This window comes from Ixodes scapularis, unplaced genomic scaffold (genome assembly GCF_016920785.2).
Source record: "Ixodes scapularis isolate PalLabHiFi unplaced genomic scaffold, ASM1692078v2 PGA_scaffold2__306_contigs__length_199485367, whole genome shotgun sequence".
Taxonomy (NCBI): Eukaryota; Metazoa; Arthropoda; class Arachnida; order Ixodida; family Ixodidae; genus Ixodes; species Ixodes scapularis.
The window spans coordinates 193,369,795-193,658,152 of NW_024609857.1; the positions used below are offsets into that span (position 1 = coordinate 193,369,795).

Genomic DNA, 288,358 nt, shown 5'->3' on the forward strand with positions numbered 1-288,358 from the left:
CACTCCTGCTATTTCCAACAATAATTTTTTTTTCTCTTTTTGGTAGGTTGTTGACAGAGAACTGTGTTCGACCAGTGTATACAGGTATATTAACCCAAGGTGAACTCTATTCTGGAAGACGTGTTGCATAGTGCGGTATATAATATCCGGTTCATCGATCTATAACCTTCTTGACGATCTTTCTTCACAAATCTTCAATCACCTTTCTGGAGGAGCTTTATATACTCAGACACTGATGAGTAAAAAAACACTTTCAAAACTACCTATGCAGCATTGCGTATCAACACACATTTTACTGGATGCGTTCTTGGCTGTTAGGTTCGGCACACTTTGAGGAGCCTCTCCTCCACACTGCTCGTAAAATAAAAAAAAAAAAAAATGTGGGGGATCGGTGGCCGAGTGGGCTGAAGCGCACACCCAGCTCGACGCGCGTGGAGCGAAAGCTCGCGCTGCAGAACCCAGGGATCCTGGGTTCGAGCCCCACCCCTGCCCGTTTCGATCTGGATGAGCATCGTACCGGCGTGCGGTCGTGTATCACTACTGCGTGGTGCACGTTAAAGACCCCAGGCTAGCGGTTGTACTGCACTGGCTAAATTGCTCATCTACAGTGTAAACCAGTGTCGCCCCTACTGGCAGACCAACCTCACGCTGTATAAATCACTAAACGTCCAATTTGATTTTTGCTCGTAAAATAAAGAAAGACAAACAAAAGAAACGTTATCCAAAATGCATTTGATTTGATTTCATTTATTTATCCCTTAAATGCCCACGTGGTGCTTTCCATAAGGGGGGCGGGCAATATTTCTGAGATTTAAGTACACGGTACAAACAAGAAAAACAAACAAAAGATAGCAAAAACGTCAGTTACGCGCCGTAAAAGGTGGCAAGTGCTTCTCTAAATTTTGAAGTGTCCAATATGGTTACTATTGGATCTGGCAGTTTATTCCAATTGGTAACGGAAAGCTGCAGCGGAGAAAATTTAAAGGTATTGGTCCTGGAAGTGGATAAAAATAGTTTCCAGGAATTATCTAAGCGACGGGAGATACGAGGTATACAGTTCAAAGGTTTCTGGGAAGGAAGATGGTTGTAAAATTTATGAAGGATAGTTAAGGCGGATACCGTCCTACGCGTTACGGAGTGAATCTTTAGTCTTTGCGCGTGTGTGCACTCCTCTTAAAGGGCCCCTGAAACAAAAATAAATTTTACAAACAATCTAATTTGGACACGCGAGTCTAAAAAATAATTTGCCGCGAAACAATTTTTCAGAGCAATATTGACGGCGAGAGATTTATTTGAAATTCTTCGCCCAAAGTCCACGACGGCCCGGAATGGTCATTCGCTCTTTCGACCTCAACGAGATGATCATTCGCTCTTTCCACCTCAACGTGAAGGAGAAGCCGATCCATCTCTCCTCCACGCGCCAAAAATGCCGAGAGAAAACAAGTGGAAAGGACGTTAACTGCCGACTTGATCTCGTCTCGCGCCGTCAATATGGCTCTAGCAAAAATAAAAAAAATAACAAATTCGAGTAATATTAACTTCATTAACACCCGTGTCCCAACCAGACTGTTGAGAAAACATTTCTTTTTCTTTTCAGGGCCGGGGTCACACTGCTCATACATCATGCAAAAATACAGTCTGCGAACACGAGTCACCGCAGTATGTGTGGTTCGAATGCCGCGCGCCAAGTTTCTTCTTGAACTCGTTGTCATGCGGCATTCGAAGCAATGATCGCGCGGTGACTCGAGTTCAAATCTGTATGCAGACTGTCTTCTCTATGATCCATAAGCAGTGTGACCCCGGCTTTACACATTTTACTTCACACCCTCCCGGTTTTTATTTTTGTTTATCTCGTACAGGTGCCTTTTTATCTTTTTTTGAATTCGCGTTTGAATTATGGATATCATTCTAGGGGGACCAGTTCTGAAACTCTTAATAGCTATATATACTGGAGGGAACTGTATGACACCGTTATCTGGTATATGACACTACCAATTCTTTATTTTTTAAACCTTATTTATAAGAGAAAATAATTTAAAAAAAATCATGTTACGTTTGTGCCAATTACGAAGACATCCGCCACACTATATCGTAAGGTAACATTTGGTGTCAGAAGTGGGATTTCTGGTACGGCACCTCATGCCACCCGGAAGGCACCTTGTCAGGATAAAACTCCTGTGCGATATGGTCGTCACTGGCGTCTCAATGAGCCATAGGATCACGGCTTGATTATTTGAAGTCGCAAAATCAACGTGCCACACCTTCCACGGACAATTCATCACTTCGCCATCATGTCCACGACAAGTTTGTGGCCGTAAAATGAAGATCCTGCTTTGACCAATGGCCACTTTTGCATCCCTGACCTTCAGGCAGTCAAGGCGCGTAAGTGCGCGCTGGCCTTGAAATCCTTGACGGTCGTTGTGGCCATTCAACGTAGGAGGTCATAAGTTGTAATCTTCTACAAAAAGTTCCAGTGTCTCCTGGGTTTCAGCGTCACCGCCGCATTTCATTTTCGGTGTTCCTTTCAAAATGTCCAAATGTGCAGTGTTATTTAACACCGATATGATCTGTGCCGACATCGGAGTTCTAATCAGACATTTAATCGAGAGTGACGAAAATAGAAGCTAGCGGCGGCCAAGTCACAAGTCTCCGGACATCAACTTCAAAAAGCGCCAATGTGCTGGATTTCGGTGTTGCGGAGGCACTGCGATGTTGGCGTGAATTTTGTTAGCGTGCAGAAGAGCATCGGCCACGACACCTGCGAAAAGAACTGACTATGTTTAATGAAACGTGGCGAAATTGTTTAGCCGTATGAGCTAACCTAGGAAGGAACATCAGTAAAGAAAAAAAAAAACTCAGAGGGGAAATAGAGTAGCGGTGCTGCTGAGGCGCGTGCCAGAACCCACCGGTACAACGACGAAGCGCGTGCAGACGGCACGGGATTCACTTCTAATCCGGCCTAATTTGGTTATGGACGTCCTTTTGTAAATTAAAAATGTAACAATATATTATAGACAGCTTAAGAAAAACAGGGCATAGCTTATAATTTTCACTGTTCTTACCTCGTGAGTCGTCCTCCAGATGCCAAAGTTTCAGAACTAAGGGCTATCTTACTCAAAATTTAGAACTACTCTTTTTAAATTTCCAATGGGAAAATGACGGCCGACGGAGCTTCCGAATACACGCTGCTGATTGACGCCATGACCGAAAACGAGCGAAAACGGGCCCCACTTTTCCCGCTGAATTCTTCAGAAATCCGGAAAACTTTTGAGTGAGCTAAGGGCAAGGTCTAAAACTCTGGCATCTGGTTCGGACCTTTAGGGCTACATACGGGCGGAGAAGAATCGTTTTGCAGATAGGTTTTCGGTTTTGAGAAATATATAAAGATGGCTGTTGGCTTGTCCCTACAAACCGTGTCACGCTCCGCACATAAAAAAATCTCGATTATATCATCATGGCCATCATCATTACCATCATTGCAGTCGGTGGCCTATAGTCCTGTTCGGCCGCTAAGAGGGCGCTCTGGCGCAAATCCGTCCTCCATAGCAGTAAGGGTGCGGCAATGGCGACGGACACCTTAAAGCGTATTTCACATGCAGCGGTTTTGGCCCTAGAGCGGCGCGATTTCTGCCGTCGCGGCGCTCTGGCCAGCACCAGCGATTGAGCGGCACGAGCGCAGCGACGGCAGAAATCGCGCCGCCCTAGGACCAAAACCGCTGCGTGTGAAACACGCTTTAGATTCTACTGCGGCCGGGTTGCTATATTATTGTAGCTTTCTGTCCGTTGAAAAACGGTAATTATTTTTCAGGAGGCGAACCTCCGTAAAGAAAGGTGCCCTGTGTGCCAAGTCTCCGGGTGGTGGAGATAATCCTGCCATAAGAATATTCGGCGACAGCGAAGCGCGTCTCCCAAATTCAGAAGAGCGTCGCCTATGACATCCGCCTCAAACAAATGCTCTTTGTCTTAATGGTTTGACTCGCTCTTGAAAGTCAGAGCTATTCGCATAAAGATGAGAATGCTATATTATTCAAATTGTCTTTTCGCGCACAGCTGCGCTGTGTGCGAAAAGCACGCTAAGACCACTAGGGCAAGTGCTCTTAGAAAATCGGAGTTACCAACTGCTGGAAGCATGCCACGGCTGTTTTAATTCATGCAAATGCTGTCTTTGACGAGGTATGCACTGCCGGATTACAACACTAGGTCACGCTGTATAGAAAAATCGAAACGAGACGCAAATACGGCCCCAGCTCATCTGTTCTGTCTGTTCCCAGGCATTTGAGTGGGTCGAGCAAATTTTAAAACGTTTACAACACGCCGCGACACCTTGTTGTGTTTGCGCATATGTACGGTCTAGTCCAAGCGGTAAAATTCTAATCCACGCACGTGCGTCAGTAACCCCCTCATACCTTATTGAGTAAAATGTGTGATTGGCAATCGACTCGCATTCGCACCACCATTGTTTTCTTCTTTATGTACCTTTTCTTATGGGACGTCAAAACGATAATTTGAACACAGATGCGGGTGACTACAAAAAAGCATTTTTCGTGATATTTTTCTGTTTTGTTTGCTGTTTAGGAGCAATTGTACCTAACATATGCAGAACATCCTGCGCTAGAAAAGGATCGCCAACATTACTTTCTTCCCTCTGCAAAACATGTAATTCATTTTGAATTTCAGACATACAATTCTAGATATCTACCTTTCTGAGGTGCTCTCTCCTGGTCCCCTTTATGTTGGTTTTATTTTGAGCATCTAACATTGCCAATGCTCTCTAATTCCTCAACCCAAAAATTTTCTAGTGTCTAGTTTTTAGAATGGCCTAGAAAGTATTTATACCTTCTGTGGGCAAACTACATCATTTTAATAATATATGAAAAATACTAAAGTTTAGCTGGCAATGTTTTTGTTTTTTTTAAATTATGCGTTTAGGTCAGTACGCAAATATTGCTACGATTATCTGCCTGATTTTACCTGGTCTTTTTCCGCTTACTCGCTCTCTATTGTAAGCCTCGGAGAACAAAGTGGGCGGATAAGCAAAAATAGCTTGGTTTTTAAATTTAAAGTTGTTTAAAAATGAAAACTGCATACTCGGGTTTCTTTTGCCGACACCCATTGGGAACCATCGCAGCTGCTACGTTATGAACTTATCGGTAGAACGTCAACTTCGGACTCCAGGCCCTGCTGGCGCGTGCTCAGTCCGCCCTCAAACGGACGACTCCTTCAAGCAGCGCAAAACTCTTGCATGTTCTTGTGTGTGATCTACGGATAATCCATTTTAACGTGACAAGTAAGCCTAGCAGCACCACTGAATTATGCAACAACACAGACAAACAATAATGAGCCCCGTCCTCCGCACAGCTGGCTATTCATGTTTCTGGCGATCTTTCTTGAATCATCACCCAAGAACCGAATAAAAAACTTGGGAGCTTTCTGTTTAATGCGATGTTGTGACATTCGAGTACACAACAACACCTGGTGTCCTGCCCTTTTCCATGTGGTATATCGCTCGACGAAACGCGAAGCCAGTACGACAGGCGCACCAGCCTCCCGCGTCGTCTGCTCCTGGGACTGCTAACAAGCAAGAGCGCGCCTTGCCAGGGGGAGGAGTGGCGCTGCATATGCGCGGCGAAACTTCAGCAGCACAGCTTTATTGGCCCCTGAGCTCGTCGGTCTTTGAGCACACTCGGAAGTGACGTAGTTTTCGTCGACAGGCGGTAAGACGACGTGGCGGAACCTCATTCCGGCATACTTCTTTAAAGTAGCTGCCATCACATTCTTTGGCGCAGTCGGCGTCCTGCCTTCAGCGGACTTCGAACCTTGTAAGTTTAGAAAGGTGAGAACTGGCAGGAATAGTCGGTGGTTTACTTTTTACGCTTCCTTTCTATTTCCGCCGTTGATTACGAACAGTTAGTTTTGGCTAATTGCCTCCTTTTGCACATTCGGTGTTTGATATTGAACGATGTGTTCAATCAAGGTGCCACTTAGTGAATTGTACGTTTTCACTAGCTCTGAGTTAAAATAAATGCACGAAATGTTGCTTCTGCGGTCATGTCATCACCATCTGAGTATGTGCTCCGGAGTCATGAACGGAGGCCCTTGTGCACACGGGGTTGACAAAACGTTTAATGTCGTACTGCCATAAACGCAGAGATCGTAAGGTGTTTTGCGGTATGACCGAAGTTATGCCCCCCGCCGTTAGTGGCAAGTATTTCTATGCAAGTTGCGTACATAAACGCGAGGCTGGAGCTGCCTGCTCTGAAGTCGAACGTTTGCAAGTTCGGTGTGTCGAGTAAGAGTTGATCACCTCCATCACCGGAGTAAAACAATGGATCCAGTTTAAGCTGATGATATACAAAAATCTTAAATGGGAACTTTCTGGCAGCGTTAGAGAGGCATTAAATATTTCGCTGTAGTATAGTTGGGCTTAGATGTTAGCTCCGGAGGGGCTTAGCTTAGTCTCAGAACAAAATCTTCCACTCTGAAACGTCTGGGCGATTCGCTTTTAACTCTCGCTCTCTCTCAAAGCCATCAGTGCATGCAAGAAAGGTTGATTCAAACTGTGGCACGACACCTCACAGACTCATAATGAACGATCGTTTCTGCTTTCTTCAAAGCCACCACCATCATCAAGGCTGGTTCACATATTTGCGGCGCTCCTATCGCATGATATTTTTTACGACGAGATAACGCACTGACACCACCTATTGTATAGCACCTGAAATAATTGTTCCGATCCTCCATTTATCATAGATATCAGGCCACGGCTATCCAATAGATGGCGCTAGTGGGTTTTTGGGAGAAATGTCACTTCGATAAATGTAGTAATGAGTATAATGCATACAACGCATATACATATGGTACATAGAGGGTACCTCGTGCCTGTAACATCTTGTGACATGTCGACTTACCATCAATGTCATTTCCGAAGAAATATGATATAAGAACGAATAAAAATGCCGGTCGTCGAGGCACGTCGCAGCAATATAATGATTCCCGCTTAAAAGGTTTTATTGGTGAGTTCTGAGTACCACGCTTGAAGATGCTGCTTTTTTTGTATCAGTATATCTCAGAATTGTGAACGCAACAACCGTCCCAATCAAAATCTCAGGCAGAAAAACCTTAGCTAACAACAGATGTTCTCTTTGAGATAAAAAGGTTGTTTTATGGGCATCGCTTTTTATACACATCGCTTTTTATACAAATCTAAGGAGTTTTAACGGGGTCATAAAACGATATCGGGCTCGAATGTTTATGACTTTCCAGAGGCGTACTAGTCCCAGTCTGACATAAGTCTACTCGCACAGACCTCCACTGATTCAGAGGCTTCCTCGCCGGGCTGAAATTTGGAGGATAAAAGAGGTCTATTTCTTTCAGTCTTGCCTTCGCAAAGCTTGATGACACAATTGTGGGGCCGAAACCGCCCACCTGACAACAGTCGAGCGCGGCTCATCAATTGGACATGAAAACTGCGTGTGCACCCGACTTCGGCTCGAAACAATCAATGCCTCGGCGGACACTCGGGTGGTTGCTCGTGTCCAACCACTGCGGTGATGAGAATATCCGAACTCTAACAATACCTGCAGCACAGGACGCGTTTCTTACCTTACCAACCCCAGCGCATGGCCATGATTCATGTTGGCGGCATAGCATAGGCACCGTGCAACGTGGTCACTTGTTTTAGGTACGAGTTGAGGAGATAAACGATGCTCATATTTCTAGAATTTTTTGGGCGACATTCATTGCCTACAAAGAAAAACTGAGGCAAGTTTATTCAGTTGTTAACGTTAGGGAGGAAGTCTATTCAGCGAAAGTAAAAAATACTTTCATGGCGATAAAATTTTTTTTGATGGTTTTGAGTGTATTGCAAGAAACAATATGATTGACACTACCTCGAAATGATTTATCCTAACCTCCTCATTTTTACAGCACACATAAATTACCTATACTTTATTCGGTTTATTTAGCCTCATGCCAAGTAAGGAACTCTTATAAAAAAAAAAAAAAATCTTTCCAGCTATTAGGGGTGTAACTTCGAACATTCTCTGGAGTATGCTGCAGTACACATTAAACTGAATTATGAATCGGAAAAGTAATTCTAGTGATCTAAAAAGCGCAATGAAAAGCCCACTTCATAATAGTGGCGCGATTTTGTAGAAAGCTGCATGCCTATTTTCACTTTCCGCGTGTGCTAGCACTTGACAGGTACAATTTTGAAATAAACACAAAAAAAGCTTGGCCCGCAAGTACCATTTTATTAATCATCAAAGAGTTTCATTGTGTTTCCCAAACAGCTTTAAGGGCTTTTTTAAAGTTACGCTTCACGTCATAAAACAGCACTGAACTAAACAAACTACGCGGCAATCCTAACCACAATACTATTCTTGAACTTTTTAAAATGTATAAAAAGTTCACGTGAGGGTTAAAATACTTGTTGTACGTGAGCATCATCCGTGTCAGTGGGGGACTGGACTCTAGATAAGAGGGGTGAAAAAAAGGAGTAGACCTATTTTGTCGCTGGGGGACATGAACTGAGATTCTACTCAATAGCATTGGGGAATCAAAAGCAGAATTAAACAACTTATATAAAAACACCATGTCGCGGACTAGTCGCCTAGTTTAAAAAGGCAAAAGGCCAAGAGTACCCAAAAGAAGCACATAGTCATAAAAAATACTCCGTCCAATGAGGCGATCGTAGACAATTCTCACAAGTCGTCTCTGTATGCACTCCAACCTGAGCGCCTGACTAACACCCAAAGAATTCCATACCGTAGAAGAAAAGTACAACCGTGATAGAACCAAAGCCCAAAAAAGGTTCAGTATACAGTTGTAATTTCGGAAGCCACGGGTGATGCGTGCAATTATCCCCAGGATGCGCAAAGAATTATTAATAACCTTTGAAACATGATAGTTAAAGTTCAGGCGTGAATCTTACCAAATGCCAGGGTCACGCACAACAGAAGATCTTGAAATTTCAGAGACGTCTAATGTGTAAGGATGTACAACAACATTTGCCTTACGGGAAAAAGAATAAACCTTAGTTTTGGTGAGGTTTACAACCAGCGAGTTCGCACAGCACCACAAATGAATTGCATCAATATCTTTTTGTAATAATTCACAGTCCACAGGCGTGTGGATACTACGATAAATTTTCACGTCATCAGCATACTGAAGTATCATTGAGTCACTCCCACTAGCTACAAGCCCATTTACAAAAATAGTAGAAAGCTAAGGTCCAAGGTTCGACCCTTGTGGTACCCAGAGTTCAACAGATAAGGGAATGATTTGCATTCTAAATAGGACACCATGTTTGAGCTTTCACCAAGATAACTAGCAAATCAGTCGCAGAAACCCGAAGAAAGGCCTATATGTAACAGCTTCGACAGCAATAATGTGTGATCTACGAGGTCAAACGCCTTCCAACAGTCAAAATAAATAACATCAACTTGACCACGGGACCCAACTAAGGGTTTCGCGAACTCCAAAAAAGATAAAAGATTTGTTTCAACAGATCGTCAACAACAAAAACCGTGCTGATTTGGACTAAACGTCTGCTTAAAATGAAAACTCACACGCTTCAAAATGACTTTTTCAAAAACCTTCGAAAAAGCAGAAAGCAATGCAATTGGTCTGAAGTTATCGATACACGTGGATATTCCAGATTTGTGTACTGGCACAACCAAAGCAGTTTCCTCGGCTGATGGAAATGTGCTTGTAATTAAGGACATGCTAAAAATGTGATGCAGAACAGGAGCCAAGAAATCAGAGCACCCTTTAACAATAAAGGCCGGGATCCCATCTTCCCCACATGACTTTTTTGGAGCCAGTTCTTTTATGGCCGAGACCACGTCATCAATAGTCAATACGGGAATTGGCATCAGAAGGGGATTTTCAGAACACAGGGTTGCGTTGTTGGACTGGAGGACATTGGGGTTTCCTATTGATGAGAAGTGGTTTGCAAAGAGATTGCACACACTGAATGGGTCAGAGACATGACCTGTTTGAGTTTTCAAAGTTATATTATCAGCTCTACTGGATGGCCTACAATACCTAACATATTCCCAGAGGCGGTCCGGACAGCGCTTAAAGGGACAATAAAGGCAATTTAATTTTTTTTTAAAGAAGGTGTTTTCGGATGCATTGGGGTCCTGGCATGCCACACAATTTTTTGTAGAACGTTGTGACTCTTATTTCTGTACCTGCAAATAAATTTGCGAAACCGTAACAAACATTCAAATTTCTTCCCTTTTTCGCCTCCGGAAAGAGAAGTGACGTCAGGGAGCACTGTCGGCATCGGTAGGATTTAGTGCACACTCAATGTGGTTCCCGTAGTTCGCTCTAGTGCACAGCGGTCTATGAAGAAAACCTGGAAGAAATGGACGACAACGCCGCGCTTGCAAACGAGTTTGAGCTCCCGTTCAGCCACCTCACGCCGACTGAACGGGAGATGCTGCTAAGGACGCAGAACTCAGGATTGGCGCTTTACGAGGGCGCTTTACGAGGGACGAAAACCAAAAGTCCGCCGCCCCCGGCGCTCGTACCTCTTTTTCTTTTTTTTTTGTGCATGGTTGCTCGATGCTTGTTACGCGCCTCCGAGGTAGCAGTGCGGGATGCGTTCAACCAGTGACAAACGGAGGGATCGCTTCAGATTATGCTTTTATACACGGTATGAAACTTATTAATTCCCAACTAAAACTTCAAAAGATTATCCAACGTTCAAATAAACTTTTTTCATCACATTTCACCACCAAAATCGAAACCAAGAGCGCGTCTATCATTTGAACCAATCGCCAGACGAGAAGCCCGTTGTCGTCACGCTTCGACGGCTCATTTTAGTTCACCTCTCTGCCGCCGCCTCGGTGGGCTCTGAGGCATCGTTCCCGGCGCTATTATTACCGCGCCTGTTTGCTCGATTGGTGCGGCACCCAAACTTCTGTTCGGGCTAGAACTTGGTCAACAGTATCTGAGACGTGCCCTGGCATCCATTTAAATCGTCGAATAAAACTTCGAAAGTGCCTTCATGGTCCCTTTAAGGTCAGACTCAATGATGTAATGCAGTTGGCGTTTGTCTCTTTTAATTAAACGCTTCACGGCGGAGCGAAACTCCTTAAATAAGGAGTGCCATTTGTCCAAGCCAGACGACTTATATCTTTTGTGTTAACGCAATTTCAAAATCAGTGCCTGCCGGAGATCACTTTAGAACCATGAAGGAAGTTTGCCTCGGCTACCAAGTTCCATCGGTATAAAGCTGTTCATACCAGGCTTTAAAAGATCTGTCAGCCGAGAGACGGCACTGTTAACATCAGCACACTTGTAAAGAGTGTCCCAGTTAATATCGCTCAAATGCGTATGCAATCCCAGGTAGTCACCACGAGCGTAGTCAAACATCGGGGCCCGCGCATCCGATCTGACAGTAGAGGGAAATGAAACCACCACTGAATAATAAACGAATGCCACTTGTCAACAGGAACGACTGAAAAGGCAACAGCGCTCTGCGAGACCGCTCCGATGTTCGTTATGCACAGGTCAAGCACGTTACCGGCAGCATTTGCAGCGCGACTAATTTGTTGAAAACTATTAAAATTCACGAAATCCAGTAGCTCCAGTTCACATCCAGTGCTTAAACCTGCACTGGACATGTTCCAATCAGAGTTAACGTTAAAGTTCCCTAATATTAAAACGTTGTAATTAGAAAAATCGGCCGAATTAGAGATGTGGCTGAGAGCATGACCTAGCGTGGTAGAAGCAGTACGAGGCGCAAAATAATAGTTCCCGATAAGCAAATTTGGCCCGTTCAATTGAACTTCAATCCAAACGTATTCATTCATCTCAAGGTCAGACCGCCGAAAGCACGAGAAGGATTTCCGTACAGCCATAAGTACGCCTCGTCCGAGGGTGGAGGAGGAACCTGTCGACTCCCGGTCACATCAAAAAATCTGGTAACCAGAACTCCAGTACTCAGAACTAGATATAGAACTGGTTTTCCAAGTTTCAGTGATACATAGAATGTTAAAATTCGAGGCCAAAACCGATGTAAAAAAAGATATCAGGCTTCGTTCGCAAACCACGCAGATTCTGATAATAAATTTGTTTGCTATTCATTGTTTTATGGCCCATTATTTCAAGTCCCGGAAGATGCAGAATCTACGAGCGGACCTCAAAAAGGTCTAAACAAGCACCCCTCGGGCCATACGCAAGCATCGTTGATAAGATTAAAGTTATCGACGGTGGTGCTGATATGAAGCGAAGCATATGTGTCATATTTGCTACGAAGTTTATTGCAAGTGAAAGAGCCCAGCTCAAAAGTAGAGGACACAAGTTCACTTAGCTCTTCACATGTAGCAGACGGATGTAGCCTCGAGACGAACAGGGCACGTCTGGCAGGTGGTCGAGGCATAGAAGACACAGGCTCTAACACTGGGCGTGACACCAATTCGCTACTTCAAGATCTCGCCGATATATCACGTACTCCATTTCAGAATACACCAAACAAAAGACAGTCTGCAGACATCAGTCACCGTCGTTCGAATGCCGCGTGCCAGGTTTCTCCTTTAAATCTTTGCCTTGCGGCCTTCGAAGCTCCCGGTGACTCGCGCCCGAATCTTCACACTCTGTTTTGTATGATGTATAAGTGCAACTTTCAAAGTGATATAACTCAATCATTTTTCTGGAGTTCAACACTGCGCACCGAACCGCAGATAACAAATTTCAGTTTGTAACATATGAACACCAAAGTGTTTGCTAAAGCGGGGTGAGCTAAGATAGAATCTTAGTTCGTCGCCCCCTTAAGTTAGCATGCGCGTGAACGACCACGTAGAAACTACCTCGAGATGTAAAGTGTACCATTTCCCCGGCTATACGTCGTTAGTGCAAGGTACGGCATCCAAATTTACGTTGCGGGATTCAGTTATAACAAATTAATATGTGTCATCACACCTCATTTCAAGTTAATACAATTAATTCGTTGCAAGGTATTGCGCTTGAACGCTCCGTACAGTCTCATTGACCGCATCGAGTCTGCATAAAGAAACTGTTTTCGAATCGTTCAAGGCACTGCCAAGCGTTCATGCGCAAGAACCCGTTTCGTGAAGAGCGAAACATGTGCGCCTGCATCTTTCTCCTTCGTTCAGTGCCACCGTCCGGACGACGTGAAATTGGTTGGCTCTGTATGTTTATACAGCCTCGAGGGAGATACGCCTCAACGGGTAATCGGTCTCTTAGCTGTAGATGAGAAACTTAGCCAGTGCACTACAACCCCTAACCTGGGGTTTTTAACGTGCATCACGCAGTAGTGATTACACGAACGCGTGCCGGTACGAAACTCATTCAGATCGAAAAGGGCGGGGGTGGCCGGGATCGAACCCAGGAGGTTCCCAGCTCAAGCTTTCGGTCCACGCTCCGAGCTGAGGCGGGTTAGCCCACTCCGTCACTTCCTCCCCCGGACGACATGCCAGACCACGACCGGTTTTAAAGGGGCAACCAGGTGACCCGAAACAGCGCGAGCGTGCCGCATTTGCTTCTGCTTAGTTAGTGCTTTCTCTAGTTCGCTGAACCGCCACCGCGTTTTCTAGTCCGGTAGCTTAACACAATAGCAGACGCTTTCGCGTGTGTATCTGTGCGTGCCTCGGTTGTTGTGTCGGCAACATTGTCATTTTGTACATAGAGCATCCACATCGCGATAAAGATCAAATTTTAGGTTCGAAGCTCGCGGCGTACGCATCTCTTCTTCGTGGTCGCTATGCCGGCGACCAGGGCTGCAACATAATATTGGCGACGAGGAGAAAACCATAAAAAGCCACCATGAACTTCGGGCTCACGCCGCCGCTGCCGTTTCTGCAAACGCCAGGCCAGCCTCCCGTTCCATGGCCGCAATGGGAACAGACGTTCCTCAGGTTTCTTGAGCCTTCTGACGCGGACGAGTTCAAGGCGTCGCGGCGTGCAGCCATCCTGCTCCACTGTCTAGGAGTGGAGGGACAACGGCAGTACAACGTCGTGGCCACGTCGACACCACCTCAGCAGCAGCCGACCACAGAGGCGGAAGGCAAGTCTGCGACTGCGGGTGCGACGGAAGAAAGCAAGCCTGCCAGTGGGGATACCTCGGACGAGTTCACTACTACGCTGAAGCTCGTAAGGAGAATTTTCGCGGCCACAACTAACGTACTCGTTGAGCGACATCGATTCAAGCAGAGATTACAGCAGCCAGGCGAGCCGATGGAAGGATACATCACGAGCTTGCGCGAGATAGCCGCCAAATGCGAGTACGATAGCACCACCGACGTGATGATTCGGGACCATCTCGTATCAGGCATTTCATCTGGCAGACTTCGGGAACGTCTGCTGTTTGAAGGAGCACCGCTGACGCTAGAAAAGGCCGTTTCAATGGCAACGCATTACGAGGACACCCAGCGCAACCTGAAAGAATTTGCAGCTGAGGGGGCGGTGCGTCGCGTTACTGACAAGTATAAAAAAATGAAGAGGAGGTGACGGAGCGTCGTTGTTACCGTTGTGGCTCGGCAAGTCACGTTGCAAGTTCAGTGAGTTGCAAAGCGCGACAAGCTATGTGCCGGAAATGCAGAAAGACCGGGCACTTCGAGAAGGTTTGTAAAAGCACCACGACGCAGGATCTAGACGTGAAAGAAATCAGCGAGACTACGAATTGTGACGTCGTGCTTCTTCAGGTGAAAACGGACAGCGGACAACGTGGCATCTACGCCGATCTGGAAGTAGAGACAGTGAGTCTACGCGTTCTGGTAGACACAGGCTCTTCAGTGTCAATCATCACAGAGGACATTTATCGGCAATGGTTCCGCAAGCGACTGGCTTTGGCACCGCCGTCTGTCAACCTGCTGGACTACTCGGGATGCAAGATCGAATGAAGGGACGATTCCTCGCCAACGTTCGCTACAAGGAGCGTTCGACTTGCGTACTATTTTACGTGGTGGCGAAGGGGACGACCCTCATCGGATTAGATGCAATCTGCAATTTACAACTTCAGATTGAAGGAGGAACCTTGCAATGTCTGCGCACGCGAACCGATGAGAACCCGCTACCTGCTGACATGAAAAAACAATTCTCACACTTATTCACCGACAAGCTGGGTCTGGTGAAGGGCTTCGCTCACCAGGTCAAGAGGCGGGAAACAGTTAAGCCCGTGGCGGCAAAATTGCGGCGGCTGCCTTTAGCATTGCGGGACGCCGTGTTTGTGGAACTGCGCCGATTGCAGCAAGTTGGAAGCATTGAACGGGTCGAAGCCTCTGAATGGATATCTCCAATTGTGGTCGTAAAGAAAAAGGACGGCACTATTAGGCTGTGCGTAGATTTGCGCGAGCCGAACAAGGCCATTTTAGTGGATGGATTTCCACTCCCACATACAGAGGAGCTTCTTCACCAACTTGCAGGGTCGACTCACTTCTCGAAGCTAGATTTGGCCTCGGCCTATCACCAAGTTGAACTGACAGCAGACAGCCGGGAGCTGACGACATTTGTCACTCATGACGGACTTTTTCGTTTTCGAAGAGTATGCTTTGGGTTGGCGTCAGCTCCGGCGGCGTTTCAGAGAATGATGACCACGATCCTGGAGGGCTGTAAGGGGGTGTTATGTTACATTGACGACGTGATCATATTCGGCAAGTCCGAAGCAGAGCACAGGGGAAATTGGCAGGAAGTTCTACATCGCCTTTCTGCTGCTGGACTTCAGCTTAACCAGAAATGCGAGTTCAACGTGCAAGCGCTCGACTTCCTGGGACACACCGTGAGTGCAGAAGGACTAACCCCTCTTCACTCCAAAGTAGAAGCGGTGGCAAAAGCTCCCGTACCAAAAGATGTAGCTGCTTTGCGGTCGTTCTTGGGACTTGTCGGATACTACGCAAGATTTTTGCCAAATTATGGAGAAGTAGTAGAGCCTCTGAGGAAGCTGTTGCGTCAAGAGGTCCCATTTATATGAAACAAAGAAGCAGAACAGAGTTTCGAGCAAGTCAAGACATCGCTCTCAACATGCGGTGCTATTAAGATGTTTGATCCTGCACTACCGGTAGTTGTCACTGCAGATGCATCCATGCATGGGCTCGGTGCTGTGGTTCAGCAGGGTGTTGGCGATGACTTGAGAACAGTGGCGTTTGCCTCACGAACACTCTCGCCGGCTGAACGGAAGTACTCCGTGGGAGAGAAGGAGGCCATTGCCTGCGTGTGGGCGTGCGAGCATTGGCACGTGTTTCTCTGGGGACGGCGGTTCAAGCTATGCACGGATCATCAAGCGCTAGTAACTCTCCTATCCTCTCAAGGGAATGTCCGAAGGCCACTGAGGATCTCAAGGTGGTCATATCGCCTTCTTTATTACAACTTCGAAGTTGCATATCACCGAGGAAGCGACAACAAAGTAGCAGACGCTCTGTCAAGGTTGCCATTACCTACCGGTGATGAAGAAGGGGAAGAAATTGTATTATTCGTGTCATCTTGCATCACATAGCATGAACTACAAGAGGCTGTACAGACGGATGAGACATTACAACTTGTCATGAAGTACATTTCAACCAGGTGGCTAGACAAGAAAAGCTTGACTTCCAAGTTACTCGCATTCTTCCGGGTGAGAGACGAGTTGGCAGTGGTGGACAACTTGCTGCTGCGAGGAGAACGACTGGCCATCCCAGCGTCGCTGATGGCCACCATGATTGAGCTGGCACACGAGACCCATCCTGGCATTGTCAGGACCAAGCAAAGGTTGCGCGAGCGATATTGGTGTCCGGGTCTCGACCAACAGGTGGAGCAAGTCATCAGGAACTACTGTGAATGCCAGTCTGCAGACAAGTCTGCCAAACCCGTCACAGCACCACTTCAGCCAATTCCGCTTCTAGAACGGGCCTGGCAGAAACTGGCTGTGGATATTGTTGGGCCATTCAGCAGAACTGGGAGTGGACACGAGTATGCCATTACCTTGGTAGACTTTTACTCAAAGTGGCCAGAGGTATGCTTCGCATCAGTTGTGACAACGCAGACGGTGATTAAATTTTTGCCTGCTACGTTTAGCAGAGAAGGCTACCCAGATGAAATTCTGACGGACCATGGGTCGCAGTTCAAGTCGGCAGCCTTTGAAGACTTCCTGAAAGAACAAGGAATTTGTCACCGCTGCTCGTCGGTTTATTACCCACAGTGCAACGGACAGGTGGAGCGGTTTATCAAGGTCTCCAAGGGGTTCATCCAGACGGCAGCTCTGGAGCACCGGCCTCTTGAAGTGGCCGTCCTGGAGTACCTGGGCGTTTACAGGTGCACACCTCATGCCACAACGGGGGTGCCGCCTGCTCTGCTCCTGCATGGTCGAGTTCCTCGGTCGAGGCTGGACATTGTGGGGTTCCCGTCACCAAAGTTCTTTGTGAACCCTAGCTCTGAATTAGCTGACCTCAGAGCGCGAGTAAAGCAGCGGCAGGCTTACAGCAAGCGCTACACAGACTCCAAGAGGAGAGCAAGGCGCCCACCTTCAAGCCGGGCGATTTCGTCAGGGTTCGCAAGCCAAACATACCGAAGAAAGGGACATCGCACTATACGCGCCCAATGCTTATAACTGGCACACATGGACCAAGTTCTTACATCCTCAGCGACAACCGGACCTGGAATGCGTCGAAGCTTTCCGGTTGTGGAGAAGCGGGGAAGCGCCTGTCGACAGCATCACAACAAGCGGCGTCAACGCTAGAGTCGCTTGTTGATATGCAACCCGTGGCTTCTTCGGCGACAACCGAGACCGCGGAGATGAATACCGTCTCGGCTTCAACGCTATCGGCGGTACCCGAGACCTCAGTGGCTTGTCCGGAGTCAGAGGCAGCTTCGGCCCAGGTCAATACAAGGACAACGAGAGCACCTCTACTGAGGAGAAAGCCTGCCTGGCAGAGAGACTTTGTAATGAACTATGTTACTGTTATTTTTTTGCTATCAGTTACACTGTTTCTTTTTTTATTTCTTTGTATGTAGTTTCTTGGGTTGTTGTTTTTAGGGAGGGAATATGTTGTGTCGGCAACATTGTCATTTTGTACATAGAGCATCCACATCGCGATAAAGATCAGATTTTGGGTTCGAAGCTCGCGGCGTACGCATCTCTTCTTCGTGGTCGCTATGCCGGCGACGAGGGCTGCAACATAATAGTCATCACACCTCATTTCAAGTTAATACAAATAATTCGTTGCAAGGTATTGCACTTGAACGCTCCGTACAGTCTCATTGACCGCATCGAGTCTGCATAAAGAAACTGTTTTCGAATCGTTCAAGGCACTGCCAAGCGTTCATGCGCAAGAACCCGTTTCGGGAAGAGCGAAACATCTGCGCCTGCATCTTTCTCCGTTCAGTGCCACCGTCCGGACGACGTGAAATTGGTTTGCTCTGTATGTTTATACAGCCTCGAGGGAGATACGCCTCAACAGGTAATCGGTCTCTTAGCTGTAGATGAGAAACTTAGCCAGTGCACTACAACCCCTAACCTGGGGTTTTTAACGTGCATCACGCAGTAGTGATTACACGAACGCGTGCCGGTACGAAACTCGTTCAGATCGAAAAGGGCGGGGGTGGCCGGGATCGAACCCAGGAGGTTCCCAGCTCAAGCTTTCGGTCCAGGCTCCGAGCTGAGGCGGGTTAGCCCACTCGGTCACTTCCTCCCCCGGACGACATGCCAGACCACGACCGGCTTTAAAGGGGCAACCAGGTGACCCTAAACAGCGCGAGCGTGCCGCATTTGCTTCTGCTTAGTTAGTGCTTTCTCTAGTTCGCTGAACCGCCACCGCGTTTTCTAGTCCGGTAGCTTAACACACTAGCAGACGCTTTCGCGTATGTATCTGTGCGTGCCCGTTCCACGACCGGCGACGTTCTGAGGATAATCGGGTGCATTTTCAGGACTTCTCTCATCGCTATTGCGATTTCACCATCGGTAAAGGGCTACAAGCTGATCTAGATTGCATTTTTTCCTGGTCAAAATGTAACAAACTTCCCCTAAATTTAAACCAAATGCGCAACCATGCTCATCACTGCCTCGCGCCAAACCTCGACCCCTGCAACACTTTTCCTGAACTGAGTGGAGATCCAAAGAACACCACATATCTGCCTTCTAGGTGTCATCATCGACCAGCATTTCGATTTCCATCGCTATGTCCAAAACATCGTGTTCGAGGAAAGGTGACTCCTTGGCTTCGTCATTCGGTCCACAAGAAGAGCACCGGTGTTGCCCATCCTGGAGTTTTACTGCTCGGTGTGGGATTTGGCAACCAATTGTTGCCTCCCTTGAGTCGGTGCAACCTCGCGCTTCCTACCTTATTATGAGGCGCCAACTTGGCATCCGAACAACATCCTTTCGAGCACTGCAACCATAGGTCGGCATTTCGGAACCCACTCACTCACCATCACAACACTAATTAAAGCAACATCCAAAAGGCAGAGCCCTTCACATCATAAAGTACATCGACGTCCAAACGTCACAGCCCCTCACATCACAAAGTACACCGACGGCTAATATTCACGGCCCTTCACATCACCGAGTACACCGACGTCCAAAAGTCACTACCATTCACATCACGGAGTTCAACCGGACAACAAACTCAACCCCATCACGTCACCGCAATCTCTGAACCAGGGGCGGATCCAGACCTCCATTTTAGGGGGGGCGGTTCCTCGGTGTAAAACGGCGGGGGGGGGGGGAGGGGGGGGGAGTGTTTATATTTTTTGTGGAGTTATCGTTTTACTAAACTCCGATAACATAATATTGATCTTGAGAGCTTTTCTGTCGGTTTACCTGTCGTGGATGAACTCTTTGAATTAAAACCTTTCGGGTGACCACGCTAGAGGTAAGTATCTAGAAAATTGTGGTGGTACTATCCTTTTTGAAACTTGAGTTTCAGACCGACACTACGTGAGCAGTCGATTTAGGGCAGCTTAAAGACATTGCCTCGGCAGACATTCTGGTTGGAGCTAGTGCTCAACTGCTGCGGCAACGGGAAGAGCGGCTTAAATCAATGGAGCAAGTACGTTGCAAACAAGCGACAAAAATGGCCCGGCGGCTTCGACGCTGCTCGCGGCGTCAAAACACTGTTGACGCAGCGAGCAAAGCGAACGCTGCCAGGCAAGTTCGTCGGTTGTTCGCCGTATATTTGGAATGTCCAGAGCGCAGCACATGCGGCATTGCCAACCCAAACTCGTGTTTTCACGTGTTCTGGATGCAACTCGAGAGAACGAAAGCGAATAATTGTTGAATATTTCTGAAAGCTTGTTGCTGTTCGGCAACTATAACTTTTAAACTTAGACAACACCTTAAACCAGCAATGGATCCTTCCAAATTATATTCAATTGCACTTTGTCTGGATATTTTCTGTATGAAAGGAACACTTGTTTCTGCGTAGTTAGCTCAATTGTCAGGGTCGAGACGACAGGTGCAGAGATATGATGGGGCAGAACGGTTGTCCGGTCGGCGAATCTCAACTGGACTAAAGGCCGATCACGACTGCAGCATGGATGTTTGGGAGTCGGTGTTCACTCGAACGGGCACAGGCACTGTCTATTTAATTTATGTACAGTCGCATTTTTGAAAGGGCTCGTTTTCCCCAAGTTCCTAGGTAGGGAATTCGAAGCCGCATTTGGAAACCAGCAAGCCCCGCCTCTGTTCTGTTCGATACACACATATTCGCTCCTGCAAAGCCGCGCGAAAGCTCTGCCGTCAATCCACAGAAGCCGCGTTTAACTCGAAAAGTAAAACGGCGCCAAGGAGAGACAAGGAGTAGTGGGCACCTTTCCTAAAATATGTCCCGCCACCTTAAGTTGAAACGGCATTGTATACAAATAAATGCCTACGGCGTCGGCTTGAGGACCCCGTGTAAGCAGCCTCCAGCCTTTAGAGTGCTCCTACCGTTTATCTTTCTTTTATTAGCTTCCCACCATGAGAAGCCGTACCGCAGGCAGTATGAAGCCCATTAGAGGGAACATCTCCCCCTTCTGGCGCTCGTCGGCTTCTTTCTGTATTCCGCGCTGCGGCGCTGATCCTCAGTGAGGGCTTGAGGCGAGGACGAAAGCGGGCTTATGTTTAAGCCAAAGTCGTGGGGAAGTACGGAGCGTCTTCAGGAGAAGCTCAGACCCGGACTACACTGTACCCAGAGCATTTGCTTCCTGTCTCAGTTGAGAAGAAACGCAATTGGTCACCTGGTTGTACAAGCTGCATCCTGCGCAGATTGCTTACGTTTTTTCTTCGAGCTGACGAAGAACCCCGGGGGGGGGGGGGGGGGGGGGGTTGCCTGGCGGGGCGTTTGGGGAGGGCGATCGCCCCCACCGCCCCCCCCCCCCCCTTGGATCCGCCACTGCTCTGAACTCACAAAGTCATTCACCGTCACTTCACGAATCCGTCAAGTTCACGAAGTACTTCACCGTCACATCACGAATCCGACAGAGTTTATGAAGCATTCCCCATCCCATCACCGCCAACTCTGAATTCACAAAGTCGCTCACCGTCACATCACGAATCCGACAGAGTTCATGAAGCATTCCGGGGGGGGGGGGGGGGGGGGGGTATTGTGCTGGGCTGGACAACGCACCCTGCTCTTGTCATTTTGTTTGCTGAGCTTGTTCCTTCTGGCTTTTAGTTTTGTTGTCCAGTGTTTTTTTTTTTTATTTTCGTTTTGTTTCGCGCTTTCTCCATCGTGCGCGCATGCTGTGGAGAGCGAGCGGCTTCTTGACTTCGCCTGGTTGTCCGCGTTGTGATTGTGGAAGGGCCCCCACCTCAAAATCTCCTGGCTTGTCTTCTTTTTTTTTACTTTTGTTGTGCACGTCTTTTTCTACGAAAACAAAAAGAAGCCGCTTATATTTTTGCCAACGACCGCTCGCCGAGGGGGCGAAAAGGACAGACAGACACGAACCTGCGTGCACGATTTTTGTGAAAGTTCTACATCTTACAAACATTAATACGGGTCCATAATACACGAACGAAAACGTTTTAGCGAATTAGAATTTAGCGAATAGAGATCACATACGCAAATCGACGTTTAGGCGAATGACGTTTTAGCGAATAGGCTGTTTGTTGTGGCGGCAAGCTGGGCTTCCAAACAGACCGCGCCACGCGGTCTGTTCGGAACGATAGCAAGCGGTGCTTTGCTATTGTTTGGGGAAAATTAATATGATCTCAAGTTCGAGCATGCATCTCCAAAGGTTCGGCAAGCTCGAAAACAGGACGCCGGCGGCCTCCATTTTAGCTATTCGCTCAAATGAACGCCGCCATTCGCTAAAGTGTCATTCGATGAAACGTCGTGGGCGAGGTTTCGCTCGCTAAACCGTCGTTCGAGCAGTACAAAATTGCTCTGCGTGTTTTATCTTAATAATTATGATCGATGAAAACCAGCATATCGTTGCTAACCTTACCTTACGACGGTAGCTCGTTAATGTCGAGTTCATAAGAGATACCATAATAACGCAATAATTCACAACCAACTGCTGAATCACCCGTCTAATATTTTGTCACGCATTCAAATAATATATATGCATATATATATATATATATATATATAAAGTAGACATTTCAAAACAAGAGTCATTCATTCCCAAAATTTCAGTGGACTGGAACCACCTTCCCACATCTATCGCCACAATTGCCACTTACCGTATGTTTAAAACTGCGGTCAATATTCTATACAGCTCAGACTGAGCTAAAAAAGTGTACAGCGGCCTTATATTTTTGTTCTGTTCTCATCTAACCCCCCCCTCCACTCTGTAGTGCCGACGGCCCTGAGGGTATTTAAAATAAACAAATAAATGCCTCCCCAGAAAAACCTTTTAAAGAGGCGACCTGCAGCTTGCTGGAACAATGAGATCTGTGTTTTATTCGAACCCGTTGGTCAGAGTACACCTCATCATTAATTAAACCACTCATTCGATCATTCACCTTGTAGTGGAGATGTCCGGTACATAAAACTATTTATTATACTTGACTACACAAGGTACAGCAATACATGAGCGCGTTGGCCCCGGTGCGGGCGTGTCTCTCCGATCCCGAAAGTGTAACTCGAAACTGTTTACTCAAACGCCCGCGCCCTCCGGCGGCATACCTCAGCAGGCTCTAGTTGCCAGACGCCGGAGGCGAAACCGAAACTAAACGTGTGGCGAAACCGAAACTAGACGTGCGATGTCCACACTACTCCCCCTTCCAGAAATGTTGAAAAATTAAATTAATACATGCACAAATTGTTACGGCACAAATCGTACGGGTTGACGAACCCTTCGTCCACCACGCGTCGTCGGAGAGTCTGCAGAATTTCTCGCCGGCGCACTAGTTGAATGCTCGAGGTGAGCCGGCTTTAATCGATCCACCGAAACCACTTCTGATCGTCCGCGCACTTCGATTGTGTAGTGTTTCGTACCACGACGAATGACTTTAAACGGGCCGTCGTACGGCGGCTGGAGGGGTTTTCTCACAGCATCGCGGCGCAGGAATATATGGGTACAAGTGTCAAGTTCCTTAAACAGGTACACGGTAGGACTCTGTTTAGCACGGGTTGGTGTCGGACGGAGGCTGTCCATGATTGTCCGTAAGCGTGACACGTACTGGAGGGGATCTGGAAGCTGCTCGTCTATGTTGGCTGCAACGAATTGGCCGGGGAGCCGCAGGGTAGTGCCGTAGAGCAACTCAGCGCTGGTGCACTGCAGGTCACTCTTGAGTGTTGTGCGCATGCCCAGGAGGACGAGTGGCAGCACTTCGGTCCAGCGTGAGGGGTCGCCGTAAGCGGTGATTGATGCCTTCAGGTGCCGGTGCATCCGCTCCACCAGGCCGTTAGCTGCGGGGTGATAGGCGGTGGTGCGAATCCGATGTGTTCCCAAGAGCGTTAGGAACTCTCTGAAGAGGGCAGATTCGAACTGGCGACCACGGTCGGTTGTGACCTTAGAAGGTGTACCGAAGCGCGCAATCCACGTCTGCAGAAACGCCTTAGCGACGGTTTCCGCGGACATGTCTCGCAGGGGGATAGCCTCCGGCCAGCGGGTGAAGCGATCCACACAAGTGAGTATGTAGGAACAGTCTTGTGAGGGCGGCAGAGGTCCCACAATGTCAATGTGAACCTCGCTGAACCGGGCATCGGGCGGCAGAAATGGAGAGAGCGGAGAAACAGTGTGACGCTGCACTTTAGAGCGTTGACACTGGGTGCATGTGCGAGCCCAATCTCGAATGTCCGTGTTCATGCCCGGCCACACATATCGGGCTTTCACCAATGCTTGTGTGGCACGGATTCCGGGATGGGAGAGGTTATGCAGAGAGTCGAACACTGAGCGTCGAAAGGACTTCGGCACGAACGGGCGTGCGGTGCCAGTGGAAATGTCGCATGTGAGGAGCTGAGTGCATGTCGGTAGGGGCACGTCTTGAAAAATTAGCGTGGCTGAAGAAGCACGTAGATCTCTGAGCTCTTCATCTTCTTTCTGAAGCGTTGCCATCTTGTCAAAATCAATGGGAGTAGCGGACGAAAGGCTGCCCACGTTGGCGCGTGAGAGAGTGTCAGCTGCGGTGTTTTCAGTTCCCTTTACATGGCGGATGTCGGTGCAGAACTCCGATATGAACGCCAGATGTCGAACTTCTCTTGGGGAGAGCCCATCCGTTTTGGTGGTGAAGGCGTGGATCAGGGGCTTGTGATCTGTCATGATGTGAAATGACCGTCCCTCTAAGAAGTGGCGGAAGTACTTGACCGCCATGTAGACTGCCAGCAGCTCGCGTCCGTAGGTGCTGTAGCGAGTTTCCGCAGGTGACAAGGACTTGGAGAAAAATGCCAGAGGCTGCCAAGTCTCACCAACAAGCTGCTGTAACACCGCGCCAACGCCGCCATCAGATGCGTCCACCATGAGGCGTGTAGCTGCATCTGGTTGAGGGTGGACGAGGAGCGCAGCTGCCGCCAGGTCTTCCTTGATCTGCACGAACGAGGCCTGGGCCTGGTCCGTCCACTCCAACGGAGCGGTGTTCGGCCCCGGGGATGACAGGAGATTGTTCAGAGGCTGCAGTGTGCGTGCGCAACCTGGGAGGAATCTTCGGTGGAAGTTAATCAATCCCAGAAATTGCCGAAGTTTTCGTTTGTTAAGTGGCTGAGGGTAATCCCGAATTGCTTGCACCTTATCGCCGAGCGGGCGAAGACCGTCGGAGTTGATGCGATGTCCCAGAAAATTAATTTCACTAGCACCAAACTGACATTTGTCTGGGTTGATGAGTACACCATATTCTTCGAGGCGAGCGAAGAGTTGTCGCAGATGGTTTGCATGTTCTTCAGCAGAAGTGCTGGCGACGAGAATGTCATCGACATACGCGTAGCAGAAATCCAGGCCCCGTGTTATCTCGTCGATAAACCTCTGGAAAGTCTGCGACGCGTTCCGAAGTCCGAAGGGCATCCGGGTATACTCAAACAACCCAAACGGCGTAGTGATGGCCGTTTTTGCGATGTCAGCTTCTTCTACTGGTATTTGGTGGTAGGCTTTGACAAGGTCCACCTTAGAGAACACCGTTGCTCCGTGAAGAGTGGCTACGAAGTCGTGCAGGTGGGGCACAGGGTAGCGGTCTGGTTGGGTCATTTGGTTGAGGGAGCGGTAGTCACCGCAAGGACGCCAATCTCCAGGGGTGGACTTGGGGACCATATGCAGTGGGGACGACCATGGGCTGGAGGACGGTCGCACGATTCCGAGTTCTAGCATGTGCTCGAACTCTCGCCGAGCCACGTTCAGTCGCTCAGGTGGTAGTCGGCGAGGGCGTGCATGAACGGGTGGTCCCGACGTGATGATATGGTGCGTGATGTTGTGCTTTATGGGGCGAGTTGTGGTCACTGGAGACGTCAGGGAAGAAAACTCACGCAGCAAATACTCGAAGTCTGACTTGACTTGCGGTCGAAGTAGTGTTGAAGTCACCGCCCCCGTGGCCTCTGCGATGCCGTGCACGGACAGGAGCGTTGTGGCATCTCGTAGCCGGGTGTTGCGCATGTCAACGAGAAGACCGAAGTGGCGGAGGAAATCAGCTCCGAGGATGGCGTGACTGACGTCGGCAACCAAGAAAACCCAGCGAAAAGTTCGGCGTAGACCGATGTCCATCGTCTGAGAGCGCTGGCCGTACGTTGCAATTTTTGTAGCATTCACAGCTTGCAAGTTGTAGCTTGGGCGCCTCAGACGATCGACACGGGAAGCTGGGATTGCACTAACCTCTGCACCTGTGTCCACCAGAAAGCGGGTCTTGGATACTTTGTCCACAACATAAAATAGGCGTGGTTGAGAAGGCACTCCTGATATGTGAGACAATTTTCCAGGTTGAATTTGCGCTTGGGATGGCACGAAATGTTCACTCTTCAAATTAATTTTGTTATTATGAGAACTGTTCATTGAAGGCTCCCCCCGCTGCTCATTTTGGCTAGTTGGGCAGGTGGAAGATGGAGAAAAGCGGCGCGCCGGGAGGCCAGGGGCACCGGCCGCTTTCAGTGCGTGGCCCGGGTGTTTCCCTGTTGAGCGCAGGGCAGGACGCACTTGGTGGCGTTGTCGCCAAAGCGGTGGTGGTACCAGCAAACTCCAGTACTCTCAGGCGCGCGCGACGACCCACGAGGGCGAGAAAAGGAGCGAGGGCGTCTCGGCCGTGGTTTTTCCAGGGTTGCAAGTGACTGCGCGATGCGCTGGACCTCGTCGCGCAGGGCTCTAAATTCCGTGAAGGAAACCAGGTTCTTTACTTCGTTTGAGGCTGGAAGCGTTTGAACCGAGCTGTCGATGGCAGAGATGCTGGGTGACGCAACTTCCACTACCCTATCCGCCAGGGCAGCGAGATCGTCAAGCGTCATGTCTCCGGCACCCGCCAACACCATGCACACATTAGCTGGTAGGCGCTGCAAAAACAACTGCCGAAGGAGCGAGTGGTCGACCGTCGAAGCTTTCTCCCCGAGCAGCTGGCGCATCCCGCGGAGTAACTGGGACGGTTTTCGGTCCCCCAGGTCCTCCGCAGTCAGGAGCTGTTGCAGGCGCTTCTGCTCGGAGAGGGTGGTGCGGCGGACGAGCTCGAGTTTCAGCCGGTCGAAAGGCTGGTCGGCCGGGGGAGAGAGTATGATGTCGCGCACCTCCGCCGCTTCCGTTGGGTTGAGGGCGGCGATTACGTGGTGGAATTTCGTTTGTTGGGAGGTTATACGTCTCGTCGCAAATTGGGCTTCAACTTGCGCGAACCAGAGGGCTGGGTCCGCCGGCCAGAAGCACGGAAGTTTGAGAGCGACGGTGGAGACGGTGGGGGAAAGCGGTGCCTGGGCGGCCGTGTCAGCCGCGGAACCGTTGGTGGAAGTCATGTTTGCTCACCGGTGGTTGCTTGGGGTCGAGTGACCGAGGTGTGCTGTCCGGAACTCCGGGTCACCAATTATGTAGTGGAGATGTCCGGTACATAAAACTATTTATTATACTTGACTACACAAGGTACAGCAATACATGAGCGCGTTGGCCCCGGTGCGGGCGTGTCTCTCCGATCCCGAAAGTGTAACTCGAAACTGTTTACTCAAACGCCCGCGCCCTCCGGCGGCATACCTCAGCAGGCTCTAGTTGCCAGACGCCGCTCACCCTACTTTGAGCGAAATGCGGTCGAGATAACCAGCGATGGCGGTCGACTTCACTTTTCTCGGCTTTGAACCGAGGCGCGCGACTCACGCTCGCCTCCGCTCGTTTTTTTACGCCGGGATCTGGCTGCGCACAGGCTCGTAATATAGGTAGTGTACTGTGTTCTCGGAGTTCATTTTTGAATAGAATCGGAGTGTGTTTTTCGGACTTTATTTTGTAGTGTAAGCTACACTTGACCGAGGTTGAGCACTTTCGCGTGGCTGCTGGAGAGCCGTGCTGCGCATGCGCGAGGAGCAGTGACGGAACGCGCAGGACTGGTATGGCGTCAGTCCCCGATGCACGCGCCGCGCGCATGCACCCGCTCGAGATCATGGCTGTCCGGTTGTTCTGGGCGGCAGCTTGGTTGCTTGATAAATAACACGGCGCACAGCTGGCCAAACCAACGACGGGCATCTGGCACGCCTCAGTGGAGGATTAATTTGGACCACCTGGGGATCTTTTGACGTGCAACCGAAAGCTCGGTTACTCCTCCGCAATAAGAAGAGCGGAGAAGCTTAACTCATCGGATCCTGAAGTAGTCACATAATCCGTAATCCGTCTGTCGCATTGAAGCAGCAGTGAGCATGATAATCAAGCTAATCCCAGACAACCAGGAAAGCTAAGAATAACCAGCTGAACCTAAGCTTACGCTACGTATATCCTAGCATAGCCCAGCTAAGCCACTGCAATTTTTTTACAATGAATTCGGGGTGTTTTTCGGAGCTTTCTTTAATGGTATACAAAATTCGGAGTTTGTCGGCTTCTTCGGTGGTGCGAATTAAATTTAGAAAACAGCAGTTTGCGAATTTAGTGAATCATGGATGAAGAAAGAATAAACAATTAAAACAGGGACAACACAACCACATCTTTCAACTAGCAACAGATGAGTAAACTTTCAACAGCGAGCAGCCGACTATACCCAGTAGGAGTAAGGGAGAGAAGGGGAGAGAAGGAGAGATAAAACACGCGAAGTGCAAGTCAGGGTGGTAGGGTTATCTCGGATTTCAAAAATTCAACCTCAGTTTTCGTCAGCAGGAGGGAAGGGTTTGACACGTTGTTTTTTGTTGTGGTCATGGCGAATGATTCTACGATTTCCCTGCCGAATCTGTTGGCATGCCCCCCAAGGATTTTTGTGTCATCAAAGAGTGGATGACAACGCAAACACGAACGGGCGTGTATGACTATGGGATGATAAGAATCTGGAGAGGCCTTAGAAACTTCGTTGTGATGTTCGCGGAGTCTGTGATTGGTGCATCTGCCGGTCTGTCCTATGTATTGATGGCCACAGCTCAAGCGGATGGAGTAAACTTTCTTCTCTTTGCATGGAATGAATTTCTTTTTTTTTTTCTCTTTTCGTGTTTGACAGTGCAGCCAATCGGAATCCGGCTGTTGTTCACTTGTTGACAGAGTTGACAGAGAAACAACTCAAACACGAAAAGAAATTCATTCCATGCAAAGGGAAGAAAGTTTACTCCATCCCCTTGAGCTGTGGCCATCAATACATAGGACAGACCGGCAGATGCACCAATCACAGACTCCGCGAACAGCACAACGAAGTTTCTAAGGCCTTTCCAGATTCTTAGCCTCCCATAGTCATACATGCCCGTTCGTGTTTGCGTTGTCATCCCCTCTTTGATGACACAAAAATCCTTGGGGGGCATGACAGCAGATTCGGCAGGGAAATCGTAGAATCATTCGCCATGACCACAGCAAAAAACAACGTGTCAAACCCTTCCCTCCTGCTGACGAAAACTGAGGTTGGATTTTTTAAAATCCGAGATAACCCTACCACCCTGACTTGCACTTCGCGTGTTTTATCTCTCCTTCTCTCCCCTTCTCTCCCCTACTCCTACTGGGTATAGTCGGCTGCTCGCTGTTGAAAGTTTACTCGACTGTTGCTAGTTGAAAGATGTGGTTGTGTTGTCCCTGTTTTAATTGTTTATTCTTTCTTCATCCATGACTTAAACCAACACGCTCTTCTGCCAAGCTTAGTGAATCAGCCTTTTCATATGCGAGACTTCGACTGTGGTCGTAAGAGAAGCTACCTCGTTTCTATGATAACGGGATAAGTTCATAAGTTGCAACTAGAAAAGATGACAAACGTAAAGCTTGTTGTAAATTCCGGGGAAATATGAAGACCTGTCGGCGTTATTACTTCTGGCAGCCCCAAATATTCGTTTTCTTTTTTTGGATAAAACTTAATCGGCAAAAGTTTAAACGGCAAGTGTTCTTCGGATTTCATAGGGTTTTTTCGAAAACGCGGAGCCCTAATTATACTGTAGTGGGCTCACGCAAAATGCGGAGCTTACTGCATTCTTAACTTGGTTAAGACTGCAGTTCGAAGCCTCCAGCGCGCACTCGCTCTCTTCCGCCGAGCATTCGCTGCGCTTGCAAGCTTGTGCTTTTCTGGTGACGCAGGTCTACGAGAACAACATGCATACAAAATCAATAAAAGACGAAGTTCCCGGGGCGCGCGGAATACGCATGCCTCGAGAGTCGAGGCACAGAGAACGTATACCAGCCCCAACAGTCGGATGCACAGTGGTGACCCGGAGGCTAGAAACCTCGCGCTGAAGGCAGACCTTGCACTGCGGTCTTCACCGGTCACTGAATATAAGTACAATAGCGCAATGTGCTGAACATACTAGGCACCTACACCAATGTCGATACCTGTGGACGGCATGTTTCCGCATTTCGTTAAAGTCCTACGCATCCAAAGCTCCGTTCGACTAAACATAAAAGGCACCGCGGCTCAAAAGAACACACAGACACGCAGAACAGCGACAGGTGCACAACGCTGTCTGTGTCTTCTACTTGCTTTCCCTCTTCTTGCGCTGTTTTTCATGTATGAACGGTCTTCTTATCGCAAGTACCGGGCCAACATATTGTCTACAGGCCGGTGTCGTCTAAAAGAGCAGACAACAAGCAGAAGCGTTTGAAAGAGCAGACGACAGTTCGAACGATCAGGCGGCCGTTCGATCTTGAAAACGCACTGAACGTAGTCCGCAGTTGATCATTACAACTTGACGGTATTCCCGCTCTCATGAGGGAACAAAACAAATAAATCTGATGACAAGTATCCGTGAAATCAACCCAAACTGCTTCCCGCCCTAGCGACTGGTTTTACATTTTCACGGCACATATCCACGTTCTCGGACGAACCGAGCACTTGAAAACTGATCTTCAAACCTTTCTCGACTCTTTTGGTACCGCCCCAGTCGCAGCGTTTTGACGAGAAGGCAAGTTTTTGCCAGGTTCCTTTCAATACAACGCAAGAATACACGTCTCACATAGGGAATTCCGCCTACAGCCCCACACCGGAAGTGCGCCCGACGCGCCACCACCGCGCCGTGACGTAACAGAGAGGGGTTCGTACCATATTTTCGGCGACATAGTGATTGGCGATCTTTGTGCGAGAGTAGACACACGGGCATTTTTTAGAATGTATAGCCTCAGTTCGAACGCGAAAGAAATGGGCCGCGTCTCGCCTCCTTCGCTGCAAATGATGTCGAAATCCGATAGCATTGCATCTAGGAGACGACAAATGTGCTGATTTTCCGACGAAAGCACTGCGAGTGTTAGAGACAGAAACCGGTAATGATCGCCACGACAATGCTCCCTAACGAAGCACAGAGCCTGGAACTCTGCATGTTCTCGCCTCTTAAAGGGATACTGAATCGAAATTTGGATTCCGCAAAGTAAGGCTGCAGAAGTGTTGAACGGGACGCTACGAACTCCAAAACATCACTCGTACATCGCTATCTCAAACGTATGGCCGTACTTTTGGAAAAGAAGGGCCCGATCAAGTGGGTTCTTTGACGTAACTGTCCTCCGGGAGAATCTGAGAATGAGGAGAAGCGGCCTCAGTTCTCTCCTCCTCGCATCGGTTCACCAGCTTGACGGGACGTAGCGAGGAGGAGAGAGAGTGGGAATCGTGACGTGCCTTGTCTCGTCGGCCTCGTCGGCCGGGTTCAATCGCGGACTTCTTTTCCGAAAATACGGCGATCCGTTAGATATATCGCCGTATGAGTGATATTTTTTTTGGATTTGCAGCTTCTCACCTATCCGCCCGGCCTTGGTTAGTGACCTCGAGATTTCGGTTTAGTATCCCTTTTAACTTAGTGTTCAGAACTTAGTGTTCAGGAGAGGCACATGATGCGGATACACACTGCACACGTCGCTGTTGACTAAGAGACGCTCACAAACAGCGCGCACAACATGGAACGGATGCGCAAGCACAGCAGAAGAAAGGACGCACACCTGCGGTATCTGGCTATTTCACGTGGATGAGCCTTCCTGGTCAGCGTCGACAAGAAGCCTTTGGGTAATTATATCGGTGTATGTGATTTATTTAGTAACCGGGTAATAATCAGTGTCGAAGAGACGTTGGACACAAGAGAATATATGGCACCGTTTTACACGACAGAAATCTTTAGAAAACTTTAATGCACCCGGACATGGAGCACTCTCAGGCGACGGCTTATAAACGCTTCGCCGATGCAGAGGCCAAGTCGTTTCATGGGACAAATGGGGAGTTTTCGTTGAAAGAAATGCTAAAACATTTAAAATTGGCCCGGTCGAGTTTTGTTCGCCGTTCCGCAAAACGATTCACGGAAAACTACCTCTGGGTGGTGCGAGAGATGAAACGTGGCTATACATGCGGTCTTCGTTTATATTGGGAGAGATCACGGCACCACGTAGATTTAATGAATTCATAAACGGGAGGCGTAGGACGACGATATGAGATGAACAATATGACGCAGCTTCATCGCAAGCCATCAACATTTCTTTTGAAAATACTGTCGACGCACGAGGCTTTGTCGAAATTTACTTTTAATGCAACAAATGTGGTGATATAGTGGTGGTGATTGCGTGTCGTCAGAAAGCAGAGGACGGGACTAGCCCAGCTGCGTGATGTAAAATGGTTCGTCCGGAGTCCAAACCACCAGACTGCAGACGAGAAACGCCGAAAGACGCGAAAACAAGTAGAGAGGGAGGGGCAGAAACAGAGAAGTGATAAGAACAGGCGTTTTAATGTGGAAAAGAGCAACGATGTTTATCATTCACTTTCATTGTGTTGGTTCTGGAATATATACTCTTGATAAAATTTGGACATTATATAATTTAATGTCTTCGTGACATATTCGCGCGAATGTTCATTTTACTTTTAATTGCTTGAACATTCTTCTCCCGAAGGCTTCCTTCAGTGCACCAGCGAAAAACAAATACTGTTTTATCGAGGTCATTGGTCAGTGTGTGTATGCGCGCGAGCGCATGTATGTGTGCATGTGTGCGTGCGTCTGCGTTTTCTAAAGAATGCTTGGAACAAAGAGAATACGATGTTAACCCTCAATCTAAGGTACACCATGTATATAATTCGTTGCTCCAGGATAAAACAAGAATATACTTCCTAATACACAAAAGCTTCTCAGCCCCTTTTCTTTATTAGTTTCTAAGTATATAAAAAAAGAAAAAAACACGTGGGAAAGGAGATTGTTTCCAACGGGGTCCTCCGGTGCTCGTTTCCCATCTCTGTGCTGTGTTCAACCGTGGATAGTCTAGCCTGTCGGGCTGTTCGGTCAACCAGTTCAACCATGATTACGAAGGCATAGTTGTTTGTCACGTTTCTCGCTTTTGTCTGAACGCGCATTTATTGTAGACCTTGTTCGGTTTCGGCGTGACGCTTCCATACCCACAAGAAACATCCGAGAATATCCTGTAAAAAAAAAATAATACCAATATGTGTGCGACTAGAAGTAGTTTGATGAATTAACGGGAAAAAAGTGACACGAGAAGACAGTTTGCTATTATGACATTTGCGCTATCTTGCATGAAATTCGTACTGCGCCCAATAGGAATGTCGACACCGGTCACGGTAATGCTGGTTACTTTAGAACATGCTAGCGAAAATAAGATGTAAGAAAGGAAAGATACAGAGACGAGGACTTGCAACACAATTTTCCCAGCGGCACTGGCGCTCTGCAGCAACTGTGGTAACAGCCGTAGGCTACGCGAGTCTCACGAAAGACAGACCGTCGGATGTTCCCGAGGGAGGGAGGCGAGGGGAGTCGGGAGTTGGGACTCGTTCTCAAGGTTGTAAAAGAGGACATAGTGGGCGCGTCAAGTCCGTGCTCTGGAGCGCGAGAGTTTGGCGCTCCTTTCACTAAACGGACAGAAGTGCCACCGGAGACTGACGCTCGAGCGCGCTCTTCGTGCACCGAGAATTTTTCGGAGTGCGAGTGACCTCTTCGCGCTCCGTGACGTCACGTAAACAAACAAGATGGCTGCGCTGCTGTTGAGACCGTCGAGACGAAAGGCGTAGCCGGACCGCTGCCCATTTTCAGTTGATTAGTGCTTAATCCAGCAGGTAAAAGCGGTTTGATTTGAAAGCCAAAACAGGAATTAGCATTCCGGAAAAAGGCTTGTTCGTGCATCTCGCCTGAAAAAAGAAATTCATGTGTCAAACGGTACCGTCCCGATAGCACAGCGACAGAAAAGTAGTCGAGATGAGGAGATTCGGACCGCTATGTCCCTCTTATAATGCTTAGCCCAGCGAATAAAGATACTTCGATTTGAAAGCCGAAACATCGGTGAGCATTGAGAAAAAGTTTTTTTTTGTGCGTCTTGCCTGAAAACGAATATATCTATTGAGCAAGGTGCCGATAGCTCGGCGACAGAACAGCTGGGATGAAAAGCAGTGAGACCGCTGCCCTGCTTAGAATGCTTAGCCCAGCCGCAGCGAATAAAGATACTTAGATTGGAAAGCTGAAACACCAGTTAGCGTTGCGGGAAAGGTTTGTTCATGTACATGGGCTAAAAACGAATTGGCGTGCTATCAAACGACGGTGTGCCGGTATCGGCGTGGCTTCCGCCTCGCTGCAAGACGGAATTGACGGAACCAGGGAATCTGACGAATTTTGGGTTTTCCTGCGTCGACGAGCGGGTGCAAGAATGTTGTCTTTAATTTAAATCGGAACAGCATGCATGGTCAATAAATAGATCGGCCAAGGTAACCTTCCAGATATGTGCCCGAAACAAGTTTTCAGACCTTTCAGGAATATTAATACGTTCGTAGAAACTTCATAACGTCGCCGTCTCTTTTCGTTTAGACTAGGCTACTCCACACGGACCTAATATTTTATCTTCGAAATATTTTCGGCTTCTGCCACCCGTATCCACGGTCGGAAGGAGCACGTGTGGCTCGTCGATAGTTTCTGACCGTGTTCCAAAACATACTCGATCTAACTCTAGGGTAAAGGTGGTTATCGAAAATATACTCGCGTACAGCGTTTCTCTGTTTTTGTTGTCACGTGACATAAAACGCCAGGGTAACTCGGATCCATTCGAGTAGGTTTGGAACGCAGCCTCGGTGTGTCGCGCTCCTGTACGATACGCGCCGTTTACTTGCTGCGCTCGGAGCATGAAACTCGGAGCGACGGAGTAGGACTAAAGGAGCGCCGACATAACGCGCCCAGTATCTCGGAAGGCAGAGGGAAGGGCCGTTTTACGTCTCTTGCTGCTCTGTCCGATGTACAAAGCGACAGAAGAGAGAAAAGGAGAAAAGGGAAGTAGAATTGGCCTGGGGGTGGGGGCTGCGTCTTAGGGGTGGGTTGCTGGACCCGCCTGGCCCCTGGGTAGCTTGGAACTGAAGGTGAAGAAACGCGATATCTGCGTCGAAAAGGACTGGAGAGAGATGGAGGTCCAATAGACATTTTTGGTATCACTGCTTATAAATTGCAGATTGATTTTGCGGAGAACCATTTTATCTTTATACTTTCTTAGTCGCAGATTTGAAATGCTGGCTTCGAGCCAAACAAGAAAATAAGCAGCGATGAAGGGAACTCTTATTTCGAGTAGCAGTTTATTCCTGCGCTCCGAAAAAGGACCAATAATTCTGCCTCGGAGTCATGTCCTTGTCGAGCTGGAGCAATTAGCAAAGCCGGGGTCAAAAACGTGTAAACTATATTTCGCGTTCTATCTCTCCTTAGAAATTACGCCCGAGTCAGACATTAGCGTTTGTCTGCTCTGCGTCCGCTTGCGCCGAGATGCGAACACTCGTTGCCATGGCGACCCTTGCGACGAGCCGATGGCGATGCGATGCGCTGCCCGACCAAGCGCAGTCGGCTCCGATGCCTGATAATCATCCACAGTAAATCCGAGACAGGACTAACAATAAAACGGACAAAACAACGAAGTCTCAAACACAGCTCTGAAGCTTATTCATCAAACATGGCATTATATACACGCCGCCCATGCCCTCCTCAACAAACTCAAACGACCTCCTCACCCACTACACCGTGTACCCTAAAGGAGTCTTCACACATCTGTGTTTGACTGCATTCGGCTGCGTCACGATGAGTTGTTGCTATGGCAACCCTTGCGTCGAGCCAATGGGGAGGCGCTGCGCAGCTCGACGCAACGCAGCGCAACGCAGTCGACAAAGATGTGTGAAGGCTCCTTAAAGGAGCTGTACAACGATTTTAACGTTGAAAGAATTGGCATCTGCTTTCGATATTGTTCGCCTTGTCACAAATGGCAGAAAACACAGCTCCTTTCATCCAAATGTTGCGATTCCGCCGCGTAATAGCGAGGCGAAACTTAGAATATTCCCGGACCTGCAACCGCGAGCGGCGGCCATGAGAAGCATGCGGCATGGCGTCAAAGGAGGGTCTTGTAGAAAGATAGCAAGTTGCGCGAATATTTGCTCGATAAAAGGTAACTTTTCTATAAATCTTGTCGTTCCATACCCATCCGGACAGGGCCGGATGGGTATGGACGAACCCGTATGGGACTTTCCTCCTTTCACCATATTTTTCGCAAGGCGCCCGCCAGCACGTGGCCACGCGGTCGCGAGCGGATGAGTTCTCGTTGCTCACTGATGGCTCCAAAGAGAGGACGTTACCGAAACCCCGCGCCTACCCCATCAACGTCACTGCGCACGTGACCCGGAAGACGATGTACGAGTTGAGAGGCGGCAAACACCTGGGTATTTTTTTTCAAAATAAAAAATAGGATATCCAGGCAGAATCTGATTTCTGTAGTTCACCTCAGAAGTGTCAGGCATCAACTTCCACAATTATTGAAGCGAAGCCCTGAAATCGTTGCGCAGCTCCTTTAAAACCAAAACTGACACACTCCACACGTAACCCGCAACACAAAAGAACAGGTCACAACGAGTCGACAAAGGACTTCAAAGGGAAAACCCGAACAGCGAACCTTCCCCTACACTCGGCAAGGTCAAACTTTGTACCTACAGGTTGCCTCAAGCTTGAAACAGAAAAGCTTACCCCAAGCTTGAAACACAAAAGCACTAAACACAAACGAGCGTGTTAGGGACGAAGTAAGTGCTCATACTTCCTGTTTGCGCGTCTAAGAAAACTAGGGAGTTTTTGTGTATTGTTCCGATAATTCCTGTAAAAATACCCGATACTCCTCCGTCTTTGGGCATGCATAGTATCGTTATCGAGCGCAAAACCGTCTACAAGAACTCCCTACTGTTTATCTTTTTTCTAGTGAAATTAAAGACGACGTTGGCAAGGAGAAGCGAGCCGACTAATTTCGAAGGGAAGGGCAACAAAGGTCGTCTTCGCTCCTTCAGCTTCCCTTTATATCCGGTAATTTCTTCAAGCAGACAGAGCCAGTGAGGACGTCTTCAGTGAACATCAAACATAATCTCTGAGGTGAATGGAGGCAGGTTCTTAACTTCGTTTTTGTTACAAAAGAAGGGTCAGTTTGAAACATGGCCTGGTGGGAAATACAAGATGGGAGGACGGGTAAACAGCTCGTTAACATATCTAGACGGGGCCTGTCAGGAAAACTGGACATTGCCGGCTCAACTGACAAAAAGGTCTGACTGCCCAATTTGTGCAATGTCAGGCTCTAAAGAGCGTGGGAAAGTAAAAGCTGTATGGGTGACCCGACGATACGTGCCCGAGAACAGCACGGTGACATGGATGGAAAAAGTTGACAGGAACGCGGCAAGCCAGGCTCAATAGTTTTTCATGTTTTAAAAATGACAGGCTTAGTCAGCTTTTTGCGCACCTCGTTTGTTTGTTTACCCCTCAGACACGCTGACGTCTCGCTATTCACACCTCGTTTCGACCAATGACGGCGCGCGCTTTTCTGTCACGTCTTCGCGCGCTCTGTGCGCGACCTTTGTTTCGCGCTGAGTGCTGTTCTATTCTTTGTATTTACTTCCTTTCGATGGGTCATGATAACGTTCGTAATCGCGGAAGACACGTTTTGGTACCCCCCCCCCCCCCTTGCAAGCCGTGTAAACACTTACAACGAATTTGACTTCGACCTCGACCGCGCATCTTATTTTTTATTGGTAGCCCGCTTGCTACAGAAGGATGACGGTGATGACAACGCAATCGCGGTTTGCTTGCGGTTCTGTGTGATGGGCTCTCACTTCCGACCGAAGTGAGAGCCATTCAAGTTACTCCGGCGCTGTTGAAAAAACTCAGCAGACCTGTGAATGAGTCACTTGCTGAGGACAATCACGAGCGTTTTTGTCTATAGGCTGAGGAGACGAATGTCCAAGCGCTTGTGTAAGAAGAGTGATTTCGATTTCAAATGAAGAGCACTCCAGGAAAATGTGGCCGATAAGATTCGTTTGCAAAACTAGCTAGCTAGCATAAAAAAAGAGATAAATTCAGAAATAGAGATGGACTATCTGTCCCCCTCCCTTAGGGAGCGGGACAGATAGTCCCCCTCCCTAGGATAGAATGGCATAAAATGGCATTCATGACATTTTATCAAGAATCTTTGAACACTCGTACTTTGCCCTCGCGTTCGACTCGATACCGAGAGCGCCACAGACGCACTGTTCACGCAGTAAGGCTGGGCTGCTTAGTGGATTGAGATTGGCCACGTGTTCGTCGCATATTTGCTGATGGGGTCCGGTTTTTACACACCAGCATTGTGCCACTAGCTGACTTTTGCTCAAATAAACAGACGAAAAATCTCTTTAGTCAATATTCACGTTCGACGGAAATCGAAAAACTATGTCCGTATTCATAGAATTCAGGAACTCAGGCGTATGCACTACTGAGATGAAAACTACTATCGGCAACAGCAAGCGAAGCCCCCACCTAAACACCTGAGAACACCTCAAATTCTCTCCGCTTGTTATTACAACGGACGCGTCCCGCACGCTTGTTAAAAAACGTGGGCGGCAGACCGTTTTATATTTAGCACTGAAAAGAGAGAAGTATGTTCAGTGTTTTGAAACCTCAAAAAACAGCAAATGTATCTTCTTTAGCAATTTCAAGTGTAGCTGATACAATGCGCCATTGTCACTTGTACGCCCTATTTCACATATAGTTTTTAATCTGGCATTTTCGACTGGCATTTTCGCTAAAGGTATGCAGACTGCAAAGGAACCTGGCTTGTATAACTACGAAAAAAAATGACATGTCTAACTACAGACCGATTGCACTCTTACCCCATTTGTTCCTAAGGGCTCGGAGAAAGTTATTAATGTTAGCCATTACCAATCTTTGTGAAGAGAATATGATCCTTGTTGATTCTCAATATAACTTCTGAAAAAGCTCTCCACTGAGCTGGCCTTTCTACAACAAAAATACATTTAATAATTTTAAAAACTAACGTCTCACGTTGGGAATGTTTATGAATCTCTTTAAAGCTTTCGACCGGATAAATAATAAAATTATATTGAACAAAAGTTAAATTCTTATGGAATTTGAGGGCACTCATTAACTCTAGTTGAATGTTGCATGAGCTGTCGGCAGCATACTGTTAACATAAACGGTACTCCTGCAGTGTTGAAACCACATCGAACGGGGGTATCTCATTATAGTGCTTTAAAACCATAGGTTTTCTTTTTACGTTTTTGTTAACGATGAAGTCACTATTGCAAATAATATCTAATTTGTAATTTATGCTGATGATTCTAACTTATTTTTCAGGGAATAATACCGATAGGCTATTTCTGATGCAAACATTTTCCTAGGAACCTAAGTACGTGGACTGCCTTAAATTCTTTCAAAATAAATGAAACTGAAACAAAAGCAATTGTTTCCCAACCATAAAGTATAGTCTGCGATACCACCGCAAAATAAATATTGAACCTATAGGGAGTTGAATTTGTAACACCGTTAAAACATGCCCTTTCTAATGCATTATTCGAATCTCGTTTATCCTATTGTCACTGAGTTTTGGGAACTACGACAAGTACCGAGCTAAATAAATTATTTCTGCTAAAAACGAAAGCAGTTCAGGTCGTGGTCGTAGCTAAAGCGTTGTATTGCTCACATATTACAAATTCTTCTAAACATAAAATTATAAAAATAAGGAATATTTCAAGTATAGGCTGGCGACAGTTTACACGACATTGCTTAAACTTTTGAATAATCTCTCATCACGAATTTCCAAACTAAGTTTACAAACTATTATATATCGAGTGCACAGCACTGAATGCTAGAGTGCTGCATTCTAGAACTGTTTACGGGCCGCAGATGATTTAGCACACACTACCAACCTTACTGGAAGAAAATAAATGTTTGTCTTGGATGCGATAAATAAGAAAACAGTGCGCAAAATATTCTCCTCCAGCCGATGAAGATTGTTCATCACTGATTGTTTTTTCTACCATATGAGTGGGTATTTTTTTTTTGTCGATCGATGTGCCAGTAGAGAACAAGGCTCCTTGTCAAGCTACCTTCTGCAGCATTTTTCTTGCCTCGATCATCGATTTGTTATATCAGAATAACAAAAATAAATTAGAATAAAATCTCGATCGCGCCTAGCCATATGGCTCGCAGACTCTTATATGTCTATGTGTCCTCTTATCACTGAAACCATGGTTGCAGTCACAACGGTTGCATGATTGCAACGAACTACCTGCTAGCAGAAACTACTTGTCGCAACCGCTGGCAGCCATGCTTGTTATTCTATTTTATTCATTTTATATTTTATTTTATGTGCTTGTAAATCGAAGCAAAAGCAGCGACCTCGTGATATTCATGAAAACAATATTAACTACCATATAAATTACTCGTCTCTCATAACAACATGCGAAACAAAGTAGTATCACGTCACAAAGAAACAAAACTATTTTTCAGCCAACGTTCCATACACTCTCCAGCCAATGAGAGTCCAGAAGCTGTGCTTAGATGAAAACGCACCGTCATCTAATGGGTGAGGCCTAGAGCAGGGCTACCCTCACCTATATTAGGTCTCGCGACACACATTTTGCCCTAAATATGTGCTTTTTCCTGGAAAATTTGTTTTGTAGAATATGTGTCCCACCTTGGTAGTTTAAAGTTGCTTTTATGTTTTCATTTAAGTAAGTTTTTTTTTTTGTAAACAGCGCTCATCGCTCCTGAGCCAATGACATTGCAGCACCGTCCGATAAGAAGGCCAAAAAACTACAGGTGTGCAAATAGTTGTTCGAATCGAATAGCGCTGCATCATTCATAGCCTTTACAGTGCAAGGAAAAGACGAGACTGCCGGTTATTTCAACAGTGCAGTAAGTAGGAATGACGCTGCGCTATTCGATTTGAAGCAGTATTCGCACACGTCTAAGTCGAAAAATGCATCCCGAAAGAAAAAAAGCAAACAACAAAAACAACAACAACAAAAACATGTGTGTGATTTTCGCCACCGCCTATGATTGGGGCACAAGATGTCGAGTCACTCACTGCGCTGTGGTAGCCTACGTCTGACGTTTTGCAGAAGATAGTGACTTTGAATGCCAGGACGCGTTCGGCTGGCAAGTAGAGGAAGATGGTAAAAGGCGATTAATGGAATGGTCATCCGGGTTAGCTCAAAATCTTTGCTCAATAGCCAGAATTCGTGTAACGATAAAAGTACGTTAAATGCGGCCAGCGAGGGCACCCCCGGCCGGATGTTTTAGCGTATCGTAAGTTCCGTAATACGTCCCTTGCCGATATCAAGATAACGGCGCCTTTAATTTTGCCCGGTATCACGAGGAGCTATGTCGTATTTGTTTTTATTTTTACGGGTCGGCAATTTAACAACGGCGTCGCCATGTGCAAACATTGTTATATAAAGGCTATTTTAAATCAGGAATCGCATCGAGCTACTTTCTCGGGCTATATGAACTGCGCCAAAACCTAATAATGTTTAGCGTACCTTTGGGAGCGACTTCAGAGGAACGGTATTACTATTTATTCGGGTGTGCAAGAGAGAGGAGAAAAACAGCCTAGAAAACAGTTCAATCACCATGAGATTTGAAAAACCTCTTTGAGGAAGTTGTACAACATAACTGCTTGGGGATATGTTTTGACTAAGAACTTTTAACTCTGATTTACCTCTACCTCATGCGAATACTAGCTTTAAAGTTGAGGTTTACATGTTAAGTTGCGAATCATTTCTCATCAAGTAAAAATGATGCACCAGTTTGTTCATTTCAAGCTCCTAGAGTGGATATGCAAGGATAGACACTAGGGATGTACGAATTGTTAAATGTTAGCTTGAATCAAATTTGATTCGAATAGTGCTGAATAGTACCGAAAATGTTGAATGTCGTATCAAAACTAATTCAAAAACTTTTGTCTGTAGCTCACAGAAATAGACAAAACATCGCTTGCTATAAATATCGCCTGCGCGCTTATTTGTCCGACTGCAGTAACTCCCTCACGAAGTGGGTAATACTCATAAAGGGGCTTTACTAAGCGTATTGTTAAAACAAGCCGGGGCGTACCTGCAAGATGTTCCACCCATCCGACGACGCAGTGGCGTCTGGCGGACGCGAAGGTAGCCGGCAACACGTCTGGGAAGTAGGCCTTAGCAGCGGCTCTCCAAAAGAGTATTCGGGAATGCAAATACTGCGAGACATATTATTTCAGGCGAAAATACGGGGTATCCCTGAGATACTTGTCCATAAACGGCAAGCAAGTACTGCGGAATACAGATACAGGTATATACGAGCATTCTCTTGTAGACAATACACAAAGAACGAATAATGATAATATTAATAATAATCTTTATCTTGGGTGCCCGAAAACAACCACATTGGTCTTCTCATTGGTGCACCAAAACAAAGAAACAAAATCAGAAAGCCATTACATAGGCTGTAAACACGCTTACTGAAAAGATAAAACATCTCACACAGACATAATGCTGAGCGGCTAGACTAATATCGTTCAAATCGTGACTGTCCATTGCAATTGATGCAGATATCTCCAGGTGGGGTGGAACGAAGGTATTATATACTGACTGAATCTGTGGGAGAGGTGAGGTATTACATGGCAAGTGAACATAAAAACAAACAATTTGTCTGGTTGCTCGGAATGAAAGATGGGAGGTCACTTTCGCGAGGAGTTGCGCCGAATCCCCCTAAAAGCTTTTAGGGGGACGAACACATCCTCGTTGCTTCTCAATCTTGAAACGTGTTCCGGCAACAGGGTACTGTTGTTCGAGAGGAACGCGTTCCCGTTAAATATCTAAGATTTGAACGAGGCGTTACTTTAACCTTACTTTTGTGCGTTTAAATTATATATTGTACTGGATAATTTCTTAGATAGAAGAAAGCAAGTGAAAATATTCTTATCGAACTAGGTGTGGTGTCGCCACGATCACATTTGTTCCTTTGTTTTTTATTGTTACTAGGGCAGTTTCCCGATCCCGTGCAGTCGGAGGTAGAAATAGTCGGCTGTAAGAAGCCTCGATGACTCCTTTGCTCGGGGAATTGCATTTACAGGGTGTTTCCGGAAACGTGCAATAATTCGATATTCCGAAAACTACGCGTCGGAAATGAAAAAAAAAAAAATAGATTTGTGTTGTTGTGATCCTGGTGGGGGGCCCATTTAGGAAAATTATTAGTTTTAGATATTTAAGTCGTTAATTATTTTTTCGTAATTAACATTTTTAATATTGGGTTTATGGGCATGGTTTCAATTAGACGATTGCTAAAAATCATCAAAAAACACTAAATCAACAAATGGCAGAACGATAGAAGGCACGCACAGCATTTTACGGCTTTCAGAAAACCTGTACAAATTAAGTTTCGGCTTGCAATCGGAGCGCTTTTCGGCCCCGACGGCACCGCGCCCCGTGGAGATATTGTGAAACCAACCTCTGCTGCGCTGTGCTCGCGCAGCGCAGCACAGCAGGTACAGGTAGCTACAGAAACACATTTTCCCCCAACAAATGTTAGGTGCGGAGGGATGCAGTTCTTGGTTAATGCAACCGGTAGTGCTTCTGTTCCTCTCTTCGTGTCAGTTCAAGCGCCTCCTCTCGAACTCTTCATCTATTAAAAGCCATCATCACGAATGCCGCTACAAAGATATTATCGCACCTGGCGATTTACATAGGCACTGTAATTCAACGTCTGCTTTCTGTATTTAACAAAAATTGTCTGCCCGAATGAGCACTCGTTTGCCGAGGTTTGTCTCAGAATATCGTCTTAAGTGCACCTGGGTTATCTAGAGTGGAGAGATTCCAAATGAAGCCGGACCTGCCTTCACACAGGCACCCTAGGCAGCACGGAACCTGTTGTAGCATGAAGGGATGATAAGACCCCCCCCCCCCCCTCTCCGCACGCACGCATGCAGAAATACTTTACTGCCCGTAATTAGTGGTCCTTCTCTCTACTCACCTTATCTCCTGCTAAATTTGCTAGAGCAAAAAGAGTAGAGCACTCCGCAGGATGAGCTTATCTTGCTATCCTTGCGAGTGACCTTTCCTTTAAAAGCCCCGCTTATTTTTGGCTTTTTTCTAAAATCGATTTTTGTAACTGCTTAAATATTCTGGGCTTCTCCCATGTAAATTGGAATATGCGACGCGTCGGATATATAATTTGGAACCGCTCGTGCTAAAGAGAGGCGTTTATGTTTTAAACCCGACAGTTAATTTTTGACAACAAATGTTACGAGGGGCCTGAGCTTGGCAGATTACTACGATACAAACGATACATTGTAAATGGATTTCATTACTGAGATACAAATTCATTTTTAATATATTTTAACACAGAAATACAGATACTCGAAAGTATTTCTGAGATGCTACCCGATACCTATGTATCGTGATACTGCGCAGTCCTGCGGCAAGTGACCGCCCTCCTCCTGCCCCTTCGCACCCCTTATTCCGAGGTCACAGTCTTCGCTCGCGTATATGGCACATACATAGCTGTACACGCTCAAAAGATGGACGAGCGCGACTACCTATTGGGATCCTCAGACGCGGACCAACACAAAGACTGATCTTGTGATTTGGGCGATGGTGACAGACCGAGTATTTGGGAGATTCTCCATGTGCAGATGTCTTCTGCGCAACAAATACACTTTTTATGGCGTTTCCTACAGTAAAAGCAAAGTATTAACAAAACTATTTTCCTTCGTTCAATCAATATTCGTAAAAGTCCAGAAGGTTGCCCTCCGGTGATAATTTACCAGGCTCGAAAGATGATAGCTTGCGTAAAAATTATTAATACAAAATCAATATGTATCAAATGAAAGCTTAGACAAATACCTGTTCAACAAATACAATATCGGTATAATCAAGTAAATTTCTCCTGTCGAAAAAAGCATTTGAACACTAGACGGCACTCTTAAAGAACGTATTTCAATATAAATTTTATATAAAAAAAAAGGAGTGAGTTTCAAATGTGATTTTTTCGTATGAAGCGCCCTCGGTATGGTCGAAAATCTTATTTGAAAATTAGATGCAATAAATCGTTTGAACATATAGATTCGTACATTTAAAAAGATGAAATGTATAACGCTCCTTTTTAAGATCCGAAGTTCGGTCGCCGTCTATTTTATGCCCATCTTTAAACTAAATTTTGGCACCATGTCGGAGTATTCTTTGGCTTCAATTTAAAACAAAAGTTGATGAAGTAAGGCTGATGCGTAGACGGTATTGTATGTTTAATATACCAGTGTTTTCCTAGACATGTTCAAATTATTATTCTAAAAGAGCTGAAACCACGAGTAAATAGATTTATTAACTTTTCTCGTGGTAATTAAAACTTATAGATATTTCATTGCAAAAAAAGTGATACGGAAAGATAGAGCAATTGGATGAAACAAAATATATTTGCTGAGCCGACAGCTTTAAGACGAAGTTTCTGCTTTTTTAACTCTCGCTTCTTCACGCACACTAAACCTCGTAAGTAGTAGGCGTAAATAAATCTACTGATATTTGTTTCTATTTCTTAGAAAGAGAAAGCACTCATGTACGGTAGGGAAGTACATGCATTTACGTGAAATATTTGGTAACACGAGTTCACAGAACATTTAATGTGATCGAAAGGGGCCGTTAAGGAGGGTTAGAAGATTATTCTCGATGCTTAGCTATTTATTTTAGGTAGCATTTAGAAAACCGCCTTTGCTTTCAGCCTTCATTCATAAGTGGCATTACCGAATGTTCCTGAAAAAAACAAAAAAACTTACAGCAATCCGGTCTTTTTCTTGGCGTCGACGTAGTGAGCTGAGAGCTGTGGCGACATGCAGAGAGTGCGAGGCGCGTGTCGCGGCGTATCGAGCCTCCTTGCACAATCGCAGGTCACCAGGACTTCAACAGATGCACGCGCTGATCACTTCGTTCAGATAGTCTGGAACATTCTTCCGAAAAGAAATGCAACAAATCTGGCTGCGAGAAAAAAAAGAAAAGAAAAGAGCACGAAATTTTTAGTTTTGTCAATAACATTCGGTACGCGGCTTGTGGACGGAAAATCGAAATATTGACGATCTCTCCATTTTATGTTAAAACAATTCGCTAAGCCTCGAAAGTGAACCTTTAACTCATTTTAACCTCGCTTTGTGGTCATGCAAAAAGCTTTTGTGAACTTTCGCTATTATATATTTTATGTGGTTGTGTGTTCATTGATCTTCAAACTTAATGCCAGCACTCGGTTACCCAAATATTGATATATTGCGGGCTAATTAAAGCTAAAATTGGTCACTGCAGCAGCTTTACCACGCTAGGTTTTGATCGGAAATCAAAGCAACACGATATAGTAGGACCCCTAGGCCCCGGAAGAGAACAAAAGGTGACCAAAACGGACCATCTCATAACAACATTAAGTTTTGGGAACGCTATGCTTCCCCTCGGTCCATGCGAGTTTCGTTTTAAAGAAGAAACGATGGATAGAAAGGATTTAACGTCCACCTTCTCATTAGGCTTAGAGTGCGTGGCGAAACGGCACTTGGAAAAGAACGAAATTTCGTGCTAGGCCACTCGGCGGGTCAGTAATCATCTCTTTTGCCCCTACAGCCACAGTATCTCGGATGAAACTTTCAGAAGATAAAATTTATAATTTTTTTTTACTCAGTTCAGTGAAAATTTTGTTCAGTTGCGATTTCTTCGATTTTTTAGGTAAAGAAGTGAGACGTCTGTATGAAAACCTTCACATCTTGTACATAACATGATTAAATATTTGTTGCATTAAAAGCAACATACACTACGAGTTAGCATCAACAAATAATGAACAATCTGGCAGAAACAAATGGCATCGATCTAGCTTTGCATCTTAAAATATAACATGTAAAATATCGTCGTTTCGATAGTGTGCAATAATAAGTTCAAACGATACATTGCATCTGATTGTCACTGAGTGTTTAGAATGTTCCAAGGGCTTGTCATACAAAAAAAAAAACACTAAAGCATCTAAAATTATTTTTTAAGAAAATTGATGTTAAAATGTCGACTTTTAGAGTTACCTCTTGCATTTAAAGGCGTTTCTTCCTAATATAATATTTTACTTATAGCGATGTTGTACTTGTTGAAGAGGTATTTGTTGAAGCTTTGATTTGATATGTAATTTATGTGATCAAATTAAATGTTACAAAGGTTACCATCATCCAAACCTGACAAATTATCCTCAAAGGGGTAGGCTATGAATAGTTTACACAAATATCTTGAAAAGACTCATTTTGTATCAACATCTTCCGCTTGTAATGTAGATTAATAAAAAAACATGTAAAAAACCATATATGTTGTGCGAAGCAATTAATAATCTTGCGAGACAAGCGCTTAAATAAAAAAAAATTGCCTCAGGTAATTTAAAACTAATAAACTCGAGAACCGAATTAGAACGCAAAAACGGTTTTCAGTTTCGTCTTAGGAAAGAATTTGCCCAGCATGTATGTTTTTACCATACCTATTTCAAAAATGTCCCATTTTTTGTGTGATTTAAAATGAAATCGCTGATGTATTCATGAGAAAGTTCAGTGCGTCCTTCCCCATAAGTATCAATTTAAAATAAATGTATGGCATGCCGTCACTTCCGGAAGAAATGTGAGGTCCCGCGGAACTCAGTGCAGAATGCAGTTCACCAATCGTGAAATGACGTCCGTGGCTTCTTCACAAAATGGAGGTACGGCTGTGGTCCGGATGGAGGCTCGCTGGATTGGGTCGCGTATGTTGTCAACGAAACGCAAAACTGGTTTTCAACCTCTTCCTCTGAACAGTTTCTTGTGAACGCCGCCGAGCGAAATAGACGGAGCTGTGTTTGAGAAGATTTGAGACATCACAAAGTCTTCATATGTTTACATAATGGCTTTCTGTGATCCATAGTTTTCTAAATTGTTACCAAGCGATGTCGAGCAAGCGTCTTAATATGATGACGAATTTTCTTTTGCACCCGGCGTGATTCGCAAAGATCCTTTATGTTTTTAGTTCTCCTGGGTTGTATCTTCCTTCCGACACAAAGCGCGGAGGCGCTCATACTCTGCGTCGATGGTGTTCCGTTTTGGTTGGACGGGACAAACGTATCTGTTTTTTCTGTGCAGGTTAAAATTACCTTTTTAAAGTGAGACAGTTCAACAACTTCCTTGCAGTACTGCTTCTTCAGACGTATGCCAATTGGTTCGCTTTAGGAAGCATTTTTTTAGCACTGATGAAGCCATTCATGAGAGGGTACGTGAACACGTGAACACTCTCATGATTTTCAATGTCTGCCAACCATGTGACCTGCTATGTTTGCGCTGTTTGCAACGAATGTCATGTCGAGGCAGCTGCTGTGTTCCGTTGCGTATAAATAAGCCGGAGATTCGCCATTGGGGATAAATAGGGGATAATGGTCGGCGAGCTCCTCCAAGCCTCTTTTTTTAAGGGTTTGTTCTCATGCTTCCCGGTATGGTGTGATGGGCATCAAGATCCCCCGTACGAATATGTAGCAATGACGTTGTATTTAGGACAGATTCCAAATACTGTTTGTCGAATATAAACTTTGGTGGTATATATGGTACCTTTTTTATTAATTTCACTCAAAATCGTGACACAAATGTATCCTTTGTTGCGTGTGCTGAAGCGACTTGTGCACTATATATGTAAAGCCCCTTTTAAGGGGTATTCACATGAGGGAGAAGTCCCGGGGATTTTTCCCCGGCACGCGAGCATCACGGGACGAAAACGCGAGGCTTTTGCACATCGCAAAGCCTGGTGTTTTTGTCGCGGGATGCGCGTGCCGTAAAGAAATCCCCGGAATTTCTCCCTCGTGTGCATATTTTTTATATTTTTTTTGCATATTTAATAAACATTGTCCCTGGAGTCGTATTATGTGCGCATACTGAGTGCATTTATACCTCGACAATGAAATATATTTTGACGAGTTTGATTTACGTGATACAATAATGCAAAATATATAATTAAAAACCGACAGTCTCAAGTCGGAAAGTCGTGCGCCTTTCACAATGAAATGTGAAAGGCGAACCTTTCGCATTTCATTATAGGATGGAGGCCTTCTTATAATGTTCCTCCATAGTTCCGACGTAATCTTTTTGCGATAGTGACGTTCACTTAAGGACGTTATTAATTACTCCACAGTTTGCCGAGACACTATTTTCGGAGGTTCGCTCGCACCAGGGAATTTTCGTACGATGGCTTTTAACGCTACAAATAACATTGGTAGGAGCTCCTGAGCAACATGTACTAGCTTTCGTCGGTGCTATGAAAGATTCGAAGGGGGGTGGTGTTGCTGGCGTCTGGGTGGGAAGCGTTAGAATATTTAGAGTGCAACGTGGGGCTGGCACGGGTGTTAACATCGTCGACACAACTGGATGCTCCTCCAAGGAGAGGAAATTTTCTGGTATTGTAGTTCTCTTTTCCTTTTGGCTCGTGCAAGAAGGTTTCAACATCTCAGTCTAAGTGGTCTTTGCGGGTGCTTCCAAAGATTCCGCCGGTTGTTGTGGAAGGCAAACAATGGCTGGATTTGGTAACGTTGTGCCTTCAATGTGTTTTCTTAACGATAGATTTTTTTTTTTTGCAATGGCAATTTTTTTTGTAGGTCAGTAAGAATATTAAGATTAGCGGTTGCCACTGCAGTTGACACATTTCGACCATTCTCTGGAGCTACATTCCTTCTTATAATGTTGTCCTCCTCATACCCTGCAGTGACACCCGCCTCCTTGAACTGTGTCTGAGCGTGTCCGTATTGTCGGTTTCTTTTCCAGAGAGGCGACACCCGGACGCGATGCGTGTGTCCGCCTTTCTGCTGGCGCTGTGTCTGCCGGCGGTACTGCTGCTTCCGGCGAGGCACCCCCGGGGACCCAACGCCCACCGCGAGTTCTGGAGGCAGAAGCTGCACGTCATCGGGACCTTCTTTCGCAGGCTGGGCAGTGTGAGATTCTGACATGCTCTGTGATGCCTTCTTAAATACCTAAATATCATTGAACGCCGCGTTTCCATGGTTTCTTTAAGCGTCCGGAAGTGGCACCAAAGCGAGAATGTGAGATGTGCCAGGCAATGTTGCATGTCCCTGTAGCGCAAACTAGATATTTTGTATCACAAAAATATTTTGACAAGATTTTGTTAGCTTGTGGCTTCCCGTTGAAGCAGTCAAATATAGTGCATACTACCTTAAACGTCTTGACTGTTTCGAAATAAAATTAAAACTATTAGATTATATGTCATTTTACTATCTCTTTTCGACACCATATTGGCGGCTCGCACCTTCTCTTAACTGTACTTTAATTAACTTTACTACTTTATTATTTTAACATGCCGCCTTTGACTTGCCGTACCGTGTATGCTGATCATACAAAGGTGTACAAGTACAACGAAGTTTCGCCACCCCAGAAGCGAATTAGGCTGATGCCAAATGTTCGAAATCCAATTTCACTTAATGAGCTCTATTCGGCGCCTCCTAAAACCGGCTACATGTTGGGCGCTGATCTAGGTAGGAGTAAAAAGTTATAGGGACATTATTGAAACGCGGTAATACAATGCGCACTGCTGAGAGGATCAAGGATGCCTACACAAGTGGCACAGTTCACTGGACAAACATTTTATTCTAGACTGGGAGTCTACGATCTTGAAAGTCCGAAAAGCTGGACCAGCTCTTAGCTATTGGGCAGAAGATCGAACTATAGGGGGCGCTTTATAGAGCTTGTTGTCCCCACAACCCGGTGTTTACCAACACAACATAACAAAGAAATTGAACCTCGCCGAGCACGATCTGGGCACGAGCGCTTCGCTTTGATCAGTGCTTTGGTCGCACGAGGAGCGGCCTTCGAATCGTCGTCTTCGATTTCTCGGATCAAAAACAAACAAGAAAATGGGGTTTGTTGTCCCCACAGCTGAAGCGCACCGCTAGAGGCGTGACTGTTCGATCTCCTCCCCAATTGTGGAAATATCTTGGTGCTTTTTGTTTTTGTTTTGTTGCTGACATGTAGCTTGCGGCCATTTTTTTCTGCTTGTTTGGTTTTGAGAAATGTTACGTGGTGTTCTTTGAAACTTTTTAATATTACTACACATATAAAGCGCATTTGTGTTTATCGCAAAGTATTGAATGTTGGTGGGTGACGTAATTTGTTTTTCTTGTGTCGATTAGGGTGTATTTATATTATGCCACTCCAATAATATTCTTTCTAAGAAAAAGAAGTACCTCTGAATAAAAAAAAAAGTTAATACAAAATTCAAAATAAAACTAAACCTATTTGAACAGAGGCTGTGTATTTTGGTCCTCCCTACAAGTGGCAAGTGAGGCTTTACTGCTTGGTCATTCGGTTGTTAACTGGTATCTCTGCCTCGTGTATGGAACTTAGATAGCACTCGTAGGCGAATCAGCAAAGCGCCCAACTTTGTGTTTTATGTCGCTATGGTTAAGTTAAAGGCAAATTGCATAGGCCCTAACTAGCGCCTTTGAGCCAAACCCTATTAGCCCAAGTTCTGCCCCCTAGAATGCCAAACTTAGACCAAGTCAGGTTATTCTTTTGTGCTCTGCCAGAGCGATGAGTTTGGGGAACGAGGGTCTTACTCGGCGCCTCGCAGGAGGCGACGATGACTGCGGCGTCCAACCGCTTCCTGTTGTACTGCGGAGCGTGCAAGCTGGCCACGTCAGTGCTACAGAAGTACATAAAGCAGGGCAAGTCGGAGGAAAGGCTGGTCTCCTTTCTCAGGACCGCCTGCAAGATGTTCAAGATCAGTACGCCCCGGGTCTGCGACGGCATCATTTCCCACTACAAGGTAGGTGCCAGATTCAGCCTTTCAAGTTAGCATTTACAACTTCGACGGTATCTCTATTTAGGCCGCCGGGCCGCGGCCAGTTTTCACTGCACAATTGAATCGGCGCCCTGATTCTTTCTTAACGTCCTGTCCGCTGCGTGGCGTCGCTCCTCTGGAGCTACGAAGAATACCGAAGGAACTAAGAGTACTCTTTCGAGTGACATGCCTGAGCTTTATGACATAATTCTACGTCGTCTAAAATTTCTAATTCATACCATTAAGTATACTAGAAGCGAGATGACCTTACTCGTAACACTGTGAGATAGCGTGACTCGGTGCTGCACTGGAGAAACACGGTCCAAAACTATTGAAGTGTACGGCTGTTTTTACTAAATGCACTGGTCGGAAGCTCAACTTTGCTCCCTGCCAACACAACCTTGGATGTCGGAAAGAGGTGGTATCTTTAAAAGCAGCTCAATCCATGGGTTCAAAGAGAACAAACGAACACCGATTAGATAATTGCTACAGCTGAATGCATGTAACTCGGTGCAAGATACGTCGACGTGACAATTTGTACTGCACTGCACTGTGACGACCGCGATCAGCGGAGGTAACTCGGGTGACAACAATCTATATAACACTCACTCTTAGTACTGCTGAAGGAAATAAGTCTCGAACAGCCCTTAAACACTAAGTGAGCTCAAATGGCGAGTTTACACTTGCGGATTCGCGGACGGATCCGCGCTGGCGGAAAGCGGATTTTTGGTGCTGGCCAGCGAAATCGACTCGTCGCTGGCGGAAACTCTGGATCAGTCCGGGACTCGTATACAGATTTTCCGCCAGCGTCGAAGTCGATTCCGCCGCACGGCACCAAAATCCACTTTCCGCCTGTGCATATCCGCCCGCGTATCCGCCAGTGTAAACGCGCAATAAAACGCTCATTATACTTTGCTTCAGCTTACGTCAAGGTGTAGCCAACACTACGAGCCAAGTGGCCCATCAACCAGTCCGTGCAACATCGCAGTTGTCGCCGCCTTTTTATGAACTGTCATCCGCCGGCGCATGCAATACGGCGAGAAAATGTTCCGAAATGCGTCTTTGGCGCATCGGAGTGACAAATAGGGAAGAGACACCGTTCAAAGAGCAACGTATCAAACTCTCAGGGAGCGCTCGATGACGAGGCAGCGAAGCACTCGCTGTTGTTAGTTGAGGTCGGGGAAAAACGAAAGCAGGTGGACGAATTTTTCGGGTAAATATCGACACTAAACTTTGTTTCGTCTTTAAGGGGTACGGAAACGAAATGTTTTGCACTTATTTCTTCGTTTGGATGTGGTGTAGTTTGTGCCGACAGCCGAGATACACTATCCTAGACTAGCGTTTTGGGGTTGCAGGAAGAAAAGTCGCGGAAACTAATTTTAAAACGAACGAACTGATTTTAAAATTGCGTCTGGTAGCTGCTTGTGAAGCTCCGTCCAAATGTCTCGACCTCACGAGTTTCTAAGAAGCAGCGTCAGTTCTTGGCAATATGGCTCGCTCGTGGAGTTACTTGCTCCTGAATGTGACTTGGCAGGGAACGCTTCGTTCACCCATGAGGTGAAACTGCAGCCCAAGCTATAAGCGCCAGCTAGCCCGCGCTCCTGGCTTTAAAATACGCAGTTCTTCCGCGAGTGCTCGTTCTGCGGAAGAACGTTTCAAAGCAGCCATCTTGAGCTCCCGCCCTCAAATATTACTACTAGGCGAGATTGTCACGCGTTGACGCCACCAAACAGCGAGGCACGCAACTACAGTACCCTTGCCCGTGCACGGCACCGCGCTGCAATACCACGGTTCCATGCAAGTACTTGGATGCATCTTGCGTCTCGTTCGCAAGCGCACGCGAAACTAACTGTGACAAACTTGGAGTACTCTGGAAGCAACGCGAGCTCGGTGGCATAGCACAAAATAGTCGACTTCGAGAATGCGATATTAATTACGGCCGGCTAGGAGTCTGAGTATTCGCGTGTTATAATAGAAGTTTTAAGAGGCGCACTCTGCTATCAGTCTTAACAAAATTAGCGCAACAACTTGTGAGGAAGAACGGAGAGACAAAATATAGAGTGCTAACTTGACCAATATATAAGACCAACTAACCCGCCAGATAATTTTAATTCGGCTTTGAGAACCGAGGCTCCTGGGGAATCTCTGATCGCGCGTCGCGGGGACTTTAATTTTACAAAGCGTTCCCGAAAATGCGTGGAGGCGCCACGCTATGGCTCTGGGGCGCATTCATCCACCTTTTCGGGCGCGTGTTCTCTTGAGGAGATCGACTTTGACTCAAAAGTTTAATTTGGCAGTTTTGCGTACCAAATCAACGAAGGGCATCTGGCACACCTCAGCGGAAGATCGAAAAAATTATTTCCATTACGTAGGGATCATTTAACATGCAACCGAAATCTTGGTTATCCGGCGGCGGCGCATCCAACGCAAAGGAACCTCCATCTGATGGCGGAGACCTCAGCCGGGATTTGAACTCGCCGATTGGGAAAATGTAGGCCGGTGATTTGCCTCAACCCGCCGAGGTGGCTGGAAATTTGACTTCTATTAAAAGTGCTCCCGGCTGTAGAACAAAAAGACGTAAGTCTCAACATAACGGGAACTTGGAAGGAATAATATACTTCAATAAATAGCCTGCACATTTTGATGTAACTACTGACACGTATAATTTATGGAGATCTCATATCTTGTGACTATTATATTATATAATCCAGAAGCCACCAATGATTAATCGATTTTGGACTGCCAAAATATATCATGCTAGATAAAGTTTTCTGAAAGCCTTATTCTGTGACGTTTATGAAAGGTTCACCGGACTAACTTTTGGTAAGTTTATTGGCGTAATGGAGATTAATGTGTTTCAAGAGATTTACGGTCCATTTCCCTGGGCGTGGGTGTCGATGGCCTTCCACACCGTTGTGTGGCTCATGGTTGCGACCCGCAATGCTTCCAAACCTCCTTTTTAATGCCACTGTGTCAAAACGCATGCGCCTCTTTGTTTGTTGCAAAACAAACAAACAAAAAAAAGACAAAACGATAACGGCACTTTAAACTAAAATGCACTTGCTGTGTTTTTATTAACCCCCGAGGTTAATATCTTCAAGTTCAAAATGGGGTCCGGGGGAAATGGATTATTTCATTTCCCCTCGAACAAACTTGTTTCTACTTGACACTTGGAACTAATTTTTTTCCGGGGCCATTTCATCCCGGGCCTTTTTTACCGCGACCCTTTTTTAGGCGACCCAGCGGGAGACGGGTCTGTCATACAAAGAGTGACGGCGGCGCCTGGGTAATGCTGGGCGCCCAGCCACGTTCTAGGCCGCCGCAATCTGACGGACGATTATTGTGGAGAACGTGCCATCTACCTGAGATCTGCTATGCACGCCGAAAGATCTCCAGGGCCCGTTTGCTCGAAGCTGGTTAACTAACCGCGGTTAACCGGATTTCCCTACGAGGGGGAATTATAGGTCATGTGACCGGCAGAGCAAGGACGGCGGGGAAACATGGCGGTGCCCCGGTGAGTGAGCGCCGCTCGCTTTGGAACTAATACGTCGTTGTAGCTGCAATATCGGGCGCGTTTGTCAACAATGAATGGTGCAGGTGGCTTTCGATTTGCCTTACCTCACTTAAAACGCAAAACATGAGCAATGACCTCGCCGCCTTTTTTAGATAGTCTTTCGATTCTGGCAATTCCTAAGCCTAAATGAACGCGATAGTCGTCGGCATGGCAACGTCTTTGAAAAGTGGATTGCCTTGACTCAATCGGCCGGGTACTGATAGCACACAAAAGCAGACAGCGTCCCCCTAGACCTTTTGCTAAATTTCCCAAGCACCAAGGTGTATGCTACGATACTCCGTTTCACCTTATGTTGTACGGCAGAGAAGGCTAGAAGCGCGAGCTCATAGCATTAGGAGCTGCTCTCAACGCACGCGAGCTTGTGCCGCCGAGATGTGCCCTAGAGCAAGGAGCTCGCGCTTTTAGCCTTTCCTGTCGTACATCATGAGGTGAAAAAAAGTAGAGTGTAGTTACACGCGCTGCGCGTGCTGGCGTCTGCAGTAGTGAGTATCCTAAAGCAAAAAGCCTACAACGAATTTTGCCGTGCACGCGCGTTCGTCAAAGATTTATTATGATTATTTACTTCGAGCATTCTATAAGTGGAAGGCCAGCGCGCGCTGATCGTTGAATTACACTTCCAGTGTTCTCCTCGATGTTAGGGTATTTTACTAATAGGTCAATTTTCACTGGAACCGAATTACAGGCTTTCAATTTATGACGGTGTTATATGCAGTTTATAGAAGAACTTCTGGACGTTATGGTGTTTAAATCGACAGAAACTTTATGTACACTATTTACAGTCAGAAAAGGGACATCGAAGCTAGGCAGAAACGATTGTAGTCGGCTCGTTCCCCCGCTGCTCGTGCTCATCTGGTGGTGCTCGAGCCTTGGCTTGTTCAGTCCGCTGTTTTGTCGTCTTCTAGACCGCCGTGGAAGTTTTTACACACTGCCCTCGAAATGAACTTTGTTCATTTTACACTTACTTTGTAGAAACTTCTAAAGGAAAAAGCAGTTGAATGGGTCTTTTTACAAATACTCTGCCGGGTAATCTGATGGTACCAGATCGTATTTTTCCGTCTCTTCCGATAGAAACGTCTTCAACCGCTCCCATGTGCCATCGCTGTCTCGGTAGTAAGTTGTCTTTGATTAGGACAAGGTCTCCGACTTTTATGTTGTGCGTCTTCGAGGTGATGGTTCTTTGCATATTTCTAGTTTCCAGTAAGTATTCTGTTGACCACCTTTTCCAGAATCTGTCCAGAACCTCTTCGCAGTGTTTCCAAATTTGAAGAAGTTGATCTGCAGAAGTGTGGGTAACCTCTGTAAGTCCAAGTGTGGGAAAAGGTGTCGGTCGTTTTCCCGTGAGGAAATTGGCCGGCGACAACGCCTCTGGTTCTCCTATGTCGTTGTAGACGTAGGTGAGGGGTCGTGAATTTATAACAGCCTTTACTTCTGTCAGTGCTGTGTAGAGTTCATCGGAGGTTAAACTCCTGCAGCCAAGGGCTTTTTTCAGCGACAGCTTGACCGAGCGGACGAGTCGTTCGTAAAACCCTCCCCACCATGGAGCCCGTTCGACGATGAATTTCCAGTGAATCTTGAAGGAACTCACTTGATTCGTGACTTCTTCGTCTCTAATATTGTTCCACAGTTTGTGCAGTTCCTTCTTACTTCTTTTGAATGTTAAGGCATTGTCCGTATAAATTATTTGTGGGATGCCTCTCCTTGATATAAATCGTCGAAAGGCGTGTAGGAAGAATGTTGCGGTCATGTCTTCTACGAGTTCCAGGTGTACTGCTCTGGTCACGGCGCAAGTGAATAAGGTTATATAAGCTTTCTGTGAGTTCGGCTTGCCTTTGACGAAGAGGGGGCCTGCGAAGTCAATCCCAGTCACCTCAAATGGATTGGCCTTTGTTACGCGATCGAGAGGTAACGGTGCGGTGACTTCAGAAGCTGGTCTTGAATTGTAACGTTGGCAGATAACGCATTCTTTGATCACCCGTCTCACCAACTGTCGACCAGAGATAATCCAGTAGCGTTCTCTGAGTTGTACAAGAGTCTCATGCACTCCGGCGTGGAGGAGTCTTTGGTGTTCTTGAAGCACGATAAGCCGACAGTATCGGTGTTCTTTTGGTAGAACAATTGGATGTCGCTCGCTATAGAATGCGTTGCTGTGTTGTAGTCGACCAGTAGCGCGTAGCAGGCCCTCCTGATCGACGAACAAAGGAATGTCCTTCAGTTTTGATTCCATAGGTAGTTTTTGAGCTCGCTGCGTGCACTTAATTTCTTGTTGGAATGATGCCCGTTGTACTCTTGGAATCCAATACAGCTCGGCTTCGTGAATTTCATCTGTAGTCAGCGGTCCTTTTCGGTCACTCTTGTGTCTCAGCTTGCGAATGAATCTGAGGATCCAGGCTGTAGTTCGGTGAAGTCTCTGAATTGAACTGTAGTGGTTTTCATCTAGTATGGCCGGTTCAATTGGTGTTACAGTTTGCAAGACGTTCGCAGCTTTTTTCTCTTCCAACTCACAAGGGAATTCTTCCTTTGGTATCGTCCTCGGGGGCCACGTTGCTTCATTCGTTGTAATCCAGGTGGGTCCTTTCCACCATAGCTGATTGGTAATTAGTTGCTCGGCAGATATTCCCCGTGTGATGAGATCCGCTGGATTGCCCTTTCCAGGACAGTGTCTCCAGTTTTGGTTTGTTATAGCTTGGATCTCGCGCACTCGATTCTGAACAAACTGCTTCCATCTGTTGGTGTCTCCAAGGATCCAGCACAACGCAATCATGGAATCCGTCCAAAAATGTGTATCCTCCAATTTCTCTTGAAAGTGAGTTCTGATGTGATCATAGATTCTCGCAGCCACGAGGCAAGCCAAAAGCTCTAGTCTTGCCAAGGTTACCCTTTTCAGTGGAGCCACTCGTGATTTGCAGAACATAAAGGTTGAACATGTTTCACCTGATATGTCCGTTGTGCACAGGTATGCTACAGCACCATACGCCACAGTGCTGGCATCCGCGAAAATGTGTAGTACCGTTCCTTGTGCTGTTTCATTCATTTGATTTCTGTAAAACCGTGGTACAGCCACTTGACCCAGAAGGGGAAGTCCTTCACACCATAGATTCCACTCTTCTAGTATATCGTCGGTCAACGGGCTGTCCCAATCGATGTTCATACGCCAGAGTCGTTGGAAACAAAGTTTTGCAAGTATAGTGAAGGGTACCAGCATCCCAAGCGGGTCGTAAATTCTTGCTGTTGTCTGTAATACGGCTCGCTTGGTGTCTGTTCGATTTTGGGAAAAGTTGACAACGTTGTCCGACGTAAATGACAATACGTCAGAGCTTGGTGTCCACGTGAGCCCAAGTACCTTTACTATACCTGGCAACTCTCCTAGCGATACCTGTTGACCCTGATCTTCGTTGATTTTCTTTAAAACTTCTGGAGAGTTGGACGACCACTTGTGTAGTTTCATGGAGGCGAGGTTAAAAATTTCATTCGTCTCGGAGTAGATCTGTAGAGCTTGTTCTTCGTTGTCCGCACCCGTTAATATGTCATCAACGTAGATCGATTTCAGAAGTTTCTCAGTGGTTTCAGGGTACTGTGGGTTCATGAGTCTCAGGTGATGTTGAACTGTCGCTGCTAGGAGAAGGGGACTCGGCGTCGTGCCAAACGGGACTCTCGTCATTCTCCAGATTTCGATTTTCGGAAGTGGATGTTCTGCCTCTGGCTTGCTTTCAAACCACAGGAAACGCAAGGCATCTCTGTCCTTGCAGTTGATGGAAATCTGTAGGAATGCCTTCTCGATATCCGCGACGAGAGCAATTTTATGTGTCCTGAAGTTTAGAAGTAGCCCCACTAAGTCAGCATTCAGATTTGGGCCGCTCTCTAGGTTTTCATTTAAGGACTTCGATCGATGGCCGTGCGACGAAGCATCAAAAACTACGCGTAGCTTGGTTGTTCGACTTTCCTTGACTACTGCTTGATGTGGCATGTAGTAGGTGACACCGTCACTGTCTCCGCTTTCTACTTTCTCCGCCATACTCTCGTTTCCATATTTTCTTATGGCTGAGTCATACGCAGACAGGATCTTTTCATTACGTCTGAGCCTTCTGGTGAGCTGCATCAGTCGTTTTTCAGCACCTTCTTTATTGTTCTGTAGGTGTACAAAAGGCTTCCAAGGAAGGGATACCTCGTAACGTTCTCCGTTGCTCGTTATCGTTTCTTCGAAGGACGTTAGTACGGAGTTGTTCGAAATATCGCATTCGTCTTGCTTGACTCCTATAGCTTCCAGGTCCCAGAATTTTCGTAGAATGTTTTCGGTGTTCCGCGTTATCGCTGACGTCCTGAGTGCGACCGTTTGGGAGTGTTGTAACACTGTGGAGCTTAGGCTCATGGGACCGTGCACAGTCCATCCGAACGACGTCTCGATGGCCTTGATATTGCCGTTGAGTTTCGTGACTTGTCCAGTTACAAAATCCCAATAATGTTCAGCGCCTATTAAAATGTCAATATGGTTGGAATTGTCGTCGTTAGCGATAACCGCGATCGCATAATTCAGCTGACGTAGCTCCTGTATGACGTTGTTATCCGGTTGTGGCAGTCGTTGATCGCAAATTATGCTAGTTTCAAGAGCCTCAAGGTGGTAAGTATGTCCATCGTGTTTGCTTTGCAGAGTAATGAAGACCCTTCGAAAGTTCTTCTCCTGGTTATGTCAACCGAAATACCCTACTGCAAGTCGTTCGCTTCCCACAACTTCGCAGCCCAGTCTCCGAGATAAGTCTTCGGTTATAAAGGATCTCTGGCTACCGCCGTCAAACAATACTCTAGCCATCGCTTTGTTTTTGGTTCCAGAAGCCCACGCTTCGGCCGTTTGTAACAGCACTATCCTTTGGTCCGAAGTCTCAGTCGTTGATTTTAGCTGTAACGGAGCTGTGCCAGCGACATTCTTTTGTCCGCCGTTCTTAAATTTGGGGTCGCACATCGTGGAAGCGTGTCGGCCTCGGCAGTGCCTACATGTGATTCTTCTTCGGCAGTTCTTAGACATGTGGTTCACAAGGGTGCAGCGGAAACACCCGCCGTGTTTCTGTAGCATCGTCTTCTTTTGTTCCAGTGAAACTGTCGAGGTGCACTCTTCCGTCTTGTGTTCTTTAGATTTGCAAATGAAGCACGGTGTTCTGAGATCCGTTTGTTGAAGTAGTGCAGACGATGATGGTTTAAAATTGTTCTGCTTATCAGGATACCTTTTACCTCCTGCCAGTGCATTCGTCTTTTTTGTCAGAGGGTGCTCCAATCTCGCAAGAGTATACGTTTGTTCTCGACTTTCTATTTCTACCTTCAAGGCTTGGAGTAACGATGTTAGCGCTGCAGGCTGTTCTCTAGGAACTCGCGCTCGCGCTCCTTCCTCATTTTGTTCTTGGGCGTTCCCTTCCTGTCGAATCGCCTCTCTGTTATAGTGAAGCATTATCTCTGAAGGAAGGAGTCTCACGAGGAGATGATGTAGCATCGAAGAGTAAGATTCTTCACTCATCCCGAGAGACTTGAGTCCACGTACATGGGCCTGCACATTATCGTAAAGACCTCGAAGTCCACGTACGTCTTGTGCAGAAGGTACCGGGTTAAGGTCAAGTAGCTTTTCCATATGATCTTGTATGAGCCGTTTCTCGTTGCCGAATCGGCTAATAAGGATGTCTACTGCATCCTTGTAGCAGATGGACGTTGATGGGAGTCCGACGATGGCTGCAGCGGTTTCTGCCGTTAGCGAAGTTCTCAAGTAATTGAACTTGTCGCAAGCTGTTAGTGCCTCGTTGTGCTGAACCGCTTGCTGAAATTGCTCCCAAAACGGTTGCCATAGTCGTTGTTGGCCGTTAAACTTGAGAAGCTCCAGTTTGGGAAGCTTTACCTTTAAGGTACTCGTCGGTTCTCCAATTCTTGCACTGTTTCCAGGGTTTGTTGTTTCGGTTGGGGTTCGTTGTTGTAGAGTTCGGATTGAGTAGTCCAACTGAGCCAGGTAGGTGACGGCGCGGTCATTGCACTCGAATGCCCGGGTGTATTCTTGTTCCGTGTCGTCCCCCACGAAAGGCTCGATGGCGACATCTGTTTCGGTCATTTGGGTATGCAGACTACCCAATCGTTGCCTGAGGATTTCGATGTCCCGTTCGATGATCGGATCACGTTGAAGGGCAGCGTCGATGTCTAATATCAGCCTTGTCAGTTGGCTTCGTAGGGCCTTCCGTTTCAGTTTCAGACGATCCATGAGTAGTCGTCAGCCGTGGCTTGAATGGAACGTATCAGTAGTCCTGCGTTAGTTGCTGAAGATTCGGTAGTTCCCTCGTCCAGGTTCCTCTCGTTGCGTCTCGTTCCCGGGTTTCGGCACCATATTGTAAGAACGGCTGACTAGTCGTTAGTAGATGAAGCCAACAACAGCCTTTATATACAAATATTTACATTAAAATCTCCGGCATCGTCCGCTCATGGCCAGGCCTCGATCCATTTCGTGCATTCTATTTCTCGAGCTCCCGCTTCTTCTTCCTCCTTGTGGGGATGCCCGCTTCCATACAATAAGTTTCAACACACTCCCCCCCGCAAGAAGAAGAAATAGCTGGTGTGCCGTTGCATTAAAGTTGAAAGTTGGCAGAAAGATAATTATGACCTTCTCTGGACGTCCATGCTTCTCGGAAGATCGCGCTGGTAGCCTGGCGATTATTTTATCATTGCCGTTTAGGTCGTTCAGTGTCACGTCATGTCTGTCATTTGCATAGAATCCAGGGGCGTTGTCTCGCCTTGTGTGAGCGAGCGATTTAGTCTTCCGTTCTTCATTCTATTGAATCTGGAAGTCGATCGTGCAGTCACGTGTATTAAAACCACGGGGACGGGACAAGGCGCGAAGTGTACGATACGCTCTTTTCCTAATCTCCTTCATAGCTCTCGTTAGGCGCTGATGTATGCCGATTCTTTGTTTTGTGCTTCGTTGCTTGTATAGTCTCCCTTGTTTCTTAAATTGCTTGTTTCGTTGAGGAGGTCGTTTGACATTCCGGTTTAAGAAGGTTCCATTTATAGTTGCTTTGGCACGGTTCCGTTTCTTCCTATCTTTTTGTGCTTTTCTGACTCTATTCTTCTGTTTTCAAGTCGCCTTCGTTTTGAATGTGAGGACTTCTGTGAGTGCCGGCTTCATACTCTTTCTTGAAACCAGACATGACGTGACACTGAACGACCTAAACGGCAATGATAAAATAATCGCCAGGCTACCAGCGCGACCTTCCGGGAAGCATGGACGTCCAGAGAAGGTCATAATTATCTTTCTGCCAACTTTCAACTTTAATGCAACGGCACATCAGCTATTTCTTCTTCTTGCGGGGGGAGTGTGTTGAAACTTATTGTATCGAAGCGGGCATCCCCACAAGGGGATGCCCGCTTCCATCCCCTTGTGGGGATGCCCCTTTTCTTCGATGTCCCTTTTCTGACTGTAAATAGTGTACATAAAGTTTCTGTCGATTTAAACACCATAACGTCCAGAAGTTCTTCTATACAGTTCTCACATGCTGGCCAACCATACTGCCGGTGCAATGCCCGCCTTTCACTGCTCACTTCTTTCTGATCGTTTCTAGGACTGAACTTTGTCGTCCACTTTCGAACTTGGAAGAAAATTTCAACGAGGCTTGTCTTCACTTCAGACAGCCAAATATTTAGAAATTTTCTAGACAAGGGTTGATTTAGTTTTACCTTACCGATTACCTGTACCACGAGCAATAAAAATTGTTTCTTGAGCTCAAATGTATGCCGCGCTGTGTCACGAAAACACGGTAGCGCGCACTTTTGGGTCCCCCATTTAGGGAACCTCTCCACGGAAGCCACTTATATTTGCTACAGCCAAGAGGTGACACCAGCTACCACCCCAATAATAAAACACGGAGCTATCGCTCATCCAGCCATCGTCAAACTTGGCTAGGTACTTTTAGGTACCTAGTAGGGAAGGGCGGTTAACTTTTAACCGCGGTTAAAGTTAACCAGCTTCGAGCAAACGGGCCCAGGTGGTCGAAATTAATGCTCAGTCCTCCGCTGGGGCATGCATGGCAGCTGCCCTTGGTTGCTTCAGCACTTGGCTTCCTCAATTCTGGCTTCCTGTACGCCGCAGGAGGAGTTCTTCTTCGTGCTAAAGCACACCGAGATGGACTCGACCCAGATCTGCGGCACTGTGTTCCCGGACGAGTGCGAGAGCCACACCGTCGTCAACTGGACCGTGCCGCTGCCTCCACGACGGAAACTCCGGCCGGACCCGGTGCCGGCCCCGAGTGTAAGTTCCACTGCAGACGGCTGGCATGGCTGCAGATGCTTTTCTTCCAGCGATCATTTGAGACGCAGAGACTTCCGAAATGTAACCACGATCAATTAGCTTCGCTTAAGGGGGATTCAACCGCTATTTATTTTTTGTATTTTTTTCGTCATAAATGGCGCAGTAGTTTTCCAGAATGAACGATTTAGATGGCGCAGAATAGATGGCGCAGAAGTTTTATAGAATGCTCGCAGCTGCGCATGCAGGTCGGGTGCTCCAGGGCCGGTTTGCTCATCTTGCGGCCGCGGCTGCGACTGCGGCCAAGAAGGAATTTTATGTCACGTGACGAGCTCCAGGGGGACAAGGAAGTACCTAGCGTCCCTGCCTAAAGGCAGAAAATTCCGTGCCGCTTCGAGTACAAAAGTCTAATTTCGCTCGCAGAAACTGACTGCAGAGGCTTTCAACTTAAGTCCAATTAATCGCCCCATCATACGTTAGGAGCGGCAGGTAAAGTTATGGCCAGGGAAGGTAAATATAGGCCAAGATAAAAGAAAAAAATCACGCAAAGCGAAAGCGGTGGTTGTGTATTTATATTTGTGTGCCTGCGACGTTGAGACCATCGTCTGCGTAGTAGAAAGGTTAGGGCGCCGGGACTTGTCGCGGCGTGCAAGTTTTGGGTTCGAATCTTGGCGTAAACTTTCTTTTTCTTTTTATTGTGCGCGTGTTCTTTTTATTTTTTTAAGTGGGATCTTTTTTTACTAATTATCCGCTAAGACCCACCTGTTGGGTCGACCTGTTGGCCCAACAGGTGGTTACAGGTGGTTTGTTGCCCCACCTGTTGGGTCGACAAACCAGAAGAAAAAAAAAGATTACGGTAAGCCACGTTAACGCCCTACTGCAATCGTTTTATAATGTTCATTAAAGGTAATTAAGATCAAGCGAAGTTAACGCGCAAATACGAGCGTTTTCTAATGTTCATTAAAAGGCCGCCAAGATTACAGCATCGGTATGACTTTCACACAAACTGGGCCGAAACAAGCATCCTTTCCCAGCAACTACAATTTTATGTTTTTTTTTTGTTTTTTTTTAAATATACAACGCTCTTGCTACGACTCTTTTCGGTAACAGGAGGTGCCTATTGAGTACTAATACACAATGCAGTCGTGTCAATTAAGAAAAAAGGTTCCACGAAATAAACACAAAAAAAAACGCGCAGAATAAAAAAAAAGCGTATTCGCCGAGATTTGAACCTGGAACTTTCACGCCGGAACGCCCAGTACCGGCGCTCTAACCGTTCAAGTACAGCAGACGCTGGTCGCGGCGGCGCTGGCACTGGTATACAAATACACAACCAGCGCTTTTGTTTTGCGTGATTTGTCCTTTCTTTTGGCTTATGTTTACCTTCCCTGGCAGTAACTTTACCTGCCGCTCCTAACGTATGATGGGGCGGTCAATCGGACTTCAGTTGAAAGCCTCTGCAATCAGTTCTGCGAGCGAAATTAGACTTTTGTATTCGAAGCGGCACGGACTTCTCTACCATTACGCAGGGACGCTAGGTACTTCCTTGTCCCCATGGAGCACGTCACGTGACATAAAAATCCCTCTTGGCCGCAGCCGCAGCCGCGCCGCAAGATGAGCAAACCGGCCGAGGTGGGCTCGGAACGCGGGCTGTTCACCGCCGATCTCGAGCTAGATCTTCTTTGCCCTGCGTCCGCCGCTGCCGGAAGCGGCCAACGGGCAGCGCGGAATACGAGGCAGTATAGACGTAGATTATAGTGACTTACATAACGCAGAATAAGCTCTGATATCCGATTGTATTCGAACTTCCAACTACGGTCGAAATTATCGAAATTTCAGGGTGCGGGGTGCGGCCCTTTGGACCAGCATATTTGGCATGCCTCATAAGATTCGAATTCCAAAACTATACGTACCTCAAACTAAAATCGCAAACGGTGGTTTCCAAAAAAAAAAAAAATTGTCGATTTTTAGTGCTCAAATTAAAGCTACAAAACCAAAATGAAAGACAATATAAATAAAGCGGCAGTTTTAAACTTCCGATGTCCTATATCGGTCCGCTCTTCGTCTGAATACTAGTTTGCAAACTTGCCCCCAGGAGGTGTGGAGAACGCAAAAACACCCAGAGAGAGGCTGGTGGCGAGAAGGATATCCACGATAAATAATTATTTTAGGGAAATATTTGATTGATAACGCAGTTCCAATTCGCATTTAGAAAAACAAAAAAACTTATCTCTTCTATAAAAATATATTCTAATGTAGACGAATGTTTGCTTCATTACGTCGTCTGCGATCCGTTCGCGTATCTCTGCTGGGCGCGGAAGACACGTAGAGAGGAGGAGTGGAGAGGTTCGTTAACTGACGCATGGCGCCGGTTAACGAACACAGGCGGAAATGGGCCGCCCCGTGTTCCCACCGAGAGTTTCGAAAAATCAAATAACTTTCGCATAAGATAACGGTTAGTGCTGAAACTTTGGCATCTGGTTTGGACCTCTAGCGCTACATTTGGGCGCAGAATGAGCATTCGGCAATACATAGTTTATTTTTGAAAAAAAAAAAAAAAATTTTTTTTGGGGGGACACGGTTTAGTTTTTGAGAAAAGAGAACCGTGTTTTCTCGGCCCAGGTAAGTAAACTATGCAGCACAAAAACCTCCAACACCGTGAGAACGTGGTAGCGGTTGGGAAAGAGCGCGGAAGTTTGAGAACATTACGTTACCTAAATCAAGAGGCAATGGAGAAAGACGAAAGTTTCCTCTGAGCCGAAGTCCACTGATATAATGTTTCTTCAGCAGGATACCCCCCCCCCCTTGTGCAATGTTCGCAAGGGCCTTTAAGGTTTAATAAATGATGAATAAATGATGAACCCTAGCATCGCCAAAACCAATAACACTGTGGGCTCCTCTAACACCTTTTTGATTAAAAAAAAGAAAACTTGTCAGCAAGAACCAAAACAATATTCTCTTTCTTATTGACAAGTGTTTTTCACTGATATAAATACCACAAGCGTTCACAATGTCAGTTCCGGTTTTCACGATAGTGTCAGTTCATTTTTCGTCGTGGCGTCACGAGTTCTGACCCTTGCTACATACCATCAGATGCGACAAGCAAAACCCGTGCCACACGGGCGACTCTAATGCCATTTACAACAAATGACATTCGCCCCAAAAGTCATTTGAAGGTGCTACACGGCCTCCACGAATGGCATTCGCAGCAAATTTCATTTACCACCGAAGGGGTTCGGCGCAGTGTTGTACACGTTCCTCAAAAAAAAGGAACGAAAGCTCGTTCCTCTTTCCTTCTGATTTGTGGAACGCGCTCCCGTTACAAGTTCCATCTTTGAGAAAGGAACTCGTTCCCGTTACATTTAAAAAAAAAGGAACGTATCGTTACGTATACGTTACATTTGTATTTTTTGCTAATTACCATATTTAGTTAAATCAACCAGAGTTTTCTTATTCTTTTATCTATCCCTTTATTAGTCAACATGCGAGTTTGTAAGTCGTGATGGAAGGGCACCCAGAGAAGAGAACACGCGGAAGCAGGGTTTCATTTGTTAATATATTTATGTTAAAAATCTCAGCTATTAACCATATCCATGCTTGTAGTGCACAATTCAGAGGAGCCAAATGTACTTTTACCCAAAATTGCATGAGCGTTTTACAACAACCTCACACGTTTCAATTTAACAGACTCCCCTGTTAGAACTTAACATAAGTTGCTTCTCGATGTTGCTGTTCGCAAGACGAGCAAGTAAAGAAGAGGGTAGGGCTTTTGGAAAGTCAGTCTTGAAAGCTACAAATACTTCTTTGTAAGGTTGGATTTGCTGTTCAGTTTGAAGGTGGGCGACAAGAGAAGGATTAAAGGTTATTTTTTGTTTATCTTTTAAGTGACCAATGTTCGGGATACAAGGGTAAGTCCGACAACTGGCAATCCGCGATCTTGTAATTGTAGGTCTCGTTATTGAAGTTCAGAAATTGTTTTAGTCGGAATACGAATCCTGGGTGTATAAGGATTCGTGGAACCAAAAAAAGTAACTGAGTTGAAAACAACTCTCCTTCTTTGTCTTTTCCTGCTACTAAAAGTTTTGCGTTTTGTACCGCAGTGTCGGGCACTCAAAAAAGAATCAATGCCCACCAGCGAGGACCACACAAAATAATTTATAAGATTAGTAGCCAAAAAGTTAACGAAATCCTGCACTTCGTAAAGATATCGTTTTTGTAATTTCATACTTTCCCTGTTAGGGAAACAAAATAAAAATTACCCCACTGGACGAAAAAAGGAACGCCGTTACTCTTTCCGTTCCAGTAAAAATGTAACGCGTTCCCGTTCCAGTTCCAGCGATGCAAAATGGAACGGCGGCGTTCCTTCGTTCCTCCTAAAAGGAACGCGTTCCAGGAACGCCGTTTCTTGGAACGCCGTTCCGTACAACACAGGTTCGGCGGAACTGATTCGCATTCGGTCACGGGCCAAATGTGTAGCCTCTACCCCAGGTCCCAAGGAAAAAAACACCAATGTGATTACGTTAATCAAAGTATACCCGAACTAAAAGTTATTTATTGGTGTTTGTTTTTATGTATGCATTCTTTTATGCTAGATTTTTAGCGGAGCTTGTCACATAATTGCAAGCGGCTAGCTACTCTTTAACCCAGTAGACTCAGTCACATCGCCTGCGTCGCCATCATATTCGCGTTTCTTCTCGGTTTTGTTCAGACATGTACGTAGTTTAACTACTCTACTCAAGTTACTGTAGTCTAACTACTTTTCTAAGTAGTTTAGTAACCTTCAATTACATTTTTTTTCGATAATTAGTAGTTTACTTTAATTACTTTTTGTGAGTAAGTTCCCTACTGAAAAAAACCATTTGAAATTCAAACGGGTGGCAAACTGGTCGCCCGTTTGAATCAAACCTGTCGATCCGTTTGGATCAAACGTGATTATGGGATACGGGTACCCGTTTGGAAACGGTACCCGTTCGAAACGGTACCCGTTTGATCCAGGTGCCCGTTTGATACGGGTGCCGTATGGTACGAGTACCCGTTCGACATGGCACGTGACCACACGTTTGAACGTGCCGTTCGAAATGGCAAATTATGCGCTAGCCCTAAATGGGTATCGTCTGGGAGGTTGGTTATCTTAAACATATTTAAGACGTCCCGAAACTCATAAACGTATTTATAACATGGAGAAAACACGTAGAACAAATGCACTCGCGTAGGTGCTTGTAAGTGGACAGGAAAACCGACACAAAAGATTGTTTTCAATTCTCCTCGAAGTTTATTACCTCTTCTGTAGACAAGTACAAAGGTGAAAGCGATCTGTGAACACTATACAGGTAGACTTTCGGGTAAATTATTCTCCTGGCTGCCGCGCGAATAGGCGCTGCATAATTCTTTAGATAATTTAGAAGAGTACGCGTAGAAGAACGGTCAATCGTTGCCAACACGTAGGTTGCAGTGCACTTACCATAACAATAGCGGACTTGAAAGAGGTAATCCGTGATATTTGTCGACACAGTCAAAGCAGGACAACCACACAAACACAAACGAGAGGGAACGGCTCCTTGGAAGTTTCAACACGATGCGGCGCACAAGCTGTATTTGCCGAACCCAACCAAACCGCGAGAATTTGCGACTTCTTTGAAGAATCGCTCGTTGCCGACATACACGTGGGTCTTTTCGAACACTGATAGCTTTGGTGCACATCCAATACGTTGTCGAGAGACATCCCAATAAGACCGCAGGGTTAGGCGACAGATTGAAGCAGGTAGGACGAGCGAACTTCGAGCAGCAACTGACAACAAGCAGACAAAGAAAGAAGCGGCTGCAAGGCGCGCCCTTCCGGATCTCGATGCTTATCAGCGTGTAGCTCGCGCGCTGCTGTGGGTCACGTGACAGGGGTGACAAGAGAGGAGGGAGGGGGCGAGGTCAAGGCGCTGGGACCACCGGGACAGCCCCTCTCCCTCTCCCCAGGCATTCCAGGGAGATGCGTTTTTGTAGTCCCGAAAAACAAACGCGCGCGCGCGCGCGCGCGCTCGAACTTTGGAAATGGCGGCGGGGCTGCCAGAAGCTCCGCTTGCGCCCGAGCGAAGAAAGAACTCAGCGCAAGCTCGTAGTTTGAGTGCTGCAACGGCGGGCGTGCTCTCGCAATGCTCGATGTTCTTGCAGCCGCGTGTACGCGTGCTACCTTCGCTGGGTCTTGAATTAAAGTGAAACGGAGTCTAGACGTACATTCTGTCACGCGGTCGCGTCTTCTGCGAGAAAGATTCGAGCTGAATAAGTAAATTGAGGCAACAAAGATGGACAAAGTATTAAAGGCCTGTCAAAAATATCGGCTCACCAACGTCGCGCGTTTACGTAAAACAAAAAAAAAAGGTGTTAGTTTTAGTTGCAGTATAATCGAAAATCAGCGCAATTGAAATATAAATATAATTACTTGCATTACGCGGACGATCTGAAATCGATGAACCGGCGCTCCCAGCCTTCCGGAAAACATTGGCTGCCACGGCTGAAACGCTAGGCGTGCCCCACGCCGCCGATCTGTACGTTCAATATCAAACGGGCTCCGGAGAGCCGTTTGATTAAACCGGTGCAGTTTGCAACATGGTCGCCGGTTTGAGCAAACGTGCGACAACTTTGCCCAAACGAGTCGCCCATTTGCCCAGACGAGCGACCCGTTTGCCAAATAGGTGACCGTTATGGCTCATACGGGGGACCCCTTTGAGCCATACGGGCGACCCCTTTGACAAACTGGTGACCAGTATGGTTAAACGGTTACCGGTATGGACCCGTTTATTTTCATATCGGCGCCAAATGGTTTTTTTCAGTAGGGTTCTACTCAAATTACAAATTGCTTTCGAATTTTAGTGGTTGTTTTGCCTATCAACAAACATTCCTGCGCAAAAAAGATAAGACGTTGGAAGATCACCTGATATTTGCAAAGAGGGGGAATCATGCGGCGTAGGAAAGGGGGGGGGGAAAGAAAATGGGGCGGAAAGTCGGAAATCCTCCCAAATTTTCCCAAACCCCCGAGACCCCGCCTCCCCGCCTCCCGCCTCCCCCCCCCCCCCCCCGCCCCTCCCCTCGCCTCCCCCCCCCTCTGCGACAGTACTGCTACGAGGGGCGGGAAGTGAACAGGCACGACGGAAAAGAGGCCAAGTAACTGCGGGATTAGCGCCGAAGACTGGTGTTTCTTTGTGTCCCGAACCTCAAGGAAAGTAGAAATTTGGGCTAGTTGGTTCATGATCAGTATAAACAGCGCCAAAAAACGACAGGACAAAGACGAAAGTAAACAGGACGAGGCGCACTCGCAACTGAAGTTTATTTAGGAAAAAACACATAATATTGCCGCGCGCAGGGCTGAGAAAGCAACGCTCGGTCACGGACCCCCAGAAAGTTCTCGTCTATTCATGTACCGCACGTAACTTCTATCATTTATTCCTGCTTTTGTTTTCTAGAAAGTGCATGTTCATTCTCGCCCCGATCACGCGACGCTCGAGCCGCTTTCGCCGAATCTTCGAGATAGTGACACACTCTAGATAAGAGGCCGCCCGCTACCTTGTCGAGTCAGTTTCGCTTCAGCGTTCGACTCTGCTGCCACGCCGACTTCGACGCCCACGACGCTTTATTATTATCTTTTGTACTCTTTTATTTTTGGCACAAGTTCGCCACATTAAACGATTATTTCTTCCTGTTTATTTGTTATTTTTGGTCAGCACCCGTGACATTTTGGTGGAGGTGCGGGGTAAACGCATGCCCCAGCCGCGTACGCCTCCGAGGGACCGCAGTGCAAGTCCGACGCCAAGCCCACGAAGAACCAACGAAGGCACCACCGAGATCCGGTTCAGTCGTCGCACCCAAGGCCTACACCCGGAATTCGGACTTCTGCCGCCCAGGACCAAGCAGCCAACGAAGCCGACGATGGCCAACCAGTCGCCGACCCCCGCCGCTCCTGCCGTCGTCTACCTGCCCGCCGCCCCTCGTACGCCGACTCCCTTCCACGGCGAGATCCATGAGGATGTCGAAGACTGGATCAAGCACTACGAGCGTGTGCCGCGGCACAACGGATGGACTGCGGAGCAGTGCCTCCAGAACCTCTACTTTTCGCTGGAGGGTACTGCGGGGTATTGGTTCGAGAATCACGAGGCTTCGCTTACGTCGTGGGACATCTGTGTGGCCGAGTTGCAGCGGGCGTTCGCCACCCTACACCGACGGGAGAAGGCAGAAGATCTCCTTCGAATTCGAACGCAGGGCCCCGACGAAAGCGTCACAAGCTTCGTAGAAGATGTCCTCCGCCTGAGCGCCCGTGCCGACCCACGAGCTACAGACGACAAGAAGCTGCGGGTCCTCATGTGCGGGGTGAGAGACGACATCTTTGGAGGCCTCGTGCGCAACCCGCCGGGCACCGTCGAAGCCTTCGTCACCGAGGCGACAAACATCGAGCGCGCCCTCCAAGCGCGCGCTTCCCACTACCAGCGACATCCAAGTGTCGCTGCAACCGCGCTGCTTGGCGGTGAGAACGCTCCTGGTACGGACATCCGCGAAATTATCCGGGAGGTCGTCCGGGAGGAACTCCGCCAGTTGCTGCCAGCCGCAAGTCGACCAGCGACGCTCTCCATTGCCGAGGCTGTGCGCGAGGAAGTACAACGGGCGCTCCAACCAGAGGTTCCCGTCACCACGGTGGCACCGGAGGAACCGACGTTGAGCTACGCTGCCATAGCCCGACGACCGCCGCAAGCTCCCCGCCAAGCCGCGGCGCCACCACGAAGAGACGCCCCAACGCCGCAGTATCCCCGACGACAGGAAGATCAGGCGCACGTTCACCCAGACCGACCTGCGCCGAGGAAGACAGACGTCTGGAGGACGGCCGACCGACGCCCACTGTGTTACCACTGCGGGGAAGCTGACCATGTGTACCGCCGATGCCCATACCGACGACTCGGGCTGCGCGGATTCCACCCGAGCGACCCGCGCCCCAGGTATGGTGAACGCCCTCGGGAGATCGACGAGTATCTGCGACGACCCCAGTCCCCCGAGCCTGCGTCCCGCCGAGAGTTCCGATCGCCTTCACCACGACGTCCAGCTTCGCCAATGCACCGACCCCGACGTGAAAGCCTGTCGCCCCTCGCTCCACGCCGGGGAAACTAGGCGCGGCAACCCCTGGAGGTGGAGTTGCCGAAGACGACCGACGCCAAGATCCTCCACGAACGCCGGAGGGCCCCCACTCGAACGCTACCGGAGACCGAAACGACGCTCCTCAAACGGTGTCCAACAACCTAAACATCATCATCGACGGCCACGACGCATCGGCACTGGTGGACACCGGAGCAGACTACTCAGTCTTGAGTGGGAGGCTCTCCCGCTACCTTCGAAAAGTCACGACGCCGTGGGATGAACCGCAGATACGAACCGCCGGAGGACACCTCATCACGCCTGTTGGAAGGTGCACCGCTCGCGTCGAAATTCACGGCGAGACGTGTCCTGTAAAATTCGTCATTCTACAAGACTGTTCCAGAGACGCCATTCTCGGCATGGACTTTTTGTGTGAATACGGCGCCGTCATCGACCTTGGAGAAAACAGATTGACGCTGCGGACACCTGTTCCGCCTTCAGAGAAACTCCAAACTGCGTCAGCCGCCGTCCGAGTCGCTGCCGACCACGTGAATCTGCCGCCGCGATCAAGTGTTGCCGTACCCGTCGTGACCGATGCAGCTACCCGTAGCGAAGTTCTTCTGGAAGGCAACCTCCAGTTGCTCCTGGGAAGAGGAATAGGCGTCGCACGTGGAGTAGCCGAACTTCAGGATGGCCGCACTGTGGTCCTCGTGACGAACTTCCGGAATGAAACGCAACACCTCACAAAAGGTGCAGCCGTTGGCCACGACGAGGATCTCCGAAACTCCGCCGAAATCGCCGCCATTACTGATGAATCCTCGCCACCTCAGCAAGACAGTACGTCGCCAGCGCAACTCGACATCGACCCTAAGCTTCCGGACCCGAAACGACGGCAGCTGATTAACCTCCTCGCCGAATACCGTGACTGCTTTGCGACGTCGTCGAAGCTACGCCAAACAGCCGTTGCGAAGCACCGCATCATTACCGAGGACGACGCGCGCCCTGTGCATAGATCACCGTACAGAGTCTCCGTTAAAGAAAGGGAGGTGATCCAGGAGCAAGTTCAAGAGATGCTGAACGACGACATAATCCAGCCATCAAGCAGTCCGTGGGCCTCTCCAGTCGTACTGGTTAAGAAGGACGGAACGCTTCGGTTCTGCGTGGACTACCGGCAGCTGAACGCGGTGACGAAGAAAGACGTCTACCCACTCCCCCGAATCGACGACACGTTAGACCGGCTGCGCCACTCTCGATACTTCTCATCGATGGACCTGAAGAGCGGCTACTGGCAGATCGAAGTCGGCGAACGGGACCGAGAGAAGACAGCTTTCGTCACGCCAGATGGGCTGTACGAATTCAAGGTGATGCCCTTCGGACTGTGCACGGCTCCAGCAACTTTCCAGCGTGTTATGGACACCGTACTGGCAGGACTGAAGTGGCAGAGCTGTCTGGTCTACCTCGATGATGTCGTGGTGTTTTGCAGCGACTTCGTCGAGCACTTGCGACGACTCCGAGCTGTTCTTCGAGCATACGGACCGCTGGACTCACCCTCAAACCGTCAAAGTGTCGGTTCGCCTATGACGAACTGAAGTTTCTAGGTCACGTGGTTAGCAACGAAGGCGTGCGCCCAGACACTGAGAAGACTCGCGCCGTCGCGTCATTTCCAGCGCCGACAGACACAAAGGCCGTGCGAAGATTCCTTGGACTTTGCGCCTACTATCGTCGCTTCGTTCGGGATTTCGCACGGATTTCCGCACCGCTCACAAACCTCACGAAGGACGCCGAGAGGTTCGAATGGGCCGAGGAACAGCAGCAGGCATTCGACGAGCTGAAGCGACGACTCCAGACGCCTCCGGTTCTTGGACATTTCGATCAGGATGCGGACACCGAGATTCACACTGACGCAAGTAACGCAGAACTTGGCGCGGTACTAGTTCAAGTACAAGAAGGCACCAAACGAGTCATCGCCTACGCAAGTCGGACACTGTCCAAGGCAGAGAGAAATTACTCCACGACTGAGAAAGAATCCTAGCGGTCGTCTGGGCAATCACGAAGTTTCGTCCGTACTTGTACGGAAGCCCGTTCCGCGTAGTCACGGACCACCACTCGCTCTGCTGGCTTGCGAACCTCAAGGACCCGTCAGGACGCCTCGCTCGATGGAGCCTCCGGCTACAAGAGTTCAACATGACTGTGGTTTACAAGTCAGGACGCAAGCACAGCGACGCTGACTGCCTGTCCAGGGCCCCTGTCGAAACACCTTCTGGCAGCAGCGACGACGATGATGACGAGTGCTTTCTAGGGGCAGTGAACACCGATAACATGGCACGACGTCAACGAGACGATCCGGAGCTGCGAGCCTTAATCGAGCACCTAGAAGGGCACGGCGGTACCATACCCCGTGTTTTCTCACGAGCCGTTTTGACCTTCGCCATTCGACAAGGTGTACTCTACAAAGAGAACTTCGGGGACAACAACTCGCCGTGGCTGCTGGTAATCCCGACCGACCTTCGAGGGGACATCTTTCAAGCATGTCACGACGACCCGACATCCGGACACCTTGGATACAGCCGGACACTGGCCCGAATTCGTGAAAAGTATTACTGGCCCAAGCTCCCCAAGACCGTCCACCTGTACACACGATCATGCCACGAGTGCCAGCGACGCAAGAAACCTCCGACGAGGCCGGCCGGACTCCTGCAGCCTATTTCTCCTCCAACTGCACCCTTCCAGCAGCTCGGAATGGATCTACTTGGTCCTTTTCCGCCTTCGACGTCGGGGAACCGCTGGATCATCGTCGCCACAGATTATCTCACACGGTACGCCGAAACGAAAGCTCTTCCTTCGGGGACTGCTGTGGAAGTTGCCAAGTTTTTCATTGAGTCCATCGTCCTCCGGCACGGCGCTCCAGAAGTTCTGATTACAGATCGCGGATCATCGTTCATGGCACAACTGACCCAAGAAATCCTCCGACTCAGTCATACCAGCCATCGTCGTACAACTGCGTACCACCCGCAGACCAACGGGCTGACGGAGCGACTCAACAAGACAATCGCCGATATGATCTCGATGTACGTCGACGTAGAGCACAAGACGTGGGACGAGGTGCTGCCCTACGTCACATTCGCCTACAATACGGCGGTTCAAGAGACTACTGAATTCACCCCTTTCCAGCTGGTACATGGTCGGAAGGTAACGACCATGCTGGACGCCATGCTACCCCATGAGCCATCTGACAACGAGAGCGACGACGCCCAGGCGGTTGCTCCACGCGCCGAAGAAGTTCGCCAGCTCGTCCGACTCCTGATTCAAGACCAGCAACGCGTCGACGCCGGCCGCTACAACCTTCGTCGCAGGGACGTCCACTTCCAGCCCGGAGATAGGGTGTGGGTATGGACGCCCATCCGTCGCCGCGGCCTCAGTGAGAAATATCTGAAGCGCTACTTTGGGCCCTACAAGATCATCCGACGCCTCGGCGATCTGAACTACGAAGTTCTACCCGACGGAACGCGCCCATCTGCAAGACGTCAGCCGCGACCCGAGGTGGTGCATGTCGTCCGGCTGAAGCCGTATTACGAACGATAGGACTCTCCACTCTCGTCGACGAGTGAACTGTGGACTGTGAACTCCGGCTAGCAATTCTGCTGTCCTTTTGTTTTTTTTGTTTTCCGTTTTTGTGCTGCATCGGGACGATGCACTTTTAAAGGGGGGGATAATGCCGCGCGCAGGGCTGAGAAAGCAACGCTCGGTCACGGACCCCCAGAAAGTTCTCGTCTATTCATGTACCGCACGTAACTTCTATCATTTATTCCTGCTTTTGTTTTCTAGAAAGTGCGTGTTCATTCTCGCCCCGATCACGCGACGCTCGAGCCGCTTTCGCCGAATCTTCGAGATAGTGACACACTCTAGATAAGAGGCCGCCCGCTACCTTGTCGAGTCAGTTTCGCTTCAGCGTTCGACTCTGCTGCCACGCCGACTTCGACGCCCGCGACGCTTTATTATTATCTTTTGTACTCTTTTATTTTTGGCACAAGTTCGCCACATTAAACGTTTATTTCTTCCTGTTTATTTTTTATTTTTGGTCAGCACCCGTGACAATATATAGGCCGTTAAAAACGCCTATTCATCCCATCAATCCAGAAGACCTCTTGATAAAGTCAAACTCTTTCCCTGAGAGGGCAAGGGAAGGCTCACTAACGCATTCATCTCCCTTTGCTCTAATCTCAAACGCCTCGTGCACTTCTCGGCATATTTTATCTTTATATTTCGCCAGAACCTTCACATCATGCGAAACTGGTGAGCACGGGCAGCGACTACAATGAACAGCTAGATTACCAGACGGGCTTGCTCTCATAGCTGCCGCATGTTCCCGTGCACGATCATTGACACATCTGCCAGTCTGGCCAATGTACACGAAGCCGCAAGTCAGCGGAATCTCGTAAACCACTCCGACGGCACACTCAGCATATTTGGTTTTGTGTTTTGTGCCGCACTGCTTCATGTCTGTCTGGGGATTATTGATTCTACGGCACAAGCGTGCCATCTTTTCCGGAGCTGAAAATACTACGGGTACTCTAAACCGCTGTGCAACTTTCTTTAAATTATGGGACATGGCATGCAAGTACGGAATAATTACCGGTCTCGTTTTTGGCGTCTCTCTTGCCCGATTAGTTGCTCCTTTGAATTTTTTTAACAATCCTTCTGCAACCTCAGTCAAGCATCCTTGTGGGAAACCTGCCTTCTGCAGGCGTGAAATCTGTACATTAAAGCTGTCTTGCACAGAATGTTCACAAGATCGTTTTAGGGCCATCTCCAAACACGTGTTAGCAATGCCCCTTTCTATTAATTTTGAATGGGCAGACTCGTACGGCAGAATGCATTTCTGAGATCTTGGCTCGTACGCCCAACATGTGTGGCTCTCCAGAAAGCGTAGTTTTAGGTCAAGGAACTGTAGTGTCCCTTCTACCGGCTTCTCGTGCGTAAACCTCAGACCTCCAGAACACGAGGAAAACACATCGAGCATCTGGGTTACAACGCCATCCAGCGATCGCTCTGCCAATTCGCTGAACACAAGGTAATCATCAACGTACCTATAAATCTTTATGCTGTTGTTGTGCCCCAGCTTCTCGGCAATGGAGTTGTCACATTGGCTTAAAAAAATATCGGATAGCACCGGCGCGACACACGACCCGATACAAATGCCCTTCTTTTGGACGTACATATCACCTTGAAAGGAAACATACCTGTGCGACAGATAAAACGACAACAGTTCCAAAAAACTCTCCGCACGGATGCCACTCGAATTGGCAAATGACACCTCACCGTTCCGTTCTATGCATTTTTTAACCCCCGAAAAAAGATGGTCGTGCGGGATAGAATAAAAAAGGTCTTCTACATCCAAAGAAAAAGCACTACGCATCCCATTAGCATCCCCCTTGAAGAAATCAATAATCTTTTCCGAATTTCTAACCAAAGAAGGGTCGTGTAGTTCCAAACACGACAGGTGTTTGGCGAGAAAGCTGGACAGCTCGGATGGTCAAGATTATTGATAGAGAGAGAGTTACAGATTCTCTGTAACTCTCTCTCTGTGCCTCAAGGAGACTTGACCCATTCCAAAAAAGGGCTGGTTCCCGCTTCTCCTCAACGTAGAAGCTCTCGCCCACTACAGGAGGTGCACACACTGTATGCTGACTCAAAGAAAGCAACAAAATGCAGCACCTGCTCTGAAGCTCATCTGGCGCTCCCGTATTTGTTCCGTACTCAAAGAATCGCTTGCTAAAGGGCACCTCAAAGGGGACATTTTTGAGTTGTCTTTCCTCCCAAAGCATAGGATATGCGGATCTTCAAAGATTTGAAGATGGTTCGAGAATCCTAAGTAATTGCCCCAACGTTTTTATATAAAAGTAATAAACAAGCAGTGTCGGGAAGTACTCTAAGTACATGGTACTTAAAGTACTACTGTTTAGAAAACTTGTACTTTACTTGAAGTACATTCTCTGGGCATGTACTTGCGCTTTTCGAAGAAAGTAAAACTCTCGACTTCAATGTACAGTTTCCGAATTTAAAAAAAAAAAAATGGCGCATCGTCGTGTGGAAACGCGCTCTTTCAAGACGTCATTTGGTCATTTCTCTGAGTGAAGTACTGCAATGGTGCCTATAAGACCGACACAACCAATGGCTTATAAGTTGATTGTGTCAAATAGCTCGTCAGCCGAGGCGAGAGTAAAACAACTACTCTATGGTGACTTGACTTTATACAATATTTGCTGCCATTTCCGTAAAACATTTATGCCCCTCCGATTACCTCTGGAGCAATGGGTACCAGTAAAAAAACACTGAGGAATGAAAGGACACCATGAAAGTTTCTGTTAAAAGTACTGGTGCTTTACCTTGAAGTATATTGTATTTATAGTACGTTACTTCAAGTATATTGGTGTACTACTACTTTACTTGAAGTACATAACCTCTAATTTACTTTGTACTTTGCTTCAAGTACTTTTTAGATGTAGTTTACGCAACACTGTAAACAAGCAAACACTGCCTAAAAATAAAGCTCGGGCAGTGCTAAACCTCAAACTAGAAATTACACACTTGCAGTGCATAATCGACCAAAAAAACAAAAAAACAACAAGAAAGTACAAAACAATAAGCACGCAGAAGCAGAACCATCTATTAAAGCTTTTTTTTTAATCAATCCGATCCTTATTTGGCTAGACCAATTTTGCTAACGGATCAATACCTATATATGTACTAAAAAACATATAAAAGTAACTTCAAAGTAACTTCAAAAGTAATTCACACTTTTTTACGGTAATTTAGTAATTTTCTCAACTACATTCAATTTGAGCACTTTTTACTCTACTCAAATTACTCTTGAGGTCAATACTCGGTAACTTAATTACTTTTTTTTTAGTAACTTGTACATGTCTGGTTTTGTTACGTTTTGTTCCAACTTCGAAGTGTCTTCCGATGGAGCCACAAGCAGCCGCGAAAGAGAAGACCCAGTGGTCCGACCACGAAACAACAGCTATTATAAGAGCTTGAGAGGACAAGCTCGGTGACCTGCGGCGTGTCAAGCGAAACACGAGAGTGAGCATCCTCAGCTTCGGCTTCGAGCCTTTGCTGCTCGGCACGGTGTTTGGCGCGTAAATAAATGAGGGCGCTCATTAACCGTCGCACCCGTTTACAGTCCTCCGGTGCGAGGACAAACACTCGCGACTGCACAGACGCCATTTCCTTTCGCTTTACTGAACTTCTGCCATTGGCTTTGGCTTATTGCGGCTAGAGAAACTAGAGCGTAACCATCAAATAAATTACAGCGGAAACGCAAAAAAAAAGTAATTGACTGCAAAATTTGTTTTAAACTGCTCATAGACACTTTTTAGAGATTATAACCTTGACCAAACGTATTAAGCTCACAAAAAAGTTTACAGTTAGTTTTCTTAAAGAGAGCAGGCGCTATCTTCATCATGGCGCAAAATGACATTCGATATGTACGTGTGCACGGGCTTGAAATATAATGTCATTCGGCACCCGAATGAGATTCGCCCTGAGTGGCATATACCATGTCCCTGTGGCACGGGTAATAGACGGTGTTTTTAAAGAGCATTGAAGAAGTATAAAAATTCAAAAGCGCAAACACCAAGGAAAAGAAGAGGGGACAGGACAGAGCGCTTACTCCAACTGGAAGTTTAATGCATTCCCCGAGGAAGACATAAAAGAAGAATTAGCCATGTGAAGGTAAAAAAGAAGAAAAAAAGAAGAAAAAAAGAAGAAAAATTATTATTATAGTTTATAGATGCATTAAAAATTTTTTTTTGCAACTAAATCTGACCCCTTGACACAAGCGAAAAAAGAATGTAATAAAAATTCAGAAGTATAAACAAAATCAGCAGGTCAAAGATAAGGTTAGAAAAGATTAGAGTGACCCGCGTTAAGAAAAAAGGTCGAGGTATCTCATCTCTTTCTCGGACAGCGCTATTGACGGTGCGCTTATGCAAGCTTCCCCGAGAGACAATATTGCTTTCGCTTCATAGAGTTCTCGGGATCTTTTTTTGTGGTAATGCTTGAGGATCTTAGTCTGTTGGAATATGGGTGTGCAGTGGCAGTCGCGGACATGTATGGCGAGTTGTCCCGATGGTGATGATTTCAGAGAAAGGTGATGCTCTCGAAGTCTCACGTTCACACAGCGCCCAGATTGTCCGACGTAGACTTTTCCACATGTGAATGGAATTTCGTATACTACGTTGATGTTGCAGTTGACGTACTTGTGCGTATGCTTGATGGTGCACTTGTTGTTATTTTCATTTTGCGTATTAATCTTAGGACACAATTTCTTGAGTTTGTTTGGAGCTGAAAGTACCACTGGTACTTCATACTTTCAGCCTATCCGTTTCAAGTTGTGGGATATGTTGTGGAAGTAGGGTATCACTGCCGGCCGCGTTTTCTTCTCGCAATTTTGTTGTCCTCTTCCCTTGGGAGTTGTAAGACATTCTGCTACATCAAACAATAATGAATTGGTGTATCCAGAATCCAGCAGCCTCTGCACTTGTGCTTCGAAACTACGCTTAGCCGTGTGTTCACAGGACTTGTGCAGAGCCGCTTTGAAGCAACTTTGCACTATTCCTCTTTTGATGATCTTAGAGTGGGCAGAGTCAAAAGGTAGGAGTCTTTTTTTGGACCGTGGTGCATAAGTTCAACAAGTGTGTGATTCTTCAAAGGACAGTTGTAAATCTAAAAATTGAAGCTTGCTATTAGTAGGTAACTCGTGTGTGAATTTGAGTCCTTGAGCTTATGTCATGAAAGTGTTGCTTACGATGTTGAACGTAGCACAATCATATTGGTCAGGTCCGATGGAAAGTAAAACGAGATAGTCATCGACGTATCTAAAGATACGTGTTACAAGGTTTGTGGGAAGGCTCTGGGCTATTGCCCTGTCACAGGTGGAAAGAAAAATGTCGCATAAGACAGGTGCTACACAGGAGCCAATGCAAATCCCTTTCTTTTGGATGTAACTATTGCCGCTAAAAGTTACAAAGGTAGATGTGAGGTAGAACCTAAGGAGTTCCATGAAAGATTCGGATGGTATGCCACATTGATTTTGAAATGACACAGTTCCATTAGCCTCTATGCAATCGCTGACGGCTTCAAACATTCTTGCGTGAGGGACCGAGTAGAACAAGTCCTCCACATCAAGGGAGAGTCCAAACTTTACTGCTGAAGCACTTGATTTAAGGTAGTCTATCAGAGATTCTGAGTTTGGAATTAGAAAAGGGTCATAGAAATTGAGGCTGTTCAGGTGGCGTAAAAGAAATTTGGACATAGCTCCCTGCCAAGATCCTTGTTCAGTTACTATTACACGAAAAGGGCAACCCTCTTTGTGAGTTTTGGCGGTGAAAAACATTTCCAATTGATCACTTTCAGCAGTGTTTATCTGTTTTCTCAATTGGCTTAGATCTAGCCTGTCGCACAGCTGGAGTGCTTTTGCTTTCACTTTTTTGGGATTAAACCTCTCCAAGCAATTAAAATTCTTATCTATGGAGAACTGGGCTTTATCAAGGTAAATCTCTCTGGTCGTCACAACAAAACCTCCTTCCTTGTCCGATATTAGAAGATTTAAATTTCTTTCTCGAAAGTGATTGACTATACGAGTGAAATGTATCTTCCTGTCGCTTTGAGGGCCAGCTTTTAGTAGTATTTCCATACAATCAGAAACGCAACTCTGTCGGTTTTCTTCCTGAGCTTTAGTAGCGATGTCATGGACGTTTGACACCATATGTATTCCTTGCTGTTGGGGCTCACTACAAAATTTCGGTCCTTTTTCAAGAACACTGCGTATATCATCCGGAAGGGGCTCGCAGCCTAAGAGCGTAACAGACTCGCCTTTCCGCTGCGTCCTAGATGAACGTAGGTATTTTAGATGAGGGATGTAAGAGCCCCAAAGGAATTCAGTCTTTTGGCTGGCTGTAGTCAGGAAGAACCTGTATCAGGTGACGTGTCCATCATTGGGGATGCCGATGCCGGCAAGGGCGCTGAGACAGGACCGATAAAACCGAACCTGTCGCCACATCTCAGACCGCAAAATCCTGCACATCCTCTTGGCGTGTTGCATTGATGGTCTTGCACTGCCAAACAACGCACAAACATCTTGTGGAATCACACTGTGTCTGATGGCAAAAGAGTACAATCTTGCTTGGCAGGTAGAGAAGGCGATGGAATTGACGTAAAAAGAAACACAATCTGCAGAAAAGACACACGGAAAAGGGCCCAGTGTAGAAGAAAGATATTGAATCAAAATTAACTGTTGGGCTAGTTGGCTACACATTGTATAAAAATTCAAAAGCGCAAACACCAAGGAAAAGAAGAGGGGACAGGACAGAGCGCTTACTCCAACTGGAAGTTTAATGCATTCCCCGAGGAAGACATAAAAGAAGAATTAGCCATGTGAAGGTAAAAAAGAAGAAAAAAAGAAGAAAAATTATTATTATAGTTTATAGATGCATTAAAATTTTTTTTTTTTTGAAACTAAATCTGACCCCTTGACACAAGCGAAAAAAGAATGTAATAAAAATTCAGAAGTATAAACAAAATCAGCAGGTCAAAGATAAGGTTAGAAAACATTAGAGTGACCCGCGTTAAGAAAAAAGGTCGAGGTATCTCATCTCTTTCTCGGACAGCGCTATTGACGGTGCGCTTATGCAAGCTTCCCCGAGAGACAATATTGCTTTCGCTTCATAGAGTTCTCGGGATCTTTTTTTGTGGTAATGCTTGAGGATCTTAGTCTGTTGGAATATGGGTGTGCAGTGGCAGTCGCGGACATGTATGGCGAGATGTCCCGATGGTGATGATTTCAGAGAAAGGTGATGCTCTCGAAGTCTCACGTTCACACAGCGCCCAGATTGTCCGACGTAGACTTTTCCACATGTGAATGGAATTTCGTATACTACGTTGATGTTGCAGTTGACGTACTTGTGCGTATGCTTTCTCTACCTGCCAAGCAAGATTGTACTCTTTTGCCATCAGACACAGTGTGATTCCACAAGATGTTTGTGCGTTGTTTGGCAGTGCAAGACCATCAATGCAACACGCCAAGAGGATGTGCAGGATTTTGCGGTCTGAGATGTGGCGACAGGTCCGGTTTTATCGGTCCTGTCTCAGCGCCCTTGCCGGCATCGGCATCCCCAATGATGGACACGTCACCAGATACAGGTTCTTCCTGACTACAGCCAGCCAAAAGACTGAATTCCTTTGGGGCTCTTACATCCCTCATCTAAAATACCTACGTTCATCTAGGACGCAGCGGAAAGGCGAGTCTGTTACGCTCTTAGGCTGCGAGCCCCTTCCGGATGATATACGCAGTGTTCTTGAAAAAGGACCGAAATTTTGTAGTGAGCCCCAACAGCAAGGAATACATATGGTGTCAAACGTCCATGACATCGCTACTAAAGCTCAGGAAGAAAACCGACAGAGTTGCGTTTCTGATTGTATGGAAATACTACTAAAAGCTGGCCCTCAAAGCGACAGGAAGATACATTTCACTCGTATAGTCAATCACTTTCGAGAAAGAAATTTAAATCTTCTAATATCGGACAAGGAAGGAGGTTTTGTTGTGACGACCAGAGAGATTTACCTTGATAAAGCCCAGTTCTCCATAGATAAGAATTTTAATTGCTTGGAGAGGTTTAATCCCAAAAAAGTGAAAGCAAAAGCACTCCAGCTGTGCGACAGGCTAGATCTAAGCCAATTGAGAAAACAGATAAACACTGCTAAAAGTGATCAATTGGAAATGTTTTTCACCGCCAAAACTCACAAAGAGGGTTGCCCTTTTCGTGTAATAGAAACTGAACGAGGATCTTGGCAGGGAGCTATGTCCAAATTTCTTTTACGCCACCTGAACAGCCTCAATTTCTATGACCCTTTTCTAATTCCAAACTCAGAATCTCTGATAGACTACCTTAAATCAAGTGCTTCAGCAGTAAAGTTTGGACTCTCCCTTGATGTGGAGGACTTGTTCTACTCGGTCCCTCACGCAAGAATGTTTGAAGCCGTCAGCGATTGCATAGAGGCTAATGGAACTGTGTCATTTCAAAATCAATGTGGCATACCATCCGAATCTTTCATGGAACTCCTTAGGTTCTACCTCACATCTACCTTTGTAACTTTTAGCGGCAATACTTACATCCAAAAGAAAGGGATTTGCATTGGCTCCTGTGTAGCACCTGTCTTATGCGACATTTTTCTTTCCACCTGTGACAGGGCAATAGCCCAGAGCCTTCCCACAAACCTTGTAACACGTATCTTTAGATACGTCGATGACTATCTCGTTTTACTTTCCATCGGACCTGACCAATATGATTGTGCTACGTTCAACATCGTAAGCAACACTTTCATGACACAAGCTCAAGGACTCAAATTCACACACGAGTTACCTACTAATAGCAAGCTTCAATTTTTAGATTTACAACTGTCCTTTGAAGAATCACACACTTGTTGGACTTATGCACCACGGTCCAAAAAAAGACTCCTACCTTTTGATTCTGCCCACTCTAAGATCATCAAAAGAGGAATAGTGCAAAGTTGCTTCAAAGCGGCTCTGCACAAGTCCTGGGAACACACGGCTAAGCGTAGTTTCGAAGCACAAGTGCAGAGGCTGCTGGATTCTGGATACACCAATTCATTATTGTTTGATGTAGCAGAATGTCTTACAACTCCCAAGGGAAGAGGACAACGAAATTGCGAGAAGAAAACGCGGCCGGCAGTGATACCCTACTTCCACAACATATCCCACAACTTGAAACGGATAGGCTCAAAGTATGAAGTACCAGTGGTACTTTCAGCTCCAAACAAACTCAAGAATTTGTGTCCTAAGATTAATACGCAAAATGAAAATAACAACAAGTGCACCATCAAGCATACGCACAAGTACGTCAACTGCAACATCAACGTAGTATACGAAATTCCATTCACATGTGGAAAAGTCTACGTCGGACAATCTGGGCGCTGTGTGAACGTGAGACTTCGAGAGCATCACCTTTCTCTGAAATCATCACCATCGGGACATCTCGCCATACATGTCCGCGACTGCCACTGCACACCCATATTCCAACAGACTAAGATCCTCAAGCATTACCACAAAAAAAGATCCCGAGAACTCTATGAAGCGAAAGCAATATTGTCTCTCGGGGAAGCTTGCATAAGCGCACCGTCAATAGCGCTGTCCGAGAAAGAGATGAGATACCTCGACCTTTTTTCTTAACGCGGGTCACTCTAATGTTTTCTAACCTTATCTTTGACCTGCTGATTTTGTTTATACTTCTGAATTTTTATTACATTCTTTTTTCGCTTGTGTCAAGAAGTCAGATTTAGGTTCAAAAAAAAATTTTTTTAATGCATCTATAAACTATAATAATAATTTTTCTTATTTTTTTCTTCTTTTTTACCTTCACATGGCTAATTCTTCTTTTATGTCTTCCTCGGGGAATGCATTAAACTTCCAGTTGGAGTAAGCGCTCTGTCCTGTCCCCTCTTCTTTTCCTTGGTGTTTGCGCTTTTGAATTTTTATACAATGTGTAGCCAACTAGCCCAACAGTTAATTTTGATTCATTGAAGAAGCTAGGAGCCATCGCGTTTTGAAACCAGCACCCTCGAAGTTGACATTCTGACAGTGCTCCCATGCCCGTGATTTTGTCAATCGTGGAAATCCGGACACAGCGACGTTTTTGGGCGCGGACGTCGCTAATAGCTAATACACCATTCCAATATTTACGGAACCATAGATTTTCCGGCACATTGATACTTTAGACCCATGTTGTTGTAAAAAAAACTATCTCCAAACTCCTGTCTAAAAACATGCTTTTCGTGCAAGTCTCGTCAAATAATGAGGCGCTGGAGAAATGCAGCATTCTGCGTTAAGTCCTTATTTCGAACTCTTTTTGTTCGCCTTCCGCCCATTGAAAAGCATGCGGGAAGGGCCTTAGAACGCACCTGGTATCGCTGCGCCGCAGCGTTCTTCCGCATCAAAAAGTTCGTCTGCTTTCCTCGCCGTCCCCATGGCAACGAACGCCGAATGAATAGAAGCACGCACGGTACCACCGCGTGAAGCCAGCAACAGCTGACGCCATTTTACGAACGCCGTCTGCTAGCCAAAGCCGAACGCGGTGTGTCAGATCAACCGCCTCTGCCGGTGCGCCGCTAGCAAATACGACGAAGCTGAGACACGCCGACGGCGATCGAGCAAGCAACAACACCGCGGGGCGACTGCAACGGCGGCATTTATTCGGATCAAAGGCCACCTTCGCCGGTGCGGTGCTAGCAAAGACGACGAAGCTGAGACACGCCGACGGCGATCGAGCAAGCAACAACACCGCGGGACGACTGCAGCGGCGGCATTTATTCGGATCAAAGGCCGCCTTCGCCGGTGCGGTGCTAGCAAAGACGACGAAGCTGAGGCACGCCGACGGCGAATGGGCGAGCAACAGCACCGCGGGACGACTGCAACTGCGGCATTTATTGGGATCAAAGGCGCGAAATAAGCAAGAACAATATTTATTTGAATCATAACACCCGATATCCAAGTTGGGGACCACATACCTTTGCTGGGTCTTTCCTGTGAACTTTTTACAGAGACACGGGGTGCCGCATTCAAAACACAGCTCCGTTTGCAAAATATGGGGGCCCTGAAAAGGACCGTTTAGACCGCTACCAAAACCTATAACTGACGTAACGAGGACTTGACGAGCGGTTGGCGCATAAGTCGTCTTTATGCATGCAGGCAGGTGACGGGCTCAGCGCAGCGGATCACTCGAAGTCACCGGGGCCGTCAAAATCCTCGCCCTGTCTGCGTCGGGGCTCTAGATTGTGGCGGCCGCAGCGACGAACGACTGGAATCTATTAGTGTTTCCGCGCGCCTTGTCTCTCCTCCAAAACATGAACTTTGCAAGGTGACCAGTGAAATGGTGGCTCTCGCGCCGTCCAGATGGAAGAGAGTTTTTGAGGTGGGTCCAGGTGCAATCCACCGTATTGGTGCGCGCACCAGTGTTCGCGTCGACAAAGTGCAGCTTGTGGTTGACGGTGAGGTGCGTGAAGCGAGCGTCATCTGCAAGCTTGCGATAGCCAGCCCAACAATCAGTGATTATTCTTGTTCCAGGGCGGACCCACTCGGCTATTAGCCTTTGCACGGTTTTAGCGTCACGGATCTCCACGGGAACAAGAAAGCAGCACCCGCTGCAACGCGCCACACCGCCGAAAACCAACTGGCCGGGCCTTAATACCCGCGATGGGACTTGTGCCGACCGAACATACTCTCGTCTAGTTCTACAGTCACGCCTTCGCCACCAATCATGTCTGAATGCTTAAAGACGGCATTTACCACAATCTCCCGACAAAGGCTCGCCCAATCAGTTATTGTCTTACTTGCGATATCAGCCTCCCGCTGAACGACGGCGCACGGTAGGTTCTGGCATCCGGAGGATGGTTTTCATGAGTTGGAGAAGCGTCAGGTGCGATCCTTCGAAAAAGGAACCGCTCGGTACAGAGACCTCGCCCCGGCACTGAACTTTGACCGGCTTTCTCCTGGGCACCTCACGAGTCATCCACACACCGCACCCCCCACCGTGTAGCCATCCGCAGATCTAGCGCGGACTTGCAGCTTGTCATCGCAGCTTCGCACTCTGGACACGCACGAAAACCCAGGAGCCAGGAGCAGGCCAACGCGCTAAAGCAAATGAATTGTTTCAAGAGGGTCTTTCATGGCGCCATGAAGACGGCACAAGTTGAACGGCATGGCACTGCGTTGCTCGCCTCTGGAAGAATAAAGCACCGAAGGGGAACTGCGCGCTTCTTTGCATTTATTATTTTTATTTCATCCGCCATTTTATACCTCGTGACACAATTCTAACAAACTCATTGGTTGAACGGTCGGACCACACCATCGCGTGACAAAACACACGCCAAACCAGAGTCCTGCCAAAGGTATGTCCACAGACGGCATCGTCACAGAGAAGGGAGCAGTCGAACCCAACAACAAAAGAAAGTAACAAAGTGAATAAAAATTAAAAAAAAAAATAAGAAAGGAGCCGTTGGAGTTTCGGACGGCGTCTTTGATGAGAGGAGCTGCTCTGGCCAGGGCGGCCAGAGCAGCCGTGCTACTCTGGCTGCTCGGAATATTCCTTCATTTTTTTTTCTTTTTTTACTCTGCAGGGTGCCACAACCCTTATTTGAAGCTGATTTGTTAAATTAATAACAAACAACGCGTTGGAACGGAGGAGGTAGAGAGTCGTGGCGTCAGAATTTGACGTGGTGGAAAAGAAAAGAAAATAACGAATGCACAATACATACCGTATGCCAAGACCGTTATACTCCGCATGCACTTCGCGAGGCCTTTCGACGCCGCCGCCGACCGTTAGGCTATTTATTTTGTCTCTTCAGATTTTTATCGTGACGACTACTCCACTGTGCCTCGAAGTCTCCAGCGGAGATCCGGCAGTTTTTAATAATTATTATTATTGTCGTTTAAATGGCACTCTTTCTATGCTGCTTCTTTCCTGACGCCATAAAAATATTCTTTCTGTTTAGATTATAGGCGCGAAAAATCCTCACTGACTGGGGCCTGAGTAACAACTCTGCATTACTCAGGGTCTAGTCCGTGTGGATTTTTCGCGCCTACAATCTAAAAAGAAATAATGGCATACACACACATCACAAGCGCACGCACTCAGAGTTGGTCCAGACGTCCAGTGTCCCCGACCTGTTTTTGTATCGCTTTCAAAACGATACACTGATACCACCAAGTGTTCCCCGCCCAGGATTTTGGTGACATAAAATAGTCTACTTGTTGTCTCCCTTACTCCCTCCCTGTCTTGCGGCGCATTTTCCCAAAAGTGGTCTATGGTCCAGCAGTTGCAGCGTTGTTCTCGTGTCTTCTCGTTGGGTGCTGTTTTTCACGCATGCACATAAAAGATGCTAATAATGAAGCTAAATAATCGCACTAATCAATTATTGGACTAATTTTATTGGACTAATTGTATCCACAAACCAATCCGACCATGAACTAAACTTTTTTATTATTTTTTTTTATACGCTGGAGACTCTGAGGCACAGTGAAGTAGTTGTCACGATAAAAAATCTAAAGAAGCAAAAATAAATAGCCTAACGGTCGTCGGCGACGTCATAAGGCCGCGCCAAGTGCGGGGTATAATGGTCTTGGCATACGGTATGTATTGTGCATTTGTTATTTTCTTTTCTTTTCCACCACGTCAAATTCTGACGCCACGACTCTCTACTTCCTCCGTTCCAACGCGATGTTTGTTATTAATTTAACGAATTAGCTTCAAATAGGGGTTGTCGCACCCCTGTAAAGAAAAAAAAATATAGGAATATTTTGAGCAGCCAGAGCAACTCCTCTCATCAAAGACGCCGTCCGAAACTCCAACGGCTCCTTTCTTGATTTTTTTCTTCTTTTTATTCACTTTGTTACTTTATTTTGTTGTTGGGTTCGACTGCTCCCTTCTCTGTGACGATGCCGTCTGTGGACATACGTTTGGCAGGACTCTGGTTTGGCGGTTGTTTTGTCACGCGATGGTGTGGTCCGACCGTTCAACCAATGAGTTTGTTAGAATTGTGTCACAAGGTATAAAATGGCGGATGAAATAAAAATAATAAATGCAAAGAAGCGCGCAGTTCCCCCTCGGTGCTTTATTCTTCCAGAGGCGAGCAACGCAGTGCCATGGCGTTCAACTTGTGCCGTCTTCATGGCGCCATGAAAGACCCTCTTGAAGCAATTCATTTGCTTTAGCGCGTTGGCCTGCTCCTGGCTCCTGGGTTTTCGTGCGTGTCCAGAGTGAGAAGCTGCCATGACAAGCTGCAAGTCCGTGCTAGATCTGCGGATGGCTACACGGCGGGGGTGCGGTGTGTGGATGACTCGTGAGGTGCCCAGGAGGAAGCCGGACCAAAGTTCAGTGCCGGGGCGAGGTCTCTGTACCGAGCGGTTCCTTTTTCGAAGGATCGCACCTGACGCTTCTCCAACTCGTGAAAATCATCCTCCGGATGCCAGAACCTACCGTGCGCCGTCGTTCAGCGGGAGGCTGATATCGCAAGTAAGACAATAACTGATTGGGCGAGCCTTTGTCGGGAGATTGTGGTAAATGCCGTCTTTAAGCATTCAGACATGATTGGTGGCGAAGGCGTGACTTTAGAACTAGACGAAAGTATGTTCGGTCGGCACAAGTACCATCGCGGGTATTAAGGCCCGGCCAGTTCGTTTTCGGCGGTGTGGCGCGTTGCCGCGGGTGCTGCTTTCTTGTTCCCGTGGAGACCCGTGACGCCAAAAACGTGCAAGGGCTAATAGCCGAGTGGGTCCGCCCTGGAACAAGAATAATCACTGATTGTTGGGCTGGCTATCGCAAGCTTGCAGATGACGCTCGCTTCACGCACCTCACCGTCAACCACAAGCTGCACTTTGTCGACGCGAACACTGGTGCGCACACCAATGCGGTGGATTGCACTTGGACCCACCTAAAAAACTCTCTTCCATCTGGACGGCGCGAGAGCCACCATTTCACTGGTCACCTTGCAAAGTTCATGTTTTGAAGGAGAGACAAGGCGCGCGGAAACACTAATAGATTCCAGTCGTTCGTCGCTGCGTCCGCCAAAATCTAGAGCCCCGACGCAGACAGGGCGAGGATTCTGACGGCCCCGGTGACTTCGAGTGATCCGCTGCGCTGAGCCCGTCACCTGCCTGCATGCATAAAGACGACTTATGCGCCAACCGCTCGTCAAGTGCTCGTTACGTCAGTTATAGGTTCTGGTAGCGGTCTAAACGGTCCTTTTCAGGGCCCCCATTTTTGCAAACGGAGCTGTGTTTTGAATGCGGCACCCCGTGTCTCTGTAAAAAGTTCACAGGAAAGACCCAGCAAAGGTATGTGGTCCCCAACTTGGATATCGGGTGTTATGATTCAAATAAAAATTGTTCTTGCTTATTTCGCGCCTTTTATCCGAATAAATGCCGCAGTTGCAGTCGTCCCGCGGTGCTGTTGCTCGCCCATTCGCCGTCGGCGTGCCTCAGCTTCGTCATCTTTGCTAGCTCCGCACCGGCGAAGGCGGCCTTTGATCCGAATAAATGCCGCCGCTGCAGTGGTCCCGCGGTGTTGCTTGTCAGCCGCTCTGTTGCTTGCTCGATCGCCGTCGGCGTGTCTCAGCTTCGTCGTCTTTGCTAGCGGCGCACCGGCGGAGGCGGTTGATCTGACGCACCGCGTTCGGCTTTGGCTAGCAGACGGCGTTCGTAAAATGGCGTCAGCTGTTGCTGGCTTCACGCGGCGGTACCGTGCGTGCTTCTATTCATTCGGCGTTCGTTGTCATGGTGACGGCGAGGAAAGCAGACGAACTTTTTGATGCGGAAGAACGCTGCGGCGCAGCGATACCAGGTGCGTTCTAAGGCCCTTCCCGAATGCTTTTCAATGGGCGGAAGGCGAACAAAAAGAGTTCGAAATAAGGACTTAACGCAGAATGCTGCATTTCTCCAGCGCCTCATTATATGACGAGCCTTGCACGAAAAGCATGTTTTCTTGGCCATCCCACGTCCTGTTTTTTTTTTTACCCGTAACATGGGTCTAAAGTATCAAACTGCCGATTTTCCTGCAATATTCACACCCCAGAACGCGCACGTTTGTAGCTTCAGAAAGCGTACATAGCGCGCGTCGTACCCACTATTAGCGATGTGCGCGGCCAAAAGCGTCGCTGTGGTCAGCTTTCCACGATTGGCCAAACCATGGGCATATGAGCACTGTCAGATTGTCAACTTTGACGGTGTTAGTTTCGGATTGCGATGACTCCTAGCTTCTACTGTGCTTTTTAAACACACCATCGAACTCGTCGTCGCACCCGATGGTAAGTAGCCAGAATAACAACTGGTGACGTCACGGCGAGGTAAATCCCAGTCGTGACGTCACGGAGGGAAACCATAAGAGGGCGCCACCAAAACATCTCGGCGCTAATACTTGCGGACAACTTTCTGTGGTGTTTCAGGAGTTGAGAGTGCGCGTGCACAGCTTTGATGGACGTTCAAGGAGTGCAAACGCACGCGCGTCCATAGCTTTGACTGCCTAACCACAAAAATTTATCCACAACTATTTATTACACGCAAAATAACATTGGATAAAAGTCTTTTTTATTAAATAGTCAAGAGAGAGAGAGAGTGAGAAAAAAAAAAGAAAGGTGTTTTGGAGAGACTTCCAGCTTGAAATTATCTATATTTGTTTCCAACGCCCACTTTGGCTACCAAAAGAAAAAGAAACATGAAAATCTAAGATCTGCTCACACTGTCTTCCTACCATTCCTCACAGTGAGACAGAAGGGCGTATAAACCAACATCAGCCATCATAAGGAGTTTCCGCTTGGGTTTCTACATTCCCTGTCGGAGGGCAGCGCTGGACGCACATTGGAGACCAGGGGCCCTATGTTACGTGCCTTTTTTTGGAATACCACGGTGACTAAAGAAGAAGGATACATGCCAACAACGCAGCGAACGCAGATTGGATGTTGATTGGTGCGAGTGGCTGATGACAAATTTCCGCAGAAGAAAACAAAAAAAAAGTGAGGTTTGTTTTCTTCTGAGAAAATTCGCCATCAGTGACTCACATTAATCAACATCCAATCTGCGTTTGCTGCGTTGTTGACGTCACTTCCTTCTTCCTAGTTGCCATAAGAGTCCAAAAAGCCTAACATAGCACCCCAGAGCAGTGTGCCACTGGGACTCCTCACAGATTGAAGACATTAGAACAGTTCTGATGTTAGCCTGAGACTGAGGCAGGAAAAGAGGGAGTTTCAAAGTAGAAGAAAAAGGAACAGTCGAGGATACGTCTCTATCACAGCTAAAGACAAGTTTATTCGGTCACCCTCTTATATACACTCCACAATCTTCACCACAGAACCTTCGCGACCTCCAAAGCCAAAAGATAACAAAGAACTCATCTCTTTCCACCACAATAATCAAACAACCTTGACAATTCAACAAAGCCCCCCCCCCCCCCCCCCCTCACCAACACAACCTAGCTCGGCTCTCCCGGAAGACAATCGAACTTCGCGTACATAGCACACCCTCCTCCTCTCCTCCCCGGCCCACAATCCCAAAACAACCCGGCAACAAAAGATACCAATCCACCTGATTCCAACCCGAAGACACAAAGGAGGAAACCACTTACACCCTTTCATATTCAACAACCACTTAACAAAACTCTCAAATCCGCAAGAAGGTTTTTGCACTGCTGCTAAGCTGTAACGACACTTGACTAATGCAGTTGCCCATTGATTTCATTCTTATTGTTTCCTTTACAACCCTTTTGATGTCGTTTACTTCCCTGTGTATTATATCTGTTTCGGACCAGCTTGGTATACAATCATTACATTCTTGAACATGTTTCGCTATTTCCGAATCAGCCGCGTTGTTTTTGACATTTCTTTTGTGTTCAGTCAATCTATCATTTATACACCTCGACGTTTGACCCACATACTTAAAACCACATTCCAGGGGGATGTGGCGTAGCGAGTGCAACCGAGCACACCTGTCACAAAAATGAGCCAGGCGTTTCTAGTAGAAGGCTTGCTCTTTGAATTTGGTCTATACTCTGTGACAGGCTAATGGTAAATGGGGCTGATAGATTTGGAGCGATCCAAAACCTGACATGCTAGCGCGTTTAGAGCAGCGAAAGCTAGCTCGTGTTTGCACGCGCTTAAATATACAAAAAAAAAAATAACGATCCGTAACCGCTCCAAATCTACTAGGGGAATTCGCATATGACTTTAATGCGGGCTCCGTCTCAATCTTGATTTTTGTGCCTTTGGTGACACATCGTCACACGCGCGAGCCGAAGCCCGGGGAAAAAGAACAAACGCGCGCTGGAGGCGGAGCTTCCACTGATATTTTTGCCAGTCACCAACTTCTGGGGACGAGAATGAACACTTACACCTCTGGCGGTGCGCTTCAGCTCTGCAAACAACAAACCGATTTCTTTTTTTGTTTATTTGTGATCAGAGACATTGAAGATGTCCATTCAAAGGCCGCTCCTCTTCCGACCAATCTCACTGGTCAATGCGACGCGCTCGTGCCCACATCGTGCTAGGCGGGGTTCAATGTCTTTGTTGATGTGTTGGTAAACACCGGGCTGTGGTGGCTGTGGGGACAAGCCCGATAAAGCGCCCCTTATAGTTCGATCTCCTGCCCAGTACACAATTCCAATATTTACAAGTCCACAGCCCAGCGTGAGATCTCTTCAGCTCAACATGCGCATGTTCGTCGCTTCGCAAAGCGACGAACAAGCGACGACCGCTCCATACGCACGAACACTAGAAATGGAACTGGCCAGGAGCCGCTTTTTTGGAAAGGTCTGTACGCAATATATGCATTGCTGTATTCCCCAAGCATCAAGGAGAATGCATGGATTGGTGTTCCACACGCCTCACGTACTGGCCTCAGCAGTAGTAACTTTTCTGAAGCAAATGCCTATATCGATATGCATCTTTCACGCGCGTTCGTCAACGCTTTATTTTGGTTATTTACTTGAACTTTTTTATACATGGAATCTGTGCGTGTATGGCGCGTGGAATATCAATCACTGCAATCTCCTTGATAGCAATCGGTCTATTGCAAGCATGGAGCCCCGACTGGTGCCCCATGAGCACGTGCAGCGTGCGCCTGACAGTAGCTTTAACAAGCTTGCTATAGACCCTTTCCGAAAGTCAGCCAAACCACCCTGTGCGGAGCCAAACCCGACGTTCTAATGGCGGCACTACGCAGCTTCTCCACACCAGAAAAAGCGAATGTTTTCGAAAGCATAGAGCGGAAACGGCAAAATATATTCGCCCTTTTACGTCACTTTCGATGCACGATATCGAGGGTGCGTGATTCAGCCGTGCATGACCACCTATCACCGCCATTAGAGCGGCAATATTGCAGCTTCTGGAACTGATACACAAGGTGACTCTGACTTTTGAAAATGGTCTATTGCACGGGCCTACCCGCACGAGCAGAAGCATGGCGGCGCCCTGTCACTCTGCTTGCAATCGTCTATAGTTCGTTAATGCCGACAACAATCCCTTAGCAAAAAGAGGCCGTACTTCAAACGAAGTTGAAATATATTTAGTACGAATATTCATTTTGTATTTATTCTGTATTATTTTGGCCGCATTCGAAATACGCGCGTAATGTATTCAAAATACATTATAAATAGGAATCAAAAAATATTTTAGATATACCAAAAATAGTATTCCTTCACACTCAAGATGCCATTTGTGGATTAAAAACCGGTTGCACAATTTTTTTTATTTTCGATTTTGTCAGCAAATGGTGTCCCTGTGGTATTTGAAGGCGCTACTAAATACATCTCACAAAGCCACATTAGAAACGAACACAAACACAAACACCATGACGCACTGAAGAGCTCATTCACAGTCCCGTTGACTGCTCTAGAGCCTTATATAGCCTACATATTGAAGGTAATAATTTTTTCGGTGACCACCTCTGCGCTTATTAAGGTTACAAGTATTCGATCTTCTCCTCGGGAGTCTGTCAAGGGGGAAACAGTGTTTTGAAGTTCGTGGACGATATCTCTTACTAAAAGGCATTGGTACAACTAATAACAATTCGGCACAGTCCCTAAAACAATATCCACACAAACGGCTCATAAAATACATGTTATTGCTTCTCTGCGTAGCACCACTCAGGGCGAAGCGAATCAAGGCAGTTTCTTCACTTTAAAATACTGTAAACGACTTTATTTTCGTGAGGACCTAATTCTCGCAAAGTTGGCGAATCGCCTACAATTCCGAAAAATAGGTCCCGTGAACAATTCCGGCAAAATGTAAAAACATTAAAATCTATATTGCGATCCCAGCGCGTCGTGAAAATTAGAATTTGCGAATTATTCCAAAACTCCAACTTTGACCTAAATCGCGAATTATTGAGCCCGCGAAAAATAAATATTTTACAGTAGTTGTTTTGCCTTTCCTTTTTAGTAGTTGACTATTTAATATGGTAGTTAATGTCACTGTATTAAAGTCACTATTCACATCACGTACAATGGTGAGTATACACGTTCAGTGAACTAACATTGTGCTAACAAAACCACGCCAAACGTATCTGTTCACAGCACCTGCTGAAGCTTTCCAGCATCAGCAAATGTTGTGGTTTTAGTTCCCGAACCCCGTTTGTGATTGGTGTGCAAAGAACTGATCAGGTGTGTTCTTGATAGAAAAAAGGAAACAATAACATAAACTGGGCTGATTTATCAGTGCGATGCTGCGCAATTCAATTGCCAAACTAATCAAATGTATTTAGGCGCTTCAGTGTACTCCATATCTGCTTGAAGTGAACTTCAGAAGGGAGCTTTTAAATATTTTGGTAGTTTAAGTCAAACTACCAAAGTATTGCAGTCAAAAGGTACTTAGAGTATAACACAACAGTATTTACGATTTTCAGGTATTTTAAGAGTATTCTGGACGTATTCTTGATTGCTCCATTTTTTTAGGGTTGGAGTATATTTTGCATGAATTAAATAAATATTTCAAGAAATACATGTGAAAGGCATTTTGAGCCTATTAATTTAGTATTTACATATTTCAAAACGCATGAAGGGAACTTCAAATGTAGTTTAAGTAAAGGTATTTTAAAATGATTTTTAGAAGTATATTTTAGTACTAAGTGACAAAAAAAGAAGTTTATATTTTCGGTATATTTTTCGTGTACTTACAATTATGAATTGTATTTCAAATACACTCAAATTAGAATGTGGTATATTTCAAACGTATTAGTTTTCGCTAAGGGATCGCTCGTGAGAAAAAAACAAAAAAAGTAAACAAACTGCCGTCGTAGAAGAGTCAATGCTAAGAGCTCATGCAGGGACAGGCTTTTTCACGCGCTCCTGCGCGAAGAATAGAGCGAAAACAAAACAGGTGGGTGATTTCATTTGAATTCGACCAAACTTGTCGGGGGGGGGGGGGGGGAGTCTTTAGATTTAATCGTAAAAAATATATATGATACCCGAATCCTTGTGATGAAAGAAACTGCCTTTGAAAAAAATTAGAATTGTATAGTTTGAGAGAAAAAAATTCTGATGCGCTGCAGGGTAGAACACGTCAAATTCCCAATTTGATTTTATCTCGACTTTAGCCGCCATTTACAAAATATCGAATTCTTGCAGAATTATTATATTTATTACGCAATATTTACGCAGACTTGGCTATTTTTAGAGGTAAATTTCTGTCTTCTGTTATTTTAAATTAATTTTCTAAAAATCTCAAACATGCAACCTAGAGCAAGTGTGACGCAAATTCGGACAGCTATATAAAACGAACGGTAGGGCGCAATGACGTGAGACAGATATCTGTGCGTAGCTATCAATGTAAGCTATCGATTGACATGTATTTTCTGGTTATTGTGTTTACCGTGTGGTTTTTATTCTGCCACAAATATAGACAAAAATGAAAAATATGCAAATTTTGAAGTCAATTTTCTCAAAAAACCCATTTTTTATTTCGTTCATACTTTTTTAATTTATTGCCCAGATTCTGCTTAATAACCGGGTATAAATATTGCTTGACCTTTTTTTGTTGTAGTTTGAGGACAACCAGTCGAATAAGTCATTTTTATCGCGTAATACCAACCTCCGGCTCCGGTATGCGGGCTTCACCGCAACATTGATAATTGGCTCAGCAATATCAGATTTCACTGACAACCACTTTACCTCGTTGCATTCCTAGTAATATATTTTTACAAAAAAAGAAATGTCACAAAAAAATGATAGAAGGCAAGTGGCGTAGGCAAATTTTTTTTTCTCTTTCAAACTTTTTAAATTGATTTCCCGTGTGTTGCTTACCAGCTGGGTATGCACGTTTTCTGGCGCTTTTCTTTATGTTTGTTTTTACATGAAAAGAAAGAGTCATGTTCGTTACATCAGTTGCAACTGGTCCAGTTGTTAGGTGAAGTATAGGTTCAGTAACCTCTTCGCGAGCGCCAGCAAAAGGCTGCGATTCTTATCATGAAGATTACCATGCGACTCTTAGTTGACCTCGGCGTGCGCCGTTGCAAGAGGGTTACACTAATCTTGTTAGAGTGGAACTCGCGTCGTCACAGGCTGTCGCAATGCATCACAGCGAAGTGGAACTGTGTGAAGCAGTCCTTGTCCTTCTCCCAATAAATTTATGGGCGGAAGCTTGAGACTCTTTGGTGCCCGAAGTTTCTGTAGCTCGGCTGGGTCAAGTTTGTCAAAAGGAGAAAACAAATGCAGTAAACACTAGACATTATCACGCCGGTCGATGGAGTCGTAACTGTATACATACAGCTTTTGCGGATACTTATTTGTTTCAAGGGTGGCAAGTTATCACCAGTACAAACATGGCCACAGTGTCGGCAAGAGCATCAGAACAAAAAGGAAGGTTTGGTTGGCTTATCATTTTGTGTCTTCGTTGCAGCGCTTTTCTCCGGAACTAATGTTTGTAGTCCTCTTTGAGCCCCTGGTGCTATGGTCTGTCTGTTTCTCTTATCCATTATTTATTTTTACTTGTAAGCCAATAACAGGCACCATGACATTTCTGGCGTCCTTAGGTTGATTCGCTAATCAGTGTCTATATTTGACAAACTCATCTAGTATAAGAGAATAAAAAAAATATAAGAAGAGGGCTTGCAGCAATGAATTTGTATAAGAGAACTGCGGAACTGCGTCGAAAGCAGAAAGTCGGAACCTCCCGAGGAATGAACGCGTTATTTTGAACTCAGTCATGGCTGCAGTTTTCAGCTTTAAAAGAAAGAGTTGCGCGGACTACTTCGAGAGACATAAGCGAAGGGTATACCACAACCGACGTTTTCATTGTGTCACCGATCTCAACGTAGACGCCTTGAAGATGATCCTGCCTCCATCGAAAGCCGCGGCTCTTGCGTTGGATGACGTGCTCTGCCAGAACTGCTTCCAGTACACCGGTGAGAAGCTTTCATCATCTGTCAGTGATCCATGCTCGAGCTCTCCAGCAAGCTGCATCGAAGAGCACGAAGTAGTGGAAGGTCTTAACGAAGAGATTTCTGCTGCTGGGCTTGAAACAACTCTTTTGCGCATGCCTTCTACAGTAAACCCGAAAAGCCGTCAGGCATATGCTGAAAGAAAACAGCGGGAGATTGAAGGATCACACAGCCGACAGGTACGAAAAAAGTTGGCGACTGCATATACCTTGGAGCCAAGTGGGTCAAGTTCTCGCAGTGATCAACCATGCCTCGGCTGCGACGGGTGGTGGGCAAACATCAGAGAGGCCTTTGTGAAGGCGGCATCTTACCAGGAGAGATGTCAGCTCCTCACGCTTGTGCCCAAGGGCGTAGCCACTAGCGAGGTAGAACGGCTAATTCCTGAGGCATCGAAGTACCTTCTGAAGAAATCAAAGCAGCTTCGTGAACGGTTCGGCGTATGGGAGCGTCCGGAGCCTTATCACGGTGGAAGCATAAGCGAGGACACCATACGGGCAGCCACGCAATATTACACCGACGACGATCTCGACTGTTCTCGGCAGAGCCCAAACAAAAAAGATGCTGTTAAGCTTCTGAAGGATGGCGAAGAACATGTGGTCGTGAAGCGGTATATGACAAGGTCTGTCCGAGAGACGTACAGGCTGTTTAAGGAAGCAAACCCGGACTCAAAATTAGGTCTGACTAAATTTTACTCGCTGCGGCCAAAGTGGGTCAAGCTAAACCCTGAACAGACTGTCTGTGCATGTGTGTGCTGTACGAATTTCGATTTGTGCTTTTCCACCCTGAACAGCATGCGAGAAGAAAAAATAACAAAAGAGGAGATTCTCGCTTTGTGCCTCTGCCCTGAACCCTCGTCCGAATGTTTCAGAGGCGAATGCAAAGACTGCCCCTCGACTGACAGACTCTCCTTAGAATCATTGGAAATGGTGCCTGAAGAGGAAATTACATTTTTCACATGGGAGAATGGTAATTTGATAAGCAAGACTGCCGACTCCAGCGCCTTTTTGAAAGAGCTACAGAAATGGGCCACAAGGTTTTCCACGCACGATTTTATTCGTAGGACACAACGGGAAGCCATACGGATTGAGAAGTCTAGTGTGACCTCAAGACACATCGTCATGCACTTCGATTTTGCGGAGAACTGGACGGTAATTTTGCCACACGAGATACAGGAGTACCACTGGCACAAGCGTCAGCTCTCTGTGTTCACGTGTGTGGCATCCACGTCGCAAGGCTCAAAATGCTTCGGCGTTGTCTGTGAGGACTTATGTCATGACACTTCCCATGCGCTGCTGGCTCTGAGACTTATAGAAGACTGGCTGGAGGAGCACATCCCAGTTTATGCTTCACTAACGTACATATCCGACGGGGCACCTGCTCATTTGAAAAATAGATTTCAGCTGCATGAGTTCGAACGAGTGGGCCATACCCAATTGAAGTGGATATTTTCTGCCTCTGGGCATGGTAAAAACTCTTGTGACGGGGTTGGAGGGCTTCTCAAACACCACGCAACGGTGCACAACCTCCGTTCACCGGAGGAGCAGCTCGTCCGGACATCAGTAGATTTTGTGGACAAGGTTGGAAGGCGTGTCAAAAACGTAACTCTCATGAACTTAACCGAGAAGGAGGTGAGTGACTTCCGCAGAATCAAGGAAACAGAGTGGAGTTGCGTACCGACTCGGAAAGGCATCCGCGCTTCGCACGTGTGGCGACGCGAAAGGGGCGAAGTGCAGCTTGAGCGAACTGTTCTATCTTCGTCTTAATGCATGAACCTCTGTGGTGCACGTGCGGAACTCTCAGATGATCTACGGCTTTGTTTTGTTTTGTTGTTAAAGCCTCTTCTTGTACATTTGCGCTTCTGTGAAAAATTATGTGTTTCTATAGGTGTGCCTTGTTAACCCAAATAAATTACTCAATAAATAGAGTGATTTTGTTAAACTGTTACCTATGAATGTTTTATTGCATACTGCCAACAAAAGAGTATGATTACTGTAAGCTGAAAAGCAACTTCCGATATGCTGTGCGTAGCCCAAAAAATTTAAACGTATGCAACAAGTAGTTCAAAAGCCGAAGGATAGACAAAATGTAGTCAATTTTTTTTCACGTACCTCGGAATACTAAGGGCCAATGAAGGATAGGCGAAAGAATGCCATGCGGTAAATTTAAAAAATTCGAGCCGATTTTCCTAAAATGTTTTTATAAAATAAAGATTGTCCGAAACGCATAAACGGAGATATTGTTTTTCTGGATTGGATAGTGCCGTAGAATGCAACCCGACATGATCGAAACGGATGAAACGTCTTGGATCTCTCCACTCGCTTAGGCTAGTTAACATTGATGTTAACTAAATTTACTTTTGTTGTTGTTTATCACGGCACAATGTTCAAACAAATAATTTAAATATATAAGTTTCGTGCAACCTCAGCAGTAAAACGTTGTCGTGGCGACGTTCGAAAATGCAAGCTGTGACTTCGCAGACATCACTTCGTCAATTCAGCCATCTCTCATTTCTTTATGACGTTACTGATTTTTTTTTTTAAATATATTAGTAAAAATTCAAGGGGTAAAGTAGTTTTCAGTGAAATCTGATATTGCTGAGCCAATTATCAATGTTGCGGTGAAGCCCGCATACCGGAGCCGGAGGTTGGTATTACGCGATAAAAATGACTTATTCAACTGGTTGTCCTAAAACTACAACAAAAAAAGGTCAAGCAATATTTATACCCGGTTATTAAGCAGAATCTGGGCAATAAATTAAAAAAGTATGAACGGAATAAAAAATGGCTTTTTTAAGAAAATTGACTTCAAAATTTGCATATTTTTCATTTTTGTCTATATTTGTGGCAGAATAAAAACAACACGGTAAACACAATAACCAGAAAATACATGTCAATCGATAGCTTACATTGATAGCTACGCACAGATATCTGTCTCACGTCATTGCGCCCTACCGTTCGTTTTATATAGCTGTCCGAAGTTGCGTCACACTTGCTCTAGGTTGCATGTTTGAGATTTTTTAGAAAATTAATTTAAAATAACAGAAGACAGAAATTTACCTCTAAAAATAGCCAAGTCTGCGTAAATATTGCGTAATAAATATAATAATTCTGCAAGAATTCGATATTTTGTAAATGGCGGCTAAAGTCGAGATAAAATCAAATTGGGAATTTGACGTTTTCTACCCTGCAGCGCCTCAGAATTTTTTTCTCTCAAACTATACAATTCTAATTTTTTTCAAATGCAGTTTCTTTCATCACAAGGATTCGGGTATCATATATATTTTTTACGATTAAATCTAAAGACCCCCCCCCCCCGACAAGTTTGGTCGAATTCAAATGAAATCACCCAGGTTTTATTTATCTGCGTGGCCACGATCTCGAGAAAATAGTCCGCACAGCCCCCACTCGTTTGTGAACCGATTTGGCGCAGTAATGTTCACGACATCAACGGGCTAAAAATATATATAAAAAGCGACGCTCTCTTTCAAAGAAAGCGTCCGTCTAGAAACTGATTTATTCTTATTAATTCTTCGTATTATTATTATTATTTAATATTATAATATTATTTATTATTATATTTTTATTATTATAAATAATTATATTAATATTAATAATATTCTTATTTAGACATGCGAGTAAAGTGAAAGCACATAGAACTCTTTTTAAAGATTTTTTCTTATGACTGATTCAAATCAAAGATCCAATGCCGCTCAATTTTAGGACACATTATAAAAAAAATTAAAAAAAAAACTTGTTATTGAAGCTGCGTGGTGGTGCTATGACTCTAGAAAACAAATAAAAACCTCGACGATGATATAAAAATGCCCTGGTCATCGACCACCGGTAGAGAGAGCATTGTGTTATCCACATTTGACAAATCTCATGCGTTACATTGTAGTACGAAGAGCGACGGTGGTGCAAGCCGCGATTGGAGCTCCGGACTAGGGACACCCAGCCAGAACTGATCCCTCGATCAAGATCAGCTATTTCTTTCTAGTCCCCCTATCCCCTTCTTTTCATTATATAAAAGATGCTTTCAACAACAACAACAATTACATTGCACTATATATCCTTAATTTAAAAGGGTAGGTACATATGCACACGGGCGCATATAATTTTCAACTTTTCTTTTTTGCGGCAATTTATAGGTGGGTAGATAGGTCAACATTCTCGATACACTCCTCCTGAAGCCGAATGCGCTTGCACTACAGGTTTGGAAACTTTCTAGTATCCTGCTGGTGCCACTTTTAAGTTGTGCGTTACACCCACGTCTGGGCAGCTTCTTCCGACTCATCAATCGCAGCGAAATGGCGTGCTTGCAGGGTTTCCTTATGATCTCGAAAGGTGGTAAGCACTGGGGCCAAGTGGGGTCGTACCCAAGCAGGACGAAACGTCCGGCGGGTCGCACGACGCGTCGGAAAAATGCCATCACCCCATCGGCCCCCGGCATATCATGACTTCACGTGAACGCACGTGACACCGTAATGAGCCGATGCCTGATTGAATTGGACCATTTTTCCGACGCGCCATTTTGCAGCCATTGATAGGTTGGAAGCAGCTGCATGCCCAGGCGTGGGTATGACGCACTACTAAAAGGTGGTTCCGGCAGGCCACTAAAAAGCTGCTACACTGATGGTGCAAGTGAATTGGGCTCCACGGGAATACATCGAGAAGAGGACATATCTACCTACCACTAAGTTGCCGGTATCGGCAGCGAAAAAACAAGATCATCATGAAACACCTCTCGTGACAAATTAATAATGCAGTTTGTAATATGTATACAATGAATATTACATACATTAGGTTGCATTGAAAGCACAGAGACACGCGGAAAGAAGGGCCAAACTACAGGCCGTGTTGATTGTATCCACTTTTTGTTCACTCGTATGTTTTGTTTTTCTTCTTGCGTGTGAACGTTACTCTAGTTGCACAATATACTAAACAAACAATTCACACTACAGTAGAATACGCGACAGAATATGTTTTACATCTGTGTTATCAACGAAGTGATATAAATCCGCATAACTATTTCACAGCAGTTATATCTTTTAAACTCTACATTGAGGCGGAAGACGTGATGACCTCGTTTAAACTGACGGACGCTGAGAAGTGAACTACAATGCGATGACGCAAGCGTTCGCGAAAACCTTCATGCTGCGTACGAACGTTCTTTACGAACGGGCCAAATTAAAACGGTAAATAGGAGGCAAACGAAACTGCCGACGAATTTGTCGAGGACTTGAACACGATGCAGGAACGTGCGACTGCATCAACTTGAAGGAACATCTAATGAAAGATCAACTCGTTGTGGGACTCAACAATGGCATTTGAGTGAAAAACTCCAGTTCAACGCAGACGTGACATTAGAAACCATCTCTACGGCGCGCCATTCAGCGACAGTGACGCAGCAGCTACAGGAACTGCGACAACTAGCGCAGTCAAACGCGACCGTCGGTGAGTTCCACACTTCTCAACGGCGAGTCAGAAGCAACAAGAAGCAAACGTTTTCTGACAGTCAAGTGTACCAAAAAGTTCTCTCTCCATGCCAGTGGCGCGGTTCTACTACACGTACAGAAGCGCGCGCCAAGTGCCCAGCAGCTGACCACTTTGGCAACGGCTATGACAGAAAAGGACACTTTACGTCAGTCAGTCTGTCAGCAAAAAAGAACCACTAAGGTATGCAGAAAGCTATGTTGCACTCGGGAGGTCTACTTGAGATAAGTAACGCACCAGCCTCGAGCTGAACCACGGCAGATACCGACCACACGCATCTCAAACAACCTTACTGTTGTATAAGATGTCAACACACGCCTCGTATTGACACGAGGCCTGTGGTGGAATACTTTTCCCGAGTCTGTCCGTTATACTGTCGGAGTTTCGAAGGTTCGATGAAATGTCCCGGAGTAATTTTCAACAATAGAAAAACTGTTAAATACAAAAAAAAAAACTCACCATGCCACGGCCACATGCCATGCCATCTACTAGTCAGCAATAAAAAAAAAAAAGAAAAAAGAAACGGTGGCCGAGTGCGTTAGCGCACACCAGCTCGGAGCATGTGCAGTGAAACCTCGCGCTGCAGAACCCAGGGACCCTGGGTCGTGCCCTGGGTTCAATCCGCACCCCTGCCCGTTTCGACCTGGATGAGCATCGCACCGGCATGCGGTCGTGTATCACTATACTGCATGGCGCGTGTTAAAGACCCCAAGCTAGCACTGGCTGAATTGCCCATCTACAGCTGAAACACCAGACGTCCACTGTGGCAGACTAACTTCCGGTTGTAAAAACATACACACAACACTTTGTGGAGCATGCGCTGCCGTCTCCCGCCTTATAATTGTTTGAAAGGAACATTATATTTTGCTTTAAAACAGTTATATCTATTTTTAATTATTTACTGATAATCACTTATACAAAAGAGATGGGCGCGTGCAGTGCTGAAACTAGTCTTTTTGAGAAAATGGTGTTTTTTCGGCCCGTGTAAATGAATTACGCATCGCAGGAAGCTGACACTCTGAGAATGTGACGCTAACAGTTGGAATAGAACGCGAAATTCTCTGAGCGTGACGTCAACTGGATCAAGATATAAAAAAGGGATAATAAATTTCTTTATGAACAATGTCCACCTGAGCCTGACATTGTAAAAAGAACTTATGGTGTGGACATTTTTAGGAATTATTTTAGAGTAAAAAAAACAAAAAAATTTCCAGCAAGAAATAAAGCTATAGCTTTTTTTTTTGCTGCATAGTGTATTTTATTTTTGTGGATGTCTCATTCGTTCACAACGTTAGTTCTTGTTTTGACGATATTAGACTTAGGTGTACGTCGGCTGATCCACTGCACTATGGCGGAACAACCAACATTGCGGAGCGTGGAAATTTGAAACTTTGGGTGATAATCAGAAATGCTGCAAGCGGCAAGTTTGTATCTTTGGTTGGCGCTCCCGCTGCACGAATGCTCTTGCAGCTGCAGTGCTCTCGAACACAAAGACCTCACGCTTGTATCCTTAATTGTGCAGGGATTTCACAGCCTTCAACAGAAGTCAAGCGTTTGAAATGGTTTATTGATCTTGCCAGATGCACTGTTCGTAGCTTGAGCGTTACATGCGACTCCTGTTTTATATTTTGCACTCCCGTACCCTGAAGGAATATTTCCTCCGGCCGTCCACTTCCGCAACCAAATAAGATGACAGGTCGAAATAAGGAGAAACACAAAGATTCTTCATAGTGGAACAGAAAAAAGGGACACAGATGGTTGTTGTTTATTATGCCTTAGTTCCCAAGAGCGACAAAACGAAACAGTCAACACCGACAAGCTTCACGCAAATGAAGCAAGCAATCCCCGCATTCGCCCGTTTCGATCTGGATGAGCATCGTACCGGCGTGCGGTCGTGTATCACCACTGCGTGGTGCATGTTAAAAACCACAGGCTAACGCGGTTGTACTGCACTGGCTAAATTGCTCATATACAACTGAGAGACAAGTCACCATTATAAACACTGAGCCGCAAAGGACGAGACAGAAGAACGAGCAGGACACAGGACAAGTCACTGCACAAGTCAGCATAGGACAGGTCACAGCACAAGTCAGGAAAGGACAATTCACAGCAGAAGTCAGCAAAGGACGAGACACAAGACCGAGAGGGACACAGCACAAGTCGCCATTTGAGACAGACTAACTTCAGGGTGTATGAACATAATTATCAAAGAAACTGCGCTGACTTTACATAACAAGACGAACAATTTAATCAAACGTTTTGTTTTTTCATGCCGGAAAGAACATCAGTGAAACCTTGAAGCAGGAATGGGCGAAAAAACTTTAACAGTCCTATTAAGCAAGTCCGCGTACACATCGGGAAGGGGGGCCGCGGTTGGAGTTGCAAGTCGATGAGTCACTCTGGATGAACCATGATTCCACGAACCTGCGTTGAAGTTTCTTCTCTCATTCCTGCTTGAAGGTTTCACTGATGATGTTTCCCGCATGGGAACCGAAACGTTTAATTGAATTGCTTATATTGGGGTTATGTAAAGTGTGCGCAGTTTCTTTGATAATCGTGAGTCACAACTTTTGAAATATTTTTTGCATGTATAATCAAATGAAGCACGCACGTAAAGGTATTTTTGACAGGCTTCTTGTCTCTCGGTGCTTTTGAAGTAAGCGCGAGCAATTGCAAGCCTACCAAAGATACATCACGCGCGTGAGTCATTTGCTTGAGGTTTGTCGGTGTTGGTTGTTGTTATTGGTCACTCTCGTTTGACTTGGGCATGAGCATAGTTATCCTGCAACCGCCCAGAGTGGCAGTGCAACCGCGAGCTCGCGTTGTTATATTTCGAATCAAGCTGTGCAACGCACACCAGGAGCAGTACACCGTGGCGGCGGTAGCAAGCGGTAACGCTCTTCTAAAGTCCCGTAAGCACAGTGGCGTTTGAGTGGGTTGGGGCGTGTTTGACAAAGTTGCGGCTGCGAAAAACCAGGATATCTCTGCTTCGTATGTCGCGTGCCAACCTACCCCTTGAATTAAATTCCACGCTTTGCACAAAGCATAGATGTGCCGGTGAATCGCTTCCGCTTCTCGGCGCAGCGCAGTCAAACACACTAAAAAAAGCAACTGTGTGAATGGGCAAACACCCTATTATGCATGGCGTTTATTCTTACGGTTCGTCTTTCTTTCTTTCAAACGTCTTTATTTACAGACCAAATGAATGAGCGCCCTATGCGCTCTGCTGTATGGTCTTTTATCTCGTCGTCTTATGTGGCCCTGGTGTTACCAGGGGCAGAGAGACGTCGGGCGGCGGCGATGATTGGCTCGTATTGCTTGAGCAGCCTGGAGCCGAGTGGGGGCGCCTGCGGGTCCTCTAAATATCGGAGGATCGCCTGGAATGCCGCCAGGACACGACCAGGGTCAGGAGCGGATGGGGGGTTGAGCCACTCAGTAAGAGTGGAGGGGGGAGGTGAGAGGGTTGAGAGCGCGCGAACGCGGGCTGTTGAGTGGAGCGGGCAGTCCCACAAAAGATGGGGGAGACTAGCAGGAATGTGGCAGTGGGTACACTGAGGGTTGATGTGGACCTGGGGATACATCTTTGCAAGCAGGGAGGGAGCGAGGAGCGCTCCTAACCTGGCTTGCTGTAGAAGGGAGGTCTCGTGGCGAGTGAGAGGAAGGTGGGAAAGAGAGGGGAAGTCAAGGGGGTTAGCCTGAGTAGTCAGGTAATGACGCCATCGGCTGGCGTGCTCCTGCCGGGCTTCGTGTGAATCGTGAAAGGAGCCAGGTGTGAGCTCCGGTGGCGTAGGAAAAGTAGGGGCCCCGGCTCGCGCGGAGAGAAGTTTAGCGCGCGCAAGTCGGTGAGCCCTTTCATTGCCGGGAATGCCGCTGTGGGCGGGCACCCAGTCGATGAGGGGATGGTGGCCGGCTGTCCGGATAGAAATGGCTGCCCGATGAATCTGAATAGCGGTGGCAGATGATGGAGATGAGTGGCGGAGAGCACGGATGGCTTCTTGCGAATCTGTATATATTACGATTCTGGAGGAGGGTACCAGGGTTGAAGTGTTAACGGAGGTTAAGCAGTGCAGTATAACACAAAGTTCAGCGTGACTAGAGGAGCAGGGCGTCATGAAAACTTGTGTACCGCGTCGATGACCGTCGACATCGCACCATGCCGTGCTGAAGATTGGAGTGGAGTTATTGTCCACAGCCGCGTCCGCGTAGAAAACTAGAGCCGATGAAGAGCGAACAAGGAGAGAGTGGAGATGTCGGCGAGCAAAGTCGCTGCGGCGGGCTTGCGCTTTTTCACCCATGTTCCGAGGGAGGGGACGGGGTGCTGTGAGAGGGCAGAGCTCCCATGGCGGGGGTGGGGTGGGTAAAGGTAGGAGGTGGTCGATGTTGTAACCTAGCTTACGCAGTGGGAAGCGCCCCGCTAGAGTGGCTCGGAGTCGAGTCTCTTGAGTTGCGATCTGGCTGGAGGCCAGGTCGTCAAGGCTGTTCATCTGGCTGCAGCTGGTGAGCGCATCGATTCGTGTGTATCTCAGAAGGCCGGTGACAATTCGTTGCAGTTCCCGATTAATTATTTCGAGCCTGAGTTTTTGGGTGCGGGTGAGGTGGTAGTACGGGTAGCCGTACATAATGCGGGACACCACGAAGGCCCTAGCAAAGATACGGAGATCATGTTCGTGCACCCCACGGGAGCGGTGGGCTACCCTGTTTAACAGGTGGTTCAGCTGTTTCGAGGTGCTGATGGTACGCTGAAACCAAGTCGCCGCCCGGCTGTCTTGGTCGAGGTGAAAACCAAGAATCCGGATGCTCGTGCGGCGTGAGATGGGAGTACCTGCGAGCGTGAGCTGAATGCACTGTTTTTCTGCTTCTTTTGCTGGTGTGCGACGACCGCCATGAATAACGACGAACTCCGTCTTGTCGGGAGCGGGAGCGAGGCCAACAGACTGGATGTAGTCGTGAATGATGTCGAGCCCAGCTTGAATGGCATCCTGTTGGTAACCGGGTGAGCCAGAGTGGGTCCACAACGTAATATCGTCGGCGTAGATTGCATGTTCGAGGTTAGGCACCTCACTAAGGCGGGGAGGAAGGCCAGCAAGGACGATATTGAAAAGTAACGGAGAAAGAACGGACCCTTGTGGAACGCCCACTCGGTTTGTATGGGTGATTCCGTGGGATGAGCCGACGTGAACAGTGAAAGTGCGATCTTCGAGGAACGCCGCGATGAAGTTGTATGCCCGACCGGTGATGCCTAACTGTTGTGCCATTGAGAGGACGGAGGAGTGCGGGACGCTGTCAAACGCCTTGCGCACGTCGACCCCTGCCACAATACGAAGATGCGGTGATGATGTAGATAGCGTATCGTGCTGGAGGCGGCTCATGACGTCCTGAGTGGAGAGTCCAGGGCGGAACCCGTATTGCGATGGGCTGAGCAGCTGGTTGGATTCAAGCCACCACTGCAGACGGGCGTTCAGCATGCTCTCAACTGTTTTGCAGAGACATGATGTGAGGGATACTGGGCGTAGATTTGTGAGAGACGTAGGTGGTTTGCCGGGCTTCGGAATAGGACATACCGTCGAGTGACGCCACTCGGAAGGGACGCACCCAGAATCCCACACCAGGTTGATCTCCGTCAGTACGGTCTCTTTTAGGGCGGTGGGAAGGTTGCGAAGTTGCCCGACGGTGATGTTGTCAGGGCCTGGTGCACTGTGTGTGTTTGCCCTATCCAGGGCGGCCTCGAGTTCGTGGAGGGTGAACGGGGAATCCAAGCCGATGGGCTCGGGAACAGGGTGAATACGAGTGTAGCACCCAGGGTCATGCCGAGATGGTGGTGGAAAAAAGACATCAGACGCTCTTTCCGCTAGCTCCTCGAAAGAAACGCCTTCGCGGAGGGCAACGGCAGCGGCAGGTTGCCTAGGTTTGCGGTCTCCAAGGAGAAAGCGCAGAAGCCTCCATACTTTGGAGAGATTGGTATTACCGGAAACGGAGCTGCACATGGAGGTCCAGCGGTCAGAAGCCAGTTCCGATGTGTATCTCGAGATGGTGTCTTGCACCTGGCGCAAAACCCTGAGGAGCCGACGTGGTCTACCAGATCGGCGGTAGCGAGCCAACAAGCGTATGCGGCGGTTCCAAAGGGTGAGTAAATGTGCATCAGGTGCCGGAGCGTCCCCGGGAACGGTTAGGCGTTTGGTGGCGGCCTTGTGGGCACACTGGATGGCTTGTATAATGTCTGAGAAACCGGTGACGTCCATGACAGAAACCAGGGCTGCCCGAAACTTGTCCCACTTGGTGATAAAGGTGTCCCGACGGGTGTTGTGGTGAGATGAAGTTGGAGATGGGAAGTGATAATGTAAAGTGATGGGAAGGTGATCGCTGCCGAGGTGATCGCTGGTGACCTGCCACTTCCAGCGTTGAGGGAAGCGAGCCCAGGTCAGGTCGGGGCAAGTATCTTGTTGCCGGGAGGTTTGGCCGATACGTGTAGGTGTGTCTGGGGTATTCAGGAGGGAAAGTTTGAGTTCGGTGAGGTCCGCAAGGAGCCGTGTACCGCGAGGAAGGTCAACATCGTAACCCCTGGCCGTATGTTTTGCGTTGAAATCACCGCATACTATAATGTCGTCCTTGGGGTAAAGACGAGAAAAGTGTTTGATGAAGGCGACATTTAGCGGCTGCCTGGTGCGACGATTTAGCGACGTGTCGGGGGTCACGTACACAGAGAAAAGAAGAACAGGTCGGTGAGGAAGGAGGAGCAGTCGGCAACCCGTGACGCTGGTGATGATGGAGCACCACTGTGATGTGTCGAGGGGAGTGAATGGGACTGAGCGATGGACATACAGTGCGGCGCGGATACGAGGCAAGGAGGCACTAGTCTCGGCGTCCGGAGCAAGTCCGTCGTACTGTGGCAAAGCCGGAAGTGGGCCGTTGAGTTCTTGTATAGCGAAGGCAGCGGGTGTGTCAGATGGAGAATGAAGATGAAATTTTTCGATAAGGTCTGCTTTTTTGCGTCGGATCGAGCGACAGTTCCATTGAACAATTGTGGGTGCGCTAGTCATGCTTAGGCGTGAATTGCGCGGGAGGGCCGAATGGAATGATGCCTTGCATCATGAGACGCTCAATGACTGCACGGGTGCAGGTATCCACCAATGTAGAGATTGACTGCTGCATGGCAGCAAGCTGTTGCAAGGCAGCTTGCGTTTGTTTTGTGAGAAGGGCCATTTGTTCGGTCATGGCCGTTAAGTCGTCTACTGCCGGAATTGGGGCGGACGTCTCGCGAGCGGTGTTGACAGCCTTCACGGCTTCTGCAAAGGATGTGCGAGGCGGTTCCGATGTAGGGAGCTGCGTGTGGGTGACAAAGGCGCTGAGGGCCGGCACATGGGATTTAGCGGCGAGAATCGGGCGGGAGTCCGTCTTGGGCGTAGTAGTTGTCGATGAGGCTATTGGGATCGTTAGCGCAACTGGCGGCATAGCTGGAAGTGTGAGGGTTGGAGTCGGGGGCACCGATGGGGGTGGTGGTGGTGGTGGTGGTGGTGGTGGTGGAGGAGGAGGCTGCTCCTTCGGGAATCCTCCGGGTGGCGGACGACGCTGTGGAGCCGCGCGGTCTCGTTGAGCCATCATGCGTTGAATTTCTTTTCTTTTTGGGCAGGAGCGGGCCGTGGCGAGATGGGTCCCGCCGCAGTTCCGGCACTTGGGTTGGGCAGACGAGCACTGGTCTGTGCCGTGCTTTGGTGCGCCGCACGTGGCACAGCGGGCTTTGTCACTGTTAGGGCATTGCGTACTGCGGTGCCCGATGCAATGGCAGGTGTCACATACATGAGTTTGTCAATGGAAAGGATATACACGCACCGTGAATGAGCCCAGGCCCACGCGGAACGGGAGGCTGGTGCCCTCGAACGTGATTAACGCCGACCCAGAGGTGCCGAGAGGTCGTGCCTGGAGGATGGTACATTTCCGACAATGAAGATGCTGCAGGAGCTGCGCGGAATCCATACCACCAGCGTTTTTGATAAAGCCGCGAGTCTGGCCGCGTCGAATAGCCTCGTAGGCTTGGACGGGCACTTGTTTCTTGTCGATCGGTATGTATGTTATCTTGAGTAAAGCGTCACGCACTTGAGAAGAGGTGGCATCGACCGCGAGTTGGTTACTGCGGTCGAAGTACCGTACTTGGTAACGGGGTTGTAATGATGGGTGAGATTGGAGGCCCGTTTGTGTAGCGATGGCGGAGTCAATGGTGAGGAAAAGTGCGTCCATGATCCGACATGGCTGGGTTGGTCGTAATATGACGGTGTGGAGAAACTCGCTTTGGGGCGAAACGGCTTGAGGCATCCCAGACTGGGCCATCTTACGGCGGCGAGACACGGTATGCCAACCATCCTCTAGAGCGGACGAGGCATCATTGGAGTGAAATGGACGGCACGCGGGTGTGGCGGTGAACTTGACGGTGGAGGAGCCGAGGTGCGTGTTGCGAGCACGTTTAGTTCCATCGGCGGCGTAGCGGATGTGGTACGGGCTGCCAAGAGGGGGGAACTCACCCGTGGGATCATCATCACCAAGGATAGAGAATGGATTCCGAGTAGTGATGGCAGTTTGCCTCGACGCGGCACTGAGTGATGAGTGAGGCAGTGAGATGCCTGCGTTAGCGGCAGCAACGGCGGTGGGTGATGCGTTCGGGCTTAGGGTTAGCGAGGCGGTAGCAGCCGGCGTAGGCGCCTCAATGGGCTGAGAATCCATATCATCAGGTAGAGGGAGGTCCTGGGGGGTTCCGACGGTGCCGAGGGTCGTCATGATGTCCTTACGGAAGTGTGAGCCGAAGCTCAGGCGTAAGGAGAGCAAAAAATGCCAAAAATTAAAGGAGCTGAATCGAGATCGGTAGGAAGAGATTACGTCTGGTTTCGGCAGCACTTGCCATTATCGATCTTTTCCCTGTGTTATTACTGTACCCTTGTCATCAAGGAACACGACCGCTCTCACTAACGTGACCCATACAACCAAAATATTCGTTTGTAGGTAGATACCTATTTCTATTTTCTCGTAAGCTCACGCGCCAGAGCGAGGCATGTAGTTCGTACAATGAATGCCTGTGAGGCAAGTCTAGGGGGTGATAATGATAATGCAGTACGATATAATGTGCGGCAGTGATAATGTAAATTGAGGCATCACAAAGGATGGGCCTAAGTTGATCGCAGGTATGTTCCAGCTTCGCGACCAAGTTGCGGAACCTCGGGTCGGTCACTAATAAGCACGTTAGTGTTTTTTTTTTTGCAACGTTTAGTAAGTGCAGACAGCGGAGCCATCAATTGTAATTATGTTGTGTGTATGTTTAAGGGGTATTCACACGAGGGAGATATCCCCGGGATTTCTCCCCGGCACGCGCACCCCACGACGAAAACGTCAGGCTTTACGATGTGCAAAAGCCTCGCGTTTTCGTCTCGTGATGCGCGCGTGCCGGGGAGAAATCCCCGGGATTCCTCCCTCGTGTGAATACCTCTTTAGACACCGGAAGGTTAGTCAGCACCGAGGGAGTCTGGTGTATTCGGTGGAGATGAAAGCCAGAGCAGTACATATCGCTGCTAGTCTGACGTCTTTAGCGCACATCACGCAACAGTGATTCATGACCGCAAGCCAGAACAATGCTCATCCAGATTGAAACGGGCAGGGGGCGGGAGATTGAATCCATGATGAGTGGGCTTTGCAGCGCGAGCTTTCGCTACACGTGCCAGCTATTCCCGAGCACGGCCGGACTGGAAGTGCGCGCTTCCAGTTGGGCCGTGCCCCGAGCCACCAGCCATCGCGGTCAAATTCGAGCTCGAGAGAAAAATATCAAGAAAATCTCCGTTTTCAGGCATTCATTACTCGTTTCGCCATCTGGTTTAACACGTTGGAAATAAAATTAACAGGGTGATTTTATTTACACAAATACGCAAATACAACAATATTAAGTTTTATCGTCATGGTCTTAAAATTAAGATTAGAGGCACCCCTAGTGCATACGGCCAAGCGTTTTGTCACGTTTGTCTTCTAAATAATTGTATTTTTAAAAATGTCTCAAAACGCGCTCGAAACAGCCAAAACGCTCATATTTCTGGATTTTATTAAAAATCTCCAGCGCTCTCTCAAAAAAAAAAAAAAAAAATCAAAGGTCTTACAATTTTCATTACGTCTTCATAATTAACCCCCAAAAGAATGAACACGCGGGAGCATTCCTGAAACTCAGGTTTGTGTAGCGAATTTCGCCCATTGAGTGACGAGCGGTTGAAGCCCCTTTAAGACGCGAGAATGTTGCCTCTACTTACGACGAAAGCAGCAACGCATTAGAGTGACCACGCGCCCGTCACCTTGGGGCTCAAACTTTAGGTTGCCGGAGCTTGAGCTCAAATCGCGGGAAGCACTCTTCAGTTCTCCAGAAATTGGGAACGAGTCCGCGACAGAGAAAACCGACACCCATGATCTTCCTGCTTCCGTATCTAATGCTGGATATTTTGCTTTTGCCTAATTATTGCCAACTTCGCGAGCTCTGCACTTACCACCAATATGGCGGCGCCCACAAAATATTCGGGGAACGGAGTGCTGACAGTGGTACCATATCCCGTGATTCCATCCCACAAGTTGGCTTCAGTGTTGTCTAGCTCTGCGAAATTCTTTGTGCCCGAAAGCGTTCCCGCGTGCAGAAAGCGCTTCAGAAAATCACGAGCCCGTGTCCACCCCCTCCCAAGCACTGAGGTCGACTTGTATGATAAAGAAATCTCACTCTGTGCAGTGTGTATACTCCATTCACCCTTAAGGCTCATTCACACTGCTCTTTTTCTTACGTTGAGTTACATTACGTATAAGTCACCGAAACATTCGTGTTTTGAATGTCGCGTGTCATGCTTTCTCCATGAACTGGTAGCCTCGCTTGATATGAAGCACAGAGGTCCAGGTGACTTCAACGTAACATATCTAAACGTAACTTAACGTAAGAAAATGTGGCAGTGTGAATGGGCCTTTACGTTGAGACTGTAGCCAAAGCTACGAGCGCTCGCTCGCTCGCGCTCCTGATTTTGGGACGTGCCTCTTTTAGGGCGAGAGCTCGTTCTGCAGAAGAACATTTCGAAGCAGCAATCTTCTGCTCTCGTGCTTGTAGCATTGGCTGAAGTCTCAACCTTAGGGTGAACGGAGTATAATGGGCTAACGCAGTGCTACGCAATAAGTGATTATGGGACGAATGGTTCACAAAACCCATGTCACGTGACTGTGATACCCTCGTTACATGGGTACACTTAACTGTAATTACGCTGAGCCACAGTTAGCGCACAATACTTGCGGACAACATTCTAGGGGTATGCAGGCAGAGCTATGGGCGCACGCGCGCTTGATCCTCTTGAACACCCATCGAAGCAGTGCACGCGCGCTCTTCACTTCTTCTGAAAGAGCTGTCCGAGGGTATAGTAGGGTAACTGTGGTGCCGCGTAACAGTAGTTAGAGCCGAGTTAACCAATAGTTAACCGCGGTTAACGTTATTAGATTACCTCCGTTGTGGAACTCCCGCGGAGGGGGGTAGCCCCCCTCACACACTTCGATCCGCCTAGCGTACGGTCCCTTCATGCACTTTCGCCACGTCTGTCTTAGGGTGGCGGCACCTCGGCCATTTCTATGCCCAGAATGCACGCCCTTCGATCTCGTTCGGAGCGAGCGCTTAGCCCAGCCTGGTGCTTTGGCGCCATTTTAAGGCCCATTCGGCACGCGCAGGAAGTTTTCAATACAACAAGGGGTGTCTTTACCCTATGACAGACGCACATTAAGGAACCCTAGCCTAGCGTAGAGTGCCTTCATACACACGCGCGCTTTTGCTTGAGTGGTGACATCTCAGCCATTTTTCCGCTCAATCGTTTTTTTTATGCATTTTGAAGTGCGCGCAATCCGGTGTCGCTCAGCTCGAGCGCGTAGCTTTGGCTAATGCATAGACGCCATTTTACCGCCCGATTCACGCACCGAGTGCGCGAGAACGTCACGCGCTGGCACATTCAGGGCAACAATGGATGTCCTCACCCTGAGACAGACAGACATCTAGGCACCCTAGCCTAGCGTCGTTCGAAGCGCCATCTATATTTTCGTTTCATAACTATGCTTTCCAAAGAGCCCAGCTGAAGCGCCAAATGGCGATCACAACGCCGCCATTTATCTATTTATTTATTTATTTATTTATTTATTTATTTATTTACTCTCAGGGCCGTTAGACGTTACAGAGAGGAGTGGTGGAAAAAAAACAGAAAAAAAAACATGTAGAGCAAACAAATAGTTATGATGTCAAGTGATGAGACACGGCAGACTTGAAGGTAATGTGGTCGCTTATGAAGACGACGGAGGCAGGAAGGTGGTTCCAGTCCACGCTGGTCTTGGGGACAAAGGAGTCAAAGTACAGGTTAGTCCTACAACTGGGTACGCCAACTTTAAATGGATGATCGGAATGGGTTGACACATAAAAGGGGGCTGTAAAAAGTGACTGACAATGGCTGTCGTTGGTGAAATAGATTTTATGAAAGAGGCATTGTCTTGAGATGCGACGTCCGACAGAGAGATCGGGGAGATTTAATGTTTGTTTCATTTGAGAGACGCTAGCTAAACGGGAATAGTTGGACGAAATCAAACGGGCAGAGCGATTCTGGATAGATTCAAGGATTAGAACAAGTGAGTTGATATATGGATCCCATACAGACGAAGCATACTCAATTTTGGAGCGCACAAGTGTATTATATAATAACAGTTTCAAAGAAATCGGAGCGAGAGAGAAATTACGACGAAGGAAACCGAGCATGCGGTTAGCATTATTAGCAATGTATTCAATATGTGATTATCCTGCAGCGGTCGCTCGAAGAACTGCCCATAACAACTATTTTGGCTTCGATCGGCCATTTCGTGCTGAAACAGATAAAATGGAAAGAGTTACAGGGATGCCACCCCCGTCTCCCCAGCGGACGCGCCGCGAATTCGCCCCGAAGTTAAGATGAGCCTAGGTCGGACGCGCTACCTGAAATTACCGCTGAGGCATGGTTGTATGTAAACAATATTATTTGTACCGCAAAACATTGCAAACTAAAGATTTTAGAAAACATCACGCGCCCCTCATTTTGTACTAAACTCCAATAAAAGTTACTACAAATAGAGTTTTTTTTCGTTGGTTTTTACGTTTCTAGTAACGTTGAAACGTGCGTATCCTGATTCAGTTACCAAAGCAGCCGTCTGGCTGCGCGTCGAGCGACGCTTGCCGAGTCGTGGTGAGTGAGGGGGGGTACTGTTCGTGCATGCGGCGTCATTGAGCAGTTCCGTAACTGAGCTAATCTAATAACGTTGACCGCGGTTCAGAGCGCCCGTGTAACAGGGGTGCGGAAGAAACCGGACGCTGATGAGAAGCTATAGCTTGAGATTCAATTCGCTTGAGGAAAACTAGGACAGAAAAGAAAAAAGAAAATTAAAAAAAAAACAAGAAAATTAACGTAAAATTACAAATTACCCTGTGCGAAGCGGCGCGAAAAGGAGAGAATAAAAACACAAGGGAAGTATATAAGCTCAGCTTAAAACAAATTATGAAAGTTGTTCCTTTTTCCAGTTCAAGACATTAATTTGTGGTTATTTTCCATTGAAATTTGGCGAGCAGAAAAAAGGACACGAGATTAAGTTTAGGAAAAGAATAAGATATTACTGATTTCATATTGGACGCAGCATCAGTATATTCGCAAATCACCTCTTGAAATTAAGGATGTATAAAATTGGGAGCAATATAAATATTGTTGAGGTGAAATGCACACGTAGTCACATAGTAATGAATATTATTAGCATCATAAATATAATCAACCAGTAAAGTGAGCTAATACATAGGCTAATTTAGGCAAATTGATTTTGAAGAATTATAGTACGCTTCAAAGTGGCAGTGCGAGCTCCCAATACCAACACTGTGCTGGAAAACACGACCTACCGAATATTTCCGCAGGTATGTTCGAAAACGGTATTCTGTGTCTTTTCCTTGATCTTCCTGCATCCCTCATCCTGGGATATTTATCATGGCGATCTCCTTTACTCTCCGTTGGGGTAACTTTAAACCAGTTGTTTTTATCACCACCACTCAGGAGAGTGGTGGTGATCTCCTTATAGTATAAGTCACGTGAGCTTTTGCGTGGATGGAGCCTATTCTCCTCCCGACTTGGCTGCGTCCCCGCGCGTGGATGTAGCCTCGGCCATCGAAGATAGCAGCCGGAGGCTCACTTCAGTCTGTTGTTATCGTAGGGTACAAAAATCAAGAGACACGCATTTCATGAACCAAGTACTACGTGTATTTGTTGACTGCCAGAGTTGTGGATGGCAGTGAGGCTCTGATATCACGTAAAGGAACTTCAAAGTGCCCGGATACATTTTATTACGATGCGCGGGCCACCTGCCGAATGACGCGCCTCCAACAGCCCTATCAGGACTTTTTATTTATTTTATATATCCAATCGATCCTGCGGCTATCCGCTGAAAGCCTTAACAGGAGTTGAAGATTTCATACCAATATATGCATAATAAATACACCCTCAAAATTCGATCAAACATATCTCTGATGAAGTGTGTTCTCAAAACCGGTGAGCGATGGAAGCGTGGCAATTTCATTTGACAGTGAATTCCAATTTTGAACTGCCCGGGAGACAAATTAATAGTTGAAACATTTCGTTTAAATCTGTATAGCTGAATTGCTCTGGTGTGGTTGATTCTTGCCGATCCGATCAATGCAAATACGATATATTGTTCAATGCGAATATTAAATTTGCTCTCGGTAAAGGAATACAGAAATTTTAATGCATGAATTTCGGCCCTAGCTCTCAACGTCTTCAATTTGGCGCCTTTAAGAGAGTGCGCCCCAGACGTCCGGCTTCTGAATGCATTGATTATGAACCTACTTGTCTGTTTTTGGATACATTCAAGTCTGCTTAATCCGTCTGCTTTGTGGGGAAACCAACGAGAGTGTGCGTGTTCAAGAATTGGTCTATTAGTGTTTTATATGCTGTTGTCTTTTTCTCGATATCTGAAAATTTAAGAATACCCCAAAGCGTTAAAGTTTACATCCAGCCTTGCTCACAATTCGATAAGCATCTTGATTCCAAGTGAATTGTTTTTATTAAACGCAATGCCGAGATATTTATAGTGGTCTACAGATTTGATTTTTTTTCCATTCACAGGTTAATTCAATATCAGGGGATTATTTTTTTTAAGTTATGGTCCTTGCTACTATTTTATCCTAATTCATTTGCATTTTCCATCGGTTAGACGATTTTTGACGTCCTTGTTTACGGGAGAAAAAATTATTTATGGTTTTATTTTGGTTCATCATGCGCTTACTTGTGTTTGCATCTTAAAAACACAGTCTTCGGATATTAGGCGACACGAAAATAAACATTAGCTATTATTACATTCACCGAAATAAGTGACATAGATTACGCTGGTTTTGTGTAGGAATATACGTTCGAATAAAATTTATTTGGTGGGTTTTAACTTGTGAAGTGCGGGGGAAACCCAGCAAGTCAAGAACGGATATAAAATATCTGGTATAAGTAGTGACTAGTTTCCCTGTATGGTAAGAGGCGGCAACACAATCCAGTTTCATGATATTCATTGCGCGGTAGCTAGATAAAAGTCGTACGCATGCGCAGCTCCGCTTAATATTTGCGATGGTGCTCCGGAAGCCTACTCTGAAGAGCAGCATGCTGTTGTGCGTTACGTGAGTACAATAGGGCTTCACGCAAAACATATTGACAAGAAAATGCTTCCTGCTTACGGTGAGAAGTGTCTATTGTATAAAGCGGAGCACAAATGGGTTAAAAAATGGGGCGCTCGAATGCCGTTGATGAGATGCGAACTGGTCGTCCTGTTGAGATTGCGCAAAGAGCAACAGTGCGGTGGGGGCAGGAAATGATTTGAGTCGACAGGAGTGTAACAATAGACATCATAGGAACTGCAATAGGCTATTGTCATGTTTTAGCCTACACCTCACTCTATGATCGCCTGAATTTATCACAAATGTGCTCACGGTGTGTGCCAAGAGAGCTCGCCGAGGAATACCAAAAAAGCTTCGAGTGGACCTGGCCATACTTTAGGTATGCCGAGAGAGACATGCTTAACATTATTACTACGGGGAATGAAGATTGGCTTTATCACTGCCAACCCGAAACTAATCTTGCTTCAATTCAGTGGAAGCATCCTTCCTTCCCTTTAACCGAAAAATTCAATGCCGCTCTCTCAGCTGGTAAGGTGGTGATTAGTGTTTTAGGACACCGACGAAGTGATGCTAGCTTTGTTGAAGCTATTGCAGCGCACATAGTTTGTGTTTAAGCATCGGGCAGCGATTTGTAGAAAGCGTTCAGGCTTATTGAGTGCAGGAATCTTCCTCCATGACCACAATGCCAGGCCTCCTGGAGCTCGATTAACCTAGGAGGCGATTGATAAATTTGGCTGACAACATCTCGAATAAGAGCCTTAGAGCACTGACTTGGCCCCAAGCGATTATCACTTGTTTGGTCGGCTAAAAACTCACCCTGGCCGCCAGCGTTTCCCAAAAGATTAAGACCTGGAAAATGGTGTATGCATATGGCTGATACAGGAGCCCGAAGAATTTTACGCAGCATGGGTTGGGGTACTGGTAAATATATGGGATATATATTTCAACGTTCGAAGGTGAGATGTCGAGAAATAAGAAGGGTTTAGGTTTGATATATCGAATTGTTATTTTCTAAATAGCCTTTTGCAACTTACTGACTTTAGCTCGTATATTCTGTGCCGGTAGTGGCACGCTAGATCGGACGATGCTGTTTTGTACTTGATCGAAGGTTTATGTAACGATTGCGTTAGTACTTGTCCTTTTATTTGGGGTCTTTTTTGTCGCGCGAGCAGTTTTAATAGCCATGGCAGGCGTCCTCGTGTGTAGATTCCAAACTCTCAGTGCACATTACGTTAAATCCCATTTCAATAAGAAAAAAACGTACAGAGCTAAGAAGAAGACAAGAACGAGTAAAAGACAAAACAAGACAGAAAGGCAGACTCAACTCTTTGTTCTTGTGTATTTTCTACCTGTCCGTATATTCTTTTTTGCTCTATTTCTCGTTATTATGCAGCGACTCGTCCAACTCTAGCCTCTGACAACTCAAGGAGCACATGATGTGGCTTCTTATTTTCAGGTGCGGTTCGTTCTTGGGCGTACTTCGAGGCTGGTGCCACAATCGTTGTCATTGGGAGTGGTAATAAGATGCTCGCTACGCCCCGAGTTTTTCGAGGGAAGCTTTCCACAATGGTGCTTGACTGAGACCGTTGTCATCTCTCGTGACCGCTTACAATAAGAGACCGCAGCGGCGCCATCTATCGGGGAGCCATTGGAACGCTTTCTTTCTCAATTTCGTTCCTAATTTTTTACTTACCATTTCTTACTTGGGGCATGAAATACAATTTAACGATGTTAAAGTCCACAGTGTCAAATAAATAGCGAGTAAATTTGATCTCGGACTAACTGGAGAACCTTCGGTTTAGTTCTCAGTGCAAGATAATGGGGTGGCCCCAGTAAACTCTCCGTGTAAAACAAGTCTACGAAATTGGCGCCTGCAGATGGAAAGCCCAAACTTCCACCGAATCTGCACTGAGCAGGTCAAAAGTCTTATCCAGTGAAATCTCAATGCGTGGTTCGCTTTTTCTAAACGTCTGCTCGCAGAACCTATCGGGCGATGGCGCCACAAGGAAATAGCATCGGTAACTCGGTCGTCTGCACAGGGGCCTAACATGAACTTTGCAAGTATTTTTCTCTTAGTTTTTTGCAAAAAGAGTGCTACGCCTTGAGATATTACGAGGTAAGACTAACCTGGTCAGCTCACATTCGCTGAAACATTGAGCTTTCTGCGTGCAGACGCCAATTTCGCCTCTCGTTTTACTGCGAAACGCCCGCTTGAGACACCCTATATATAGGAGATGACGCAAGCACGGCAAACGCCAAGACAGCTATCAGCCAGGTAGAGTTCTAGCTATTGGCACGCGCCAAAGTAACCTCAGCCCAGAGCCATGCTTGTGTTGTGAGACGAGCCTGCGGGAGCCGGGCTATAGCGTCGAAAACGTCGCCGCCGCCAGCGCCGCATATTCCCCACGTGATGATCCTGCGAAGTAAACTAAAGTCGGAAGACCTTGAAAGAGCCGAGCACCGCGGCGCAGGTATTTTTTGTTTCTGCATGAGGCTCAAATTGCATAATTGGGTAATTGCAAGAGATTGGGGGAAAGAGTAACCATCAAAGGTTCTGAGTGCGTTTCCTGAGTCAGAAATTGTGACATTGACGGGAAACGTTTTCTGAAAGATGTGGCGAAACTGCGAACATAGGGTGCGAACTTTATGTTCTTAGAACGCGGAATCGTGTCCACGGTTTTAGCCGTTGTTTTAACTTTGTTTAAGCCTCGGTTTGCGCCTGCAATCGAAAGAGAGACAGAGTGCATTCTGAATGTGTCTGTGACGTCAGCGTCACGCACTTTGACCTTTAAGTTACGGAGAGTCACACATTTCAACATTTGCGTGCTGAAATAAAATATTTGAATACATCCTTATCGAAAAATTTTTATTGGAGGGTATTTGCTAAGCTCGTTGCCTCCGCTGGGTCAACATTCGTGGCTAGGAGTTTGTCTCAAGAGCTGTCAATCAGAGCGCCCAAGGTCATTGAAACCATTTCGGCCAATAACATGCCCTTCTGTGGCCCTATTCTTACGAATCAAATACCACACCCTCTACATACACATGGCTTGCACGTCACGTCATTCAAAGAGCGGTCTGATGACCACCATAGAAGGGGAGAAGAAGGATCTCCCCTCTTACCAGTGTCCTCTTTTGTGCCTCCCGGATTTGCACGGACGTCGCTATTCTGTTCCAAGAAGGTTATAGAAGATTAACCCAATACTCAAAATTCTTACAATAGCAGCTTCCCTCTCCTCTTCTTACATTGTGGTCGAAAGCATGCGATGTGATGTCAGTGCAAGCCATGTACATGGCTCTGCCTTAGCCGACAAAGTCTTCGCTACCCAAAAGGCGAAACTGAAAAAAAAAAAAAAAAAAAGTGTATCTTTTCCGTGGCAGCCGGGAGCGCCATTTTTCCACTCGGAGCGTCTCCCCTGACCTTGACGGACAGTGGATTGAAAAACACGCCACAGATCTCTTCTTTAACGCGTTTGTAAAGCTATTACTTCCGCCATTGAGGCGTGAATCTGGAGTTTATGATGAAGCAGTGTCTAACCAAAACACCTAACCCTTGTGCCAATTTGGATATGACGTGGCGCACCCAAAGAACGACTTCAAAAGCAAGCACCTTTCCCGTAGAGAGGCTTGAAAAATCGGGCACGCGATAGGCTGCCATTAGCCACATATCGAGGAGTCATCCGGTGCTGCCACTTGCTACCAAGACGAAGAGAGATCTTCATCCGTAAGCTCAGACGCGCGCGGTATCCACAGCTGTATATCTCTTACACTGTGGTTCAGGTCTACGTTGTTCCCGAATGCCCGACAGACGACGCCAGTGTGCCGATGTGCTCCACTGATCTGTGGTGTGTCTTTTCGTTGAAACCGATCACGAGAGATCACAACCCGGTTGGTCACAGGCAAACGCAAATGTGAGAACCAGCCTGTCGGTGCCTACACACAGGTTGTCACTAAAACCCGTCCTTGCTCCCCTTTTCCTCTGCAGAGCGGCTGCCCAACGTTGCGGGTGCTGCACCTGAGCGACACGCACGTGGACATGGGTTACGAGGAGGGCTCTTTGGCCAACTGCGAGGAGCCCCTGTGTTGCCGCGCCAACGACGGTAGGCCCCGCGGGCCTGAACACGTGGCCGCCGGACACTGGGGCTACTTCAGGCACTGCGACATCCCGCCCAGGACCTTTGAGAACATGCTCAAGCACATCCGGGACTGCCAAAAGGCGAGCAACGCTGGCATGCCCAGGCGGCAGCATTCAATTTTGTTAACGATATTGCCGTAAATGTATTGCATGTTGGGTATAGGTTAACTTTCGATGTTACAAAATACCAGCTAAATGGAGCAAACCGCCGCCCGGTGTAAAGTGTTCAGTTGTATGCATTGTTCCATTCGTTGGAGGTGCAGCTGCGTTGCTATGCTGAAACACGCCTTCTAATTGTTAAAGAAGTGATCATGCTCGTTTTCCTCAAAATGACGGAACTAATATTCCGCGGTTGAAGAAGCTAATGTCTTATGTTACGAAACTTCGTTAAAGAAAACAACGTCTTCGTTTACATTTACGAAACTAAAAAAAAAATGCCGAAGTGCAGGCGAGCTGGTGCGTATTATTCAAGATGTCTGAACTTCGAGACTGGGAAGGAAAGGTAAAGTAGAAAGTAACAAAATCGACAGATAGCGGCTCTTGAGACGCTGTCTGTCAACATATTTTGTTTTCATCGTCTTTGTCTTCCTTCACATTCTCGGGATTTATACATCACGACACAACATAAGGTTTGACACCCTAAAATCGGTGATTGCAACTGATATTTGGTCACTAACAGGATAAGAACGGCACGGAGCTGTTCACTGGTCTTGCCTCGAGCGCGAGACTTTCCATTATGCTTCGGATGGGCTCCAAGCATACACGCGCAGCACGGCGGAAGGCAACGAGCGCCTGCTGGCGGCCACCCATCTGACAAAAATGACCTCTCATTCTTTCAGTTACAGTCAACCATCTCATTTCGTGTTCCCACGCTTCACTTTTAGAACGTCGGAAAGCTTTGTTTGCTTATGTGCAGCCATATCTTTTTTAGACGATGAGGGGTGATCTCTTGGAATCGCTTGCGCGCTAAATATCAGACCGGTTCAAAAAACGCGTAATGATGAGGAGTGCCAACCTGATGATTTTGACCCACGCCCAGATTGACTACGTGATCTGGACGGGGGACAGTGTGGCCCATGACTACTGGAACACTTCCCGAGAGAGCAACCTGGCCGTCATAGACTACACCACGAAGACGCTGGCCAAGTACTTGGACCCCAGCGGTGTGACCGTTTTTCCAGCCCTTGGGAACCACGAGGGGGAACCTTCCGACAGGTGGGCAGGCGCGTCGAATTGCCGCCCCTTTCTTCCAGTCTAGGAATCTCTAGAAATGACCAAGCGCTTGTTGACATTGCCCGTCTGGTATTTCCTGTAGACTGCAACACGCGCCAGCTGTTCGATGTCTTGGAGGTAAACTTGTTATTCGTTTTTCTCTTCAGAACCCTATGGAGCATTGGTTACGCATGTGGATCATGAGTTTCAGTGTCAGTGCAATATGCCTCCCTGCCGACCATCCATATTTTAAATTCTTTATGAATTTATACAGCGCGATTTTCGGATATAATTCTTGCAGTCAATGAGTGTGACCTATATGTCGGATATGCACTTTATTTACAAGTAAAAAAAGTAACAACATTCTAATTCTACATTATTTTTATACTTGTAGGTCTCACAGTTAAAACTGCCCAATTATTCTGGTTTCTTTTTCTTTCGCTAAACCTCCACAAACTTGTAAAAATATTGTGATGATGTTGCAGCGCTCTTTTGAAAATCAGAAAGCGGCAATAAACTGAGAAGAGTTTAAACTGTTATTGGTGATTGAAATGAACCTGTGGAGCGCAGTATGCGTCATGCGTGCATTACGCGCGGGTTACGGTTAGTTACGGGAAGCTTCGGGTGGACGCACTAAGGCGTACTAATCAGAATTTAAATTCATTCTGGAGTTGAATCTGTGGGGAGTATTTTTTAATTTAGGATTGTTCCAACAGTTCAATTTTCGAATAGTAGTTTCGAAAAATACGCTATTCGATATCTGCGTACATATCAGCTGCGGTATTTGTATATTTCCAGGTGTTCACCTCGGCGCGGGGCCCCGTTGAGTTCGCTTTTTACCGAGCACGGATGCATCACGTAGAAGCAACACCCACGAAAGCTAGTTTCATGGGTGCTATTTCTGCGCAGTGCAGCACTGCTCGGTAAGAAGCGTGCTTAACGGGGCTATCTCGCTGCGATCAACATTTCGTGAAATACGAATATAGCAATCGCGTGATAAGGGGAAGATCACGCTTTCAAACGGGATGTCACATGCGCCAGTCTGATAGATTAATCTAAAAAAAAACGGAAACTTTGTGAATATTGACATCTACATTGCAGTAAAAATTTCAATATAACACGTGCGTTGCCATGAGCAGAGAGAGAAAAGAAAAAGAAAACAAAAAGCGTGGCCATTGTGCGAGTGTGTGTGTAAGGCAGAGATGTCCTATGAGCCTGTGTTAATCATTCGTGACTCTGACGTATGACCAACATTACGTGGCGAGCTACGCTTTGCCATTCGAAGCCCACTTGCGTGCTCCGACGGTAACCTGCTAAGCAGGCTCCCGCGGATTGAACTTTTCCCGCTGTTTGCGCTCTCTTTCAATTCCTTCTTGTGGCGCTAACCAGAAACATCGGGCTACATCTCATACGGTCTGGGGTTTGATTCCTGTAGAGCGGCGTGGTAAATGTCGTTTGTTACCAATATTTAAACCTAACTATGATTATGTATGTTCAATTCGCAACTTTCGGTGGTGGTTGTACCGCGGTATGAGAGTCGCGTTCTCTAGCTCCTGGACGATCGGCCTCACAATAAAGGTCCTTGCCTACACCTTCCTGACGTGAAAAAAATAAAGTAAGGTTTTAATACTGCTCGCATTAGCAAAACTAGAATTACCCGTCGCAGACCCAACCTCGCAAGGCGGTTCTACGACGATCATTAAGATGACAACCCTTTCGATTGGCACCAGTGCGCCCCGTATAGGCAGTGGAAGTTGCGAATTAGGGCTGAGAATTACTTATGTTTGGATGCTGATGCACTGCTTGCTTTGGGATCAGTATTCTTTAAGATTCCTTCGCCTGCGTGTGAAGCTTTTTGGTCACATTCGGGACTGACGTATGTTATATGAAATCCATCCAATACACATATTTCATGTTAAAACACCGAGTGTTTTGGTGCTTTGCAGCTAAACCCTCTTTCTAAAAAGAACATTTACTTTGCATCCATCTGAGAAAGTCGTAGACAGTGCCCTCACCGGAGCGGTCTTGTGTCCTTCCCTCAGCTTCCCGGTGCCGGAAGTAAAGGGGAACATGTCCATCTCCTGGCTCTACGACGCTCTGGTCGAGAAGTGGAGCCACTGGCTGCCGGAATCCACGGCCATCACTCTTAAGCGGTCAGTCCCGCCGGCAACATACGCCAGGCGTGCGTTTGGGAAAACAAGATTTATCGAAGAGAGCCTCCTCCCAACGGGCACCTTGTTTCAGGTTAAGGAGACCCTAAAATGGACTTTGAGCGCCAACACCATGCGTTGCCAAACGCCTGCACGAACGCGCCTGCAAGGACCAGAATGGCATCAATAAGAAACGGAGCTGCGTTTTTAGAGCGCAGCTCTTATTCGCCCGTTTCCGGCTTGAGCGGCGTCGGCGTCGCCGCTAGCGTAACCGCGCGGTGCCTTACAAGCAAATTTCCCCGCCGAAAATTTTCCCCGCCAAATTTAGCGGAAACAATTTTCCCGCCAATTTTAGCGGAAATAATTTCCCCGCTAAATTTCGCGGAAAAAAAATTCCCCGCTAAATTTACCGAAAGAAATTCCCCACTAAAATTAGAGTAAAAAATTCCCCGCTAAACTTAGAGAAAAATGTCCCGCTAAATTTAGCAGAAAATTTCTCCGCTAAATTTAGCGCAAAATTTCCCAGCTGAGGTTGGTTAGAACAATTCGCAGAATTAGAACTGCGCTCTAAATCGACGTTCCAGGGAATTGTAAAAGTCTTTCAGTTTTTTTTTTTCGCTGCTTCGTTGCAGGCCTGGGGGAAGCTTCGCTGACCGACGTCGCAGCTGCGAATTAGCAAGGGAATTCGCACCAACCGAATTAAGCTTGCGTCGAAAGGCATTTCAAGGCAGTCTGAAACCTAATGCGTGAATTAAATTGAAACAAACCTCGTTCTCTAGGCGGGTTAGGCAACGTGTCGCCAAGCGCAAAGTGCCCACAACTCTACAAGCAATACTTCTAAAAATATTGTCGCGAAGGCAATTTTAATGAGAAAACGCTTTCTCAGACTACCAGATATTGTGTTGATGTTTTGCGCGTTGCAAAATGCAGCTTTGATGTTGTGAAAACGTTATCTCAGTTATGATAAGTTTGAAAACTGGACATGTCTACCATAGGGATAGAAATTCTGCTCATGCATATGATTGTGTATGTCAAGAGAAATATGAAAAAAATATAAATGTCCGAAACCCGATCCTCTGGACATCAACTAGGGGGATAGGCGGCTGAGTGGGCTAGCGCACACACTAGAGCACAGCACCTGGAGCGAACGCTCGCGCTGCAGAACCCAGGGATTCTAGGTTTAACCCCAACCCCTCCCCGTTTCGATGTGAATGAGCATCGTACCGGCGTGCAGCCTTGTATCACTAGTGCGTGGTGAACGTTAAAGACCCACAGGCTGGCGGCTTTACGGCACTGGCTAAATTGTTATAAACAGTAATTCACCGGACGCCCAATGGAGCTGACGAGCATCTGGCAGTATAACATTACGCGCAGCATAATGAGTTCAACTACATTATTCGCTCGTTAGTGGACATGAAACCTTCAATGTACTAAAACCGATCAATACCATGGTCAATTATAGTTATGAAATTTTAAATATTACCCGAAACGGAAGGAGTTCCGCGTTAATTTCTAGAAAAACTCGATTGCTTCCCTCTTACGAGCTTGAAAAATACCGCTCGCTTTTGCCCCCCCCCCCCCCCCCCCCCATTTCAGAAAAGTGGAAAACCCGAAAACGAGGGGCTCTAATTCTACAGAACGTTCTTAATTCCCTTGAATGTGCGCTTTGGCAGTAGAAACGAGAGGACGTAACTCGAGCGCCGAACAGGATGCCTCTAGTGGCAAGCCGATAGGTTTTGTCGTGACTCGGGTACTTGCCACCGCCTTGAAAATGCCTCGGATCGAGCTAGATATTGCAAAGTCATGCAATTTATACGCCTTCCCAGATCAATTAAGATACATACCGCGTAGTTTTATTCCGTAATAAAAATAAAAAAACTTGCCACATGTGAAGTTATGCAGGTTTTCACTCAAACCTTATTATACTTCGTTTCACCCAAAGTCTAGACGCAGCCGACGCTACCAGCTGAGGGCACCAATCAGACGGCGTCACAAACGCACTATCGTGGTGTTCAGCATGTGTCTGTACGTGCTCTATCACAGGTCAACCACTCAGAAACGCAAAAGGCCTAGTGACTTGCTCTTCTGACTTGCTTGATTGGTCCCTTAACCACGTAGCGACCGCTACGTAATTCAAGCTGAAACGAAGTATGGACGGTGCTGCTCGACTTGGTTGCGACGTGTGCGTAGTTGCGAGTTGCGATTTTCACTCTGCAGTTCGTGTTACATGTGCTTTAAACTGCGGGAGACATATATATGAGCCTTTTCTAGAGACGATGTAAGGCAGTAGACAGCTAGGAGAAATTCCAAAAGGTTCAAATTCAATTTGGCGGAATAGTGTCGTGATGTAGGCGAGTTGGTTCTTGGTAACGGAAATAAACAGCGCTTGTGTCGTTTGCACCTTTCCTTCGCTGTTTATTTCCGTTAGACTTTGGCGGGCATGCGCGTGTTCCGTAGCAGATTCATCAACGTCATCAAAACAGCGCAATTCGGGTTACAACTTCAATGGCAATCAAGCGTGGCTCTTGAATCTAGTGTTTTCTGCACTGTGCAATTGTGGATCTTTAAATACAACAAAACCAGAGAACGCCAAACACGATAACTCTATGTACTTGATCGTTTTTGAAAGAAGCTATTGAATGTCGACATCAAAGCCGGTTTTCGGAAGAATCAAATTGTTTTACGGACGAGTGCAAGATCTGCGATAACGATGACCAATAGAGTTGATTATCAGCATATGTGGTGCACGAAAATCGGTAATTGTACGACACAAGGCGCGACAAATCTCGCACTAACGAGCAATCGCCGGTACTTCCCATTTGCTTCAGTCAGCGAAAAGGTTTAAAAACCAAACAACCAGCATAGTGGGATGCAGTAATCTTGGGTTCATCTCTAGTTGATAAAATGTAATACTGTTGATAATAAATGCTTGTCAGAACAAACTTCGAAACAGTGCTGATGAGCTCACCCCGACTGTTGGGAATTCATGCAAAAAAAAAAAAAAATAAGGTTGACCCCAAGAATAACATGTGACATAACTTTGGGCGACGGAGGCGACGCCACCAGCTCGCTCGCTTCACATAGGATAGGACATTAGCATCGTTCTTCGGAATGCGAACTTCTTTCGGAAACGCACTTTATGGACGCGAACGTTTCCTTTTCGAAAAATTACATAACATAGTCGTAGGGATCGCTATGTTGTGTAGTATCGGGAATAACCTCAGGTCCACAGTTGAATAGCTCTCATGAGTTGCCTTGGAGCACGCATTGCATGAGCCCTCGGCTTGGTTTCGGCTACAATTACACGCGCTGCATAAGCACTCCGGCTGAGACGCGCGTACAAGCACCTCCATGTCCGGAATAGCCTAACTCTTGCTATGCCCGGATCACAGCATGTGCCATGCGCATTGCCAACCACAAAACATTGCTAGGATTAAAGAAAACGTAAACGCATGCCATATTTACTAGATCGCGTGTCGCATGTTCTGGCTGCAAGTTGAGGGGACAAACAGAACCCGTATTTTTTAAATCATTTTCTCTGTTGCGAGTGCTAGTGGCTTGAGAGATAGACTAATGTGTTTTTTTGTTTTTTTTTAATCTTGTCAACGTGAAGGATTCATTCAGAGAAGTATTTAGTGAAACAAAAGAAATCGCTTGATGGCCCTTTCATCAGTCGGTTGACAGTTCTGTTTACTCATGCCCTCTTTCAATTTTCGAGGGAAACTATTTTTTCACAATAAAAATACCAAAATGTAGGCATTTCAGTGATCAAATAATGTTTCGACGCTGAAAGAGACGTTATTGTTCAAACTTAGTCTTGTGTGGGTGTGCAAGTTTTAATGAACGTGTTCTTATTTCAGAGGAGGTTTCTACGCTACCAAAGCTTTCCCTGGACTCAAGATTGCTTCTTTGAACATGAACTACTGCAACAGTCTGAACTGGCATGTTGCGGGGGTTTCCACTCGTAGTTTTAGTTTCTACGAACGACACCTTGTGCACTACTTGTATCTCGTTTTGGTTCCCTTGTTTTTCAAAAACTGCTATGTAGAAAAACAAAATACCTAAATTTTCTTTATTTTTATCACGTATATTATGAACTTTTTGATCGCGATATGCCATGTACGACCAAGTTATGTCATGAAAAAAGGTGCACATTCTTTTAATACTACCGCTCTTTCTTTTTAAGGCAGTAATTCACCGTGAAAACAAGCTTAACTGAACATGTCCTTTACGTTGTAGACCTCCAATCTCATAAAATTTAGACATTCCTTTCTACTTATTTATGTATTCAGATGTTACTTCCGTATTTTGTTTGTTTGCTAGTTTCTTTGTTTACTGTCTGAGCCAGAGACATTACAGTTAGGAGCGAGTTACACGAAAAAATGGAAGTACAACAAAATGTGCAAGTGCGACTGCAGTTAATTAAGCTTCCAAAACTGTTAAAATAAATTACGCATGACACTTCCAAAAATTTAGGATATCGAATACCATGCTTGTTGTTCCGGGTAGGTGATTCCACATTGCAAAACTGTTGTCTTGTTTGTTTTCTTGCGGAAAGCACAAACATCAGGCTTCTCATATAAATCAGCGTGCTGGCAACCGTACATATCTGGTTTAAGTTTGGTCACAACAGGTAAGTTTGAGCCAGACTGGTACCGTACGCATTACAAGTAATCAAATTACTTGTAATCGATTACTTTTTGGAGTAATTTTGTAATCAGTTGATTACTTTTATTAGGCAGTAATCACAAGAGTAATCTGATTACTTTTTGAAGTAATCAAATTACTTTTAACCGTTACAATTTGTCCACGGGACCCCCCCCCCCCCCCCTTTTCGGGCACACGCCTTTTTTTTATGAAATGACAAAAATAAAATTTGCTTCTTTTTTTTTTTTTTCGAACGGAAAAAAGAAAGATTTTTGCGGAGCTGTAGGAAACGAGGTCAATTTCTTTCTATGTACAGTTTCTGTGAACTGTCCGGTTTTTTTTTTTTTTTTTTTTTTTTTTTTTTTTTGAGCTGGGATTGGGATTGGAAAGCCCCAGGGAAGCCACAGTGCGTGATGAAGGCCATTCAGGGCGAAGTTTGAGGAAGCAGAATGTAGCTTTGTGAGTCCTTCGTTCAAACTAGCCCCCTCACGCACATACACACAGAAATAAAAATAAAAATCCTGCTTAGGGTACCTACTCGCGGCCCGTAGGAGAACCAGAACCGAAAAATGCCTAAAGCGGATGCAAAATATAACAAAGGCAGTTGAAATATTTCCCCATTTCCCCTACGGGGTCTTTGTGACAAGCAATGTTTCGTGTTGAGAAGTGGTCGGGGCGATCTCTTCCGCTAATGGATACTACACATGATCCGTTTCAAATCCTGGAGCTGCTGCCATTTTGTATAACATGCCAGCTCATCCACATGTGAATAATAAAATGAGCGACGCAAACTTTGAGCGACAACCCTTGCTCAAGCTTAACAAGATCTAGAACCCCCTCCGCTCGACCCCCCCCCCCCCCCCCACACACACACACACACTGGCGAACGCCCAAATCATTAAACGTCTTCAGACGAATTCTATGCTTGCGTCCGCATTGTGAAGATGCAACGACCACGAAGAGGGAGCCAGTTTTTCTTCTTCAATACTTGTGCAAATGTGAAATATAGGTTGGAAGTAGTTCATTGTTATGAGCGCTAAAGATGTGTCTTCACACAATAAAGTAATCGGAAAAGTAACGATTACTTCTTTAAGTAATGTCCAATTACTTTTGCCGTCAAGTAATCAAGTAATATAATCGAATACTTTTTAGCCAAGAGTAATAGTAATTGTAATCGATTACTTTTTTTTAGTAACGTGTACAAGACTGGTTTGAGCACACTAAATGTTCGAACCCACTTGAGACGTCCGCAAAAGTCGACTTTATGATGTATCACGCTGTAATTTGCTGCAGAGGTGGGTAAAGGTGGTGGAAGATTGTTTTGAAAATACCAAGAGCTTAACCTACGTCATTCAATGGAAAAAAAAGAAGGGCCTGTTTAGGGCGGTTTACGGCGGCATTCGTAGACGGTGCGTGTTGCCTGCAAAATGCTGCCGACAGATATAGGAAGAGTCGAGTGTGCGCAAGCGCCGAGTTTCGCAGGCGACCTCCCGAAAGTTTTAACTACAGAAGGGTGGTGAGCTGGTATAGTTGGTATGGTGATACAATAACAGTTTCCTCAGTGCGGCGCACGTCTTTCTAATGTAAACTTTTCAAAGCTTGATTTAAAAAAAAAAAAATATATACTCCAACCAAAATTCCTAAAAGGTTCAGCTCAACATTTGAAAACTTGCTCTGTTTCTTTATGAGTGATTGCTAAACCGCGTGGAGTAGCAGCAGTTTTTATCTTCTTCTTAGTTCATTATAACTCGAAATATCTTAATTTTCTATACAGATGGTTTCTTTTTAAATGCTTTTGTCAGGTGGGGGAATTCATAGACATACGCCGATGGCAAAGTACGCAGGGACCTGTTTAGTTTTCCGGGCGTCTACTGAATGTGTGAAATCTTGGCTCGTTCAGCACACGCCAGGACATGAATACATCTCCGGGATCTTCGCCATTGGTGTATGTTAATGGATTGCGCCGCCTCACGATGGCAATTACCAAGAAACACTTTTTATAAAAAATAAACACATTTCTAGTTATTATCGACTGAGAATATGAAAGCTGGTGTTGCTCCACGCGATTTAGTCCACCGTGATGAAGAAAACGAGCAGGTTTTGAAACGTTGGTCTGAACCTTTTTTTGAAATTTTCGCTGAAATACTTCCTTTTTAGAGTTAACTTCCTCCGCCCAGACATATTTATGTTGAAAATGTTCTGATTCAAATTTTCAAAGCGCCATACTTGCATTTGAATGAATTTTATGAGAAAACATGTATCTAGCCACTTCGGTCCTACCAATTATTTTGTAGAGAGATGATCGGTTAAGACGACGCATCCTTTCGTACCTTATGCTCTCCCACATTGCGCAATCTGTCGGCAGTACACGCCGCCGACAGATTGCGCATCGCCACTGTAGTCTGCAAATAATCCCGTAGATTGCTCAAAACGGTAACCTATGTTGTTTTTTTTTTGTCTTTTTTTTTTTGTTTTTGGGAAACAAGTTAGGTTCATTCGTGGATATTTTCACTTTCACTTTACACCTTTCAACCGGACCTATGTACTAAATTGCAGCACAATATGTTTTTAAATGAATTATAGCTTATAGTCTAGAGTGGGTTTGACGCGTTAGTGTAAACGCTGTAGCAAGAAAATGTATATTTGCCTATATTATTATAAATGCACTTCCTGACTTGTCATCAAAATCCTTCGTGGAAAAGGGTATGGGGGATAGCGTCATCCACTCTGTCAAAAGTTTACCTTTCGCCTTCCAGACGCATGCAAATGTCGTAGAGAGAACCTTTGATGCTTGAATTCGGAAGCGACAAGACCTGTCTGGCTAATGCGTTGCACATGCTTCCCTGCAGGTGGCTGCTGCTGAATTCCACAGATCCTGCCCACGAACTTTTGTGGCTCGTCGAACAGCTCCAGGAGTCGGAGATCCAAGGAGAAAAGGTGCCGGCCCAAAAGTTCTAAATGCCATGAAATACGAGGGGATTATAGTTTGGACCGGGAGCCTTTATCCACAATTACACTAGATGTGATGCACAGTATGCTGAAAAAAGAAAGACCTTGATGATAAAGATGTCCATAATTATACAGGGCACCAAGTGACACCTACGCAAATATTATTTCATCGTGCTTCTTTAACCATATTTTATACTATCCTCGTCACACGCGGCATGAGGCGGCTAATTAAGAATTATCGACCTTGCATAGAATGGGTTCTTAGAAGCGTGCGGAAAGACGGTGGGTGGCGAAGTGATGTGGCTCGTACCAGTGTCATATCGCGTGCGTATTGTGTGTGGCAGTGGAATGACAGCAATAATGGCCTCAGTTGTTTCTAATTTCCGTCAGCTTACTTGAAGATCCCGCTACGCAAAATCTTGGGGAGCACGGTCGGCGATAATTTCTTTTACATTATAGATGAAAGTTAAAAACACATAGTTCTTATGCGCTGAAGAAAAGAGCCGCTATCATCCCATTTTCATGAAGCCGAGTTCAATACTCCAGCGAGTGAAATGCAAACTGATAAAAAGAAAAACGAAAAATAATTCTCATAGAGCTTTTATCAATTACTCAAACTGATGAATATCATCCTGTAGTAGACGCAATACCGTCATCGAACGCACAAACACTTTGTAGGTACAGATACAAAAAAAAACAAAAAAACCTGGCGTTGAGTTACACTGCGAAGACACTATTAAATCTGAACTTCGAGCAAGTCCTGCGGGTTGAATCAATTCAGGGCACAAACATCGCAACGTTGGAAATAAATAGGTTTTCCAATATTAAGGAACGAAATATTTACTTCGGCTTGAGATCGAGAAAAAAGGACGCGGTAAGAGACGGATGTGCCGTCTCTTACCGCGTTCGAGTCCGAGTGAAAGAGAAGACGCCGCGTCCGAGCACAACGTGACCCTCAAGCCGCCATTGTTATGCATCACCAACTTGCTGCCAATGCGAAGTGCCGCGCACTGTTTTGGTGTCGCGTGCTGCCAATGGACATCCCGGAAGGAAAATATATTGCACTAGATTGAACAAGCTGCCAAAGTTATGTGCTCGCGCTTGCGGCCGTATTTCCCCCAATGACCGGGAGGAACAGCAAGTAAACAAAATCGCGAGTTCTCACTTGTCGGAAAATGGTAACCAACAGGAAGTGACGAGATCTAACCAGAAAGCAACTTCCCTGTTTTGACACGCTCAGCTTCCCCAGCCGGAAGTCGTACCACCGCACTTTGCGAACGAGTTTGGACTTCCGGCAAGAAGGCAGAAAACTTTAACGGTTTGTTTTTACGACGACATTCATCGGACGAAGACCAACCACACATTACAGAAAATGCTCGAGGGCGAGTCTATCTATGGCTTGAGGCTCTGCAGAGAGGTTCAATGTTATGATCAAATAATTGATACGGACGGCTGTGACACCTCGAACGAGGATAATTCCCATTTCGCCAAAGACGACATTTCTTTCTTTAAAAAAAAAAAAAACTAGTTCATAACGCCTTTTTAATTTTTTTTTTTTTTTTTTTTTGCAAATAAAATTGATCTGCTTTCGGTAAATCTGATAAATCCCTAAAAATACTCGCTGGTGTAAATAGTGCGGTTTCGGATTTATTGGGAAAACAAATTGGGGGGACTGCCTATTGCAAAAACTCGACTTTTTAGATTTTTCTAGAATCTTTAAACAAGTTTCCCAGTTATTTTTCTTTTATTGTCACTTTTGTTTGTTAGTAGCGGAAGAGAATGTCTACAGAACCCCTATCATACAAAGAGGGTGACCTCTCTGTGTAAATCGAAATCGCTGGTCATTTCAGTCGCACTTTTTTTTATACGCATTTCTGTCGACGCAGGCTCAGCCCCGTTTTTTTTATCAAGTTTCTTCCCAAGCCTGGCATTCCTTTGGCCTCCTATTGTTGAAGATTGAACTTATATACACGCTCATTTGACCCACCGGCGTTGACGACAGAGATTCTGGATTTGGTCAAAGCTTAATCCTCAGCACCAGCAGGCGACGGGCAGGAAGCGAAAACTTTCGACTGATTGAATCAGGTAATACATTTTACTAGGGTGCTTTGCACCTATCTCTTAAGAATGATCGTTTATGCCCGCATGTTTTGCCGCTTGCAAGTAAGCCTGACTAATAAAGGAAGCACCATACGCCTCGCTGAGTACCGGAATTTGAATTGGCACAACCAGCTAGAAAACGTGTCTCCAGAGAACAAAGTGTTTAATTATGCCTGTAGGCATAATTGCGGTTTTGCCACACGTTTAGTTTCGGTTTCGCCTTCGGCGTCTGGCAACGAGAGCCTGTTGAGGTATGCCGCCGGAGGGCCCGGGCGTTTGAGTAAACAGCTTCGAGTTACACTTTCGGGATCAGAGAGACACGCCCGCACTGGGGCCAACGCGGTCATGTATTGCTGTAACTTGTGTCGTAAAGTATAATAAATAGTCTTATGTACCGGACATCTCCACTACATAATTGGTGACCCGGAGTTCCGGACAGCATACCTCGGTCACACGATCCCAAGCAAGCTCCGGTGAGCAAACATGACTTCCACCAACGGTTCCACGGCTGACGCGGCCGCCCAGGCACCGCATTCCCTCACCGTCTCCACCGTCGCTCTCAAACTTCCGTGCTTCTGGCCGACGGACCCAGCCCTCTGGTTCGCGCAAGTTGAAGCCCAATTGGCGAAGAGAGAAATAACCTCCCAATAAAAAAAATTTCACTACGTAATCGCCGCCCTCAACCCAAGGGAAGTGGCGGAGGTGCGCGGCATCATAGTCTCTCCCCCGGCCGACCAGCCATTCGACCGGCTGAAACTCGAGCTCGTCCGCCGGACCACCCTCTCCGAGCAGAAGCGCCTGCAACAGCTCCTGACTGCGGAGGACCTGGGGGACCGAAAACCGTCCCAGTTACTCTGCGGGATGCGCCGGCTGCTCGGGGAGAAAGCTTCGACTGTCGACGACTTGCTCCTTCGGCAGTTGTTTTTGCAGCGCCTACCAGCTAATGTGTGCATGGTGTTGTTGGGTGCCGGAGGCAATGTGCTTGACGATCTCGCTGCCCTGGCGGATAGGGTAGTGGAAGTTGCGTCACCCAGCATCTCTGCCATCGACAGCTCGGTTCAAGCGCTTCCAGCCTCTAACGAAGTAATGAACCCGGTTTCCTTCACGGAATTCAGAGCCCTGTGCGACGAAGTCCTGCGCATCGCGCAGTCACTTGCAACGCTGGAAAAGCCACGGCCGAGACGCCCTCGCCTCTTTTCTCGCCCTCGTCGATCGTCGCGCACGCTTGAGAGTACTGGAGTTTGCTGGTAGCACCACCGCTTTGGCGACAAAGCCACGAAGTGCGTCCCACCCTGCGCTCAACAGGGAAACACCCGGGCCACGCACTGAAAGCGGCCGGTGCTCCTGAAATCCAGGCGCCGCTTTTCTCCATCTTGCACCTGCCCAACTAGCCAAAATAAGCAGCGGGGGGAGCCTTCAATGAACAGTTCCCATAATAAAAAAATTAATTTGAAGAGAGACGACTTGGTGCCATCCCAAACGCCAATTCAACATGAAAAATTGTCGCACATATCACTAGTGCCTTCTCAACCACGCCTATTTTATGTTGTGGACAAAGTATCCAAGATCCGCTTTCTGGTGGACAAAGGTTTAGAGGTCAGTGCAATCCAAGCTTCCCATGTTGATCGTCGGAGGCTCCCAAGCTACAACTTGCAAGCTGTGAATGCTATGAAAATTGCAACGTACGGCCAGCGCTCTCTGACGATGGACATCGGTCTACGCCGAACGTTTCGCTGAATATTCTTGGTTACCGACGTCAGTCACGCCATCCTCGGAGCTGATTTTCTCCGCCATTTCGGTCTTTTCGTTGACATGCGAAACACCCGGCTACAAGATGCCACAACGCTTCTGTCCGTGCACGGCATCGCGGAAGCCACGGGGGCGGTGACTTCGACACTACTTCGACCGCAAGTCAAGTAAGACTTCGAGGATTTGCTGCGTGAGTTTTCTTCCCTGACGTTCCCAGTGACCACAACTCGCCCCATCAAGCACAACATCACGCACCACATCATCACGTCGGGACCACCCGTTCATGCACGCCCTCGCCAACTACCACCTGAGCGACTGAACGTGGCTCGGCGAGAGTTCGAGCACATGCTTGAGCTCGGCATTGTGCGACCTTCCTCCAGCCGATGGTCGTCCCCACTGCATATGGTCCCCAAGTCCACCCCTGGAGATTGGCGTCCTTGCGGTGACTACCGCCCCCTCAACCAAGTGACCCAACCAGTCCGCTACCCTGTGCTCCACCTTTACGACTTCGTAGCCACTTTTCACGGAGCAACGGTGTTCTCTAAAGTGGACCTTGTCAAAGCCTACCACCAAATACCAGTAGAAGAAGCTGACATCGCAAAAACGGCCATCACTACACCGTTTGGGTTGTTTGAGTACACCCGGATGCCCTTCGGACTTCGAAACGCGTCGCAGACTTTCCAGAGGTTTATCGACGAGATAGCACGAGGCCTGGATTTCTGCTACGCGTATGTCGATGACATTCTCGTCGCCAGCACTTCTGCCGAAGAACATGCAACACACCTGCGACAGCTCTTCACTCGCCTCGAAGAATATGGTGTACTCATCAACCCAGACAAGTGCCAGTTTGGTGCTAGTGAAATTAATTTTCTGGGACATCGCATCAACTCCGACGGTCTTCGCCTGCTCGGTGATAAGGTGCAAGCAATTCTGGATTACCCTCAGCCAGGCAACAAACGAAAACTTCGGCAATTTCTGGGATTGATTAACTTTCACCGAAGATTCCTCCCAGGTTGCGCACGCCCACTGCAGCCTCTGAACAATCTTCTGTCATCCCCGGGACCAAACACCGCTCCGTTGGAGTGGACGGACCAGGCCCAGGCCTTGTTCGTGCAGATCAAGGAAGACCTGGCGGCAGCTGTGCACCTCGCCCACCCTCAACCAGATGCAGCTACACGCCTCATGGTGGACGCATCTGATGGCGGCGTTGCCGCAGTGTTGCAGCAGTTTGTTGGTGAGACTTGGCAGTCTCTGGCATTTTTCTCGAAGTCCCTGTCACCTTCAGAAACTCGCTACAGCACCTACGGACGTGAGCTGCTGGCAGTCTACATGGCAGTCAAGTACTTCCGCCACTTCTTAGAGGGACGGTCATTTCACATCATGACAGATCACAAGCCCCTGATTCACGCCTTCACCACCAAAACAGATGGGCTCTCCCCAAGAGAAGTTCGACATCCGGCGTTTATATCGGAGTTCTGCACCGACATCCGCCATGTAAAGGGGACTGAGAACACCGTAACTGACACACTCTCACGCTCCAACGTGGGCAGCCTTACGTCCGCTACTCCCATTGATTTTAACAAGATGGCAACGCTTCGGAAAGAAGATGAAGAGCTCAGAGATCTACGTGCTTCTTCAGCCACGCTAATTTTTCAAGACGTGCCCCTACCGGCGTGCACTCAGCTCCTCACATGCGACATTTCCACTGGCACCGCGCGCCCGTTCGTGCCGAAGTTCTTTCGACGCTCAGTGTTCGACTCTCTGCATAACCTCTCCCATCCCGGAATCCGCGCCACACAAGCATTGGTGAAAGCCCGATATGTGTGGCCGGGCATGAACACGGACATTCGAGATTGGGCTCGCACATGCACCCAGTGTCAACGCTCTAAAGTGCAGCGTCACACTGTTTCTCCGCTCTCTCCATTCCTGCCGTCCGATGCCCGGTTCAGCGAGGTTCACATTGAGATTGTGGGACCTCTGCCACCCTCACAAGACTGCTCCTACATACTCCTGTGGATCGCTTCACCCGCTAGCCGGAGGCTTTCCTTCTGCGAGATATGTCCGCGGAAACCGTCGTTAAGGAGTTTAAGCAGACGTGGATTGCGCGCTTTGGTACACCTTCTAAGATCACAACCGACCGTGGTCGCCAGTTCGAGTCTGCCCTCTTCAGAGAGTTCCTAACGCTCTTGGGAACACATCGGACTCGCACCACCACCTATCGACCCGCAGCTAACGGCCTGGTGAAGCGGATGCACCGGCAGCTGAAGGCATCAATCACCGCTTACGGCGAGCCCTCGCGCTGGACCGAGGTGCTGCCGCTGGTCCTCCTGGGCACGCGCACAGCACTCAAGAGCGACCTGCAGTGCACCAGCGCTGAGTTGCTTTACAGTACTACCTTCGTCCGACACCAACCCGTGCTAAAGGGAGTCCTCCCGTGTACCGGTTCAAGGAACCTGACACTTGTACCCATATATTCCTGCGTCGCGATGCTGTGAGAAAGCCTCTCCATCCGCCGTACGACGGCCCGTTTAAGTCCTTCGTCGTGGCACGAAGCACTACAAAATCGAAGTGCGTGGACGATCGGAAGTGGTTTCGGTGTATCAATTAAAGCCGGCTCACGTCGAGCATTCAATAACCACTCCAACTAGTGCGCCGGCGAGAAATTCTGCAGACTCTCCGACGACGCGTGGTGGACGAAGGGTTCGTCAACCCGTACGATTCGTGCCGCAACCATTTGTGCATGTATTATGATATTTTTTCAACATTTCTGGAAGGGGGAGCAGTGTGGGCATAGTTTCAGTTTCGCCACACGTTTAGTTTCAGTTTCGCCTTCGGCGTCTGGCAACTAGAGCCTGCTTAGGCGCCGGAGGGCGCGGGCGTTTGAGTAAACAGTTTCGAGTTACACTTTCGGGATCAGAGAGACACGCCCGCACTGGGGCCAACGCGGTCATGTATTGCTGTACCTTGTGTCGTCAAGTATAATAAATAGTCTTATGCACCGGACATCTCCACTACATGCCCCTAGTTCTGACAAATTAATTAAGACGATACAATGTAAACACGGCTTTTATTGAGTCGTCTATAAAAGAATTGTTTCGGTACATTTGCCTTCAACTTTCCTCTACCTATACCAATGACACTAAACAAGGTGTTTAATTTTTATTCGAACAGACTAAAAATAAAATATGGTAGATGAGAGTCAGACTAGGGTGGCCTAGAGTGTTGAGGCACCCTAAGTCAGTTTTTCCTTTATCAGGCTCGGTTAACATTAGACGAGGGGATAATTCTCATGGTGACTTGTCAAATCAACTAAATCACTATAGTAGCTTTTTAATGATTGCTCTTAGGGGTAATATTATAATTTCAATATTTACAGAAATTATATTTGAAGCCCAAATGAAGTGAAAAAAAAATTATTTGCGAAAATCTTACGATTTTTGAGATATTAACAGATACATATTCGAGTTCTTTCGCCTGATGTAAAAACTGCTTCAAAAAGGGCGTTGCCAGCCCACAGTGGAGCGTGGAAGACTGACGGCGTCGTCGAAATCATGTCGTCAGTATCGCTGCTGCGTGTCCTTAGTAGGTGCGCCGATGTCACAAGTGACGACGTGACCTAAATGACTACGTCATTCTCCCAAGCGTCATTGTGTGTAAGGCTAGATGCGCCCTCTTTGTAAAGTTTTAGATGAAGCGAAAAAATGCGTAATTTGATCGATTTTACCTAGAAAAGCATTACCGATATGTTTTTTAATTGGTTTGAACTCTAATTGTGTTAGCCGTCAACACTGGATATTCCAACATGAACCCTAAAACCAATAATTTCAAAATAATACGCAAGTTTTAGTTAATTAGTTAACTTAGCATGACTATTTATTTCTGTCCCCTAATGTCCGCTGAGCCTGATAAGTACACTCTAAAGGCGGAACTTGTCTCCCACCAACTTAAAAAAAAATATGTTCGAATGAAATTTATACCCAAGGTATACCCTGTATACCAAAGAAAACTCAATATTTTGTAGGCCTACAAAAAAAAAAAAGCTCCGACAAACTCCGAATTTGAGGTAGAAAATAAAACCCGAAAAATAGTCTTCAATTTTTCTTAAAAACGAACTGCCAAAATGCAGAACCAGATTATGGCGCACTCGTTGGTGTTTCCAATCACTCAATTCAAAGAGTGCATCAGAATTGGCGTCCTGAATGCCGTTTGCTTGAATGAAAACCCCAACAGGTTAACGATCTGCTAAAACTTTATTTCTGGCAAGCGGGCGTTATATTTTGTTAAAATATAAAATGTCGCCGATTTGGTTTCGATCACTCATGCAAAAACTTTCACAAGAGTAAATATTATTACAAAAACATAAGAACTGGAGTTTACTGAATTTATTTCGTGTATGAATGTTATTCATAGTTTTTCAACCAAAGACGTTGAAGGTGCCACACCAGAAACGATATAAAAGAAAGTCGAACAAGCTTAAATGCAACAAATACCTACTCTGACTTACCAACTCTGAATTTTAGATTCTTATATATGGTTGCCCCTCAATCGGTTACGATGCAATGATATAGCCCAATCGGCACCGATAAAATCTATCTTTTGGAGGATAGCAATGATCTTATAATATGCACTTATGGAATGATGTTTATAACCAAAAGTTATTTACAATTTATAGCATGTACAGAGACTTAGTGTCCGTAGGCTAGGAATAGATATGCTAAACTCCATGACGAGGAAAGAAAACAAAAATAATGTAGGATCTCATTCGTGAGAGTCTTAACCTCTTGTGCAATGGTGCAGGTTCATATCATCGGTCACATCCCACCTGGAATGGACGACTGCCTTCAGGTCTGGAGCGAAAACTACCACAGGATAATTTCTAGGTAAGCGTGGTTTTCATTTCTTCGCGTTAGACTGTATCGCCAAAAAAGCACTGAGCGGCGCTTCGACATCGCCTACCGAAAACTACTGTGAACTGTTCTAGGACATTTGATCAAATTTAGACTTCGAGTTTCTCGAACGTTCTGCCAACCATTTCTGCGGAACGCGCGAAACACGCACCAGGAGCGAGTGCCCCGACGCCTTTTGCTTCTAAGGGCCGCTGATTTCAGTGCTGCTACAGTGGACTAGAATACATGGTAGTGTTGAGGCTGGCGCAGCTCGGCAAGGAGAGCTCACGAGGCTACGCGTGTAGGTGATATGCGCGGCGCTGCTGCTCTTGGTGCAGTTAGGGTGCCTTCATGTGCGCTTTGCTTAGGGTAGTGGTATCTGGCCATTTTGCTCCGCACGTTTATTTTTCTTTTTTGTTCAGAAGCGCGAGAAACAGCGTGTCCCTGCTCGCGTTTGTGGCGCTGACTGTGCTTTGGCGACATTTTGTTTTCGTCGATTTCTTTGTATTTTCCCCGTGAGCGCGTGCTGTCGGCATCGGATACTGCAAAGGGTGGCATCTCTCTACACAGAAGGACATTGAGGTACCCTAGGTGCAGTAATGAATGGCTGGATCTCGCTGAGCTTGACTGATAATGCGTCAAGCGTTCGCAGCCGTCCGCAAGGCTGTTATCTTTGTTGCGTTAATTTTTCGCGTCGGTTGCATTTGCGAGTTGACCATGCTGTTTCTCGGCCGGGCTAGACAGCGGCATTCCTTACGGTATTAGCTTTCGATTTAGAATCAATGGGAGATTTTCTACCGCCTAGGGTCGCGACAGTGCCATCCCTCTAAGTACTGCCTGAACCATCCAGAACAAATGTTTTGACCACTGGGATTACAAATGTATGCCAATGCACTCATATGAAAAAGCAGTAGTGCGCTGATTGAAATACTTCATGCTTACGAAAAGTAGAGGATTGTTTATAGAAATTTGTTTTTTGAGAAGACGAAGAAGTGTTCTGCCGAAGTTTCGGCAGGCAGGCGGCCTCAAGAACTGCAGCTCTAGCTAGTATTGATATTCATCCCGTTCAACCCCGGAGCCCAATGAGTGAAGGCCTACACGGTGAAATTAAGGTGTCTTGCCAGATCGCGTTCAACCGCTGTAAGAGGAATGCGGTGACTGCGACCCCACCGAGCTGCTGTGGGAAAGAGAAACTACCGCCTAATAATATGCAGGCTGCAAAAAAATAGCGCATTTTGTTCCCAGCCCGGACGAGGCTATTTTCATTCCCTGTTTGATCGCCAGGCATTTCTAATTTGATGTGCTCTTTTGGTTGTGCTGGAAGGTGGACCCATAGAAGTGAAGTCAAAGTGCCGTTGGCGAGACAGCACCAAAAACAACGCCAGCTGGCCTCGCAACCAAACGCCTAATGCGATCGTGAAGGGCGGTGTCTTTTTTCGGCGTTCCAAAGAAATAAATATGGCGTTTGCGTTCTAGGCGTCAGTACAACGCGCCTAGAGAAATTACATACAGCGGCTGTGCTTGAGGCGCGTGGAGTTCGCACTGCAGGACTCTGGGATCCTGAGTTCAATCCCCGCCCCTGCCTGTGGATCTGTATGAGCATGTTACTTGCAAGTTGTCGTGCATCACTACTGCGTGGTGTAAGTTAGAGACCCGAGGCTAGCGGTTGAAGTGAACTGTATAAATTTGTCATCTGCAGCTGAGACACCAGGCGCTTTTGAGGCTCACTAACTTCATGATGTCTAAACATACTCACCACACAAATATTATTATTATTACTCCGGACTGTGGTTCAATCAAGCTCTTCGAACAAGTTCGCGAGTTGGGTGCCAGAACTTTTTTATGGCGGACATTTATTCTGGAGCTTGTTAGAGGCCGCTTTGTTCTCGTCAGTTGTTATGTCCTCACTCAAAACTAAAACAAATGAAAAAAAATTATGCGATAGTCAAAGAACACATTTTTTATGCCATTGGTGTGTCAAAGGGACGCTGCCCGACGAAACACATCTTCGTGACCGTCATTAGTTTGTCGAAAGCGAAACTGGTTCTCAAGCCACAAGAGGGCACTGACGTTTAAATTATGGCCTACTTTATATTCCTAGAATATATGCGTGCAACACCACAGCCGGGCATTTGTTTTCATGGGCACCTATCTTGGAGTTCCCACAGGAGAATGCCACTGAGCTTCTTCGAGTTTCATCTGGCATCTTGTACCGTTTACGTACAGCACCTTATGTGTCGATGCGTCGCGAGGAGCACCTGGCGCTGGAAGAGTCCATCTTCCCGCATGATATAACTGGGAATAGGGCATATCCTAAAAAGTATGTAAAGGTTAGGTACTATATTTTATACAATAACATATATCCTACGATATGCGGTGCATGGTAGGATATGAGACAATGAATTAGGAAAGGATAAAATAAGAGCATTAAATATTTTGTTGTGCGAAAGGCACAGCTGGGTAAACATTTGAGTTGTAGTGGAGATGTCCGGTACATGAAACTATTTATTATACTTGACTACACAAGGTACAGCAATACATGAGCGCGTTGGCCCCGGTGCGGGCGTGTCTCTCCGATCCCGAAAGTGTAACTCGAAACTGTTTACTCAAACGCCCGCGCCCTCCGGCGGCATACCTCAGCAGGCTCTAGTTGCCAGACGCCGGAGGCGAAACCGAAACTAAACGTGTGGCGAAACCGAAACTAGACGTGCGATGTCCACACTACTCCCCCTTCCAGAAATGTTGAGAAATTAAATTAATACATGCACAAATTGTTACGGCACAAATCGTACGGGTTGACGAACCCTTCGTCCACCACGCGTCGTCGGAGAGTCTGCAGAATTTCTCGCCGGCGCACTAGTTGGAGTGGTTATTGAATGCTCGAGGTGAGCCGGCTTTAGTCGATCCACCGAAACCACTCCTGATCGTCCGCGCACTTCGATTGTGTAGTGTTTCGTACCACGACGAATGACTTTAAACGGGCCGTCGTACGGCGGCTGGAGGGGTTTTCTCACAGCATCGCGGCGCATGAATATATGGGTACAAGTGTCAAGTTCCTTAAACAGGTACACGGTAGGACTCTGCTTAGCACGGGTTGGTGTCGGACGGAGGCTGTCCATGATTGTCCGTAAGCGTGACACGTACTGGAGGGGATCTGGAAGCTGCTCGTCTACGTTGGCTGCAACAAATCGACCGGGGAGCCGCAGGGTAGTGCCGTAGAGCAACTCAGCGCTGGTGCACTGCAGGTCACTCTTGAGTGTTGTGCGCATGCCCAGGAGGACGAGTGGCAGCACTTCGGTCCAGCGTGAGGGCTCGCCGTAAGCGGTGATTGATGCCTTCATGTGCCGGTGCATCCGCTCGACCAGGCCGTTAGCTGCGGGGTGATAGGCGGTGGTGCGAATCCGATGTGTTCCCAAGAGCGTTCGGAACTCTCTGAAGAGGGCAGATTCGAACTGACGACCACGGTCGGTTGTGACCTTAGAAGGTGTACCAAAGCGCGCAATCCACGTCTGCAGAAACGCCTTAGCGACGGTTTCCGCGGACATGTCTCGCAGGGGGATAGCCTCCGGCCAGCGGGTGAAGCGATCCACACAAGTGAGTATGTAGGAACAGTCTTGTGAGGGTGGCAGAGGTCCCACAATCTCAATGTGAACCTCGCTGAACCGGGCATCGGACGGCAGGAATGGAGAGAGCGGAGAAACAGTGTGACGCTGCACTTTAGAGCGTTGACACTGGGTGCATGAGCGAGCCCAATCTCGAATGTCCGTGTTCATGCCCGGCCACACATATCGGGCTTTCACCAATGCTTGTGTGGCGCCGATTCCGGGATGGGAAAGGTTATGCAGAGAGTCGAACACTGAGCGTCGAAAGGACTTCGGCACGAACGGGCGCGCGGTGCCAGTGGAAATGTCGCATGTGAGGAGCTGAGTGCATGCCGGTAGGGGCACGTCTTGAAAAATTAGCGTGGCTGAAGAAGCACGTAGATCTCTGAGCTCTTCATCTTCTTTCCGAAGCGTTGCCATCTTGTCAAAATCAATGGGAGTAGCGGACGTAAGGCTGCCCACGTTGGCGCGTGAGAGAGTGTCAGCTGCGGTGTTTTCAGTTCCCTTTACATGGCGGATGTCGGTGCAGAACTCCGATATGAACGCCAGATGTCGAACTTCTCTTGGGGAGAGCCCATCCGTTTTGATGGTGAAGGCGTGGATCAGGGGCTTGTGATCTGTCATGATGTGAAATGACCGTCCCTCTAAGAAGTGGCGGAAGTACTTGACCGCCATGTAGACTGCCAGCAGCTCGCGTCCGTAGGTGCTGTAGCGAGTTTCCGCAGGTGACAGGGACTTGGAGAAAAATGCCAGAGACTGCCAAGTCTCACCAACAAGCTGCTGTAACACCGCGCCAACGCCGCCATCAGATGCGTCCACCATGAGGCGTGTAGCTGCATCTGGTTGAGGGAGGACGAGGAGCGCAGCTGCCGCCAGGTCTTCCTTGATCTGCACGAACGAGGCCTGGGCCTGGTCCGTCCACTCCAACGGAGCGGTGTTCGGTCCCGGGGATGACAGGAGATTGTTCAGAGGCTGCAGTGTGCGTGCGCAACCTGGGAGGAATCTTCGGTGGAAGTTAATCAATCCCAGATATTCCCGAAGTTTTCGTTTGTTAAGTGGCTGAGGGTAATCCCGAATTGCTTGCACCTTATCCCCGAGCGGGCGAAGACCGTCGGAGTTGATGCGATGTCCCAGAAAATTAATTTCACTAGCACCAAACTGACATTTGTGTGGGTTGATGAGTACACCATATTCTTCGAGGCGAGCGAAGAGTTGTCGCAGATGTTTTGCATGTTCTTCGGCAGAACTGCTGGCGACGAGAATGTCATCGACATACGCGTAGCAGAAATCCAGGCCCCGTGTTATCTCGTCGATAAAGCTCTGGAAAGTCTGCGACGCGTTCCGAAGTCCGAAGGGCATTCGGGTGTACTCAAACAACCCAAACGGCGTTGTGATGGCCGTTTTTGCGATGTCAGCTTCTTCCACTGGTATTTGGTGGTAGGCTTTGACAAGGTCCACCTTAGAGAACACCGTTGCTCCGTGAAGAGTGGCTACGAAGTCGTGCAGGTGGGGCACAGGGTAGCGGTCTGGTTGGGTCACTCGGTTGAGGGAACGGTAGTCACCGCAAGGACGCCAATCTCCAGGGGTGGACTTGGGGACCATATGCAGTGGGGACGACCATGGGCTGGAGGACGGTCGCACGATTCCGAGTTCAAGCATGTGCTCGAACTCTCGCCGAGCCACGTTCAGTCGCTCAGGTGGTAGTCGGCGAGGGCGTGCATGAACGGGTGGTCCCGACGTGATGATGTGGTGCGTGATGTTGTGCTTTATGGGGCGAGTGGTCACTGGAGACGTCAGGGAAGAAAACTCACGCAGCAAATCCTCGAAGTCTGACTTGACGTGCGGTCGAAGTAGTGTTGAAGTCACCGCCCCCGTGGCCTCTGCGATGCCGTGCACGGACAGGAGCGTTGTGGCATTTCGTAGCCGGGTGTTGCGCATGTCAACGAGGAGACCGAAGTGGCGGAAGAAATCAGCTCCGAGGATGGCGTGACTGACGTCGGCAACCAAGAAAACCCAGCGAAAAGTTCGGCGTAGACCGATGTCCATCGTCTGAGAGCGCTGGCCGTAAGTTGCAATTTTTGTAGCATTCACAGCTTGCAAGTTGTAGCTTGGGCGCCTCAGACGATCGACACGGGAAGCTGGGATTGCGCTGACCTCTGCACCTGTGTCCACCAGAAAGCGGGTCTTGGATACTTTGTCCACAACATAAAATAGGCGTGGTTGAGAAGGCACTCCTGATATGTGAGGCAATTTTCCAGGTTAAATTTGCGTTTGGGATGGCACCAAATGTTCACTCTTCAAATTAATTTTGTTATGAGAACTGTTCATTGAAGGCTCCCCCCCGCTGCTCATTTTGGCTAGTTGGGCAGGTGGAAGATGGAGAAAAGCGGCGCGCCGGGAGGCCAAGGGCACCGGCCGCTTTCAGTGCGTGGCCCGGGTGTTTCCCTGCTGAGCGCAGGGCAGGACGCACTTGGTGACGTTGTCGCCAAAGCGGTGGTGGTACCAGCAAACTCCAGTACTCTCAGGCGCGCGCGACGACCCACGAGGGCGAGAAAAGGAGCGAGGGCGTCTCGGCCGTGGTTTTTCCAGGGTTGCAAGTGACTGCGAGATGCGCTGGACCTCGTCGCGCAAGGCTCTGAATTCCGTGAAGGAAACCAGGTTCTTTACTTCGTTTGACGCTGGAAGCGCTTGAACCGAGCTGTCGATGGCAGAGATGCTGGGTGACGCAACTTCCACTACCCTATCCGCCAGGGCAGCGAGATCGTCAAGCGTCATGTCTCCGGCACCCGCCAACACCATGCACACATTAGCTGGTAGGCGCTGCAAAAACAACTGCCGAAGGAGCGAGTCGTCGACCGTCGAAGCTTTCTCCCCGAGCAGCTGGCGCATCCCGCGGAGTAACTGGGACGGTTTTCGGTCCCCCAGGTCCTCCGCAGTCAGGAGCTGTTGCAGGCGCTTCTGCTCGGAGAGGGTGGTGCGGCGGACGAGCTCGAGTTTCAGCCGGTCGAATGGCTGGTCGGCCGGGGGAGAGAGTATGATGTCGCGCACCTCCGCCGCTTCCGTTGGGTTGAGGGCGGCGATTACGTGGTGAAATTTCGTTTGTTGGGAGGTTATACGTCTCGTCGCAAATTGGGCTTCAACTTGCGCAAACCAGAGGGCTGGGTCCGCCGGCCAGAAGCACGGAAGTTTGAGAGCGACGGTGGAGACGGTGGGGGAAAGCGGTGCCTGGGCGGCCGTGTCAGCCGCGGAACCGTTGGTGGAAGTCATGTTTGCTCACCGGTGGTTGCTTGGGGTCGTGTGACCGAGGTGTGTGTCCGGAACTCCGGGTCACCAATTATGTAGTGGAGATGTCCGGTACATAAAACTATTTATTATACTTGACTACACAAGGTACAGCAATACATGAGCGCGCTGGCCCCGGTGCGGGCGTGTCTCTCCGATCCCGAGAGTGTAACTCGAAACTGTTTACTCAAACGCCCGCGCCCTCCGGCGGCATACCTCAGCAGGCTCTAGTTGCCAGACGCCGGAGGCGAAACCGAAACTAAACGTGTGGCGAAACCGAAACTAGACGTGCGATGTCCACAGAGTAAAACATTATTAAATAGTTTATTTGTCTCCTTAAAAAAAATTGACAGATAACGGGAGCGAGTCTTTATGCCAGAAATGTATACAAATTACGGGAGATAGGTTCGCGCGTACTTCGTGCCATGTTATAAAATACATTGCCAATCCGTTGTTTAAAATTTATCACTTGAGGGTAAAACGAGGTTTAAAAACATGGAGCTGGGACATAGATTGCTTAAATATTATGTTGATTTTTTAATATTTTCCTTGCTTCCAGTTTTCGAGCTGCAACTTCTCACTGCATTTGCTGAATACCATGTTCCGCCCACAAGCACGACTGTTTTTTTTTTATGTTTTTTTGTTTTTGTTCTTGCTGGCCCGAAAAAAAATTGTTGCATGCGGTTCTTGAATAAACTTTGTTGGTATTCGGACCGCAGGTTCGAGGACACCGTTCGCGGCCAGTTCTTCGGACACACACACATGGACGAACTCGAGCTCTTCTACGACCCGACAGACGCCAAGCGGGCCATAGGCGTGGCGTACCTGGCACCCAGCGTCACCACTTTCAATTCGGGGCATCCAGCCTTCCGTGTGTACACTATCGATGGAAACTATCCCAACAGCACGTGGGTAAGTACTAGTGTTCTAACAAACTTCTCGGATGGTCGTGCAGCATCGTACATTCCACATGCTAGACGTTGCGGGAGCAATGACGAGCGTACATGATGCTTTTGCGATATTTGCAACTCTTCTATGTACGTTGCGAGTACAGCTTTTCCGTAGTATTTGTTTGTGTTTTTGGTGTCCATAATTTGTGACGATTCGGCGTGCTACTAGCTGTTTATCTACCTCGACTAAAGTCACGGTTCATCTGTACCCATTCTACATTGAAGCCACTTAGCACGGCGTATAGAATCAGACTGCGGTTCACAAAAGCAAGCGGCATTGGGGGTTTCAGTCGCTGTTCTTGTTTCCCGTGCAGCTGGGAGAGGGTGAGACCTAAAGTGCCTATATTAGCGAACTTTATTGTAAAATAGCTTATGTTAAAAACAAAATAACCTGCCTACCTCACAGCCATACAGTGCATAGAATGTCCCATGCGTCAATTTCAGAAATTAATAGAGCAACTCGCGCCTTTTGAACTCGCGGTGCATGCATGGTTCCTCGTGGCTGCGATACGCGATTATTGCTTAAAAATACGTTGTATAAGTCAAACGTGTCTCTAAAGATAAATAGGATTCGCGTACATTCAAAGCTAAACTCTAAGCTATCTCTATTGCGCGAACATATAGAAAACAAAAAACAGTCAGCTCACCGAGGACGTGAGCGTTGAGTGGAAAGGCAGCGCTTATCCGAGACTTTCCCGCAGATGGTGCTGGACCACGAAACGTACATCATGAACTTGACGGAGGCCAACGCCAGCCCCGAAGCCGAGCCCGTCTGGAAAGCGGAGTACTCGGCCAAGCGCGCTTACGGCATGGCCTCGTTGCAGCCTCAGGAGTGGGACAGGATTCTCAGGAAGATGGAGGACGACGACGTCCTCTTCGACCGCTTCTACCGATCAGTGATCTGAGAGAACTTACCAAGTCGGCACGAGTCGAACTTTGCACACGCAAATATGCAGAGCCAGTGCAGAATTCGGAACTTCATCCAGCCTCACTCTGCGACTCAAAGATAGCGCAGATTCGGAGGGCTTTGTGTAACTCTACTAGGGTCCAAAATTCAGACCAGTAGGTAAATGTTGCACATGGTGGAAATAAACAGCTCAGTAAGCGCGGGCGAAGACAATATATAAATACGAGTGGAAAAAGCGGTACTATACTTCGTTTCGGCTTAGGTCCAGACGCAGCCGACGCTACCAGCCAATAAGTCCAATCAACCGGCGTCAAGGGCGCAAGTCAATGGACCTGTTTTATTTATTATTGGTTCAGCAATGACAGGACACGTACAAAACATGATGAACAAAGACATAGCCTCCTATATACTGACAGAGCCTGACAGATCACTACGAGAAGCGGCGCCGAAATGAAAAAGGTGGAGTGGCAGACAAAGGGTGAGAAGAGAGCCACGTGACGACGCCGAAACACAGTTCTCTCGAGTGAAAAAGTGTGTTTCGGGTCCTCGCCACTGCAAAAGCTGTGCGCTGACGTCCAGGTTCCCCGAGAAATGGCTCTTTGATGCTCTATGCTACCAGATCCTCGCTCTTTAAATCTGCGACCTGGCACTCTACGGCTCCGTTGTCGAGCTGCCAGGCTTTGTGAGTATAGAGGAGGCTATAAAAAAGAACATGGAAATCTGATGGTGCAATTTTGACGCTGCGTGATTGGTGCCATCAGCTCGTGGGCTCGGCCGCGTCTAGGCGAAACTAATTATAGCAACTCAAGTCCATTCGACAAACAAGTGCCCAAAAAATGGGAGCAAAGTATGGTAATCTGTTTTTCAACGCACATATGAACACATTTGCCATCCAAGCATCACGTCATTGTGAGTAAAAGCACACTAGGCAACGTAATTTATTCTTGACTGGAGGAACGCAGCCTCATTTTCAGAAAGAATCACGGAAGGTTTTCTGAAGGAAATAAGCTGACAGGAATATCCTCGGAGCCGTGTTGAGTCCACCACCGAAGATTCGTAACGTACCTGATCGTATCATGTTTAAATATTAACACTTGGTCACAGACTTGAGTTCAACCTACTAACGCAGCACGCGTAGTTTTCAGCCAGGCGTGCAAGTAAACCTCAGCAGATTGTCGTCGAGGTGTTTTTTACAAAGCGAAAACGTTCATTTCGATTTCTCTTATTTTTATGTCGAGCACCGTAAGTAGACTTAATCAAATCTTTTGAACGAGAGACATGAAAAAGCTCATCACAAACAATATAAAATATAAAAAAAAACTGGAGCAGTGGACACGCAAAGACTTGTTTGCAGAGCTCGTGGTATTGTTTTAATTATTTTTTTATATATTTGAAATGATGCTAATTTCATCAGATGAATCGTCGCAAAGTGGAAATACAGACAAAAGAAAAATATGTCAAAATACAAAATAGTTAAAAAATGAAATAGAAAACAAAGCAGAAACTAATGCACCAGCAGAATCTTGGTTAGAAATATCGCGAGAAAGCCCATCCCAGTCTATAACAAATCGAGGCAAAACAAAACTAAAACTTGCGTGGCTGGTAAGTGAACATAAGTGGGTGCAATTGTCAGGTGTAGTAGCAAGTTAAAACGTTATGTATTCGCCCACGTTAATTTTATTTTGAACTGAATCATACCCAAGCCGTTGGGTAGGCTGAGATATAAATACATGTATATATCGATTAAAAAACAAACCTGGCACTTTTGACACTTTTAACAGCAGAGAAATACTGACGAGATGAGATGTAAAAAATACTATATATTCTCACTGACAGAAAGAAAAATATGAAGATCGACATGAGTGTCCTAATTAAAATCCCACCTCCCTCTTTCTTTCTCCCGCCTTGTTAAAAGAAAAAAAGAAACATGCATTGCCACTGGCCTTTACTCAACTCTCTCCCCTTTCCCCTCTCAACTGCCATTTTACGTCGTCCTTTCACCGCCCAAATGCTTCCGACCCATTTGCCCTTGGCATTTTAATGCTAAAAGGCATTTCAATAAAGCGAACTGGCGAAACGGCCCTTTTGGCGATTCGTAATCATCTCTCTGTGTTTGAGCATTTCTACTAAACATACAAAAAAGGAGGAACTTTAATTATGGGCACAGAACCAAAAGTTAACATAACTCGCAACAATATAAAGATGTAAGAAAGGAATACGGAATTGTCTTTTAATAACGAGGACTGAAGTTGTGGCTAAATTTAGTCTTTGGGGACATTTAAAACTTAATATAATATTGCGTGACAATAAATTAAACTAGAGAGATATCAGCCGAGAGCATATATGCAGGCCTACAGGCATGTAATATATAATAAGCAAAATGTTTAAGGATTCCTAATATACGAGGCTCCAAATATGCCTCGAAGACGTGAGAGACGCCAAGTTTGGCATGTTATATGCCGAAGCAGTTTAGTTTAAAGGAAAAAATAGCAATGCGTCATAAATTAACAAAAAATGCTACGTTTTTTTTTATTTTTAACTATTAATAACAACTGTCAGAACTGGGTACGAAAATCAAGCAGCGTATACGTAGAATATCACCTTGTTGCTGTTCACAATTTTTGTGGGAAAAGAAGTCTTAAGGTATGGTTTTGTTCATCGCGATATAGGGGCCAAACCATGTAATTGTTTTAGGAAAATAGAAATACTCACCCCGACACCCGTGTTTGATTGCAACTTAAACTACCCTGTGTAGTTTAGCGACCACGCATACTGAACACTTGTTCTTGATGCTGTAACCTCATTGTAGCAGTCTGCCTTACTCATATTTGGGTTTCTGACCTGACTAACCTCTTTCGCGTCAAGAAGTACAATGTTATGTATGAATGTATTCTGGAGAAAGAGGTTTTCGGATTGTATACATCTATATCTTTTAAACTGTTTCTATGCGCATGCTTGTACGGGATTTCTTTTATATTCACTTTCATTCTTTTAACAATCAAGAAATTGAAATGGTGCTTCATGGGTCTTTTGAAGGAAGCGGGACCTGCAGTGATCCTTTTAAGAGACCCTTACATTCAACACTTGAGCCTCCGAGGCGGTATTAATCCTGTTATTCCTCGATATAGAAATATTTGGCAATGTTCACCACTCCTGATTGGCCACGACACTTATATATTTGTTTTCCACTTCAGCACGTCTGTTTCTTACAGTTACCGCATTTATATGAAGATGGGTCGAACTTTTCATGAACATACTTGTGTGTCAATTTTCCCGCAGAACCCAAGGAGACCAATCAATAAGACTTACGAAAGAAGCCACTGAACGGCAACATAAGAATAAATTTGGAAATGAAAAATCAATAGACACAAAGAAAAACCTATTTCTGTGCTTCGACATTATCGGTGCCTCGTCATTTGCTGTAAATCAGTTATAAATCCCAATGGTTGGCTCTTTTTAAGCGTTTCAAAAAAATACACAAGGAGACATTGTGCCGATAAAGAGGTAAAACTATTTTCGAAGAAATTCAATATTAGCTCATGCTTTTCTTTATACCCACAGCTGCTACTCGAGATACAATGTGCCTTTCGCCTCAAATAGAGACTTTTCCTGGCAAAAGAAAAAAGTCACGGCATAATGTCCCTAACACCGTAAAGCAACGTGGCCCCGTGGTGTCACGTGCAATTGTTACGTAGCCGCCTCGGTGGCTTCGAGGCAAAGAGACCGCCTACAGATCCCCCGTTGGCGTGTTCGAATCCCAACCGAAGTGCCCGCAATTGGACGGAGGGTTTTTTCTTGGGGAAGGCTCCTTGTAACCGAGCCTTCTAATGTCAAAAGATCCCAAGATTGCCGAAATAATTCCCCACTTTTCTGCTGGGGCGTGCCAGATGCCTTTCGTTGGTCTGACACGTAAGATCCCTAAATATTTGAAAATCATGGCGTCCACTCTTACGCCACATGACACAGCGCGACTCTGTGACGCCACAATATCATGCGACACCGAGATGGCGCCTGACATCAAGACGCCGTGTGATGACGCCGTGACGTAACACACCCTCACAGCTTGCGCTCAGCTCATACGCAACACATTTTCTACTCCTCGATCCTCGTCCGCATAACAAGGCTAGCGTAATCCGTTTAATTATCGCGATGTCACACAATGACATGGTGTCACGTGTAATCATGACGTCACGTGACACCGCGACGTCACGAAGTCAGTGGTTTCACACGAAGTCACGGTGACACATGGCGTGAGCGTGTCAGGCCACGAAACGTAACATTATGGTGTCACACGACGTCCTGACACCACGGTTCGTTCCGACATCTCTTCATGACCGTCGTTTTCTTATGGTGAATTCCGCTCGCAGATCTCGAGCGCTCCAAAAGCGCTCCATTTGGAGCGCGCATATTCCGCTCGCAGATCTGGCTCGAGTTGGTCTTTTCCTCTCGTAGATCTCTGGCAGCGCCCGCTCCACCGGAATGCATCAAACCCCGCTGAACTTGCTCTACGGGATTTCACAGATCTCTCCGGAAGTTAAAAGAGCGGCCCACGTGATTTCCGTCTAAATCAGCAGTGCGCATGCGCGGCGAGGTTGGAGAGGTCGGCGGGCCGGTCGGGCCGTCGAGTTGGATCTGTGCGGGTGCGTCGGTTGTTTACACGGGATTGTGACGGCTCGAACGCTTCTACCTCGCGTAGATCAGGGATACAAAGCCTGGTCTGTAGAGCGTGCTAAATCGTAAGCGCTGACATCTGTGATCATGAGAGGAAGAACGACAGAAAAGCGGGAGGCACACGCAAGGTTAGGCCTGTTCATTCTGCAGCCAATGATTGTTTACGTTTTTACACTGCATTCCGCCGGCGTTTTCCCGTGAAATAAAACAAGAAGTGATTAGGCAACGATCGCGCAAGGGATGGTTTGTTACCTCTGTGTTTATTAAAGGTGTACACGAAATCTGAACTCCACCGCTGGCAATCGCTGTCCGTGCCCCGCCGCTTCGAGGCGGCCGAAAGGTATGTGACGGTGCCGAACGCGGACGTATTCGTGATTTGTGACATGGGCGCCGTGGTACGTATAATTTAGCCCGGCCTGTGTCGCGTGTTATTTCTGCAGCTAACCAGTGACAGTCGCCACTGGTCGTCGGAAAGATCAGTCGGCTGAGGCGTTGGTGGGCTTGTCAAGTTCGAGCAGCGGCCATTTTGAACGGCGGAGGGGGAAGCGGTAGGGAGGGGTGTGGGGGAGGTCGCTCCAAAAATGCAAGTTTATTTTCCCCTCGTCGATTCGGAGCATGTCCCACGAAGCGGAATTTTGCCGCCCTCGCGAATTTTGGAAAGCGCTCCGGATCTACGAGTGGAATTCATCATTAGAGATTTCGGCAGACAAAACACATCTGTCGTTAGCAAGACACTTTCACATTGCGCTGGTGCGACAGCTCTTGTGAGTCATTTGAAAGACTAGTGTATCATTGAAGTGTCTTCTTTCCTGATTTCTGTATTGCTAATGCTGGTCGCTGGACGCCTCACTCGTGCTTCTTCGCCTCGAGAGGGGACACTCCTATTATATCGATGTAAATGACACGTACTCAATTAAGAAGGGCTCAGCTTGACCATGCAACAGGCTCTGTTTCTTTTCTTGGTATCGTTGCACACACTTTCACGCACGTGCAACACGTGCATGTCGGAGAGCGTGTCGGTAATTGGCTTCACTAGGTTTCACCGGTCAGCAGGCGGCAACCTGGCTGAAGGTAGCTATGGGCGTCGTACCTGAGCCATTGCTTTTCTTCAGACGTCACACTAGTTACAAGATGCAGGTATATTCTGTTTCGCCTTCGTTCCGAGTGCCTCAAGAGGTTTCCATAGATAGAAAGAAAAAATATAATGCGTGCTAATATCGATTGTTTAGCTTATGGGATTCACTTCAATACCACGTTTACTAATAATTTTGTTTTATTTATAATATTCATTTTCTTTATTTTTACTTAGTGAACTTGCACTTTTGCTGGACTACCGCATTCTTATTTCCTCTCGGTGGAAACACGATTTGTTATTTTAATTTTTCAATAAAATTGCTTCCTCTGAGGTGCAATCGAATTACTGAAGGCTTAATAAAAAGCAATACACTAAAAGTATGCTCTTCGTGTACCTAGTGAATTTACTAAAAATATCCTTTTTGCACTTTTGTGAAACAAAAGTATACTACCTGTTGTATAGGTACAGCCTGCAGCGCGCTACTATTGTTAAGGTGACGGCGCTCGTGTTCAGCCATAGCAGAGAGACTGCTATCGATGTGGATCAGCAAAAACGTGCAAGCCGGTCATGCCTGCATATGGCGGATATTTGTTTCAAGTGCAATGAAAAGGGTCATATTCAAAGAGTACGCCATTTGACAAAACAATAAATTGAAGTGGACGCCGCGTAAGAGGGTCTAGCACCATGGGTCCTCTACAAAACCCAGTTTGCATGAAAGAAATGGCCACGTCTGGTCTGGAATCAGTAAAAGTCATTGTGCGGATGTAGAAAGTTCCTTTATAAATTGATTTGGCGACAGGGGTAACGGTTTGTCTTATGCCGGAGCAGCAGCTCCGTAATATATATCACCGACGAGAAAGGTCACGGTAATGACGCTCAAGCTACGCACGTTCAATGGCTACTTCGCCCATCACATTGGAGATCCCCGCGTCGGAGTGCAGTACACTCATCAGAAGGCCCAGCTTCTCATCTACATCACGAGAGAAAAGGCAACGCTGCTGCTAGGTCTGCAGTAGCTGCAAGCTTCTCAGATTGGATTGGAACCGCATTTTTGGGCTGAACAGCATGGTAAGGTCAGATGATCCGCCGCTAGTGAACAACGTGCAACGTTAAGCGCGCTCCTACACAAGTGCTGGAGTCCGTTCAAAAACGAGCTGGGAACTATCACCGAAGAAGGTGCAGAACTGTCGCTCACAAAAGCTTACGTGCCGTTTGAACGGCCCGTTTGCCTTACAACCTGCTCTTGAGGCTGAACTAAAGAGGATGCAAGGCATGGGCGTCATCTCACAGGTCGCCGCTAGTGACTATACGACGCTGGTCGTAGCGGTAGTGATGAAAGGCGGTGTGAGAAGGTTGTGCGGGTACTACAAAACCACAGTGATTCCTTTCCTTAACACTGATCGCTATACGCTACCAAGGGTCGACGCCCTCTTCGCAGCACTTGCGGGAGGTCGGGAGTTTTCTAAGATTGACCTTAACCAGGCTTACCGCCAGGTGGTTATGTCTGAAGCATCGAGAAAGTACATGACCTTATACACACATTAGGGACTTTTTGTAGTTAACAGGTTACCGTTCGGGGTCTCCTCGGCACCAGCCATTTTTCAGAGAATCATGGACACAATGCTGAAAAGCCTGAAAGGCCTTAGTTGCTACTTAGATGACGCCCATATTACCGGTAGGACGCCGGAAGAACATTTAGCCAACTTGAAAGACGTCCTGAAGCGTTTGTCTGGGCGCGAAATCTATCTGAAGAAAGAAAACAATTTTTTTTCAAGGGTTGCGTCACCTGTACCACGTCATTTCCACATCTATGGCCGATACTTCACACTCATCACGTATCATAGACAACAGTAGACGAAGACGGCAGAAAGAATAACACTCTTGAGACAAAAAGACGGCGGACACTTCTTTGAAAGAAGTATTCGTCGTCCGGACACTTCTTTCTTCCTTAAAGGGGGACCTGCAGAAATATTCTTCCGCCTGGCGTAAAGTCCTCCTCGCCCTCTTTCTTTCTTGTATTGTAGCACCGGGAGGCGAGAGGAAAGGTCCCCTTTGCGCCGGCTTCTTCTGAGAAGATAAGCCGAGAAAATCCTCTTTCTGAGCGACGGGCGATGGGTGCGGCAGCAGCGACCTCGTGACTTACAGGTATCTTCAGCTCCTATCGCGAAATCTGCCCTATTTTTTTGGCTCTCGCCAAGCCTAGCCCGTCGGGTGTAGGTTTTACAGAGCTGCAAGGCTGCGCCCTCGCAGTCACCGAATTTGAGCTGTCGAAGTTCTTTGTTTTAGCCCGTGGCAAAGTAAACGCATACTTGGGAGCTGCGATGCATCCCCGCACCCATTGAAGGAATGTTTCATAAATATTCTCGGTTGATCAAGGAGCTCAAAACACATGCGCGAGATGTGGTGACTTGAATATGTAAGGATGACATACATCTTCACAAAACATTCCATCTTCAAAAAAAAAAAAAAAAAAAAAAACGGCTGATAACGAACTTGCCTCAAATTGGGATCGATGGAAAAGAAAACTATGTACCAGGCGCGGGCATCTTGTAGAAGGTCTGTTTTCGAGCAGCGAGCACATATTATTGTGTGCGTAGCTCGCACTATATGATGGCCAACGAATGTAGATGACATTTATATTTACGCATCCCAACAACCACATGAGGTGAGAAGGCAACAATGGTGTGTGTCGATACTAAAAAATTTTAGTGGATCGTCTTCAGCTCTTGGATAACCGTACCCTACAGCAATATATAGGCTATAACCTTTCTGTGAGCATTCTTTATCGAGTGCGGCTATCGAGGCATGTCGTGTTATAGTTCAACGCTGCTTAAATCGGTGCTATAGCACGTGCTGCCCTTTTAAAGTATTTTAAAGCAATAAAAAAAGAATCAAATGTAGCCGATTCTTTTTAACATGAAACGCGTTTGCAATTTGTTATTGCTAACAGATTTTCGGTATACTGCCGCACAGTTAGCACGGACAAACTATCGCCGGTCTTTCTCATTTTGTTTTTTTAGAAGTGAATGATGTTTAGAAAACTGTTATGGAACTATCCAACCTAAGTGGCAGAGCTCAGTGCTAGACAATACATGTTGCTGGCAGAAATAGTAAAAAGCGGCGATGTCGCGTTCGGGCTAAAAGTGTCACGTAATGCATGCATACCGCTACAAAATCAGAGCAATTAAGCACAATATGGCAATGGATTTATTACACTCCTTGTTTTAAGAGATGAAAGGTTTCAAGAAATCGTCGCAGCGCCTTGATTATCACAGCTGACAACGAGTCACACTTATTAACGGCTTTGGCTTGCTTCTTCAAGTCGTCAAAAGCAGTCATCTCCGTGGTTTCAGAAAAAGTGAGGTTCAGGCTTGGTCGGAGATTGCTACGGTTACACTCGTATGCTTTCTCAGTTCTATCTCGTATATACACGCTTCTTGCTCAAATAAACAGGGGCATCTTACTTTTCGTTCATCTTGGCCTTTAGCACGACTGTTATCAAATTCTGAAACAGACAAACCGAAAGTGATTTAATTAACTCAACATTAGAGGTTGTGCGAAATATTTACAAACTTCGAGGTTCCCTAGAGTCGTCTTTTGTATTCAATTCCCCTCCCCTCACCACCACTTTCTTTCCTCCATATAAACAACGTAGATTATTGTATGAACCCCCAGTAATAGAGCGTACTCGCAAAATGTCTATTTGGCGTAAGAAAGGCCTTGTTTAAATGTTCGAGCAATGAACTGGTCTTCTTACTGTGCGTGAAACAGCTAGCACGAACGCAATATTGACATTTTTACGCAAGGGCCATGCAGAATTTAGTGTATAAGAACAAATTGATGCCTCGAAAGTTGGTGCCCAATGGAAGCACTCTTTACGGAATTGCTTGTATAAAAATAACAACCTTTCAACCATAAAAAAACCAAACAAAATAACACCACTTTTTATGGGGGCCACTAAATTTACTGATTCACTCCGTTAGCTTAAGCGCGAGACACATGGACGGCAGATTCGTCCGATCCGGCGTCCGATCCGACAGTCCGAACGCCGCTCCGAATCGCCGCACGCGGCAGTTTGAGACACACGGTTCCGACCTTGCATGCGACACGACAATCCGTTTGGCTCCGCCCAGGAGATCCCAGCACTCCAGCGGAGGTTCGCGTTCATGGACCTCTGGTCCCAGATTGACGGTTTAGCTAGCACGAGCGAAGTTAGGAGCTCGTTGTCGCTGGCGCGTGCATTCTCTGCCGCGGCCATCTATTTCGAATGGGTCAGCGGGATCTCCACGCGTCCGGCTTCCCATCGCCCGTCCCGTTTTCTTATTCGTCCTGCCAGACCCAGTACGTCATCATGACGTTCACGCTAGCTGTGCTGTCATTGGCTGGGCGCATCCGACAATCCGTCCGTCGTGCGAAACTATCTGGCGCGTTGGACGCACGTCGGATCGCCGATCCGACGTCTGAAGCGACAAAATTTTTCGAATCAGGCAGTCGTACTGCCGGATCGGACGTCGGATCGGATGGATTTTTCGCGCATGTGTCTCGCGCTTTAGCGTTGATTGTGCAGCAGTATGCGTACTGTACATTACGCGACACTGTTAGCGAAAACACGACATCGGCGCTTTTTGCTATTTTCCCCAGCAATGTATTGGCTCGCACTAAAATCTACCGCTAAGGTTGGATACCCGCATTAACAGTTTCCTAAACATCATTCACTTCTAACAAGAAAAAAAAAAAGTAGGAAACACCGCCGATAGTTTGTTCGTGCTAACTGCGTGGCGTAGGGCAGCGGAGTAGACTTTCCATTTTCCCGGGGCGATGGGGGGAGTGCCGCGCGTTAGCTTTTCGCCAGAACTGGAGATTGAAGCTAACGTAAGCACGCTGGGATTCCATTTTTCATGTATTTTGTCAATAAAGGCAACGTGGGCGTTATTTTGTTTACATGCCACTACTAGAAGCTCGTTCCATGGCGCGAAACAGCATGTCGGTCAGAATCATGGCCCGGGGGTCACGAGCCCCGATGCCCCCCCGTAGTCTACGCCTATGGCGTAGGGTACCTAAAAGTTTTTCACAATGTTAGATACAATTCTGTGTCACGTTAAAAAAAAAAGTGTCTGCTTTTGCTTTAGTTTCTTTGAGACACCACAAATACTTCGAAGTGGCGGCCCGTGCTATGGTACCAATACAAGCAACGTTGAACCATACCACGACACGCTAGACTTGCCAAAAAGGGGTTTAATATTGTCTTTTCCGCTCCATAGCCGTACTCGATAAAGAATGTAAACAACGAGTCTTGCTTACATTTCGTTGTAGGGTAGGACCGTACGGTTAACGAAGTGGCTAAAAGAGACCCACTAAAACTTTCTAATATTGAATTTACCCTTGATGCCCTCTTACCTCAGGTGGTTGTTGGGAATCTGTAAATATGAATTTCATACATTTTGCTGGCCATCATGTTGTGCGAGTTAGGCACACAACAGGGCATTTTAGTAAATCGTTTTCAAAGGCCCGCTGGCACTTCAGGCATGCGCATCGGAGAATGCATCGAAGTCGCAGCGCGAGCTCTCGCTAAATATAGCGTGGCGTGAAAACATAGTCTGCTAAAGTTCTTCAATTATTTCTGCTCACTGCTAGAAAACAGAGACCTTCTACAAGATGCCCGCGCCTGGTACATTGTTTTCTTTTCCATCGATCCCAATTTGACGTAGGTTTGAACGTGATAACCTGTGTTCTTTTTTTTTTTTTTTCTTGAAGATGGAATGTTTTGTGTAAATGTAAGTCATCCTTACATATTCAAATCACCACATCTCGCGTATGTGTGTTGAGCTTCTTGATCAACCGATAATATCTATGAAACGTTTCTTCATTGGGTGCGGTTATGGATCGCAGCTCTCAAGTATGCGTTTACTTTGCCACGGGCTAAACCAAAGAACTTCGACAGCTCAAATTCGGTGACTGCGAGGGCGCAGCCTTGCAGCTCCGTAAAACCTACCCCCGAGGGGCTAGGCTTGGCGAGAGTCAAAAATGGGTCAGATTACGCGATAGGAGCTGAAGATACCTGTAAGTCACGAGGTCGCTGCTGCCGCACCCATCGCCCGTCGCTCAGAACGGGGATTTTCTCGGCTTATCCTCTCAGAAGAAGCCGGCGCAAAAGGGGACCTTTCCCCTCGCCTCGCCGTGTCACAATACAAGAAAAAAAAAAGGGCGAGGAGGACTTTCCGCCAGGCGGAAGAATATTTCTGCTGGTCCCTCTTTAACACACTTTTTTATTATTTCTTATTTCAGTCTGTTCAAGCAATGCATTTTGTCTGCAGTACCAAGGCAAATGATTAGAAGGTCTGACGAGGCCTCGGTACTGCTACATAAATAAAATATTAAAAAGACAATGACACTCGTCGGCAGCAGAGCACACTAAAACAAGAAGCGCTCTTAAATAAAATGTAATGAATAACAAAATATACATATCAGTGACATTTATATAGTACACATTTTTGATACTATTATACTGTAACACAAAAAACCTACACAGAATACAAAAACTACAACAACAGCAGAGATAGCAAAGGGGATGAAACCAGATATTTCAGATCATTTTGCGACATTCGTGGGCAAGAGAGTTTCTTTCACTGTGCTTTTTTATGTGTTTAGCGATATATCTGAAGTAATAAGTGTATCAAGATAACTGTGTCTATTAAGGAAGTTTGGAATTTGAAATGAGAACCTTTGTTTGCCCATGTTTGTCCTGATTTTGGGGAGTATATACTTATCATTTCGAGTGTTGTAATGGTGGTCGGGTCTAATGTATGCATATGGATAGCTAGGTTGTTGAAGTCTGTGGTCATGGAATATGTAGAGTGCACGTTTATAAATGTAGAGATGTTCAAAGCTCAAACTTTTATACTTCTCAAAAAGTGGAGCTGTGTGTGCATTATAAGCAAAATTGTGCATTAGACGAACAGCTTTTTTTTTTTGTAATAAATGCAGATGTGTGATATTTGTTTTTGTCGTCTTACCCCAGCCAAGAAAGGAGTAGTAAACCTTGATATATATCAGCGCATAATACAGTTGGTATTTCAGCCATTCCGGTAAAAGATGCTTTGGAGATGAAATTAGGCCTATTGAGTTTGAAATTTCGTTTCGTATTTTATTTACATAGTGCGTCCAATTGAGGCGTTCGTTAAACCATACTCCAATAACTTATTATTATCGATACGCTCAATTTCAGCTCTTTGAAATTTGCAGTTCAATATGTGTATTGTGGGCGCGATTTATTGAGAAAAAATTTACATATTTTGTCTTTTCTGTATTTAGAGATAAACCGGTAGCCACCAGCCAGGATGAAAGTTCAATAAAATATTTGCTTATTGTGGTCTTTAGTTCGCTAAGATTGGCCCCAGAAAAAAATGCATTTGTATCATCGGCATACAGTATTAAATCTTCGGTAAATGGTATATTATGTACGTCATTTATATAGACGAAAAACAGTAAAGGTCCCAGTATCGAGCCTTGCGGTACTCCATATTTTATTAACCCTAGGTGCGATTTTGTTATTATGAACCGTATACTGTGTGCGAGATGTAAGGTAACTTGTAATAAGCTTATGCGCAGTACCGCGTATGCCATATGTCTCGGGCTTTGAAAGGAGTATGTCATGTTTTATGGAATCAAATGCCTTTCTAAAATCGATAAATAAACCAATTGTAAAACGTTGATCTTCAATATTACGTAATAGTTTTTCTTTAATGTGCGAAAGCGCTAGTTCGGTAGTATTCGTCTTTGGAAAACCTTACTGTTGCTTGATTGTGACATCGTACCTAGAAAAACACACTTAAAACCTTAAGTGTGTTATTCTTTTTGTCTTCTTTGTCCAATGACCAATACGCTCTCAAGTTTACATTCTCACTGCAGATGATACTGGGCCCAAGGACTGGCATTCCACCTATTTCGCTGCAGAACGTTTGCAGAGCTGAGCTGTAACCTTGTCAGCGTGCAAATACTCCTTCGATTAAAAGTGATCCAGTGACTATGCCGACGCCAATTCTTTCTCAAGGTTCACTCTCCGAAATGAGAAAGAGAGCACTTGCGAAGGTGACGAGGCATTCTATGCATTGCGCCAAGAGATATTGCCGTGGTGTCTTCCAAGGACATAGCGCGTGCCACGGCTCGCGACCTACTGCTCTGTCAACTACTGAAATAACCAGTGCGGGTTGGCCGATTCACGTGCAAACACTACAATTTAGACCGTTCTTTGACAGGCGCATGCAGATAAGTGCATATTGAGGATGCCTAACGCACGGCATAAGGGCTATCGTTCCGCCTAAGCTGCAAAAGCCCGTGCTCGACGAATTTCATCAAAGCCATCCCGGCGTTCTACGAAGTAAGGAGCTGGCTCGCCGCTCTGTTTGATGGTCATTGATTGGTGCAAAACTTTAAACAAATGTGCGAAGCTATGAAGCATGTCGAGAACAGCGAAATTTCTCATGCAAACCCCGTCTACAAACTTGGACATGGCCAACAATATCGTGGAGACGGCTCCACTTGAAGCTTGTGGGCCTTTTCCGCGGAGCGATATTCCTAGTCGTGGTGGATGCGTAGTCAAAGTGGCTAGAGGTCTTCATCACGGAGAGCACAACGACGGAGCGCACTGCAAATTGCCTACGTGAAAGTTTCTGAAGATTCAGAATTGCAGAAACCGTTGTTTGAGACAACGGGCCACAATTGGTGTCCGAGTAATTCAAGGTGCTCACGAAGAACAACAGGGTCCGACTCGTCGCGAGCGCCCTGTACCAGCCGAGCACCAGCAGCCTGGCAGAACGGTTTGTGCAAACACGAAAGTCGGCATTGCGCAAGACATCTGCTGATGAGTCTCTGGAAGAATCATTGCAACGCTTTCTGTTGTCGTACCGCAATACTCAAGATTCCGGAAGAGGAGAAACTCTAGCACTCCTACTAATGGGGAAAAGATTGCGCACCCAATAGGACACAGTCGAGCCTTCAGTGGAGGGAAACGTTGATACAGAAAAAGTTCACGCAAAGCACGGAGAATATCTATACCCTAGCGGAAATTTCATAGTGAGAAATTACAGGAGTTTGTCGAAGTGGCTACGTGGTACCGTCCTCAAGAAAGCGGGTCCAGTCTCGCACCAAGCCCAGCTTACTACACCTCAGGGCAGGTTCATTTGGCGTCGGCACCTCGACAGTCTCCAAAGCTAAACACGGCCGACCTTAGAACCAGTATCTTCGGACACACAGGACGCTAAGAGATCTCTGATCTATCCGCCTTGCGAAAAAAACGTCCAGAATGTGGTAAAAGAACCAAGATTAATCCACCCTTCCTCCATCCGGCAGCAGGTGTGCGTGCCTCCTCCAGGCCCATCTGTATCGGAAAAACGTTATCCGTCGCGATTACGGCATCCGCCTAATAGATGCCAAGCTTGCCCCTAATTTTTGAAAAGGCTACTTTGAAGCATGTTTCACATGCAGCGGTTTCGGCCTTAGAGCGGCGCGATTTCTGCCATCGCGGTGCTCTGGCCAAGCGCTGCGGTTGAGCGGCACGGGCGCCGCGACGGCAGAAATCGCGCCGCTTTAGGGCCAAAATCGCTGCCTGTGAAACACGCTTTAGTGCGGACATGTAATTCAAAGGGGAGGTGTGTTGTATAGAGACTGCCATGCGCTCGCTACTGCTGTTAAAATGGTGGCACTCGTGTTATTCTTTGTCCTTATATCTTTGTTCTGTGATAGCTTCCTACACACTAAACATTGTAACACCCATAATCGTGTAAAAAGGGTGTAAGAAGGGTGTAGGTTAGGAAAAACACCCTTTTTATACGCTTTTTACACGATTTCTGAATATCGGTGGGTGTAAAAAGGGTGTGCTGATGTTTTACACCCTTTACACGCCCTCTTTACGCCCCACTTGCAGCGATGGTGTCTGAAATCGTGTAAAAAGGGTGTATGGGCGAATTTTACGCCCTTCATCCACACGGTGTGAAAGGGGCGTAATGGTGATGCTGTCAAATACATCCATGATTTTATAGCCGTTAATATTGAATTGAATTGAATTGGTTTTTATTTAGACACTAGGTCAAGGGTAACAGGACAAAAGGCAGATTATCTCTGCCTGACGTGGTCCTATCACCCGTTTACAATGCAAGCAATATTTATTGCTTTATTACAATACAAAGCAATATTTATTGCCTTGGTGAAACTGTTGTTGATGTACGGCGGTACAAACATCGAGTATAATTAATCGCCACACGGAGTCGCGTATGATTAGGAAGTGCTAGAGAATACTTTTTGCAACTCCTATTGAACTCTTCGTTCGACACGAGCCTAAAATCACGTTTCGCGCGTGCATCAGTTTTATCGGTTCAACCTTGATAATAAAAAAAATCATCTCCGCTCGCAAAAAAAAAATGAATGAAGACGTGTAATTATACAGCCTAGGCAGCACACACTATTGCGCTGTTATGGAATTAAATCGGAAAGATTGTGTCGATATTATTTTGGTCTAGCCAATATCTGAAAAATGGGATGGGTCGCGCCGACGCTGTCCTGACATACCGTACTTGGCGCCGTTTTTGGTTGACTGTCAAGAGTGTCCTGCGTGAATCGGCTATGCCGGCGAGGTATTTCTATTTCTTGACTGTCTAAAATCCGACGTTAAAAAAACAATACAAAGCAAGATTAACCAAAATTGAATCTGCTTACTCTTAACCTGAGAAAGACCTTTTAAGCTGAAGACTTGAACAAACTGTGGGGCCCTCATTTCGGATATCACAGACTCACCTGACTGGGTTTCGCACTACTGATAGCACCTTCACTGATACTTTATTTTGGAGTGTAGCTCTGAAGAAACAATGTCGCAAGACAATCGAAAGTGCCGGATTAATGACACCCCCAGGGACGCGACTCTTATCTCTGCGTAATTACACCAAAATATCTAGCTTTCCGACGCTTTTTTTTCCGGTTTTTCTTTGGTACACTTGAAACCGCGTCTTCGACGGCGTTAAAAAATGTTTTTTTTTTTTTTGTATTTATCTTGTGATCTCGCGGTCCGTACCAGATCATGCGCGTCTACAGGAGTGGCAGTTTGAGTCGCTCAAGGTTGTACTACGCAAAGCAAGCCCTGGCGAGTCCGATTTCGCCACCTTCCCTGGGCAGGGCAGGTGGCAATACAAAGCAGCAGAGGGAGATTAGCGGCTTTGTCCAACCCCCTTTGACCTCGTCTTCTGATAAGCCTCGAAACTTTCTTTTGTGTCTTCGTGTTGCTGTGAGCGAGTGCGAAGTCCACTTCTAGCAAATCAGAGGGGTGGCGCAAAACACGTGACCGCTCTCCGTAGGACAAGGACGCTTGGACGAAAATTTGTCATGTGATTCGCTCTGACGCGCTGATGGGCTACTGGGGCCGTAGTCTTTGCAGCATGCCAAGTTATGGCGAGTTGTAGGGGCCACGTAGGTCCGGTTTACAAAAAGGGGGCGCCCGTCAGTGTATTTCTCATTCCTGTTTTTTGTGCGTTTGAGTCGCGGCCGTGATTTTTCGTTGTGTACGGCCGGAATACATTCATGCCAACTTTTCGGAAATGGTCGTTTATTTCGTCGGAGCCCATGGAATTATTGTGCTGTATTTGTTGTTTCTTAATAGGTGGGAACAGCGCAGGAAAAACCGACGAAGGACGAGTAGAAGAAGTGCACAAACACAGTGCACTTCTTCTACTCGTCCTTTGTCGGTTTTTCCTGCGCTGTTCCCACCTATTAAGATGCTTAACCAACTCGCCCAACTCTCTGACGTGCTGTATTTGTTGGACGCGTTTCGGCAAAGAGCTGCTCATCGGCGGCCGCGAGACTTCCGTTGAATGTGATCGACCGCCTTCAACCTCGGCATTGTGTTTGCGTTGTTTTGCGCTGCCCGAATCGGATTACGCATCTATCACGACAGAGGTGTGCTCATCGGCGACCGGGAAACTTCCGCTGAGAGTGAGCGACCGCCTTCATCTTCGACATTGTGTTTGTGGATAGTTCTGTGCTGCCCGAATCGGAATATGCATTTATCACGGATTACATGAGATCGCTGTTTTATTTGTGAGTACTCTGCAAGCATGCTTCTGATTGTATTCCAAGGGGGCTATGTTCGACAAATGTTTCATTTCTCCTGAAAAGAAACGGAAGTGACGGAAGCGACGATATCGCGTTTGATTGGTTGGAAGGTCAAATGGCAAAAATAGGTAACTTTTGTCATTTGAACCTCCAACCAATCAAACGCGATATCGTCACTTCCGCCACTTCCGTTTATTTTTAGGAGTAACGAAACATTTGTCGAACATAGCCTCCCTGCTTCCGTTTCCATAGACCATTTTACGGTTTACAAACATGAACTGCCGCTTACGTCTATAGCAACTCCCGGTCGTACCGTCTTTGAAAGCCTGCCAGTTTTGTCCACGTCACCAGTGCAAGGAAGCATAAACATCACAAAAAAAGTACAGTGGGAGATTCAACTAGGGCCTTCGGTTGTACAATTTGAAGGGGTTATGAAGCAATATCCGGTTGAAACATTCATGACCTTACACGCACGGACCGCCACTGGTTTAGAAGCGTCTCGGTCGTGGTGGAATTGCGAGGATAAAAGAGAACTAATTCTTTCAGTCTTGCCTTCGCCAATTTTGATGACGTGCGCGTGAACGTAGCTTTACCCATTGGCACGCTTGTAATTGCAGGCACTTGCCCGCATAAGCAGAGACATGGCTGCGACCAGATGACCTGCTTGCAATCGTCTATAGAGAATTTTGTAGAACCTGTTAGAGCTTTGATTAACAAAATAAAAAGTGAACCAGGCATTTGCAGTCATTTTCTCGTGCACTCTTTTGGGTTATTACGCCCTACTTTATGGGTGTTGGTAATCGCGCCTTTTTTTATTTCCCTTTCTTGCGGTGATACACACAATTTAGAGGGCGTACTGCGCAGACATAACGCCCTAACGAAAAGGTGTACAGTGGAATCACACCCTAATTGAAAGGTGTTCAGAATAACGCCGTTCTTTAAGGGTGTTAGGGAAAAACACCCTATTTTAGAGGCGTTAGGAATAACGCCCTTTGTTTAGGGCGTTTTGCTACACCCAAATGGGTGTTAGTTATAGGACAAGCTATTTACACCCAGAAGGGTGTTACGATGTTTAGTGTGTAGCGCGAGCAGGTCATTCTGATTCCACGCACAATGGATAAACGTCGGTCTATGGTCCTCAGGTCTTCCAGTCTGCTGCACCGTGAATACACGACGTTCTCAGTACACTAGTAGTACACGAGAAGTATACTACAAGTGCGTTTGTCTACACACCAAAAGCACACATTTAATAGATATAAACATACTAAAAGCACAATTTTATTATTCCTTTGTTCAGTTATTTATTACAGCCTTAAAGACACCTCTTTTGAGGGGACCGCATACAAGAATGTATACTAAAATTATACTTTATGCGTACTTAACTACGCTGAAATTGTGCTTTAATTTCTTTCATCTGAAAAAAGAACGAAAAGAAAAGAAAAACGGCCGGCGGTTAGCGGGCATAAAAAACTACACTTTTCATGCCTTTCATGTCTCGCAGTCCGCCAGATTGCTTCGCGCTGCAGAGAACAAGACACCGCAGAGCGCGGGATATGAAAGACAGGGAGAACGCGTTCACCTCACTTCTGAGTTTGGTCGCTTCTTCTCCGTCCATCCGATATCAAATGTTCGGAAATCAACAGCCGGGTGTGTCTCCTTCAGCGCTCAGCACGTCCGTATATGTTATTTTGGAAAGTGAGAACAGCGTACGGCATACACAAGAACACTTATGGTAGCAACTCCGAAAAGACCTTGAGTTACGGCCGCAGCAATAAAGGAGTAAGTAAAGAACCATAGCTCTGAGGCACACGAAGATAACTTTCTGTCGTTCCGCGGTCAAAGCTGCGGGCGCCGAGGTAACCATCGTCCACCGTTTAATTTGTTTGAGTACGGCGCTGAAAAGGCTGCTGATGGGAATGTCTTTTCATTTATTGTTTCATATGCAGGCGCTCGCCTCCCTAAAGGCGCCTTTGCAGCGTTGCACGCCAGGTGGGAAGCGGACCATAGTTCACTTATAGACCTTTCCAATGTTTACAAATCCACAGCTTAGCACGCGCGTGTACGTCGCTTCGGAAAGCTAGCAAATCACGCGCGATACGCACAAACACTGAAAATGAAACCGGCCAGCAGCCCTTTTCAGGGGGGCTAAGCTCGCCTCCGGCGGGAATCTCTCCGATGCTACGTCACGAGGGAGGGGAGGAGCTTCTTTTGACTCCGCCCCGGCGAGTTTCCCACTCCCCCTCTTACATTTCCGACCCCCCCGGCGGCGGCGAGTTCCCCAGCGTAGCTCCGCTTTTTCCCTACGCTCCGTAGTAAAGGGTTTTAATTTTATTTAAATCGGGGGATCGGTGGCCGGCTGGGCTAGCGCACACCAGCTCGGAGCACGTCGAGCGAAAGGTCCGTTGCAGAACCCAGGATGCTGGGTTCAATCCCCACCTCTGCCCGTTTCGATGCTGATGACCCTACTGAAAAATCTCATATAGTTCTTATATAACTTTATATAAGAAGTTATATGAGGAGTATGAGAAGATATAAGAACATATGATGCCCATATGAGGAGCGCCAGTCTCTTATAAGAACTATATGAGGAAAGATATTTTTCTTATATAGTTTTATGAGATGGATATGAGAACATGTATTTTCAAATAAGAATTTTATCATATGCCATATGAGCCATACAAGAAAAAGAAAGTTCTTATACGGGTCAAATGTGGAATAAGAAACTTATATAAAATCATATGAGAAAAATTGCTCCTCATAAGTGGCATAAAAAAAAAAGTTTGTCATCCAAAGCAAATGAGAATATTCGGGTTTCCTATATGGCATATGAAATTTTTTTCTAACAGAGCCAGATCTAGACACCATCATTTTGACTGGAATTTGGCCCCTATCCGTCAATGTATTGATCTCAAATGATATTAAACTGGAACTGTGCTTATAATATGCAAGAAAAAAACACTGAAAGTGTTTCTGCTAAAACATTCCCATTTATCTGTTTTGCCATGGGAGGTTTGGCATTTAGAAAAAAAAATCCCCTTGGTCCTGCGATTTTTATGGGAAAATGTCATCTACATGCATATAAAAAATCTGGTTATGTTTCAGGACCACCTCAAGTTTCGTGTCATTAAATCGAAGAAGCAAACCTACGTTATAGAAGAAACTCGAAATATTTACTCAGAGTGAATATTTAAAACAACTCAAATAATAACCTCTGTTGAGGTTCTGTTAGATATCCAACCTTGAAAAATGGCCCACGAGGACACTTTGTTATAACACTTCGCAACAAGTTTGTATAAATGCAGAGGCAACTGACCTTCAATTTAAAATTCCTTTTCGTGGCCAATTCACTTCTGCAACTAGGGTCATGCAGGAAGTCAATGCCTTTGTAGGCACTATGGGGTTCTAATCATCAATAGAGGCATTGTTCTGGTTCGTCATCGCTAGTTTCTGTGGCTTGACCGCTTGGCAAGACACAGGCTACCCTAATATGGCATCTGAGCAGAGCATCTATATGATATGTGCTTCAGAGCTTCAGGTTCAAAATGGCATACATAGGTGTGAGAAAGGAATGTTTGCGAGAAGTCATTATTACATATCTTTCTGAACATGCCACATGAGTGGCTAACTACCACTCAATAAAAAGCATAGATTTGTGGTTCATTGCAAAGCAGGGCTTTTTATTAGGCAAACTTATCACAGCAAATAAAAAGCAAACTACTAAGCCAAATTAGACAAAGATTATGGAAATGTAGCATTGCTATATCTTGTCTCATCCTACAATGGACTAAAGCCAAGGCTACGAGCTGCGATGTGCGTATACAGGCGCAACACACCAGATGGATCCAACTGGCTCATAGTTGGGCCTAGCGACTCGTAGCTTTGGCTTTAGTCTATCGTAGGGTGAGACAAAGTATAACTGCATTCAAAACGACATACCCTATAACATTGAATAGATGGCAAGAGCATATGCAATCGCATTCAACAGGTGAATTTAAATGAAACTTGCATTTAGAAAGAAAAGCACCAAAAAACAAAATGCTGGAAAAAAAAATTATATCTGTCGGCACAACCACCTTTAAATCATTTGAAAAAGACAATAATTAAAAGCCGCAGCTTCTTAAACACCCAAACATCTTCTCAACAAACGTGGCACAGCAATAAACCAGGAATATGAAAAGAAATATCACACATGAAAATTACGACACCTCATTGACAGACAAAAAATGCTGATAAAGCAGACCAGGCTCTGGTCTGGACAGCAAGCGAAAAGCTGATTAGAAATACATGTTTAAAGGGGCGATGCAACGATTTTTGTATTTTGCACAAAAACCGCTTAGAACGGATCCCTGACGTTAATGACCTGTGAAATACCCGTTCGTTTTTCATCACACACAATCGAAGTCGCAGAAAAAAACAAAGAAAAACGAACAGAGTTCACCCCCTCAACTCGCAGCCAGAACAAGCGGCCACGTTATCTGGAGCCGATTATATGTCGCCAATGTTGATCATAGCCATGCACTGGGGTTGGCAAGGCACAGGGCATGCGCTGAGTTCCAGACATTGTTATGGCTCGGCTGTTGTCGTCATTCCAGCGATTGGACACGGGCCACTACCCGAATGCTTCTTGAGCTATCGATTATCACGAGCCCAAATTGAGTGTCCACGCCATGCTCGGGTTCAATCTATGAGCCGCATTCAAATATAGTAACTAAGCAGTACTGCTACCGCCCGGTTACGTCATCAGGTTTTGCGAAGGAGAGATTGAATGAAAACACTCGATTTTGTCCTCGAAATTAGAGCGCCACAAAGGAGTTCCTTGGTCAGTGGCGTGGCGTGCGAGTATTCTTGAGTCCCACTAGTGCCAGTAAGCTTGCGTAAAGTGAAAAACATTCCAATTGAATATCGTTGCACCGCCCCTTTAAGGCATGCAACCTAGTCGCGCTCAATAATGTTAGGAAGGAAGCAGATATATGACCTCTCAGGTGAAAACTTAATCTGAAGGCACACCTGAGACACAGCATGTGGCTTCACTACAACAAATGTGTCGTGAGGTACAGCGACCACTTCCCTGATGTAAGGGGGGAAGATGGAGCCACCATCTTTGAAGGTGAGTTCTTTGCACAGTAGCACACCCTCATCACTACCACAACCCCTTATATGAAGTGCCCTCCAAATGATGACAACCCTGCCATCTCCACACTGCACAACTGTCGAGTTGCTTTTTGTAGCACGTGTGTACTGTGCAGTGTGGCAGAGCTGTCCCGATAGCACCAGTCGCCCGTGCTCCATCACAGACGATGGGCAGAAGCCCAAGCCTTCTTGGAGCGCAGCAGACTCCTCTCTAGAAAGATCACCCGAAGGCATAGCATTGCCAAGCATGACGCCTCCGTCAACATAAAACGCTTCTTTCAAATGGCTGTGGCCAAGCACCCTGTTGCAGAACAGCCTCGTGTCTGCTGGAAGCAGTTCATGACTTAGTGCTGCCTCCAACTCTTGCGACATGACTGCCCTCTCTACAACCTGCAGAGGAACTCCCTTTGCCGCAGTTATATGACGCAAAAGTCGGCCACTGCCTGCCTCAAAAGTGAACGCCGAATTTGCCCACAGCGGCCCCATGTGTCGGACGGAGTTGGCCAGGTGCAGCAACTGATGCATGTTAAAAGTCATGGCCGTCTCCCCGTAGAGCTTTGGGACTCGTGCCACAAACTTCTTGAGCAGCTGTTCTGAAAAGAGCAACGTAGATGTTTTTAAAGCAAAGCATAAGAACATTAAAAATAGAATAATTGTTCATAGAGCTCATATACTCGCACATGAATCTTTCTTAAATAGCTGGGAGGACATCTAAGCGTCTTTCAAACTGAATCTTCTAACATTCTTTTATATTACAGGAGCATGTTCCCAGGAAATGGCATGAACTAGAGCTAAATAATTTTTAAGTTTCACAACTTGCTGCATAGAGGCAGCATGATAAAAGTTGCCAAAATAGCTGCAGTTGGGTGGCTGCATGAGTAACTACCATACTCTAGAAGAATTGAAGGTTGGGCTAGTATGTAGTTATTCATCCTGATTATAAAAGTGCACAAAAAATGTGGGCAAAAAAGAAACGTATGACAGACAAGCACTCACTCGCAACTGGCCTGAGAGACAACATAGAAAATAAATTCCCCTAGCTCCCCTTAGACCAATCTCATCAGCCAGTTTAGGTACGCCACCGCTGCCGCAATGCATGGGAGAAACTTTCTTTCTGCACGTCCAACAGCCCCGTTGGGGGTGTGCGCAAGCAGGGCGTGAGGTGCCACGAGGGGCCTTGTGCACTGCAGCCTGCTTTTAGTGAACTGAACTTATAGCAGCGTCACTCAAGCGTCGAACGGCTGGTGAGATTGTTGTATTGCTTGTAAAAGAAAAACCTGCTGCCTTTATTTCTTCACTTCATTATTAAAACTTTTCCCCACAACGTGGAGGCATGATTTGTTAAAAGTGCACTAAAGATGTTTCTGAGATTGTCTGTTCTTGGTGATAACTCATTCTACGGGCTGTAAGCGTCGTGAAATTCCAAAACTTATGTCCATGCGACGTCCATTTTGCTACTAAAATGTGATTGAAGTTCATGCTACGCCCCTTTTTGAGCAGAAGAATCTAACCAGGATGCAAAGCACGGAACCCAGCAGAGGCGCCGGAGGCGTGACAGCGGGCGCTCATCTGTCAACCATCTGTCAGCAGACTTGCGGTTCAAAATGGGCTTAAAAATGAATGGCAATTAAATACACTACACCTTTTATTTTGAGAGTTTCAAACACTGTCAGGCCACCTTTAAAATGTCCAGTGTATTTTTGAGCATAGATGGAGGTAACTGTGCTTTGTGAAAACAAACTCAAAAGTAGGAAATCCATATTATGATAAAAACAGTCTTCTAACATAATTTGCTTGCTCAGATTGAAGGCCTATTTGATTAACTTAGCTCGTGCAAGCCCAGTTTGCACTAGTTTATAAGGAAGACTGCTAATGTTTGAACGTCATCAGTCTACTAACAATTTCAGAGCCATTTCAGAGACACAAACTTGCACCTGAAGTTGCACTCTGATGCAACTTCCTGCCATTTTTGGCTAAAGCAGGTTCTGAATCTTCTACATGCAGTATCATTCATGGGCCATCTGGAAAAAGCATCTTTCATGTTTTGCAGCGTCACTTGTTGAGGGCTTGTGCAAACCTTTGTTCACATTACTTTCTCTGTACTTGGGTCTGCCTGCAACTCCGTTGTTTCAGAATGGCGAGCCTACGCTATCGAACCTCACAGTGCTGAATCTGTACTGGGATACAGGATCTGATGACAGTGAAAATGAGAAATTTGCAGTTCTAAATAATGGTAATGACGAGTAGTTACCACCTAAAGTTGCTATATGCCGTGTTAGTGTACCCTTGTGGCAACGGCGACCCTCCAGAAATATGTTTTTGTTGCCCGAAAACCATCTCCACCGACTTGTTCTATGACAGCCAGAGGAAACAGCCTCTCTCACCACTCCATTTCGTAGCGACACAAGCGAACAGTGTGCCATCTTTGTTTTCCCCATCCGTCTGCGCTGTCAGGTCGTCGCTGAAACATGCTTCTACAAAGTGTCTGTCCGTTCGACAGACCTAGGATTACCATGGGACGACGTTCATCAGTAACAGTGATTGGAAATATTGAAACAAGAAGTACCTTCTGCTCCTTTATTTATCGAAATGTTCTTCACTTGCTAGTAGAATGGCTAAGCCCAAAAGGGGAAAGAAATGACGTTGGTACTTCCAACAGTTTCGTCGGCACATAAAGGGATTCTGTGTTTTGAGTTTGCATTGCTCCTGTGAAAAGGTTGCACTTGGACTGTGTGTAGCGTGTAGTGACCTTGAGTAGCGTGACGTTTAGCTTAGCTGGGATTGTTTAAAAAACAAGTCCGAAGGTCGTGCTGCTACTGTCTCATAATAATAAACATTTTTCAATGCTGTTCGTTTACTTTTCCAGTCTTCTGTGATCGCTGCGTGCGTAAAGCACTTGTGTGAAACATTGTCACGTGGCAGCCACAAGATCATTTTCTCAAACCTAGTACAAAAAGGTTTTACTGGTGGTGGAAGGTATATGCTCCAGCCATTAAACAATGTCTTGCGGCGCTCGCTTTCTTGGATGCATTTTACCACATCAAGCGTTTCCGAGAAAAGCCAACATTACTCTGCATGCCTTCGTGACTGGTTAGAGGCGTGGGACGTTTTTTCTGGACATAAAATAAAAAGTAAGATTTTATGCATTTTCTTAACATTTCTGTTTTTGTAAAAGTAGTTGTTATTGAGTTTTGAGCATTACAAAACAAAGAAATAGAGTTTGCAAAGTGTGGAAACAACAAAAAAACAATGCCTAGTTGGCACGGCCCCTCCGAGGAGCAGCGCCACGATCCCCACTGGCATCATCTGCTATGACTTTCAACATGGGTTCGGTTGTCAGCTCGCCACCCTCCTCCTCTTCAAGGCGGCAGAGACTGGTTGAATGTAAAGTCACTATAAAACGACGGTACGGATGTCTTCAGAGACGCTGCAGCGCTTCGCACATACCATTGGAGGGGGTTATACATCTTGGAGTCCTTTTTCTTGCTTGATTTTAATTTTAATTTGCTTATAACTTCCGATATAATGCAAAATTTGTCAAAAAAATTGTTTCTTTATGTTACTCGTTATCTGAGGTTAACCTGATCACAAGTTTCAAACCAGTAAAAAAATCATTGAGGGGCTGTTTAGAAAGAAAAGCAAGCTTTCAATTTTCTTTAAAAAGATTGGCTCTTACCAGCACAGTTGATCAGTGATGGAGTGATCTCTGTCCGAAGCAGGATGTGGACGGCCTGAGAAAGCCGAGCAAAGTGCCTCCAGTACCGGGAGGGCAGGACATCAAGGGTGCAGGGTAGGCAGTAGTACAGCAGCCACAGCCTCCACTCACTAGCTTTCCAGAATGCCCTCTCAGCAAGGGATCTCGGGAGGCGGGTGAAACAATGAGGAGGCTTGATGGTGAGCAGCCGTTCATTTAGTGTGCTGAGAACCGCTGGGCGACCTGCATTGAGAATTACAAAAAATAAAACCAACATGCTTTTGAGCAATGGTTAGTTAAACAAAATATTGTACACACAAATTTCCAATGAAAAAAGAGTCATCCATTCAAAAAGCAAATGTGAGATTATCACTTATCGATATTACTACTGTATTTTTTGAGTATACATGTTTAACAGTTGATGTTGTGCAGGCTATCTAAAGCTGCAGATTATGCAATAAATTGTTTCAAGATCCCTTGTTTTTACTAGACCGGTGCGGTATGTGTGTCGTGATAACAATATTTTCTGTCGAGCTCATGTAAGCAACACAAGGTCATACTGTCTGCGTATGTTGCCTCCGATTTAGCTATTTTCTGGGCGACACATTGTTCACTTGCGTGCGCCCAATGGAACAATGTAGACCAAACTAAATCTTGAAGACAAGCTCTATCATTGACCCACAAATGAGGACCCCAACTCCTTACGAAGTCCCCAGAACATGCAAGCAGCAACTGAAGTGCATCGCTACGCTATCTGCTGGCGGCTCACTTGGTTTCGAGACCACAGAAAAGCACATGCCCATCCGACTGTGTTTGCCCCAGAGTCTGGCATAACATGCTACTCAGTGGCCAGTGTGATGAGCATCTGGTATGGATGCCACCAATAGAGATAGCGCTTGCAGTTTTGTGGTGCATACCGCCAAGCAGGTGCGCCCAGCTTTACAATGAGCTTGGCTTATTGCTCAAAAACTTGCCATGACTTGTTGCTTTATAGATGCCATTCAGAAAGAGTGATACTCACTATATCTCAGTTTCAAACAAATAGCCAAGCTTGCAAAAGGTACATGCAGCAAGAAAAAGAAAAGAAGAGGAAAGAAACACACAGTCTGAAGCAAACCTCAGTTCGATCTGGAGCCGAGTGCGCCTACTCAGCATTATACACTGCAAAGCTGCAAGCACTATCTCCAGTAGTGGTATCTGTAGCAGACACTTAACACGGCGGCTGGCAAAGCAGCACCTTACTATAGATTCTGGGGCAAGCCCCGTGTCGCACAGGAGTAGATGAACACACATGCTTGCAAGCACTTGCATCACCTTTCTGTGGCCTCTGAACCATGTCGGCAGGTGATGCAATGATGCACTTCAGCCGCCATTCGTGCGTTTGACACATTTTGCACTGGCAGCTGGAAGGTTCTGCGGCACGTCCACAAAGAGCCCGGGCGTGCTCACTCAGTTCTCTCCTGCCCTGCCCTGCCCTGCCCTGCCCCCCCCCCCCCCCCCTCCCCCCCCACCAGACATGGCCAGACAATGGAAGGTTTGCTTCCCGTCTGAGGAGTGGGAACGGCAACCGCGCCACACTGAGCAGTATAGACGGAGAACCACAGAAGAGAAAAGCAAAACACAGGACCATGCCTATTATGCATGAGAGGCAATTTGTATGTGCCAAGGGTGTCCCCACGTGTACAAGAAAAAGGCACAAAGAAGGCAGCAAAGATGGGCCGAAGATGCTTCCTTCTAAAGCGCATGTTCCAACAAAGCAACAGCTGCTGCTGCCAATCACAGCATGCTTTGAGTCGTCGCCCCCCAATTTTTAGTTTGCTCTCCAGTACTCATGATTAATTGTAGCTACTTTCCAGCAGTATTTTCAGTATTCACTAATTCAAACGAGCCGTTACAAGAGAAAGAACTCTCTGGAAAAACCCAAGAAAAAAAAATTTGCTAGTAGTTATCTTTACGAAAAGGCTTACCAAGGTAGAATCTCTGCTCGGAATTTGACGATCCTAGATGGAGCTCTGTCAACTGCTTTGTGACACCGAGTAGCGCACAGTGCATGTAATCAACAGGGTACCCCCAGACGGGGTCGAAGTTGGGCACACTGGCAAGCGCAGATGGTCCTTTGATGCCTTCTACAGGCTCCCGGAATCGCTCTGCAAGTTTTGCGTCCCTTGATATGGACTCCGCTGTTCTCTCAGCCGGCTCATCCTCTTCTTGCAGGTAGCGTATGCATCCTGCAAAAATAAGAAGGTGCAATTATAGCATATGAATCTCATCATTGTTACTGACAGTTCCACAGCTAACACAGGTATCTCAAAAGCAAACCTTTTATCTGAGACACCAAAACTCCCATAAATAGACATATAATAGGCAATGCAACGTTGTGGGTTTTCATTTTACACACTTTGCACAACAATACTGGCACAAGCGTGATACAAGTATACTCACACATAATACTACTGAGCCGCCAGTCTCACTTTCGCTACATAATTTCACGAGTACACATACAATATTCCATTCCTTCTAGACTTTCCGAAACTTGCTTATGCAGAGCATTCATTTTTCTTTCGATCAAAATTTCTTAAAAAAGAGCGCTAGAGTTAAGTGAACGCAGTTTTCACTTTGTGTTTGCAAGGCTCGGCAGATATTAGATAAGACGATAACCGTCACAGAACCAAAATCCGTCAAATTTTTAAGTGCTTTATGAGCCATGTTGTAGTTGCAGTTTTAAAGGCAGTCAAAATAAGCTGGCTTTTTGGAATGCTGGTCGGAGCGGCAAAAATCCCGCATCGGGCGCCCTTGTCTCGATAAGTCGTTGAATCTGGGACTGGAAGACTGCCGCAATTTCATATGCGGGGGAGAATGGTAAAAAAGAAAAACCACAAATGTAGGGTGAACTTAACAACCTTCTTTACATGTCTGGCTGTAGGGTTTGATGCACCATCTAAGAGAGTTGTGTGCCATTCATTGTCTCCTTTTCGTGTTGAGAATAAGGGGGAAAAAATTGTTTTAATTTTGTGTGAGTTCTGTGACTTGCTCTCTTTCTTTTCATTCTTTTTTCCAGCAAACTTCAAAACTATGAGCCATCTTCGCAAATTCCATGTCATAATGTGTCAAGTGACATTAAACAAAAAAAGACAAAAACAATGGCTGGCGTGCGGCTCTCTCAGATGAAGCATTAAAACGAACAGGCTGATGTACAAACAGTGGCACCAGGCTCGCCCTAGATGTGCCGCTTATCATTATTACCGTCCCCCCCTGTTCACGAAATCACAAGAGTCCTTCTAGCCTCGCTCTCAATGGAGTATCGCGACGGGCATGCCTCATGTGGGAGTTTTGCCACTCCGGCCAGCGTCCTGACGAGCCAGCTCATTTTGATGCCCACTGTGCTAGCACCTCATACATAAAAAATATACATAGCTTGAACTGATGTAATTTGGTCTGCCATGCTGGTTGCTAAACTTCAACGCTTGACTGTTTTACACCATAGAAGTGGTACTTTGAGGCAAGCAATAAGAAGCAGTAACCCCCAGCACTACACAATTATGTCAGATAAAGGAGATGTACAGAGTGCCAGCCAGGGATGGGCAAAATACATGCAAATATGTATCGAAATACAAATACAAAATACTTCGTCAAAATGTATTTAATTACAAATCTAGTTACATTTCCAAAAAAGCATTTAAATACTAGATACAAATACAACCAAATGTATTTGGTCTCCTCCAAATACTTTTCCAAATACATTCCTCAAAATTTGCGTCGGCGACTTCAGGGCACCTGCAACGGGTGTCTGGGCATCTCATTTTAATTTTGCATCGCACACTCGGGAGTTAGTGTGCGAGGCTCTAGTAACGTAATAGAAATATAATCACAAAAAAAATGTAATCAGCTTGGACGTAATAGGTGAAAAAAGTACAGAGCTTCAAGGAGCTTTTTTTTGTCGATTACATTTTGGTATAGACCAGCAAAGCACCGAGACGACCAAGACACGCAGCAATAGCTAGAGAATTTGTTATTGTTGCATCAGAATTAATTGGGGGGGCTCGTTGGTTGAACATCTAGGCGGTGGTTTTGAAAGCGCGAAAGACTGAGAAGAGAAGGAGGGGACAGGACCGAGCGCTTACTTACAACTGTCAAATTTAATAGAGCATCTAGAGAACGACAAGGTGGAAGTGAAAAAAGAAAAGGAAGAAAAGAAAGATGAAATTAAAGTCGCTGCTGCTAAAAAGAATATATTTAGTTTTATAAATCAAAATAAAAATTATTTTAACTTCAGCTAAAGGCAAAATAATTGTCACGTAAAAAACTGTCTATACTACAAAAAATAAAAAGAAAACAAAATGAAATAGAAGAAAAAAATAACAAAAGAAGAAGAAAAAAATATGCTGAGAAAATGACTAAGAAGTCTTCAGGTAAAACACCGCTAGAACTGAAGTTCCTTTTGTGTTTAAGGTCTTCAGGGGAAACACCGAAGGAACTGAAGTTCTTTTTGTGTTAGGGTCACTGATGGCGCGCTTATACACTTGTCGCCACTGGTGAGGATGACTTGAGCCTCGTACAGTTCTCTGGTGTTTTTGTCACGGTACCGCTTTAGAACTTTGGTGTGGTTGAATGTTGGTGAGCATTTGCAGTCTCTGACATGCACCGCAAAATGTCCTGTTGGTGCTGAGTTCAACATTTGGGCATGTTCTCTTAATCTGGTATTAATACATCGCCCGACTGACCTACATACACTTTGCCGCAAGTAAACGGTGTTTGATATACCACTCCACTTTGACATTCTGCATACTTGAGTCGATGTTTAACACTGCACTCTGCCTGTTGATGCTGTTGGCAATTGATCTGAGGGCAGAGCCTTTTTAGTTCTTCCGGAGCTGAAAGCACGACTTGGACTTGAAACTTCGCGGCTGTTCTCTTCAAGTTGTGGGACAAGCGGTGTATATATGGCACGGTGTTTCTTGCGTTTGTCGGTGTCACGTTTTTTATTTGAGGTCATCAAGGATTCGGCGACGTCATATATAATGGAATTCGGATATCCCGACGCTTTCAGTCTTTGTACTTGAGCATTCAAGCTTTCCCCCGCTGAATGTATGCAAGATTTTTAAGAGCTGTATTCAGGCAATTTTTTGCAATTCCTCTTTTAATAATTTTGGAAAATCTTGCATACATTCAGCGGGGGAAAGCTTCAATGCTCAAGTACAAAGACTGAAAGCGTCGGGATATCCGAATTCCATAATATATGACGTCGCCGAATCCTTGATGACCTCAAATAAAAAACGGGACACTGAAAAACGCAAGAAACACCGACCGACTGTTCTGCCATATATACACCACTTGTCCCACCACTTGAAGAGAACAGCCGCGAAGTTTCAAGTCCAAGTCGTGCTTTCAGCTCCGGACAAACTAAAAAGGCTCTGCCCTCAGATCAATTGCCAACAGCATCAACAGGCAGAGTGCAGTGTTAAACATCGACTCAAGTATGTAGAATGTCAAAGTGGAGTGGTATATCAAATACCGTTTACTTGCGGCAAAGTGTATGTAGGTCAGTCGGGCGATGTATTAATACCAGATTAAGAGAACATGCCCAAATGTTGAACTCAGCACCATCAGGACATTTTGCGGTGCATGTCAGAGACTGCAAATGCTCACCAACATTCAACCACACCAAAGTTTAAAGCGGTACCGTGACAAAAACACCAGAGAACTGTACGAGGCTCAAGTCATCCTCACCAGCGGCGACAAGTGTATAGGCGCGCCATCAGTGACCCTAACACAAAAAGAACTTCAGTTCCTTCGGTGTTTCCCCTGAAGACCTGAAACACAAAAGGAACTTCAGTTCTAGCGGTGTTTTACCAGAAGACTTTTTAGTCGTTTTCTCAGCATATTTTTTTCTTCTTCTTTTGTTATTTTTTCTTCTTTTTTTTTCTATTTCTTTTTTTTTATTTTTATTTTTCTTTTTGTAGTATAGACAGTTTTTTACGTGACAATTATTTTGCCTTTAGCTGAAGTTAAAATAATTTTTATTTCGATTCATAAAACTAAATATGTTCTTTGTAGCAGCAGTGACTTTAATTTCATCGTTCTTTTCTTCCTTTTCTTTTTTCACTTCCACCTTGTCATTCTCTAGATGCTCTATTAAATTTGACAGTTGTAAGTAAGCGCTCTGTCCTGTCCCCTCCTTCTCTTCTCAGCCTTTTGCGCTTTTAAAACCACCGTCTAGTTTTTATTGTTGCAACTCGCACCAGTTACGAAAATCTGGACGACCCGCGCATTTAGAATGTTCCAGGCAAAAATATGGTGGGAATTCAGGCTGGAAAGCATCACAAGTTGTTACAGGCACTTATTTCGCCAGTCTGCCTGTGAACGTTGATTTCGTCACTATTCTGGCCCTGGACTAGCACCGTAATCACAAAGTCACTAAACGCTTGCGCTTGATTGAGAGACACTGCATTCGGCGCAGAACGTAGTTTTCTTCCTGCTCTGGACAGAGACAATAAATTTGAGAAATGTATTTTCGCCCACAAAATTGTATTTAATTACAATTGTATTTGAAATACCCACGTTTTAGTATTTAAATACACACGTCAAATACATTACCCAATTTGTAATTAAATACAAATGCAAAATACACAAAGTAATTGAAATACGTATTTCAAATACTTGTATCTGAAATACTGCCCATCCCTGGTGCCAGCCTACCTGCCACATGCTCCCCTTTGATCAGACACCATGGGCATCCAAAATATCCAGAATACAGGACATGGTTCTGCACCGCTGCACGTGCAGGAGCGTCTGCACAGCAGCAGATCAGGTGAACTTGTGACTTGTAGTCTGCTGTCCCATACGTCCACTGGATCGGGTCCATGTCCATCACGGCATCAGCAAACTTGCTCATGAAGAGCTTCATGTTGGGGTGTTTTTTCCCGAACCACAGTCCGGCAAGAGTTGTGTTGCGGAACCGTTCCTCTGGTGGAAGTTCACTGACTGTGAACTGGATCGGCCATATGGAAGAGCGGGGCGACTTGAACACAGGGCTCCCGTCGGTATTTACGGTTAATGTCAAGTCTCCAGGCTTCACTGCAGCGGCCTCCTTGAGGTTTCGGTACACACAACCACTGGAGATGTCCGTGACCGATGAGCTCGAAAGCGACGTCTCAATGGCGTCAAGATTCTGACTGAGAACCTCTTTAGTTTTTGCGATTACGTGCTTCACTTGCTGACTGATATCCAGAATCGTGAAGTAGCTGCGTCCTGCTTCCTCGTCAGCTGGAGTGCTGCACACAGTGCACGTCGACTTTCCAGCGCCGTCATCTTGAAGAAGCCCAGAGCAGTTTGCACGCTCACAGTAGTAGTACTTCTTTGAAACTGTGGATGTTTTTTGGCTCCACAGCTTTCGGAATAGGTACTTGCTACCTGGCAAGACGTTCTGATTTTGGCCAAACATCTTGTTTATTAGCTTCAGAATGTTGTCCAGCTCACCCCATGTGAAATTGTGTGCGTGAAATATTGACATGAGCATGGCCATGGCACTCGCTTTAGTCGTGCTGGAGTGGGGCAGAGTTGACGTGCCGAATTGGGCGAAGCACCTTCCCATTAGATCTTCACGGTCGTCAGAAACAAAGTCTCGAGGAGCCCTGGAGCTATCGTCATCTTCCGGTATGAGCTCTTCAGTGGAGGCTTCGCACGACGGCCCAAGACTGTCAGAATCTCCGAAGTCTGACAGATCGTCCCAGTCTGATCGTGGGTCAGCACCCCCACCGTTTTGATCTTCCCAGTGGTGTTCGTCTTCGGCCAAAGACCCGGTCGATCCAACGCCATCATCGCCGGGGCGCTGTTGCGAGTTGTCGACAGCGATACTCTCCGGCACTAACCGCTGCTGTTCGTCGGTTGGTGTTGCCGGTTGCTGTAAGCTAACGCCTGGCGCTGAGTGCCCCGGTGGGTCAACAGATGGGACGCTTAATGCAACTGCGGAACCCAAAGCAGATTCGGCTAGGCGTGCTTTCTTTTGGTGGTGGTAATGCCGCGTAGATTTCGGAACGACGTACTCCGCACCCTTTTCGAGGTACTTTTTCCTTCTTGTCGGTCGGCCGGTTAGGTTCTCCATTTCAACTGTTACCAGAGAGTCATGTCGTGGTTCAGTCTTTCGGATGCGCTGTAAACATGGAACTGAAGCCTCGCAAAACAATACGAAGGCGGGCGACCGACACAAGGGAAGATACAACACCGCAGCAGAACCGGAAACCGGAAAACCTAACAACCAGGGACCGGCTTGAGCCTGGATTAGGTTGGATCCGTGGGTCGAATTGTACACATATTACGCAGATCAAACAATGTGCCTAGTACATACCATTAAATAAAATTACGAAGTAAAAGTTTGTATAAAATAATAATTTAATATAATTCGCTGAAGTTCAAATTGGCCGATATTTGAGCTTTCGTTAACACCAGGTGTCCACCTAGCTACACCGGCGTCACTGTCGTTCTAGAACAATCTGTTTAATAATAACGACTTAAATAGTTCCTTAAATTTTTATTTAATACTTCTGAGTTCAGCAATTTTCGTGGTAGTATAAATTTTCAGCACTTCCCACCTTTAGCCGATAATTAAATTCGCGACTACGGCAACTACGACTTGACCACATTGATAGTTTTTTTTTTTTTTTTGTCGCTTCGTCGCTTCGTTGGCTTCATTTGTTCTTTGTTTCAGTGTTATCATACCGTGTTTGTAGTGCTCTCTTTCTTGTTCCGCGCCTGCTCAACGATCGCTTCTGGCTGGTTCGTTGTAGCGTTCTTTCGTCACCAGCGAGCATGTTCGCGTACGTACGTTATGAGGACAAGCACAAGGCCGTGCTACCCACGACTTTGATCAAGCGCTTCACGCCGGGAGACGTGGATGACTTCGACCACGAGAAGTCCAAGATGGTCTTCTGGGTAGACGAGAATGGTAGTCAGGCCGGATACTACAAAGCAAAAGTCGTCATGCTTGGAGGTAAGTTAATGCTGGCACATAATTCATCGAGGCGGGCACCGATCACAAAATCTGCGAATGTGATGCCGCTAGTGTGTACAACATGGCGGCGCCCATCGGCAGCCATTTCGGACACAGATGACTTGGGCAAGGCTCCACTCGCGAGCCGACCCTGTAGGTTAATGTGATTGCAGACTCGAGTGGCTGACACCTCTACACATGCGTTATCCTCCGGGGTCGGCCCGTCAGCTGCATGAGTCTTTATTGATAACGTGTAGTCCGCAGGTTGAAGGAATCAGCAGCGAACTTCGTAAAGATGCCTTGCACTATCGTAACAGGGCACTGCAAAAGGGCTTCCTTGGCACGCGCAGCCAATCTTTAAGAGCGTTAATGTCACGATGTGGAACGCTTACGGAGGCTCGTGACAACGTACCGTACGCTGCGTTAATAGGACGGCTGTCACATGCCTTGCACGTGACTGCCGTCATGTGCATTGCATGTGGTTGTGTTATTGACCTTGTCTAAAAGAACTGTACTTCTATTCAGAAACCGAAGACCTGTTGCTGCGGTCAATGATCAAGCAGAGGATTGCAATTCCTCGCATCATCCATGATAACCGGGAAGGACAACCAATGGAGGTAATTCTGAGTTCGTAGCATTTTTCCCGATCGCTTTTGACTGTGTTTCTAAAAAAAAAAAAAAAAAAAAGGTTCCTGTTATTTTGTGTTTTTATTTGCTCTTGGACAGTGGTTTATAAATAGAGTAAAGCTATACGCACTACGTCCTGCATCTTGACCGGACGTGACTATATGTGCAACGCGAAACTCCTATCAAAGCATTGGTTACATTCAGTTTCCAAAGGGGTGGCATAGCTTAGTGGTAAGGTGTCTGCTTCATGTGCAGCGGAGCCCGGTTTAATTGCCAGTGTAGGCATACTTTTTTTTTTGCTGAGCATTTGGCGATACTTACGAAATTTCTTTTTTACAATTAACACTAGAAAAAAGAAGAAAAAAAAAAGGTTGATGAAACTTTGCTGAGCTAAATGGAATGGGACTCAGTTTGCAGTTACAGCGGGGCTTGGGTTGCTGGCTGCATGCCGCCAGGCGGCGTGTATGGGGGGAGGGCCAAGCGGGTTAAAGGGATGCTGAACCAAAATCTGGATTCCCCCAAACCATGCGCCAAAAGCATGCAACAGGATGCTACAAACACCCAAACATCACTCATACAGCGATATCTCAAACGGATGACCGTATTTTTTCAAAAAACGAGGCGCATTTGGCATGAATGTTGACGTCATGTTTCTCCGAGAAGGAGAGGGAACGGCCTCGCGTCTTTTCCGCCTCGTTGCCTTGAGGGAGCGAAGAGAGGAGGTAACTAGGCATCTTGACGTCACACGCCTCGTCGGCCTGGTTCGATCTAGACTTCTTTTTCCAAAAATACGGCCGTCCATTTGAGATATTGCCTTACTAGTAGTGTTGTAGGGATTGTAGCGCCCCGTCTACATCTCCAGCATTGTTTTTTTGAAATCCAAATTACGGTTCACCATCCCTTTAATAGTTTCGTAATTAGCAGCTGCACACTGTCGCCGCAAGGTGTGAACGCAGGCGGGGGTCTGGCTTAACACTTTCCCCAGTGATGCATGCGCCATCCGAAAAGGGTGACCCAAATGGCGTGAGCTCTCCTCGTCGTGCATATAGCCATTTCCGGTTGAGGTGCATAACAAAGTGCATATAGCTGTACTCTTATAAATATGGATTTTCTGGCCAACACGTGCTACCACGTATTGCCGTCCAGCAAGTTGGCATACTTTGTTATGCCGATTGGCCATGGTACTATGTACAGTCATGCAGATGCTCAATAGCTCCACCCGAGCGGGAGTCTTTCTCTGGGAAGAGCTTGACTAGTGGCTTACATTGGAATTAGCGCTCGCATCAGGACTCGCCCATGTTGAGCGGATAGAGGGAGCTCATCAACGTTGACTGCCGTTATCATCTGCGCCTGTGTCACTGCGGTTTTAATTGAAAGGGGAAGAGGATTCTCGAAACTGCAAGCTCAGCGACCACTTGTTTGAGCGCGAGAATAAAAAGTCAATTAAAATAACTATGAGCCCTTTCTTTCAGCGGTTTGGAACCGATTGTATTACACTCAATTTCTTTTTTTGAAAGTGTTTATTTTTCGCGATACATGTGTGTTTCCTTGAGTTGCGGCCCATCGCAGCCGCTGGCGATGACGCCAGCTACCATTGCAATAAGATTATCGTAATCGTCTTATTACACACGTATCCCTTCCCACGGCAGTGAAAAACAGCCAAAACACAACTGTGTAATGCAGCCTTAAAGCCTCACACAAAGCTTTACAAAATTAAAAACGGCAAGTTCGTGGGGAAAAAAAAAAAAAATTACCAATAAGTAAAGAAGAAAAAAAAACAAAAAAAGACCTCGGTCAAGAAAATGGTTCATTTCGTTGTTTCTAGAATCCTCACTCGCTTTCGATCAGACTGTGGTGACTGAGGCTCAGATGATAACGGCAGTTTGCGTTGTTGAGCTCCGCCCTGTCTGGTCCGCATGGATGAGTCCCGGTGTTAGCGTTAGATCGAACGTTAGCCACCAGTCATGCGCTCCTCAGAAAAAAATGCCCGCTCGCATAGAGCTATTTACTTTCTGCATGACTTTACTAGATACCATGTGTGCTGTGTGCCACCCATCCACCCGCACAGACGTTGACTGAGTCCTTGATTAATATTTTCTCCAAAGTTTGGCACGTGTTCAACTTTGTTGAGTCTAAACTTTGGGCTGAATTATTGATTTAATGGCTTGCACGATTTTTATTAGATATCATTGGGGCTCACCCATTTGTCTAGCATACCTCTGGACAGTGTTCTATATAAACAAATAGAGAAAGAAGTCAAACTTGTACCTTTCAGAGCAGTATGAGGAAATTAGTCCTTGTAATGCCTCAGGGCATTCTATCATACCTTGTTATTACAAAGCTTTGCTATCATGACTAGCACAGCTTTGTAATGACATATTAGTTCAGTCATAAAGGGCACTTGGCTTGTCAAAAGACACTGACTGCTGTAGGCAGGGGGCCGCACGTGCCACCTGTGAGCAGAAGCTATCATTCTCGGTCGTGATAACGGTTCAGCAGTGGCGGTCGGTCAGCCAGATGACTCCCACGTGCCAGGATTACGATAGACTGCATTATGGGCATGAGAATGTTACCCCAGGCGCCCAACTTGAAACAGTTAGCTGAGAAACATGCCGGTTAAAATGGCACCGGACATGACATGCCCTAATTTTCATCAAGGGTTTATTTTAGTGCTGCGCATTACCTTGTCAGATTTCAACGCCAACTGCCATTACTGAGAACTAGGCCTGGCTAGATTAACGTTTCATCCTCCTATTGAGAGGCAATGCCACAGGCCATTCAAGGCAGTAAATGCGAGTGATGCATCCTCGGCAGGCTCACACAATCCCATTTTTCTTCTCGTCCTGCGGTATCTTTACTGTGAATTGATAATTTTTTAGAGCATTAGATAGATAAGTTCAGTCTGATCGGCTACCACCACCATTCTGTTTCCCAGTGGAAGCATTTTGTGGCAGCTCGCAAAAGCAGCGCCGAATACGACTCTAGGCACATCTCTGTTGCCTACGTTGACGCCTGTTGTGAAAGTTTACATATGTGCTGTTATTTTTTTTTTCAGCCTGCCTTCTATATCTTTGCTTTTACATTAATTAATCTTTTTCTTCCATGCTTTCCATAGCAACAGTGGTGTAGAAAGAAAATGATTGAACTGTGTTATAAAATAATGGACCTAAGCTCCATGCTAGAGCAGTAATGGCAATTTATTTCAACTCCTTTTTCTAAACATTTTGTTTTGTATCTGCAATGTCTCCAGGATGGTCAGTCAACCTCTTCACACACTGCGCAGACAGATCACGGAGAGAAGACTACTTCCAAAAAACGCCGTATTGAAGAGCAGCATTTAGACGGCAAGTGATGTGCACCACTATTGTCATGTTGCATTTGAAGGGGCACTCCGGAGCTTTCTGAGATGGCCTATTCATGGCCGTAACTCAATTTATGTGCCCTAAGCATCCCAGAAATTCAATAGATAAAATCATGTGCAACCTATTTCACTATTTAAAACTATTGATTGTGACTGTTAAAATGTTTACTCAAACTTCAATTACTACTCTGTAGCAACAGCCCTGATACTTTAGTTGTAATGTCTTCTTTACTCAGGATCGCAGGGCACTGTTCCTATAGCGTTGTATGAGGCTCAGCGAGCTAAAGCCAAGGCGCTTAAGCAAGAGGTGAAGCGTCTCCGGCTGGAGCTTGATGAGAAAAGGAGCCTCTCCAGAAGCATACAGACCATATTCCTGTCAAGACTACGTAAGTTAATTCAGCATGACAATATTTTATGCCATATTGCTGTACGCGGTGCCGAACATCAATGCCCGGTAACTTTGTGTTTATTCTCGCTCGCGCCGTAACTTATATTGTTTCATCCTACATACTTGTTCTGGAAACTTCCTGCTCATTCTCACCACAAATGCCCGACGCTGGAACCTGTGCCGAATGTTTGAAGCATCGATGTCGCGCTAGATAAGGAGCCGCGCATGACCTTGTCGAGTCAGTCTTGCTTCTCACTGCTGTACGCGGTGATTTCTTTCTTCTTTTGTTTGGCACAAGTTTGAGTTACCCAGTCATCATCTCGGACTCTGCGCCTGGTCTTTGTGACAATATGTGTTAATTCTTTCTTCGCATGGTAAGCTTGGAATTATGTATTGGATGGTTGTACTATCGCAGACAAAAGTTCTCAGGACGCGCGAGAGGTGATTGAAGTGCATAGCTGTGCCATCTGCCGGTGGCTCGCCTGATTTTTAAACCACAGGAGAGCGCATGTGAGTCCTACTGTGCTTGCGGACATATGTGCTTATTCGCTCTTCTGCGGGACCATACTTGCCACAGTGTATGGTGCAAGGCTCCGCTTCGGTGGCCGCTGGTGATGAACGTCTACAGCGGATGCAGCAGCTAGAGATGGCGCTTGCAGCTCGTATCGCTGGCCATTAGCAAGTTGGGTTTCTGAATATGGCGATTCTATGTTTTTCTTGATGCCGCAATTATTAGGACAACCTTCCTGATAAAGCACCTATAAAGCGACAAGTCACAGCAGGTGAACTAAGGAATAAGATAATTTATTTCCAATGTCAGAGCTCACTCGTCTCGCATGAAGCACTGCAAAGCTAAAGGCGCTATCATCAGTTGCGACATCTCACGCCAGATTCCGCCAGAATCACCGCAATGCAGAGAAGCGGAAAAACTTGCATGCCTGCAAGCCAGCCACATAGCTAGGGGGAGCATAGAACCTGCCCCCCCCCCCCCCCCCCCCCCCCCGGAACCAAATCCTGGTTACGTGCCTGCTGCATGCACAGTAGGGCACGCATGCGCTCTTCTGTTGTCTCGAAACCAGGCGAACTGCTGGCTGACGGCGCAGCAGTGCGCTTCACTTGCCGCTTGCGCCTCCTCGGGTCTTTTGTCTGCGATAGTTCATTACAAAAAGATTAAGTGGCACCACATCATTTCTGTTTTTGTCCTAATACTACATTGTATCAGTAGTAGCGGGAAGAGCAGGTAGCAGAGTTCTGAGTCCCTAGTATTGGTAGTCTGATTACATATCCTTTTTTTTTTTAACAAGGTACCAAACTTCATAAATGGAGAAAAGGGATTGTGTTGCAGCAATTAGTGGTTAAGTGACACTGCCTCCTGAGAGAAGTTTTGGACAGGGCCAGAATACCTCGAACGATTTGAATGGTTTTGGATAGCTTCAGAACATCGTAAGGACCAAATGCACAATTGTGGGCAACAACGCACCTTGGAAACTGCATGCTGTCATAAAAGCAGCAAGGAAGTAACCCTGGTTCAGTTGCTTTCTGGCACTTGAGAGAACAGCCTGGACAAGACACACATGTTAAAAAATACATTTTTCATGAAACAAGATTTCAGTTGGAGTAATATTTAAAATGCGAGTTGCCAATTCCTCCACTTTTTTAATGTACTGTGAACCCAGCCAGTCCCGCCCATTGCTGAGGTGGTACGCCATTTTGTGGGATTTTGCTAGCTACCAACTAACACAGGTATCGATAGAGTAACCAAAGGGTTGTCTCAACAGCGGCGATATCTCAAACGAGACGTCAAACCTAGTAGCCCGCGGTCCCCACATCTCCGCGGCAATGTAGACGACGTTTAGGGCTACATTACCGCGGGTCGGTTCGATTAATTACCTCTGTTGGTGCCAATGATCGTCTACCTTGTCTCACTCTCTCAAATATAGCGGAAGAGAAGACACACGTACCAAAGTAAGGACAGAGTCCAAGAGCATTTATTACATACTCTTCTATATGAACTACAATGTCCCCATCCAAAATGACCCCCGCGCCGGCAAGGTAAGAAAAGGTCCTTACCTGGCCAGACGCGGGGTTCCGGAGAGCCAAGACCGGGGAAGCGTCGGAGAAGTCGCCGACGCACGTCCTCTCTCTTTCGCCGTCACTCGGACGAGTCCCTTTCCCGAAAGCGGGAAAACAAGAGGCGAAACCTTCTCGCCTGTCAGCAGTGATCCACATCCGAGCGGGGGGACGGAAAGAGGTCCCCCCGGGAGAGAGTGAGAGGAGGGCCCCCCAAACCAGTCGGCCCTCCGCCTCACGAACAGGTCGGAGCTGACGGCGAAAAAACCGAGGGTTCCGACCCGCGGCCGTTATCACAGCCATCGAGGAAGGGAGACCAGAGGAATCCCCACAACTTTCATGAATCAAGCAACTTTCTAGCCAATGTAAAAGTACAGACCTGGCCGATTTGGCTGCATCACTCCCCCGGAAGCAAAGGAATTAGCTGCACAGCAAAATGAGTCTCAAGCCGTAAACATTCTTCCGATTACATTTGCTTTTTATGCGAAATGCATCTTTTGACATGCATGTCCTACTCAGGCTTTAAGTATTTTTTCCTTTTATTAGCATAACCCTACAAGGCTGGTCCACATATTTTTGCTGAATTACAACCTGCTGCAACTAACTGCTTACAGCCATGATAGTTCGGATTGCTATCACAACAAATTCCCAGAATAAAACTAAATCTGGTTTCACATTATTCATCTGAATGGTAAAGTAAATTGATTATAGATGTAGTTTTCATTGTTGATAACTGTAAAAAGGTAAATAATGTCTTTTATTTAAGGCATGGAAATCAAGATGCTTTTACTGTGTGCAAACCTAAGAAATACATTGCAACAACCGATCATCTCTGACATCAGAATAGCTTGAACCCCACAACCTGCTGGGATCTATTCAAATTAGCTCTGGCCTCTAAACATATCCCCTTGTACAATATCTGCTATGATTGTGGCTAGATGCCTCCTTGCATTTTGAAGCAGTAAATGCTTTGCTAATGCTGGCCAGTGGGTCAGTGTATCAGACACCATCTTGTATACCCCATCATAAGCAACAGTCTCACCAGTTGTGACATGACGGAAATGTCTGAAATAGCTGTTAAAGCGGGTAGAGTGGCAGTTTAGAATCTCCTGTGATGTACAGCTCATGGAGGATACAATTTTTGTGGCCTTCGCAAACAACAACAGGAGCGGAGTCGTCTTCTGCGGTGTCTGCTCCAGCAGCTCCTGCCTGCTTCAGTGGAAGGCTCCCTCTGCCACTAGAGCAACCAGTCCCTAAGGAGCCTCAAGGAGCGGCAAGGGAATGTCCCCTCTCCTTACATGGAACCTCAGTCTTGGACTATGATGTGAGCAGCCCAGAAGAGCTGTGCCTGGAACCTCCTGCTGCCAAGGTCTCCGCGGTCGTGCTGTTAAGAGAACCCGATGAGATTCTGACACCAAGCCAGGCTATCGAGAAGGTACAACCCCCAGCCAGCGCCCAGCTGATGTTGCCACCGCCCCCTCCTGTGCCGGTTGCCGCTGGGAACCCTGATCAAGTAGGCTGACCATTTCTGGTTTTGTAACCGTATCCGGCTTATCTTGGCAATTTCTTTCAAGATAAACATATTTAAGGTACTGCTGGAGATAGTCTAGCTATGTGCAAAATTTATTGTAAATTTTAAGCATTCATGTGACCATTCAAAATGCTGCAGTCCTTTTGTATTTGGTTCGGAGACCTGAGTGGATTCATCAAAACTAACGCCCGGCGGGGCTTAGTTTCGATGTCCAGGATGCGCGCGTGTGAAGAAAGCCAATGCGGTGGTCATTTTTTTTTTAAATAGGCTTGTGAACAATCTGAATGCCCTCCTTCGCTAGCACCCGTGCCAGAGCTTCACTTGTTCTTTTCACAAGGGAACAAGTGAAGCTGCAAGTTGTAGTCATTGCATTGCAAGTTGTAGTCATAGACACGATGCAGGTTGTAGTCATAGACACGCAAAAAAAAACCACATCGGCAAACAAAAACATTTCCCGCGCACGCACTTACCTTTTTATTTTTGGCATATATATTTCCCGCCGCTTACCTCCTTGCTTCTTTTGATCGGTGACATCAAAAATCAGGAAATTTAGAAGCTTTTTAGGTGACATTTCTACAACATTTAATAACGGCAATCGTAAGACATGTTTTTTAACGCAATTGCACACGCACTACGGCCCCTCTTTTTGAAATACCAAAAATCGGATGTCACTTACTGGATTTGTGTTCTCCCTCGGAAAACTTGGTGGCGGTCGAGCAGAGGATGATCGGCGAGTCGAGGAAGAAACCGATTTTTTCCCGCGCCGGCACGGGGAAAAAAAAAAAATTTATGTCCTTTGCTTATTTTGGGAACATTTTGAAAGTAGGGGTTAGGCCCTTCTGATATGGGCACACCCTTGGTATTGTACAGTATACTGGTGTACATTTTTTAATCCAAATTTTATTTTTAGATAAGGGCTCACTGCAATCTGGATGCCATTTCCACAGACTGTTGGTGTGACTGGTAGACATTAGATGGGTGGATATATAACCATGGCAATATTTTGACTAATTAACCACAATTTATTCATTAACTTTTTATAATTGAAATTTTAATGGCAGCCATTATTAGGTTCTCACCTAATTTAAACAGTCCACAAACCTACAGGGGCCTTGAAATATTTATTGAGTTCTGCATTTTCTTCACCCAATTCAAGAACCGCTCACGATTCTGGATTCGGTGAGTGTATATTCTAGCTAGAACGAATAGAGATGCTGTGAAATGGATGTCCGCATGAGCTTCTTGAAAGTACATGGCTTAAAATGACACCACCTACCTTTTTGACACTTGAATGAAACGGGGATTCTGTGACGTAACATCCTGGAAAACGTATTAGTCTAGTTCTTCTCAGTGATAGCTTTTTATACTGCTAATCCCAACCATTGTAATTCTCAATTTTTCTGCAGGTTGATCTGGGCAGTGGTGTTTCAATGACGGCAGCGCAGTTTAATCACTGCGCTGATAAATCTGACACCGATTCAAAATTTGTGAGAAATGCTTGCCTGGCAATGTGGACAGAAGAAGAGCTCCTTGCTCGGAGCGTGACAGGGAACCGCTCCCGGCGTTTCCTGAACCAGGGTCCGGAGGAGGACGCCAAGCTACCTATGACCCCGAAGAAGCTGGAGGCAGTTCGAGGTAGGTACAAGCTTGCTTTTCACTAACAAAATAATCTGAGTAATCGCGGTTTCCCTTGTCGAAGCAGATGATAGAGAGGGGGGATGCTTACTTGGTACGAAATAACCATGCAGTCTGTTGAAAGTGTTTTGAAGAGACAACTTTTCTGGAGCATGAACTGATTTCTGAGTTGGCTGTTGCATGACTTTGCACTTGCATCCAAATTTACTATCAGCTTTATTCATACTTGTAACTGCAACCAACTTTTGATTGACTTTTGAATTTCTTTGCTTTGACAATGCCTCGTTGCCCTTGTGATTGTGAAACTCTTTGCAACATAAAAAGGAAGCATTGATGCAAAGCTATATGTGCTGCTGGAGACTGCATCCAGCAACCATCTTGCTCATGTGTCATTCATTGCTTAATTTGATGTTGGAAAAGGTTTCTTGTGCAATTTTTTAAAAAACACGTTCTACGGTGGAATTTGTTTATAGCAAACAGCTCGAAAATTGTGTAAATGCAGTGCAGATGGCACAGTAATGAGCTCCTATTGCGTGGCTGTTCTTTCATAATAACTCTTATTTGAAACCATTTCATTTACTGGGGTCTCGAGGACTCGTTCAGCATAGCTTGTTTATTAAGCTTATAGCATACCTTGCAACGGCACTCTTAACCGTCTCTACCTTATTTAGTTCTTCGTGCGCTATTTCACGGTAGAGACGCCATGAGAAGCTGATTTGCTCCAGGTTGGGAGTGGTGCAGTGCAATGTTTCTAATGCCTACACAACCAAGTTTTACGGTCTTGTGCACAAACCGCTTGCGGACAAACTCGGCGGTAATTTGGATGTCCGTCAGCTCACCCATGGATACTGGTTGGCACCTACAGAAAGGCCAGCCTACTCCACGCTTTCTTGAGCTCGCAGAGATCTGGTTTCAAATTGGCAATCGTTGCTTCGACCTTGTCGAAGGAATGCTCTAAGCATTTCTGTGACCCAAAAGTTGTAGGTCTATTCAATGAACGAGTATGACTACTCCGCTGCGTTTTACGTGGTGCTTTCGGTACCATGTGCTTGAGCGCGGGCGTCGCAGGCGCCAGCGCGCCACTACTGTCTGCGGGGAAGCCTACTGCATGATATCAGGAGCGCGCACAGCGCACCGCTTTCCACGGGTGTACAGCGGGGAAGCCTGCTGCATGCATTAGGAGAGTGCGGCCCGCCACTCGAGATTTCGACATATCCGATGTAGGGTTCGTTATTCGAGATATAGTTTTCATGCATATTGATCGATAAGTTTTGGTTTGATATAGGACATAATTCCCATTATGTGAGTTAATTATAGTGTACGACTGTAATAGTTGTGCCTTCTATTCTTTCGTTTTTCAGTGGCCTTTGGCTTCTTCATTGGTGAAGGGCCAGAAGAAGTTGTAAAAAAAAGAATGGCCAAAATGAATTCTTACGTTGCAACGTACCTGCAAGATAAGAGAAGCAGGGTGAAGAAGGAGCTCAAGAAGAGGGCAGCAGCAGCGATGGCGGCAGCGCAGGCACCCACAAGCGAGCTAGTGGTGGCAGCATCGCGTACCTAATCATGCTACTTCCCTGTTGCAGAGCGGGCTTTGCCTAAAATAAAGGTAACTTATGACTTTCTGAGAGATTCATTTGTCCAGCCAGCATATGTGGATACCACATGAAATGCCTAAAATGAATTTTATGACCTGCTCATTTAATGAGCCCTCATTTTTGAACGAGAATATGTACAGGTTCCGATATTAAAATTCGTACAACCCCACGTATTAAATGGGAACTTTTACGAGTTCTCATATCAAATGAGAGCTCTTACGAATCCACGTATCAAATGAGAAATCATACGAGTCCACATATCAAACGAGAATTTATATAGCTTCTCATATGAAACGAGGATTCTTATAAGTACTCGTATCAAATAAGAATCTCGTTTCTTCTCGTGTCCGATAAGCACATATGAACTTCTCGTACATACGATTTTTTTCAGTAGGGGAGCATCGTACCGGCGTGCAGTTCTGTAACACTACTGCGGGATGGACGTTAAAGACCCCAGGCTAGCAGTTGTACGGCACTGCTAGGCTAAATTTCTCATCTACAGCTGGGAGAATCTTCCCCGTTGAGGCAGACCAAGTTTTAGGCAGTATAAACATACATACAGCCCAATTTTTTTTATTTAAATCGTAAATGACAAATAAGAATAGGTAACAGCAGGGATGCTAATTATACAAACATTGCTTGGATGTGGGCTAGTTGACTAGACATTGTGATGGTTTGCTGCGCCACGTAGATGCAGGAGATATGCTCTTGATAAAGATATAAACTAAAGCAGAGTATAGACGAAAAACAACATTCAGGAATGGAGCAGACTAACAACTGTGTAATTTCTTTCTCATCTTTCTCCCCCCTACACCGCCACACAACCACAATTTTTTTTTTTTTTTTTTTCAGAATAGGGTGCACGTAGAGCGAAAGCTCGCGCTGCAGAACTCAGGATCGTGGATTCACCCCCACCCCTGCCCTTTTCGATGTTGATGAGCATCGTACCGGCATGCGGTCGTGTATCACTACTACGTGGTGCACGTTAAATACCCTAGGATAGCAGTCATACTGCACTGGCTAAATTGCTTATCTACAGTAAGTGACAATGTCGCAATGTTCTGGCATGTTCTCCTGCTGTATAAACAACTAACGGCCAATTTGTTTGTCGAAATACGGTGTGGAAGAAGAAAGATGAGAAAGAAATTACACAGTTGTTAGTCTGCGCCATTCATGTATATTGCTTTTCTTCTATCATCTGTTTTAGTTTGAATTTTATCAAGTGCGTTTATCTTGCATCTACGCAGCGCAGCAACCCATCAAAATAATTGTAAAAGCCTGTAGGTAATGGTAAATTGCGTTCCTGGTTGCAGATTGCCGTAAAAACACATTTGTTTCTAGGATTCACTTTGTAGAATTTGGATGTAGGATTCACGACGGGGGCGACGGTTCATTCACGGCTCCATCGCCTCAAGCCCGGTTTGCCACGCAGTTCATCGCACAGCCACCTTACCACGTCTTTCGAGAGGCGATGGTGTTGTTGGAAATGAACGTCGTCCATGTCAAACACATTGGCGTGGTTTAAATACCTATGCCGACGGCAAAACACGAACGAAAACGCTGCCATTTTGGACGCTTCTCCCTGTTCTCGCGCCCAACTCGCCCAAACTCGCGTAGGTCGGAGCCGGCAAGCTTTTCCCAACCGCGGCGGCTTCTGCCACGTCACAATGACGTTACCGCATCTCGCCGCGAGTTCCGAATATGCAACTCTCCGACCGCCTCAAACCCTCCGTTTAACGTCACGATCTAGGGAGTGTCGGCGCGTGTCGTCATGCACGGCGCCGACCAATCGCGGCGGTCGGCGAGTTTGGCGGAGAACTCGCCTCGATCTCGCCGCGCCGAGCTTAGCCCCCCTGGAAAGGTCTATACTCGAAGGGGGATCAGATGAAGCTATGCGCGAGCTAGTTTCACTTCATAAATGCCGCAGCACCAGTAACTAGGACAGCATACGGTTCGCTTTTACGATTGTTTGTCTCTCGCGCAGCAATAAACTTCCCAACAAGTAAATAAAAGCGACGCGGAGTTAAATTAAGACGTTTACTATGAAGCAAGGAGCTCAGCGCGATGGTGCCAAAAAACACAGAAAAACTCTCTTATTTCGTCAGTCTGGCGACAACAGTCTAGAATTTCGCCGTAAAACTTCAAAAATTCGATTTCAGATACCTTCGTCGCGTCAAAAGCTTTAAAGTCAAATCTATTTTTACATACACTGCGAGAAGGCAAAGAAACAAACTCACAATTGAGTTCATCCAAACAGAACAAGAAGTTTACTAGAACGTGATACAGGTACGAAACAATTCTTGCGTGAAGTCAAAAAGGACTATGATAGAACAACTACATTATATTTACTCGTAGTCAGCGATATTACTGGCGGTTAAAAGAAATTAGTTTGTCGTGAACTTTAAACTTTAGGTCTTAGCGAAAGCGGGTGAAGCCAAACTTGTGCCTATCTCAAACACTCTACTCAAGATACTGTATTTTAAATACTTTTTGAAGTATCTTGGTATCTTGCAAATACCTTTGATCGAGTGTATTTTATTCTCTATCTTAATTACATTTCTGAGTATCTTGTACTCATTATCTCAAATACATTTTTGACATTCCGCCATTTTCCAAGTTTTTTTCGGTATGAAGTGGCGTGGGCGTGGCTCGAGCAAACGTGAACATTCTCTCGCGCAACCAAATCCTGGTGCTACTCAGATCAGCTACGGTGACTTTGATTGATCTCGTGAAAACATCACTTTTTGCCGATTTTGATTCATATTTCAAATTTCAGCTCAAAGCTCGTACAATGAAGTTTTTCCCCTCGCTGGTTTTACTGAAGTAAAGATTGCCACACTGAGGCGCAACACAGACCGGGAAACGAGCTAGGACAACAATACAAACTTGAGCTTAAAAAGAATAACGATTAGAAGGAAATGAGAAGTGGACACAAAAATAAGACTTTTTTTTTGCCTGTATATTTGACAACGCTACTGCAAAACGTCGATTTTTTCTTCTTTTCTTTGTGTTGCTAGTCCGGCACTTATAGCTCTCGCGAACACTGTCTGTAAGCGACCATTGTTAAGCAGAGAACAGGACAGGAAATGAACTAAGAGCTGGATGACCACTCAAAACGTCAACATAGCGTCCCTCGACGTTGAGTGCGTTTCTGAACGCAAGCTACTTGAAGTTGCGACCACTGCCGTGGCTATTATGTAGGTTCTTTTTTGTTATCCATTCACTCATATCCGTATCCCAAGTTCGTTTATAGTGAACTCAGGGAATATGAATTGTAGTTAAGCGATGCGTCTAACGCGCGCCGCAGGGTGTGATATTCAGCGATGTCAGTATCGGCGAAGCGCTCTGACCCGTTTGTCACTCCCACACCTCGGTGTTTACCCAACTCAAGCCCTGTGCACATGCAAACAGGCCTTTTGGGCATGTTGGTGTCATCTTTTTCTAATAGAGCACGGGGCACAGTGTAATGAAAAAATAGCAACAACCAGTGAAGTGACGATAAGTGTCGGATCGCCCCCGAATGCAGTCGTCAGAGGATGTGAGCTTGACCCACTTCGGCTTTTGTGCTTAGCTGAGGACCGTGCATGCTGCATTGTTCATGCAAGCCGGAATGGTAACAAAAGAGCCCCTTTTCCCCCTCACCGGAGAAGACGAACTCTAGCCGAACGCTGACGCCGCATTCGGTCATGTCAGCCGAGCGCCGAGTCATTGTTTTTATGGTCCCCATTTATGTAGTTCTAAAGTTAACGGTTTGGGGCGCCACGGCCTGATCTCCTCTCCAAAGCGACCTTTCTTCTTGTCATAGAGATTTTTTGTAACATTATCAGTGATATTGCCACGCGCGTTCCAAAGCAAATGCGTGACCGAACGGTTGCCGCGCTTGGCTCTCGCGCGGATGCTCCGGGTTCCATTCCAGGGAGCAGACTTTTTTTAGGTGCGAAGCTCCTTAGAGGCTAGCCATGTCCGTATGTCCGTCCGCCGTCCGGCGTGCCCCAGCTCGTGAGTTCAGCAGCGAGAGCAAGAAAAAAAATTAAAAAAAACGTCCGGCGTGCCTCGCTCGTGAGCCAACGAGAAGGAGCTCACGAGCTCCGGCTCGTGAGTTCAGCAGCGAGAGCAAGAAAAAAAAAAAGAGAAAAGATAAAAAAAGAGGAAAAGAAGAAAAAAATAAAGGGGCCTCTGAGATGCCATCCCATCAAGTCTTCTTAAAAAAAAAAGAAGAAAACCACAGATCTACTGATATGAATGAAAACGGGGCAGTTTGATACTTTAGACCCATGTTACGGATAGAAAAAACAGGACGCGGGATGGCCAAAAAAACATGCTCTTCGTGCAAGGCTCGTCAAATCATGAGGCGCTGGAGAAATGCAGCCTTCTGCGTTAAGTCCTTATTTCGAACTCTTTTTGTTCGCCTTCCGCCCATTGAAAAGCATGCGGGAAGGGCCTTAGAACGCACCCGGTATCGCTACGCCGCAGCGTTCTTCCGCATCAAAAAGTTCGTCTGCTTTCCTCGCCGTCACCATGGCAACGAACGCCGAATGAATAGAAGCACGCACGGTACCGCCGCGTGAAGCCAGCAACAGCTGACGCCATTTTACGAACGCCGTCTGCTAGCCAAAGCCGAACGCGGTGTGTCAGATCAACCGCCTCCGCCGGTGCGCCGCTAGCAAAGACGACGAAGCTGAGGCACGCAGACGGCGATCGAGCAAGCAACAACACCGCGGGACGACTGCAACGGCGGCATTTATTCGGATCAAAGGCCGGCTTCGCCGGTGCGCCGCTAGCAAAGACGACGAAGCTGAGGCACGCCGACGGCGAATGGGCGAGCAACAGCATCGCGGGACGACTGCATCGGCGGCATTTATTGGGATCAAAGGCGCGAAATAAGCAAGAACAATTTTTATTTGAATCATCACACGCGATATCCCAGTTGGGGACCACAAACCTCTGCTGGGTCTTTCCTGTGAACTTTTTACAGAGACACGGGGTGCCACATTCAAAACACGGCTCCGTTAGCAAAATATGGGGGCCCTGAGAAGGGCCTTTTAGACCGCTACCAGAACCTATAACTGACATAACGAGCACTTGACGAGCGGTTGGCGCATAAGTCGTCTTTATGCACGCAGGCGGGCGACGGGCTCAACGCAGCGGATCACTCGAAGTCACCGGGGCCGTCAGAATCCTCGTCCTCCGCACTATAGGGAAGATTCCTGTCTGCGTCGGGGCTATAGATTTTGGCGGCCGCGGCGACGAACGACTGGAATCTGTCAGTGTTTCCGCGCGCCTTCTCTCTCCTCCATAACATGAACTTTGCAAGGTGACCAGTGAAATGGTGGCTCTCGCGCCGTCCAGATGGAAGAGAGTTTTTGACGTGGGCCCAGGTGCCCTCCACCGTATTGGTGTGCGCACCAGTGTTCGGGTCGACAAAGTGCAGCTTGTGGTTAACGGTGAGGTGCGTGAAGCGAGCGTCATCTGCAAGCTTGCGATAGCCAGCCCAACAATCTGTGATTATTCTTGTTCCAGGGCGGACCCACTTGGCTATTAGCCCTAGCAGGGTATTAGCGTCACGGGTCTCCACGGGAACAAGAAAGCAGCACCCGCTGCCACGCTCCACACCGCCGAAAACCCACTGGCCAGGCCTTAAATACCCGCGATGGTACTTTCGCCGCCCGAACATACTCTCGTCTAGTTCTACAGTCACGCCTTCGCCGCCAATCATCTCTGAATGCGTAAAGACGGCATTTACCACAACCTCCCGACAAAGGCTCGTCCAATCAGTTATTGTCTTACTTGCGACATCAGTCTCCCGCTGAATGACGGCGCACGGTAGGTTCTGGCACCAGAGGTAGATGATCTTCATGAGTTGGGGAAGCGTCAGGTGCGATCCCTCGAAAAAGGAACCGCTCCGTACCGAGACCTCGCCCCGGCACTGAACCTTGACCGGCTTCCTCTTGGGCACCTCACGAGTCATCCACAAACCGCATCTCCACGAATACCCATCCGCAGATCTAGCGCGGACTTGCAGCGTCATCGCAGCTTCGCACTCTGGGCAAGCACGAGAAGCCAGGAGCAGGCCCATGCCCTGAAGCAAATTAATTGCTTCAAGAGGGTCTTTCATGGCGTCATGAAGACGGCACAAGTTAAACGCCATGGCACTGCGACGCTCGCCTCTGGAAGAATAAAGCGCCAAGGGGGCTAAACGAGCAGAAATGCGCGCTTCTTTGCATTTATTATTTTTATTTGATCCGCCATTTTATACCTCGTGACACCCTTCTAACGAACTGATTGGCTAATCGGTCGGGCCATGTCATCGCGTGACAAAAGAAACGCCAATCGTATGACCAGAACGGTTGCCACGGTCGGCATCGTTACAAAGGAGAGAACAGTCGGACCCAACAACAAAATAAAGTAACAAAAAGAATAAAAAAAAAAAAGAAAAAAAAAAGAAGGGAGCCGTTTTCTGGCGGCGTGTTTATTGATGAAAGGTGTTGCTCGCAATGGTTACTTGTTTTTCTTTTTTGTTTCTTTACCCTAGAGAATGCCACGTCCCAAACAAACCGTTGAAACGAAGGAGGGAGGGAGTCTTGGCGTCAGAATTCTTGAAAAGAGCCTCATGACGCCGCCAACGCCGCCGACGACCGTTAGGCTATTTATTTTGTTTCTTTAGACTTTTATCGCGACCACTACTCCACCGTGCCTCAGATTTTCCAGCGAAGGTCCGTCAGTTTTTAATAATTATTAGTATTGTCGTTTGAAGGGCACTCTTTTTATGCTGCTTCGTTTTCGTTCCTGACGCCATAAAAATATTCTTTCTCTTTTAGATTATAGGCGCGAAAAATCCACACTGACTAGGGAATGAGTAACAGCACCTAGATGTTGGCCTAGACTCTGCATTACTCAGACCCTAGTCCGTGTGGATTTTTCGCGCCTACAGTCTAAAAATAAAGAATGCCATACACACACATCACACGCTCACGCACTCAAAGTTGGTCCAGAAGTTCAGTGTCCCCGACGTGTTTTTGTAGCGCTTTCAAAACGATACACTAATACCTCAAAGTGTTCTCCGGCCCAGGATTTTGGTGACATTAAATGGTCTACGGTCCAGCACTTCCAGCGTTCTTCTCATGTCATATCGTTGGGTGCTGCATTTCACGCATGCACATAAAAGATGCTAATAACAAAAATAAATAATTGGGCTAAATAATTATTGGACTAATTGCATCCACAAACCAATCCGACCTTGAACTAAACTTTTTTTTTGTTTTTTTTTTGTTTTACGTAGGGCAAACTTTTTCCGCCCATATTTTTATGGCGTCAGGAACGAAAACGAAGCAGCATAAAAAGAGTGCCCTTCAAACGACAATACTAATAATTATTAAAAACTGCCGGACCTTCGCTGGAAAATCTGAGGCACGGTGGAGTAGTGGTCGCGATAAAAGTCTAAAGAAACAAAATAAATAGCCTAACGGTCGTCGGCGGCGTTGGCGGCGTCATGAGGCTCTTTTCAAGAATTCTGACGCCAAGACTCCCTCCCTCCTTCGTTTCAACGGTTTGTTTCAAATGAGGGACGTGGCATTCTCTAGGGTAAAGAAACAAAAAAGAAAAACAAGTAACCATTGCGAGCAACACCTTTCATCAAAGAACACGCCGCCCGAAAACGGCTCCCTTCTTTTTTTTTTCTTTTTTTTTAATTCTTTTTGTTACTTTATTTTGTTGTTGGGTCCGACTGTTCTCTTCTTTGTAACGATGCCGACCGTGGCAACCGTTCTGGTCATACGATTGGCGTTTCTTTTGTCACGCGATGACATGGCCCGACCGATTAGCCAATCAGTTCGTTAGAAGGGTGTCACGAGGTATAAAATGGCGGATCAAATAAAAATAATAAATGCAAAGAAGCGCGCATTTCTGCTCGTTTAGCCCCCTTGGCGCTTTATTCTTCCAGAGGCGAGCGTCGCAGTGCCATGGCGTTTAACTTGTGCCGTCTTCATGACGCCATGAAAGACCCTCTTGAAGCAATTAATTTGATTCAGGGCATGGGCCTGCTCCTGGCTTCTCGTGCTTGCCCAGAGTGCGAAGCTGCGATGACGCTGCAAGTCCGCGCTAGATCTGCGGATGGGTATTCGTGGAGATGCGGTTTGTGGATGACTCGTGAGGTGCCCAAGAGGAAGCCGGTCAAGGTTCAGTGCCGGGGCGAGGTCTCGGTACGGAGCGGTTCCTTTTTGGAGGGATCGCACCTGACGCTTCCCCAACTCATGAAGATCATCTACCTCTGGTGCCAGAACCTACCGTGCGCCGTCATTCAGCGGGAGACTGATGTCGCAAGTAAGACAATAACTGATTGGACGAGCCTTTGTCGGGAGGTTGTGGTAAATGCCGTCTTTACGCATTCAGAGATGATTGGCGGCGAAGGCGTGACTGTAGAACTAGACGAGAGTATGTTCGGGCGGCGAAAGTACCATCGCGGGTATTTAAGGCCTGGCCAGTGGGTTTTCGACGGTGTGGAGCGTGGCAGCGGGTGCTGCTTTCTTGTTCCCGTGGAGACCCGTGACGCTAATACCCTGCTAGGGCTAATAGCCAAGTGGGTCCGCCCTGGAACAAGAATAATCACAGATTGTTGGGCTGGCTATCGCAAGCTTGCAGATGACGCTCGCTTCACGCACCTCACCGTTAACCACAAGCTGCACTTTGTCGACCCGAACACTGGTGCGCACACCAATACGGTGGAGGGCACCTGGGCCCACGTCAAAAACTCTCTTCCATCTGGACGGCGCGAGAGCGACCATTTCACTGGTCACCTTGCAAAGTTCATGTTTTGGAGGAGAGAGAAGGCGCGCGGAAACACTGACAGATTCCAGTCGTTCGTCGCCGCGGCCGCCAAAATCTATAGCCCCGACGCAGACAGGAATCTTCCCTATAGTGCGGAGGACGAGGATTCTGACGGCCCCGGTGACTTCGAGTGATCCGCTGCGCTGAGCCCGTCGCCCGCCTGCGTGCATAAAGACGACTTATGCGCCAACCGCTCGTCAAGTGCTCGTTATGTCAGTTATAGGTTCTGGTAGCGGTCTAAAAGGCCCTTCTCAGGGCCCCCATATTTTGCAAACGGAGCCGTGTTTTAAATGCGGCACCCCGTGTCTCTGTAAAAAGTTCACAGGAAAGACCCTGCAAACGTATGTGGTCCCCAACTTGGATATCGGGTGTTATGATTCAAATAAAAATTGTTCTTGCTTATTTCGCGCCTTTGATCCGAATAAATGCCGCAGTTGCAGTCGTCCCGCGGTGCTGTTGCTCGCCCATTCGCCGTCGGCGTGCCTCAGCTTCGTCGTCTTTGCTAGCGGCGCACCGGCGAAGCCGGCCTTTGATCCGAATAAATGCCGCCGTTGCAGTCGTCCCGCGGTGTTGTTGCTTGCTCGATCGCCGTCGGCGTGCCTCAGCTTCGTCGTCTTTGCTAGCGGCGCACCGGCGGAGGCGGTTGATCTGACACACCGCGTTCGGCTTTGGCTAGCAGACGGCGTTGGTAAAATGGCGTCAGCTGTTGCTGGCTTCACGCGGCGGTACCGTGCGTGCTTCTATTCATTCGGCGTTCGTTGCCAAGGTGACGGCGAGGAAAGCAGACGAACTTTTTGATGCGGAAGCATAGAGTTATTATAATGTACGCTAGAGGTTCAACTGGCGCTAGTGTCTATGCGACTTCCGGGAGGCGAATTGAAGCAGACAGCAACCAGTCTACTTTTGCGGTGCTCCTGTGCATTCCTATGGGAAAACGCGCATGAAATTTGCCTCTTCGCCGGAAAATAACACGAATGGCTTTTATTATTTCGGTTGTACCGGATAGTATGTACACTTATTAATATTGTAAAAGTGTAATTGCTTTAATTACAGCATTTTTCTTTACCACTGAACGATGTTAAGCTTCGCTATATTTCAGGCCCAAACCTATGTTCCATGGCAGGTATGTAAAAACAAGCGACGATTCTAAGCAAACTCACGATCGAAAAGAATGTAGAGTGTGTTCAAGGTTCGCTAGCATTGCGGTGGCGCTTATATATTGCTAATATGCCCGTCCTGTCACTATATGAAAATGACTCCGTCGTGCATCTTTACGACGGTTAAAAAACATTCGAATGTAAGAAATAAAGTACGTGGACTACGAAAGGTGTGCCTGTTTATTATTTCCTATGTCGGGCAGTTCTTATCGGGCCCCTGTTCTCTGACTTTTTCCTATTTGCAAAGATTTGGAGCGTGCGGTTGATGATTTGAACCCAGAACATGCATCTTCGCACATATTCCTGAGCAGAAAGAATAAAGCAGTTCTTATTTATTGCAAATCGGACTATATTAGGTGGCTTTCAATTTATTTTGATCGCCTGCATGCACAAGGTGTTACTTATTCATTGTTACTGCGTAGTTCTTGCCGTCTCTCTTGGTTTTCCACATGTGCTTCGTTCGCTTGACACGTATATCCCCATGGTGGAAAGCGCCGATGCCGTGTTCGCGCTAACAGTGTCCGACAGTGCACATAAATACACGTACGAAGCCGTTTTAGCACCGTTTTGAATCCGATGAATTTGAAAGAAAAACGCCGTAACTGACGAATTATTTCGTCGGCCTGACTGAGAAATGTTCCAAGCTTCCTAGTATGTACTAATTATTCGTGATATTTCCTCTTATATTCGAGCGCGGAGAGAAAATGTACTCGCTTTTTCCCATAGAAATGCATTACCGGAAGTCAATTTCCGACTGGTTGCTGTCTGCTTCAATTTGCAGCAGCACACTAGCGCCACTTGAACCTCTAGCGTACATTATAATAACTCTATGTGCGGAAGAACGCTGCGGCGTAGCGATACCAGGTGCGTTCTAAGGCCCTTCCCGCATGCTTTTCAATGGGCGGAAGGCGAACAAAAAGAGTTCGAAATAAGGACTTAACGCAGAAGGCTGCATTTCTCCAGCGCCTCATAATTTGACGAGCCTTGCACGAAAAGCATGTTTTTAGACCAGAGTTTGGAGATAGTTTTTTTTACAACAACATGGGTCTAAAGTATCAATGTGCCGAAAACGGCACCATCAGCATTACCTATGACCAAAATCAGTATCAAGAAAAAGAAGAAAAAAAAAAGTAGGTGGTTCTGAGTTGCCATACCATCTGTCTTCTTACAAAAAGAAAAAGAAGAAAACCACACATTCTTCTACTGGCATGAATGAAAACGGCACCATCAGCACTGCCTATGACCAAATTCAGTATCATGAAAAAGAAGAAAAAAGAGAGTAGGGCTTCTGAGTTGCCGTCCCATCTGTTTTCTTAAAAAAAAGAAAAAGAAGGAAACCACACATTCTTTTACTGACATGAATGAAAACGGCACCAACAGCACTACCTATGACCAAAATCAGTATCATCAGCACCACCCGAGCTTCGCCCCAATCAACATCATTCACCACGTGGAGATGCGGTAATTTTTTATTTTTTTTTATTTATTCTTTCAACATGACATTCTCGCAAGTTGAAAAATTGGGTTGTGGGTGTGTTTATACAGCCTAGAACTTGGTCTGCCTCACAGGGGCGACGAGTCTCCCAGCTGTAGATGAGAAATTTAGCCAATGCGGTACAACCGCTAGCCTGGGGTCTTTAACGTGCACCACGCAGTTGTGATACACGACCGCACGCCGGTACAATGCTCATCCAGATCGAAAAGGGGGGGTTGCGGGGATTGGACCCAGGCTCCTGGGTTCTGCAGCGCGAGCTTTCGCTCCACGTGCTCCGAGCTGGTGTGCGCTAGACCACTCGGCCACCGATCCCCCCTTCTTGCAAGTTGAAAACTTTGTTGTCTGATCGAGTTACGAATGTTCTACGCGCCGAACGTTCTACGCCACATGTTCCAGAAATCCACGCGGGTGCAAAAGGTGCTCCGTGTGGCGGTCCAGAGTCAGCCCACCGTGGTCTCGTCCCAGCGCTCAATTCTCCTGTTTCGCTGACATTGACGTCTGTGACGCTAGTCTTCCTCTATTTTGTTTTGGGCACAAGTTCGCCCCATTAAACGTTTAGTTTCTTTAATTATTCGCCGCCTCATAATTTTTATGCGTGGCAATATCCTGCTCCTTACCATATGACTGCATAAAATAAGCGCAGGATGCTTTTTTTTCGTTTTGTGTTGTTGCGTGCTAATAAACCCTTCCGGTAAACCAGATTTGCGCACCTGTATAATTGTCGTTGTCAATGACGTCGATACAGATTAAGCAATGAGAAGTATCTTCAAAAGTAACTGAATTACATTTCTAAGTATGTGTGCTCTACTCAAGATACTTTACAGTGAAAGTAACTCTAGTAGTATTTTAAATGCTTTATGACGAAGGTGTTTAGTAACTTAACTTAAATACTTTTGTCGAGTATTTTGTCCAAAACAGGGTGAAACGACCCGAAGCGCGCTCGCCTTCTCACCGAAAAGCTCTTGGAAGTGTGTGCTTATGATTAAATTGATCGAACTCTACAGTCATAATCCAAAATCCAGAGCATGACACAAAGATGGCACAAGAAAAATTATGTAAACAAATGTCAATGCTACGTTTAGGTGCGAAGAAACCGGCGACACGTATCTCTCGTACACAATGGGGACGCCTTTGTTCCACGTCGTCAGGGCGTCGTCGCGTGAAAACAGAGATCACGTGACCATACGTACTGGACATGCATTGACCTTCAATTCTGAACTCAAGTCTTAACTCCTTCTCTCCCTCGTGTTGCAGGTACTACACTAAGCAGAACCCCCTGAAGGCACCATGCAACACGGCGTGTCGCACGAAGGTCCTGTGCGAACAAAGGACAGCGCGGTCATCCGATTTACGATTCTGCTAGCCTGTGCCGACAGACCCCTAGCATCAATAGGAATACTCAGCAGCGAAACAGCTTTTCGCGGGGCAATGTTTCGCTACAGCACCTGAAAAACGTCAATGCGCTATGAGGAGCGAGTGAGCTACATGTGTTATTGTGTTTGTCTATCGGGCAGACGTGTGCAACGCATCGAATTTGTTATTAGAACTTTCTTTATACAAAAATAAATAAACGTGTCTAGTACCAACGCTCGCTTCAAAACCGTCTTTCATTGCTGCCATGCATGATTCGCTGCCGGTTTTAAACGGTGTATGTCGTGTCGCATCGACAATGTGAGTTATTTTGTTTAGCAATTGTCACGAATAAAAACGGTTGACAAATGTAGAACTTAAAATAAACTTTTCATGAGGCGAATTTGCGCCAACAAGCAGAAGTAGGCTACGATGGATCTTACGTCGGCAACGAATGGGCGACTTCAGCCAAGCGCGAGAAACCGCTGCTGTCATGCACGCCGGATGTTTCGGGATTTTTCAGAACCAGAAGACACAATGGGAGCCGGGAATTGACTGAAACGTCCCCAAGAAACATCGACGGATAAAAAAGTAATGAAAGCCGAGCGGGTTTTGAAGCCCGGACGTCCGCGTGGCAACCCCGTGCGTTGCCAAGACCGCCACACAAGCGGCACTATGAAGCAACCAAGGGAGCTCAAACACCGGGCTGTGCTTTAAGAATGCAAGGTCTTAAAAAAATCAGTTTTTTACAATAAAACCAGAAAATAAAAACGAAATTTAGTTTATTGAGTGATTTTTCTGCAACGAAAGTTTGTAGGGATATTCCCAAGTAGCACAACATGCCGGGTTGGGGATGGGGCGGTATTGGCCTGCCGGGATACCGATACCGGCCAGTACCGGAAACGCCCCAAGGGGCGACATTGGCCGGGCCCAATGCCGGAATCCGGCCGGTACCGGGAACTTATTGGGAAACCGGGATGCCGGGAATACGGGAAGTTCCCAGCGAGCTCCCGACACAGATCCCCGGCATGGAACCGGTGGTACGGTAGGAAACCATCAGTGTGCCAGCGTGTTTCCGGGTCAGAGCCAGTCCAATTGCGGATTAGTCCCAGCGTAAAAACAGATCAGTGCCAGCGTAATTGCGGGTCATTGCCTGCGAAATTGCGGATCAGCACCAGCGTATGCGTCATTCAGTGTACCCACCATAGAACCAGCAGAATCTAGCTGTGTCAGGCTTTAAAGCCCAGGAATGACATTTTACTGCATTTTTGGACAGCTAACTTCTCAGTAGATCAAATTGACTTAAATGTGGAAATGCTAAATTTCTCAGTCCAAACTATTTTATTGGTTTTCATATCTTTTATAGGTGCTGACCGTTTTTAACATGTTTTTCGGACTTGAACTGAAAAAAGTCGGTTTAGTATTTGTGCAATTTTAAGAAACAAATCTGTGTGAACAATTGACTTTCTCCATGTATACAGTATACTCATGGCAATTATTGTATACTCGTTGAGACGACATGTCCCATTCATCTGTCGCCCAGATGCATATTGTTGGTAGTACAAGAAGGGAACATACAAATTTTTTTTTTACCGTGACATTCTTTATTGTGACTCGTGCATCCATAGCAGCTAGCTCCTCAGCCAGTGTGTCCCTCATCGTCAAGGGCGGTTGGAACCACCAGTGGAGTGTCCGTCTTTTTAACTCAATTGCCCTTGCCCGCCTCCCTGCTCGTCAGCCACTTCTGCACCACGTCCACGCTGCACGAGTGCAACTTTGTATGGCACCTGTAAAGAGAATTGTCAGATCACACAGATTAGTTGAGGGATAGGGGAAGCCAATATCTTGCATATTAGCTACACACAAGGTGCTGTTCACACACTGCAGCTTGTGAGCGTTTACTTTGTGTAAATATAGGTCCCTCACTTAGCCTGCAATTCAAAGGTGACAGAAAGAGAGCACCACAGAGGTGGAGATTGTGGGTTTGGCTACCACGCTAAGGTGCAGATTCTATGGAGGCATATGGCTATTTCACGCAACATCCTATTAATCTGAAATGGGGGGCGAGACGGGGCGGGGGGCGAGAAGGGGTGGGGTGCAGAGATGAGTGGTTAAAAAAAGAGCAAAACTTCCCCAACTGACACTCTACAGACCAAGGCCTCTAAATGGTCGTCATTAGATTTTCAACCTGGAAACTAACAGGATAACAAGACAAGAGCAACAAAAACCTTTTTTCACAGTTCCTTCAAGACGCTGCTTTTCAGTATGAAGGTTCCGAGAATGGTAACACAGGAGATATTCATAATAGAAAATGCAAATCAAATTTAAAAAAAAAAAAATAACGACAGGAACTGACGACTTAAATTTTGCATATTGCAAGACTTAACAAGAAACTGAAGCTGTTCTGTATTTGAGGAAGAACACCAAAATCGTCTTGATATGGCATCCAGGATCACGAATATCGAGTTCATTTTTTCAATCTGGTGCACGGAGGCTGCAGAAATTAATTTCTAAAGTACAGCTGAAGCCCCTCCTTCCCGGGGCGTGACGTCATGCTGAGAGTTTTCGGAATTTCTGCTCTCGCTCATCTTCAGCTCCTGTCAAACCTATGCACGTGAACTCTTGTATTTGTAAAAAGATCAGAAATAGACGCCACAACTGGCATCAGTGTGGAAAAATACAACTGGCAAGCTTGCAATTGCACGCGCCGCCCACACAAGCGACACAAGCTTGGCGCCCCAAAGATCCTAGTACGACGTCACGACTGCTCTGAGGTTTTTCGTGTTTTCTCGCGTCTAGTTACACCTTCGGGGAAAAGGAAAGCGATATTCAAATTCACAGGACAAAAATACGCCAGAAGTCCCCTATAACTCGTTTTTTTGTCAAAAAGTGTTTCATTTTCTCTTTAACTGTCAACATATTTCAAAGATTGTGCTTGTCTATTGAGCTCCAATAGAGATACCATCAATTTAATAGCTAGTAAAGAATATGCATTACCCATGACCACCTTACACATCATGGCGTCCTTGAACCTTGACTTTCCTTGGTAGCCCAGAAGGGCCAGAGAACTGCTCCTGGACTTGCTTTGAGAACAGGCGTCCCACCAGCTCTCGTACCACCTTCTGCAGGTTCTTGCTGTCTCCTAGAGACACGAGCTGCTCCTCCTAGAAAGACAAAATGTGTTCTCAATATGTCAATAAAGTTATTTATATGCAGATACAATGGTATGAACATGTCTCAAGTAAGAGAATGTGAATGCCCAGGTAAATGCAGCAAGCCACACTATACATGCATCAAAATGTTACAATATTTACTAGAGAGAGAATAAAAATATTAGAATATATGACATCTCTACCTGTCTTAGACGAAACCAGAAAGATTAAAATATTCCCCTCCATACTCCGCTAAATCTCATTAGTCAGTCAAATTCGTTGCAACATTCAAATTGTGCAAACGTTTTGAAGGATCCTCTTTGCCCATCGGCATCCACTCAGTAATTTTAATAATGTATGTGGTTCTCAAAACAGTGCATTCAAGACCCTGCGCACCTTGACTTTGTTAAAGCTTAGTCTAGCTGCCGGCTAGTCACCCTACAAATTTATCACCTATTTTACGACTTTACGAAGACTGGAATTGAAAAAGGCATAAAAAGGCAGGAATTGACCAAAACCGTCATCATAGTTGCAAAAAATGGCAACAGCAGCACAGTATGAGTAGTTACCTTTCCATATTTTTGTTTAGTGCTGACTCAGTTGTGGCCCTGTAGGCCAATGAACTAACTTACTCAGCTCAAGCTCGCCTCGTGTAATAATCGCTTGTGCGACTACCGTATGCTATGCCTGGAGACACAGCTACGCATGCACTCACACCCCCTGAATAAAGTGGCGGATGCAATGACAGTTACTCTTTCACCTTGGAAAATTTGATTTCCTCTCATAGGGTGACCTTCGGTTAGGACTGGTTAACATCTCATTTTGGAAATGCACTACTAATGTAAAGTAAAGATGGAATTAATTAAGATTTATCTGGCAACCCCTTACAAATTTGTTTGGGCAGACGCATACGGTGGGCACGCTCAAAAGCGATTTTAGACCAGGCTAAAAGTTATTTTCAAGCATGTACCTTTACTTCTGTAGCAGATGCCGAAAGCACAAATGAATTTATTGCCCTAAATATTTAGATCTCTTGATTATAGCCTCAAGTGAGAACAGGAACAAAACCAAAAGAAGCCCAATATATACTACAGCATCTCGACCCTTCTGTCAAGCAAGCATTAAACACAAAAAGCACGCAGGCAGGTTTGTGCATGCTCCGCACACATACTCACGGCGAGAGTTGTTGCAGGTGCGGAATTTAACTTCTAAGGATAAAACGGGCAGAAGTGTCGTAGCAAATCAGCATGATTTATGATTATTTGCAGGCCGACATATTGTAAGCACCCAAAGGCAGATATGTTGGGCGATTTTACTTCCTCCGTTGTGAAATGCTTTACTTAAAAATATTTCAAGAAGCGGCAGTTGAAAAAGACATAAAATGCCGTTCAATGAGGTTGCACATGAAGGCCTCTTGTCTACACGACCTTCGAGTGGAAAGATCTGTTCAAAAATGTAATGATGCACAAATATTTAATTTTTGGTGGCCACCGTCCATCATTTCTCCCTTCAGTAGCCTCTATGAAACGCAGTTTAACAATTGCAAAAAGTTTACGCAGGCTACTAAAGCTGACTTACAAAACGTGCAACTGGCGTTGCGTCACCTTGATACAATTCTATCGCACGGTTCAGTTTAAGGGTACCCCTTACAATAAATAGCCTTCCATTGTGCATTGGCTGTGCATGCACTCTGCTGTTATAAATAACAGAAGGCCGTAATGAAGGTAGGGCAACTTACTCATTTTTAATTTGCCACCGACCGTGCTTAAAACATAGTTTGGGTGGGCATCCATTTGAAATACTACGGTAAAAGGCTTCAGTCCACATTCCAACCCCATTTGCATAAATCTTCAGATAACCCAAGTTAAACCACAAAGTAAGAATCGTAGCCTTATGCCCGTCAATATTGTGAAAAAGAGGACACATAAATACCGGCAGTGTCCTGTTGGTGAAGTTCTTCAGCTGCGCTTCTGCAGCACTAAGCTGTTCCATGTTGCGGAGAGGCATCAGGAACAGCTCGGGTGGTTCAGGCCTGGCCAGTTCCTGGGGCGTCGCCTGTTCCCCGGGCCTCGCCTGCTCTCCCTGGTGCTTGAAAGACACCACGTGCCCGAGCACCTGCCCAACAGACTTGCAGTTCCCTGTTCTGCTGCTGTAGGTGCCCATTCTGGATGTGCAGGTCTATCACGGCCTAAGCAGCTGAGCGTCGAAGGCTGCAAGATAACCAAAGCATAAGAAAGCATTATCCATTTTGCTGATCAACACTATGCACTGATGATGCGAAGAAACTTTTTCAGAAACTTGGGTTTCGGGAAGTTTCAGAAGAACGCTTGAACCTTCAGGTGTTTCGGATGGTTTGGGTAGCTTTGGAACGGTTGCCAGACACAGTGAGTGTTTCAAATTTTTGTAAAAATTTAAGATAAATTATTTTTTGTATGCAATATTTATAAATTTAATAAAAAAAATGTGTTAATCAAATAAACTTTCTGAAACGTTTTCAGAACTTCACAGTTTTGGCTTGTACGGTCAAAATGAATGCTTCAACAAAGTTTTATGATGTTTTTTGACAATCAAAGGAAATAACAATACTGATTCGTCGGCGACGCACGCAAGACGCGCTGCGCTTGGCTGCGATAAGCACCAGTTTAAAAATCTGACATATAGGTCCGTGCCTATTAGGCCTAGCTTGGTGCCTGTACCCTTGTTGGAACTGCCATTTTCTGAGCTTTCAGGACGGCCTTTTTTTTAACTATCAACCGTCTAAGAATGGGAGAGAATCCCGTTAAGAACACTTGCCCTGGTATAGAAAACGAAATTGGCTGCAAGCGGCTGCTCTGTGGTCACATGATACCTCGCACCTAGGCATATGACGCTTTAGAATGAATTGGCACTTCCAAGTAAAGCACAGGTCATCAATTGCGGCCCTTGTTAAATAGCAGAAGTTCCCAATGCAACTTTTTTTCTATCGTTTCACTTGCAGCATACAGCGTGTAACAGATGATCCACCTTTCCTCGGTTCTGGTAGCAGACGACGCAACGGCGTCTTGTTTCCCGCAGCAAATGACACTCTAGGGCAGACAAGCCCTCCCTCTTTACTCACGTTAGCAGGCGACGTGTCTGTTAAAGAAAGGTCAGCTCCCTCAGTACAAGCCTCCCGAGATCTCAATTTCACAAAACACCAAAATCGGGCCATTAGTACAACATTTCAAGGTACAAACAGAAGCTGCACAGCACGGCGCCGAAGCAAACTTGCTGCACCTAAAAACAAGCCTCTACGCTGTCCGTCGAGCCTCTCCAGAGTAGGACAGCACCACGGCCGTTCTTGGCAGCATGCAATGCTTTCCCAAAGCATTACGAGAAAGTTTTGTGCCCAGTAGCGTATTGAAGGACTCAGTCACCACTGTAATTGTGCATGTGTCACTACGAAGATTTTGGAGCTAACTAAATTGAGCAACTGCACGCAAGCTAATCTGGTCAAGCATGCTAACAGAGGGCAGATCAAAAACGTGTGCTAGCACATTATCAGGACTTTAGGTGAAAAGGAACAGTACAAAATAATACTTACTGCATTTCTGCAAACTTGATGCTCTGAACGAAGGCCAGTCAGGGTCTGGTGCTCGGTACGCTCGCACACGAGACAAGATGTCCGCCCCAAACATTTTGCTTGGCCTCACGCCGTTGTTTCATACTCACGTCAAACCACAACAGAGGGACGGGCGCCACCGTTATTTCGTCATTCTCTTCGATGAACAGTACTCCTCCTCACTAGAATAAAAGGCGTGGTCAGACATGATGTTCATTCAAGTTACTTCACACTGTCAGGTCTTCGCAACCTTTAGCATATATTATAATAACTCCATGGCTATATCCCCATGCACGGCCACAATGAAACACGACGGCGTCGCATTCCGGTAACGCCAAATAATAAAAGTAGCAGTAAAAGAGAAAAACGGTGCTCATTTCGCGTAAAGGTCTGTTTACACCATGCTTTGTAGCTTTTTACTTGCAACGGTTTCGTGATACCGAGGTTTCGTGCAAATAGCTTATTTACATCCAGTTTTTCAAGCAATGGCAATGGCGTTTCGACTATACACCTTTCCAAAAAACACTCCTAGGCCGCCGCCATGTTGCTGATGCGGCTGATGCGACTCTCGCGCCCTCTATCAGCTAGAAATTTTCTGCCACTCTCTGGGACTGTGAAGACCCGCTCAGCGCGGTTCTCTACCTACGTTTTTGCGGTTTTGCATTCGACGTTTTCTCACACCTCTTGAAAATTTCCACTTAATTCTTTTTATGCGTGCTGCGTACCCTTTTTGTGTTATCTTCCCTTGTGAGAAATAAGGCTGGTAAGTGCCTGCCATTCAAGCTTTTCTGCTCGACATTCACGGGAAACGAAGGAGGTGAAGGACGTCGAACGACCCTCCACGTTATTTTGCGAACAATGTTCTCCCCCCTCCCAGAGATAATCCGCGTAGAATCCGCAGTCATCTCCAAAAATAGTTGTCCGGGTTGGGATGTGAAGCGGGTCAGTCGCGTTTGTTTCTTTGCCTTGGTGCGGTAGTGAAAAAAGAAAGCTCTCCCCAAAACGTGCCCCATAACGAAGTCATCTCGGATTCCGTCCGATCGTCGACTGTGACTGTGTTATTTGACATCTTTCTCAAATAAATTCTTTTCGGATAACGCTGCATCGTGTGGTACGTACGATATATTGTTCTAATGCTAAAACTTCCTCAATTGTATGTCTGTGTCCTGTCCATCGGTAAACACAATATTTGTGAGCGTGAAAAATGCATGCCTTTCGGCCCTCTTCTGTTGCAATTCATTTTTGTCAGCAAAGCGCTTCGTCGTTTCACATGCGGCGAATCCCGCGGCACCGTCAACACTTATCCTAAGAAAAAAAAAAACAAAAAAACTAGAACTATACATTCCAGTCGCATTCGCTCTGTCGCGCAAAAAACCGTCGCGTACCCAACAAAAATAGTTAAGTTTTTTTTTTGTTACTTTTTTTTTTCCAATGTGGCACAATGCTTTCTTAATGTCCTCGGGAGAATACATGTACCATGAAACACAAAATATAGCGCGAAAAGACGAGAAGTTATCCGCCAGCAGCGTTTGAAACTGCGCCTATTGAAATCACAGTCCACTCGGTTAGGGTTAGGAGGGACGCCGGTGACAGTCTAGCCTCAAACTCAGTGACTGGGCTCGAAAACGGTTTGTTGCCCCTGGGGTCGAGTGTTTTTTGGAAAGGTGTATACTCCGTTCATTTTTAAGCTAAGACTAGAAGCTCCGCCTTCAACGCAAGCTTTCTGCCCTTGCTAACACAAGTGCGATCATGCAGGCACGCAAAACCGAAGCACTGCAGAAGCCAGCGAGCTCGCACTGAAGCCGGAGATTCTAGTCTCAGCATAGGGGCGAACGAAGTATACATTCCTTGCATAAGACGACAAGCTAGGTAAGGACGGGGCCCTGTGCCATGCCGGTGGTGGACTGCACAACGCGCGGTTGTGCTTACCAAGGCGTAGGATGCCGCTAACTGCCTGGACATACCGTAGAATACCGTGCATCCGCCCATTCCACATTAAGCGCCCATTACCAAATTTTTGAGATCTGAGGAAATACGCACAGTACATTTATATGTAAAATTGACGACCGGACAAGCACCCATCCCCCATTTTTTTGCGATTATTTCCAAAGTTTGAGTGCACGCTTGCCCGGTATTTAACGGTACACCGTATTTTCATAGAAGGAACCTAGTTTTGTTAGATGTGAACTCGGAAAAACGAGCCGAGCTTAGGATGATGACGGTTAGCCAGTACGTGCGGAATTTTTCAGCATTGGTGTGATTGCGCTACGAGCAGAAAGTTTCGATATACCGCTAAGTTATAATGCAAAAAAAAAAATGTTGTGTCGAAAAAAAAAAAAGAAGTTGTATTGCGTGCCGCAAAATTTGACGAGCGGCTCTAGGAGTCGCCTGCAGAAAAATTGTTACGACTTTGCGAAGTATGGCAAACAATGCAAGGTTACCGTCATAATCTAAAACCTGATGCAAGGATAAATAAAATAACGGACAAGCGTCTCGCGGACGGCACAAACCGATGCCCCGCCAGCAGCGTCTCGGCGAGCTAGCATGCCTCCACACACTAAACATTATAACACCCATAATCGTGTAAAAAGGGTGTAAGTTAGGAAAAACACCCTTCTTACACTTCATTTACACGATATTTGAATATCGGTGGGTGTAAAAAGGGTGTGCTGATGTTTTTCATCCCCTCCACACCCTTTTTACGCCCTCGCTTATTGCGATGGCGTCTGAAATCGTGTAAAAAGGGTGTATGGGCGAATTATACGCCCTGTATTAACACGGTGTGAAAGGGGCGTTATGGTGATGCCAGTCTAATACACCCATGATTTCATATCCGTTAATGCTTATTGCTTTGCTGAAACTGTTGCTGATGTACGGCGGTATAAACATCCAGTATAATTAATCGCTACACGAAGTCGCGTATGGTTAGGAAGTGATGGAGTATAGTTTTTGCAACTCCGATCGAACTCTTCGTCCGAGAGGAGCCGAAAATTACGTGTCGCGTGTGCGTCAGTTTCATCAGTTCAACTTCGACTTAAAAACAAAACATCTCCACTCGCAAAAGATGAGCGAAGACGTGTCAATATACAACCCAAACAGCACAGAGCATTGCGCCGATATAGGATCAAATATGAAAAATTGCGCCGTTACCATTTTGGTCCAGCCAATATCTGTGAAAAAAAGGATGGGTCGCGGCGACGCCATCCTGACATACCGTAGGCGATGCCGTTTTTGGTTGAGCGTCAAGATTCCCGCATGAATGGCCTATGCCGGCGAGGTATGTCTATTTCTTAACCGCCTAAAATCCGACGTTAAAAAAGAAAAGAAAAACAAGATGAAGCAAAACGGAATCTGCTTACTTTTAACCAGAGAAAGACCTCCTGCGCTGAACCACTGAACAAACTATGGGCCGTGGCGCCCTCATTTCGTGTATTACAAACTCACCTGACTGGCCCTCGCACTACTTATAGCACCTTCACTGAGATTTTATTTTTGTGTGTAGTTCTAACGAAACAATTCCGCAAGACAATCGAAAGTGCCGAATTTATGACACCCCGGCTAGAGTACGCGATCCTTAGTTGACACCAAAATATCTAGCCTCCCGACGCTTTTTTTTCGTTTTTTTTTTCTTTTTTCGTACGGGTAAAATTGCATCTCTTGTTTCATGCGTTCGAATTTGTTTTGTGTTATTTATTTCGTGATTTCGCGGTCGGCATCAGAGCACGCACGCCACTGCGTGAAGCAAGTCCTGACGTGTCCCATTTTGCGACCCTCCTTGGGCAGCCCAGGTGGCTTATACAAAGCCGCAGAGGGAGATTAGCTGCTTTGTCCACCCCTCTTTGACCTCGTCTTCTGATAAGCCTCCACACCTTCTTTTGTGTCTTCGTGTGGCTGTGAGCGAGTGCGAAGGCCGCTTCTAGCAAATCAGAGGGGTGGTGTGTAACACGTGACCGTTCTCCGTAGGACAGGGACGCTTGGACTATAATATGTCACGTGACTCGCTCCGACGCGCTGATGGGCTCACTGGGGCCGAAGTCTTTGCCGTATTCCAAATTACGATGAGTGTAGGGGCCACGTAGGTCCGGTTTCTAAAAAGCTTCCGTCAGGCGTCAGTGTTCTTCTGTTTTTCGTGCGTTGCAGTCGCAGCCGTGGTTTTTCGTCTTGAACGGCCGGAATACGTTCATACTAATTTTTTGGTAATATTTGTGAATTTCGTCGGAGTCCATAGAATTATTGTGCTGTGTTTGTTGGACGCGTTTCGACAAAGAACTAACTGCTCGTCGGCGCTCGTGAGACTTCCGCTGATTGTGATCGACCGCCTTCATCCTCGACATTGTGTTTGCGTAGCTTTGTGCTGCCCTAGTCGGATTGTGCATCTATCACGACAGAGAGCTGCTCATCGGCGACGGCGAGAGTTCCGTTGAATGTGAGCAACCGCCTTCATCCTGGACGTTGTGTTTGCGAATTTTTCTGTGGTGCCCGAACCGGATTATGCAACTATCACGGATTACATGAGATCGGTGTTTTATTTGTAAGTACTCTGCAAGCATGCTTCTGGTAGTAGTCCTGCTTCCGTCTCAATATACGATTTTACTGTTTACAAGCATGAACTGCTGCTTACGCCTCAATCAACTCCCGGTCGTTCCGTCTCTGCCAGCCTGTCGAGTTTTGCCTACGTCAGCAGAGCTAGAAAGCTTTAAAGTAGGTTTAGGCGAAGGAAAGCCTTATTTAAAGTTTGAGTGCATTTATTTTAAGCCTCGAAGAATTTTGTAGCTTTGTCACAAAAACTTAACACTAGGTCACAAATGCCAGCATTTGAGCTTTGACATGGGTTTCTCGCGAATTCGCGAAAGAAGAAGATGAGGTCCATGCACGTTTTTTTCTGGATTCAAAAAATAAAGTGTTCCACATGTTTCAATTTGTTAGCAATCATTTCTCCGTAAATACTTTTTGATGAAGTGCTGTGTTACACATTTAGTATAACTTCTTGTAGCTGAATGAAGTGAGAGTTACTGCGCAGGCGAGCTGGTGAAGGATCATGGTGAAAAAAACCCAAGACTAGGACAAAAAATCGGGACAACACAACGCGTCTCAAGACATTTTGAGCCAGTATTGTGTTTTCCCAATTTTTTTGTCACTAGTCTCGGGGTTTACCCACCATGCTCTTCTAGCTGCAGTACACGTTTTTGGTAGGGTGTACAGCTGCCATCACACCCTAATAAATAGGTGTACAGCAGAATCACTCCTTTCCGTGTAGGGTGTAAGGGATTACACCTGTTTTTGAGGGTGTGAGAAATAACACCATTTTTCTAGGGCGTTTTTGTACACCAATAAGGGGGTGAGTTGTGACCCATGCCATTTACACCAATAAGGGCGTGAAAATGTTTAGTGTGCACCAACACGGCGCGGTCGCCCCCGGAGACCGCCTTGATCACCGGACACCGCGCGGTGTCCGGTGATCAAGGCTAAGTGCTAAACCCCCCCCCCCCACACACACACACGCACGCACGCGCGCGCACACACACACACACACACACACACATACACACAACACACACACACACACACACACACACACACACACACACACACACACACACACACACACACACACACTCACTCACTCACTCACGGATTAAGCGCGACGATGGGATGACGAGCTAGCGGGACGGTGAGACGACGCTCCTGACGCCCGACTCCTACTTCTATCTTCTCCCCCACTTTTCTCCCCTCACCCTACCCCAAGTCAGTGACAAATGCGCCTAGCGCGCGTACACGATTGACTCTATCCCCCCCCCCCCCCCTTAATTTTACTTCAACGCTTACAACAACACACGGGGGCAACGCCGACCGATCGCCGTCTCGCCGGGCTAGCGGCGCGACACTCGTCCATACTCGGCCGGGAGCCCCGAAGGTGCGACTCGAAGCGTGGAAACAGCGCGATGCAACGAAAGGCAAAGGGCATCTACACTACGAACGGGCCGAAGCCGATGTAAAAACGTGCGCGAACGTAAACAGAAAAGTGCCGCCGCTCGCCACTACGAAATAATACGCGGCCGCATCCCTTTCCTGCTGCTCGTACTTTCTCTTACTTGACGGCTACTCTGTCTTGCGGGACATGCCGACGAAACGATCGTCGGGATACGGCGAAGGGCCGTCAACACCGTCGAGTCAACCACCAGAAAGCGTTGTTGAGCGGAAGTTGCTTCACTAGGCCTACATACGACGAAACCGACAGAACACGAACATCAAAATCAAAGCACAGGCGGTAACTTCAAGCGACTTCTGCCTCGCATGGATTTACATGCGGCGCTTTCACTCGCCACCACGGTCACATACAATTTTTCAACCCTGGAGCCACCGTACCTGAACCATGCCGCGAACCACGCCAACGTCCCGCTCGCGCTCGCCATTTGTTTTCGCTCACCTTGTCCGGCTTTGGATTGGATGCTGGATCGGCTTTCTAGCAAAGTCCATCAACAGCTGGCTCGATGCTGGATCAGGTCTGTTCTAGTCTAAACACGAAGTCGCAAATATATAATTGTGCTACTGTGCTACTCTATTATAAAAAAAAACAAAAACAAAAAAAAAAAACGGGGGCACGAAGAAATACACGACGCTTCGACGAAGTGCCCTCTGGGAACTAGTTGGCCACTCAGTTTCGGTTTCGATTGAGCAGCTTCCTTTCATGCTATCACGCCGTGACCGAATGCGCCGCTTGAGTTTTCGATTATCTGACTTTTCACGAATGTACAATACATTCATTCTCGAACAAAACAAAACGAAAACTGGGGCAATTTCCTTGCACACAATTACTGCACGCAAATTACTATGATGTCTTCCTCGTGTCATCATATATCGCCCACTCAAATTTTACGCTGATAGGAAATTAGGTTTTCGCAAACGCTGAGGTCGGCTAGCTACGACAGAGGCTCTAACAAGCGTCTCCTACTCTTCGCTAAGCCTTTTTGGACGAGCTTTTACTGACTCCCAAGATCTGTGTCTGAAAGGTGTGTTTGAAATTATCTCGGCATACTCAGCCAGGAAGAAAGCAAACATATAAATATTACGGCCATTAGCAACCGTCAAATGCGCTTAGAATAATTTCGTTCCTTTGGCACACCGCATAGAGGTTCACGCCCGTCCGACGCACTTCCAGCGAACGGTGCGACATTCTTCACACAATTGCTCGACTTTTGCTTTCTTAAAACGGTTTGTGTGTGGGAATGTGCCCATATGATTGCAGAAAAATTTTATGTGCGTACGCGATGTTGAATATTAGTGGAATGCAAGCGGGTGGGGACTTAGCTTCGTGCAGTGCTGCGGGTCAGTACAGATAAGAGATAAGATGTGTGTTCAAATTGAGCTTTTCAATGGCGCCTCCAAGTTTTACCTCACGTACTTAAGCGTATTAAGAAAAAGAGTAGTTGCAAAAAATAATATTTCGTCTATGGACGCACAAAACAAACTTCCTGACCAGATGTAAAGGGTCGAGTTTGATGTATGCAAACTTATTGGTCGTTACAGCTAGTTGACTCGTAGACAAGCAAGATACCCGAGCTACGCAGCGTCGAGATTTCCAGCACTGGCTCGTTCACATATATCTCGAAACGCAAACAGAAAGGCTCGATATTGTACAAAAATGCAACAAGCATGTGTGAAGACAAGCTATACGTCTCGGGCTTGTGCTATAGATTCGAAGTCTGGCCATTTAGGTTAGTTTAGAGACCAAAAATGATGCTCTCGTGACCAAAAAATGTGAGATCACGGCCGTTAATAGTCCACGCTGCCGATCGAAACCGAAACCATGCCATTCTCCTCCCTGGCCAATTAGTTTCCAAAGAGCAACGTGCGCCGTGTTGCACGCAGGGGTTTATGGAAGCAGTCCATAGAATCCCCTAGCAGTGGTAGCGAGAAGCAGATCTGGTTTTAATAAGCGCGTAAGAGTTAAATGTAGTGACCCTTTCTGGTTGAATATAGGGTGCACGTGATGTTTTGATTGTGATCATGCAGAAGGATGTAAGAAACGAATGTGCCGCCTGAACTGTATCTTCCTCGGACAGACCGCTCGGACCCGGAGTAGTTCTCCGCGCAGCCTTTTTCGGGGGAGTACGATCTGTAGCCACTCGCAACATTTCAGTTTCGTTATCAACGTTGCCGCGGGGGAATGAAGGAGTTTCGCTGTTTTTTTGTTTCGATTGCTGGGTGGGCTCTCTTGCTGTGCTTGCTTTCGTTACTCTTGTCATGACCGACTGGCTCGAGCATACTGCGGCCCTGACATCGCTGCAGTTAATTTCAGGAGGTCTAAGAAAACGCAGTAGCAGCGAAATCAGCGACAGCGACGAAGATACCAGCTTAGCTCCAGCTCGAGTGACGACGAGGCAGCCGTTCTCGGCGAGGTCTTCGCCGACTCATTCGCCTTGCCAGCGAAGAGGCCCAAGATATGGCGTTACGTCGAAGACGTTGTGCGCACCTATTCGGATGAAGAGCTAGGTATGTCGTTTGCTAGAAGACAATACGACAAATTCCCCTCAGATGGAACTCGCCTACGGAGATGACGGTCGCTTTACGGCGTACGTGTTTGGTATTGCTTAATAGACCCTTTGCAAAGCTTACAGCGCCACGACGGCAGGACATTTTGGGAACCCTCGGTACAGATCACGCGCACGCGCTTTCTCGTTGCGCCTCCGCGACTGCGCGCGCGTCCCGGCAGCTACCGCCAGCAGCCGTTGCAGCCATCCCGCCTAGTCGTACGTCGTTGCCGGCGTACCGTATCTGTGGCAGCGTAAAGGCATCGCGACAGGTGAACTCATTCCAATACGTTATTCGTCGGAACTTACCTTCACGTATTGAAGTGTCACCAAATCCATCTAGTTTGCACCGCAACCATGGCAGGTTTCGACCAGGTTCGACAAAGCGTTGGTGCAGCAGACGACAGAGCCGGTACAAAGGAGAGGGATACGAAAGGGGCAGCCGTCGGATCGTCGCTCGCCCAACCAACGGCCCAACTCGGCTGCTTTGTTGCCGTGGTAACCTGTGCCTTCTCGCGTATGCCACGTGGAAGCCGGAGGAGGGGCGTACCGAGGACTCCCATTATTTGAAGCGCGGCGCGCGCGGGCTTTTGGGATTTTTGCAAAGGGCCTATTGCATCCTGCGGCTCGTACAAAAGCACTTGTATTTGTCTTCATCGGGTTTATATAACTGTAAAGAAAAATAAATACTGCCTCAACGTCGGGGTCACCGTTAATAAAGTAGTAACAATCAACATTTTTGTCAAAGCATGAAGTTCCGATCAGAACTTCATGCTTTCAGCAAGATAGCAATGGGAACCGAAACTGTTAAAAAGCGAGGGCGGACGCTATGAAAGCGGTGGCAGCGCGTGCAACTGGGTGGATCGCTTACTGAGGCCGACCGCTCAACGACCGCTTGCGCGGAGCGCTCCGCATCTGCCTGGGCGAAGGGCTGGATCGCGCATCCCCGCTTGGTCGCTGCAGCTGCAGCGCGAGAGTGAAGCCACCGATCGGCGATTTTGCATGTTGAAAAATCGCGTTTTTGGAGCGTTGCGGAGGCTGGCGGCAACATGCTGAAGACACGTTTTCTACTCGTTCGTAGTCATTCGTCGAAGAAGCTCTTTAAAACCCGGTGTAAGCCCTGAGACTTGTCGTTGAGAACATGTGGAAGCGCAGTGCCGCAGTAAAAATGCCCAACTCATCGAAAGCAAGTTTCGCCGCCACGATGCAACGCGCAGGTCACGAGTGACCCGCGCGTTGCATCATTGGACTTTTTTCATAATGCAACGTGCGGGACCCTTGTGACGTCACACGTGACGTCAATTGTGACGTCATTATAGGAAACGCCCCATAATGCAATGCGCGGGTCACGAATGCGACTGCGCATTGCATTATAGAACGTTTCCCATGACTCAACGCGTAGTTACGCCGACGGCGACGTTGGCGTCGCCGGCCCGCGCGTTGCATCATGAGACGCTTCCCATAATGCAATGCGCGGGTCACAAATGAGACGGCGCGTTGCATTATGCGACGTTTCCCATAACCCAACGCGCGGTTACGCCAACGGCGATGTTGGCGTCGCCGTCGCCGACCGCGCGTTGCATCATGGGACGCTTCCCATAATGCAACGCGCGGGACCCTCGTGACGTCACACACGCCGTCATTATGGGACGTTTCCCATAATGCAACGCGCGGTTACGCCGACGGCGACTGCGACGGCGATGCCGCTCAAGCCGGAAACGGGCGCCTAAGAGCTGTTCTCTAAAAAATTAATAGATGTAAACCAAATTAAATTTTCATTCCACAGCCATGTTTGATCCCGTCTTTTTTAACAAAACTGAAATAAGCCTTTGTTAAGTGGTTTAAGGATGACGCGGCGTTAATACTAGGCCAAGGATAATATTAGGTGTCACCTTTTAGCATATTGAAGACATACCCAACCTAACGGTCATTTGTAACCATCATATAGTTTCCATATCAGCGAAAAAGCCATGTCGGTTACATATCAAAACTTGCATGGCTCGAATGGCCTGTGAAAGCAGCGAAAAAACGATGTCGGCCAGTCACCGAAAACTCAGTGGCTGAACTGGCCGGTGATAACAGAAAGAAAACGATGTCGGCCAGTCAGCGGAGACTCCACGGCTAGACTGGCCGCTGACTACAGCAAGAAAACGATGTCGGCCAGTCACCGGAAACTCCATGGCTAGACTGGCCAGTGACTACAGCAAGAAAACGATATCGGCCAGTCACCGGAAACTCCATGGCTAGACTGGCCGGTGACTACAACAAGAAAACGATGTCGGCCAGTCACCGGAAACTCCATGGCTAGACTGGCCGGTGACTACAGCAAGAAAACGATGTCGGCCGGTATCGGGAACTTTCCGGCTGGTGCTGGCCAGTTTAGACAACGAGTCCCCGATACCGGCCGGCGTCGGTTTCTCACCGGCGTCCCTGGCCGGGATCCGCCGTACAGCTCCCGGTACTGGCCGACGTAATCCCAGTATCGGCCGACATGGTGTGCTACCTGGGTTAGTGGCTGCGTCGAAACTAAATATAGTCATGACACGCATAAAGTCAATGAGTTTCGTCGAGATAGCAAGTCGAGGTTTAGTCACAATGTACGAAACACAGGGCCCATGAGAGAAATGCAGCCATGGTTTTCTGGTTCAAATAAACAGGCTATGCATAAAAAAAGAAATAAAGATCTGAGAACCTGCGAGAATGGGACGCTAGCAACGGTGATAGAATACGAAAGTTTCAAAACCTTGATTGAAAGATAAAAGAGATACATCAATTGCTTGCATGAGCCGACGTCCACCTAGTCCTGGTATTCGCCAAGCCAAGAATTGTCATTAAATAAGTCTGTAGTATTCATATAAGTAAAAAGCGCTCGTCACCAAGAAAGAAATTATTGTTGTCCTTCTTAGAAAATATTTATCGCTGAAATAAAGGCTGCGAGTGCGCATAATACTATTGTACAAATATTCGACTGGTGGATGTCGTCTTATAAAGTTCTTTTATCTGTACTAACTTTTGATTAAGGAACTAAAAACAGCGTGGGCGCGGACGTAGGAGGAGAAGTGCACAGACAGGGCGCTTTGTCCGTATTAGCGCGGTTTTAATTTTCGAAACGTGCCCTGAGGGGGTTCATAGATCACCTAAATAGGGCGATAATTCTCAGTGCGGGCTCTAAGCATCCTTGAAATCGATGAATGATAAAAATGCGTGGCTGATTTTCCTATTGAATTAGCAATCAAAGATCTAACCCTCCGAGGGCATCTCCGCCGATGGCACGACCATCGTTCCTACACTCTAAAAAAAAAAAAAACGTGCCAACTAGCACCTTTTAGGGTTCTTTCGCTTGTCCAATGGGCGGCACCCTTAAAGGTGCAGAAAAGAACCCACAAAAAGGGTTATTTCTAATGAACCCTATTTCGGGGTTCTTTTCGGATCGTTTATTGGTTCTTCCTAATGAACCCTATTTTTGGTTCTTTTCAGAACGCTTCTGGGTTCAATTTAGCGAACCCTATTTCGGGGTTCTTCTAGGATCCTTTTTGGGTTCTTCCTAATCAACCCTATTTCGGGTTCTTTCCCGAACCCTTATTGGTGCTCTTGATGAACCCCATTTCGAGTTTTTTCCAGAACCCTTTCTGGTGCTCTTATTAAACCCTATTTCAGGGTTCTTTTCATATCGTTAATTGGTTCTTCTTAATGAACCCTATTTGGGTTCTTTCCAGAACCTTTCTTCGTACTCTTAATGAACCTTATTTCGAGGTTCCTTACGGATTCTTTTATTTTTTCTTTATGAACCCTATTTCATGTTTTATTCGGAACCCTTCTAGGTTCTTTTAATACATCCCGAGTTCTTTAGATTATGTTAAGGTTATTTTAGTAGACCATATTTTGTACTTCAAACCCTCTTTTATGACAAATCGTTTTTTTTTTCACATTCCTAGTCAGTTTCTAGTAAATCGCATGTTGTATTTTTTGCTCCACAAGGTGATTTTTTTTATACCGACCAAAGTCTTTGGATTGTTCATTAATCGGTAGCACTGGGCCTTTTTGACAGGTTGACAAACATCAGTCTGGCCAGCGTCAACACATTTCATTCCGGTGCGTAATTAACTAGGTGACAGGCAGAAAAGTAAAGATCATGTGCATTCATATACTTTATTGGGGTCGCAAAAATTGATTGTTCTGTTCGCAGTAAAAAAAACTAACAAAATTTGAAACAGTTTTAAGACGAGACGGGTATTACTGCCAGCAATGTGCACACAGCTTCTATTGTCGTTCTGATGCCGCTCACTGTGAGGACACCGTCCAAAGAGATGTTTCAAAGTTATTTTCCTGGAGATGGATTAGTGGCATCAGTGTCCGGACTTCCTACAACAAGAATATAAACAGATGTATTTTCCTCTGCATAATTATGCTGCGAATTCCTCATTCGCGACGCTTTCAGATCAATTATAATTGTATAGGTTTCACTAAGCATTTTATTTCTCGTTTAGCCTTACGTTCTAAAACATACCCGCAGATCTGATTTCCTTTAAAACATTTAGTGGGTCAGTAAGTGCGATCTAGAGAGCGCGACCAGCGGATGACGAAGCCTGAAAAGAGGGCTTTGCTCGGAAACGTTTTCTGCGCGGAGCACCTGAACTATCACGTGACTTAATATGATCCTCATTAAAAAATGAGCACGCTCTGCTTCTTTCTCCTTTTGCTCCGGACGCTTTGTAGTCGATGGTCAAGATGACCATGTAGCAAGAAACGGCTCGTTACTATCAGCCTCGTGTGTCAGCCCCCTTCGCTACAACACTGTAAAAGCGAAAAATGGCACGCAGCATCAAGTGTTCCCTTTCCAACCAAGAAGTAGTAAAGGAAGAAAATCGGAAGTCAATGAGTTACAATATATGTACAGTACACACGTGAAACAATGCCCAACGTGCCACCGCATTTTCTCAGCTCTTAAAAATGCCCGTGCGTCCACTTCCCCTGAGAATACTCGAGGGGCCGACCAACGCAATCTATACGAAGAAAACTCGGCCAATGGAGAAGCTGAAAATTTGTTTCGAGTTAAAATGAAGTCTTTAACGTGACACTGAGCATGAAGCCAGCACGTGGAACGTCATGCTCAATGACATCTCTCGCTTCATTCATATGTCTAAAAATGCTTTGGCCTTTTTATTCGCCGAGCTCTCTTCGTGAATTGGTGTGATTGGCTTCTCGAGTGTTCTGCGGAAAAGTAAATGCGCAGGAATTTTAAGCATGTTTCAAGAAACGTTGGTTTTCCCCATTATTAATCCTTCTTGCCCTATAGTCAGTAACAGGTTAAAAAAAATCTACGAGCTGGAGAGGAGGAAGCGGACAGAATCTTGTAGGGGAGAGGAGAAACCTTCTCTCCATTCCAAGCGTCCATCGGCCTTCTTCTTTTAGATTTTTCTTAACCTGTCATTGACTTTAGTCGCTCATATTTCCTTTAAATTATTTTTAGAAAATAAAGCAAGGATATGTTTTATATTACTAGCTCGTATATTGAAAATATAACCCTGACAAGCTTGCATTATCATCTGTGACAATGCACTATACTCGGAGGTGACTTGGGCAACTTTTTTTTGGCAATGTAGTCGAAGTTAAAAACGCCCGTGCATCTTGAGCGCCAATCAAGGCTATGCACACGCACTCTTCACTTCAGAAACGCCACAGAAAGTTGTTTCCGAGTATAACTTAACCCTGTCTTAAACGAATGGCGCCGATAAGCGATCATGAGTTTGTAATGAGGTAATAAGTTAACCCAGCATATTTATAGTGGACGAAGGTAAACCTCTGCATCGTCGCAGTCTGAAACTTGTGATAGATTACAAAAACACCGACTAAAGTGTACCTTCAAGCAGCTCTTCGAGGTTCAGAGTGACGTTTCTTTTTCCTTTGAGGAACACCAGTGTAGAAGCTGTAAATGCCTCCATCTTGGCTCTCATGTCCTCCGGATGTCTTTGCCGAACGGCAGTTTAACTTCTTGTAGTAACTGAAAAATAAACAATGAATGGAGAGTGTTGCTGGTTTACAAAAGTACATTTTTGCGCTATAGATTTGTACACACGGATTGTTTACACACACACAAACACACACACACATTTATATATACAGGTTTTTGTTTAAAGCTTAACAGATTTGTTTAAAAAAAACCTCCAGAAGCGGCATAAGTCACACTTATGCCGCTGGTGGAGGTGAGTTATACGGCCAGGGGGACATATTATAGGGTGCTAATCGTAATGATCAGTCGGCTAATTAATTAAATTTCGTTAATTAACTTTTAATTGACGAAAATAGACATATGGTTCCAATTAGAAACTTCCTCAGCGAGTTTGAGCGCGTGAGAAGCGTAGTATTGTACTAAAGTTACCACTCGTGGAGCAGGTGCAAGGCTGGGGCTACATAAGAGACGGGAAAATAGCGCGGGCGCCTTACCGCAACCGCTAGCTTTGTACCTGCTCCACGAGTGGTAAATTTAGTGCTCTACTACGCTTCTCACGCGCTCAAAGTCTTTTTGAAAATTACTGATTTAGTGGTTTTCGATGACGCTGAGCAAGTTTCTAATTGAAGCCATATGTATATTTTCATTAATTAAAAAGTTAATTAACGGATCTTAATAAATTAGCCGACTAATCGTTACAATTAGCCCCCTATAATATGTCCCCCTGGCCGTATAACTCACCTCCACGAGCGGCAAAAGTGTAACTTTCACGGCTTTTTTAAAAAAGTATGTTAAGCTAAAAAACATATATATATATATATATATATATATATATATATATATATATATATATATATATATATATATATACAGGGTGTCACAAAAGAAAATTTACACGGTCTTTTTTACCGCAAAAATAAACTAGGCATCGCCGAACGCTTAGTCTCCGCCCAAAGGTAGTGCTATAGGTCACAACCAGATGCCAAAGTTTCAGCCCGATCCGATAACTTAATCAAAAGTTATAAGTGATTTTCTGAAAATTTCAATGGGAAAATGGCGGCCGACGGAGTTTTCAAACACATGGGGCTCTATGGCACCAGAAACCAAAAACGGGCGAAAATGGGCTCCATTTTCCCATTGAGATTTTCAGAAGATCACTAATAACTTTTGATTAACTTATCGGATGGGGCTGAAACTTTGGCATCTGGTTGTGACCTCTAGCTCTACCTTTGGGCGGAGAATGAGCGTTCGGCGATGCCTAGTTTATTTTTGCGGTAAAAAAGACCGTGTAAATTTTCTTTTGTGACACCCTGTATATATATATATATATTAACTAAATGATCACTTCCTGTGACTATAGTGGAGTAGGGCTGGGCGTCAATAAAATAATCTCCAGGCATGATATTGTATCTCTGAAAAGGCCTAGAACAACCGATTTTTTCTTTGACAAGTTTTTACTACGTCTTATAATGGGTACTATATAGCAACTTGTCATTGTGCCTCATACAGAAGTAAGGCATGGCAAATATTTAAAATAAAATATCGGTACATGTTTGTACAACATCAAGTTCACATAGCAACTTGTCATTGTGCCTCATACACAAGAAAAGCATGGCAAATATTTAAAATAAAATTTGTGTACGTTATTATTTAAAATTCAAAACCACTCTAGATAATAATCATATAAAACACTTCAGTAGCGATGAGAGACAATTGTGTTATAAACACACAAAAAGAATTAAATGACTATTCTCCTTACTTGTTTTGTTTATAAGACTTTTCGTAACTCTAAATTCAACCAATATGCCGATAAAACTCACGTGATTGAGAGTGAAACAATAGTTACTTAATCGGAATGTTAATTCATTGCCTAGCCTTATTACGAGGTAGAATTATATCATTTAGCACGTATCAAAAGCCCTTGTCTCATTCATAGGCAATAAAACAGGTAGTAAGAAACTTTTGAAGTCCTGATGACCTGTAAAAATCTCGAAACTTTAAGACTAAATATAAAGAAGACAATATTGAATTACCATTCCGGGAATCGTCATTGCCTGAAATTCCTCAAGGACTGTGAGGACTCCAGCCTCGCTGAGGATCAATTGTTGGCGAGACTGAAACGTCCGCATCATGCGGTCTTGTATCAGCTCGACGTTCAGGGGCACTTTAGTTATCTCTTTTTTCATGAGCAAGACATGACGGCGAACGCTCACGGCACCTTCACATTCGTCAGTATCAACGAATCTCTAAAACAAAAACAATTTGTTACGTTTATGCGCCGTTTACGCATGGAAGCTATTGACATAATAGTTGCAGCACTGAGTATACGACCAAGTAAAACAATTATTTTTATCAAACATACATCCACATTTGTGCAAACACAAAATGCACAAAAAGTTCGCGCCTGTCGATTACCGCACACCACTCCGAGAGCCAATCGTTGCAACCTGTGAAGTCCGCTCAGCGAATGACGACGCGGAACATACGTTTACACCAAGAAATGCAGTCTGCGCTGTTACATTAAGCAATGCAAGCGGGACGTTTTGCATTGCTTAATCACAGCGCAGACTGCATCTTTGGGTCTAACCAAATGTCCGGCATCGTCATTAGTTGAGCGGTGCCATAAACTGCAGTGATTGGCTCTCGAAGTGTCATGTCCCTGGCCGGTCAAAAAACAGAAACGTTTACAGCACTATTTGCTCGCGTTTATTGGGGCCATAAATACGGATACATTAGCTAATTAAAGCCCGGTAGCAAAATTTTTTACATTTACGAAGAGATATTATTGCTCATTTCATTTGCGCTGTAAATTCGAAGTTCTGTTCTTGAGATCTTTCTGGCGGAAAGCTTGAACTCAGTATTTTGTCATATTATGTAAAGTCAGTATTGTAGTAATGAGATCAGTGTTCGCTTCACAAACGTTTTTCTCTTGTGTAGTTGTAGTTCAACATACGAGACTGTCAAAATAATGCTTTTTTTTTTTGCAACGTGCTTGTTTGGACAACTGCAAGCCAAAATAGCAAAAAAAACAAATTTCAAACGACAAGTAGCTTAATTAATAAGAGGCCGCCCCCTGTCCTACTTATTATGCCTATGCATCAAACACATTCTTGCCATATTGAGTGCTACTGTACTTATAGCAATTTTTAAGCGAAATTATGAATATTGTCTGCTTAAGAAGAAGTTTTACCTTGAAATGATGAACAGGCCGATTGCAGTTCGTTTTCAAAAAGCCACCTGCAGACGTCTCCAATCGTCCATGTGCTCACGTCCGCTGACATGTTGCAAGTGATGACTAAAGGAAAGGAAGGAAGGTACTTCCTTCTAGAGCTTCAAACCCAAAGGGAGAGGAGGTCAAACATTGTTCCGATCCACCACTCGGACGAGCGAGCGCTTGCACTCCCTCGAGCAACGAAGCTACATCCTGTTGGCTCTAGTGATCTTCAGCGACCCATCCCTGTTCACCGCTAAGCTGACAGCGTGGTGGGAGCTATGTGCTTGCCAAACCAATTAGTCGCCTGGTTTTTATCACCTCACACCTTTCTCTGCGGTTGTGATCACGTCGTGCAAGACAGAAGGTTCACTGGTCGAACGAGCATGACGATTCCACCGAACTGTCAGTCTAGTGGTGAGCAGATTAGCCCCCGAAACGTCGCTTTTGAACACATTATGGCTTTTCTTCTGGGGTGCTGTTGAGCTGTCCGAACCATGGTTCGCTGGCGAAGATAATATGCACATGTCATCGCTTTTCCGTCCCTGGGTGCTAGGAAACACGGCGATCACATCACCAAGCACGTCCGTCAACCGCCGGTAAAATTGTTGGCAGTTCACTCTCTTGCCCAAAAGAAACACAAAATAAACAAGAGCGAAATTCTCCATTCGGTGTGACACCTTCCGTCAACGGAAACAAGCAACAAATTGTGTTGAGCAACGCGTGTTGGCCTATTTGGTGGCTGAGCGACTTTTGTGACGGCAATACGACAACGCACCTAGATTCGATGATTCAGTGTCCAGTCAGTGACGTGTTATGTAAAGGAATTTACCAAAATAGAGGCCTGTAAAACAAGATTGAATGATAATCGAGCCTATTTTGGAACTGGAAAGAGAAGTGATAATAAAGCAATTACACAGAGCGAATAGATGTCGTTGACAAATAATTTTTATTCCAATCGGAGCGACCTTCGAACCGTCAATTGCCATTTCTGAACAAATATTAGCTCAGTTAAGCGCCACGTCACGCAAATCCTTGGGCGTGCAGTCGGCGCTTACCCTTTTTACACTAGAAATGGGAATCAAAAACACAAAACCAGCCCGAAAACCTGAAAAATGGCCCCGGACAAAATTGTTCGAATAGTAAACTCGGACAAAATGGTTCAAATAAATTTTTTCGTATTTTTTCTCGCTCCCTATTTTTATTAGCTTTAATTGGTACAATCCCAACATATAAAAAGATAAATATTCGCATAATCTAATACATTTTTTTTGTGAAATAAACATTTCATTAGACAAAGAAACTAGTTGTAAATGTGCGCTAGGTATGGCTTCACTCAAAACGTCTTTTTGTAGCTCTGTTGAACTATCGAGGGAACTCCTTTAAAGTAAAACATTAAGTTCACAAAATGTAACTGTACCGCATCAATTTAAAGCTTCGAGCGGGAGATCGGAAAGAGTTGTATCAAGCAGTAATATAGATTGTTGGGCTAGTTGGTTGATCGGCATAATGAAAAAGAGTGCAAAATAAACGGTACAAAGTCGGAGAAAAAGACACACGAGACAGGTGCCTGCCCTGTGTGTGTATTTCTCCAACATTCTCGCGTCTATGATTGAAAAGGTTTACTCCGACTTAACATAACAAATTAATAACAAAAGGTACAGACGTTTCGCCACCTGCATAGGTGGCGAAACGTCTGTACCTTTTGTTATTAATTTGTTATGTTAAGTCGGAGTAAACCTTTTCAATCATGAATTCACCCGGCTTTTGGAACATGTTTGCATTTATCCGAGTTCTCTACGGAAGTATTCTCCTTGGCACTGTGAGGGAGTACATCAACCAGTCTACGAAGATCGTGCGGCTGGAATGTCACCTGCGCTTCAACTACGAGTGCCTGAACAACAACGTGGTGCCCAGAAGTCTCCACTGCAAGACCCTCGTCGACACCCCCTACGGCCGCACGCTCGCACGGAACTTCAGCCGCAACTGCCTGAAAGCCAGAATGCAGGATAACAAGCAAGAAATACAGCAAGTAAGACGTCGTGTGTGCGCGGCGGAAACCTGTCTCCGCTCTAGACTTCGTCCCAATGATTTCCACGACATCATCAGGGCGCGCAAAGAAGCTGAAGATTTGGAAAGAGGCAAGTGCACCGAAGTCCATCGCCAGAAGTTGTCCCGGTTGTTACCTCGCCATCGGCCAGAACAGGATAGTTTAGAAGCAGTGCATAACTTTTCCTCGAAACGTCTATCGGACAACCACATGAGCTTATTGTCGAAGGGCCTGAATTTCGCCATTGCCCCACGGAAAGTGCCCAACGTGATATCATCGTGGAGGTTGAGGAGAAGTTGCGGCATATCCAGGATACAACTGGGGTAAACTTGGCTCGTAGCCGAATTGTAAGTGTCCTGGCGAATGCAAGAAGCACTCGGACGAACCTTACCGCTGGGGAACGCACGGCGCTAAATGATCTCAAATCAGATAAATCTATCGTTATCCTTTCGGCAGATAAGGGAAAGGCTACTGGGTGATTTCAGATAAGATCGACCAAAGGGTGGCTGGTCGACATTTTTAAATCAACTGATGTTTTTATATGACATCGTCTAGTGTCTGGTATAAAAGAATCCACACTTAGTTTTGACCAGAAAAAAAATTTGGAGACAAGAAAAATCGTAAGGCAGGGAGAGGTGGACAGTTGCAATAACGCGCACTGATGGAGGGGGCAAGTTTGAAAGTGAATAATTAAAACAATAAAATTAGGAAAATTTTAAAACATTTTACAAACAAACTATGGGTACAACTTGCTTGTAATATAAAGTAATAATATTTATTAAAAATTTATTTAGTTTTCTAAAAATTTCCAAACATGCCTGCTCGAACGACAAATGGCAAACTTTGGAAATCTGTATCTCATGAAATAATTTAATCATTATTACATAACTTGCAAACATTATTTTACTAATATATGGCTATTACTGAAAAAATAAATAAGGTATCTGAGTGACACAATAGTTACAATATATTTAGGCAAACATGGGAAAAAAATTAAACAAAGAAAAATTCCAATGCGAATAAAAAAAAAACACCACCTTCGATTTTTTTTAAATTTGGGTACCCTGTTATACTCTATTTCGGCATTCATTTCTATTAAAAACATGTTGCATCATTGCACTGCGAAAGAAGAAACAACTCCCCAAAGTAGGGTCCTTTTTCAAAGCCTACACTTAGCAGTGTCCTCTACAAGAAGTGACTCTGAGTTCCAGTTTCATGAAACTTGCACAAATCTTTTATATACATTTATTCAGATGAGGTCATTGATAAAAAGAGCGATCGGTCACACAGTAAAAGGGAGGAGAAACTATATACAGCATTTTACATAAGCGTACAAAGTGGTATCATATTAGAGACTAATGATTTGAGAAAAGATGATGCAGTGTGAAGTTGTACCTTCCGGTATATTTTACATCTAGAGTAAAATAAATAACTTTACTTCCACACACAAAAACAAAGATATAATAGTAAGATATTTAGGTTGGCTGTGTATTTACGATTACAAACAATTTCAGGTGACGGATGCCATAGTGCCTAACTGGAGCAGCTTCGATGCTCTCGGTGTATGAAGGAATCGTGGCAAGCCGATATATTTTATCCTGCTCGAGGATAACATTTTGGGATTTTTTTTATAGTGATCAGATAAAAATTATTAGTAACCACCAACAAAAACAGTAGGTTAAATACCCCGTGAAGAAAAATGTGATAAATAAGATGTCCCTGCATTCAAAATGAGCAGTCCTTGGGAAATCAAATTCGGCACTTTACTCTAAGGTTTTCCTCGCTGTACCCATTTAATAAGGTTGCTTCCAAGCAGATCCGACTGTCCGTGCTACATATACGTCACAGGTCCCTTCTGTTGATGACTTGCTGAGCCGCCACGCGTGCCAAGACTGAATGCCAGGGAAGGCGCGCACCGTCAGCCACTCTTCTTTTTTTTTGTTCACAATACCGAACAACCTCATTTTCGTCCAGATATACAAGATGCACGCCTTTAAGGTTCTTTGATAGAACGCTCACCATTGTCCTGGCCGTCTGAATTGCGCTTACTGAACGTTCTCTCAGGTTGTTCAGCGTGGCCTGGTGCTTCACGAGTCCGCCAACTCCGTCACATGCATTTTTCTCATGTCCAGATGCAGAAAATAACCACTGGGCTTGTGGGCAATCGTCCTTTGCAAATTGGTGAAGCTGGTAGCGATTCTTGAAATGACTGGCGGCGCCGTCACTTACGTACGTCACGTACGAGTATACCGCTACGTTGTCCTCAACCCACTCCTTCACTTTTTCTAGAGCCAAGCAAGCGTGAGCGGCGTCGTGACACAGGTCCTCACTGATGATGGCAAAGCTGTTTGTAGATTTTCTTGTCGTCACTACACATGTAAATATCGAAACTTGTTTTCTTTTTCCAGTGATATGCTTGCACTTCGTCAGGAAGCACGATGGTCCAGTTTTCAGCAAAGTCAAAATGAAAGACAATGCTCCCGCGTTGCATGCACTGTTTTTCATCGTAGATCGCTTTACCTTGCGTTTGCCGGATATGGTTGTGAAGTACCCAACTTCCAACCGTCACTTGGATGACTTTTAGGAAAGTCTCAGGTTCCAAAGTTTTTTTCACAAGGTCGCCGGACTCCCATGTTGCAAGCACAATCTCTTCATCCTCCGGGATATCAAGTTCCTGGAGTGTAAGAAACCGGCCTTTTGGGCAGTGATCACAGTCTCCTTGAAGGCACAGTTCTGTTGCTGGGTCGCACAGAAATGCCGAGTTCATTTCACCAGTGTTGAATGTTGAGCCTGTAACGTTCTCTAGAGCGGCAATACAAAGATAATAATTGGCGCAGCGCACACAAACGCACACTTCCTGGTGTGGAATACATTGGACCCATCTAGGGCGCAACGAATAAAATTTCGTTAGCCCAACGCCGGAATCGGGATGCTTGTCTTTGTATATACGGAAGGCCTCTCGTATTGAGCGTGTCATGAAGCGCTTTGGCACGAACGTTTTTTCTCCGTTGAGCATGACAGAGATGACGTCCTTCTGGTTGGGACTTTGGCGCGAACATTGTAGCTCGTCTTTCGTTAAGTACTCTAGGGCAGCAGACAGGTTCTCAGGACTCACCTTGCACCTCGTGTAAGGATCCGGCTCATGCCACACGCCATGCTTTTCCTTGAGTTTTCGGGATTTACTGATGAGGTACATTGAGGCCTGTGGAATCATCTTTTGAACCTCATTCTTCGTCAGTGTCGACGGCAGGAGTGTAAGCAGTTGACAACGTTCCCGGAGAGAGGTGGCGGTTTCAAAGGCCTGCCGAAAGTTGTCCACTCACTCAGTGCATGTGGAGCATGTTGGTTCGGACGACCCCGATGGTGCGTCCCTGTCGTACGCAATACGTAGCCTTGAGCGTATATTCTTGACAGCAACCTGCTCCAGTTCTGTCTGCTTTCTCTTGACATAGGCAGGCCTGTCCCGACTTCTTACGACGCTTGGTTGTCTCAGCGGCGACACATCTTTAGGTAGTATGCTGCGATTTAGATCTTCAATTGCTTCTTCAGCTGGCACAAATATGTCAGGGCACTGCTCTGAGCTTCGCATCGAGATCTCCTTAGTGATGTGCATGAAGCAATGGTAGCACAGGTAGTCCGTCGCACTCACTTTGGTGGAACAGTCAGGCGGAAGAATTTGCTTCAACGAGTTTAGGTCCAACGCGCCAACACTTCGAAAATTCCGCTGCTTTGGTATAGTCTTTTTGTGTTTGCAAAAGTAATCTGCACAAAACACTCGTTCGGAGCTCCAGGACGTCTTCATAATGTATACATAAAAAATAGAAATTAAACCCCAACTGATGGCATATAATTGCCAAGTGAAAGAACTACTGGGTGCACAAGTGACAAGTCCGAGGCTGAGGAGCTCACTCACTGCAAACGTACATTTGAAAAGAGAGGTCACAACTGAGGCTGTCGGCAAAGCTTGATCCACGTCAAAGGAAGAAAGAGGGAAAGTCTCCAGACAACAAATTGTGGTCAGCGGCCTTCGAAAAAGACTTTCCGGAATCGCACTGTCGTCCCTCCACGCGCTGATATGAAAGCACCCGAGCTTCTACCACGTGGTTCATGACACAGCCTGAGCCATGTCGGCGACCGGTTCGCGAGGGGTTGGCGGTGGGGTTACGTTGATGGTCACTCGGATTAGCCCTTGCTGTACTGAGCTACCACCTGCAGTGCCTTATCGCCGGCTGGTGTCAACAACGAGAACACACACACCCTGTCCACACCAAAACTACAAGCGTTCACCGCACACGCGTCGCCGCCGCTTTTAAGCTTTTGTGAAATTGCTTTCTTTTGCAGCGGAGAACCGCCTTATCTTAACTACGCGCCTGAAATCCTTCCAGGCGGGCGTACACAATATCAAGCGTTTCGAGAAATGCCCGTGGAGTAGAACTATGGGAAAATTCGGAGCCCGCGATGTCGATATCGTCGCCGTTGTGTTAGTACGCCGTCGCGTACTGCAGTCCCCCGTTGGGGGAGGGGGGGGGGGGGCGGTCTTACTACGATAACATGGCGACAGCGTTTACACTCTATGTATTTACGCGAGGCTCGAGTATTTGGGGATAATGCTGCCGGTTGGTGTGCTCCTTTGTGCCTGATATTATCGCCCGTGACGCCAGCGAGTGAGATGGCGACAGGCATGACTGCTCAGTAAACAGGCGTCGGCGGCCATGTTTTGCTGGTTGAAGCGAACCCCCTTGTCCTTGACAGCGAGCGGGGAAATGCGAAAAAAAGATTGTATCGGCCGTTTTGCCAGAACTATAGCGACGAGTGTCGTCTGCGGTTTCCGGCAACTATTTTGCCATAATCGTGAGCTTAGCGAGGAAATGATTTTTGCTCGCCACAGAACACTACCACGCAGAAAGGGAATGCTTGAACATGTTTTTGTTCTGGATATATATCAGGGATATATATGAGAGAGAGAGAGAGAGAGATGAAGGTAGAACGGAAGAGGGAATAGCATATAGTGTCGCAGGAGAATAAAGTAAACAAAGTTCCTAGTGGCCGATGGCTGCATGATCTTTTCTCGGATCACTAGTCCGTAATATGATACCTCTTTGTACACAGTAGTTTCTTCTTAATTTACGTGTGTGAACGATTTCTTTAGTTATCATTGGCCTCATCTAAATAAAAATATATAAAAGATGTGTGTTGGTTTCATGAAACTGGAACTCAGAGTCAGTTCTTGTATAAAACACTGCTAAGTGTAGGCTTTGAAAAAGGACCCTACTTTGGGGAGTTGTATTTTCTTTCTCAATAAAATGATGCAACATGTTTTAATGGAAATGAATGCCGAAATAGAGTATAACAGGTTACCTAAATGTTAAAAAAATCGAGGGTGGTGTTTTTTTTTTTTATTCGCATCGGAATTTTTCTTTGTTTGATTTTTTTTTCATGTTTGACTAAATATATCCTAACTATTGTATCACACAGATACCTTAGTTATTTTTAAATATTAGCTATATATTAGTAGAATAATATCTGCAAATTATATCATAATGATTAAATTATTTCATGAGATACAGACCTCCAAAGTTTGCCATTTGTCGTTCGAGCAGGCATGTTTGTCAATTTTTAGAAAAATAAATATATTTTAAATAAATATGATTACTTTATATTACAAGCAAGCTATACCCATAGTTTGCGCCTAAAACGTATTAGAGTTCTCCTAATGTTATCTCTTTAGTTATTCACTCTCAAACAGGCCCCCTCCATCAGTGCGCGTTAATGCAACTGTCCACCATCTCATGCCTTACGATTTTTCCTGTCCCCAAGTATTTTTTCTAGTCAAAACTAAGTTTGGATTCGTTCATACCAGACACTAGACAATAACATATAAAAACATCAGTTGATTTGAAAATGTCGACTAGCCATCCTTTGGTCGATCTTATCTGAAATCACCCTACTGTGTTGCTAGATCGAAAGGATTATGAGGAGAAAATGTACAGCATCTTGAACGATCCCTCGCACTTTATGAAGCTGAACCGTGACCCGACAGCAAAGTCAGAGCTCCAGCTCGTTGAACATTTACGGGTACTGCGTAACAAAGGGCGTTTGGATCAAACCTTGTACCGCCGACTGTTTTCTTCGGACGGAGCCACTCCAACCATCTACGGGCTACCTAAGGTGCATAAGGAGGGCTGCCCTCTCCGTCCTATCGTGTCTTTTGTAGGTTCACCAACTTACAACCTGTCGAAGTTCTTGGTTGAAGTGCTGAGGCCGTTAACTGAGGACAACTCTAGGTCGGTTAGAAACTCTCGCGATTTTGTAACCGAAGTCCGTACGCAGCAGCTTGATGATGACGATGTGATGGTGTCTTTTGATGTTATCTCATTGTTTACAAATGTCCCCATTGGCCTGGCTATCGATTATGTAGAGACGCGTTTGAAAGAAGATTGTAATTTGGAGGGTCGTACGTCCTTACTTGTGGAGGATATTATAATTTTGTTGCGGTTTTGCCTGAATCAAACGTACTTCAGTTTCGCCAACACGATTTACCATCAAATCGAAGGGTGCCCTATGGGAAGTCCTATTTCTGTTACCGTAGCAAACTTAATGATGGAGCACGTCGAAACACGGGTGCTAAACTCAGTACCCTTTCCGGTGAAAATGTACTGTAGGTAAATAGATGAAACTTTTGTAATTTTGAAAAGAATTAACCTAGATGCTTTCCACGTGGCGCTAAACAGCGTACACCACGCCATTCAGTTCACGTACGAAACAGAGACAGATAATGTGTTGCCTTTTTTGGATGTGTTGGTACGCCGGGCCAGTAATGGCAGTGTGGAAACGACGGTGTACCGTAAGCAGTGTGACACCGGAAATTTTTTGTTCTTTGACTCGCATCACCCGACCGAACACAAACGGTCCGTTGTAAGAACCTTTTTATCACGTTGTGATGCAGTGTGCTCTAACAAGCAGCTACGGTTGCAAGAGGTTGAAAATGTGGTTGGTACGTTAGAGCGGCGCCATTATCCGAGGACGTTTATTAACGATACGCAGAGGCGAATGCAGAGGGGAAGGGGGAGTGAGTCACGAGTGCGGGCAACGTCTATTGTATCTATTCCCTATGTCCAGGGCGTGTCACATGCTGTTCGGAGAGCGTTGGGCCTGCTGGGCGTACAAACTGATTTTAAACCACATTATACCTTAGCGAATGTGTTCCCGAAACCGAAGGATCGCACCTCTGCAGACGGTCAGAGGGGGGTCGTATACAAAGTGCAGTGCGGGGATTGTGACGCGACCTACATCGGCGAAACGGGCAGAAAGAGGGCAACGAGATTGAAAGAACACAAAAGGGACGTTGCCAAGGCCACCCATGCCACGCGGTCCAAGACGGAACTTGTCGAACACTGCTGGACGACAGGACACAGTTTCGACCTGGACAATGCGACGACGCTGGCCCGAGAACAAAGGTGGGGGCAAAGAAAATTCGTCGAGTCCTGGTTCATTCGCCGTGACTCATCGGTGTGCAACACCAACCGTGGCCCCCTGCCGGACGTTTACGGGGACGTGTGTGATAAGTAGACTGGTCGACCTCACCTCATTTGTGTCAGTGTATACTGAAGATGCCACCTGCATAGGTGGCGAAACGTCTGTACCTTTTGTTATTAATTTGTTATGTTAAGTCGGAGTAAATCTTTTCAATCATGAATTCACCCGGCTTTTGGAACATTTTTGCAATTGTCGCGTCTATATTGAGCTTCTTTTTTTTTATCGTCTCTACAAAAGTTGCATTATAAGAGCATTGAATGTACTTAATAGAACTTCAGAGTAGCACCTTATTAAAAGATGAGTGTCTAAAAATCACTTGGGACCATTCTCTCCGAGATTGCACTTGGGACCATTTTGTCCGGGGCCGTTTCGTCCAGGGCCACTTCGTCGAGACCATTTTGTTCTGCATCCTACCGTGCCTTATTGCTCGCGAAAACTACGAGAACAGCAACGACCACGTTTCTGTGTTTTTTTTTTTTTTCCTCATGCCATCCCATTCTCCTAACTTTTGGTGGGCGACCTCAAAGTAGCGAGCGGGGTTCACCGGCGGATGGAGCACTCATTTTTTACACTGCGTTATTACACATAAATTTGAACGCACAACGTATCGAAGTTTAGTTTGCTTCACTCAAAACGCACTTATAGAATATGCCTATGGGATTATTTCGGGGTATCCTTCTAGACATAACTGCTCCTTGAAATCGAAAAACCATCATTTACAGGCTGATTTATTTTTGAAGACAAAGATGATTGCAACACATCACTTGAACCTTCCGCGCAGCAGGATTTTTGAGGCCACTCGTGGATGGGTCCCAACTCTATTTTTGCGGCTTGACGCGTGCCGCAAAACAATCAGAGGCGCCGTATTGGGAGACGGGTGGTGTCATGACTCATGACCACAAGCTAGGACAACTGCATTCTACACTAAAAAAAAAACAAAAAAAAAACGTTCCTTTGTTCTATTTATTTTTCATTCATACGCGCAGTTATACGTATATTGTTTCAACACGAAAGCAAGTTAAAAAAATAGCTCTTGTTACTGAAAGAACACGACGCCGCTTAATCACCGTATCACTCAATCATCGCAACACGCACTTTTTTTTGTGTGTGTTGCTCAGTCATCGAAGTTTTGCGCCTTTGAAAATTTGTATGCATTTTTTTTTTTGGGTGAGGGGAAATAAAGTACACAAGCTATTTCCGCAGGTACAGATTTCTTCAAATAAACTTTAATTCAATGACCCGTATGGTTTATACAAATGAGTACCAAAGAGTAGCTTTATACTAACATTACTTACCAAATAAAACACGGCGAGCAGTTACGCTTGCAAACGAACGCCAGTGTTCAAACCGCTGAAGCAGGGGGCCCGGGAGTCAAAAGCATCGAAGCCTGTTTCATCTGTGGTCCGAGGCGAAGATTATCTCGGTTTGGTAAATAACACAACGCGACTTGGTAAATAACTATGACATTCCACCTCTCTAAGCTTTCAAGGACCTGACAGCTCGCACGGGCAGCTTTGTTTCCACAGAATGGCGCACCCGATTTCTCGCGTGCAAAGCCTTTCGAGCCTGGTCATTGTGTCCCTCTATCCGGTAGAAGACTTAAGTGACCTTCTTTTTCCAAAGATCGCTTTATCTCTTTCCTGGCTGCAACAAGCACCCTTTTCGCTCTTTCCAGGCCGGAAACTAGCTCTCCATTTCGTTTTTTATTTTGCGAGGGGTGCTTTTGGTTCAGAAAGCACGCTTCTAAGGGTTCTTCCCCGAAATCGGTTCTTTTTTAGCGAAAAGAACCCTTTTTTGCTCATTTGGCTCCTTTTTTTCTGAGAGTGTACAGACAGGTCGACATGTAACCAATCAAAACGCGACATTTCGTTAAGGCTGCGGTCCCACGGCGGCCATTACATATGACGCTTTCAGCACGTTTTCGAAATGCGATCGTGGCGTGTTCAAGCTTGCTAAAATTATGTGTTATATATCATCTTGTAGTGTACAACATTATCTTTTATCTGATGTAGGATTTGTTTTCCTAGTGCAAAAAGCTAATTCAGAGGGCACCCGCGAACATTGACCTTTTCGGCAAAACATGGTTTCGTAGTACAGTGGTACAGGGTGCACTATTGGAGCAATTTCTTTCTAATTTTAGAATGTTATAGAAGAAGAGTGCGTTCATTGTCAACGGAGGCCTTTTTTCCTTTTTTTATTTTATTTTGACAGATATTTACTTTAGAAAAATTGACTTTGCGAAAGCACTTCAGTCGCGAAGTTTTGGGCGCCTACTCGGTCATTTTATTTGAAACTTTTTACATCAGTTTGTAATTATGGTCGAAAGAGTTAAGCTAAATTTCATTGTAATATGGCTTAAACTTTTTTCGGAATGCTCCCGTGAAAAGTGACAAAAACCGTTAATTTTGGCAAACTTCATTTGGTAGTACAGTGGTACAGCGCTTAGGGATTGGCACACATGAATAAAATTGTAGGCCCGCAAAGAAAAACATATTCTGCTTTGCAAAGCGAGGCCCTTTTTCTAAATTTCACTTTTGATTTTCCATAAAAAAAGTTTGAATATAGGTGAAATCACGTATTTGTTGATAGTCAAAAACGAGTATTTTGACCCCTTTTGGCAGACATTTAGGCCGATATTTTTAGTATTAAATGGAGATTACTGTTCCAGGTCCTGATTATTAGCCCACATTTTCACTAATCGAGCCTATTTATTAACAAGAATCATAAAACTCACAGAAAACACAAATTGGATGTCTGGTTGCGCCCTCTATGTGGCGGTGGCTGAAATGTGACTACGCGAGGTTCAGGAAACTGCCGAGGATGGCGCTGATTCCAGCTGTGGTTGCCAGCTTCGGAAACTGGTTGTACACTTGGCTTCTTCCGTTTCTTGCAAAATAACGTGCTGGAAAACTTGGTCGAAACTCATGAGGTCCTTTATAACACGGTACTTTCTGCTAATATAGCTTTCAGGAAGAATTTCAGTCGCTTTCATATTGTTAAACGATTTTTTTTTTATGCGAGGCTCCACCGGTTCAGTTGGAATCGATATCGAAGTTTCAAATCACCGAAATGCCAAAATCGCCAGTTCTGCGTAGATACGCAGCGTGACGCACGTGCTTCTGGTGCGTGTGCACGTACGTGTTTGCTGCGTAGTTCTTCGGTTGCTGCGAGTTTTCGCGTATTTATTGTGCACTGCTTACCTCCGTCTGCGCACGCATCTCATCCTTGTAACTACCCCTGCTCTGTTTGCCTAGAGTGAAGTTTGTGTCTGTCTTTTCGTTCGCTGACTAAGCTCGTGTCGGTGTCCTTCCTACTGGCTGCTGTTCGTGTTTGCGTACCGTGTGTGTCGCTTTGATTACTAGGTCCCCTGCTTATGGGGTGGAGCAAGCGGTGGGCGTCGCGCCAGGGGTGGGTCGTGATTGGGGAAACAGCTTAGCAGCCGACGCCGACTTCGGCGCGTTTCTTCTGCGCACGCGCGTACTGTCATTGATATCGCTACTTCGCGCCGTGACGATGCGCTGATCTACAGGCCGGTCGGCGCTCGCGTGATATTGTTGAAAATTCTCGAGCGTGTATTTACGTTTCGAAAGCCATAATAGAATTAAAGTGGACATTTGGCCGGCAGCCGGCATACCGTGGCTCTGAAAACAGATTGCTAGGAGTGCCCTCTCATTCGCTGGTTCCACGCTGGGTGCGCGCAGTCCGTGCTTCTGGCCTCCCCGGCCGCCCAAATGCGTTTTTCTGATACTTGTTTTGTTTTCAGTAAACAGACAATAGATTCCTGCTGATATTCTCCTTTATAATCTTCACTCTTGACAACTCTTTAGTGTTGGAAGGAACTCCGTCAAATTTGACGATAATGCATGTGTAAGTACAACTGGAACCTCATAGTTGCAAGAATACTTTTCCTGGATTGTCTGCATTAGAGTGCCTCCATGTGCGCTTCGCGCACATGAAGGCTCCCTAGTCCGCGCCTTTCTGATAATATGATCGGTCTCCATAAATTGCACTTCCCCGCTTCGGGAGCACGGCCAGCGGTGGTTCTCTGTCGGTCATCGAACCTCACACACGTGAAGCGTTGTCAAAGCTGTGATATACCGGGCGTTTTATTATTCTGTTTTTTTTTTTTTTTTTTTTTTTTTTTTTTTTTTTTTGCTGAAAGAAATTATACTTTTGGTATTCCCGGGGATAACATTATCGGCTGCGGCGGACGTAAAGGAACGAGCGTAAATTGACATTTAGTGGCCTAATAAACTAATATTTGCCATTTGCAAACGCTGGAGAGGGGGCGACCTCCTCTCCCCCGTTCGCTCCGCTGAAGTGGAACAGGGTGGGAGGAGCTCCCACTTCGTTCTTGACCTGTCACCGACTACAGTTGCGAATTCCACTTGTCATTTTGGAGCGATGACGAGATAGAGCTGAGTCATGTATTGCGTTCTCTGAGATGAAGAACGCAATGCGCGCGGAGTTGCTCCACGTATGCACCAGTCACCAGTAAAAACGACCTGTCCTCCGAGGAGGTCGAGCGAGACGCCGGCTGACATGGGGGTCGGTCACCTCACCGTCACCACCGTCTACCGTGCCTTCAAAAACACGGGGCGCAATATGTTTCTGCAGTATAACAAAAAATTGAACAAACAAGGTGCAAACTTTCATTTTTTTCCTAAGTGTGGTTTGCAGGGCTGAACCGAATACAAAAACGATACGCCGTGCTGGGATGACGTCGACTACAATGGCACACGATCATAACAAGAGCACAAATCCTGCCACGTTATTTTGCTACAGTGATAAGAGCATATATATCTTTGTCCGCGATGCGGCAACAGAGACATTATTTCCAAATTAGAGTTCGAAGTTAGCCTTCGATGCTAGCACTGACCAACTCACTTCACTCACAGGGTGAAAACGTGAAACTTTGTATCATTCGGACAGAGATCGAAAAATAACACGCACCGCTTCAACTTGGACACCCCAAAATAATTAACTGTAGTGGATCGCACGCAAAAGCTTCGCGTACGCAATAAAATTGCCGGTCAGAAGTACGGTTCCGCAAACAAAATCAACATATGAGTCATCAAATTATGAAGAAAAACCAGGTGTGAACGTGAGAAAAATATTCGACAATTATTGTTGTCAATATTTGTTTTTCTATCCACGTGCTTATGTCGCAGTGGAAAGCCGTGAAACTCCCTATAAAATTATTTTGGGCAGTGTTTCCGACGGTGCTCGCTCGATCGTAAAATGTCGCTTTGTTGCTACTTTGGCGAATCAAACAAGGAAGCCACGTTCACCTACAATGCCCTGTCCACAAGAAAGGAAATCGAAATTTTCGCTTCGTTTTCTTTTTTTTTATATTCTTCTCTTCTGCACGATATAGGGTATGAATTATTATCCTTCCCTGTACTCTCGCTGCGACGAACAGTCCGATAAACGAGTCACCCTATGACAAAGATGGGGGTCCCGAAAATCTCCTAAAATCGTGTTTGTTCTCAGAGACACATCCGTGTGTAAGAAAAACCGCGGCCCTCTCCACGAAGTACGGACATATTTGATAAATAGCGTTGACTTGAGGTCGAACTTTTTTCATTTGCTTTGTAAACACAAGCGTGACGTCACGTGCGCATCCCACGCGACCCGACTGAAGTCTGAACTGGTGTACTATGTGTGGACAATAGGGCATTATTTTGACTTCCCGGCCGCGACGACCTTGGCGAGGGAGGACAGATGGGGGTCCCGAAAATCCTAGAATCGTGGTTTGTTCGCAGGGACACACACATCCGTGTGTAACAAAAAACGCGGCCCTCTCCATGAAGCTTACACAGGCATTGTTGTGTGACTACTGAAGATGCCTCCCGCAAGGGAGGCGAAACTGGTCAGAACTTCAGCTTGGGCGAGTTGGTTATTCATGATTCATGGAGGCGTTTATTCATGGAGGCGAAACGTCTAGTGAAATTGTTTTTTCCTGTTCTGTGAAGTCGGTGCTTTTATTTTAATTATGTTACCAGTCGGCCTGTGTGACCAGTGCTCATTTGAAGAATCGCCTTTGTCTTTTTTGAACCCTAACAAAAACACCCTCATAACATTTTTTTTTACTGTTCGGCTACGTTGGCATAGCCTATAATCGACATAATTTTTGCGAAAGCCTAATTTTTTTTGTAATTATCTGTAACCATTTCTAATTGAAGAAGTGACAAGTATAATAATTATATTATGATTTCATATCAAAATTCGACGAACCGGGAGATGCGAAATTCGGTGAAACAGCTTTTCAAAAAAATATCCGGTGCCCGAAACTTGCTTATATTAAAATGTCTAACATGTGTATGTGTTCTAATACAGAAGATGAGTGCAATGTGGAAACTGAATGGCCTCACAAACAATTGTCAACGAGTTGGAATTTTTTATGAATTACCCTTTGTCGAGTCATCCTACTACCGATTGGCCTCTTCAATCAATTGCCCGTCGACAAATATTGTTGTTGGTTTATTTGCCATCTGCTGTAAGGGGAGAGTGTGGGGCTCGTCAAGCCGACATCTGCCAGCATTTTCATCACGCCTCCAGCGCCTGTACCGACTAACGCCGACGAGTTGGCCTAGAAATAAATACCCACGGACTATACTATAGCCGCTAAATATCTCTACGCGAACATGATTTGTTTTCAAAGGGGCACCCCCCTGTCGGTGCTTCTTTGAATTATACATACGTCACGGTCAAAACGTTCCGCAGCTAATGAGTGAAGGCCGACCAGCCTATTTTGTCCAAATGTCCGTGTATGGGAGATGAGAATGCCACTGCGTCAAAGGCAAGACGTGTGCGAGCGTCGCTAAAAATAGAGACCACTATCGATGTTTTAGTATACATGGTTTCATTCTTAGTCAGAGCGCAAACAGAGGTTAGATGTCACGAAAACACATACACAAAGACAAAAAGCACTTTATCACGGCGCATTGTATGAGTTGTTATATTAGTGGGTGGAATCACCCAAACAAAGATAGTGAACGCCGTGGCGTTTAGGTGTTGAGCTGTTGGTGATGCTTGATCGGCGCAATGTGTCAGTCGAGCTCCAACTGAGGGTGATATGCGGCGGGGCAGCTCTGTGGTTTTACTTGTTGTGTTGCATAGTTAGTTTCGGCCGTCAGCAAATAGTGAAAAATATCTATCTACCTATCTCTCTCTCTCTCTCTCTCTCTCTATATATATATATATATATATACAAAGGCAAAAATGCGTACTGTCAGAGTTACTAATTCGAAGTTTACTACGACGTTTCGAGCGGGGACCACTCTTCATCACCTAATGAAAAACGGTCCCCGCTCGAAACGTCGGAATAAACTTCGAATTAATAACTCCGACAGTACGCATTTATGACTTTATATATATATATATACATTTTACTAATACAATGTCTGGACATTTACACTTACCAAGTAACCATTTTCAGCTGTGATTTGAGACTGTGTTCCGCTTATCCCGCTCTTATTTATTTATTTTTTGTTTCTCTTGTTTCTGGCCTTTTTAGTATAGGCTTCCACCAGCTCGCTTGCGCGTGAACTCTAATTTCAAGTGAAACAAGTTTGTAAATTAGGGCGACACTATATAGGTTTGAAATCCTATACCAATTTTATTGCCATTTGGTGAGCCACGTACGAATTTTGAAATATATCTTTTCATACAAATAATCGATTAGTAAATCGAATAGCGATTCGGACGAATTTACTACGGCGGGAAGAACGAATTTGCAAATCTCATGGCAATTAGGAAATTTCAGCCATCCTTGGTTTCCGATTGGTCGCGCTCAGTAGCGGCTCCCTCCGCACAGAGTAGCCTCGAGTCAGAATTCGCGGAGTCTCTACTGACCGGCCAAAAAAGTGCGGCGCTTCAACTGCTCCCGCCCAGACGACTTGATGTATTTGTATACGCCCATGACATCGGCCGCGATCGGCGATTGAGGTTCCGTTAGCCGACGCAAGCGTCAGCGGACGTCTCATATTTCCATACTCTCATTTAACTACAGAAACAAAAACAACAACAAAAAAATCATCCAGTTCATGCTCACTATGTTCACCACTAACAAGATAGTCGGTAGTTTACGAGTTTCCGTGCAAAGCCGATCAAAACGAGGCACCAGATCAACTTTTATGGCTGCCATCAGGAAAGATCTGGCTTGTCGCGTTCCCTCAACGTCACTCCGAATATTGTTTGTGCCCCACGCACCATCCTCTTGTAGCAATATTTTTATTGTCCCCATGTGATTTCTTTTTTATATTCTTACTGGTGTTTGATCATAATTCGGTCATTGAAATCGTTTTTGCTGCCGACCCTACCATTATTTTGACCCTCTGGCAGCAAAGGAATATTATGCCGGCATTACACACGAAATAAGAATGTAGACACTCCGTCCCATATCTCAAATTACATCACAACGTGTTTACACAACTGTAGTGCAGAGGTACGATGAGCAGGGTCTGAGAAAATATTAGTTTCAGTATTTTCAAAAGAGCGACGAAACAAAATAAAGAAAGGACCGCCAATCGGCAGCGCGTGCAAGCAGAGGCAGTAGTGACAGGAAGCGCGAGGTGTGTCTTTCGTACGGCCGGCATCAACTCACGCACTGTCCGAAGATGTACTCTGTTTTACTCGTAGGATTGCAACGCTGCGGAATGTAGGCGTGTGATTTCAGAAAGCGCGTCCTACCATTTCTACGCGCGAGTGCTCCTGCAACCCAAGCATTGTATACAGTTACGTCCTCGCGCCCGTGCCTTGGCCAGCCCCGTACACAACTTATGCAGTATCGAAAAGGCATAGTTCAAAATTGACGGTCCCACTTTTCCATACCGCTTCAAAACCCCATCTCGCTCAAATCACTTGGCAGCCGGACAATTTTGGCAGGGGGCCTCAAGTTGGGGATTATCCGGTACATTGTCCTCCCAACAATGAACGTGGGCGCGACGCGCCAGAGGGTGAACACGTGAAAGGAGGGGCGTAAGAGTGGAGAAGGAAACTCAAGGTCGCAAGCGACGGGAAAAAGGGTTTCGAAATTGGCGCGCAGGTTTTGCAGCATTTGCTCATACGGACAGCCAACGCCGCCCTGGTGGTTCAACTAATGTTTTCTTCAAGATGGCCGCCGTGGTACCGCAGCCTTAAGATTGCAAACGCTGCTATTACAAACTGTGCATGGTTTTGTAGATGATAAAAGTAAATAACAGTAATCAATTTTTTTTTTCTTGCGGTGAAGAAGCATAATATTGCAGTAATTGTCTAACAAACAACGCAATGCGTTATTTTAGTATTATTTCTATTTGTTTGCCTTTGGCGGGAGTGATGTGTTCGGTCGTCAGCTCTCGAGCACGCTCTCGCTGGCTTGAATCATAGTCCTGGCTGGATCGGCAACGAGCCGCGCGCATTCAAGATGCCAATCTGCGGCTCCACCGGCTGGAGACGCGAGGATCCTTCGCTTGCTATTGGCTGACAGTGGCCCTGGTTTAGGAGCATGCTCCTTTCACCGGCGGAGACGACCTCCGTGCGTTGAGATATTTGCTTTTGTAACAGCGTGTAGAGGACCGCGTATCAATATGATTTATGAATATCTATGATAGTTAAACCCCCCAAAGTAAGTTATTGTCATATTTAGGCGGTCTCAGAAACCTCGCCAGGGCACCTTTCATGCATGACCAACTCGCGCAAAGCTCGATAGTACTACAATCTTTTATATATAAGCCCACTTAACTTGATGATCTCAAATGATTCGCATTCTATCACAACCACTAGCATGACAATCTCCAGGAGGTCGAAAAATTGGGCGAAGCCCAATGTATTGGCCTGCACACGTGGAAACAGTTTCGCCGTTCAGTATGGATGACTCATGGCTCAAAACGTGAAAAAGATATATCAAAATAGACCTTGAAAACGTTTTAGAATGGAGTGCAATCAATTAAAGTGTTGTTTGAGGATTGTAGTTGTCACTTCGCCAGTTCGTGGCCCTTTAGCAGTCGGGCCGAACCGCGATGACAAATCAAGCAGGCCGACTACCAGGGTAAGAACGGTTCCATCGGGCACACGTGAAAACATATATAGCTACCATGGGCCGATGACAACAAAGTAAACAAAACAAAGAACAGCTGATGGCAGTATCGCAGGCTTGGTTACACTGCCGAAGTGATAACACCTATGGTCATTTAACTGAAGGCAATCTATGTGTTTCCGAGTTTGGGTGGATCGCTGTAGCTCTGAACGCCATACCGCTCTTTCCTGGCTGCGCCGTCTAACTCGGTCGCAGGGTTACTGGCAGAGGCTGCCGCTACCGATGCTCGGTCCGACCAATTCGCAGGGCTCCTGGAAGAGGGTGCGGATACCGCTGGACCGCTGGCGGCGGGTAACTCCTCGAGTGCCTCGCTGCTTTCAGTAGCGACCCCCCGTAGCCGTAGTTAATCGAAAGGACGGCGGACGTCGCCTCCGGGAGTAGTGACCACGGTCATACGAGCTCCCTGGTTTCTCTTCACCTTGCCCGAAATTTCTGTACCCCACGGCAAGTATTTTTCACCTTGCCCGAAGTTCCTGTACCACACGGCAGCATGAGGGCGAATTCTTGGGACCTGCAAGTCAGGCGAGCACACTTGTTTTGACGGCACAGCAATTTCAACGTGTGAGCGTATTTAAAAACCGAGTAAGAGTTCCGGCGGTGATGCCCCGCCCGACAGGGGAGTGCTAGGGCAACAAAATAGCCCTTTAGTCAACTTCGTTTCCAAGTTCCCGGTTGAACGTTCTGTGCTTTTACTATTCTGACCGCCCGCTTTGCCAATCCATTTGATTGTGAGGGATACAGAGCAATTCGTACATGCTGCACTCGATTTTTTTTTCCAGTAAATCACCAAACTGCTTTTCGTTGTCGGATAGAATCACGCGTGGCGAGCCGAATCTGCTGAACATTTCTCTGAGCTTCCTTATGGTGGCTTCAGTGGTGGCAGAGAGCAATGCATGTACTTCGATTCACTTGCTGTTCGAATCTAGCACCACCAGAAGCATTTTGTCTTCACTTGGCTCGCCAAGATCAACAAGAAACTGTGACCATTTATTTCAAGTTCCTGGCCAGTTAACAGGTGTGCTTGCTGGTGGTATAGGAGCGGCCTGTGTACAGTTGTAACAAACACGAGCCAGTCGTTCTACCTCACCGTACAATCCGGGCTACCAAAGCAATGTCCGGGCTACCCTTTTTATTTCTGTTGCGTTAGCTCATTCCGCGGCAGTTGATCTCGTGCGGTGAAGGCGAACTTCCACGATTTTTGTGCAACGTGCCTGTCGCACCAACAAGATCGCCGGTCTTAGCAGCCTATACACGTGAGATCGTCCTGAGCACGTACAGTGAACAGCGCACCTAAAGGAGCTGTGCAACAATTTCAGGGCTTTGCTTAAATAATTGTGGAAGTTGATGCTTGACACTTCTGCAGTGAACTACAGAAAACAGATCTTGCCTGGATACCCTAGTTTTTATTTTAAAAAAATGAAAAAGATCCAGGTTTTTGCCGCCTCTCAACTCGTACATCGACTTCCGGGTCACGTGCGCAGTGACGTCACTTGAGTAAGCGTGGGGTTCCGGAAAAGTTCTCTCTTTAGAGCCATCAGCGAGCAGCGAGAACTCATCCGCTCGCGACCGCGTGACCACGTGCTGGAGCGGCGCCCCGCGAAATATACGGTAAAAGGAGGAAAGTCTCATCCGGGTCCGGCCCGTCCGGCGCTGTCCCCCTCCCCCTCCGGATTCTGGCGGCTATTCGCGGTTTTGTGGACCTAGGATAGATGGCGACACTAAAACTCCGTATAATAAAAGGTTTGTCGATGATACCAGGGTTTTGCGTATTTATATATATGTTGGAACGACAAGATTTATAGAAAAGTTACCTTTTGTCGAGCAGGTATTCGCACAACTTCTACTTTTTTACAACTACCCAAGTGACGTCACGCCGCTTGTTTCTCATGGCCGCCGCTCGTGGCTGCAGGTCGGGGAATATTATAAGTTTTGCCTCGCTATTACGCGGCGGAATCGCAACATTTCGATGAAAGGAGGTGTGTTTTTTGCCATTTATGACACAGTGAACAATATCAAAAGCAGAAAATGCCAATTCTTTCAACGTTAAAATCGTTGCACAGCTCCCTTAAATATGGCGTTCACCGAATACCCCTATGAATACCGCTGTGGTGTACCATCAGGAGTATAGATCACGACCTGCTCTATACTTACGACCACTCCATCTGCAAGCATTCCAGCACGCACCTCTCAGAGGGCCGAGTTTCAGCGGCGTCTCGTGCCGGGGCTAAAAGCGCGCCACAAGCGCCAAAGAATTAATCACGAGTACAGAAGCGTGATCTTAAGCTGTCATTATCTATGTATATAAGGTGTCCCCAAAACAATTTAGTTTCTTTTTTTACCGCAAAAATGAACTCGTATATACGAGTGCACATCCTCCGCCAAAATGTAGCGTGAGAGGTCCGAACCAGATACCGAGGTGTCACCACAAGCCGATATTTCCTTCAAGAGTTATAAGTGATTTTAGGAAGTTTTTCATGGGAAAACGCCGGCAGATTGAGCTCTCCGATAAATGCATAGTTTTATAGTGCCGAACGTTCGGATTGTTTGGAACGGATGACGGCCAAGTGACAACAGCCCAGCTCGTGACCACAACCAAAAAAAAAAAGAACCTTTGATTTCCACGCGCCGCTCCTTATATAAGCGCTCTATAAATGATGGTGTCCTCTGGCGAGCAATAAGAAAAGCACCATCACCTTGGTGTATCTTGCATACACCGAGCAATAAGAAAAACACCAGCACGTTAGCAGCGCCCACTACACCATAAAACGAAAACAGGCGAAAATAGGCCCCATCTTTCCGAATTAAATATAAAATAAATCACGTATAACTTCTACATACATATCGGTTCTTCTTAAAACTTCGCCATCTGATTCGGCACTTTAGGGCTACCTTTCGGCTGAGAATGAGCGTTCAGTAATCTGTAATTCACTTTTGCGGTGGAAAAAAAATATAACTTTTTTGGGGGGCAGTTTGTACGTGAAAGGAACGTTCGCGTGCCCTAAATTATCGAGAACCGTTCAATTCGCAAAGGTTGCGGAAGATTTTTGCTTGACAAGTTTACAGATGTAGCATTAGCGCAACACGGAGGCAATGCAGTGTCAAGTGCACCTTCTTGAAGCCTCAATGTTGCAGCTCTGAGGTGCCGCTCAAACCGGACGCTCCTTCACCCCTCGATGAAGCCAATCGATGTGCAAAGTTATGGCGTGCGATTGAAAAGGTAAGCCAACTTACCGATGCCAAGGGTACCGGTCACTGAGATAAGTGACGAGGCTCCAAGGAGTTCCAAATGCGAGTGATCGCGTGCCTCTGATAGTTGTTTTTAATATTTTATTTTGTATAGTGACTGATTTAAATTATAAAAGAAGCAACATTGTAAAAAAAATGTGTGTCTGTTCATAGGTTTCTCTATACTGACATAACCTCCTCTATAGTCCATAGCCTCCTCTATACTGTGAGTATAGAGGAGGCTATGGCCTGCCTCACATTGGAGGGAAGTTAGGCTACAGTCAAGTCACGTCTATGAAATTGGTTATTAGTAATTGTTCTTCCAATACAAATTACTCGGCGAAAATTCAATGGTCTTGCTATGGACTAATGTCACCGAATATTGTGTCAGTCTACAGAATTCCTTTCGGGGATTGGCGGCCGAGTGGGCTAGCGCACACCAGCTCGGAGCACGTGGAGCGAAAGCTCGCGCTGCACAATTCAGGGATCCTGGGCTCAATCTCCACCTCTGCCCATTTCGATCTGGATGCGCATCGCACCGGCGTGTGGTCGTGTATCACTACCGCATGACGCACGTTGCATCACGCAGTATGTACTGCACTGGTTAAAATCCTCATCTGCAGCTGGGAGACTCGCCGCCCGTTGAGGCAGACTACGTTCTAGGCTGTGTAAACATACACACAGCTAAATTTGTACAGCATTCCGATTTTTTAATCCTTTGCCCAAAACAACTCTAGCCGTGTTTGTTTTGATTTCCTGAGGTATCATTGGACGGCAGCAGTCACGTGTGCCGTCATTATCATTATACCTGTTTCGAATCGCCGCCATAAGCCGCCATATTGTTACCCGCCCGATTTTGCTGCAGCGCTCCGGGTGATTACAATCTCCAGCTCCCTTTACTGCAGGTACCTGCACCAAAGGTACCGATACGTTGTCGTGTTTGGTTTTGATTGGGTTTGATTGGGTTTTTATGGCGCAAGGGCTGCTAAGGCCAAAGAGCGCCAAAGAAGGAAACTATTGCATTGAGGGTAAGCGAGAAGAAAGGACTGTAGTGGTCAGGGTTAAAAGTAAAGGAATGAGACATGAATCGGATAATGTGACAAACAAAAATGGACATGAGTGAAAAGCTTTGAAGTTCACAGTCGATGTAGAAGACCAATAGCTTCTAAAAACTTAAAAACCTGCTTGTCAGTTACGAATGGTTCATCACCCAATAACAGCATTGGGTGTAAGGGAATGTGCTTTCTGTATAACTCTGCAAAGTGAGATCGGCGTTCCCGTTCATAGAAAGGGCACTCAATTAGAAAATGGATAACACTTAGAGGTTTGTCACACTGTTCACACAAAGGGCCATCCTCCCCATGGAGCAGGTAGCCATGAGTCAGATGAGTGTGGCCAATGCGCAAGCGACACAGTACTACTTCATAAAAGCGTTCCTGGTGCCGGGCGCTCGCCCATTCACCCAGGTCTGGCTTAACGAGATGCAGCTTGTTGTAGATCTCCTCATTCCACTCAGCTTGCCATTGTGCTTGTATGCGAGACTTTACAAAAGTGTGATAGTCCATGTAAGGGATCTTTTTAATATCTACCCCTCTGCTGACGCATGTGCGGGCAGCACGGTCGGCTGCCTCATTGCCTGGGATACCAACATGGTTGGGAATCCAACAAAAGACAATGGTGCAATGCTTTCTGGCTGCCACAATAATTTTCTTCTGAACTTCAACAACAAGGGCGTTCCTTGTAGGCAGCAGTGAAGAGATGGCTTGCAAGGCACTAAGAGAGTCAGTGAAAACCACTGCCAGGGGTATCCTGTGACGGGCTATGTGTTCCGTAGCCAAAAGGAGGCCATACAGCTCTGCTGTGAGAATGGTAGCAGCATTATTTATCCTCCTTACAACTTCCACTGAAGAGCCAATGACAGAGCAACCAACAAAGGTCTCAGATTTTGTTCCATCTGTATAGAACTTTGTATAATCGTCATACAATTGAGCAAGTTCATGAAATTCTTGCAGAAGCATAGAACTTGGAGTGCTTTTCTTGTTATAATGTGCAAGAGACAGGTTGCAGTGTAGGTCAGGGTGCTCCCAAGGTGCTATGATGCCAGGGAATTCGACTACCTGGGATGCCACATCTAATCCGACAGGCTCGGCCAAGGTCTTCAATCGCATACTGAATGGAGGGATCACGCTAGGTTTTGCGAGAAAGAGTCGTTCCGAGCGTGTTTCTTGAACAACTTCTCGAGTGGGGTGTTGGAGGACAGATCGGATGCGAAGAGAGTACATCATGCCCAATGTGAATCTGCGTCTTTCGTGGCAACACTCATTAGCCTCTGCATACAAACTGGGCACAGGGGACGTACGAAACGCACCCGTAGCCAAACGAAGCCCAATGTGATGAATGGGATCCAACATCTTGAGCACAGATTGCCTGGCAGACCCATAAACAAAGCAGCCATAGTCCAATCGGGAGCGCACCAAAGAGTGATAGATTCGCAGGAGGCACAATCGATCCGAGCCCCAAGACCGGTGAGAGAGAACTTTAAGGATATTGAGAGACTTGTGAGCTTTCAGTTTCAGGCTTTTTACATGAGCATTAAAATTCAGTTTACTATCAAACGTAAGACCAAAAATGTTGTGCAGAGGTTGGACACTAACATTACTATTGTAGATTGTTAGGGATGGTTCAAGAAGGATTCCACGTTTGCGGGTGAAGCAAACACATGCAGTCTTTTCAGGAGAGAACTTAAACCCATTACTGTCAGCCCACTCAGTAAGCTTGTTGATGCCTAGCTGAACCCTGCGTTCACAGACTGAGAGGTTACAGGAGGAAACTGAAATTTCTAAATCATCGACGTAAAGAGAGTACTGAACCGACGGAGGGATTACAGAAGCAATGGAGTTCATTTTAACTATAAAAAAGGTGACACTTAGTACTCCCCCCTGCGGCACTCCATTTTCCTGCAGAAATTCGCGGGAAAGTGTGTTTCCCAGCCGGACTCGAAAAGTGCGCCTGTCTAAATAGCTCTGAATTGCACGAAGCATGTGACCACGTAGTCCGAAGTCCAACAGGTCCCTCAAAATGCCAAAGCGCCAAGCCGTGTCATATGCTTTCTCGAGATCAAAGAACACGGAAAGGCAGTGCTGCCCGTGTGCAAAGGCCTCACGTACAACAGTTTCGAGACGGACCAAGTGGTCGACTGTGGACCTTGATGAACGATAGCCGCACTGAAATTTGTCGAGCACCTTACCATGTTCGAGATAGTACATAAGTCTACGATTAATCATTCGCTCCAGTGTCTTACAGAGACAGCTGGTAAGAGCAATGGGCCTATAACTGGAAACACAAGAAGCATCTTTTAACCTTCAAAAGTGGAAGGACATGTGCTACCTTCCAAGATGAAGGGAAATAGCCCTCCTGCCATATGCGGTTATAAAGATATAAAATGGCATCGAGTGTAGAAGGATGAAGATGCTGTAGCATTGAATAATGTAAATCATCTGGTCCAGGAGCTGAGGGCTTTGTGTTATGAAGAACTGCGAGGAGCTCATGCAAGCTGAATGTAGCATTATATTCCTCCTGTTCACCTCCTGAGATTTTCAAGGGATTGCTCTCGGCCTTCAGCTTGTGTCGAAGGAAAGTAGATGAATAATGATGTGAACTGGATATATATTCAAAATGTTCTGAATAAATATCAGCTTGTTCCTCGAGTGTGTCTGGGCATGTTCCATTCCTAAAAAGCAGGGGGATTTTAAATGCATGATAGGAACCATTGATCTTGTGTATTCGATCCCAGACCTCCTTAGGTGAGGTACTGCTATTTATAGTGGAAGCATAGCCTTGCCAACTTTCCCGTTTGGCTTTTCTTCGGATGTAGCGTGCACGGGCCCTCCTTTTCCGAAAGGATATGAGGTTATCTCTAGTGGAGTGTCGTCTCAGAATACCCCAAGCCCGATTTTGTTTCTTGCGTGTCTCTTCACACTCCGAATTCCACCAGGGCTTTGGCCTCCTAGGAAGAAATTGAGATGTCTGCGGGATGTACAGCTTGGCTGCTGTGATAATGCGCTCGGTTAGAAGATGAGTGAGTTCGTCAATTGTAAGACTTTCGAGACGAGAATATGCTAAAAGCGATGCCTGCTTGAAAAGGCCCCAATCAGCCTTGTCAAGCTTCCAACGAGGCGAGCGTGTATGAATTAAAAGAGGGGCTACGCTACAGGTTAAAAGAGTAGGAAAATGATCGCTTCCACATGGATTGGAATCCACACTCCAGGAAAAATCTGGAATTAAACTAGCAGAACCAATTGAAGGGTCGATGGAAGTTGATGACAAAGATGATGGACTAAAATAGGTTGGCTGACCCGTATTAAAAAGACAAAGACTTCGTGTGGTTAAAACTGACTCAACAATTTTTCCTCTGACATCCTGACGTGTGCTCCCCCATAAAGGGTTGTGACAATTCAAATCGCCCATCAAAAGGAAAGGCTCAGGAAGCTGGTCTAACAGCGAGTTAAAATCTGAACATTTCAAAGTAAAGGAGGGTGGCAGATATAAAGAGCATACTGTAAGAGCCTTATGTTGCAAGAACCGAACAGCCACTGCTTCAAGTGGTGTGGACAGTGGAACCTCTGTGCAGGGAACTTCTCTCGGGAGAACCACCGCAACTCCCCCAGAGGAACTGACAGAGCTCGGACGATCCCTCCGGAAAACCTGGTAACGTCTGAGGAAATTGGTATGGCTGGGACTCAAATGAGTCTCTTGCAAGCACAGCGCTCGTGGCTTGTACACCTCCAGAAGGTGCTCTACATCATCCAGGTTTCTTAGAAGGCCACGACAGTTCCACTGTATGAGTACTGAAGCCATTTTAGGCACAAAACTGGAGCACATAGAAAAGTGAGTCAGTTGCCTCACTTCGGAGGAGTTACGAGTTTTTTCGATTTTTGTTTCTTCGTACTTTGCCACTCCATCTCATCCTGGTCAGAACCCGGAGTCGATGAGGGGGCAGACAAGGCAGCGCCAGTGTTCTCCTGAGCCACGCAGGCAGACTTGCCTGCTAGCCCGGGAGGGTCTGTGCCGCGGGGCCCCAATCCGCGGCCACGACCAGAACTAGGTGGAAGGGTGGTCGATGTACTCGGGAGGGGTTCTACCCCATCCATCTGTTCCACCTCTTTTCCCGACGAGGAACCTGCGTGCGAGCCACGCAGCTCCTTGGTTGCTGGCTGCCTCTCCAGGGACTGAGGCCGAGGGCCTCGCTTCTTCTCCTTAGGGGAGCGGCCAGTGTTGACAGGTGCAGAGGGTGCTGGCCTGTCCTGAGCAGAGGAAGCAGCTAAGGTGCCCTCCCTACGAGAAGGGGGAGCCTGCTGACCCTGCTCCATTGTCTTGAAGGGGAGGGCGGGCACGGCTATTGCTGGCCCGTCCTTGCCCAGGGGAGCAGCATGCCGCTCCTGTTGATGGGATGGGGCCCTTAGGTCAGCCGCCAGGATCTCAGGAGAGACCTGAGTGGCCCTAGTCTCCGAGCGCGGTGCAGGACCCCTGCGCACCACCTCGGCGTAACCTCCCTTTGAGAGGAACGACAGCTTTTTCTTAGCTTCCAGTTAGGGGATATTCTCCTTGGCCTTTAAGGAAAGAATTTCTTTTTCTTGACGCCAAAGGGGACAGGTGCGGGAGTAAGCTGGGTGGGGCCCACTGCAGTTACTACAGCGGGCCGCCGCCTCGCAGATGTCAGCAACATGTTCCTGGCTTCCACATTTCGCACAAGTTTATTTTCCTCGACAACTGCGTGACCCATGCCCAAAGCGCTGGCAGCGGAAGCACCGTTGCGGGTTGGGAACATAGGGACGAATGCGAAACTGGAGATAACCCACCTTCACAGTTTCAGGGAGGGTGTGTCTTGCAAAGGTCAAGGTCACATGCTTTGATGGAGTTTCCTTGCCATCCTTCCGGAACATAATACGTTTGACAGCGACAACACCAGCATCTTTTAGTCCTTCCAGAATTTCTTCCTCGCTAGCATCGAGGAAGTCCTCTTCAGAGAGGACTCCACGGATCGTGTTGAGCGTCCGGTGAGGACTCGCGGACACTTCGACGTCCACTATGCTGGTCATCTTGGAGAGTGCCTCACTTTGAACTTTTGTATTTACTTCAACGAGAAGGTCGCCGGAGTGGAGTTTTTTCGCTTTGTATGAGAACCCAACGAGGTTTTCTAGGACCTTGGCTACCACAAAGGGGGACAATTTCGACACTGGTTTGTCTTCAAGGCTCGAGTGAATGACAAAAAACTTTGCAAATGTTCCCATTTCAGGGGCTTTTTGAGTGACATGGGGCTCAGGGCGAGGCCTCTTGGAAGCCTGCCTTGAACCGGGTTTAGAGAGGAGGGGCGCCATATGAAGGGCAAAAAACTTCGGCATCTGTAGCGCACCACCCACCACGGAGTCCAACGGGGGGATAGGTAACATCTCATAACAGGTCTGGCTTGTCTGAGTATGTTACTCTACCAGTGCTACTAGGATGCTATAACCAAGTGTGGGTAAAGAGAGACTACTGTCGCCACCCAAGGTTAGCCCTTACCGCCAAAGGAGTTGAAAAAGGAAAGAAGAGAAATGAGAAGAGTGAAAAGAAGGAGAAGACAAGAGTGAAAGAAGGGAGGGGATAGTAGATGTGGCGACTGACTGAATCATCCTGGTCGGGCCAAGCCAGGACACCCGTCTACGGGAAGCGGGGGCCGAAGTGGTGTATTGCCTCGCCCAGGCGACCCCGCAGGGTCCAAACCTGCCCGGGATCGGCTCAACCACCAGGATGCCCTTTTCCTCAGACACTGGAAAGCCACGCACAGCCAGACGTGGGCGGGCGAACCCGCATGGCTCGGGGTCCGTGGAGACGCCACTCTCCAAACACCTGCTTTCACAGGTGGCCCCTGCGGGGTCGTTGTCGTGTGAATTGGGTATAAATAAGCTACGCTTCAAGGTAGTGACATTTACGGATATTGGTGCTTAAATTCATGGTTGTCAGTTATTCGAAGCTGTATCTGAAATAACAGAAAACGCTTTGCCGTCCTCCAAAAATGTTTAAACAGTTCGCGACAAAGCAAAGCAATACAGTGAAACCCGTGTAGTACGAACCCCCGTACAGCGAATTATCGTCGATATCGAACTCACGGAAAATTCAAATAAAAATGCACGTAAAAAGTACTTTTTGTAACAAACAACACAGTGGCTATATCAAACTTTTTTCCCCGGGAAGGCTTCCAAAACGTGCGAACAATCGTCTTCTAGCCTGTCCCTCTCCCCCCCAAAAAATAGGTAGGAAAGAAAGAAAATTCCAAAAGCTCAAGCCGTAAACGAAATTGAGCGAAGAGAAGCGGTTCAAAGAGGGAGAAAGCTAGAAAAAACAATGTGCACGCACGCAGAGAAAAAAAAAATTTATCCCAAAGTGGTTGCCCACGAGAAGAAGCGATTCAATAGGGGAGATAAGCGAAAAGAAAAATCTGCACGCATGCAGTAAAGAAAAAAAAATCCAGCGCATTTTTACAAGGTGGAAGCGAAGGGATGAAAAAGAAAGAGAAGCTCTCGCCTCACAACGAACGCATCGTTGAAGTTCGTTGAAAATGGATTTTGCTATATCGTACAACTTGCTATATCGAACACATTGTAGCTTTTCCTGCTGTTCGTTATAAACGGGTTTGACTGTATATTACATGAGTTTCCCAACGCCGAAACTAGGGCTGGGGAAGTCACACTTTTGAATCATGACGATGAGCAATTGCGTCTGCTTTGTACTAAGCACAAAGAAGATGGCGCCCTCAAACATATCGGAGAAAAGAGTGTCTATACTCTAGGCTATCTTATTTTGTGGCTCTAGGATCGGCCAAGTGTGGTGGGAGATCATTGCCCGAGCATGTCGGTTCACCGCAGAGCAGAGCACCTGTAGAAATGCGCCAATGCGAGCTCTATTCAAAGCACTGAGCTCACGCTGAAGAACCTCCAGGGACCCTGAGTTTAATCGCCTATCTGGGTCTTACCGGCGTGCGATCGTGTATCACTACTGCACGACGCACGTAGAATTTCCCGAGCTAACGCTTTCACTGCACTGACTAAATTTATAATATACAACGGGTAACAATCTCGGGTGACGACAGACAAAAGAGAGCAAGAGGGAATGAAGTCTTAAAGGGACCATGAAATGACCTTTTGATTTTTGCCAAATAACTTTTACATTAAACCTTCAATGTTCACTGAATGCCGAACAGGCATCCGTTTTCGTTTCAATTTATTAACTCCTGCTCAAAAAAAAATTGAAATATCGACTTTTTCTTTCTCTCAAACTGACCGCAAAACAAGCTGCGGCGTAATTTTGACGGTCGTGATGTACTCTGGCACAGGAACCGGAAGTTCTCTCGGCAGTAGAAGAATGGAAGCGTTGGCGGTGGCGAGTTGGGGTGTGCCGGTATGTTTTTGCAGCGCTGATGGCGCTGATGTCACCGACGTATAGGGAGTATTCACTGGTGGTCATAGCTGTTTGTGCGAATGTTGAGCGCGTGCTGATGGGGAGCTTCTGCACTCCTTTTGCAACGTGCATTCCGCACCATCAAAAGTGCCGGTCTTAGAAGCCTATTGATGTGAGCTCGTTCGGATCGTGCGCTCTAGGAAGGATTGGACGACGACGAAGTGGTTGATCTGGAAGACCTGTTTTTCCGACCTCCGCCGAGAGCTGTTCACAACGCTAAATTTGGGGCCCCCGCGCCCCGAAAAAGGCCTCATGGACCGAGGGGGACCCTCCGTCACCCTCCAACCACCAATGTTTGACCCGGGAGGGACGAATTCAGTGAATTTGGAATGAGGCAGCATGGACATCTCGATAAGCCTAACGCCCGGAGTAGAAGGCACGGGCACTCAAGCTGCAAGTACAGAAGCAGCCGCGGCCAATGTGGGCCCAATAACAGGAGGCATGGAAAGCATGCTGGACCAAGACAACCTTGACAAATTAGGTCAAATTCGAGCTGCGAAGGAAGATGGCAGAGAACAAGCGTAGGGGACCCCGCGCCCCTTTCAGGAAATAACACCACCTGAGGTGAGCCAACTTTTTCAAGTTCTGGCAGGCGTGATTGAACGCCAACCTGCGTTCCTGCCAGCTCTTCAGCAATTCGTTGCTCGATTTATGCCGCCAACACAAAAGCCGCGAATGACCAGCCGGAGCCTAAACAGAAGGATCCAAGGCAATACCCACGAACCAGATTCAATAACGATAGATCCCGGTCGCCCAGGAGACCAACAACTGATGACGGCGAAGCAAAATCTTACGAAACCCAACAAGAGGAATATGGCGGCCGTCTCACACCGGCACATTCAATACCACAAGATGGCGGCCGGCCTCCCCGAGCTGACGCGCCGTCGTGCAGTAACTGCACATCTCAAAACCTCACGCCGTGTCATTCTGTACCGTCGGCACCTTTCACTGCGACATCGGTCTGCCAGACAGACGATGACCAAGAATGGCCGCTACCAGGCACTTTCTCGCGGAACAGAAAACGAAACCCACCAGCTGTGAAAAACGATGACGAATCTATGCCGAGACTACTCCCGGTTGAAACTGTGGTGCTTCGCTCTGTAGGAAAGAAAGAAGTGGGCGCCTTCACAGGGAAAAAACTCCACGAGGCTATTGAACGTGCCGGCGTCCACGCTCAGGCAGACTACACTGTACATCGATATGACAAAGCGAATGCCCCATCTATCACCACCAGGGACCCTGTCCTCACAAAAAAACTCATGCAAATCAGAGAAATTCGCAAGGGGGACGAAGCCAACAGCTTCCAACCATACAAGACCCTTACCTGGAACCAGTGCCTCGGAATAATGCACTTACGCGGTCAGGATAATCAGGTTACTCCTGAACAACTTCAAGTGGGCATTGTGTGCAGAACACAGAAGGTAGTACCGGCGCGCCCTCTCGGGAAATAGGGGAATGTAATACTCATTACATTCGAAGGAAAGACTCGTCCTAAACGAGTATGTTATATGCATGAGGTCCTCACCGTTGACGAATATCGTCCGAGGCCGCTCGTTTACTTTAGATGCCACGCGATTGGCCACAAAATGGACGTATGTCCGCGGGAGAATGCACGCTGTGGAACATGTGGCTCCGAACACGATGGTATGGACCATGGAGGATTGCACAAAAACTCCTAGGTGCACGAACTGTGACGGGGGCCACGTGGCCACAAGCAACGACTGTCCAAAGCGCGCCATCTTACCGCGGAGCACCAGCACAAAGAAAACTATGAAATTAGCAGGAAGAAGGGATGTGCCCACGCCTCCTCCTCCACCTGCGGCAATACCGGCTAGCCAAGATGCCGGGGCGTCGTATGCAGCCGTGACAATCGGAGCCTTCCAACCTTCTGTACCACAAGCACATACACCCCAACAGACGGACATGGCGATGCAGGTCTTACAGCTTCAATACAATCGCTTCGCAAGGCTGGAGAAGCAGCTGGCAGAACTCACGGCGGCCATCCACAAACTCGTAAACAGTCATAATGACAGACAATAATTCCCAACATACAAATACGAACATCCGAGGAGCAACACACAAACGTAAACACAACAAGCGCCAACGCAACCCGCAACCATGGTTTTTGCAGTGGCACTGCGGGGGGCTACAACAGAAAATTTATAAACTCAAAACACTCCTTTTGGCACTTAACGACAAGGCGCCCGACGTTATTCTTCTCCAAGAGGCTAACGTCAAGAGGATTAAAATTAGGGGCTACTACACTTACATAAACCCTGGCATACAGCGACAAACCACCAACATTGGTAATGTGGCCACACTTATAAAGAAAACACACAAGCAAACAAAATTAAACTCCGAGGCGGCGTGCTCTGACTACCGAGAGGTTGTTTCCACGCGTCGCAGCCGGTCTCCAACTGTGCAATGACCCTGACACTCCCACGCGGCTGGCCCAGGCTATGAACCAGAACGACACGTCCCCTGTCCTGACTTGGGTTTCTTCACGTCTACGTGTCCAGTGGCAAGTACAAGCAGATTCAATGGGCAGCGACCACCTGCCTATACACATCCGACTTCTCATCCGCACCGCGCCCCGGCGCCGAGTCATTTTCACAAAGTGGGATGACTTCCGCACCGCGATAAGCCGCCTCTCCGGTGTACCATTCGCCGATCGTATTAGACAAGCTCTTAAGGAGTTACGTACTGAATATAACTTGAGGGAAGGTACACCGTCTCCCAACTTGCACCTGGTCAAACTGTGGGACAAGCGACTGGAGGCTCTTCTATGCTACAGAACTAGGAAGTCCCTCCGGAATAAGATACGCTTGAATCACGCGACAGCCGAAGCCAAGAGATATACCATCAAACTCTGCCGCACCACCTGGCATAGCCTGTGCGACTCTTTTAATGAACGGACAGGCTACCGCAAGCTGTGGAAGGTCTACAAAGGGCTCGCCGGGAGAGCAAAAACCAGTAACACCGGAAGCAACTTGGCCCTCCGTTTATATATAACAGAGGAGGAGCTCGCGGAAGAAGCAGGAGATTGTTTCTTTCCGCAACAATCCAAACCTCCCACGGCCGAAGTATACACCCGGCAACCCATCCTACACGAACAGCCGGCGGGCGCCCCCTCCACGCTCGCGGAGCTCCTAGACGCCCTCATGGCAGCACGAGCGAAGACGGCACCTGGCCCAGACCTTGTTACCATTACTTCGCTCCGGAATCTTCCATTAGACACCATGAAGGAACTTCTAAAAACATACAACACCATCTGGATGGAGGGAGAGCTACCTGCCGACTGGAAGAGATCTGCAGTGACTCCTATACCCAAGCCCGGCAAAACACCCCACACGGTGGCCAACCTACGTCCGACTTCTCTCATATCCAACCTTTGTAAAGTCATGGAGCGCATGGTCACCGCCCGCCTGTCATGAATCCTCGAGTCAACGGGGGCCTTCCATCCCATGCAGACGGGTTTTAGACCACACATCTCAACACAGGACAGTTTGCTCATGATTCATCATGACCTCTATCAGCGCCGACTCTTCAAAAGCCAGCCCCGTACGCTCGTGGCCATTGACCTACGAAAGGCGTTTGATTCGATTTCGCATAGCACCATTGTTTCTGCCGCCAAGAGGAGAGGTGTTCAAGGCCGCTTGTTGAACTTCATCAAGACGTTTCTACAAGACCGCACATTCCAGGTCTTGTAGAAGACCTGGAATTTGCGGTCTTTACGGCCTTTACGGTCAAAGTAAAGGCCAGTGGAGAACAAATAACATCGGAGTCCAACAGGGGGCGGTCTTTTCCCCTCTTCTGTTCAATCTCGCTATGATGGACCTCACTCTCGCCCTTGAAGCCGTCCCGGGAGTTCGTTTTACAATCTATGCGGACGATGTTACACTGTGGACGACTGAAGGTGGGGCGAAGAGCCAGCAAAACAACATGCAAAGAGCGCTAAACATTGTCGCAACCTTTGCCCTTAAGTCAGGCCTCGAATTATCGAAAGAGAAGACAACATGTATGGTCATCCCATGTCGACGCCGAAGCGCCCGAACAGACATCGAACTGCGGCTGGACGGAATTGCCATAACCCCAACCAACTCCGTCAAAATTCTGGGGGTCACATTTGTAACCAAGGGAGGCGCCGTTACCTGGCTCCGACAAGTGAAGTCGCAATGGAAGGACGGCATACAGCTACTGAAGGCTATCTCGAGCAAAGCATGGGGGGCTCAGGAAGACCTCCTCCGACGACTCGTTCGCGCCATCCTTACATCTAAGGTTGTGTACGGACTGAATTATCTCCGGCTCACAAAGAACCAAGAAATGACACTTGTAACTATGATGCGAGCGGCCATGCAGGTCGTCACAGGGCTGCCCCGCTTCACACCGGTTGACCAGCTCGAGCGTATCGCACAAATGAACACCATCAGGGAGATTTCCTATGAGATGCGGATTAGCCAGGCTTGTCGACTGTCTCGCACTCCTCACGGTTGAATTATGCTTACATCGACTGGACGCCCTTACCTTATCGAAGGCCCACTAATACCTACTCCGACTCCACCCTGGGATGCGGAAGTATTCACACCTGTCAAGCTCCTCCCCAGTCATCAAGGACTTGAGAACCCCGGACGACGAGCCACGCAAGCAGCTATTCACCGGAGTGAAATAAGCAAGCTTGCCGCTCATGTAGAAGTTTTCTACACCGACGCGGAAAGAGACAATAGTGGTCGCAATGCGATTGCACGGCACTTTCCTACTCACAATGAGACGAGTCATCAACTCACATCACACACAAAGAGCACTTGCACGGCGGAACTCTTTGCTATTATCTTCGCCGTTGAGACTGCCACGACCACTTTAAGACCAGAAATAAGAGAAACGCGTATATACACCGACCCTCAAGAAGCGGTGCGCGCACTTCGGCGCTCCAGCACATGCATAGCTACAGTTGCGCATATCCGAGAACTTGTTCGCCAGGCCGGGGCCCGACAGACGATCACTATCGCGTGGATACCAGGCCACGCAGACATCTCGGGGAACGAGAGGGCGGATGGGGCCGCGAGGGCACTGCTACAGGCAAGTATTCAGCCCTCACAAGGCCCGGTCCCCTCTCCCGTTCAACGGTATGTTCCACCTGACGAAGACAATGACCCATCTGAGTCGAAGAAGGAGGAAAAGAGAGCCCGAAAAGAACGTCTCGCGGCGCTCTTACCTTCCAACCCCCACCCAATACCGCGAGGGCATCCACGATGGGAGCAAGTGGCCTTGCACAGACTACAGAGTCGCAGCATGGTGACCCCCGTTTGGCGTGCCAGGTTCTACAGACCAACGGACCAGCAGGACACAGGCCCTGACCCGAATCGCACGCACTGTGGCGTCCCCGCGACTTGCCATCACCTGGTAGGGTCCTGTCCGGGGACATCTCGTGAACGGGTGGCGGCAATCAACAGTCTACCGTCGCCCCTCCGACCGACTACCCTACAGGAATGGACCCACCCGACGACGTCAGCACCTGCTGAGCGAACACTAGTATTTCATCAATCATCTCCTACCTCCGTCCTCCGGGACTGAACGGTACATCTAACACATCGTCATCGCTAAACCCCCCTTTCCCCTCCCCCATGCCACATGAGGCCCAATAGGCCAGGATATATGGTTCACATAATAAACGTTTCAATCATCATGCGCTCTAGACAGCACCCACAAATATGGCGTCTAGTGAATACTTCATATTTTCTGAATCGGCGCCTCTCGTCGCCGCGATAGCAATGGATACATCGCAGCTGAGCGAAATTCAAATAGATATGTTGCGGGTATGGGTGACGCGGGCCCGTTGCGGCGCTGGTCAAAACGGGGAAGTCTGTGTGTGCTTGGATGCTCCGTGCGCTGAACCTCGGTACCACACTCGTCCACGAGCACACAGACTTGGGGGGCCTGCAGAGCCGCTCAGCTCTTCCCGCGTTCCGCCTTCCGCCGCACCCGCTGTCGCTCTCAACTTTCGCGTCGCGTCCACCGGTCCACTTTCGGCATATACTGACTTGACTCGGCTCGAAACCAAGTCGAGGTCCTCACTTTCTCATTTCTTTCCTTGTCAAAACAAAAACAGCAAAAGAAAAAGAAGAAAGCGCCAGAGTTGGGGACAAAACATTCCACCGCACCCTCCTCGAGAGGGGACCTCTCCCTCGGTTCCCAATTAGCGGGGGGCGGGGGGGGGGGGGGGGGGGGGGCGAAACAGCACAAGCCGATGGCCCCAGCTCTCCCGCTTAACCCGCGGGGCAAGCGGCGATCGACAACCGGATGCGCTCCCTCAAAAAAACTCCAAAATAGTGGCCAATAGCCGAATCCTTTGACAACGTGCTTCATCGAGTGGCAAGCGGTGAAACTGCAACTGTTTCTTTTTAACCACCGGACTGCACAAACTCTGATTCGGGAACTTCGCTACACTGCAGCCTTTCGGCATAGCCATCCAGCGATCGATCACAAACAACGTAAACACTTCTCGAGCAGCCAGAGCCAGAAAACGGAAGTCTGCTCCGGCAGCTCCACAAAGAAAGCGCGACCAGGGGCAAACCCGTTCAGCAGACGACGCTCGGGGATTGACTGCGCAAGCGCAGTAGGGTCTTACTCTTGCTTCATTTTCCACACGATAAATGGCGCTTGACTTTCAACATTATCTGAGAGCATTATTAGATGAAGCGAAAAATAGGGACTCCAACCAAAAATATAATAAACATTTACCCGACGTTTCGGGACCAGTGCGGTCCCTTATTCACGGGTAAGTGACCCGTGAACAAGGGTCCGAATTGGTCCTGAAACGTCGGGTAAATGTTTATTAAATTTTTGGTTAGCGTCCCTATTTTTCGCTTCATGTCGACTCCTAACCAGGCAGAGGGCTGCCGAACGTTTACCTTCAAGCATTATTAGAGTTAAACCAGAGTTGCGCGTCTGTTTTCCACGTGCCGCCGAGCCACTATTCGCCGAGATCCGATCACGTGAGGAGCCGGATAAAGTGTCGTGCAGGAATGTAGACGTTGCACGCGCCCCGGCGTACTACTTGTACAGTAGCGCCACTAACCTAGAGGGCGCCACGTGTTTGTTAAGTGGGTTATAAATAAAACCGCCGGGAGCAAGCTACTTCTACTTCGTCACCGGCTCTCGGACCCTGCGTGCCGTGCTCCACTACATGGTGTCAGAAGTGGCGGCCCGCTCCATCTTGCACCCTCCAGCCGACTGCGGCAGTCTCGATCCTTTCGACGCCGACGGTTGCACTACGGAATGGCCAGTGAGGAGCAGAAACCTACAATGACCGCAACCAGCAGCTTCGTCGTGCAGCCGCCGCAGCCGTTCGATTTCAAGAATGCAGGTCAATGACCGCAGTGGATCCTGCGGTTTGAAGACTATTCTTTTGCTTCGGGGCTCTACACGGCAAAGGATGAAGTGCGCTCTCGGACGTTGCTGTACTGCATGGGATCTCAAGCCCGCATTGTATTGACATCACTCGGGCTTAGCTAGAACGAGCTCAGAGACTGCGCCAAAATCAAGGAAAAGTTCTACAGCTACTTCGTGCACCCTGTGAACAAACTGTACAAAAGCGTGCGTTTCCACAGACGTACTCAGCAGTCCGGTGAGTCAGCGGATGCTTTTTACACGACGCTTTTCAACATGGCGAAGCGTTGTAACTACCGCCCACCGGAAGTCCTGGACCGTCTGATAAGGGACCGTTTTGTTGTCGGGCTGCTCGATACTGTGTTATCAGACCAACTCTGCCGAAACTCGAAGTTGACGCTCGAAGAAGCTCTAGTTCTGGTGCGTGAGCATGAAGATTCTGAAACAGAACAAAAACTCCGAGAATCAGTGGTACCATCGGGGACCACTGCGCTGAACATCGATGAGGCTAAAGTGAAAAGACACCGCCCGCCGAGACAAGCGCGCGCGCAGGCAGCAAGCGGATCAAGTTCCTCACTCTGCGTCTACTGTGGACGGTCTCCTCATCCGCACACGGAATGTCCCGCCAGCAAGGCTTCATGCAACCTGTGCCACAAGAAGGGGCATTTTGCAGCCGTTTGCCGCTCAAAGAAATGCAAGTTGGCATCAATTGAACTTGGTGCTGTCAGCACGGCGACCCGCCCCAGAAGCAAGTTCGTCGAGGTCAAGGTCGACATACTTGCCCTGAGTTTCAAGGTGGACAGTGGTGCTGAGGTGTCAGTCATTCCAAGTACGTTTTCGTGCATCCCAGCACATCTTCAGCGTCCGGAAGGCGAGCTGACAGGCCCTAGTTGGCACGCGTTGGAAGTCCTAGGAACTTTTCATGGCCAGCTTGTCATGGAAGGACAAATGCGTGGCACAGAGGCTTTACGTCGTCCGTTCTCAGACTGTGCCTCTTTTGGGGTTTCCTCCGATTTAAGCCCTTGGAGTCGTGAAGTTTGTGGACCATATCCCGGAAGTTCCTCTGTGCCAAAAACCGGGTAAACATCCCAGCCGAGGTGTTTCAAGGCCTCGGGGAGCTTCACGGTGAATATAACATCAGGCTACAACTTGACGGGGTTCCATTCTCGTTGGCGGTCTCAAGGAGAATTCCGATTCGGCTGCGAGACACCGTCAAAGCAGAACTGGATAAAATGGAGAAGGACGGGGTCATCCGGCGGGTCCTCAACTCAACGCCGTGGTGCGCTGGACTTTTTGTGGTCCCGAAGTCGTCGGGGGGCCACCGGCTATGTGTGGACGTTACCAAGCTAAACAAAGTCCTCCGGGAGTGCCAGATTCTCCCTACGGTTGACCAAGTCTTTGGCCTTCTCGGCGACGCAAATATCTTCTCGAAGCTTGATGCTACGTCGAGCTTTCATCACTAAACGAATCCTACGTGCAGAGCCTCTCTTGCCATCACATTCGCCCGAGCTGTCCTCGCAGCAGCTGAGAATTAACTTGTTTCAATTTAACGGCCAGGACTTCCTACTGATTATTGACTACTTTTCACGATACCCTGAAGTGATCACACTGAGAAGCACAACGTGCTCATCAGTGGTCGATGCGGTAAAAAGTGTAGTGGCACGCTTTGGCATTCCAGAGCTCATCCGAGGCGACAATGGCCCGCAGTTTGCGGCTCAGGAGTTTGCGGACTTCGCACGTGACTATGGCTTCAAGCACGTGACGAGCAGCCCGCGCTTCAGAGACACCCCCGGGCCGTCTGGGTTCAGTCCCGCTCAGCAGTTGATGGGACAACGGCTGCGGACCAGCTTACCGAAGCCGTCGGAGAAGCTGATACCCGAGTGGCTATCGACAGAGGTCTTCCTCAACAAGGACAAGGCAGATAAGCGTCGGCAGGCCACCAACTTCAATCGTCGACGTGCGGCGAAGGAACTGCGTCCGCTCACTACAGGCGAGGATGTCTGGGTCACGGACGTCCAGTGCGGTGCCAAGGTTCTGAGCGAAGCACAGCGACCACGTTCTTACGTGGTGGAGACACCCCGAGGAGTTCTGCAGCGGAACCGGAAGCATCTGGAGCCGTACAAGACTCCAGTGGTGCCTGCTCCAGAACCACCTTATCTACGGGAGTCGTACGAGTCACTTGCTTATGGACCTGTTGGTCTGCAGCAGCGGACTCTCAGCCGTCCAGCAATCCCTGACGTCGTCAGTCAGAGACCCTTGGATCCTGAGACTGAAGTAGTAAAGAGGTCTTGATATGGACGGGCGATGGTCCGCCCCAAAAGACTCAACCTATAACTACGGTCTGTGTTACGAGAAGAGATGTACTCTTTCCAACGTTGTGGTGTTGTTGTGGTGTTAGGAAGAGTTGATGGTTTTAGTGTTTTAGGTTTTAGACGTCACCAGTATCTTCGGTCTTTGTTAGAAGGAGAGACATACAGTAGTGCCACTAACCTAGAGGGCGCCACATGTTTGTAAAGTGGGTTATAAATAAAGCCGCCGGGAGCGAGCTACTTCTACTTTGTCACCGGCTCACGGACCCTGCGTGCCGTGTTCCACTACACTAGTACTACTACTAAGCGTTGTTATGTATGAAGAGAATAAAAGGGGGGGAGGTGGAGGGCCGATTCTGGATGCGCACCGGGCGCGTTTGTCACTGGCTCTCGGGGGGAAGGGGGTGTGGGGAGAAAAGTTGGGGGGTAGGGGGGGAGATAGAGATAGTTTCTAGAAGGGGAGGGAGTGCACCCTATTGAAAAATCCGGCGAAAACTTCCAGTGACATTCGGTGGAAGCGGGTTAATTTTCACTCATTTTCCCCAGAAACCAGCGTAGTTTACCAGTTTTTGGTGGAAATATTATCGGCCGCCACTTCCAGTAACCAGATTTCGCTGGACCTTTTACCGGAGACACTTACGGTTAAAATCCGGTAAAAACTTCCCGTGACATTTGGCGGAAACGGGTTAATTTCCACTCATTTTCACCAGAAACCAGCGTAGCCACTTTCGCTGGGAGTTATACAGGAACCACTTTCGATTACCCGCCGCTGGAATCCTACCGGAAGCCACTCTCGTTTGCCGGACACCGAACATCACTGGAACCCGACGCAAGCTGAACGGCGAAAGTCAAGAAAGCCAAGACGAGCAGGGGGACTGTGAATATAATGGCGGCCGCCAATGCAGCGGCATTCTCGTGAGTGCGTGTTTTAGCTCAAAATGACGTTGCAATTCTGCAAGAATTACGTGGAGCGAACTGTTTTGACGATCCAAAGAGGTGGGCAGCGATCACCGGCAACTTGGTATTTGCGACAGGCAAAAGTCTGGGCCAGCGCAGGTACGAGACCACTCGCTCGGGATGACGTTCCAATCCTCAAGAAGTGCGTGCAGTGAACTGTTTTGACGATCCAAAAAGGAGGGCACTTTCACCCGTTTTCATCGGAAACCAGTTTACCAGTCTTTGGTAGTTTATTTGCCGGCAAACAGATTTCACTGGAATGTCACCGGCAGCCCCTTTCGTGGACCAGGCGACCCGGTTTACCTGGAAATCTTACCCGAAACGGGTGACTCGCTTTCCTGCTTACGGACCTTCATTCGAAGATGACGCGAGGGGAGGGGGAAGCTGAGACGAGCCGGGGACTGGATGTGTAACAGGGTTGAGCAGTATTGCGATACAAATGTATCGCGATAGTATTTCAGGAATAAATTTCGCATCTGTATTTCTGTGCTGCGAGACATTTCTTTCAGCAGTATCTGTATTGCTGTATCAAAATACATTTTGAATGTTCCTTTGTATCGCGATGCAATCAGAGTGAAATGTATTTCATTACATGTTTTAAGAAGTACTCCCCCCCAAAAAAAAAATCGTTCACATTCCGTATAGTCTTCTTGAAGGCGGTAAAGACGGGGACTTGTTTGTCGTGATGATTTATATTAAAATTTAATACACCGCGGGTGGCCAAGTGTTCTGCCGTCTTGGGGATGGGAGTCAGGGACGTCAGTTGGCTCATTGTTCGGTTTTCTGTAAGTGAATAAATTGCAATGGCGCTAACCCCCGACGGCTCACGCGCGACTACTGTGTACAGCGTCACGACTTGGCTTACCTGGAGGAGGATCCCCCAAATCCCATTCTGTACACAGATGCCGCGCGTTAGTCGTGCCCGGTCAGCGTCACTGCATGTCACTCACGTGTGAGAGGCCAAACGAACTCACGATGTCCAAACACCCATCTTTTCACTCATTCCTTCTCCGCCCCATTTGCCTTCCCCTCCTCTCTTCTCTCCCTCCGGCTCGGATGACGCTAGTCAAGAGAACAGGGCAGTATCCATTTTTCGTGTAAAGAAAAGCATTTCCATAACAATAATAATGATCCCTGAGGATTGGGAACAAGGCGGACAAGGGACAAACACAAATCTCCAAATACAGTTGCTCCCCTCCTCCAGAGATCATTATCGCTATTCTTGTAAAGCTCGCTTGCACCCTTACATTAATTGCATTCTCAACATTTTCATCATCCTCAAAGAATGTCGGCGCGATAGTTTCTCTCCTTGTGGAACTATAGCGTAGTTCGGATTCGTAAAGGCTGTCATTTTTGTGGACTCTTAGCGCCAAGATGTTCCGGTGATGCCCCATAGGAACACTAACACCCCCAAGAAAAAAAAAAAAATTTTTTTTAATGTTTTGCCAGGCGATTCAATGTGGTGTCAGACGAGTGCCGAATTAATATTTTGGTAGAGATATATTTAATAAAGCTAAAAAACGCAACTGCTCGGAACCGAAACCGAAACCTGCGCACGAAGGTCGGACAAATATTCGCGTCTCCAGCTCGACGCTCGCCCTCCCGCGGCGGAAACGGGAAGCGGTCTAGCGAGGGTCCCCCGATTCTTCCGCTAAGCGGGGACGGCGGAACTGCTTGCGATCATGGCTCGCGAAATGTCCTTTCCGAATGCAAACAACACTCTTCACTGTCCCAACATAGTGCTGCTGACGGTGTGGGATTGTATCTTACTGGAGAGTTTTAGTATTGCGCATAAGATGCGCATAGAAGCCAACGCAAGTGGTTTGCGTTTACGTTAGAGTTGCGTGCCCCACGTGCGTGCGCCTCATCGCCATGCGCCATCCAAGACCGTAATTTTGGGCTCCGCGCACGCGCAGTGTGGAACAAGCAATCTGACGCGAACACGTACCGCTTGCGTTCACTCGTATACGCAATACACCAACTCATGTTTACAAACAAACCGGAGCGCCCGGAGCGCCCCTAGCGGACGCCACCGGCGCCGCGCATGCGCGATGGGGGTGTGGGCAAAAAGCTCGCCGTCGCCCATAAACAAACCATTGAAATGCGATGTTGTCGGCGCCGGTGTGAGTACCCGCGCTCTTTTTCACGTTGGAACTGTTGATTCTACGTCCTCCTAACAATGTCTGACTACTTGAGCAGCGTCAGCGAAATTAACGAGGCTCGTTACACCGCAAAACTTCGCGTGAATAATCTGACATGCGGCGATTCATTCCGCGTGGACGCCGCAGAACGAACGCTAAAGCCTGATTGACATGATGAGATTTCGCTCGCAATTTTCAGTAGCGACGTCGCTCGAACTGCAAAAGCGTGAACCGTAGCTGAGATGGTCGACGTCAATAATGAAAATCGCAAGCAGAATCTAACCAAGAGAATCAGGCATAACAAGTCGGTGATGGCCACTGGTAACAATGATCAACATCTAATTGTATCTACTGTTTACGTCGAGCCTGCTTACCAACCTTCAAATTTAAGTTTTTAAGGCCTGCACTTAATTCTTATCGCAAGTACCGGGCCCACGTTTGGTCTACGGGCCGGTATCCTCTAAAAGAGTAGACGACAAGCAGAAACGTTTGAAAGAGCAGACGACAGCTCGAACGATCAGGCGACCGTTTGAACTTGAAGACGCACTGAACGTGGTCTGCAGGTGGTCCGTACAACTTCACGGTTTCCCGGTGTTCATTTTGGAACAAAACAAATAAATTTGATGGCCAGTAGTATCCGTGAATTTAACCCAAAATGCTTCCCGCCCAAGCAATCGTGGTCCGACGGCGTCTGGTTTTCCCTTTTCACGGTACATATCCGCGTTCTCGGACGAACCGAGCGCATGAAAACTGACCTTCAAACGTTTCTCGACACTTTTGTCGCAGCATTTTGACGAGAAGGCAGGTTTTTGTCTGGTTCCTTCCAAAACAACGCAGGAATACACGTCTCAAATGGGCACTTCCGCCCACAGCCCCAGACCGGAAGTGCGTCCGACGCGCCACCACCGCGCCGTGACGTAATAGAGATGAGTTCGTGCATACTTAAACTCACGACTGCATCACCGGCTTCCACCGCCAACGAAACGTGCTTCAGTGAGCAGACGTGCAAGCAGGTAGGTGTTCTTTCGAACTGGAAAGGCTGAGATTGGCAAAACCACGTAGCGTAAAAATAAAAATAACTAAATTTTAATAAAAAAAAAAAAAAAAGATTTTTTTTTTTTAATTTTTGGGCTTATGGTCTGGAAGGATATTGGAGGCGACTTTGGGCGTTTTGCCAATTGTCGAAAGTCACGACTTTGATAGCAAAATGTACTTTACCCACACTTATTGTAATTTTACGTGGATTTCTCACATTAGCTAGAACTATTTAATTGATTTTACGCTATTTTTATTTTATTACTTGGTAAGTAAAAATGCTTCAATTGGCAGCAGTGATGAAAATTAGTACAGTTTTGATTGTCACATTTGTTCGCGCGTTTGAAATTATATCATAAGCAACAAATTATAGTAAAGCTTAGAAATTACGTAATAAAATATCTGAATTTTAATATTATAATTATTAATACAAATCGCGGCAATGTATGCACCCAATTCACGCCAAGATCACGAAAAAACGGCATTTAACCAAAATAGTCTTTCCAGAAAGGTATCCTTTTTAGTTTTTTTAGCATATGAAAAACTCTTGACGTCGTTATCAAGATAGAGAAAAAACAGTCATACACTGGATGTAATATAAAGTCATGTGCGTCACGCGTTGTTATAAAAACACACAAACACACTTCAACCGTCTGACTCGGATTCCGACTTTGGGTTGTTGCAGTGAGAACAGCGTTTATTTATTTATACGTTTTGTGGACATATCGTAAAAATTGGATTTATTCTTTTATTCTTGTGGTGAGAATAATGTTAAACCAATTAATCATCTAAATACCCAAATACCCATAAAAGGCCCACAGTTCATTATTTTTCATGACAATTATCTGAGCTAGAAAAGGCAGCGAGAACGCACAAATATCAGAACTGATTTTTTCAACTACAAATATCAGCCTGGATCGAACACGTATGTCACAAAATAAAGTTGCCGCGAGCAACTTCTCTAACTAAATAATTACGATGTGAGACACATCTTGAGGTATAAAAGAATCCGAAATTAAGACCTCTACCGAGAAATTAAATCCAAAATAGAGGTTTGTTTCGGTTGCGCTCTAAAATTATAACGCGCATACTTGCGTAAATATTATGCTAAACACCGTTCTTGTTTCCAGGGCAAAGAGGTGACTTGCACTCATAAAACCCTAGCTTCCTCGTATTACCACAAATAATTTGTGTCGCTCAATAAAGTCAGCACACTAGACAGGCTCGGCAGCGGCACGCATCTCCGACCCTCACTATAACCGCCATTTTGGAAAATGAGTGGCGCCACCTATAGTTAGTTGGAGTCGCGAATAGAAGAGAGAGTGCAGGAAGTCACGTAGCTACAACCAACCGTGCGGTGTTGTTTTTTTTTTTTTTCCTGGCCGAGCGCAGCAGACGACATGCGTTGCGGGAGCCGTTCGCCGTGCGATTGCTTTGCAGTTACGTTTGTTCCGGTCGCTGTTCTGCACTTCAAGATGAGTTGTTTCGTAGATTGAGGAGTTGGAAATGAGTAGTGAGTGCCCGTGGTGAATTTCCGTGATCAACTCTGAAAATAATGCCCCCAAGGTGTTGTGTGAAGAGCTGCCTCACAGGTTCTGCTTCCGAAAGTGACATTAAGCGGCATTGTGCGTCAGAGTGTCCGAAAGATCGACGGGATCGGGACCAATGGCTGGCTGGAATTCCGGCAGAACAGCTACGGGCACCTCGGAAAGCGGACGCTACCCGATTTATATGCTCCTTGCATTTTGTGGAAAGTGACTAAATTGAGTTTGCAGGTGTCACAGAAGGAGTCTCATACCATTTATTTAAACGACTTTCTCTGTATTAACGTTTTTTTTTTTTTTTCAGTGAGAATTGAACAAAAAAGTGTAAATATCGCGAAATGTTTGGCATAAAAAAAAGAAAAGAAACAGTACTCCCCATTTCTGGATTGAACCTGGATTCGCTTCGTCTGAAGCGGACACCTTTCCACTGAGCTACTGGGGGAACTCTTCGTTCGTAGCAATGCAGCCGGTCGACTGTAGGTCGGAAAGATTGCTGCCGATTTCTCTCCAGCAAAGGCTTGAAGTCGGGCAGCACCACGCATTGGCCACATTCGAACCTAGTAAAACAATCGTATGGATGCATATTCACATAGGTGTACGCACTTCGTGCTTGACGTTTTTGCGTCTTTCAAGCTCTTACCAATTCGTGTTCGTAAGACGAGCGATCTTTTGAGGCGTCATGGAGAGCTTTAGGACAATTGCGGAAGGCCCCGCTTTTGGTCGCTCACATTGTCAAAAGACCCCTTCCGAAATTCTGTCTTGCCACTAAAATGACTATAGTCTTATGGGTGTATGGTAATGTAGACGTTTGATAACTGATAAAAGGAGAAGTTTAAGACAAGCACCAACGCGCCTTGAAATTTGAAGAAGAAGAAAACGTGAAAACAAAGTTTCGCTATTTTATCCCCGTGGCGAAGAAAGGGGGGGGGGGGGGGGATGGAGCTGCATCTGGTGTGGACACTTACACGAGCGCGGGTGGTAAACGCTAGTCAGCCGGCATTGATCTGGCCACTGCGGCCTGTATTTTGATGTGAGAGGGTATTCTAAACGCTAGTCGCATGCTTGAGCGTCGATTAAAAATTTTAACCCAATTAATCGGTGCTATTTAGTCGATGAAATAATTGATTATTCGCTTTCGCTGATTTTCATGCATAATTTATTAAGGGGGATTCAACCGCTATTTATTTGTACCCTTTTCCTCAGAGATGGCTCAGAATTTTTACGGAACAAACGAGTTGCAGGTTTGCAGATGCGCATGCAGGTCGGGCACTCGAGGTGGGCTTGGGCCACGGGCTGTTCGCCGCCGATCTCGAGCTAGGTCTTCTTCGCTCTGCGTCCGCCGTTGCCGGAAGAGGCCAAGAGGCGGCGCGAGATACGAACCTGTACATACGTAGATTGCAGTGGCTTACAAAACGTAGAATAAGCTCTGATTTATGAGTGAATTTGAAGTTACTTCCACGTTCAAAATTGTCGAATACTGAAGGTGCGGTCTTGCGACCGTTTGGACCACAACATTTAACACGCGAAAATTGTTTTGTAATATATATATATATATATATATATCTTTTTTAGAGCTCAACTTAAAGCTAGAAAAAAAAAAGAAGTAAAGTAGCAGTTTTGCACTTCTTATGTCCTATATCGGCCTGCTCTTCTTCTGAATACTGGCTTGCAAACCCGCTCCCAGGGTCGCTAAACTCGCCAACAAAAATATTCTTTGTGTTATGGCATAGTGGGGGGAGGAGCCGAAAGATTGCTGCGAAGCTTTCTTTTCTCACAAACCCGCAGATCCGTCTGTCTTCGTGACGTTTTTCGTTGAGGGGGCAAAGAATCCCTACGCCTCCCTAGGCACCGAACAAGAGCAGCACTAGAGAGCGCGCGGAGACGACCGTGGCTCATACGTGTGACGTCACAAAAAAGATTATCAGCTGCGACCGTCATGTTTGATGGTCTCTAAAAAGCACGATGGATGCTTGGGAATGGCATTTTAAAATCAACACCGTCGAAGTTGATTGTCTGGTATCGTTCTTATTTCCGCCGATAAAGCTGAATTTACTAAAAAGCGTCCCTGCCGTTCTTTTGATTTATCTCGGCCTTATGGCCAAAGTGTAGCCCGACGTGGCTAGGTCACAACCAGCCGACTACCGTTGTCCACTTTCGGGCGAATTTCCCCTCCGGGCAGTTATCCCAAATACTTTACTAGGGGGAATACATTCCACTCCTCTCAAATACAATAGCTTCGGCGCGGACAGGTTTTCTGGGCTTGGCGAGAGCCATCTATCGTCGTGGAGGTCTCGGCTACCGGGCGGTAAATATACTTCGTTTCACCTTATGTGCGAGCGAAGGCAAAGCTGGAAGCGCGAGCACGAAAGCTCCGCGCGTTCAGGCTTTGCTCGAGCGCGCGAGCTGGGCAGAAACGCAAAAAGCGCTGCTCTCGCGCTTTTAGCTTTGCCTTCGCTCGCAGATAAGGTGAACCGAAGTGTAGCTCAGTGCTGCGCCAAATACTTTGCCGCGCTGTGCCGCCGTAATCTTCCCAAGGGTTGCACGTTGCACGTGCCTCGTGCATCGACGCACCTCGCGGAGACCACACCGCCGCGGCCGCCGCGAACATCCACGTGCACATACGCGTGGACTGACGCGGACCTCCACACCGTCTGCGGCGCTGTAGGCGTTCTGTCTAATGCAAATGAGCAGAGTGGAATGTATTCCCCCTAGTAAAGTATTTGGTTATCCCTTCATCCGCGGGATAAAATAATTTTATGGTAGACATTCGAAGATCAGTCAGTTTGGGATTAAGTATGTTTATCAACGGAAATAAGGAAATAAAAGTAATGCCAGGTTGTCAATATTGGCGGTGATGCTTCAGGAACGCAAGGACACTAAACTTGACATCGTCGATTTGAGCACGCACCATCAAATTTGTCGTTCACAACTGATAATCCTGACTCCATCGTCAAAGGTATCAAGTATAAAGTGACGTCACTGAACGCACCCGCACACTATATACGTGCCCTGGCTCGAGTCTTTCGCTTGAAAGTCTGTCATGGCCACTCTTGAGTTCATGGAACGCGAGCCGTTTTAATTCCAGAATCTCTTGAACCGTTATTTCTAAAATTGCAGGCTGTGCTGTTCCTCGTCATTGCTCATTGGAACACCTCTAAGCAGGGTCGCCGAAACAGGAGGATGGGGAGGGGGGAGATTTAGGTCCCTCCCCTCCCCCAGTTGCGTCGAAAAAGGGGGCAAGGGGCATAAGGGTGGAAGGGAGGAGGGGGGGGGTATCGCCCCAGCCCCGAACCACCATAGCATTTCAGAGAGTTATAATAAAATATTAGGGGAAAGGAATATCCCCCTTCTTCACCATCATCACCTCCTCTCTCTCTCTCTCTCTCTCCCGAACAATTTCTACGGCCCTTCTTGAGACTCCTATTTGTTTCTGGGTGTGTGTGTGTGTGTGTGTGTTGGTCGTACCTTAATTCTTTCTTTAGAGCGCAGCTCTTCGGCGCCCGTTTCCGGGTTTTGCGGCGTGGGCGTCGCCGTTGGCGTAACCAGCCCGCTAAATTTAGCGCGAAATCGACGTCACATGACCTCAACACCAATTCAATTCCCAGCTACGTGACTTCCACGCCAATTCACTTCTCCGTTAGATTGTCATGTGATGCCCAACTGAAAAAAACCATTTGGCGCCCATATGAAAATAAACGGGTCCATACCGGTAACCGTTTAACCATACTGGTCACCAGTTTGTCAAAGGGGTCGCCCGTATGGCTCAAAGGGGTCCCCCGTATGAGCCATAACGGTCACCTATTT

The 288,358-nt window shown here is 46.6% G+C and overlaps 1 protein-coding gene across 1 annotated transcript; it reads left to right on the plus strand.

Annotated features, from left to right (window-relative positions):
• Positions 1-49,964: 49,964 nt before the first annotated feature.
• On the plus strand, positions 49,965-213,470 carry LOC8030131 (sphingomyelin phosphodiesterase-like). The gene is made up of 12 exons (XM_040208974.2): positions 49,965-50,126; positions 51,779-51,973; positions 63,667-63,825; positions 125,103-125,333; positions 126,292-126,467; positions 128,507-128,617; positions 132,475-132,555; positions 136,111-136,198; positions 144,857-144,939; positions 152,549-152,741; positions 153,481-153,668; positions 213,272-213,470. Exons 1-12 carry the CDS (start codon positions 49,980-49,982, stop codon positions 213,381-213,383), a joined length of 1,764 nt encoding a protein of 587 aa, XP_040064908.1. The 5' UTR covers positions 49,965-49,979; the 3' UTR covers positions 213,384-213,470.
• Positions 213,471-288,358: the final 74,888 nt, after the last annotated feature.

Bases quoted from the DNA above. Each gene is read 5' to 3' on its own strand.
- LOC8030131 (XM_040208974.2), top strand. From the start codon at position 49,980: ATGCGTGTGTCCGCCTTTCTGCTGGCGCTGTGTCTGCCGGCGGTACTG. The intron at 126,468-128,506 runs GTGGGCAGGCGC...TCCTTCCCTCAG, and splicing joins GAGGGGGAACCTTCCGACAG to CTTCCCGGTGCCGGAAGTAA. The intron at 136,199-144,856 runs GTGCCGGCCCAA...GCAATGGTGCAG, and splicing joins CGGAGATCCAAGGAGAAAAG to GTTCATATCATCGGTCACAT.